Source organism: Episyrphus balteatus, chromosome 4, assembly GCF_945859705.1.
Source record: "Episyrphus balteatus chromosome 4, idEpiBalt1.1, whole genome shotgun sequence".
NCBI classification, from domain to species: domain Eukaryota; kingdom Metazoa; phylum Arthropoda; class Insecta; order Diptera; family Syrphidae; genus Episyrphus; species Episyrphus balteatus.
In genome coordinates this window covers 7,549,925-7,793,717 of record NC_079137.1, presented here as the reverse complement: position 1 = coordinate 7,793,717, position 243,793 = coordinate 7,549,925, and the positions used below count along the sequence as shown (strand labels likewise).

The following is a 243,793-nucleotide window of genomic DNA, read 5'->3' as shown; positions in this document are numbered from 1 at the left end:
GATGATTGCCCTACAACCAATTTTGGTTCTATAAAGCTTTACAGATGCAATTGCTGCTTCTGTAAAGCATTATAGAAGCAAAATTGTTAGTAGCCTAGTGTGGCCTTATTTTAAGGTAAATATGGTCCTTAAGCGAAATAAAAATACTCCAAAACTTGAACTCATTGGCCCCTAAGCCTGTAGTACTCTGCTGATGCGAAACGAAAAATTCTCAAGTCTCCAAAGTCGGCAACGAAAATGCTAACGAAAAAATACCATCGAGAATTCTGTCAAAGTCAAAATAAAAAAAAAAAAATTCAAAATTGATTCCTGAAAAATCAACAAAAATAATTTTTAAAGCAAGAAATAAATGAATTAAAAGTGAAAAACCGTCAACATTGCTCTTGGAGTCAAGAAAATTGCACAGGACAATAAAAAGTAAAGTAAGTGACAAATGAGTGAAAACTCTCCAATTTTTCGCTAGAGCTGAGTACTGAAAAACGAAAAGTAAAGGCTTGGCCACACCGGAGGGTATGCGGTATAGCGGTAACGATATTTGTACTAAAGGCCTGGCCACACTGGAGGGTATGCGGTAGCGGTACGGGTAGCGGTGAGGGTACTTGTATGAAAAAAATTCCAAACTGATGCATCAACGTTCAGGTGTGGAATTTTTTTAGTACAAATATCGTTTCCCTCTATACCGCATACCCTCCGGTGTGGCCAAGCCTTAAGGCCAAGGACATTTTAAGTCGAAAAACTTCAGAGGTAATTTTCTCGTTTTCGTCCCTTTTTCGAGTTACCACGGTTTTTAAGGTTTTTGTTCTTTTTTCCCTTATCTGGCTTTATCTTTGCCAAACTACGTTTGATTTGAAAGATTTTTTTTACAACCAATCAAGAACTTATTACAGTTTTAGTTTTCTCAAAACTTTTTTTCTGCGGACAACCGTTTTTCCACAATTTTCTTCGTTTTTAAGTTGTTTTTTACACTTTCATATCATTTAAGTAAAAAAAAACACGTTAATGAGTATTAATTTTTTGTGCTTTTTATTAAAGCCCAGTTTATTTTCATAAAAAAAAATAAGTTTTATTTCATAAAAAAGGCTACTGAAAGTAATTAAAAAAATAAACAAACTGAGTGAATTAAAAAAAAAAAATAATTTTTAAATAAATATTAATTTAAATGAACTAAAAACTTTTTCTGAGCTATTATGATTAAGAAAAGAACAAATAGATAAAGCTCAGAAAAATTTTTAATTCATTTAAATTAATTTTGTATTTAAAAATTATTTTTTTTTTAATTCACTCAGTTTGTTTATTTTTTTTAATTACTTTTAGTAGCCTTTTTTATGAAATAAAACTTATTTTTTTTTTATGAAAATAAACTGGGCTTTAATAAAAAGCACAAAAAATTAATACCCATTAACGTGTTTTTTTGACTTAAATGATATGAAAGTGTAAAAAACAACTTAAAAAACGAAGAAAATTGTGTTTGATGCAAAGTTGTGAAGAAACGGTTGTCCGCAGAAAAAAAAGTTTTGAGAAAACTAAAACAGTAATAAATTCTTGATTGGTTGTAAAAAAAATCTTTCAAATCAAACGTAGTTTGGCAAAGATAAGGCCAGTTAAAGGACAAGAGAACAAAAATCATAAAAACCGTGGTAACTCGAAAACGGGACGAAAACGAGAAAATTACCTCATAAGTTTTTCGACTTAAAATGACCTCAGGAATCCATGGTTTTCATTTAGGGTGGTGACTGTGGGACACCCTGTATAACATTCCATTAGTTTTTATTATATCTATTAATAATAATTTTAAAAGTATATAATTTTTTTACCACACCCAGGAATCGAACTTCGTATCTTCTTGGTCGTAGTCCACCACTCTCCTCACTCGGCCATCCTAGTATATTCATTAATGAAATCAAAAAACTTAATCACTTCAAATAACAAAAAAAATGTCCGAGCTAAATTATTCAATGACAAAACCAAAAAGTGTCCGAGCTAGATTATTTAATATCAAAACCAAAAATCAAATACAAAACTTGGTAATTTCTGTAAAGCTTCTATAAACTCATTAAAAAGGCTTATCCGAAAAACAAGCTTTCTTCGTTTTAGTTTCTTTAACAGTATTTAAACAACTTAGTAGAAGTTGTTAAACAAGTCCTAACTTCTATAAGCAGTTATTCTGAAGCAAGCTCAATACAAGCTGTATAAAAAGTAGAATCTGCGAGATTTCAATTTATAGAAGCTGTTGTGTTAGTTGGGTTGGACAGTTTTCATTCATTAGGTGTGTTTTTTATTACCACCGGGCTTAATTCGTAAAAAAAACGCCTCGGGGCCTATCGAGAAAAATTGGCAGCACTGCCAGCTGACACAAAAAAAAATATATAAAGTTGTCATAATTTTTCGCTTTTGGGTTTTCTTGTGTGTTTTTGAAAAAAAATGTTTAACTAACTATTAAATAAATATATTAAATAATAATTGTCATCCCAAACATCAGTTTTGATGTTTTTAAACGAATTCTAAACAATTTACGAACAAATTAATTTGGTAGCACAGATTTAAATCTGTTGAAAAAGTTAAGCCCAGAGAATTCTCCGGGCTAAACAACTAAGCCCAAATTGCTAAAGTGTTGTTGCATTTAACATGTAAATTGCTTAGCCCCGACTGCGTTTTTTTTTTGTCCAGTTAAGACCATTGAATAAGAAGTACAGGAAGGGGTGTATATCACACCTATAGAGTTGACGAGTGAAGCCACAAAAAAATTAAAAAAAAAAAAAAACAAATTTATATAAACTGTCAAAAATTTTATATAATCTGTCAAATTTCGAGCTCGTTTTCCAGCGACAAACTCACTCTTATTGGTCATGACAAGGCGATGCAATCATTGACCTCCAATGTTCCAGCTACTCTTGATGATTTTAAAACAATTTTCAGCCTGTTTTTAGTTTAGGAAAAAAAAAAAAACAGTTTAAAATTCGTATATAATTATGATGAAAAATAGCATTTATACGGAAATCTCTCACGAGACCAGTTACATTTCTGTTGGCGCCCCTTGAGTGAACAATATATCTGCACTTCGACCCTTTACCAATACATGTGCATCTGTACAACTCACACTAATAAAAAGCGGCTTCACTTATTTGGATAAACACCCCTTCCTGTACTTCTTATTCAATGGTTAAGACCGGTGGTAATAAAAAAACCACACCTATTGTCAGTTGTACTAGTTTTATTTCGAGAATGATGAATTTATTTAACAAAACATACAATTCTGCAGTGAACAATCTATTTATTCAAAATAATTTAATTTCAAATACAACAGAAAGTTTGTTTAACGAAACTTCCTCTGCCATCTCTCGGAAAAAACAACAATCCAAAAATACCATCTTCTCTGAACACATCCTTCACTCAACTTTTCGTCAAATCAAACACATGTTTCGTTCTGTCAAAAAAATATACAGCCATCCCTCACTCACACAAAACATTCACCTCTACATCTCTTTCACTCACCCCAAAAGTCATTTGAGATCTCATTTTGATTTTCTTTTTTCTTCTTGTTCTTTTTTTTGATTGTGTGAAGTTTCCTCGTGAAGGCGCAGAAAAAAAACCGCTGTTACAAATTTCCATTAAATTTCGTATTAATTTAATTAAATTTTATAAAAAAATCATAAAATATGGTAAGTATTTGTTAAAAATTATTAAATTTAATTGAAATTCATGTGAAAATTGAATAAATTCGAAGAAAGAAAAAAGAACATGTGAAGCATGAGTTTTGGAAGGAATAGTGAGTGAGTCAGTGTGTGATGGATTGTGGGTGGAGAATTGGTTTTTAGAAAGATTTTTTTCATTGAATTAAAGACATTTTTAAACAAATTGATGAAAAAACTGTGAAAAAGTTCCATAAAATTCATCCAAAAGTATGATGAGTAATTTTTTTCTTTTCAACAAAATTGTTTGTGAACCTAACCTCAAAATAGCTGCAACTGCGTGTGGAACCTTCTCGTCTGTTTGTCATCTGCTTTATTGTTGTCTCTCACAAGGAAAAGGCACATTTCATGTCGTCACTCCTTTTGGAGGACTGATTACTCATGCCGGCTACTTTGTTTCCATCAAAGTTCTTTGTTATTTATTCCAATTTGAATGGTTCCAAGTCTTCAGGGTGTCATCATTTGACCAGATGCTTAAAGTTTCATAAACATCTGCATTTTTCTTTGCCTGATTGCCCATTTGACAAAAAATTCTGTCTTTTTATGATACATTCTGAGCCATTTGTGGCCAAGTTCCTCCTCCCTCCGATGAGTGTGAGGCACATTGATACTTTCATAGCTTACCTACATGACCAAATGGAACCTCTATTTGATTGGTTTTATCCAACTTTTTCCAATTCGAAAATCATTTAAAAGTTATAAAAATGCACAATGGTTTATTACTGAACTTAAGAATTTGAAAATATAAAATCAATAAGCTTATGCAAAATATAGTGCATCCCGAACTTATGGTGATTTTATGGTGTATTCTAAACTGAAAACTATGTTTATAGATTATTCCAAGGAATTGTATAAAATTTAAAAGAGTTAAAACATGATCCTTACAACATTTGGTCTTTTGTCAGTAGTAAACGGAATGTTGACTAACTCAATGTGCTTGAATAAGAATTCAAGTCATGATTCGCATGATTTTTCAAATATGTTTGCTAATTTCATTATAATCTTTGAACAATTTCTAATTTCTTCAAAGAAGCCTTTTTTAACAGGTTCTCAAGAACCATCATTTTTATTTTCACTACTCAGTTCAATAAATTTTGGCATTCCAGAAATTTCAATAACTCATAAATTTTATGATCATGAGAACTGATTCAATCCGGGCCCTAATGGTGGTCTATCTTGTGTGAAGTGTGTGCCTGAATTATCCTATTCTCTTTGTGTTCTTTTCAATGTCTATTTAGTATAGTCAAATTAGATGGAAAAAGGGGTAAAATTCGGAATGAATGCTAATAGAATTTTGTTTTTACCAATATCTTTGTTTTATCATTCTATAACTTATCTCAAAAGGGTAGACAAATCTCAAGTCTCCGTAAGTCACGATTATCAAGGTCGAACCGAGAAATTTAGATTTTCGAAATAAGCAATATTAACCAATGGTATTATACACACATCTGATACATGACTTCAAGGTATTTTTAAATGCTGATTCCAAAAAATCTCAAATCAAGTCAATCTGATGTCTCTGAAAAAAAGTTATACCTGTTTTTCATCTGTCAACCTTACTACCGAAAAACCTTTAAAAGCTATGGTAGAGGAAGCAAATTTCGCATGAAGATTTTCCATTACCATTAACAATAAAACCCGTATAGTTCCTCAAACTTCCGCCAGCCGAATACCAAATATGGAATAAAATAGATTTAATTTGAGGTCCAGATGCAATTGTCATCGCACGTCAAAAGTCACGCAGGAGTAAGATAGTTGCACATCTTTGGCCAGCTATTCGGCCAAAAAAGTAAAGTTTCAATAATTGAAAAGGATAATTCAACAATAAAATTATAAATTGTAATGAAAAAAAAAAAATGAACAATTTCAATCTACGACTTATTCTTTTTATATAAAAAAAAATTTGGAAAATTTGACTGTTACACATTGTGGCTATGTTTTATTGGTAACTCAGTACTTAGCTCAGTTAAATTTAGCACGGGAATCAACAACAAATGATTTTTCTAAACTTGTACATTTGTGACCTTTTAACAATAAAGGATTGTTAATAATAAATTAAAGTAATCGTTTATTGTTGTTAAGAGCAGAAAATGTTTACTCAGTAAAATACTGAGTACCACCGAAACACGGTGTATTACAATTAGGGCTGCCAGATAAAAATTTATTAATGTCGGGACAACAGGTCTCAAATGTCGGGACAAATCGGGACAGAAAAAAAAAACATGAGATCGAAAATAAAAAAATAGTAAAATACAAACTTTTCCATGCATAGGACTTTTTCCTTAATTTGTGTGGACTTCTTGCACAATTGAGTTGGTTAAAACACCAGTTTTTGAAAATCATTGTTTGAAAAAAAAAATAAAGTCTTCATCCATAAAATAAAATCCCATTTATCGTAGAAAGGTATTAGGTACTCGCTTAGAAACTTGCTGTCTATTGATAGATCTTTTGGTAAATGTACTAAGCCCCAATTTATGTATGTTTTCAACAGTTTTCTTATTTTGGAGGATGAATGAATTCGACCTAAAAGTTTTTTTTCTTGTATAATTTGAGTGACTTTTCTTATATTTAAAACCATTTACTTTTAATGCAGACTTAAAGTCATTTTTATTTAATTTTTTTATTTTTTACTTTAAGCATGCATTAAAAGTGGTGAAATTTTAGAAAACCTTAGCTTTTGGTATTATTATGCATATTAATTTCAACACATAACAAAAATATCTTAAAACATGTTTTTTTTTTAATTGTCGGACGGTTCAAATTCCTTAAAAAAATGAAAAAAATGTAAGAATATATTTTAACTGTGAATGTTCCACATCTCACTTACATAAGTAACTATTAAATACTCTTATGTGAGTTTAAACAGAAAAAAAAATAGCCTGTTTTCACTACAGCCCAAATTTAATAGTTTCACAAATAAGATCAGTTCGAATTCCAAATTCTTAAAATTTCCCATACGATTTGAAATTCGAAATGATATAATTTGCTCATTTGAGCTCTAGTGAAAACGAGCTATACCTAAGGATAATTTCTTACATTGTTTACTTTACAAAATATCTTAATCCATTGGAATGGCGGAAATAAATTAAAACTGTTACCCACAATCATTTCTTTTCTCCCTAAAGTTTTCGAACGAAGACTGATTAAGAAACGGAATGTCGGGACAAAATCGGGACATTTTGTAAATCGGGACAGATATCGGGACAGGGTCTAAATGTCGGGACTGTCCCGGCAAAATCGGGACGTCTGGCAGCCCTAATTACAATTTAAAAATGAGAAGTAAAAATTTTGTAATTTAGTCCTACTGCTAAGCTTTCTGTCATCCCAAAAACTTTTGAGTCTTGTCTTTTAACTGTAACAATCACCACGAATTCATTCAAAATTTATTCCACTTCCACATTTTGCGTCGATGCCTTTGAGGAAGCAAAAAAAAAATTTAAGAAAATAACATCAACAAAAGACTTAAGAACTTCAAAGTGATCTGTATTCGTTCAGAGAATGATGTAATGAAAACAATCTTCTATTAAATTTAGACAAATGTATAAATGTGTTTTACATTTTACTTTAATGCTTATGATTATAATATAATATAATTATAATATGTTACATTCATCTCCCGTGTATTAATAATCCCTCTTTTCCGACCTCAGAATTATTCTTGACCAAAAACTGACTTTCATTGATCACTCTACAATTTTATTGTAAAAAAAGCAAATAGGATTTTGGGAATTATTAACGGATTGGCTCGTGAGTTCCTTACGTCCTAAAAATACTTTGTATCTTTTGTGAGATGGGTCGATAACATCGCTTTCAGCTCTGGGTTGTCTAGATTTCATTTATTTTCATGCCAATAAACGTAGATTAATTATTTTATGTCCAATATTTAGCAGAACAAATAATGGTTAAATCAACTGATCTCAGTCTTCAGCAGATACTATTTTATAATTTCTTAATTTAATGTTAAGTTTGAAAGTAAAAATTTAAAATTTTATTTAATGCTCAATTTTAATGAATGTAATTATTATTTTTAAGGTTTTTTAAGTATGTAAATTTATTGTTAAGATGTAACGTTATTCGCGACCTAAGAACAACAATGTTCTAACGGACAATTTTGAAAAAAAAAAAAAAAAATGAGTTATGTATCAAATCTATGTAAATTCGTGGTGCTCTTTCGATTTCCGCTATCTATTTTGCTCTATCTCCGTTTCGAAGATAACCTAGGTTACAGAGTTCTATATGCATATTTTTCATTTGAGATTTAAACAGTAAGGTTCTAACCTCCAATTAGAACTCTGTTTCACAAATTCTCCAGAAATACAGGGTTCCATTTTTTTCGATTTGAGATTTGAACAGTTTGCAGTTAGAACTTTGTTACATTTTTAGACGCAGCAACTGAATGCCGAGAAGTCAGACTTTGTTTATTATTTTGAAATAGAATTTATTATCAAAACAATAGTTGCTGTAATTCACCACTCTTAAACAAAAAGAAAAAAAACTTATTTAAGTCTTTTTATTTTAAGTTATATCAGTCCTTCAGTATCGAACAATTCAGGTCACACGAATATAAATTTGATTGTCTTATCGTTGAGCTACGATATCCGAATCATCGAATTACAAACAAAAAATTGAACACAGTGACCGAATAAAGGAGTTTCAATATTCAAAAGCGTTTTTCTCAAATCATAATATATATGTATATATATATATTTTACTAAAAAATCAATCTTTCTTTCTTTGAATCTTGCAGCAGCCACAAATCGTTGTATTGAAAGAAGGTACTGACACCTCTCAGGGCAAACCTCAATTGATTTCCAACATCAATGCCTGCCAATCGATTGTCGATGCCGTCCGCACCACACTCGGACCCCGTGGCATGGACAAACTCATTGTAAATGGTCAGGGCAAAGCTACAATTTCCAACGATGGAGCAACAATCATGAAATTATTGGACATTATCCATCCTGCAGCGAAAACTTTGGTTGACATTGCCAAGTCACAAGATGCTGAAGTAAGTTTCCTCCCAAAAAATCTTTGCCAACTTTCTTTCTAACTCGAACTTTCTTCTCCTTCTCCTAGGTTGGTGACGGCACCACAAGTGTTGTTTTACTCGCCGGCGAGTTTTTGAAACAAATCAAACCCTTTGTCGAAGAGGGCGTACATCCGCGTATCATCATCAAAGCCATGCGTAAAGCTTTGACTTTGTGCATTGAAAAGATCAACCAAATGGCTGTGCGCATCGAGAAACGATCAAAGGAAGAACAACGTGAGTTGTTGGAGAAATGCGCTGCAACTGCCATGAGCTCCAAGCTCATCCATCAACAGAAGGACTTCTTCTCGAAGATGGTCGTCGATGCTGTCCTCGCATTGGACGAAATGCTTCCACTCAACATGATTGGAATCAAGAAAGTCACAGGTGGATCATTAGAGGAGAGTCAAATCATCTCGGGTGTTGCCTTCAAGAAAACATTCTCCTACGCTGGTTTTGAAATGCAACCTAAATCCTACAAAAATTGTAAAATTGCTCTCCTAAATATCGAATTGGAATTGAAGGCCGAACGTGACAATGCTGAAGTTCGTGTTGACAATGTCAAGGAATACCAAAAAGTAGTCGATGCCGAATGGCAAATTTTGTATAATAAATTGCAAAAGATTGCCGATTCTGGAGCAAATGTGGTTTTGTCCAAATTGCCAATTGGTGATGTTGCTACTCAATGGTTTGCCGATCGTGATATGTTTTGTGCGGGTCGCGTTTCCGAAGAAGATCTCAAGCGTACGTTGAAGGCTTGTGGTGGTGCTGTTATGACCACAGCCAATGATATTGGTCCTAAGGTTTTGGGTCTTTGTGATACGTTCGAGGAGAAACAGATTGGAGGGGAGAGATTCAACATTTTTGAGGGTTTGTTTTTATTTTTTCTTTTGTTATTCAAACAGGAATTTTAATTAATTTTTAAATTTTTAGGATGCATCAACGCAAAAACATGCACTCTCATTTTGCGCGGTGGTTCAGAACAGTTCCTTGAGGAGACAGAACGTTCTCTTCATGATGCCATCATGATTGTTCGCAGGACAATTAAGAATGATTCTGTTGTTGCTGGTAAGTGTTTTTCTTTTTCTTTTTTTCAACTTTTTTGATATAAGAACTTGGTTTTGTGTTTTTCTCTCCAATAAAATTGATTCTTGGAGGAAAATTTTTTTACTTAGCTTTTTAGTTACTTCGTAGGTCAGGTTTATAATAGTTGGTGAAACATTCCTGATTGGATTCCGAATACAAGAATAAGACTGTTTAAGTTTTTGAGATTTTGAATAAGGGTTGGTGCCGATTTCCCCAAGACTTAATCCTCAAATTAAAATCCCCAAACTGAAATCTCCAGCAGCAAAATCTCCAAAGAGAGAATCCCCATAGCAAAAATCTCCAAGTCAAAATCACCAAAAAAAAAAAAATATGCGCTATTTAATCGCATGATTCACTACTTGAACATATTTGTTTTTGACATAATAATTTGCTTTTTTGCTTTTGAATGGAAATGATAGCCCTATCCATTTCTAATTACCTTTTTCCGTCTTTAATTTGATCTTGGTACAATAATCCCATTCATAGTAACTATTTTTATGAAAAACGAAAGACACTTGCGCTAGTTAATATTTTTGATAAACAATTTGGACAATTTGTTCTTAAAAAAAGCATAATCGTTATCATGCCATAACGGTAGAAGAATGACTTGTCGCAAGAGCAACGGTGTTAGTAGACGAAACTGGAGATTGGGGATGGATTTGAAGATTTCATGGAGATTTTGGCAAAAAAAAAAATTGTTTCTTTGGAGATTTTATCCATGGAGATCTTGAAATTTTGGCGTTATGCACTATTCACATAAGAACGACCAACGAAAGAACGAAATTTCGTTGATTTTGACAATTCTTTCACATGAGAGTTTTAATTCGTAGCTAATGAAGTTTGAATTTGACACCGTTCACCACCAAAACCAAAACAAACATGATTTTTGAGGTTAAGGACGCGCGAACATTTCGTTCGTTAGGAATATGGATTGTGTGGAACGTGAATTTAGTCTCACTGTTCGTACCAACTAGAATTCTTTTCGCTACGAATAAATTTGTTTTCTCAAATTTATTAACTTAAAGAGAGGAGTCTCACAAAGTGCTGACAAAAAATACAAAAAGAGTCCATAGCATCAGCGTTGAAGTTTCATACATCACAACAGATGAGCTTTTACTGTATTGTTGTAGAAGGACTTGAAGAAGAGAGATGGTTTACCAAACAAAACTTCTCAGTCGAATTCTAACGATATGCAAACCAACAAATCGCCTTCCTCTTCCCTTCTCTCAACTTTGTTGGTTTCTTCTCTTGCATTTCTTATAAGAAGAAATATTACTACACTATTCATTTTACATTTTATGAAATTGAAATTGATTTTGAAAATTAATCACACTTGTATTTAAAATTATATTGTCATGTATCATATTTTGTAGTAGAACTCAAGTTAATCGACAACGACTGGCGTTTAAGTATAATATAAAAATTCTCTTGATTGAAAACTTCTATCTTCTATGGCAAAACGTTGCTTCTGTTTGTTTTTGATGTTTTCATGTAAAATTTTTAATTTTTCGATTGTTCAAAAGCTTCTTATTTCAGACTTTCACGTAAATCGAATAGCAAATTATGGCTGAAAATGTAAGTAGACTCATCAGATTCTTGTTTTTAGTTTGAATTTTAATCTACTGAAACAGGAAAATCATTTAACCTGCTCTACTCTTTTGTAGATCTAGTGAATACAAAATTAAAAAGTCTCTCTCTATTCATAAGAAGCTCCGAATAGTTCGGCTAGTGGGTTTCTATCTAACTCGGTAGTTTTTTGTTTTATCACCCATGAGGACCATGAGTAAATGGGGTCTTCGCCCGACAGCCATTTTAAACTAAGTCACTTTCTATTGTTTTTTGCTCCCAAATACACGTGACCATAAAAAATAGAAAGGTTTTAAATGGCGATCTTAATAATTTTTTCAACAGATAGTTTTTTTCCAAATTTTTAAAGACAATCAAATATAAATCTATAAATCTTTGAAGGTATGCATATCTGCAAATAAAAAAGTGGAAAAAATTAATGAATGAAAAAAAAATTGTTTGAGGTTTTTACAAGTGACTTTCCCTAATGTTCGTACTGGAATTTTAAAAAGAAGATTTTAAACTTCCCCACATCCATTCATTGATTGATTTTAATTTTCAAAATTGCTCAAAAAAAATCGAACTTTAGTAACGACTGTAAGTGGTTAAAAGGAATACGACATAAGTGAAGGCTTTTTAATGAAACTAATTATTTTGCCATAAGGCATTTCAACACCCTTACGCTTTACTTTTGTTGTTAAATTAAAAAAAAAACACAATGAAGTTTTTTTCGTTGATGCAATATGATCCATTTGGTTGGAAATTTGAGTAGAAAAAAATAACCAAGTGCACGTTAGTGTAAAAAAAAATCTCTTGCAATTTCAAAATAAATTTCCCAAAAGTGTTAGAACATCAGTTTTGTCTAAGAACCTTTAATGAGTACTATATTTTAGTACATAAATGCGAATAAGACTTCAAAACCTCCAAGTTTAAGGACACAGATTAAATGTCAAGCTGTTATTTTGTTTGTCTTGATTTTGCTTTTTCATGTGTCTAGTTTTTAAATTGAATAATGTAAAAAAAAGCGTGCCCTACTTTTTTTTTGTGATACCTATCTCTTAGCTTATGTAAGTAGGTAAAAAAAACATATCATTGACAGTCGAACATTTAAACTTTTCATGTTAAGTATTAGACTGATTCAAAAAAAATTTTTTTTTCTTTTGTTCAAAGCATTGTTGAAAATATTGTTGGAAATGACGACAAAAAAATACTGTAAAAGTTTCAGCCCTTAATGTTAACATTTAGTACCGCCGCATCGCAATTTTCTATTTCCCATACGATTTGTATGGGAAAGATTGTGTATTTGTGTTTAGAATTTTGTATCTTTTTAATGGTTCATCAAAAAGGCTAGATTTAATCATTTTCTTGTATAAAATTGAACGCTCTACAAGATTGCATTTATGAAATTAAAAAAAAACGGACGCGAAAATTTAATTAAAATAATTTTTAGTTAAAAAAATGAATAATTCGAATTTATTGAAGAAATCTAATATGATAGTTTTAGGGGTTTGTGAGTTATATAAAAGGATCTGTGAAACCAAAACACAACATAGAATACAAATATTCGAAAATTTTGCCAAATTTTTTGAAAAACATAATAATTTCGTCAAAAAATCGGAAAAAAATGAGAAAAAAGTACTTTTTATATTTTAAAGTTGAATAACTTCGAAACGCGGGGGTAAATCAAAAAAATTAATAAGAGCTTTTTTGTAGAACAGACAATTTTATAAAAGAAAATGATTTTGTCAAGCCTTTTGGATGAACCATTAAAAAGATACAAAATTCTAAACACAAATACACAATCTTTCCCATACAAATCGTATGGGAAATAGAAAATTGCGATGCGGCGGTACTAAATGTTAACATTAAGGGCTGAAACTTTTACAGTATTTTTTTTTCAACAATGCTTTGAACAAAAAAAAAAAAAAATTTTTTTGAATCAGTCTATTAAGTATACATAGGTATCCTACTAAAATCATATTCGAAAGAAAAATATTCACTTGAAATCTAAAAATTATTGATTTGTTGTTTCTGGATTAATCCTTATAAACACTCTTGTTTTGTAGCTTTTGCAAAGTCGACCAAAAATTTCGTATCTACTGCAATTTGTATACAGATAACATCGAAAATCTTGTTTTCGTGTGTATTTATGACTCGTTGTCTTACTGCAATTAATTATGAGATTTAATTTGAATTCTCAAAATAACAAAAAAAAAAATGAAAAATTCTCAGCCAGTTTATCTTCTTCTAGTTAATTTTTTATTGAAACAAGTTTGATGAGAACAAATACAAAAAAAAAAACAAAACAAAAATATCATTGAATAAATTAACACACCAACCAACTTGAAAAAAGAAAACTTGAACAATTAATATTAATCACAATAATAAATTAAATTATCATGGCGACAAGAATATTAATTTTTTGTTTCTGTTGCTGTGATGGATTCAACTTGGGAAATAATGCAATCAATTATTGAAGAAAGTTGATATATATATTTATTTGTTTTTAAGTTTGAAAAATATTAAGTTGTCTTTCAGTAAATTTATTGCTATTATTAGTTCAATTAGTAGATTATTCAAAATTTATAATAAAATAACATTTTAATATTTATCATGACATTCAAAACATGAATTTATTGAAAGATTAACAAGGTAACAATACCTTGGGTTGTGTTAGAGTTGTAATGGCCTTAACATTGCGCTGAAGGAAATAATTCTTAACAAAGAAACAGAAGAAAATATATAATTAACGATGGAAGAACGATTGTATTCTGATCTAGAATAGTTCAATGCAATAAAAAGATTTTATTTGTATTTTTTCTGGTTTGAAAATCTGATCGTAAAAATTAAAAAAATACGACTTTCTTTCGACTTAAGAATAATTATTCTTAAATTATAATTAAAAATAGAACCTGAACCCCAATGATTCTTCTTGTTTTTTGTATTGCAATACGTTTTCAATGACAACACACTGCCTGCAAACTAACTTACTTAAAGTGCAGCTTTGAGGTTGAGGTCATTTTCCTCTTGTGCGTCCCACGTAAAATCAGCTCGTCTTCAGTCACGTTGTGTTAGGGTAAGGTTAACATCAAATCAACACTGTATATTCTGTATTTTGAATCCTAAAATACTAAGCAACGAAACGGTTAATAGATATATAATATCGGCAGAATTACTTTTCTGAAATAACTAAAATTAATGGTTGAGTCGATAGAGTCTTAAAAATTTATTTTTTGGTTTGCGATTTATATAAAAAAAAACTCTTTAAAATACTATCTAGAATTTGTTTTTGTTGCAGGTATTCTTTCAACTGTGCTAAAATTTTTATTTTTCAATTGTCTGAGATGCTTTGGAGCACAAGATGTTTCAAATTGGTCAGGAGTAGTGTGCTGTTTCCTGCAAAATGTACATTAATCAATTTTTTTTTTTGTCTTAAGAGGTAACCTATAAAAATGAGCGTTGGAATTTGAAATTTGTTAGGATTTTTAAAGTTTTTGTCAAAAAAACTAAAAACATGATTGTGAGAGTTAAAAAAAAATTACATCACTTTCAATCTACTTTTAAATCTTAGTTTTTTGCTTTCAAATATTTTCTTGCAAACAAAATCGAAAAATCATTTTAAAAGCAACAAGTTGTCTCCGAAAAAAAAAACAACAGAAAAACCCAGATTCCATAATCTGTATTAAATTCATTTCAAAAATGAACCAGTATCAATTCCCACAACTATCCAGTTTCAATAAAGTCAAGTGGAAAAAACAAACAAAATATGCAATTATATTACACTCCTTTAATTTCTAAAAAACATCAAATTCTATTACGTGGTTGGTCACACCCTTGAGAATGCCCCTGATCTTGATATGAAATAATTGAGTGTCATTTACACATTTAATATTGCATTACATTAATTATAAATTACAAGATAAACTTTTAAAAGGCTATAATTTTAATTTGCACTTAAAAAATAATGTGACACAGTACGAAAAAAATATAATAATTAACAAAGTAAGTCCATTGTCTGTTGTTCTTGTTAGGCAAACGACAACTAGCTAAGCTACATACCTACTAATGATGAGACAATTCTTTAGGTTTAAGTCTGTTTTCATTTAAACCTTGTGAGACTTGAATTCAACTTCTTGTTGACTGTTTGTTTTTTTGTTCTTTTCATTACAAAATTTGTATAATCTTACTTCTTCTTCCTTTTTTCTCGGCGCTGTTATGATCTCGATGTCGAGGGGATCATAACCTTCCCACGTTACTGCTTCACACTAGTGATCCGCCTGTGGGGTTCGCCGGGTTGACCTCAGAAATCGGCGGCAAGCCTCCCGGTTTTGTATTGTTCCGTTTCTGAGGCCAACTGAATGCTGGTGTTTTTGCATTTGCTTGTACCAGGAGTTTTTAGGCCTACCTTTCTTTTTATTTCGTGTTGGAACGTTATATGATATTGCTTTTTTGACGGGGTTCTCAGGATCTCTCCTTTGAACATGGCAATACCAACTGAGTCGGTCGTGTTCAATTTTTTGGGAGATGGTATTTTTAACATGAAGGCTTCCTCGGATCTTCGTACTTCTAATTCTATCAAGCTTTGTTACTCCTGCTGTCATGCGAAGCATCTTCATCTCAGCTGCCGTTAACTTACTCTCATACTTTTTGTACATTGTCCAACATTGTGAACCGTATGTGAGTGCTGGACGCACAACTGCGGTGTAGAGCCTTCCTTTCAGCTTAGGGGGCATTTTTCGATCACAGAAGATAGCAGAATTTTCCCGCCACTTCATCCACCCTACGCTTACGCGATGATTGATATCGTCATCACAAGTACCTTCGTTATTTATCATAGACCCCAGATATTTAAACTTTTCACACTTGGGAAGCACTACACCATTCAAATAAATGTCAGGAATAGGCCTGTGTGGATCAGAAAATGGGCAGCATAGGTATTCTGTCTTTTTCGCGCTTATGCGGTACCCACTACCTTCTAGAACATCCACCCATACATCAAGTGCTCGTTGCAGGGATATCGGGTCTTCACTTATGATGGCTCCATCGTCAGCAAAGAATAACTGATGCACTTTTGGGTCCGTCACTTTGCCTTGAAGCAGGTAATCAAGAACGGTAATAAAGAGCAGAGGACTCAAGACGCTTCCCTGGTGTACACCTACTGTGATTTCGAATTCTTCGGTGACTCCAGCTGCACATCTTACTTTAGTAACTGCTCCATCATACATGTCCATAATTATCCGCACATAGGTTTCCGGAACTCCTCGTTGTCTGAGGGCCACCCATATCAGATCTCGTGGTTGTCGATCGAATGCTTTTTCAAAATCAACCAATACCACATGCAAATCCTCCAAGGAATCTCGATGTTTTTCCATAATGATTCTGATACTCTGGATTGCATCTGTGGTTGATTTACCCGCAACAAACCCGCACTGGTCATCAGATAGCCTTATTATTTTTCGCAGTCGGCTACCCAAGACTCGCTCAACGATCTTCATGGTGTGTGACATCAGCTTAATCGAACGGTAATTATCACAGCTTCGAGTATCACCCTTCCCTTTGTATATTCTTACAAAAGCAATAAAAGAACCCACACCTCAAGTCCCAATTAAAAGTTCTTTGACCTTCCAAATTGTTGGCTTTAAAGACGTTAAATATGAAGAAATAAAAAAAAAGTAATATCAAACCAAATAAACAACTTAATCGTCATTGAGTAACGTATCATTTTCGTCTTATTCGCTGGAAAAGCATTGTTGCGTGCTACAAAAACAACAAAACGAAAAAAAAAAATCTCAACAACAAAAATCACTATTAATTGTGTGTGCTTAGTTAAGTTAGAAAACCTCAATTGCAAATCATATAGTATAATATAATGCCAAGTTTTTCATCATCACAAAGAACAACAAGCAACACAAAATACAAACTAACCATTGAGTTCATGGGACTCTGCGTTCATTAGCACGCATCACGTTCGCCGAAACATGGTTGTAGTTTCATTTTTTTGTATTTTTCTAATTTTTTCTTTAAACATTTTTCATAGTTAAATATCTAAGGCTTCTCGTATTGTATCTAAACTAACTCGAGGGAATAGTATAGACATCATAGATAGCTAAGCTATGAGATGAGTGTGGAATTAAGTTGCAGACCTTCAGAATAGATTTGCAAATCGCATTTCAGTCAGTCTACTCAGTATTAAAATTTATTTGAATAGATAGAAAAATAAAGATAAAACTACAACAATACATTCTCAGTTGAGTAGCAAAGCCGACGACCGACCAAAGTGAGAAGCCTTGGTATTTCCATTTGGCTGATCAAACGCTTGGAATTAGATCGCGTAAAGAAATATTTAATGACTCATCAACATTAGCAACATCAAACATCATCATTATCATGAGACCTCACTTTATATTATTAAGAGAGTAGAATACTAGAATACGGATACAAGATAGTCAAAGCGCACTTTTGTTTGATGAGTTTCCGCATCGTAAATCTGCGTCATTGATTTTCCAATGAGTTTTCATCAGCATTAATTTATTTTTTTTTGTTTTTTCTTCTAAATTGCAATTTTATTAAAAGCTTTTCTTTTGCAAAACCACCGCCGCCGCCAACGACTTACATTTTGTTGAATGTTCCAGACGAAAGAGTAATTATATCTCGCGTGTATAGAAAACATTTTTATTTGTTTAAGGTAAAGCTGACGCGTTGATGTAGTTGACTTGAAACGAGGTGACAAACGTTGTCATCGTGTCTTTGTTGCGGTCGTCATTTTTTTTTTTCCATATTACTCGCCATGATTGCCTTGACTTTGTACTGGAATTTAAATGTTTGTTTTTTTTTTTTATTTTTCATTCAAGAATTTTATATTGATTGCAAAGATTATAAACCTTCAGGCTTATTCTGATTCAATTTTATTATTTATTTTTTTGAGAAGGCACTTTTGGGTTTGCCTTTTTGAAGGAAGAAATTAAAATAATGTTTTTTTTCTTTCGGAAACTAATTAAGAGCGATAAAAATTTATAACCAAAATGGCATTAAAAACTGTTGAAATTGAAAAATTGAGTAATGAATTGTGGCAATGCAGTCCATTAGAATGATGAGCGAATTTGTTTTTTTCCTAATTTTTAGGTTTGTTGAAAATTCGAAATTCTATTTCGACCTTGAGTTGCAAATTTTTTTCTAAAAGAAGTTTTGAGTTAGTCTCTGACTACTTTTTCAAATACATACGTAGCTTTTGGGCTATTGCTTTAGAACTCAGTATCTTTCTTGTTTTTGTCATTTTTGGCAATATTAACTTAAATATGAACTTTTCATAAATAATTATGGCATTCAAAATCATACCAGTAGGAGGATTATAATCCTGGAATTACAAATTTTGATTACCATACAGGATTTAATATTAATTCTTTTGGAACCAGTTGCATTGTGGTTGTTGTAATTCATTCAAATTGCTTCCAAAAGCGGTCATATTAATCAACAGCCACATTTTATATTTTTCTTGGCTATGAAAGAAAAGAGTCATCTTGGTATTTATTCTAAATTGGGATATTTTATGCCACTTACAGCTTTATGACGCTTTATCTCAATTTTCCGTAAAACTTTAATATTTGTTTGTTTGATAGAAAAGAAATTGGGCAGGTTCAGAAACGTTAGGGACTAAACATTTAGGTAATTTCTCGGTCTCTGATTGGTCAGCTGTCAAAAAAAACCCTTCCAATTTAGGTAATTTTATTGGAAAGCTGACTGGAAAGTTAGGCAAGAAAATTTTCCCTAAAAATTTAGGAAAGTTTTTTTGACAGCAGATTGTTTTTAAATAAAGAATTAATTTAGCAAAATTAAATTTATTTGTGTGAAAAACAACTAAAAAGTGCATTATCGGTTATAATTAATTTTATTTATTCATTACAGTTAAGTGAAATTTGGTGTCTTACCCATGCGGCCGGTAAAATTCTTAAATAAATTTCGAAATTTGACAATAGCATCACATCCAAACTAATTTAGTCAATTTACTGAAATTTCTGTTCAGAAAATGACGTTGCCTAAATATCTAGTCCCTAATATTTCCTGAACGTGCCCATTCTGTAGTGAACTTTCAAATTATTTTGACAATTCAAATACAAGGCTATAATATTTCGTCGAATTAAAACCTACTTACTGCACCTTGCTAACTCCATTTAAAAATTATTTCAAACATTTTCAAATCTTATTAAATTCTTGCTCATTTCGTAGTATGGTATCTTAATGATAGCTTTATATTGTTTTGGATTTATTCAAACATTTAGAAATATTTTCTTTTTTAATATTTGTGTTAAATTGGAGTAAGCTGTTTTTCACTCTAAGCCTTTCCTTTCTTGTTGGTGTTTTTATAACATGCCTTTCTATTACATGTAAGCAAATAGATAATTAAAAAAATTACATTTCACAAATGGGAATACGTCTTGAATAAAATTCCATATGGAACTAATCCAATTATCATTACCGTGAGCACTCAAAATAGATGAAGAGATAGTTAAACAAAAAAAAAAAAATATATAAAACAATATGTACTTAAAGATACAAAAAAAAAAAAATGTAAACATGGCATTTAAATTGCAATACTAATATTTGTTCTTTTTTTTTCCATTAAAATTACCAGCCAGCAATATAATAGTGGGAGTACCAATAATAACTATAGTCTTATAGTCAAACAATACAAAACAAAACAAAAAATTCAAGTGCTATAGCCGCCTGCTATTAACGATTTCCAATTAATACTCTTTTTTTTATCATTATTTTTATTATTATTTGTATCTATTGTTTGCCCATAAAAGAAAGATACAAAATCCAAGGACCCCGATTATATTGTATGGTTTGTGTACTTGTACGATGGTGTATGCACCTCTGGCATGTTGATTGTTGTACAAGTGATTTTTTTTTTTTTTTTTGTATTTTCAATTCTTTCTATTTTCTTCGTATTTCACCTTAAGGGGCACTAGGGGGCATGCACCTTTCTACGCTTTCTGTTTAGGAGGGCATTCCATTTTGTGCCAATCTCTCAACAACCAACAAGCACTACTATGACTAGGTACTGTACCTTTACTCAACACAAAATTGCATTCAACTTATTTTTAGGGGAGAAGGGATTAAAGGTAGGTGGGTAGTTTCTTTACACATGTCAATGAAACTGTCTTTTAACTTTTCGATTAGTTAACAACTTTCAATTTGCTTCTTGTTGTTTTCTAACTCCTGTATCATATTCAAAAATATGTAGATGAATTGTTTTAAAACAAAAAAAAATTAAAAAAGAGAAATCTCCTGCCGAAACGAACCCTATTCTCCCCTAATTAAACACTCACATGATTGTATAAGGAGAACATTTATCTGCAACTACATAAAAATGTATCTTTCTATCTTCAATGTATATCTGCATAATTCTAAATGAAGTGCATTATTTATTTTTAAGCTCTTTTAACTTGTTTTTTTTTTCTGTATGTTGTTTTTATACACGACAACTACGACGATGTCGCCACAACTCACTCTTCTCTTCTCTCTGTTGCGATTTTTCTTACTTATTTTTATCTTGGAGGTTCTATATTATGTGTGTGGTGTGTAGTGTTTTGTGTCCCATCAGCCTTCATTGTTCGTCATTAGTTCAGTGCACTATGCTAACACTCTTTTATAAAAAAAAAAGATACAAAGATATAGGGACAACACATAAGATATTATTGCCGGATGCATAGTTCTAAAGAAAAAAAACAAAACAAAAAAGTTAAAAGAAAATAAGAACAAGAAGAAGAATGCACGTCGCAATGGTTGGTTAAGGTGAGGAGAGGAGATATGAAAGTAGAGAATGTTATTGTTTCCTAAAGAGGTAGTAAAAACAATAAAAAAAAAAATAAAATATATAAAACGTTTTTCTTTTTTTATATACATTTTTTTATGTCATCAAAAAAAAACGTTGATAGCCCAGTATAAAAATAAAAATATAAAAACAATCTAAAAGATAGTCACAAGCGTTAAGGGCTTTGAGATGGATAATGACATGGATACAAAGAAAAGATTTATTGGAGCAGAAGATTAAAGTAACTAAATATGCTGTAGTGGTTTCTCTGATGGGAAAAAATTGTTATTTAAAAATTTACTAACAATTATCTGTAATATCCTTTATCCGCAGTTTAAATTGAAATTTAAGTACTTTGTAATGAATATGAGTGAACATTTTATTTCCGATCGCAAATATGCTAAGCGAATAGGACTAAAACCACTTTTCCCGTACCACAGGTCCGGGGTCCTTTTGGTTTTTATTTTATTTTTTACTTCGAACGATTACGATTTTGTAATTTTTGCTTTGCGTTTTTTTTTTCAAGTCTAAAAGTTTCTATCAAGATTTTAAAATATAAACCACTTAACTCCAATAATTATGTTTATCCTCTAAGTGCAATTAAAAAATTTGCTTTCAATTAACTTCTTTTAAATCTTGTTTTGAATGCTTGCATTGAAAACCTTTAAAAAAAATGAAACTAGTTTCCATTCTCCTTCAGCGATGACTTCAATTTCAAAGTTGGTTTCCCTAAAATTTATTATTATCGCAATAAAATTGAACATGGCTTTTAAAAAGCAGCAAACACAAATACATTTTATTTTGTTGTGCTTGCTTGCTTACTGGCATATCTAAAATCTTTTGTGCATTGTCACACCTTCTCTAAGAAATATCACACACAATTAATAACCAACAAGTTTTTTTTTATATACATATATAAAAGCGAACTCGATCCCGCATTAATATCTTTCAACTCACCCACTCTTTTTTTGTATTTTTTTTTTTTTATTTTACAAGAAACATTTCCCAATTCCATTACAATGCTTTTCTAATCATAAATTAATTCAATTGCATTTGAAATCATGATTATTTATTTTTTTTTTTTTTTTTTCACTTTTTCTATATGAGCCCACAGGCAACAAGTAGTAAAAATCAACAACTCGTTTCATTTGAAACAAACTTCATAGCGCCGGAGCCGTTGCAACGCGACAACGTCGACATTCATTGGTTGGCGTTGGTTTGGATAAGCCGTCCAAAATAATTAATTGCGTGGGTTTTCTCGATTTGGTGTCCAAGTCGAATGAAACGATTGGAAAAGGCATTTAACGTACGATTTTGTACGTCAGCGCGACGACTTAAATGAGCACATAGTAAAAATTGTTCGAACTAAAAAAAATAAAAAAATAAATTAATTGAAAATGATTAAAGGGCACTACTAAGTCGCATGAAGTTGGGTCTCTTTTGACAGGAGACAAAGTTGCTGGTTGTTTTGGCGATTATGCGTTTTAGTCCTTTTTCTGAATTATATCCCTTCATTACTTCCAAATTCATCAACTTATGTTTTCGGTCCGAAAAGGAAAAAGACTGATATATTGTCAAATCTTTATCATAAGGCTCCTTAAAGGACATTTCCAACTTTTGTTTTCTGAAAATACATAAATGATTTTAATTATATTTTCAGTACAGTTAAAAATGCAACAATCAATCCTTCAAAAATCTTGGATTCTCCTGCTAAAACAGTTGAAAACAATTCAAGTTTTTTTTCTTTAATTTAATGAATCTACAACTAACCCTTATATAGTTGAGTAGGTAGGTACCTAACCTACATATCGCAATTATAAAATAAAACTTAAAAAAAAAATGAATCTCGTTCCAATGCACGCTACATGACTGCTTTTTTTCGCCATCTGGTAAAATGTAATTACAAGAAAATTCTTCTCCATCACACTGTTGTGTAGCAGTGCCGTGCGTCGTCCGTCGGTTGTTCCATATATATTTATGGTATTTTAAATTTTCACGATGGATTTTTGTTTTTGTTTTTATGGACAATACAAGTTTGTGAAACAAAAAATGTGAGATGCCATTTTAATTTCACGTGCTGACATGAGAATTGGTTAAATTTTTATAAAATTCATAAAAATTAATGAGAATTTTTTGAGAAAGCTGTCATTTTAGTTTAGTTTTCTTTCTTTTAGTGAAAGGTGAAGAAGAAAGCATCATATACAAAAACAAACAAAAAAAAGTTGTGGCCAGAGAATATACTCCTGTGGAATGCCACTTTTATAAAACTTGCTAAGCCTTATACATATGTATATTTAACGATACAATCTTCCCCAACTATCTGCTATTGGATGAAAAACATGAAGGCGTATTTTAAAAATTCACGAAATTATAAATAAATGAATTTAATTTAATAAAGATGGTAGTCGTACGCTAAAGCCTCCCTTATTTTGAACAAGGCTGAATTTTAAAATATATACGGGATCTAAATACATTAAAAAAAAAATATTCATAAAGTTTCAAATCTCTATCATTATATTAATTTTCAATGTTTCCATACAAAATTAGTTTTGAAAGGAAGACTTTAAAAGCAGCGAGATGCGCAAAATTCTGTTTTGTTTCATACAATTTCATTGGTTGCAAATTTTTTAAATCGTCAACAATGGCAGAGCTGTTGTATCGCAATATTGTGAATCAGGTAAAAATTACGAAAACAATAACGTCTCTGGAGCACAGACACGTAACTTTTTATGCAAGTTGTTCTATCGTTATTTTTATGAGCAATGCTCACATGAAATATTGCATTCCATCCCTCAAACAATTCAAACTTATTAATCGCGCTTCAAGGAATGCTCATTAGTTAACCCCCGAGTAATGAAAATCTTTTTTCAGCCGCACTTCACGAATGTGGAATGCGTTACCCGGCTCTGTTTTCTCTTTTCCTCTTCAAAAACTATGTTTGTCGATATCTCTTACCTATGTATTTTCCTGCACTGTATTCCTAAATTCTTTAAATTTTTGAGAAACCGTATTTGGGCACTTTAAAAATGATGATCCTGCTTTAAGAAATAGCAAAAAAGAAGATACGAGCTCAGAAATATTTTTGAACAACCTCTGTGACAATGATTTGGGAATTTCCGTTCAAAACTATTGATTTCTGTTCCAAGTGCATAATTAGTTAAACACAAGAGCTATTTGTTTTCTGTAGTTTTCTTAATTGAAAGGGACATTTTAGCAAATCATGAAAATGAACTTTTTTTGGCAGCCACATCGCAAAAAGAAAAAGAATAAAAACGTTACCAATGCCATTTTGTCATAGTATAGCAAGTCCAAAAAAAAAAAAAAAAACCAGTTGATTTTGGCAATAAGTTTTGGTTTCCAACTTAATTATTCCCGACGACCTTATTATATCTCTCTGAATCTGAATTAATATCAAAATGTCATGTTTACTTTTTCTTCTTTGTGTGTTTGCGCCCATCATCAGTAGAAAATCGATTCGTTTCTTTAATTATTCATTCTACTGCATTGACTGGTGTCAGTTTTTTTTTTTTTGTTCTTATTTTTGTTTTGATTCATATTCATGCCAATTTATATAAAATCTAGAACACAAACAATAATTTAATTAATTAGCTGCTCATAGTTTTTGTCTACCCTCTGGCCAACCCTACACAGATATTTTATTGTAAATATTACTCAACAAAAGAGTCAAAAAACTTCCAAATCCACAGGAAGAAGGAAGTTAATGTGCCAAAAAATTAATTGATTTGCGTGCGATTTGAATCTAAATATTATTTTTTTAATTAAATATTTTTTCGCGTATTTTTTTTTGTTTATTATACGCAAAATGTTGTTGACTTGTGTGATTGCGGAAACAAAATAGAGAAGCACAATCATAGCACTTAAATCAAGTAAGCTGCCTGCTATATCAACAACCAAACAGTGCCGAGCACAGCAGCAACACCACAACACAATGAATGTGGATTTATTTTATTATAATTTTTTTTTTTTCTTACATCTTCCGGTATTTTTTATTTTCTTTGTTTTTGTTGTTGAAAAAGTGCTTTCGTGATAGTTTCCTCATATGAGGGAAATTAAGGTGAATTTCACCATAAGGTGTTTGAAATTTTCATGTCGTAAGCTTAAACAATGTTTTAAATTTATTTCACAACTTCTTCAATCAATTCTTTGTGAATACCACGTGAATTAAATTTCACTGGACTCAAAATTATATTTCATTTTTCTCATATCGTGAATTGAAGGAAAAAAGTAATTCATTTTCTATAAATTCCCCATAAGCTTAGGTATCACTTTGAGGGGAAATAAAGTAATCATACAAAATCGTTAGCGTGAAAATTGTAACATTACGTCTCAAAACGTTTCCTTTTGGTTGGTAATGAAGGTCACACAAATTGGAAATGAAGTTTCACATTTTTTAGCGAAAAATGTTAATTTCATTCTATTGAAACTTGTAATAGCTTCTCAAAGTTCGGAGAAAAAAAAGTTTTCCACGAAAAACTCACAAACTAAGAAAAAAAGAAAGGACTTTTTTCAGAAAGTTGTAATATTACTTAAAATATTGTGGGATACTTTAATATTTCATTTCACGAGAGCTATAAAAGTACTATGTTTCACGTGGAAATAAGAACGGAACTTATTTTGTTTTTCAATGATTTTTTTGCTGCAATTCAAATCACATTTTATAAAGATTGTGAGTAGCTACTATTTTAATTTACTAGTTTTGAAATATGTATAGATCTAAAAATGTTTAAATTTTTTTCACGCTCATTTGATTTTTTCCTGGGAAATGAAAACTTCGCAAAACGTTGTGTTTTTTTTTACATTTTCCTAATTTGCACGTGAGTACGATTTTTTGTAAAGAAATTTTTTATAGTCAATTCCGGGTGACAATGAAAATTTAACGCTGTCGATTTTCTATACAAATTTCACTCCACTCAAACAAATTTCACGGTGTTACAAAAATGAGGTTTTAAAATATACGCGGGCGGAGACCTATCAGGTTTTGTAGAGCTAGTCGCACTGAATACGAAACGGTATTTAAAAATCCCCTAACACCCCCAAAATCTGGAGTTACGGGCAAAAAACGGTTTTTTGGACCTTCGCCCATTGAAAAAATTCTAGCTTCGACAATTTTTTACCCATTTTCGATTTTTTTACAGTTTCTGATAGAAGATAAATATACCTTTTTAACAATGTATAAAACATGTAACTCGGTTAAACCACTTAGAATTTATAAGATGTCAAAGTTCAAAAATTCAATTTTTTTTGTCATTTGCCCAACTTCGGCATCAATTTAAAGTATATGTTTTCAAAACAACATGCTATTTAAAAAATATATTCTAAAACTATATCTATTTCCCAATTGATCGAAGTATTTTTTATGAAAATCACTTCAATATTGGCTTAGAAAAAAAAAATTTTCGATTTCAACCCAGATACAGAAATTCGAACTTTTAGGTATAGAACAAAAATGTTGTTTCGGCACGTAGTAGGATAAGTTGGGCGCCAGGATTTGATGAAGGGTTTTTGTAGAGGAGCTGAATACAAACATTTTTTTTCTTTGGGAGGGGGGTCTATCTCCCCCCGTTTAGGTGGGAGGGGCATTTTTCTAAAAAAAATTATCAAAATAAAAAAAAATTATTAAAAAACAACGGCAACACTTACAGTAATAAATGATACCATTTCCAAAAGGCAAAATTGTGCATTTGATTCTAATTTTTAAATCAATATAATATTACCAATAGTTTTTGAAATAATCGATTTCAAAGTTAAAAATAGGGGAACAAATTTTTTTTAAAACTCATTTTATACTATTTTTGTCCAGACTGCGAATTTTAGTAAATAAATTACTTAGACAGAAAACTGCCTCAATTGATTCCTTATCGAACCGTGAAAACTATATGTTTCTATGTCTTCTAGTTTTTGGGAAAATTGAAAAATTATTTTATCAGATTTTTCTTTTTTCAAAATATTTTTTGTTTTTATTTTTTTTTATTTTTCAATTTTCTCAAAAACTAGAAGACATAGAAACATATAGTTTTCACTGTTCGATAAGGAATTAATTGAGGCAATTTTCTGTCTAAGTAACTTATTTACTAAAATTCACAGTCTGGACAAAAATAGTATAAAATGAGTTTTAAAAAAAATTTGTTCCCCTATTTTTAACTTTGAAATCGATTATTTCAAAAACTATTGGTAATATTATATTGATTTAAAAATTAGAATCAAATGCACAATTTTGCCTTTTGGAAATGGTATCATTTATTACTGTAAGTGTTGCCGTTGTTTTTTAATAATTTTTTTTTATTTTGATAATTTTTTTTAGAAAAATGCCCCTCCCACCTAAACGGGGGGAGATAGACCCCCCTCCCAAAGAAAAAAAATGTTTGTATTCAGCTCCTCTACAAAAACCCTTCATCAAATCCTGGCGCCCAACTTATCCTACTACGTGCCGAAACAACATTTTTGTTCTATACCTAAAAGTTCGAATTTCTGTATCTGGGTTGAAATCGAAAATTTTTTTTTTCTAAGCCAATATTGAAGTGATTTTCATAAAAAATACTTCGATCAATTGGAAAATAGATATAGTTTTAGAATATATTTTTTAAATAGCATGTTGTTTTGAAAACATATACTTTAAATTGATGCCGAAGTTGGGCAAATGACAAAAAAAATTGAATTTTTGAACTTTGACATCTTATAAATTCTAAGTGGTTTAACCGAGTTACATGTTTTATACATTGTTAAAAAGGTATATTTATCTTCTATCAGAAACTGTAAAAAAATCGAAAATGGGTAAAAAATTGTCGAAGCTAGAATTTTTTCAATGGGCGAAGGTCCAAAAAACCGTTTTTTGCCCGTAACTCCAGATTTTGGGGGTGTTAGGGGATTTTTAAATACCGTTTCGTATTCAGTGCGACTAGCTCTACAAAACCTGATAGGTCTCCGCCCGCGTATTTTTTGAGTGTTACACCGTGTTTTTAATCTTATCCGGTTATCTATAAATTTTCCTTTGTGGAATCTAGCCTTTGACTATGTGTCAAATATTATTCCACAATAATTTTAAGACCATAGCCTTCAAATTAGCTGTGGAATCTTAAGCCAGGTCCCCATTATTTTAGTCAACATACGTTCTAAATCCATATCCAATGCGAATTTCACAAATTAAAACTCCCCAGATTTTCATTCAGACTGAAAAAAAAAATGAAATCGTACTAACACTTTTCATTGAACAGCAATTTCAAAAGCAGTTACAGCCTAAATCTATTTTATGGACATGCAACTCGAATGAAAAACTTCTAAGGTTATAACTTGGTCTTGGAGACCAGCAACTGCGTATTTGAAAATAATTTTTAAAAAGCAAAATGAGAGCTAGAGAACATAGTTTTAATAATTTGACTTTTTTTTTTGCGGAATCAATAATTTTTTTTTGTGCAACAAAACCAGACAAGACAACATGAAAGCAGACAAACAGAAATGGGATTTTATTTTTGGGGTTAAATTCTAGCGAAATATTTGATTTGTTCGTAGCTTTGTGAAAAAGTTCAAAACTATTTTCTGACCACACAAACCAATAAAAAATGGTTTTGATAAAATAAAAAAAATAAGGCTTATAAATTAAGCAATTAACATTCGAAAGAAAACTATGGATCGATTTTTTTATACAATATTTCTTTTCCACACAAACTGAAAAAGCTTATAGCAAAACTTTACACTTGCCAATCAAATAAAATAAATTCAGAAAAGTGGCTTTGGAAACTAAATTTTCAGTATTACATTAAATAGCCCCATTTTTGGAAATTTGTCATTTTCAACACTCCTAGTTTTTTCCTCCCTTTCTTACATAGCCCGTAAAGTGTATTGGAACTTATTCATTGAAAAATACAAATCGAATTATACAAAAGCCTACAAAAACAATTATAGTGTGAAATCCCTCTAACATACATGTAATTCTCATGACATCAACACACAATTGAAATAATTTAACGCACTCTCTCTTTGCATCTCTATGGGTGGTTGAATTTCCTCGTAAAGTATTCATCTAACATCAATCTCAATAACGTTGTAACGGCAAAAACGCCAACGCAAAATTTCCATTTTATTTTTTTCGAAAAAAAAAAAATTGAAATTAATTTTTTTTTTTATCTTTTCGTTCGTCTTTCTACGTAAATGACATGAAAATGCAGTATGGCAATTTATTCCAATAACGACATCAATATTAAGCTTAAGACCTCAATAAGTTCCAGTTCGGTACTCACACAACTCTCTAACTCTCTATAGTTGGGCAATGGATACAAACCAGCTAGCTTAAGCTAGCAATATCAACTTTAGCGATATAACTATTGGCGACCAGACACGACAGACAAATGGACGGAAAACATACCAGTCAGCGTAGGTTGGTTGTTTGTTGCTGATTTTTGTTTTTTTTTTTTTCTGTTCAGAAGAAATTGGACAAAGAAGTAAATTGATGTGGAAAGGTGACTCCTCATTGCTGTTGCTGCTGATGGTGTGTAACCGGACGGTCCAGCAGAGTAGTTCAGCATTTAGGTTGATCTCTATCGTTGAAAATAATTCTTTTAATGATTTTTTTTGTATCTATAGATTTGACTGTGAAAAAGGGTGTTTCGTTGAGAGATAATAATAAAGTTATCGAAAGTTTTGAAGTTGTGGAACGTATTCATTTTCAGTTCAGGGAAACAACATTTATGAATACAAAATCTAGAACTTGTATCATGAAAAACGTCGCATTCTGGCGGTTTTTTAATCTCATTATGTGAACTAAAAACAGTTTTTTGACTTAAAAAAGAAACACCCTTTATAATATAAAAAAGATACTTTTTAAGGTGTAATTTTCTTAATTTCGTGGGTTCCATTTGATTTTAATAGTTTTTTTTTTTCAAGTTTCTAAGTGTCAGTAGTTAGCGCACAATGAAGAGTTTAATGAAGTGAATGGTACTGTGAAGCACGATTTAGATGTAATAATAAAAAAAAAAAGAAACGAAAATTGTACTTTGAAAAATATGCTTCATAGTTATTAGTATGTAAGTAGATTTTTAGAACAGATTTGTTGATGAACTTTTGTAACAAATTGCAGTTTTTTTTTTTTTTTTCTTTTTCTGTGTAATGGACTCAATTTTTGTATAGTTTCGAGATTAAAGTTAATTTAAGTCAATTATATTTCTGTACTGAGGTTATTTCCGTGATTTAGAGTTTACAATTGGAATTAATTGGATTCAATCTTGTGTAAATTTTTGATGGTTTTCAATTTTGTTGTATTTCGCTTGAAAAAGTCTCCATCTTCATCTTAGTTAAAAAAATTAAATTAGAATTTGAAAGCCATGAGCCTGATTTTTCCAATTATTGAAATACCAATGTTTCCGCCAATTCTTTGTTTACGAATGAAATCAAGTAAATGTTTATCAAAATGCGTTGTAATCTTTCAAAAGACATGTAAAATTCTCTTCTTAGTAAATTTATAATTAAAAAACGGATCGACGATCTTCATCGTTTACGATTCCAAGCGGAATCTTTTCTCGTTAGATAACAAATGCTCTGACATTCCGAAGTTTCCGTCTCCTTACTACCTCGAACCGGACTGCATCCGGATTTTCTTACAGCTTCTTGATCCATTACCTAAAGCCTCAGTCGTTCGGACTCGGTGGTAATTGTAGGCCCTCTCCATTCTTCCTGCTAATAACACGCAAGTTACAAGACCTCCGTTGACTGACCATAACCTTTGTCTTCCGACTTTATTTTTTTCGTACCGAAAATCCTACCTGAACTTCTTTATTAATTCAAATTCGTTTAGATAATGCCTTTAACTGCGATGGTTGAATATTGCTTGATATTATTTTAACATATTTTTTTTTTAAGAATCACAAAACAAGACATTTTTTTTTTTTTATTTTTTAGTTTTGTTTGTATTCAAGACTTCTAATTTATTTCCTTATTTTTCTTTGCAGGTAAGTCAAGATGAAATTAATTCTAAATAATAAACTTCCGATAAGTTTTATTGTAAGTATGTACCTACTTTGAGTTTTTGAGTTAAATTTGAATTTCTAAGGTACCTTCTACTAACGTTGTTATTTCATACATTTAAAAATCTATCTTTTATCTTGTATTTAGTTGATATAAAAAAATTATGACACATTTTTCTTAAAACACTCGTGATTTGTCCTTTTATATAATCCATGGTCGTGTTTAATTGTTGTTCTCTCAACACAAATTTTGTTCACTTTTTATGTTAATGGCATATAAGAGTTATGATGGAGCTTTCAATAAAATAATCTTCCTTCCAAGACCAACTACAACGATATACCTATAAATAAAAAAAAAGAAAAAAAAAACAAAAATAAATAAAAACACATAAATAAAACAACTAAAAGTAGTAAACCTTCATGCAACGACTTCAGTTCCATGACACTTAAAATTGTTTACATTTTCAACAAAACAGCAAACAATATAGAAAAAAAAATTAAAAGTAAATTCCAATTCCATGCTATAGCATGAAGGTGGTACACTGAAAAATAATTTTTTGTTTTCATTAGATCATATTTATTTGTCGCTTTTTTCAAGTTAAATAGGTTAATGGTTAATCATAAGTTCCATGGCCGTAATTTAAAGCCACAAACTCCCAAAAACTGTAATTCCAAAGAAATGCCCGAATCAATTCCGAAAGTAATTCTCTAGCGACAAATCAAATCTCGAAGAAAAATTAAAAATTGAGGTAAAGATGGAAAAAAAAGTATGAGAGGAAAAAAATAGGAAAGGAATAAAAGGACGAAAAGAAAAATTAGAAGAAGAAGAAGAAAAAGAGGATGAAGAAGAAAAAGATGAAGAATTAGAATAACAAGAAAATGAACCAATTCTAACAAAATCCCACATCAAAGGTTTTTTCTTAGTTTTTAAAACATTTTCGATTTCTAACATTATTCTTTTTTTCAGTGCATATTTACCATGAAAATCGTGTCATAGAAATATCGAATTTACAATCTTAGCAAAGCCTTCCCTTCTTCTTCGGCCCATTGGAGCGTAACCATATGAAGTACGAAAGTACAAAAAGTACCTTGAGAGTGTATAGAAATGCATATTGCATATATGTAAAACATTATTCTACACAATAATGTGAGGTAAAATGGGAAGCCAGAGGGGAGAAAACTAGAAGAACAATTATTGCATACAAAACCAATCTATCGATATATTGATTGTTATCGCTGCTTCTCTCAAACAAAACACAATGTGTTGACTAGAAGAGGTAGTTTATTGTTTGATGAAGCAATTCATCGTTTTTAAAAAAACAAAAGAGATATTCATCTCTTCTTTTACCACAAACGACACAAACTATAACAATGGGAAATATGTATGCATAAAAAAACAACTTCTTTTTTTGAATTGATTTAGGTTAAAGATACTTTTTTTTTTAACAAAAACAAAAGAAATAAGAGAAAATATCTTTTATCGTATTGACTTGACGCTTGGAAATGAGATTAAAAGTTCAAGACCTCTTTTTTAATGTTTGTTTTTTTTTTTTATGAAATGAAATTCTGAAGGTTTTTTTTTTATTCATTTTCATATCCTGACAGAATTAGACTGATAATTATGATGATAATGAAGAGGGTGTCCCCTCCTTTTATCTGTGTTTTAATACTTTATTGTATTGGTTTTATTGCGAAGGAAAATTGAAGATAATATTATTGTATTAAACTTTTTAAATTCAAATTCTTTAGGACCCTACATTAAATGCTCGCATGTAGAAACCAAGTGCTTTCTAAAAAATATTTCGCCCGTGCTTAGTCAGTCCAGCTTAAATAAATTATTTAAGGGTATGTGTCAGGGCCAAAAAATGATTAAGACTTTGCGCGAAGCTCTGTAGAATCCACATTTTTGAGAAGATTTTATTGAAATAAACGATTTTGGATTAAGAATATATTAGGTGACATATATTAGTGGCTTAAAAAAAAAAATAAAAATTTTGTAGTTGTCAAAATCAGTAAAAACTATGAAAAATCGTCAAATTTAGATGTGTGTTGTTAAGAACCGCTGGGAAATTCATCAAATGTTATTTTTTTATTTGTGAATATTTTTTTTTTACATAACAACAAATACCTCCAAGTCTCGACTGAATCGTTTTTTTGAAATTTGTTATAATTTGTCTGAAAAAAAATATTGCCAAACCCCGAAAAAAAGGGCAAATTTCCAAAAAACATCAATGCTAGATTTCGCATAACTTTTAAAGTTCAAAAGTTATAGAAACAAAATAAACTGTTTTTTAAAGCCTGAAAATTCATTAACATTACTGTATTTTTTTTTTTTTTTTTATAAAAAAAAAATGAGTTTTTGGAACAAAAAATCTGAAAAAATTATAGGTTTGGTGTCTTTTTTTTTGTTTTGATGGCGGGTAATCCATAAATAATTTTTTTTAAATTTTTTTATTATTTTAATATGATAAAATATATTTCAGAGCTGGGATCTGTTGATTGTTTTTTTTAATTTTTTGGATCTAACATACTTATAAACGCAGTTGAATATGTCAATATGTATAATGTCGTTGTGAAAGAAGGGAAACCTTGACAATATCAATTTATTTTTTTTATTTTTTTTTGTCATTTTGTCAATAAGTTCCAATAAAAAAAAATATTTTTTCATGCATGGTATATTTAATTTTAATTTTTGAAATTGTGTCTATTTTGCGTTTTTCACCTAAAAAAATTCTTCGATCACGCACACAAATAACTTTAGTTCAACAAAATTCCACTGCTAAATCAGCGCTAAAAAATTCTCTTTTCGCTGATTCTCTTTTTTTTAATAAATCCGCTCTCATTTTTTCTCACTTTTTTGTTTGACTCTCGTCTCGTCTGTTTTTTTTTTTGTCTTATTTTTTATTTGTCTCATTTTTTTTAAATGCTAGACTTTGTGGAAGGTCAGATTTTTTTTTGTTGCAAGATATTTGCTTGATTTTTGCTTGACAGTAATTGTATGTTTTTCGTTTTTGTTTTCAGAGACGTAAGTTAGGTATGTACTGTTTTTTTTTTTTTTTTGTGCATGGTCATGATTGCAATATTTTTTTTATCGTTGATGAACGAATATTACTTTTCGGTACATATATAGTGTATAGGAACATAGCTTGCATACATAGTAAAGTAGGTAGAATTAGTTTCGACATAATTTTTTTTTCTTTATTACTCTTACAACCTTACAACCCTTTCAAAAAAATTATTACTTTTAGTAGGTAGCCGTTGTAGTTATGTGGGTGCCCAGCGCCATGTTCCGCGAAATGACTGAGATGATAAATCTATTTTTCCATTGTTCATCATCACCTAAATGATCAAAAAACATTTATTACTTTGCCACCGCATGACGCAGCGCACTGATAGAAAGCACCAATAAATATTTTTCAATATGCCAGCCTACATATTACTTTGTAACACTACTGCGAAAAAAAGAATTAGCTAGGTACCTAAATTGAAAAAGTGAAAGGGTTGCGAATCCTGCATAGGTAGATATACCTACATAATTATGTACCTACATAGGTACTATAATATTTTTGAAATGTCTGATTTCGCCTGCCGTTTTTTTTATACATATATTTTTCTAAGAACCTATACAAATATCATTAGAAAACAAAAGATAATAAAACACATGACATAATTAGATCCAGCAAACAAAAAAAAAAGAACTTGTTATTCATGCGTAATACATATTATTTATGTTCATCAGTAAAGGATAATATAAAAAAAAATCACTGTTCTGCGTCTGCCTGCCTAGCATTTTTTTTCACACATCCCATGAATGAAACAACAAAAATGTATCTCCTTTGACGTCTGGTTTTTTGCGTCGTATTCTTGTGCATAGAGGTATTTCTTTTCTCTATCTTCTTGTGTGCCTTTTAATTTTGTTTTTGTTTTTTTTTTTTTTGCTTCACTTTGAGGGAAAAAAGAGTCGAAGAGCAAAAATGTTATTCAAAGCTGTGAAATCATGGCAAAGAGAAGTGCACTAATACATTCAAATTGATTTACATGAGATTTAAGTTGGCTGCTTGGGTAGACCTGCCCTTAAAGTAGATCAATATCTTCTGCTATATTAGCATTTTATTGGCGAATTCATGATTTTTTTTTGTAATTTGCGTAAACACATTTTTCATCAAAAAGTTCAATAAGTACCTACCTTTTTAATACTTAGTTACGTCCTTGAACTGGTGACCTTTCTAGGAGTTTAATAGGAAGCTTATCAAATTTGATGAACCTCGAATTGAAAAGCTGAAAAGTCTCAGCAACGTCAAATGAAATTGCACTTTAGCTATTTTTCTAGCAAAATTCATATAAACCCTCTAATCATCTCCATACAGACTTATCTACTTCATTAAAAAAAAAAAACACATTTCGCCAATCATTGACTTAAGTCACGTTAGTGGGCAAGTAAATACTCGCGGTTTGCTTTTATTTATTTTTTTTTTTCGATTTGATAAGAAATTGCCTACGACATGTTTACTTCTTTCCTTATCATCATCATTATATTGATGATAAGGAGTAGTAAGTAAGAATCTATTTTAAAGTTTAGCTTGATAACTTATTATCTGGTCCAGTTTTGGGTGGCAAAAAGTCTGCGGTAGAAAGAGTCTGAAAATGATAAGGAATTTTGCAAAGAAAAAAGAAAAAAAGTAACTATTTTGTTTATGCGTTCAATAATCTTTAAACTGTTTTTTTTTTATGCACTAATTGCAAAGGCATACCGATTTTAGTTTCTGGACAACGTATAATTTAATCATCAAGTCTGTCACGTTGTGTTGCAGCTCCAGATTCATAGAAGATCAATAAATTGGTTTACCAAGTTTTACGAGGATCTTTTACAATCTTTTGGTCAGAGGTTTGATTTTCGCTTCTTCGTGGCGTGAAATGTTTCTGCCGTTACAAGGATTTTCAGATTGCGGATGTTTCTACCACAGTTAGGTGATTGCTTTTGAGTCTTAAAGTGACGTCATAATGAAATATATTTGGCACACAATTAAGACCATCCTTTTAATTGATGGATTGCTATCATCAAAATGCATCCTTTTCAAAACAGTATATTCTCGAAATATTTGTTTGCTGAAAAGATGATAATGTTGTTCTTGACATAAATCTAGAGAGCATTTCGCTGTTAAGTTCTTCTAAAGTGATCTGGTGTTTTTTTTTTCAAGAAAGACTGGGTTGATAATGTGCTGAGCTACTTCGTCATATGATTCACTGAAAGCTATTGTTCCAAAACTCTGCAAGCATATAGATGAAAGTTTAGTATATTCATCCTAGAAATTAGTTAAAATACAACAAAATCCGCATTTTTCATACAAATTCGAGTAGTTGTTGTTTCTACATGGTTAAACTATCACCTTTCAGGAACCCACAGAGTAGGTAAAAAAAACAGGATCTACATAATAAATAACCACAGCAAAAGGTGTTATTTTTCACACAGCGCAGAGAGGACTACTTATCAATCAGCTAAATGAAAAGGAATTGCTGTTGAATTGAACAAACAACAAACTAAAATACCTTTCACCTTCCTTTCTCGATAAGATTTTGTCTTGTATACACGATATACACAAAATATACAAAAAAAAACAATCTCCTCAAGCAACAAATTGTACTTTGTAACGATTAAACAACAGCTGACTAGGATTTTCATTAAACTGCCCATAGATAAGGTTATCTAGGCGGCAGCGTAATAATAATAAATCTCTTGACACTATTTTTGTTTACTTCACAGCTTTAAATCAATAAAAATGAATGAAAAAAAAAAATAAACACACATAACCCCAACCCTCAAAGAGCTATATGTGGTTGGTCGATGGTGAATAGTGGCAGAATAGTTGGAAGGGGGGTTGCAAGTGCACTCTCAGAGTCACAGAGCCAGCGCCAACATTTTATTTATTTATTATTATTTTTTTTCTTTTTTACCTTGTACAATCGACTGACATCAGAGGCAGTGCATTGCACTTTGTCTATTTCAGATACTTATTCAGCATTAGATGCACGTTTGCCATTTTAAAGGAGGCGGCGGCACAGCAACGCGGCTGTATTGTATAAATGGTACACAGTGTTAGTACACCTATGTACCAATGTGAACTTATATATTATATAGAGAAGTTGAAATATGTTTTTAGTGAACGCTGATGGCTCTGTGCAAGTTGCAATCTCATTTTATGCACCTCGTTTCTGTCCTATCTAAACAGGGTAGGATTTTGAAACCATTAAAAGAGTTAGGGTACAAATATTTTAGGGTTTACAAAAAATCATTGGGATCTGAAGTCGAGTTTTTGTCCAGTGAGGCATGTGATAACGATTTGATGAGCTTGATGTTGGGAGATCATAGGATAATTCTGTATCAAACATCCTTGTTGTAGCCATCCAGGATTTTTATAGTACTAAGGTACCTTGGCTCAGGATTTCATTGCTGGGTTTCTCATTGAAATTCAAAGTTTATTTGGTTACGGGGTCTTCGACTATAGGGCAGGATGAATTTTTCGCTCTATTAGGGTGTCCTGAAGCAGACAAGATGGGATTTTGTGGTGGAAATTCGGCTTCACATTTCTAACAGAATTCAACGTGTCTAAGGAAGTAGGTCTCGACTTTGTTAGTTAAATTTTGGAGCAGCAAGCTCAAATTATTTTCCGAGTTGACTTTGGCAAGTCCTCGCAAGAGGCTGTATGTTTGAAAAACAAGCTAGCATAGGCTAGATTTGACCTCATATTTTTGCGTGGACCGTGGAAGGCCATCATATCTTACGGCTCAAGTTTCTGGATAACTGCTTTTAGTTTCCCCATTCAACTGAGAAATAGTTATCCCATAGATCTGTCGATTGTCGAATCCTTTCTAAAGATCGAGACCACATCCAAGGGTGGTATGATTGTTTTTTTTTTTTTTGTTGTCAGGTTTATGTCGTGCTCGAATTTGGTTGCAACGAAGCCACGTCAAATGTTTTTTTTTTTTTTTTTTACTAAACTCGGGTTGCATGTTCAATATGATGACCTCTTAACTTTATTGAGTATCGATTCTTCCAATAATGTGTTGATGTGGTTGATAGGTGTTATAGGCTCGTAGTTTCTCACATCTTCTTTGTAACTACTGCGAGCTTTTCTGTTTCCCAGTTCTGTGGAAAGAGACATTCATAAAGAAGTTGTTCAAAGAATCATCACTGCTTGTTGAACATTTTTTCAAAATGAAGTTAGAGATTCCCTTCGGACCAGGTGAAATTTTATTTGCTTGGAATTACCGATCATCCGTGACATCCCGACTTAGTTTGTCAGTCAGCCGTTTTTTTTTCAATTCTAAATAAAGAATTTTTGCTGATTAGAATAGTCCCTGGTTGTGAAAGCTTTTTCAGACTAAATTTGGTTATTATTGGCGTATATGTTATTGTCAATGGTCCCTGTTAATTTTATTGTTTTTATTTTTTTAATATCTAAGATTTTTGTCGCTTTTTTTTTATTTGTGGGGGAAGTAGGAATCGTTAAAACTCTTGAAAAAGATGGTTTTGTGGTTAGAAATAACATTGGCCTGAAATTGTGGATGATTTTATGATATATCCCAACTGAAAAATTGTTGGGAGTGACTTTTTTGTATTCTTCTTCGGAAATGTCACAGTCGTTGCGTTACTTGCTGGTTCGCTGGTATTGAAACTTTATTTTTCTTCGTTTGCTTCTTTCTGAAGGTGGTTTGGGTAATGAGATTTTTAGGGATTATCATCGTTGCTGCTTGTTATAGAAATTTTAAGATAGAAGTCGAAATTGTCTGCTTACTCTGAATTGCGGTGTTATAGCTGTCTATGGGATCACTTGTGGACTTTGTGTCATCGAATCTTACTTCTATGGTTGAATCAAGGATCTATTGAATAAATGCCTGTGCATTTTCAAATGTTTTTAAAAAATACTGCTTAAGTGTCTGTGAAATCTTTCTTAAAATTTTCAAAAAGCTTCTTCTCAACCTTAATTCTATTAATTTCAAGGCCCTATATTTTACAAGTCCGCTACTGGACGTAGATATATTTGTATATATAGAAAAACGCCACACTATCTATCTATCTGACTATCTGTGCTCTTAGCAACAAATATCAATCTTATTTGTTATTTATTCGTATTTTGTGTATAGTTTTATGCAATTTTCAAACGAATTTTGTGCGCTGCTGTGGAGCACACAGTTTCAAAGGAGGAGGAGGTATTGACTACCTACTACCTATTATTGCTGTTGCTTGTTGCGACCGACCAACACCTCCCCGCACCATCCGACCTAACGCCTCCATTGCGCGGCGGATAGTCATAGTCGGTGTTGTTGTTGTTGTTGGTCGTCATTAGAGTTGCATTTGGTTAAAGTATAGAAATGTGCAACAACATTTGTTTTCGTCGTATCGCTCTATGACAAGTTTATTGACCCAACAACTGCTTTAGCAAGTACTTACATATCTCTCTACTAAATAGTTGTAGTGGCAAAAAGCAACCAGTATCAACAGACCAATGTGGCCAATGGTCATGGAGTTTTTTTTATTTTTTTTAAAAGCCTGCCGGGATAAAAATAATCTAGTTTAATGAGACCACTGTTAAGCAGTTCGTTTCAGCTCAATCTCGAGTGTAATTCCTTCTTTAGAATTGAGCAGGGCTTTAAGACTTTTTAAATCGATATCTATTTTCAAGACAAACTACACTTGTAATAAACTGTGTAGATTAGATGAATGACTTTTGAAGGCCCAAGTGTTTTCAAATCCTTTATGGATTGATTCTCAGCTTTTGAATAAGGAAATATTTTACCAAGTACTCAAAACAAGTTGAGAGGAGGACCCCCGTAAAGGTAGATACTTTGAGATTCATAAATATGTTTGCCAGCCATAAAATGGTCAAGATTTCATCAAAATTGATTTTGTAGTTCTCGTATTTATAAAGCTTTTCAGCTTTTGTCAAGCAAAATTAAATTACAATGGCCACACTGCTTTTATATTGAGCCTAAACGTTTGCTCGCCTTGAGTTTTTTTTTTTTTATTTATTTTTTTTTTTCTTGAATTTATTTTTTTTTCTTCTTCTCATTTTTCAAAGGCTTTTTGAAGTATGCATTCTATATATAGGCAGAAAAATGCATTTTTATTTTGTTCGTCGTCTATGTCGTTATCGTCCGTCGTCGTTGGTTCGTTTGTTCACATTCAAAGGAACAACAAACATTTAGATGCAATAATTTTGCATAATTGCTCGGCGACTACGACAAATGTTTTTTTTATTTTGTTGTTGTTGTTATTGTTTAGAGTTGAATCGCCTTGTGAACGAACTTGTATACTATACTATAATACCTATAGAGTAGAGATTATTGTTAGTTGTGTATAGTTGGTGGTGGTGGTGTAGGAAAAGTGCAATGGCCAGAAATAATGCCAAGGGGCATTAGGCTGGGGGTTTTTTTTTACTTAAAAACAAAAAAACAATAAACAACAAAACGATAACAACACTTGTTAAATGGGTGTAGTTTTTTTTTTTTGTTAGTTGGGTTAGCTTTATCTGCCGGAAGGTTTAAGGCCCAGTTTGTAGTTAAGTTCACATTTAACCTTTTCAAATGGATTCTTTACACGAACTTTATTTATTTTTCATTTTACCTGCTACTTCTTGCTTTATAACAAAAGAAACACAGTCTTCCTTTGCATGAAAAGTAAATTTTAATTAAATTTTTTTTGACAAATAGAAGGAATAATTTTATAAGACTTGACGTCGTTTTCGTGGTTGGTTGTAGTTGTGGGGTAGGTAGAAGTTTCTGTGATAAGAAACTTTTGTTTTAGTTCGTTTCATGGTTTCATGCAAAGAAATTTTCATGTAAGTGAAATTTTAATTTATTAGTTTAATTTTATGAGAGAAAATGGTAAATTATTGTTGACAGGTGGAAAATGTTAAATGAATTTTGGGGCTATGAATTAAAAGGTGTTTAATAGGTTTAAGACTGATACTTTAATAACCAATGAAACAGGGACTATGATCTAGATCTGTTCAAAATAATAATAAAAGTTAGTTTTTTTTTTATCAAAAATAATTATTTATTGGAATTTTTACTCAATTGCAATAAAATTCGCAGACTATCTTGAATACTATTTCTTCTGTTTTAGACAACTGTTTTTGTAAACATTGGTTGATCTTCTGGTTGATTAGATGAGATACTTGCCAAGTTTCCTGGATATCATGTCGTAGTGCATGCTGTACAAATCCTTAAGATCTTCCTCTGGAAGATTGCTTACTTCTTGTTTAGGTGGGATTTTGCCACCTCGAAACAGGTAGGAAAATAGTTAGTTATGAAAGGCTTTTTCTAAGGGCTCAGTTTGCATAAGTGGATGAATGCGGTTGAATGCACAACTGGCTTTTTTTTAGGCAGCTGCTGATTTTGGGTTAAACCGGTACAACTCGCTGGATTGTATTGTCAGGTGTTTGACATTATTTTTGGCTGATATTTCTTATCTATCTGAGCATATTGTAGCATTTTCAGAGGCGGAGTTCTTATTTAGCCATGTTGATTTTGAAAACTTTGTGCTTATAAAGCTCGTAGAGTCGTCGTAATTGGACTTCATTATTATCTTTGAGTGTGTTACTTGCTAGATTCTAACCTTTTTTGTTTGTTTAAATAAATAAAATGAAGAGGATATTGAGAAGTGCAGATGGGACAAAATTCAATGTTTTTATATCGAACCATGCTCCATGAGAAAAAACAACCTGATTTTAAAAAATACCGCATAGTAACTTCTTCAAATATAAAATGTGTTGTATGCAAATTAGAGCTCATTATATTCTTTTGCATTCGAGGTTTTTCATGGAAAGATCGTAACCTATCGATATTTTTTAATCAAGTTCTTTGAAAGAGAGTATATAAGTTCATAAACAATTGACGAAAATTATTTAAAAACGATCTTCTAAGCTATAATGGAAAATTGTTTTTATGGGACCCAAATTAAAGCACGGAATTTTTTTCGGCAACAGTTTAAACAATTTTCGTTAAAAATGTTTGCTTTTATTAAAGAAGTCATGTCTTAAGCCTTAAGTGAAAATTTTTCAGTCTGATTTCTTGATGATTAACTGTAATACAAAACTTACAAAAATGAAAGCTTAAATTTTGGTTTGAAAAACAGTTTCTACTTTTTTTTAATCAAATGCACTAAGGGTATTAAATTGTGTTTTCTTTTTTTTTTTTGTAGTGCAGAAACTGATTAAAGTCTTTACATAGACAAATTAACAAATGATTTCCGATTTTATTAAAGTTCATACACGGTTGAACAAATCTTTTGTGTAACATTTAGAAGGTAGGCGTAAAGGTAGTTAGATTTTTTTCTCCAAAAAGACCTTTATAGACTTAGTCACACTTTAACGAAAAATCAATTTGGGATTGAAGCCCTTTTTTAAAAAATGTCGCTGCTGGAAATGAGGAAAACGGCCTTTTCGTTTTTTTGATTCTGTTCTATAACTTAATCCGACTTTAATGTCCCAAAAAATATATTGGTATCAATTGGGCAGGGAAAAATTTCTGTCAGCACTGTTATCTGCTGAAAACTGAGAATTTATTTAATTAGGTATAATCGAGAGTATACTCATAGGTATACTCAACTTTTTAAGTATTTCTGTATATTTGAATCATCAGCACCATTATTTTTTGTTTTTTTTTTGCCACGATTTCAAATACTTAAATGCTGACACTCTCTGCAAACGTCATTTATTTTTCTAATGCTTATCTATGTTTTTATTCTATTTGATTTTCTGTTCTATGTTGGTTGCTTGGGAGTAGAATTGGTCCACGTCTATTGAATTTATTTTTAGAACCACAAAATGAAAGATTTTTCATTCCATGACCTAAAATTTTCTTCTTTTTTTTCAAAGTGGTTGGGTTAGAAAAAAAAATTGAAAAAAAAACTCATGGCACGAAGATATAACACACAAGAGTCAACTAATTGAATTAAAAATAAAGTCCATTCACTCTCTTTGGCAAAAATATAAAATAAAAAAAAAAAAAAAAATAAACCAATAGAAAAAACTAAGAAAAAATTTATTTTATATTTCTATATAAAAATGTGTTTGAAAAATCTAACCTCCCAAAGAGCTAAGCTAATATTATACCACCCAGTTTATAGAAAAATATAAAAACACTGACAGAAGCATAAAAACCTCTTAGAGACCAAATACAACAAAAACAACAAAAAAATTGATAAAAACAGAGATTCTACTTCTTCTCCTGGGCTTTCCAGAAACACACAAGAAAAAAAAACAGCACTTTTCTTCCCACTTTCTCTCTGTAGGGATGCATATTTTCTTGACTTAATATTTTTATATCAAAATAATATTCAAACGTGACTCGAGTGTACTGCAACGTGCCACCACACGAGTTATTCTTCGACGTCGTCGTTGTCGTTGAGGAGCTCCCAATTCACAAACCAAAACCGACCTCCCAGCATCACAGCACCATCATCATCAGCATCTTCTCCTCCTCTATTCAGGATAATAAAATTGAAAATCTTAAGCAAAGGGAGCTGGAGCAGAACAACACCCATAAGAAACTAATTCGAAGACGACCAAGACGAAGACGACGAAAGAGGTAGAAAAGATGATGTATGCTTCACATAACTTGAGAATTAAAGCCGCGTGTGTCCCCGAGAGTTGAGTTGAGAGAAATGATGAATGTGTATGGAAAATATATTCCAAAGAAATTGCTACTTTTCCATCACCATCATCATCGTCATGCATGTGAGGAACTCGATCGGGCTTATTCGTTGGAAAAGAGATCTCAGTATGAGATGCAAATCTTGTGCTCCAGGAGATATGCCACATCTTAAGAACCATCTCAACCACCAACACCATGATACTATCAGAAGAAAGCTACTGCTTCTGCTTTTGAGTTCCATTATCATCACACCATCATCATCACCTTCTTCATCATTGAATCTCTCAAAAAAAAAACAAAAAATGAGGAAGTTTCTAAAGAAATTTACATTCACTTAGCCTCGTGAGCTCTGCCACTGGAAAACTGTTTTGGTTATACAACTTGAATGCAAAATTATATTAATTGCCCCAAAGAGGGTATACCCCCTCTACCCTAAAGGGGAGGCATTGCATTTGCACAAATTGAATAGAGTGTGAATTTAAGTGAATTGCTGAATGTTGTATGATGATGTAGCTTTTAAGGTATAAATGCGTGTTAATATATCTTCAGGGGCAAAGACAAACATTGCGTTCTTGAAAATGACAGTGCTAAAGGATTTCTTCAGAAGAAGAAGAATTTTGTACACAAACAGGTGAAAGGTTTCAAGAGTAGAACTTTGTTGCTACAACAAATTTGATCTTTATTGAGCCCGTCAGCTGAATTCTTTGATGATGGATTGTTTGCTTTCTTTTTCGAAGAAGAAAATAATTAAGATCGAAAACGTACAGCAACATTATTTGAAGTCTTAAGACTTTTTTTTTAAGAAAAAAAGACTTGAAGGATAGCATTATATGTAGATGCATTTTCATATGTTTCCTTAGAACTTTCTAAGTTAGGTATTGTATTTCTGGTGTTTTTTTTTTAAGAATATTTTTATATTGTCACAAATTAAGCTTTCCAAAAAGGTCCATTTAGTAGTCTAAAGTTTTCAAGTTAATTTTAGTGTGTATTTTGAGTTTTTGACCATAAGTTTTGTTTTTAAAGACAAATAAAAAAATATCTCCCCTAGATTTTAATGAAACAAAGCGATTGCCGTATGTTTTAGGAAAATCGGTCGAATATTACAGTGGTGACCAAATTTTAAAGTTTTTTAAGTTATTTTTTTTTTTAATGTATGAAGGTTTAGTCATAACTCCGAACTTTAAAATCTTACATAATACGATTTTGACAAAATCCTCAGATTTATAAAATCCAATATCTTATTAAAAAAAATTAACTTATGTTTTAGCTACACTGAAAAAAAAATATCATTTTTTTAAAATATCAAATTAAATATCTTATCAATTCAGCAAAAAAATCTGGAAAAATTTGTTTTATGATAATTTAAATATCAAAATAATATTTTTATTATAAGGAAGATATTTTAATTTTAATTTTTTTTAAATTAATAAAAAAGAAAAAGAAAGAAATATCATTCTTAAAAACTCAAACATAAAATTTAGTCAATATTGTTATTAAAATTGTCGAAGTGAAATTTTCATTTAAATATGATAATAATATCAAAATTGATATTTTAATTATTGGACGAGTTTTTCCATTGAAAAATGTCAATTTGATAGCTGTTATTATCAATTTTTTTTTCAGTGTATACGTCTAAAGGTTTTTGAAATTTAAACTTTCGAAATTATGGATATTGGATATTTTGGGTTTTTAGGACTTTGGGCTTTCTAACTACTTTTTTGATTTTGGAGAATTTTGTTAAGTTTTTTTTAGGACTTTGGGCTTTTTAACTACTTTTTTGATTTTGGAGAATTTTGTTAAGTCGATTTTTCCACTCAGACTCGAATTTCTTGTAAGTTTTCTAACGACTAAGAGAGGTTAAACTGTTAGTTTGATATTTTTTCTTTTTTGTTTTTATTTTTCTATCTTAAAAATAATCAAAGAAGGAAACTATGCCGAGCAATCAACAAACCACTTCAACTTTGGTTGTTGGTTATCTTATAAAGAAAGAAAAATACTAAAAACTAGAAAAACATGCTTCTAGGTAAACGCATCTATCACGTAAGTAGCTAGCTGCTGCCTCCAAGAGAGATGAGTTATCGAGATGCGTGATGCCTTGAAGATTAAGAGATACATATGTAAGTAAGTCGAATGGAATGGATGGATGGATGTTGATGGAAATTAATAGAGAAATGAGGCGAGAACAAGTAGAAGTAACTACAACAACAACATGAAAACCTTTTACTAAGTCAGGCTTCTTGCATTTTATGTGTAGTGTGTTGCTGTAGTGTCTCTTGAGAAGACGATGTCTTGAGAAAGATTTATCCATAAGACGATGAAATTAATTAACGACTCAATATATAAAAATGAAAGACGAGTTTACACGCAGAAAGATGTGTCTTTTTGATTTTTTTAGTTTCTTATGTGGCTTTTTTTTTCGAAAGTTGTTTCTTATTTAAGTTAAGCTTCTTATATGAGGTTTTTGTATCTGTATCTTTCTGGGTGGAGAATGAGTGGGAGCCACATTACTTATCATTATCATAGTTGCAGTATTTTATTTGAAACTGTCATTGAATGAAACAAACAAACCAACTTTGTTTAAGATACAAAAAAAAGTCAGTTTTGGTTGATAAATGAACTTTCCAATAAATTTTTAGCAAAAAAACTTGCAAATTCAAAAGTCACCCAAAACAACCAACCCACGAGACTTTGTATAAATTTTGGTTTTTGTTTTCCAAGTCAAATAATAGAAACTTTGCAAAACAATTGTCACCTCACATAAATTCTGGGACATGAACCTTCCCCAATTTTTTTGTGTTATCTCTTCAACACACGACCAAAACAACAATAAAGAAGAGCACCACACGCTTTTTTTTTGAAAAACTTTATTTTTTTCCCATCCAAAGTTATTCCTTTGAAGTTTTTGTAAACAATTTTATTTGTATCTCTTCTCTCTATGCAATGACAACAAATAAAAAAGATTTTTCGCAGATTTTTTTATTTTTTTTATGCAGAATATTTTGCATGTTTTGTGAAGTTTTGTTATTGTTAAAAGTTTTTTTTTTTTTTGGTTTTATTTTAATTTATTTAGTGAAAGCCTGGAGTATGTGTGTGTTGTATAAGCGGAGTAAAGCTTAAAATGCATATATTTTCAGTGCTGTTTTCTATTGACCCAAATTCAGTGAACCGATCCGATATCGCGCTAGTACAATGCAAAAAATAATGAAACAAAGACTTCACAACACTCTAACCTCTGAGTTTTTTTTTTTTTTAAATTATTTGGTTTTCTTGTATTTTTTTGAATTAAAATGTATCTAGGTACAATGTGTTGGCGTTATACATTTATATTGAATAGATGAATTTGATATGGAAACATAGTTTCTATGGGTTTTTTATTATACTTTTAAAGAAAAAATATAAAATAAATTGTATTCTTTTTCTTTTGCAATAATAAACACATTAAGGGTTAAGTAGATGGTTTGTTAGAAATCGAAATGGAAGGTTAATAATGCAACGGACTAATTAAGATATATTTTTTTCGAAATTACGTTTTCTGATCTTTTTTGAAGAGTGTATTGAATTCTTTTATAGTGGTGATTTTTTTAGAATTTGTATAACAAAAAATAGAAAAACAAAAAAATAAAAATAAATTAAAATAACACAATATAATATAAAATAAAATAAAATAAAATAAAATACAGTAAAGTAGAGTAAAATAAAATACAGTAAAGTAGAGTAAAATAAAGTAAAGTAAAGTAAAGTAAAGTAAAGTAAAGTAAAGTAAAGTAAAGTAAAGTAAAGTAAAGTAAAGTAAAGTAAAGTAAAGTAAAGTAAAGTAAAGTAAAGTAAAGTAAAGTAAAGTAAAGTAAAGTAAAGTAAAGTAAAGTAAAGTAAAGTAAAGTAAAGTAAAGTAAAGTAAAGTAAAGTAAAGTGAAATCAAATCAAATCAAAACAATTTAATTTAAATCAAGTAAAATAAAATAAGAATAATATTAAAAAGAAAAATTTTAAAAAGCAAAACTAAATTTTCAAATAAAAAAAACTATATATTTTTTTTAAATAAGAAACAGAATTTCTTTTTCGGTAATTAAAAAAGGCTATGAGAACTACAAAACGCATGCTACGATGACTGTGCTTAAGCCATCTGCTCTTTTCGATTGCAAATAGGTTGTATCTTATCTAACAATTTATCTTTCCGAAAGTTAGATTACATGTTGCAAATAAGAAACTTTCCAATAAAATTTCCTAATTTTTAAAAAAGTTAGTAAGCAAAGCACCAAGTGCACTAAATTTGTGCATGCACTTCCTCCTCATGAATTTCTAGTATTTTCTTTTAACCATTTTCCATGCTTTTCTGCAATTTTCTTTTATTTATTATTATTGAACCGTAGGTTTTCGAAAGTTAATGGAATAATATTAATTTAAAAAATACTTAAAACTAAATTAAAAAATTAAAATTAAATTAAAAAAAAATTAAAATATCTGAAAAATTTTGTATGGCACAAAAAATGATGCGTAACTTTTTAAGCAATCATTATCAAGTCTCAGAATTGAAGTTTTGAAAAAATTCACTATTCCATTGTCCAAAAATTGATTTAAAAAAAATATTGTCTTCCGTTTTTCGTAATTTTTTTTTTTTTTTTGAGAAAAACTAAAAATGCAGGTTTATTGAAACTATTTTGAAGATTACATTTGCAAAGTGAATTCAAAATCGTTATAGCAAGTGTTTTTCAAAAACTAGAAAACCAATTTTTAAAAATTGCTAATTCATTTTATTGAATTTGAAATTTTGTTCACTTAACCAGAAAATAACCAAAAGGATAGTTTTGAAGCTTTTGAGGGGATTAAACAAAACACTGTTACATATTCCAGCCAAAACATACGACCCAATCGTACACTTTAATACTAAAACGAATTTCTCCAATTTGCATTTCATAGAATTTGAAGTTCATTTTTTGTTTTCGTTTTGTTTCTATTTTGTATGAATTTACAAAAAAATATTTATTGTTTGTTCGTTTCGCAGAATTGAGAACATGGATTTGAATTGCAATATTTTTGTATTTTATTTTAAAACTGTTTTTGAGTTTTGTGGGGGTTGTCTTTGTCTTTTCTAAAAATAACAACAAATCCTATTTTAACATGGTAATAATAGTGGGCTAATCATGATTTATTCAGTAGAATCACAATTTCGAGTTGACAAAAATAATTTCAAAGCCCAAAGAAATGAAATTAAAATAAAAAAAAAACTCTTATGGTTACATTTAAGGCAACGTTAAATAACATATTACGACATTACAGTTTTTTTTTAATCAAAGTAATAACAATATCAAATGTTTAACAAAAGGTAAAATTCTAAAGAATGTAATTTTCTTATACATTCTTGTGTCATCATAAAAAGCTATTGTATTAAAAAAAAACTGAAAAAAATTCAAAGTGAAACCTTTTTTGAAAACTTTCTCACATTCAAGGAACCCAAAACCCACATCATATCCAAAGAGATCCAAAACATCAAGGAAACGAATACGTAAGAACTCTTTTAACGTTTTTTTATTTCATTCGTATGAATTTACAAATTGGATTGCGTGCTGTTCTCTTGGATACTGTATGGTTTTTTTTTTTCATCGTTCCTTGGTTAAAGATTCTTGGAATATAAATGGGTTTACGTACTCATGGTTATGGCAAAAAAAATTACAAAAAAAAAGAACTTTCCCATACGCAAATAGGAATTTCTTTATAAAAAAAGACGTCAGCTTACGTGTGACTTTGCCAAAGGACATTATTGTTGAAACGTTGAACAAAAGAAAACTGCTTATGAAAAAGGGAAAAAGGAAACTATTAGCTCGGAATGAGTGAACCCTTGAAGAAACAAAATATAAAAAAAAAACTGTAACTAGTTGTCGTTGAAGGGACACACAAGTTTTAATCAAAGGCGTTGTGTAACAAAAATTTATATGAGGGTCGAAAGAAAAGGTCATATAATGACAGTTAGTTTTTTTTTTTTTTTTTCTTTTTTGTTTTGTAACAAAAACTAATGTAGAACGTAATGAATGGCTGTTTCTAATGTGTGGCTGAGTTTTAAGGACTTGAGAGAAATTCCTTCATCATCAACATCATGCAAATGTATGAAATGAGTTTGTAATTAGAGAAGGGAAGTATAATTTATTTGATTCATTACAAGATTTATTGTTGTTCTGAATTATGGAATTGTGAATAGAGAGACTTCAAGATGTCTACCTACACTTCTTTCGTTGTTCTCAGTATGGCCTCTTTTATGTTTTATGATGTATAAAAAGAAACAAAAAGGGTTGAATAACAAATGATTTCTCTTTGACGACAAATAGGAATAATAATAGTTTTCAATGAAACTACCTATGACTCAAAAAATAAGGGTTATTAAATAAAATCTAAAAACTACATGTCTTTAAAGACCAATTCCCAACTTGAATGTCTAATGATAAAAGTTACAATGGTCAAAAATAGAAAATGAAATGTTTGATTTCTTGCCATGTCACAGTCAAAAATATATTGTTTGAATTTTTACTTGCGATATAGGTACTATATATCAAGTTATGCATTCGTACAAAAAAAAAGTTGATAACATTTTTCCATGACATTACGATGGTAGACAATGCCAAAAAAGTGGGTCCAGGAAGTCCGTCTGTCTGTCTGTCAGTCTTTCTTTCTGTCTGTCTGTATAACGAACTACAGCCCAAACGGATGGACCGATTAATGTCAAACTAGGTATGTAGCGTTATTTGGCGACTCTCCAGAGGGGTTTTTGGAATTAATTTTTTGGACCAAAAATAACGGTACTTGTCATATACCGATTTTAGAAAAATTGAAATATCTCAAAAACGGCTCTAACGATTTTGTTTAAAAAATTCAAATGTTAGTATTAAGCTAAGGTCTATCTTCCAATGAAAAATTTTTTTTTGAAAATCATTATTAACGGTACCTGCCATAGAACCGTTTTTTTTTTTAATCCGATTATCTCCGAAACTGCTTATTCGATTTCAACGAAACTTTTTGTGAAGAAGCATTTATATAATTTAAATATAAGCCAAAAATAAAATTTTGAAAAAAATAATTTTTGGATTTAAAAAAAAATTAAAAAATTTTTTTTTTGAAAAATCAAATTTTCGAAAACGGGATATTGAATTTTTTTGAAATTTTGTTTTTAGATGTTGATTAGTGATTTCTACAGAATGGCATACCAATTTTATTTTAAAACTTTTTTCCAAAAAATTATTTATAAAAAATTAGTTTTTTAAAAAATGGCGCTAACGATTTTGAAATTTTTTTTTCTAAAAATGCATCTGAATGCATCAATCAAAACTGCATACTTGTTGTGGAGGGCAATTTAATTTCAGATTTTATTTTATTTTTTTTTTAAACGAATTTTATTTTTTTTTTTCCAAATTTCTATATAAAGAGTCTTAAAAATTTAAGCAACTTTAACTCTAAGAGCAAGTTCGTGCGACCCAGTCGTGCATTTTATTTTTTTAAGAAACATACAAAAAAAACTTAAAAATTATAAGAAAATAATAATTATTTTTTTTTTTAATTTAATGCTTAATTTTTGAATAAGAGGTTTTTTATTAATATGTGTAATTTTCTTAAATTTGATCAAGCAAGAATCTTTATATAAAAAAGGTCTTTTTTTGCAGTCATATTCGAAAAGGACAGATAGTAGGTATTCTAACATTTTCTGTAAACAATCATGTCAATATATTTTATGCGTTTTTCGTGTATAAAAGATGGACTGAAGCATTTCTATGGAAAAAATACGGATCTAGCGATTTTGTTAAAAAAAAAACAAGTGATGTGGCAAATCAGGTCGTCCTTTTAAAATTAACAAAATTGGAATTTTTTAAGGGTACTTGAAAAAGAACCGTTTTTTAGGTGACAAATTTTCAAAAAAATCAGTTTTCGATTAAAAAAAAAACGTTAAATTTTTTTTGAAAAATTCTTTTTTTCTTAAAACGGATCATGAAATTTTATTTAGAATTTGTTTTTATATGTGGGTAACTATACATCCTTTTTAAGGGCAAGCTTTTTATGTTTAAAAATTTCTATTCTCTTTTTGAAAATTGTTACTAAATGTTACCAATCAACGAATGTGAATTGAACAAAAACTGAATTAAAGAAAACCATCTAAAAATCTACTTAAAAAAAAACTTCATTTTAATTTTTCAAATGACAAAAATATAAAAACAAATTGGTCGTTACGATAAAAAAAACCTACCTTTTTATTAAATTAAAGATTTTTTTATTTCACTAGCCCAAAACAAATTTTTCTAAGAACCCATTTTTAATGCAACTTTTTTTGGCACAAACACAGTTAGAAAACTTAAAACAGATAGTTTTTCGAGGTTAGCAATTTCAACTTGGAACTATCAGCATCTTAATCGTTATTTCTGAATTGATTTTATCAAAAGCAGAATTGGTCCTAGGACACTTTCTTGTGGCATACCATAAATTTTCGTGATTTCCCAATATTGCTGTTTAAGTTTATTATGGCAATAAAATATATGCCAAGGTACATCCGAATTATTCCTTTTGTATTCAAATTCATGAAAGGGGCTTCTTTAACAATTTTTTTATTTATTTATTTATTTAGCTACAAATTTACAAATTAATTAGCTTTGATGTCGTAAAATTCTATATAATTCCTGTTTTACACAATACTTTGATATATTAAAATCAATTACATTAAAATAATTATTAGAAGCTGTACACGCAGCAAACAAAGGTTCATGAATTCCATAATTCGTTCTGTTAAATCTTAAAATTAGGAAATCAATTGATCTTAATGATCTTGCAGCAATATTTATGTTGAGTTGTGACAACTATGTAACCAATTTTCAGATTGGTCGATTTTATTATTTTTTTTTTTATGGACAACTAAAAATGAAAACTGAAAAACATTCTCACTATCATTAATCGATATGTGTTTATTTTTTTTCTTTTCAGTCTTTCTCAAAGTCTAGTCTGAGAATAGTGCAAAGGATTTGATTTCTTAAAGCTATGACACTGCCTTTTGTCACTAGTTTTTTTAACCTAAAAAAAAAACGCCAATGTCTGCCCAAACAGCTTTTAATTTAAATTTTAACCCACAAATATAAATCTTAAGTAGCTAATGGTTCAGTTTAAGTTCCGGAAGCCTACTTTAATATAAAATGTTTCATTTTTGTTGTTAAAATAAAAAAGTTTTCTTTTCAAGAGGCCACCAGACAGCAACTGTTTTCTGATATGAAAACACACATTACAACCACTTGAGAAGGAATTTTTCTTCTTATTTTTTTTTTTTTTTTTTTTTTTCAAAATAAAAACCCAGTCAAGTGTCTTGTCAAAATAAATCATCTGTTGGCTCTTATCTTCGCCTTATTGATTTGAATGCATCACTTAGGTTTCAAATAAGTAGCGCACAGTTTTTAAAAACAATTTCTTTTGAACTCAATTCTGTTAACAACAAGACGATCGACTACGACGACTTCGATGATGCTGATGAGAAGACACATCACCATCTTTATATGAACGCATTATGCACAAGCAGATGAAGCAACCATATGTTGCTGAAAAGGCACATTATCTGTCTCGATTCGATACTTGAAGTGTATAACAAACCAACAACTGGTGTAGCCACATTGTTGGACATGCCAATCATGGAAACAGATAAAGTATCTTCTTGGTGTCTTGCTTGATTCATCGTCTTCTATATGCAGTTGGTTGCTTGCTGCTGTAACCTCAAAATATACTTCTACAAAATAATTTTCATTTTTCTCTCTCTCTCTCTGTTTTTACCCAGCTTCAATTTCACAGCACTGTCAGCGGTACGGTACTAAAGTATCTGAGTGCGTGTGTGGGTTTTTATTTTTTTTTTATTATTATGCCAAAGAAAGATGTTAATTTTAAGTAATTATAAGACGAGACAAGATACAAAAGAAAAAAAATAAGACCTCAACTGGGTAAAAGTATCTATGACTCGAATGCTTAGGCTCACGACAGAAACCCACATATAAGAGATGTGTAATTTAACCGCAGTAACAGCAGCAGCAGCAACAGCAGAAGCGTACTAATCGACACAGTCATTAACAAGATACTCTCTCCGACTTTGGTTACGGTGATACAAAGAGGGGATTTATAGAGGGAACTATAACTATACTCTATAACCCGTCAAGTAGGAGGTAAAGTTTTAATTTTTACGCACTATAAGACACAGTCGAAACTCTCTAAGGGGTATTTTCTTTACTGAATATCTAGTAACAAAAACAAAAAAAAAACAGTATCGGTCCTAGGGCACTTCCTTGTGGCATACCATAAATTTTCGTGATTTCACTATATTGCTGTTTAAATTTTTTTGGGAAGTGGGAATAAAATAAAAGACTTAAGTAAGACCTTCGAACTTGAAGACCGGAGATAAAAAGAGGGGAAAGATAGAGCGAACTACGCTATAACCCATCAAGTAGTTGGAACTCTCTATTAGGGGTCTTTTCGTTGTTATTTTGTTTCACTGTCTTCAGAAGAAACAAAAAAAAAACAGTATTGGTCCTAAGACACTTCCTTGTTGCATACCATACATTTTCGGTATTTTCCCATATTGCTGTTTTTTTTTTATTTGGGAAGTGGAAATAAAATAAAAGACTTAAGTAAGACCTTAAAACTTGAAGACCGCGTTATTGATTAGGTAGTAAAATTTTGAATATAGTTTTCTTCCCCCTTTTTTCACAATCTGCAACTGATTTCCATGTAAAATCTCCTGCTTTTTTCAGGCTCATAAACTCGCTTCTAATAAATCTTTATCTTGAATATGGTCGACTAAACACATCCCACAACCAGAAACAAGTGATAAAAATAATTTTCATTGCATAATTATACTTAAAGTATTTTTAAGATACAAAATCTACAAAAATGTATCTTTGTCTTGTAAGTAAAGAAAAATTTCCATTTCGTTTGCCCTAATCTTAATTACTTCATCTCTCATATGCTCGCTAGAGTAACTTGTAGTTATGCTTTTTATGACCGACAAGAATTAAACCTTCCATGAAAAAAATATTTTTTTTTTAAGATTCAATCAAAAAGATATAAAAAAAATGAAAAGAAAAAAAAATAAACAAAGAATTTCTCACATGAGGCTAAACCTTGACATATCCGAAAGAGTAAAAATTCTTGAATTTAATTCGTTTACGTAAATTGTGTGTCGAGAAGACGTTCTTTATGACCTTGTTTGTCGTCATATAGAATCCCCAATGCATTTTTTTTTTGTATTTAATATTTCAAAACTTTGGTGTCGAAAATGACGCAAGTGTTTTCGTCATATTTTTGGCTTGATTATTTAAAATCTTGACGTGATTTTTTTTTAAACGGAAACCCTTTAAAATATACAAAATTAAAAAAATGGAAAGTAGAAATTTTGAACTCGAAATTAAAAAAAGAGCAATTGAAAGTTAATTGATTTTTTGTTTTAATATTAACTTCTCTGAAGAAAAAAAAAACATAATTTCGTTTTTTTCCAACATCAATCCTTCTTTCTCAAGTAAAACATATTTTTTTTTAGACAGAACCTTTTAAAGTTTTGTTTTTTCTTTTTTATTTATTAAATTTCCATTAAGCCAACGATGCAAGTTTTTTTTCTTCCACTTTTTTTTTTCTTCTTATTCTTTGTCTAAAGTTTTGTGCCGCTGCAGTAGTAATATCGATCTAACTTTTCTATTTACTTTTTTTGGGGAAAGAATGAAAAGTTTCTTTCTTTTCTCCCAATCCCACACTATAGAAGATATTCTTTAACCCCGGAAATAAGATATTACTTCAACTGAAGGACAACAGCAACGGTGCCGGATTATTGAGAAAAGACAAAGTAGATTATGGTTTTCGGAAGTCCTTTTTGATTTGAAAAGTTTTTTTTTTGTTTTTGTGTTACTTTCTTTAGTTTAGTTTATATTATTTTGTGTCTTAACTTTTCTCTGTTCCTGATTTACGAACAAAAAAATCATACAATATATTTTTAATTCTAAAATCCAAAAATTTCAGATAAAAATTTTATTTGTTACTTGCTGAATGAATAGTCGTTATTTCGGAATCATAATTTAGATGGATAAAAAAAAGCCCCCAACGGAATCCGAAAAAAAATTGAATCTCAAAAACCAGAAATTCTAAAAAAATGAACAAGGTGACTAGTGAAATCGAACAAGACATTCGATTTTTTCTGCCCTGTTCGATTTCACTAGTCAAAAAGTTTTTTTTTATAGAAATCAAAGTATATTTTTCTAATGGTTTTTTGTGGGCTGAGCTCGAATCTGAAGTCAGAAAAATTCTATCACATCACGTTTTTGACATATTACCATGCCAAAAATAAAAAAAAATAGTATTTGCGACGTTCAATATCTCAAAAACTTTGCACGTAAGAGCTATTCTAGTGCTTGATTCGAATTAAAAATGTCAATGACCATTAGAAAAGAATAATTTGGTTTCTATGGAAAATTATTTCTCGCCAATATTACTGTCATTTACGGAAAAATCAATCTTAAAAATTGTTTTTTTGTTTTTTTTTTTTCAATTTTTCTCAATATTTTCTAAAACAAAAGTATAGTTTTTCCACACAATTTGGAAAAAACGTTTTTAAGCTAAATAATTGCATTCCAAACTTTTCAAAAATCAAAAATTTTTTCGGTAACTTTTTTGATTGAAAAATAGGCTATTTTTTCAAATTAAATTCGTCAAAAATCCAAAAATTTACTTTTTGCTCAAAAAACATTTTTAATAGATAGAAAACATAACAAAGTAATTTTTAACTATAAGTTTTGTTAAAATCCAACTATTTTTGTAAAAGATAAAAATAAAAAAATCGTATTTTTGCATTTTTTTCAATGTTTTTGAGGTTATAGAAAAAAATTGTTTGAGTAGAAGTTGTAGACATTTATACTACCTACAACTTTTGCATTTGACTTTGAAATCGTAAAAAACCATGATTTTTGACACACACCCCACTTTTTCGCCCACCCACCCCCTTTCCCCAAATTTTTTTGTGGGCAATTTATTTTTCCCATTTCATATACCATTTATCCTAAATTTTCCCACCACCCTTATGCTGCTAATTATTTGTTCAACTTTTGCCTTCTGAAAACCGGATTGGCACTGGTCTAACAGTCGTAAGTAAATCAAAAAAGTACAAAATACTTAAAGAAAAATTCTATAAAAAAAAACCAAAATTTACAGAAAAATTAAATTAAATCCAGGACCCAGAAAGATTCCAGAAAACCGAAATCTCAAAACATCCTTATTAATCGAATCCTAAAATTTTTAAAATCACAAGTTTTGAAAAACGAAAACCAAAATACATAAACAAGCGAAAAATCAAATTAAGCATCCATTTCAATAAACTTCAAAACAAAAAAAAAACCTTAAAAACTTTAATTTCTAAAAGAACTAAATCCATCAAATTAATAGCTGCGTTCCTTTGGAAATATTTATCTACTTTTTAGTACTTAAAACTACTTTGAACTACTTTGCTATACTGAAAAAGTAGTTCAAAGCAGCTTTAAGTACTAAAAAGTAGATAAATATTTCCAAAGGAACGCAGCTAATATATCAAAATATCTAAATAAAATAAATAAAAGTTTTACGAAAAAAAAATCAGAAATTTAGAATAACATTCAAGTTTAAAAGATTAATTGTGAAAAATCCAAATTTAATTCAATAAATTCCAAAACCCGAAATACCAAACTCAAAGTTCTTTGAGTACAAATTTTGCTTTTAACAAGTTAAAAAAAAAAGCTTTAATATAACAAAAATGGACAAAAGAAAATTAAAAGTCCGGAAAACCTTAAAACAAACCGAAATCCAAAAAATCTAAATAAAATCCGAAATCCATCAAAACCTTAAAAAACCCAAGTTCTCAAAAACAATAAAGTCAAAGCCAAAAAACAAATCGCAGAAAATTTGAATATACCTATTCCAAAACCAGAAAATTCGGTTTTACAAAAACACAAAATTTATGAACGAATAAAATCCCAAGCAATAAAAAATTAAATTAAAAATCTAAAACTCATAAACAAAAAGAAACTCTGAAATATTAAAATCCCAAGCAAACGCAGTCCAGTCCCGTCAAAACAAAGCATAGATATTAAAAACTTTTGAACCCTGGAAAATCTTAGATCTTTAAAAGTTAAATTTCTTTGTCAAGTTTAGGAGATATTTTTTTCAAAGTTGGTAGTTAACAGTTTTGGGTGATTCCCTAGAAAACAAATTGAAATTTTTTTTTTAGGACCAAAACCAACGGTACCTGTCATATAACGGAAATAGAAAAGTTAATTTTTTTCAAAAACGGCTCTAACTATTTTGATTAAAATTTTTGTGTGTAGTGAAACACATAAAAGCTTTCTTTTTAATTAAAAAAAAAATATTTTTTTTACCGTTATTAACGGTACGTGCCATAGAACGTTTTTTTGATTCAAGAATTTCTCGTAAACGGCAAAACATATTTCGACCAAAATTTTTATACGGAAACGTTTAAACAATATTTATTTAAAAAATCTAAAAATTAAAAAATATTTCAAATTTTTTTTTTTGAAAAATCAATTTTATGGAAACGGGTTAGTGAAAAATTTTGAAAATCCGTTTTTATGTGTAAACTAATTATTTGTTCAAAATGGCATACCAACTTTTTTTTGAAAAATGTTAGAAAATTTTTATATATGTATAAAAAATTATTTTTTTATAAAACGGCTCTAACGATTTTTGAAATTTTTTTTCTAGAAATTCCTTTTTATACAAGAAATAAAATGGCATACTTAGTTTTTTGTAAAAGATCATTTACAGCGTTGTTTAATTATTTATAAAAACAGATTTAATTTTTTTTCACCACTTATGAAATTCCGTGCAAATATCAAATTTTAAATTTTTTTTTCGCACCAAACCCTAACTTAAAAAATTGAATTTTGACATTTTGACAAATTATAGCATGATTTTTGTTAAATTATGATAAAGTCGTTTAAAGTTTTAAGATCTTCAGAGTAAAATGATTATTGGAAATTGTTTCGAAAGTTCGCTTTCAATACAAAATAATACCTTAATCCCTCCCTGACTTTCCTTGCAAAATTAAAAATAAAGCAAAAAAGACTTATTAATTTTCACTTAGCTCAGCGTTGTTGGTCGGCGAGAAGGAACTTTATTTTTTTTTTTTTTATTTATCTCCAAAAACTATTTGTGTGGAAAGATTCGTATATAGGAAAAGCCCTTAACTCATCGTTCTTCTTCTCATAATTTAAAACTCCGACTGTGTGTCTGTTGATTTTTTTGTGTTTTTACTTATTTCTGTCTTCAAATATATTTTTGTTCGAAAACAACTTTTGATTTATATGCCAAAAAATATCTAGGATATACAAAAAAAAAAAAAAATAATTTAAAAGTTTTCTCATTTTTCTTTTGTTTAAAAAAAAAAGATGAAATATAAAAATTAAAAAATTTGTTTTTATCTTCTTCTTTAAAGGTGGAGGCGCCATCGAAATGGAATTGTCAAAAATGTTGCGTGATTACTCGCGTACAATTGCTGGCAAAGAACAATTGCTAATTTCAGCAATTGCCAAAGCATTGGAAATTATTCCACGTCAATTGTGCGACAATGCTGGATTTGATGCAACAAATATTTTGAATAAATTGCGCCAAAAACATGCACAAGGTAAGTTTTTGTTTTTATTTCTTTTGTAGTAATCATATAAATAAATTTGAAAGCAATAGTTTTATAATAATAGAGACCAAAATTTTAAGATGAGAAAATTTATAAAAGGGAAAAAATAAGGTATAAATAAAACAAAAAAAAAAATACCTACAAAAAAGAAAAAGGAAATGAAATTACACTTAGGCACACAAAATTAATTTAGATAATAAATAAAACACTAAAAATCAAGTGTTTATTTTTTGTCACACCCGTAACGTAACAGATTAGTTAAATCATTTACATTTTCCATTAATTTTGTAAATTTTTCTCAAGAACATGGTCAGTTTTGTAGGTTCCTTTTTTTCAAAAATAAAATGTCACACCAAAAGTTTATTTGTCACACTTTAACCAGTTTTTAAGCATTTTGTGTCTAACTGACAAAGTGATTGTGAAGATCAACATTCATATGTACATTTGGAAAATCTTTTACAACGTTGCACAATAAAACATTTAGTTCTTTTTTTATCAAGTGTGTTTTTATGTCACGCCCGTAACGCAACATATTACGTATTTTTATATTATAAATTAATTTTGTATATTTTCCTGCAAAACACTTTTCCTCTTTGTAGGTTTTAAAATTGAATAGTCGATCAAATAAAATAAAATTATGACTCATAAGTGTCACACCCGTTACAATAAAAAAAAAATTAAAGATGGAATTTCCTCATAACTTCTAAACTACTTATCATAATTCGACAAATAAGGTATCGTCAGAATCGTATTGCTTTTTAAAGTTCACTACAAAGGCGCCATCTAGAAGTAAAATTTGGAAACAATTTCACCCAACAATTTTATTTAATGAAATACACAAACTTGTCAAATATTGATTAGTTACGGAAATCAAAAATGAATTTGATGAATAAGATTTTTCTTTGTAAAATAAACAAAAATAATTTATATTTTATCCAATTTTAAAAATGAGGTATTTTGGCACTTTTAAAAGCATATCTATTGTCCGACTATTTATTTTTCTTTTTCAATTAATTACAAAGTTCTTATTCGCCCAACACATAAGCTTTCATCGCTGAAAGAGATATCTATTATTAGAAAATTATATTTTTAAAATTTCTATTGCCAACTAAATGTTTAAATTTTTTTTTAAACAAACCAAAATGTAAATATTTGTCTAACTTATAAGTTCGACGAGGGTCGTCTATCTGTCTAGAGATTATTAAAATTGAAAAATTTAGCTTTTTCTAAATTGATTTTAAAATAGAAAAATAAAATAGTCACGTAGATAGAAAATTGTTTGGCTTGTATAGGAATTTAAATTGAAAGGGTTAAAAGGTCGAAAGGTTTAAAGGATGACAGAAGTTATTTCTTTTTAAAAATCTTTAAAAAGATTGTTAAAGTTTTTTAAATGAATGAATTAGTTGATACAAAATTTGTAATAAGTTTTGTTTTTTAGCTTTACAAAGTAAATTAAATTAACAAAAATTTACCTTAACTCTTTAGAAAACCCCTAAAAGCGGTTATTTCTTTCGCCTTCTGATTTTTGTTCAAACTATACAACTTTGTCTTAACCCTAGGTATTTTAATGGCAAAAGATCCATCACAAAATGGTTTAATGATATGCTCCAATGATTAGTAAAATTCATGTCTTTTCAAACAATAAAGGCTATATAATTTTATTTTAATAGAAAGTTCATTCAAGATAAGCTTTATAATTCTGTTTTCCCTCTATAAAAATAATTGAAAACAATAGCTTTTAACCTCAGTGTTTTCCATCAACTATATTATTATAGGTAATCCTCCTTCATCCTCTTTTATCATTGTTAAACTCTGCAGTAAAATAAATTATATAAAAAACGAAAAAAAAAACAAAAGACAAAAAAATATAATAAAATATAATTGGCTCTTAAGATAATCACAAAACCGTATAAAAATAAAACAATGGACTCTTGGAATCAAAACAATAAATTTGTAAACAGTATCATCCATTTCTGTTTTTTTTTTTGCTAGTTAGTTGCAGCTGCTTCTACAACTGCAGTCATATTAATGACAATATTATTATTTTTGTGTTATCACAATCAACAAAAACCTCGACTTGAATAATTTGCGACTTGGTCTTTTGTTGTATTTTTGGAAAAAGAAAATTATCCATTCAAGTAGAAAATTTTCTTCATTTTTATTCAAAAGAATAAAGAACTACCGCAGAGAGTAAATATGTAAATTTTTTTTCCATTAGAACCAAACTTTTATACCTCGCCATTAATCAATCGAAAGTGTTTAATCTCAAGATTTATTACACCAAAAAGCCTTGAATGTGCTTTGGTTGCGAGAGAGAAATAATAAAGTTAACCCTTAAAAAAAAAAGTATCTTCGTGGGAACTATTGGCAGGGAAGGTAATAAATTACCGATTTCCTTAATTTTCTAGACCAATTGTTGGATGGGTTTTGGGGATGATTTCTTGGTAATTGGTTGGGGAAATAATAATTTAGTTGGTCGGAGAAGTCGATTACCCATTCCAAAACTAATTAATGAGCGTTTTAGGAACTACAGTAAAGTACCAAATAAAAATGTTAAAATAATGATTTTTGCAATTTTAAGCAAATTTATTTTCTTGGACTAGAAGACCCGTCCTTGCTTTGTTCGCCTTCATTTTCTCTCTAAGAAAATGAAAAATATTCAAAGCTACCAAGGTTTCGGTTGCCAATCCATTACAAAATTTTAAATATTTCAGGTTTCCCCTTATAAAAACATCATTGTTTATAATTTTTTGAAGAACACGAACTCTAATTTTTGAAATCTAAATAGCTTATAACATTGCCATAGAAAACCTGAATTCGTAATAATTGACCTCATTAAAATTGGTTGAAAACTTTTTGAGATATCGACGAACAAAGTTACAAAAAAATTTTATATTTTTCATATAAAATACTAAAACACCCTTCCTTACGTTGCTTCACCTCATTTTCTTTAAATATAGTATTGAAACTTTAAGGATCTCGGTGACAAGACTCAACCTCAAATCTTAGATCTAAGAACTTTCCGGTTAAACATCAATTTTCGACCATTTGTCTGGAGAAACCAACTTTAATTTTTGAAATCTAAATAGCCTATAACATTGTCATTAAAAAACTGAATTATTCAAAATAAATTTCATCAAAATTGGTCATAAACTTTTCGAGATAACGAGAAACATACACAAAATTTTGCATTTTTACTTGCGATATAGGTACTATAGGGCAAGTTTAGGATTCGTAAAAAAAATCGAACTCAAGACAACAATTTTACATGACATTACGATGATGGAGAATGCCAAAAAAATGGGGCCGGCAATTCTGTCTGTCTGTCCGTCTGTCTGTCTGTCTGTCTGTCTGTCTGTGTTTACCTCGAGCTACCACCTAAACTAATGGAGCGATTTCCTTCAAACTTGGTAGTTAACAGTTTTGGGTGATTCCCTAGAGGACAAATTGAAACTTTTTTTTTTAGGACCAAAACTAACGGTACCTTTCATATAACGGAAATAGAAAAGTTAATTTTTACTTGCTCTATAGGGCAAGTATTGGTTTCGTGTAGAAAAAAAAAATCGAGATTTTAATCAAAACCAACATTACGATGATGGAGAAGATCAAAAAAGTGGTTTTCGTCATGCCGTCCGTCGGTCTGTGCGTCTGTGCGTGTGTGCGTCTGTGCGTCCATCTGTACATCGAGCTAGGGCCTAAACGGATGGATGGATTTGCTTGAAACTTGGTACAGATGATTTTTACGTAATTCCCTAGACCCGTTTTTTTTATTTTTTTAATATCTCCATTTTAACGCATACCTCCCATATAACGTTTTCGAGGTATTGCAAATTTCTCGAAAACGGCTCTAACGATTTCGATCAAATTTGGTGTGCGGAATACTTTTATTGATTCCAACATAACTGCGTTTTTAGTTTTTCTCAAAAAATGCGGAGAACGGAAATATGGCGTTGCCGTTTTTCAAAAATTGACATATTTTTTAAGTTCATATATTTCATCAAAGCATTAGTTATTTTATTTAAAATTTACAGAGATCATTAAGTATAAAATTCTAAAAAAAAATATTTTTAAAAACATTTTTGAAAAAAAAATTTAATATAATTTTTAAACTTTTGATTTTTTTTTTTCTACAAAATCTTAAATTTCCAATAGATATTTAAGATAAAGATACTGTGAACTACAAGAGCAAGTACGTGCGACCCAGTCGTGCACTTTATTTTCAAAAACAACTCTAACGATTTTGACTAAAATTTTTGTATGTAGTGTAACACATAAAAGCTTCCTTTGGAAATAATTATTTATTTATGAATTTCTCGTAAACGACAAAACATATTTCGACCAAAATAATTATTTAAAAAACTTTTAAATTTTTCAAAAAACACATTTTTGAATTTTTAAAAAATATTTCAAATTTTTTTTTGAAAAATCAATTTTTTGGAAACGGGTTGGTAAAAAATTTTGAAATTCCGTTTTTATGTGTAAATTATTTATTTCTTCAAAATGGCATACCAACTTTTTTTTTTGAAAAATGTTAGAAATTTTTTATATATAAAAAATTATTTTTTTAAAAAACGGCTCTAACGATTTTCCAAAAATTTTTTCTAAAAATTCCTTTTTATACAAGAAATAAAATGGCATACTTAGTTTTTTTTTGTAAAAGATCATTTAAAACGGTATTTAATTATTTATAAAAAAAGATTTTATTTTTTTTTTTCCACTTAATGAAATTCCGTGAAAATATCATATGCCTTATTTTGTTCAATGAAAAGCTTTAACATTAGAGTAACTTTTACCATAAGAGCAAGTACGTGCGACCCCAGTCGTGCAATTTATTTTTTTTGTTTGTTTGACTAGAAGACCCGACTTTAAGTTGCTTCCCTTGATTTTCTTTTAACACTGAAAGATATTATGGAAAATTGTCTAGATTTTGGTCCGAAACAGCTCAACTTTAAGTTCTTTTAAAGGATTTACCAAATATTAAGTCGGAATTTCTGTTAACATCTTTTTTGATGGAATCATTTTTAGCAAAAAAACAAAACCGACTTCCATTTATCAAAACTGGGTTTTATGGTTTTTAAAATGGTTCCTATGGCTAAAAGTGAACAAAATTAAAATGGGACCACACTGCAGCCACCAGCTTTCCAATACAAAAAGAATTATCAAAATTGGTTCACTCAGTCCAAAGTTATGCGGTAACAAACATAAAAAAAAAAAAAAAAAAAAAAAATACAGACGAATTGAATACCTCCTCCTTTTTGGAAGTCGGTAAAAATTGATTTCATCAAAATTGGTTGAAAATTTTGTGAAATAACTGCAAACAAACATACATAAAATTTAGCAATTTTCCTATTAAATTGAATTTAGACTGTTTTTAAGTCAGAAAGAATAAAATACTTCACGTACGACGCAATTCACTTAGTTTTTATATGCATCAAATGCAATTGCATGCATGATGCACATACATAGTTGGAATAATACATTTCTGGAATAAATTTCAAGACACTGTACCGCATCTTCCTGGTGGAATATAATAATCACCATCATCATCTACATCATCATAAATTCGATTCACGTTGCATTCGCAACTGCTGGCTGGCTGGTACTGGCAGAGAGGAAAAAGAACGTTGTTTTCTTCTTCTTCTTCATCGTGTCGTTTTGATGGCAATAAAATATTAAAAAAAAAAAAAAAAACGTGACAAACCAACCACCACTATCTACTTATCCTGGTGAGAGAGGGTAGCGATTATACTTTTGCTCCAGATGCAGTTAAATAAACTTTTTTGTTTCTTTTTGTTTTTATTAAAGCAAGATACGTGAATGACGAATTGAAAAATATAAACGTACAATTTCAATTTGAGTGTGTGTGTAGGGGTTTGAGATTAACTTTGACCCCCATAATCATTCAATTTGCTTGAAATTAGTTTCTATTTGAATTTCTCTGGATGAATCTAAAACAAACTAAGCGAAAAAAAATATACCTCATGATAGGGGTGATAAATAAATTTAAATCACAAAAAATGTTTGTTTGATTAGATAAATGTTGCAACGTTTTGATATGTCTTTGAATTGGTTTTTTTTTTGTTTTTAACTAAGGCAATTTGAGGTTATAAGATGATGGCATTTTTTTTTTTTGCAAGACACGTGAAAAGTAAGAAAACTTTATTACACTTTTACATGATTTTAAAGATAATGAATTAACTACTCATAAAAGGGTTACGTTAAAGGTTGACTTTTTTAATTGCAAAATTATATCCAATTTGTTTTTCAATAGTTACGGGTGTGACCTTTTACAAATATTTTTTAAAAAGATTTTCAACCCAACCCAACAAAGAAAATTATAACAAATATTCTTTCTAATAGTATTGCTGGAGTGACAAGAAAAAAATGTTTCAGGTGTGACAATATTTCGGATATATTGATGTATCTACAACGCGACATTAAACAATGAAAAACTATCAAAAATATTCTTTTTAATAATGTTACGGGTGTGACAAAGTTATTTTTTGGGTGTGACATTAACCTGTTTTGGGTGTGGTATTTCGCAGATAGTGATGTATCACTACAACACGATATACATACATATTGATAAACTATCAAAAATATTCTGTTTAATAATGTTACGGGTGTGACAAAGTTATTTTTTGGGTGTGACATTAACCTGTTTTGGGTGTGGTATTTCGAAGATAGTGATGTATCACTCTACAATTAGACACGATATACATATTGATTAACTATCAAAAATAATCTGTTTAATAATGTTACGGGTGTGACAAAGTTATTTTTTGGGTGTGACATTAACCCGTTTTGGATGTGGTATTTCACAGATAGTAATGTATCACTCTACAACTAGACACGATATACATATTGATTATCAAAAATAATCTGTTTAATAATGTTACGGGTGTGACAAAGTTATTTTTTGGGTGTGACATTAACCCGTTTTGGGTGTGGTATTTCACAGATAGTAAGGTATCACTCTACAACTAGACACGATATACATATTGATTAACTATCAAAAATAATCTGTTTAATAATATTACGAGTGTGACAAAGTTTTTTTTTTGGGTGTGACATTAATCCGTTTTGGGTGTGGTATTTCGCAGATGGTGATGTATCACTCTACAGCTAGACACGATATACATATTGATAAACTATCAAAAATATTCGGTTTAATAATGTTACGGGTGTGACAAGAACACCTTTCGTCTTGATCTTGTTTTAAGTGCCTTATTACTCTGTATTGAACTTTACTTATTGTATCGTGATGAAAGATCTATCTTGCGGTCCTACATTTTATTTGTTTTGGTTGGAGAAGAATCGCCTCATCAAGTTCCAACACAGTATATTTAATGTATTTGAGTATGAATAAGAGTCTGTTTCTTTCCTCATAGCTTCTTAACTATTTATCATAATTAAAAAAATTAAGTTTTGTTTTACTCCTGGCTATCCAAAATAGTCTAAACAAAAAAAAATAAATTCCAAAATTGAAAACATTTTTGCCTCTAGAAGTCTATAACCCGCAGACAAGCAAGATGCTTTTAACGAAACTTTAGTTTTCAACCTATGATTAGTTATTTTAAAGTTATGAAGGAACAAAGATGGTTAAACCACGTTTACAATATTTCAGAACTGAAAAAGTTATTTCTTTTATTTTGATTCAAATACATGACTTTCAGATCATTCCATTTCGACTTCAAAACCAATTCGATCATATAAAAATGCAAATTTAAAATTGCAAAATTTAAATTCACCTCCGTTTAACTTGAAAAAAATAATATATATAAATTCAGATACAATTTCATTTTATCATTTTATTTTTTTCTCCTCTTTTTCATTTTGCAACTTTGTATATAACTTTTGTCTCATAGCCTGAAGTTGACAAGCAACAAAAAGTGTATTACTTCCGGCTGCTGATCCCTCAACCTAAAAAAAAAAAAAATAAAAAAAAAGGTCACATGACCAAACTATATCTCCAGAGTTTTCTCCCGAAAACCAAAAAAAAAAAAAAAACAACTTTTTAGCCATTGAACCAGACTTCTACTATCCAACTAAAAACCACAGAGGAAAAAAAATGAACTTTTTTTTAGAGTCAGCCACGAAGTATCTTTCTTGTTTTTCAATTTTTTTTTTTATTTTTTTTTTTTGGTTTGTATTTCTCGAGATTGTTTTTAAGCTTTTTTCGTGGTGTGAATGACCGCAGCACCAAACCAACACCGACACCACCCAACTCAACCCATTCTCGATCGATATAGCCAGGCAAAGTTGCTGTTTGTTTTTGTATAGGAATCCGGTGCTGTTGGAAGGTATTATAGCGGAGGTATTTTTTTTTCATCTCGTTTAGATTGCGTGGAAGTTGGGTCTTTTACGCAATCACACCTCCACCAAAAAGCAAAATAATACAGCTTCCGATTCCCGTCATCATCAGGGAATAAATGTGTATCTATCCCGTGAGTACCTATACTTTAAGTTATTAGCTTGATAGGGACTAGGAAGCAGGAACACACAGAGATTTTTTAGCAGGGCAAGCAAAATAGTACGGATGGATGGAAGTAGTTCACTTCACTCTATACTCTTCTACTATACAACTTTCGAGTATACTTGGCATTTTATTTACTTTGTTGTCATTTTATGTAAGCGAGAGAGAGGAAGCTTGGAAAATGTTTCCTTTCCCTACTTCAAAAATTGAATCGACGACGATGAGGGTGAATGAGGGCGGTCTTATATAGAAGCACCAGTTTGCCAGACATTACATTTCCAGAGGAGCCAAGCCGTGCCGAGTTATGTATGTAATTTGTGTTCCCATAATGAGGGTTACTTTGCAGATGAGTTGCTTCTATGTTCGAGTTTGGTTCGGTTGGTTCTCCTGCGCTCTGTTGCTGCTATATTCCCAAAATGGAAATAATGCCAAAGGTATACAACAGAGAGATGACTATGCCAGAGCACCAAACAATAACAACAACAAAAACTATGATGATGACGACACGACAAGCAGACGTAACTGACCATGCATATTATCAGGGAGGTCGATATTTGTGTATACGAGAGCGAGGTATCTTCTATAAAGATGATTCCTCTCTCTCCTCGTTGATATATTCCCTTTTCCAATGTCCGTCCAGTGCTTAACTTGTTTTTGGGTTAAGTATAACAAAAAGTATACTCCGCTTAACCGCACTTCTCTGCTGCCCTCCTTCTCTAAATTCAAGTGGCTAGCGCTGACATCCAATGAATATTAATGTTATATTTTCCAACTCTACCATCGTATACAGTTGAATGGAGAAAATTGGCCGGAACGAAAAGAGGATGGTTGGTATTGGTTTTTGAACGAATTTTGGGTTCGATTATATATGGAATTCGGAAAATTTGGTTATTTTGGTGCGTTTATACCAATTCGGGCGTGGCTGGGAAATATGTTGTGCCGACAGCCCAACAAGCTTTAGCACATAGAGGTACCTAACTAGAATGCGTTCCCTGTATTGATATTTCCATATTAGCATGCAATTGGTTCTTCTATCTAAGTGTAATCACATAAAATCGCAAAATGGTAATGTTTCCCAAAAAAAAACCCTCCATCGAACTGTGATAGATTAGCGAGGATGTGTGTAGTGGAAATTTTGGCGGTGACCGAAAAAGGGCGTAGGTGAGGGTTTTTTTTTTCTAAAAAAAGAATTTTAAATTAGATTCAAGTGACATCTACTCTAAATGAGTTTCGTTAAACCAATTTGTATATGGATGTACTTCTAAAAAAGAATACTTTTCCACTGAGTCTATGAGATCCTTAATGGTCATTTGGTTCAATGCATTTGAAGAAGAAAATATTTTTAAAAGACGTAAATTCAATCAAACCTTCGTTAAATTTATGACCTCTAAGGAATTCATAAACTTCTGATCAAAATAACTAAATTTTATTCCTAGAATTTATACAGGCTATGTACAAAAATTTGTATATTTAGATACTGTTCAGTTTCGTTAAAAAAAAGAATGTTATATTATATCGATTTTAAAAGTTAAAGGCAGAAAAAACTTAACGAAACTATAACTTGCATTAGTTATAACTGAACAAAATTATTTTAAGAATTAAACTTTTCACTTTTATAAGTTTTGTATCTTTGAATCAATGAAAGAAAAATTACAAATTAGTGAAAAACTTAACGAAGAGAATAATATAAAATAATCATTTCATAAAATGGACTAAGTCGAATTAAGTATGTTTTTTATAGGTATACATTCGCCATGATTAGTTTTATGTTCGTAGGTTCGTTAAGTTTTGTAATTTTTTTTTAATGCCAAAGTCTGTTAAAATTAAAAAATGAAGTCAAGAAACGAAAAAAAAAAAACAAATGGGAAAAAACTTAACGAAACTACCTTTCAAAGCCTAAGTTATTTTAAGAATTAAAATTTTCACTTTTATAAAAGTTCGTCAAGTTTTGTATTTTCGATTACTAAATAAAAAAAGAATAACAAATAATTGAAAAATTTAACGAAACTGAATTATAAGAGAACAATATAATACACTAATTTTTCATTTTTTTTTTTCAGTGTTCAAAGTTTGTTAAAATTAAACTCTATTTCTTATTGGTAAAAAAATAGATACAAAGAACTGAAAACTTTCGTTAAGTTCATATTTTTCATATTAAAAATACTCTTATCAGCATGACAACATTTTTTTTTTGTCTTGTTTATACTTTATTTGAGAATCTGCAGTTTATTAAATCAGCAAACTTTTATACTTCGGAAATCCTCTCTGCCCTGTATTCCCCTAATTATTTTTCAGATCTTTTTTTTTAATTTGCAATAAATCTGTTGACAACCTTATGAAATATCTACTAAAATTAATTTCATTTGTTTCATTTCTAAATCAAAAATAGAACTGTCCGTCAAACAAATAGAATTTTTCATAAATCAATTATTTTAAATACGTAGTTATCTTTGCATTTAACCATGGACGAAAAAGAAACCACATCAAAGAAAAAAATATTTTGTCGCTATATTTGCTATTTATACAAAAATTCTAAATTGCTTTTTATTTTTAAACAAACAGAAAAAAAAATAGAGAGGCATAAATTTATAACCAAAACAAATTGACCTTTCGTCTTTTATAATGTATGTCAATATTCTTATCAAAAATAGAAAAAAAATTGTAATAAACAAAATTATCACAACAAAATTAAAATAAACTTAAAACAAGGCCACAACTTGTTTTTTTTTTTTATAAAAGATACGAGAAGTGGGCACGATTGTTGTGTGGTAGTTCTACACAATATTTCCAAGTGATAAGTTGATACTAATTAAAGCTTTTTGTTTAAGTCTCATTATCATTAAACATTAAAAAACAATAAAAACCATGTAGAACACAATTTGTTATTTTTTATTATATCTTGTGATTTTCCCTCTTCAGTCCAGATGGAAATAATTTTTTTTTTTATTTTTATCAAATAGCATTGCAATGTGCATGGAACTTAAAAAAAGCAAAAACAAAAAATATATCTTGAGATATTTATTTTTTTTTTTTTCATTCAACTTTAATACTCGTTTATATGAAATGCGAGAGTAGGTATATCACAACAAAAAGTCGATATAATTACACAATTAAAACAATATCATTTAAATAAATGTGTTTCTTTTCTTTTTTTTTATTTTTTTTTTTAATTTGATTAGTAAATAAATTAAATACTTTCTTGTTTTGGTTTAAAATTTTATTTCTCGACGATTCTTTTTATCTTTTTATTTTGTTTTTTCTTTGTTTTTTTTTTTTAATTATTTTTGTTTTATCAAAAATGATGACACCAAGTCAATGAAAGGCCTACGTGACTTTCAAGAGCACGAATTTATAAAAAAAAATAAACATTAATGAATATAAAAAAAAAACGTGTTGAAATAAAAGATTGTAAGACAAGGCGACGAATAATGTCATCAAATTTGGTAGTAATAAACATTTAATTCATTAATATTTTTGTCGGTTGTGGCATTTTTTTTTTATTATTTTAAAATGATATTTAAATATCTAATAGAATTCTTTACAGTTTATTGTATTGTATAAGATTTTTGGTATCATTAATGTGATTCAGGTAGAAGAAGTAGCATGGCAACAGTGACATTTTTTGACGTTTCAATCGATTTTCAAAATACCAATTTATTATTTTTCGTTTACTTTAAACAGTTAGTTTTTACTGATTGTCTTATGAAAATTCTGTAACAATTAGTGGCAAAAAAGTCCGATGACTCCTTCGTTTGGTTCATTTGTCCTATTGACATAGATATAGATTTCCACTTCTATCAATGAATTCAAAACTATCGTGACATCCAAATTTATTTCATATCTAAGAGATCAGCTAAGTTATGAAATAAGATATTGGGTATTTACAATTACCAAGATATCTTAAATCATTCGAAAAATTTAGAAGTAATTCGGATAACTGCATTATGCATTTATCCTATTAAACTACTAGTTAAATATTTGAAACTATTCAGCTATCCGAAACTATCCACATATTTGAAACTGCCAGAAACTAAAAATTATCAAAATATCCGATACTTTCAGAATATTCGACGAACTTTTTCCCTGATATCCGTAGTAGTTCTGATATTTAAAATTTATCCGGAATAATTTTACACTTGCAAAATTATGTTCATTATCCAAATATCCTAGTCTTTCTGCATTTGAAATTACCAAATTATCTAAAACTGTATGGAAAAAATGTATGTACAAGTAGGTACATAGATATATTTTTTACTTTCAGATTATAAAAAATTGTATGAATATCATTTTTAACTTATGCAATTATCCGGCACTATTCAAATATTCGAAACTATCACAAGGTTCGATTTGAAAATAAAAATTTGAACACCAACTTATTTGCGACTATCAGAAAATGAAAAATGTTCCCTGGTATCTGAATTTTGTTTCCATTTATCCGGAACCTTTTCTCATATCCGAAATTATCTGAAAGCACGAAACAATGTATTGAGGTACTTTTAACTATCACTATATCCGAAACTATCCAGTTTTGCACTATTTATTATGTATAAATGATCATCCGAATATTCAAACTGTCCAGTTATCCGATGTTATCCAAATGCTCGAAACTATCAGAATATTTTATTTGAAAGTTTCTTAAAAAAACTTTTACTACTTATAAGACATCCGAATTTTATCCTGATACTCAATATTTTAAATTATTAATTTATCCGAAACCATTTTCCATATCCGAAATGATTTTAAAATTAAAAATAATTCATCAAGATATTTGTAACTTTTATATATATCCGCAACTATCTATTATTTTAATGATTTACCAAACCAGTTATCCGACATTATCCAAATGCTCTATCAGAACAAAACTTTCGCTTTTTATACCTTGGGCACCCAGATTTTATCCTGATATCCGATTTTTCAAACTATTGACCAGTTGCCATTTCTGAAGTCTTCTTACAATTCTAAATAATGTGACAATCTATTTTGTAACTATTTGAATATTTAAATAATCCAGTTATCCGATACTATCCAACTGCTCAAAACTATCAGAATATACAATTCAACACTTTCCAAAAAACTTTCGATAGCTCTCGGGAAATACGAATTATATTCTGATTCGTTGCGCTATTTCAAACTAATCGGAAATATCGATTTATCCGAAGCCAACAAAATTTAAATCTACCTAGATAATCTTACTGTAGTTGTAGGCACATAATGCTCCAAGATATTTGTAACTATCAGTATAGCTGCAACTATCCTGATTCAAAGTATTTTTTGTACAATCGAAATTATTTCATTAAAAAATAGAAACAATTCAGTTATCCGAAATTATCCAAATACTTGAAACACATTATCCAAAACTTTCCAAAAAAACTTTCTATAACTCTCGAGACATCCGAATTTTATTCTGATATCTAAATTTGTTTCGGTATTCCAAACTAATCGGAATTATCGATTTATCCCAAGCCAATTTCCATATGCAACAATTATCCAAATACTTTGGGTTGGCGTTGAAGGCCTTCAATCTTCGAAATTCTTTTTCTGACTTCACAGAGACTCATGAGCCATAACTTTTATCTTCATCCTTGTTCTAACCGCAAACTAAGTAATAAATATAAAAAGGTAAAAAAGGTGATTAATTTCCTTTAACTTAATTACCTTAAACATGAAAAAAAATAAATATATTTTTCATTACCCAATTTACATCTCACTTGGTTCGCTTTCATTTAACTCAAAATTTTTACAACACTAATTGGCAATCATTTATATGGAAATACTCTTTATAAAGTACAACCCCTTTTTCATAGATTATAACCATGTTTAACAACAAAAAAAAACCCTCATTTCATTAATATAACAACCAATTCCATATATGTGCCCCCGAGTATGAAATTTTACAAAGTGCACCTTGGAGCGTTGAACCCTTTAAGCGCATTTACCAAAAAAGAAAAGCAAAAAAAAAATAAAATACTGAACTTTTATGCAACCAAGGTGATTTCCTCCTTCCCACACAGAGGCTTAATATTCCAACCCCTCTTCCTTCCGGATTTTTATTATAAATTTTGTCCGGTCCTCCATAAGCTTATCATCATCATCAGTTAAAAGCTTTTTTCCCTACTTGCACTATGAAAATCTCAAACTCTACGATGCAAGCCTTTATAAGGTACAAAACCAAGCCTACCTTAATACCTCTCTAACACTAAAAGGTAATGCAATTTTATAATTTTCGCCCTGGTAAAATTACAAAATTTCCACCGATGTTATGTAAAAAAGCCATTAGGTGGCGCAATGCACGCAATCCATAAAAGTGAGAGAGAGAGAGAGAGAGAGTAAAAAGCTTTTACCCACCCATAATCCTCATCGAACTTTGAATACCAGACACCGGAAAATCGATGAAGCTATTTTTCCCCCCAAAAAAAAACTCGTATTAAAGATATCCTTTTTTTAGGTTTTTGTGCCCCTTTAAGAATTCTCTCTAAAAAGCAACAGTTTTTTTTGTAAACACAGAGAGAAAAATCTAACCACTAGATGTCGCTATGGTTACTTGAAAAATAATCAAAAAAGAATTTATCAAGAACCCTGGGATTCTAGCTAGTTAGGGTTAGAAGGGTTTTTTTTTTCAACGAACCAAGTCTAAAACATGAAAAGGACGATATGAGTCCTCCAGGGCTTGGACACATATAAAGTGGAACTCACCACTAACTGCACGTATACCCGTATCTCGTATACCAATAAGACGCAATGAGAATATTTATGTGCGACGACGGGTTTGTGTGTACGTTTAGAACATTGACTACTGCAACAATCTCCTGTTTGGTTCAGTTCCTCCCGAGTCCCGATCCCGACCAACCGACCACTTGAACATGATGGTGGCATGGAATCTCGGATTTTTGCTATGCAGGTTTTTCTGTACCACACCGCATATGACCCCTCCCTCGTTTCCTAAGCTCTTATGATGATGGTTCGGGCCAGGTCCCCAGGAACATTGAACGAATGAACAAAATGTAGGTACACAATAATAGCCTTAGCCACCATCGCACGCAACGAAGAGAAAATTATTTTCCTGATGCGCAAAAACCGAACTCATACCAATATAAAATCTCAACTCATACAATCTCAGGATATTTTTGCTTGCTCGGGGGGGGGGTTTTTTTTTATAGAGAGATGAAACAAGAATATAGGGATATGGAATAAGGCTTTGCTTTGCTTTTGCCGGCTATATAGCATAGCTTGTGTTTTTGTTTATTAGTTAGTTCTAGATATGTCCGTCGATAAAACTGGCTCTGGCAACAAACGCGACACATATACAGATATTTATGGGCACCACTTTAGCATGACAAAAATGCTCCGAGAATGAAAGAGAGAAACAACATAACACAGAGTTTGCAAAAATATCTGCGAGTTAAGTTGAAAGATTTTGTATATATAGGAAGGTTTCTCCTTTAGGCTCCCCCCGCTCAAGTCTCTCTCTCTCTCGCCAGACCCTCAAGCCAAATGTATGTTTTTCGTTTGTTTTTAGTTTTCTTTCAGTTTTGTTATGGGAGTATTTTTATCTGAGAATTGAACAGAAAAAGATACAAATGTATAGAGAAATACAGACATGCAAGTGTTTTTATTATTTTTTTTGTTTGTTTGCAAACAAACAAGTCTTTGGCAGAACAAAAATGTTTTTGTAAAACGCAGTTTTTTTGTATAGATATGAAAATGTGTGGAACTTTGAGTCGGATTTGGGTGAAAATTGTCTGCTGCAAAATTACATTATCTTGGAATAGAATAGTGATTTTTAAAAATTCTCTCCTATTAAATCGTAACAAAAGTTGGACTTACTAGGCTACTCCAATTTAGGGCCTTTATTTACTAAAAAAAAGCAAGAAAAAGAATAGTAGAGGGTAATATGGACCACCTGTTTTGAGGAACAAAATTAACAAATATTGAGTGATTTTTTTTGCACGCCGAAAACAAAGTTCGTGGCTTTAAATGAGTTGGATTCATATTTTTCCAGACCGGTCATCCAAATACAAGGTGGAGCAGTTAAATCATTTATCAAAGTTGTAGTTTTCGACATTACAAAGTCTTTAAGGTTTTTAAATAGCCATACGATTCTGTCCTCACTATTTTTATAGCTTTTTGTATATTTTACTTCATCCATATAATGGTTTTAACAAAATTTGCATTGTCCATATTACCCAAAGTACGTGCTTTAAAATTAAAGCTAATTTGTAAGAAATAAAATATTTTTTTGGTTGGCAGTCTTGTTACTTAATAAAAGCTGGTGGCCCATATTAAACACTTGGTCCATATTAAGCACGTGGGCCATATTAGTCACGTAGTCTTGATTAACCATCGGGTCCATATTAGATACATGGTCAATATTAGCCTCGTGGTCCATCCATACAAACTGGTCTTTGTTATGTGGGTATTACAAACAGATCTTTTATTTAATCCAGCAGATCTGTGAGAGTCTTTTTCGCTGGGTGTTAACTTATTTTTATTACAATTTAAGTTTTTACAGCAAAAAACGTTGGCAAAAATCAAAAATTAATTTTTTTTTTGCAGTTCCTAAGATCTCTTCTCTTCTTTCTTTTATCTCTTTATCGGAAAAATCGAAGTCAAACGTATCTCTGATTAACATCAAATAGAACTAAATTTTCTTTACTCAGTTATTATGTGACACAAACCTTCCTCCAAGAATGCCTAAACTCACGTCCTCGAACTTTTCTCGCCTTTCAATGTGTTTTCTGTCTTCCAGAGATACTCACGGCTCTTAAAATTTTAAATAAACCCACGAAAACTCCGGTTTTCCGAAAATATTAGGAAAAAATGTCACACCCTTAACGTTTTCTTTTTCACAGCTATACCATTATTTTCGTTTGATTTTCGAAAATTTAAATATTTTGTTCTAGAAATTCAATAACCAATTCCAAAATATATGATTTTTAAGCGTCACGCCCGTAACCCAAATAAATTGGATATTGAATAAAAATTAAGTATAATTTTCAATTAAATACATGTTTTTGTTGTTATAAATAATATAAACTAACAAAATACGTTGATAGTCTTAGTTGAATTCTATAAGAAAACCCTGGACGAATAATTCATAATTTTGTGACTAGTTTTTAGTCAAAAGTTTTTGCTTTTAAGGCCTTCTTCTCTTTAATTTAAATGCATTTAAGACATATTAATTCAGGTTTTTAGACGAATAAAAAAATCACTTCAAATCTTAAAAGAACCAGTTTCATCCTTTTTCGCCTTTCATTTAAAAAACAAACTGAAGCTTAATAATAACTTTGCTATGAGTAATCAAAACAATTTAGCTATTAAATTGTAATAACCCCATCATTATATTAATTTTTTTTTTCTTTTATATCCAAGTCATAAGTGAAATGATTCACCTCATCATTTTGCTAAGAGGATTTAATCCATTTTTAACATGCGCAGTTTTTTTTTTTGTTAAAATCTGCAAAAAATAAAAGATGAAAAAATCAAAATACCCATTACATCCCACTAAAAAAAACTAAATCACCAAGCTTATTTGTTTTTATTATAATTTCGAGACTAAAAATCCAAATATAGACACACAACTTAACTTAATATTATTATTATTTTGAGACGGACCAAAATGGACAGACGGACATTATAATGACGAGAAGATACGATTCATATAAATGTATTTTTTACATATATTTTTATTATAAATGTATCTCTAGATACAAAATAAAAATCTTTTATAACCATCTTACGTTGTACAAAAAAAAAAACACATGACGATTTCTGGTTTCTGTTTATATCCACCATCACACCATACCACTCACAGAGAGATCCAGGAGAAAGAAGTAAAAAAAAAGACCAAAATAAAAACATTGCCCAACGCAACAGTCAATAAAAATAAAAAAAAATGTTTTTGTTTTTCTCATTTTTTTTTTTTGTATGGTTTTGCCTTTAGATACACAACAACCATCCATTTACCTCGGACTAAAAGTATATCTAAAGTCTGAGTATATGTAAACATACGAGTGTATATAGCTTATATCTACAAATGTTGTTTTTATTCAGGGCTGGATTAAGATTTTCAGTTGAAAGATTTTCATAATGATACAAAAAGAAAAAAAGTGAATAAAAGTGGTCCAATATGGTTTCCTTGAGGAACTCCATGTAATATCATTATTTGAAGGTTTTCAATGATGAATATAAGTGAAATTTATAAAATTAATAAATCTTGGCTAGAAAGAGAAAAGGAAGTACATATTCGAATTCATATAGTTTTCAAAAGTCTTGAAAATATCAAAGGAGTATAAAAAATTGTTAAAAACCAATTTGGAAGTTTTTTTTAAGAAATCACTAAAAATTTCTGATTTTTTTTTATAGCGCCCTTAATCAACTATGGATTATCCCTCAAAGCCAATACAGCCATGTTAAATATACATCCGTATCGCTACCATTCGCTTTTTATAGCCTGTTTTTGGCTTTGGCTTTTTGACGCTGTTTATATACTTTTTCGAATATTTTTTTTTGCCTAAATATCTTTTCATATACAAATTTTTTTTTTTATTTTTTTTTTGTGAGAAAAAAACTACAAAATATGAAAATAAAAAAAAATTGTAAACTTTCAAGCAGCTGTCGATGTATTCGGTTATCTGAAACACGGCGCAAAAAAAAAGTACTTTTCTTTTTTTTTGCTTTATTTTGGCAATATTTCATCGTGTCTTACGTAGTCATAGGTAAACATTTAAAAGAAATTAAAATTTACGACCGAAAAGAAAATAGAAGCAAAAAAAAAATACTAAATCGTATTTTAGTCGTAAAAATAAAATAAAAAAATGGATAAGAAAAGTAGGGGCAAAAATGACTTATGGATGACACCAAAATAAAGGAAGCCAACACCATGTTTGGCTTGGGGATAAGAGCAAGAAAAGAAAATTATTTGGCTGACTGCACCTAGTTAGACAATTTGGGGTTGTTTCCTAATCGGTTTTTTTTTTTTTTATAAATATTGTTGTTTGTCTATGTGGGTATTTCTTTGGAATATAGTCAAACTCATTTTTGTTTTCATAAAAATTGATTTTTCTAATATTATTGATTTTTTTCTTTGAAGGGTTAAAAGATCCATCATTTTGAGACTTATTAACCCATATTCTGCAGAACTTCGTCCAAAAAGAACATTTTATTGAAGAAATAAATTATAGAGACTTAAAAGGAAACTGTTTTGTATGTCCCTTGCTGGGGTTTAAACGGGTGCAACTGTATCCTTTATATTCCAAAGAAAATAGTATTTTTTTTACTTCGTCTTTAAAAAAAAAAAAAACGAAATAAGTAGATATTAGTCGCTAATGAGTTTGTTTTTATTTAACGATTTATTTTTGACAATATTTGGAAACATTTCAAAAAGTTTAATTGCGCAATTTTCATAAATAAATTACCTCATTTAGACATGAAAAGTCATCCAAAATTGGAATTAATTGAAATAGAATTATACCAAGGAATAAAAATATTATAATTTCGCCAAAGTCAAATGAATAAGAATTTTGTTACATTGTTTCTTTGAGTCATTACATTTGTATTTTCTATATTTATAAATAAAATATTTATTAGGTATTTGCAAAATCTAAAAATAAATCAAGATGAATATTTATTCCATTTATATTTGATAATTGTAAATTTTAAGCGATGCTGTTTAGAAATAGTTGGGGGCGCCTCCAACTGGGTGTGACATACAATAAATTTATATACATAGTTATGTTACTTAGTAAAGTAGATAAAAGTCATATTTTTGGCATATTTGTATGGCTGTTTCGTTGACAGAAAAGGATAACCAAATATAAGAAAATATATCAAATGCCATAATCATAACGTTTACTTGTCACACCCGTAACATTATTAAAATGATTATTTTGACAGATTTGCGTCTCATTGTAGCAGAGATACTGAAAATCAATATTCAAACTTTATATATGTACGAATAATAATTTTTAAATGTCACACCCGAAACAACTTAATTTGTGGAAAAAATTAAGAGATGCAGCAGGGTTAAAAAATAAATTAATATGAGAGTAAAAGAGATGAATATTCAAATCTTTATCCGTATTAATCAAGATCGTTTTATTTAGTAATCATGACCTATCTGGATCAAGTTTTTTTTTTAACTTGTATCACTTTTTCATTGTTCTATCCATCTTCTACAACTTCTATTATTCATTTATTAATGTTTTGTTTGCATCTTTTACACTTCTATCAGTTCCTTGTTCTTCAATTGAAATGATTTTTCTTCAAGTGATACCAATTTTCCATGAACTTCCTTCATTTCTTTTGCAATTTCCAACACATCTATTCTTCGATCTATACCATTTCTTCGTCACTTTGAGAGATGTTATCTCTCCTTCAGCTTACTTCTTTTTTTTTTTTTTTTTTAAAAGATCTGCAAGTTACTTCACTTCTCCAACTTCAATCTCCTCTATACATTTTTCTTCTCTTCTTTTTCTTCTATTTCCAATACTTTTCTTCCTTAACTTATTTCACTTCTTCATGAACATCTCCTTTTTTCTTCAACTTCTATCAATTTTCCTTTAAGTTTCCTTACTTTTATCACATTTCTTCAAGTGATTTCAGTTTTTCATAGACTTTTATTACTTCTTCATCAATTTGCCATTAATTCTTCCTTTCTATCATTTTTCATCTTTCAACTTTTTTTTTGACTTCTTGCTTGCGTTTCTATTAAAGTGTTCAAAACTTTCCCTCCCAAAAATTAAATGTGAAAAAAAAACACATCGATTTCGAGTATTTCAAAATTATCTACAAATATAATAATTGTGTATAATCAGATGAACTTAATTTCGTAATAAATATCGATTCTAATTTACTTTGGAAAAAGTCAACACGTGCCAATTCTTAGACTGCTGTATCTAGGCGCCATCGAGACACGCCTACATCATTTTTCCCTTACAATCAAAAGTGAACATTAATCACTTTTATTTCTCACAAAAAAAAAAGTAAAAAAAGAAGAACTCAAATAATTATGAGTGACTTGCTTTATTTTTTTGTACTGACAATTTCAATTATTTTGCGTCAAATTTTTTCCTCAACGCAGTCAATGATTTCCCCAAAAAAAAGTGTAATAAACTTATCGTTAGAGACACACAAAAAAACACCAACTAATGAATTTAATGTAATAGTCAAAGGCAAATTTGTAGTCAATTTGTTAACCAGAAAATATTATCAGGTCTTGCAATAAGATGTTTTTACTCTTCGAACTCCATACAATTGACTTGGTTGACTTAGCTTGTCTGTACTTGACATTTCTTTGTTTTTCTTTTAATCCCTTAATAAAGAAAGTTAGGCGCTCAATTTCGTGAAAGAGGAACAATATCCTCCACAAATTTAATCGTGAGGAGTTATTTCAAACCAGAAAATCTGAAAATTTGAATAAAATTGATGCAGATGTGTGTACGTGACGGTAAAAAGTGAAAACATTCTAACAAATGGGGTTGGGGTCAAAATTCTGCCGGGGTCAAAATTCTTTTGACAAAATTCTGCTTTCAAAATTCTGCTTAACAAAATTCTGCCTTCAAAATTCTGCTTTTCAAAATTCTGTTTTTCAAAATTCTGTTTTTCAAAATTCTGCTTTTCATAATTCTGCTTTTCAAAATTCTGCAAAAAATTAAAAAAGGGTTTGGAAAATGTTAAAAAGCGCGCGCTTTTAAACATTTTCCAAACCCTTTTTTAATTTTTTGCAGAATTCTGTAAAATCATCTTTTTGAAAAATTATCTGCTTATTTGATTACTTACACACATAATTTGTCATTTTTTAAATGCGAATTAATTTTTGTTTTATAAATGAATAAATTTGAAAATATTAAGAAAAGGTTTTTAATATTAAACATTTCCGAAAATAACTAAAAATTTATTAATTTATCAAATAAAGATGAATATTCAAAAATTTGAATAAGAAAAGGAATATACAACATCGGTTCCAATTAGTATACATATTTTATTTGAAAGAAAGTCAGTATATGCATTTCAAAAAATATTTACGACACTTAAATAAAAAAATTTAGGAAAGTACCAATGTTGAATTACATTGATGAGGTGTATTTTTCTTTAGCCAGCGCATATGCTATAAATAAAAAAAAAACAGAATTAGCAGAATTTTTTTTGTTCAAATATAATGCTGGCAGAATTTTGAAAAGCAGAATTTTAAAAAGCAGAATTTTGAAAAACAGAATAGAAAAAAAGCAGAATTTTGATAAACAGAATTTTCGCTGAAAAAGCAGAATTTTGAAAAGCAGAATTTTGAAGCCAGAATTTTGACCCGATCCCTAACAAATGTCTACGATAATCAAATACATACCAAAAAATTGAATAAAAATTACTAATTGATTTAGAAAAACTTCGGTTTCACTTATTGCCAACAAATCAACCTTTGAGTTTATGACATATGGCAATATATAATAAGTACCTACACAAAAAACAATTAAGTGAATTTGAGAGAAAAACAAATAATAAATTTAATAATAAGACAAACAAAGAAAGGCCAACACGTGTCGACAATCCTTCTCGAAAAGCTGAAGGATACAAATTAATAGAAAAACATTATTATCATAAAGAAGGATTAAGGGTGTTTGATTCAAGGTTGCATGCGAACATACTCTATTTGATTTATAAAATAAAAAAGGATTTATGCAGGTACTTGAATTTAAGAAAAAGTAAAAAAGTTGATTCTTATTTAGTTTAAAGACTTGGGTGGGGTCTAGGAGTTATTATTTTTTTTTAATAAAGCCCTAAATGGAAAGCAACAGCTTTTAATTTAAATAAAACAAACTTAATGACCACTATTATACCTTAACCATCATTACAAATTTTAGGCAATATCTACTTCAAAGCAAATTTGAATTGAGTTTTTTGAAAAAAAAAAAAAAAAACGTGTTAGAAACTTTAAGAGGATATTAAAGTCGAAGAAGTGAATTAAGTTGAAAGAAAAGTATAATGAGAAAAAGATGTGAGCTCTTGATAAAATGATAGTAGTTAATTTTTGTAGTTGTTAATGGAGTAGGTAAGAGAGAATAAAGAAAAAGTGATATTAGTTAAAGAAGATGCAATAGAAGCTGTGAAGAAGTTGTAGAACTTTTTGAAGAAGGAGTTGTTGAAAAGAAAAAAGATTGACCAATAAACCTTGAAACAGTTTTAGAAGTAGTATTAGAAATTTCAGAAGAAGTTACCGTAGAACCATTAGAAGACGTAGTTTAGTTACAATAAGTACTAGAATTAGTACCAAAACTGCAGCAGATTAAGTAGAAATTTTTTTTCTCTAAGTAGATTTCAAGGAAATAGTTGTTCAACAATAGGAAAAGTAGCAGTAGAAAAAACTGTAGCAATAGTTATTAAAATAGCAGTAAAAAGAAGCAATTTAAATCCCAAAACTAATAATATAACAACATACCAGGAGCATTTGAATAATATGTTGCCAATAAACTTGTATTAGAGAAACTATCAGAAATAATAGTTGATGTAGCAGAAGTCCTTCTAAAAGTAGAAACATTTTTGTTAGAAAATAAAAAATTGTTTAAGAAGTAGACTTGCAAGAATCAGTTTCACATCAGCAGAAATAGAAGCTGAAGTAACAACGGAAATAGTAAATGAACAAGCTCTATAGAAGTGTTTTAAGAAGCAGTAGAATTAGTTATTGCAGTAGATGTAGCAGAAGCAGTGGAAGCAGTAATACCAGTTGAAGAAGAAGTAACAATAGAACAAGTTGTAGAATAAGAAATATATAGCTGAAGTAGAACTAGTGAAAAGACTAGCACTGCCAGTATGAGTGCAAAAAACTGTTGAAAAAATGTAGCAATAAAACTAGCCTTAGAATTTGCAGTATCAGCAGTAAAAGTATCAGTGCAATCTTAGTAGATTAGAAGAAGCAGCGCTAGAAATAGCTGAATAAGCTGAGAAAGAAGCAGAAGTTAAACTATCTAACAAAAAGTAGTAGAAGTAGTTCAAAATGTAGATGATCCATTGAAGTGGAAGTAGCAATAAAAATAGAAGAATCAGTTCAAGTAATAGTGAAACAGAAGCAGTAAAAGTATATGAAGAAATGTTAAAGAAGTTGTTTGCAGTAATTTTAAGTGGAAGCAGTCGTTGAACATGAAGTATTAGAAATAGCAATGCAAGTAACAGTAAAAGTATCAATAAAATAGCAGTTTAAATAGTTAGTGCAGCAGAAATACTCAAATAAGTCTAAAATTTTTAAGCAGGCCCAAAAAGGGTTATTTCTAAAAATACTATCCACTCCAATCCACTTGATTTGATTTGTATCAAAGGACGCTAGAAATGTCCATTTTAATTAAAGTCCTCCTATATTGATTTGCGAAATGCGAAAAATCCTCGCTCGGTATAAATATAATCGGATGATGTTGTTTAAATAAAATTAAACGAACCATTGCATAGTAGTACTCTGACGGGGACTTAATTATAAACTTGACTACTACCTACCCTTGGTTGAAAAGTTCGCGTCGTCGTCGTTGTGTACCTCCTAAATATTACTTTCGACAAAAGGATGGGTGAATATCATCATCATCATCACCATCATTTTCCGTAATAAAATTCGTCTGCATTTTTGTTGTAAAAACCAAGCAAAACCAAAAAACCATCCAATTTTCGTCTGCTGCGCCATTCAAAAGGACGAACGGTCGGTCGGTCGATATCGCGGTCGTTCCGCCTAAAGTAGAAGAAGAGAATATATGAACAATTAAATTGGAAATCAGAATATTGCAGGCAAACACACACAAAAAACGAAAAAAATCTTATAGCGGTTGGTGAAAATTTGAGCCCCGGGAAATTCCCTTGTTCCACCCCAAATCCCATTTTGCCGGGCTTCAAAATGAAAAATCCATATAAACGCACTATACCAAAAGAAGGACATGGTACAGTACTACAGTTGTTTGGTGGTTTTTCAAAAGGATTTTAAACTGCGCATGATCCTTAAATATTCACATCCATATTAGGGTGGGTCAAAAAAATCGAAATTTTTTTTTTTGATTTGGTACTCCGAAAAATCGATTGCTAGACCCCTCTAGAATATACACACCAAATATGAGCTCTTTATATTAATGGGAAGGTCCTCCGCTTTGCAATTTTCCATTTTTACATCAAGCTTCTACTAAAAAAAAATAATTTTTTTATTAATTGACTTTTTAGCAAATTTCTTTTCATATTCTTGTAGGAAATTGAACGCTCTACAAAAAAGGCCTTATAAACTTTTTTCGTTTATCTAACCGTTGAATAGATATTTGAGGTCCAAAAATCGAGAAAATCTTTAGAAATTCGTTTTTTGTTCTTAATTTTGTAACAAATTGAAAAATTATAATGATCAAACGCGCAAGACATATTCTTGTTGGAAATTGATTGTTCCACAAAAAAGGTCTTAATAACTTTTTTCATTAATCTAACCATTCTAAAGATATTCGAGGTCAAAGTTAAAAAAAAATATAAAAACATTTTATATTTTTAAAAAATTTCTAATTCACTGAAACTTCATTATTTTCAAATTAGCAAGATATATTCTTGTAGGGGCTTAAACGTTCTACAAAAAATTCCTTGGAATGAAATTGATTGCTTTAACCGTTTAGAAGATATTCGTATCCAAATCGCAATGCATACGGGTCATAAGAAAACTATTGAAATCAGTGAGCATTGGTTTGGATACGAATATCTTCTAAACGGTTAAAGCAATCAATTTCATTCCAAGGAATTTTTTGTAGAACGTTTAAGCCCCTACAAGAATATATCTTGCTAATTTGAAAATAATGAAGTTTCAGTGAATTAGAAATTTTTTAAAAATATAAAATGTTTTTATATTTTTTTTTAACTTTGACCTCGAATATCTTTAGAATGGTTAGATTAATGAAAAAAGTTATTAAGACCTTTTTTGTGGAGCAATCAATTTCCAACAAGAATATGTCTTGCGCGTTTGATCATTATAATTTTTCAATTTGTTACAAAATTAAGAACAAAAAACGAATTTCTAAAGATTTTCTCGATTTTTGGACCTCAAATATCTATTCAACGGTTAGATAAACGAAAAAAGTTTATAAGGCCTTTTTTGTAGAGCGTTCAATTTCCTACAAGAATATGAAAAGAAATTTGCTAAAAAGTCAATTAATAAAAAAATTATTTTTTTTTAGTAGAAGCTTGATGTAAAAATGGAAAATTGCAAAGCGGAGGACCTTCCCATTAATATAAAGAGCTCATATTTGGTGTGTATATTCTAGAGGGGTCTAGCAATCGATTTTTCAGAGTACCAAATCAAAAAAAAAAATTTCGATTTTTTTGACCCACCCTAATCCATATCCTTACTCGTCCTTTTTATTTTCTTCTACATAAAATCCCTGCCCTGGTATATTCTCGATGTTCGTCCCTTTCCCATTCCTATTCTTTGATCCTTGTCGTGTCGGTTCAGTGTTGGGTTGTATTTTCCTCTTGTATACGCAGGATATTTACCCGAGCTATGTTTTCAATTCATGTTTCTATGTGCACAGGATGTGCGGTATGATGAATGAAAAAAAAAGAAAAAAAAAACGAAGGGTGCCTTTTGCCTCGTGTCGTCCTTCTGCCATCCGAATTTAGGAGGGTGGTGAGTCGTCTGTTGTTGTTGTTTATTTTTGTCAGAGCTATGTTAGGTTTGTGTCCAGGATCCGGGAGGGGTTGGCAAAGTGGGGTGGTGATGGAAAAAATGTTAAAATTGCTGATGTCGGGTTGTTTGAGGTGATTGTTTTGATGGTTGTGAGTGTGTGTGTTTTTTTGTGCTGTGTTGGAAAAATTAAACTCCTTCGGGGCTGAGGATATTGCGTTTCAAGTTTTATTTTTGTGTTGAAATACATTTTGCTTTTTTTTCAAGGGCATGACCTTGATCGTGTCGGTTTTATAAGCATTCACAGGCAAAAGCAAAGCACTAACACTATATTTTTTGCTTTTGTTTGGAATTTTTTTTGTTGCCTTTTTTTTTAGTATTTTTGAGAGGAGTCGTCCGTCGATAGAAGAGAATTGTATAAACTTTCATTTGATAAAAAAATGTTAGGTTCATTTGTAGTTGTGAGAGGATATAAAAATATATATATATTCCTACACATTGCGTAGACACATAAAAAATGTGTGTAAAGAGATAAAGTAGGTAGGTTAGATTTGATTTTTAATTGAATGTTTTTTCCAAAAAGAGGCAAACTGTTGTGCTGCTGTTTTTGTATTGTGTGTACATTTTTATGTACTACTTTTAGGAACCTACGCAGTATTTTGTGTCTGTTTTTTTTTTTTTTTATGAGAAGAGGAAAATTTTGTGTTTTTCAATGAAAAATAAATGGGCCGATATTTATGTGGAGTAGTAAAAGCTTTGTGTTTTTCTTATGGGAGGGACACACACACAAAAAATAGAGAACTTGGTCATTGGGAAAGTGCGTATTTTAATTTTTTTTTTTTTTTTGGAATTTAAGGAATTACTTAAATTTATTTTTGTCTGTAGGTTAGAGTTGAAGGCAAATGAGTATGAATATTTGGCGTTTTTAATGGGATTTTAAAGGTTTTAGTATTTTGAGTATTCAACTGTTGACTAAAGTAACATTTTTTTTATTTTAGTTTTTGTTCAAAACTGGTTTTTCAAAAAAGTTAACTCTTTAAAAGTTTGGTCTCCATACATTTTCCTTATATATAATTGTTATTTTCGACTTTAAGACATTTTTTAGTAATTTCTCCTTGTTTTTTTTTTTATTTTCAGGTGAGTTTAAAAAATTGATATTCTTTCATTAAGTTTCCGAGTAAGTAAGTTATAAAATTTGTAAACTGCGTCAACACATCATAAAACGAGCCTGGTATGAATATCATACATGGACATCACCGTAGTTCAATGGAAAAAGTAAACACTTAAAATTTCCATAAAATTTTACATTTCATTTTTTTACAGTTCACAGTGAGTTTTAGCAAAAAATTTTCATGGGTATGGGATTTCGTTGAGTTTTAGAAACAAGCTACAGAGGTAATAGATACCCGGAAAGAAAGCTACTCCATCGAGTTCTTCTTCTTCTTCAAAAAAAAAAATAAAAAAAAAATAGGGATACATAGATAAAAAGCATCACAAGACCTTAAAGTTTATTAAGAAGCCTAAAAAATAAATATTTTTTGACAACGGCCTTGTCTCTGATACATATATCATCGCCTCGGTTCCCGTCTTGAAGATATGCTACTGTAACTGATATCATTTACCAGCGCTGCCCGTTAGATTTAACTTCCGAATAGATAATATGCAAATATAAATATTAGACCAGTTTATACCAATCAAAAAATGCTGACGAAATTATCAATAGTAACCTCCTTTGGATAGAATTAAACCTCCTTGACGGCTGGCTTACTGAGACTAGACACGCATTTTCGTGAAAGTCGTTCGAATATTTGTTTAATCACAAAAAAAAACTTCAAAGTATTACCTTTAATCCAATAAGCAAAAAAAAAAATAAAAATCCATATCCATTTTTAAAGTTTTTCTTGTATACGCAAAAAAAATTTTTATACCAATCATTGCTCTAATTATTCCATTACACTTTATCGATTTTGCAGTAAAACAATGTATACCAATCAGTAGGAAATAACGTATGGTTGCATATATGTACGAAACTGTCACGTGTTTCCATTTAAATTTGCAATGAAATTGGTTTTTGACAACTGTAGGTCGGTTTTTCTATTATAAAAAATAAGTTTTTATACCATTCATTGTTCTAATCGCACTCCTTATTCTTTGTTGCTCATTTCATCCAAATGGCTTTATTTTTTCTTTAACGAATCCACTTATGAATATTAAGAATATATTTGTAATGTTTTTTTATACCATTCGGGTAGTGAAATTCTGAAATATTTTTTTTTTTACTTTTCCCTGACATCAAAGCTTTATGATTTAGTCTTGCATTTGATTTGAAAAAAAGTTTATACCATTCATTTAAAATTTTAATAGAAGTTTCTACATTTATACCAGTAATTTGTCTAACAAAATTCTAAAATTCTTTCTCGATCATGCGAAATAAACTTATCGCCTTTAGATTCAAGAGTAAGCTCATTTATACCAATCAGAAAATTTGTTTGAAATTTCGCTTGACATATCAAAATAATACCTATAATGCAACAAAAGTTTCTTCTGATATTTAAAGCTTCTTATTATTTTTTTTTTTTAATAAGTATTATAATACCAGTCAGATGGATTAGACCATCCCCATCAATTATTATGAATCACAGTTTTATATTAAAATTTTCTATTTTCTCCATAAATTGTTTAACATCACAAACAAAATTACAATGTCTGGTTAATCCCTACATAGCAAACATTAAATGCATATTGATCACTCAGTGCAACCAATCATATGAAAACGTATAATTTTCGTATCATTTTTTGTTTTGAAGCAATTTCCATACAATTTTCTACATCGAATCCAATTAGAAATGTGCATCTACTAAATCAACTGGTACAGTAGGTACCTCTCGTCGTAAAGTGGATATTGAGTATACGCCTCTAACTATCTGAGGGTATTTACTCGTACTTTGAACAATTTTAAAACATTTACCAACTCTACAAAGAAAAATAAAAAATAACAAACTTTTTCTTTAAAAAGTAGAAAATAGAGAAAAAAAAAGCAAAGATTGACTTTACGTTAGCAACTTCTAATTGCTTTTAATAACATACAACCTGGATTAGCATTACGATCTGATTAGATGCGTGCTTGTCACTCAATGTCAACGATTTGCTCTAAATAATTATACTACACGATATAATCGCGAAGATATACGTTGTATACTATTTTAGAAGTTGTAAGCAGAAAAACGCGAAAAACTAGTACAAATTATTTCGAAAATAGTATGGGAGGTTGTGTTTTGAAAAGATTTAAAATCTTTTGTATAGATTGATGCGATGGCTTGCATCTAGGATAAAAGGTGTTTGGATAGTTTCACAAAATTTTGCAAAAAAAAAACTAAAAATTGATGTTTTTTGTCATAAAAATCTAATTGGTATAAATTTGATTTCTTTACAAAATATGATCTTAAAGATGAAAACGACAAAAATAATGTCTATCACAGTTTCAAATGGAAAAATATTCGCATTTTAACTGATTGGTATAACCTGGTCTAACACAGAAAATCAATTAAATTCTCAAGAAAGTATTAATATGTGATACACGAAAGCGTTTAAAAGAAAGATTGATAAAATTAGCTTCCAAATATTACTGGTATAAACATAAAGAATGAGAATTTTAAAAAGGTTATGAAAAATAACTAAACACCTTAAAGAAGTTTAGTTCAAAAATAACCATAAATTAATGTTTTTTAATATAGATCTGACTGGTATAATTTTAAATACTCAAAAACATGATAGCAAAGATGAACACGCCGAAAGTTATGACTTTTTCAGTTTCCAAAAAGACAAATATTCACGTTTTAACTGATTGGTATAAAGAAAATCTATTAAACCGATAAGAAAATATTTATTTGCTACACAAGAAAGTGGTTAATAGACATATCGGCAAAATTTTCAAAGAAATGTGGTTGGTATAAACATCTGGTGTAAACCCTTTACTAAAAAAACACCTTTCCCTGTAAATTTTAGAAGGTTTTTAAAATATCTTATCACCTCGATGACGTTTTGTCAAACAAAAACTTGAAATTAATGGTTTTTGTCTTATATGTATGTATATATGATTGGTATAAAATTAATTTCTGTCGAAAAAATGATTTCAAGACATAATTGCAATGTCTGCGACGAAAGTTACGAATTCTTCACTTCCGAATGGAAAATTTTTCTCATTTTTACTGAATGGTATAAACTAGTCTAAAATAGAAAATCATGTAAATCCTACAGAAAATACGAGTCTGCTATGTATGAAAGCGTTTGACATAAAAATTGGTAACTAAGCATAACAAATTGTCAACTCTTCTACCTCAAACTATAAATTTCCATCATCTGCCTATCAGCGCTTGCATAGATGAAATTGTAGTGCATGTCTTGATTTGGATTTGCCTTTCACGGTGTTGCAAAGTAATTTTCTCAAACTAAAAAAAAAATTAAAGAAAATAGTTTGAAAGAAAAAAAAAACCAAAACAACAACAACATTGTGACAAAACATGTGTCGTCTCTTTAGGCTGCTTCTGTGCAATTATTGTTGAAAGAAATTGAAAGAAAGCTTTTTGTTTTGCCCGATTTATGGCAAAAGGTATTTTCCTGATGCAGCAAACACGGTTGCAACTGCAACGACGAATATGGGCCTGAGGTAATTGGTAACAAATTGAATGGAGAAAACTTTGGGAACAAAATTTACATACTCTCAGAAAATAATATATAATAAAATTAATGGGTATGGATTTTTTTTGTTTTTTGCACAAAGTTGTAAACAGGGAAAGCGTTAACGACTTTTTTGACCTGTAACTACTAATTATTTATAATTTTTTGCAATGCTAAGTAGTTGAATATTGAACGTTGTTGAAAAGAAAGAAATGAAATGGCCTTAAAATTGAACCCTGTGGTACACCAGTATGAGTTCCTATATACGCAAAATGTAAATATAGAAAATGTACATAGTCTTTACCTTCAATCATGCGTACCCCAACCTTATCAATAAAAAATCAATTACTTGTTTAATATTCCATTAAACACATCAAATGTATAAATTTAAATAAAAAAAATGTTTTCAATTCTTTTAATATCGATAAACAAGTCGGTATTATCAAAAACCCAAAAAAGCAATCTTCCAAAATTCATGAGTTTCTTTTGGTTTCGAAGCAACATCTCCAACAAACTGCTGTTGTTTCTGGTTGGTATGGATTGTTGTTAATAAATTTCAATGTGACTGACACGTTTTGCGTAGGCGGCGGCAGCAACAAGAGATGATGATAAGAATTTATGTCATGGCTCGTGTTTTTTTCCTTTTTTGTCGGGTATTTATTTGCTCAAGCCGAAAATTCTAATAAACAATTGTTTTTTCCGAGAAAATTTTATCAAAGAAAATATAAGAATACATATATTTTTTTTATATATATTTTGTCCCTTAATTTGATTCCTATTTGCGTCGTCGTTAGTCGTCGGTTGTCAGGGAAATACCCACATTTTTTTTTTATTTTCGTTATAAAAGCCTCACAGACAAGCAAGAGATTTTTGTTTTTCGACTTGTTTTTTTGAAAACACTGTTTTGTTGTCGCCTTCGTCGGTCGTCTTCTAGAAGACGGTTTGGTTTCCTTTGACATGAATTTTATACAAGTTTTTTAAAGAGACCAAAACTTAATTAAAAACTCATACCTTCTTCATACGTGGTTATTTTAAGTTTGTCTTTTTTGTCAGAAAAACAAATATAAACTTTAACCACACGACTCATCTACTTGTTAACAGGGTTGGTTGGTTGTTTTGCAAACCACAAGATTAAATCCTCCCAACGGGATTTTATATGGTTTTTCTTGTTTTGCTTTTAACCAGGTTTTTCTTCCCTTCTTATCGGTTGAGTGGATTTTATCAGAGAATTTTTGTGTCCAGACAGAATAGTATCGAATAATGTCGTCTCTGCCAAAAAAAAAAGAAGGAGACAAAAAGTTGACAAAAAAAAGTTTAAACTCAAAAAGGGTTCAATTACACTTGTTGTGATGTGTGTATGTGGTTTCCATTACAAAATTTAAAAAATCTTTCAAAGAACTTGTTCAACGAAAAAAAAAAACACCGAAAAATCCAACGAGGAATAATGCCTGAATGCACAGGAATACAAGAGCTCCGAACAAAAAAATGATAGTACACAGTGGACCAAAATAGGGTTTGAATTTGGAAAAATAGACAAATCTGATTGCGAGCTCTGCCATAAAAAAAATTTTTCTTACTTGAATGCATCTTTAAAAAAAACGAAGGTTATCCATTAAACCGCTTTTTATGTTCATAAGTTCCCTCATAACATTTGAATTACTTATCATAATTTGATAAGGAGGGTAACGTTAAAAGCGTCTTATATGTCCGCTGGTTATTAGCTATATAGCATTATCTAATATAAAGACCTCTAGAGGAAAAAATCATGAACTAAAAATTCCGTTTCTAATGTAAATTAAACAAAAAAAGAAGTTCCTAAACTAAAACCGGAATTGTTCAAAATTCATACCTCTTGAGGGCGTCATATCATACAACGTTACATCTTACATAGTCTATAACCAGCGGATAAATAAGATGCTTCTAACGATATGTCATTGATCAAATTCTGATAAATAGTATAAAAGTTGTGAGGGAACAGACATACTCACCTCTTTACTAACCAGTTAAAAAGAGAACATTGAAATACCTTTTTTTATGAGAGGTATAAAGTTGTCCACTGTATTATGACTGATACATTGTATGAAAATGCATCTTTTTTTTTTTTTTTTTTTTTCAATTACAAGAAAATACTTAATTTCACGTACTCCAACATTCAAATTATCAAACAATTATTAAGACTCCGCCGTCATCACTACAAATCCATCCATCCATCAACAATGTTGTCGGCTTCTACATTTGAGTATATCGTATTTGTCTGCTGATTCCATCATGCAACTAATTCAACAAAACGAAAGAACGCATAAATCCCTTTAGATTTTCATATTTATGCTGCGCAGTTTCTACTTCAAAGGATCCATTGTTGAGTTACATACATTTTTACGATTATGTACCCACTCAATACTTTGTATACGATTTTTTTATTTTACTTTTTGCATTACTGTTATGCTGGTTTGAGTACATTTACACTCAGAGTGGATTGATTATAAGATAGACTGGATTAAAAGTGTGCTATGTTTTTGACCCCTATGTATGAATATGTTCATATGTTCCATTATATTTCCTAAACTACTTATAGTTATTTAACAAATAACAAATCATTGAAAGTGTCTTGCTCGGCCGCTAGTTATAGGCTCGTCGCGACGCATGAAATCGATTAGAGCGCCCTTTAGAGGCAAAAGTCATAGAGTATTTTATTATGTCTTTTGCTTGCAGCGTTGAGCAAAGAATAATCTGTATCTAGGCAGTTTCGGCCCGCAAGAAAAATTATCTCTGGAAAACTTACCTGTAAAAGTTGCTCTTAGATGGAAAATAAGAAAAGTTTAAGCATTTTTTACATTTACCGTTTTTGGCTTGTAACTATGTTCTGTTAAAATAAAGAATTCCAATTAACACAAGAGATTTGTTAACAATACAAAAAAATATAATTAATACCTTCTATAAGGTCTCTATAAGCTTTCTATAAACTTTCTTCAAGCCAATTTTCTAATGGAATTCAGAACTGAGTCAAGAGTTTCTATTGAATAGTTTAAAGAAGTGTACTCAACTTTAGTAAGACTTCGTTATGTAAGTTTATAGAAGTTTAATAGAAGCTTGACTTGATTGATTTATTTAAAAAAAAAAAAATCTTGAAGCTTTTATAAAGAAATCTGGTAAAAGAGTTGAGGTCAGAATACCGAAAACACTAAATCCTGAAAATCCAAAATCTAGAATACTAAAATCAAAAATCCCGAAAAAACATAAACATTTTTTAGGAAGTTTCAGGAGTAGAGCTGAGACTGCTATTGCGATAGCTGCTTTCAATCACTCTGCTTTTCTACTGAGCATTGAACAATTGCGATTGAGTTTCAATATGCTATGTTCTTTTTTGTTTTCTTATACAATGATGAACATGAAACAAGCAAAAGAACAGAGGGAAAAGTAAAAATGGAGTATGTTCTTAAAGTTTGCATTGTTTTTATCAGCAAAACTGTTCCCTGTTTTTTGTAACTTTACTGCTCTTCTTCAGCAAATCTTATCGGCTCTTTAAAATTTTAATGCTTTTTGTGAGCACTCTGTTCTTCATATCTAATGTTTTGATAAAGAAAAATATAAAAAAGAAAAAAAGTTGAACATGATGATGACAAAACTGTGATTATTTAAAGAGTGCACAGTGGGTCCCGCCATAGGTCAAAAATAAAAAAAGTAAATGACAATTTTTTAAAATCCAATGATTAAACAACGTTCTACAATCTCCCATCGAACCAAAACCAAAAAAAAATTTGACGGTTACCCTTTTTTTCATTTCTTAATCGCCATTCAAGTTCGGTATATAAAAAAAGGTACAGTTTTTTAATCGCTGCAGTTATAAGGTGTGAACTTGCGATAGTGATAGCGGGTGTTAAAAATTGTGAACAGTATTAAATTGTTATGGATATTAAACGAGAAGGTTAATACTTTCTAAAAACATAAAAACATAAATAACATTAAGGCTAATTGTAATGGGGCTCGTTAGCGAAGCAATTTTAACCATTTTTATTTAGCTCAATTTTCATTAAATTAGAGATTTAGTTGGTTTGCCTTCGAGTGCCCTCTACAATTTAAGTTCTCAAATGAAGAATACCGTCCTACCTTTCGAAATAATATCGCCGTTTTTTCCCCTTTTTTCCCCTTTTCGAGTAATACGAGTTTAAATGACGATACACGGAAAAAAAAAAAATTACAACGTAAAACTAAAAAAATTCCTTTTTGGCACTATTATTTTTATAAAAGACTGAACTAGAGGGTAAGGGTAAAGTGCTCGACTGACAGGCAGGTCCATTTCCGGCATTAACCATTTTTTTTTTATATTTTCAAAAAAAAAAAATTGTTTACCTTTTTTTATTTTTCTTGAAAATAACCAAAATTTTAAAAAAACTGACTTGATGCATTTTTTTGCAAAAATAAATCATATAAAATGATAATACAGGTGTTTCATTAAAAAAAAAATGGTCATTATATTTTTGACCGCACTTTGTATGGGAGGTGACCCACTGTGGAGTGATTAAATAGCAGCTATTATTCACTGCTTTTTTTATGCTACTCACTGCTTTTTGAAAATCACTCTTTAGCACACCCCAATTCAGATGTAAATTTTTTTGCACATAACTAATATTTTATTAATTTATCAGTTATTTTAATTTTCCAAATATTGTGAACGTTTGCTCTAGCTTTCATTTGCTGTTAAGCTTCTGCCTCCATTATTCTGTTGAAAAACAAATTAAACACAGATAACGTGACCTTCATAGTTTCGCATTCCTTTGTAAAAAAAAAAAAATAAATGAATGTCAATGCCATGCTTATTACGATTTTTTCTATCATGTTAAACGAATTCTATTTAAAAAAAAAAGGTGAAAGTCCGTGTTACAACATTAAAAAAAAACAAAAACAAATTACTTAATGTGAATGAAGTAATTGGTGTTTGTAATATACATTTTATAATTGTGTAAAAGTGACAAAGGTGTAAATCAAATATTGCGATAGTTGTTATCAATCATACTCATTAAAACTGTTCAATTTTGTTTTTATAAAATACAAAAAATCATACAGAATATTTTTACAAATTCTCTTGTCAATGAAAAAGTAAGTAATCAAAATCTGCATTGAGTCACTTAACAAAAAATAATTTCTGAAGAAACAGTGATTAAGTCACTGCTATTTTGAACTGTTCTTAAATAGCTGCTATGTTCAATAGTTTTTAGAACTCCTTCGACAAACTTTCTCGTAAAAAGTATTGCAACACAAAAAAAAGGAAATTTCGACATCAATCCAGTGACACTGAATGTATACCACTTCTCTTCATACTTAGTATCTAAGTAATATTGATGATTGGCGGATGTTGTTTTGTTACTTTGAGAGCAAATCTACACACAAACACATATATCTTTTATGGCATTGCCCGCACATGACATATGGAATCGCCCTCATCTCTCCAACAGTGGAAATAATTGAAAATTTATAACAGGGGGTATATCACATGGTTCACAAAACTCACAGCTTGCTTGCTCGTGTGTTTATTACACACCAAAAAACTCAATACTCGTGTGTACCATCCTCTTCCAATATGAAGGATAATGTTGATCCTTTTACAAAGTTGCTCTCGCTCACATCAGCATCAGCGGCAAATATTTTATGTGTGTGTAGGCAACAGAAGAAGATTGAGTTTTGTGCTGTAAATGGAACCCATCAACTTCATACACAGCAGAGGCTATCTGATCCTTAATTGAGAATTTGTAGTTCGGAAGGATAAAACATAAATCCGATACCATCGCAGTACTTCACACACAATATTCAATACCCAATACCTGCTGTTCCAATCAGCGTGTCTGAATTTTTCTTTTTTGAGATTTACGATAAAATTTCATTTGTTTTCGTAACAATGGTTACTTTTTGGAGGCGGTATTGAGAGGTTCATGTAAAGAAGAAAAAAAATAATATCTTTCAGGTCTTGCAGTCTTCTTTTTTTGTTTTATTCGAAAATTATCAAAGAAAAGTGCGTCGATTTATGTTAGTTTGTAAGTAAGTGCAGGTCAAATTCATCAAATATTTCCTTCAATATATTGATTGGTTTCGCTTATTTTTACAAGAAGAACAGTTTTTTTTTCACATTCATTATGATCGACTGAGGTTCACCAGCTTCGGATGTTATTCACTTGTTACGGCTGAGATTTTTAATGATAATCGGTTGCGATTCACAACTAATTGGCAGCGATTCATTGCAAATAGACTGTGATTTGTTTGTAATCGGCTGCGATTCACCAGGTTCGCTTAAGATTAACCATATTCGCCAGAGCGTTTCCAGTTTCGAGTGTAATTCATTAGTAATCGGCTGCGACTCACAACTGATTGGCAGCGATTCACTACTTATCGTCTGCGATTTGCTACTAATCAGCTGCGATTCAATCATTTTTAACTGAGATTCCCCAGGTAAGCTTAAAAATTCCAGTTTTGGGTGCGATTCGGTAGTAATCGGCTGCGATTCAGTAGTATTTGTATGCTATTCACCAGTTTAAACTTGTTTTTTTTGCATTTTTTAACAGAGTTTTGTCCAGGTTCGCATGAAACCTACAATTTCGGCTACAATGCATTACTGACCGGCTGCTATTCACTATTGATCGGCTGCGAATCAACATTAATGGGTAGCGATTCAATAGTTTTAGCTGAGATTTGTCGAAAACTGCTTCTCAAATGTCAAGTACCATTCAAAACATCTTTATATTCATCCACATCTCAGTGTAGAAGAAATTTGAACAGAATTCATAGTTGCCAGCACTTTGCTTTATAATTGATAAATATGAAACCTTATGACTTTTTCCATCCAACACTCATGCAAATAGAAAAAAAATTCTTTTCACTATCTCACATTTCTTTTGACATGTTTTCTGCTACCATGTGGATTTGTCATTAAAGAAGAAAAAATAACAAACGTCGATTCAGGTGTTTTTTGTTCTTTCTTCATTCTTATAATTCACACTCACTTACTACAACAAATTGTTATGAGTACAGCAGAATGTACATATAACCTTTATCATGTTCATTTCATTCCCAACCCCCTTATTTCTATTCTAAATGATGTGTAAACCCTATGTTCAATAACTTTATGATATAGTTTGGTTATTTTTGGAATGGCTTCACAAAAGAGAATTAAATTTCCTCGGAGGCCAAATAAGAAGAAGTAATATGAAAGCAAAAAAGAAAGAAAGTTGGTAGTATCATTAGCAGGATTAACTGCTGTTCCCAGAAAATAAAAAAAAACAGGCTGAAAGTTGCAGTATTAAATTTAACATTTGCAGCGAAGGTTCGATGTGTGCGTGGAAGAAACCTGCAATTTAGCAAGCAACAGCTTATATGCCATCGGCAGTCAATGAAATCCCATCACCTATTTTAAAAAAGAGGAAAATGATTATTCACTTTTCAAAAAAAAAAAATATATTTCCTTTTATCATTGAATTAAAGTATAAACTAAAATGATTAATGATGCGGTGCTGCCAACTGACAAAAGGTACACCAGACAGCAGCAGAAAAGAATATATTAATTTGGCCTCCGAGGGTATTTAATTCTCTTTTCAGAAGCATATCAAAAAACGACTGTTGGTTTCAACGAAAACATCCTCTTTTACTTGTAAAGTTTCTGTGTAAAAGTAAGTGTGAATTATAAGGAAATAAATACAAAAATATTGAATGAAATGGTATCTTCATAAAAATTTGAAATTACTTATTTGTTTATTACTAGGAATTTACTCCTACGTTGGGTAATTATCTAACTTAGCAGTTTCAAAAACAAGTCACTAGTAATCGGCTGTGATTTACTAATAAACGGCTGCGATTTTCTACTCATTTCCAACGATTCACTAGTAATCAATTGCAATCAACCTCTTTCGGGTCAGATCTACCATTTCTGACTGATATTTTCCTGGTTCGCCAAAAACTTTCAAGTTTCGGTAGCAATTTACTAGTAATCGGCTGTCATTCGCTATAAATCGGCTGCGATTCAATATTTATCTACTACGATTCACTTTAAAATCAAATGCCATCAAGAAGTTTCGGCTTAGAGTTACCATTTTTTGTTTGGAATATTTTTGTTCGCTTAAAACGTGCCAGTTTTGAAAGCGATTCACTTAAAATCGGTTGCGATTCAGTAGTAATCGGTTACGATTCACTACTTATTGGCTGCCATTCGAGAGTAATCGTTACTGAACAAGAATTACCATTTACCACTTGAGGTTTATCAGTTTCAAAAAAAAAATTAATTAAAAAAAAAAACAATTTCAATAGAAACAAACTTTGGATAGAAATATTTCCTCAACTAAGCCTTGAAGAAGAATTTTGTTTTCAGTAAACGAAGCATCATGGTTAGACCTTTCAAACGAGATATTACACGATTACTCTTATTTTAGTAAAATCTCCTACAAAGTAATTGAAACTGAAACTAAACACATTTCGGCAATATCTAATTTTGTAATAAAAAAAAAAAAAAAAAAAAACGAATGTAAACCACCTCATCAAAGTTGTTTAAACCATAAAATGTAGTTAATTAACTCCAAAAATGACAAGTTGCTTGTGAAATAGGTTTGTGTATTTCTCTTACGAACGTCAAAGACGATGATTACGAAGTTCCAAATCATCTCAATTCAGAAAACTGTGTTGCCTTTCACGTTTCTATAAAAAAAAACAGACATTCGTGTTACATTCTTTTTTATTTTTTCTGTTTTAGTTGGTCTATCGTCATCTATGTATATCGAAGAGCCTCCAGTCTCTTTTAAAGGCGAAATAATTAAATTTATGGAAAATTCTACAAATGCTTGTTTTTTTTTTCTACAAAAAAGAAAAAAAAAAAAAACTTTGAAGACACGGTCACGATATTTTTGTTGTCTTGACGGGTAACACTATTTTTATTTGCTTCATCTTCGTTGTTGTCTTTGGTGTAGTACAACATAAAGCTCTAGATTTCATAAAGTAAAACACAAGACCTATCCATCTATGCATTTGTCCTATCCCATCTCGTCCCGTTCTGTCTTGTCTATTTGAGATGTCGGTCGTCTTGTCTCGTCTCGTCTCTTGTTGCAGTTAAATCATTTTTTCTGCGGATGTTTATTTGGAATTTTTTTTTCAATTTTTTTTTTATATATGAACATAAACTAAAAAGTCTATGTGATGTTGAACAACAACTTGGTGTTCAAAGCAACACCAACTCCAAAGAGTGTATAACAACAATAACCAAACCAATCGTTTGTGGAAAGATAGAATTGTGCAAAACTTGGTTACTCGAGTACAATGAACTTCTTTTTTTTTTTATAAAATAAGAAAAAAAATAATGCAATTCGAGCAAAATACTTTTACGTGTTAACCTACCCGTTTTTCCTCCCCCCGTTTGCTGCCATTACCTCTTCGTCGTCGCGCCGATACTTTACTACATATTGATGATTGCCATGGAAGAGAGCGGTTTTCTGGTAAACTGCTATCTTCTGGTGGGTATCTCTCTGGGTATCTTTTTCTGCTTTTGGTTCTGCTGCTGCTGATGTTGGTGCTGCTGCCATGGCAAAAACAAACCCAATACCACCGCCAACTGGGACACTGATGACAACGGTTGGCGTGGCGGCTGTTTTACAAGAGAAAAAAACAATAACGATTAGTGTGACCAAGATTGATTTACCGAACGGTCCCTTATCAAGCAATTCACTATTAATCGACTGCGATTCACTTTATCGGCCGCGACTCACTTGTAATCGATTGCAATTTATCAACTTTGGCTTGGATTAACCCTTCTTGCTAAAAATTTCCTGATTCGCCTAAAATTTGCTAGTTTCAGATACGATTCACTTATAATCGGCTACAATTCACCATAAATCGGTTGCGATTTCCTTGTTATCAGCTGCGATTCAATACTAATTGGCTACGATTTACCATTTCTTTCAGAAATTTTCCTAGTTCACTTAAAACTTGCCAGTTTTGAATACGATTCATTTATGATCGGCTACAATTCACCATAAATCGGTTGCGATTTATTTGTTATCAGTTGCGATATACTTCTTATTGGCTGCGATTTACAATTTCATACTGAGATTTTCCTAGTTCGCCTTAAATTTGACATTTTTGGATACGATTCACTTATAATCGGCAACGATTCACCATAAATCGGGTGCGATTTACTTGAAATCAGCTGCGATTCACTACTAATTGGCTGCGATTCACTTCTAATTTGCTCACAAAATATTATTATTTATGAATCATTAAACTTTGGCTAATTTTTTAATATTTTTTTATGAAAATGAAGGTACTTATGTTCCCCCATAACTTCTTAAACACTTATTATCGTTTAACAAATGAAGTATCGTTGGAAAGCTCTTGCTTGTCTGCTAATCATAGTTTATGTAACATTTTCTTATAAAATGTTCTCTAGAGGAAGAAGCATGAAATCACATCGTTTTATTTTTTTTACCTTACTTTTATTTAAATTATGTTGTGATTATAACATAAAGTATTTTCAAAGCCGCTGTAAATTAAAAATAAAAATATTTTTACAACATCTACAACATTACATTACATAGCCTATAACCAGTGGACAATCAAGACGATTCTAATAATACCTCATTTGTCAAATAATGATCAAAACTTTAGAAGTTTTGGTGGAACATATATAACAAAAAATACCTTTTTAAACCTTAAATCTCCTATTTTTTATGTATAATCAGTGAACAAAAAGCAAAATGTACTAAAAAAACAGCACTGGTCACCGTAAACGTTGAGTACACAAAAGAGGTAGAAATGAAAAGGAGGTGTTCGAAACAGAATTACAAACAAACAGCATCACAGAACCGTACCATAGTTGGATTATTCTGTTCAATAGTTTTTTTTTTTTTTTTTGTTCTCTCAAAGTTTCAAGCGTTTTTCTTTTTGTTTTTTTGTTTTCTTATCTGGGCCGAAGTAAATGTTGATCCCATACAACATACAATAACTAGAGGTAGAGAATTGTTGGCGATACTGGTTCAATTCTGTATGTTGTTCTGTGGGATACTCTTTTTTGTTTTAGTCGTTCATTTTGTCTGGCTGAATTCCAAATGAAGGGACACGACGACGAAGAAATTTATACATACAAAACCCACCGACGAATGAACGAGTTCAGGCGACAACGGCGCATTTGAATTAATTGAGGGAAAATGTTTACGGCAATTACTCCAGCTCTATAGAATCAGTTACGTGTATGTTGTTGTCTTTGTTTTATGTTATAGGTACCTCTACCTACCGTACCACACATAGCGGAGCATAGCGGATACCAAAATGATGGTATAACTCCCACATCGACTTTGGCAGACATTTTCCCTCTAATTGCAAACTTGCACAAAAAAAAACCTACACAATATAGTAGTTTGTGAAGCAGTAACAGAACCTACCTAATAGAGCAGTTTCGGCGGCGCTATATAGCAGACATTTCTCTCTCTGTGATATTTGACAAGGGAAGTTTCAAAAGAAGAACCAAATTAGGGAGAATCAATTAGTTCCGTTTCAATTAAGCCCTAACACAACCAACACAGAATAGTACACACACCAAAGAGTTGAGTGAAGTTTCTGTCTGAAGTTTTTGAATGCAATGAGAGTCGGAGTCTCCAAAGGGAATAATTACCCTCAAAGATGCTAATTGGCTAGATTTACATTTTCACAAAAACTTGAATTGTTTTTTTTTTACGTTTTATTTTCCATGGGACTTGAAGTGAGTGGTATAAAATTTTATTTTTTGTCAAATCATCCAAATATATTCATGTTTTGTTTTTTTTTTACTCATGAATATGAAGTACCATCAGAAATTGCCCATGTAACCTGTCAATTATAATATTTTTGACATATTCTATTTGACATCTGACACTTTTACTCTCTTTTTACTTGAAACAAAAAAATCTCTGCTCTGGCTAAGTGACAGCCAACACATACAAAATTACGAGCAAATTGTTGAGTGGATGAAGACGAAAAAACAAAAAAATTGTGAAGTAATTTTTTTGACAGTTGACAATTCTCATAGAAATGTCATATTTTCGATTCATCAAATAATTCGCATGCTTTCTTTTCATTTTTCTATTTTTTTTTTTTTTTTTTATCAAAATTTATTGTATGAAAGTTATTTTTGTCAAATAAAATTCGACAATAAAAAATAAAACAGAAGAGATATTTCTATTTAATTGTTTTTGAGGTAGGGAAAAATATGGTGATATAGCTTCGTTTCGATGACAGTAAAAAAAAAATTGTGTTGCGTGTTTATTGGCGTAGGTAAAAGGTGTGTTTAGGTGTCTTGAGAGAGAATTCTCACGAAAATGTATATATTTACGTCAAAATGACACGAAATCACGGAGTGGTGAGAAGAGGATTGGCAGTGTGCGAGAGATAAGTTTAACAGTAAAATAAGTGAAGGAAAAAATAAAATTATCTATTCATTGCACGTAAATGTCAAATGTGGTGATGTGAGCTTTTTTTTTTATTTTTAAAATTCACAGGATTTTTTTTTTTTTTATTAAATTTTTAACTGTACAACAAACGGCGAGACACAACACTCAAATGTGAATATTATGAATAATTTATTTTAAATGCTTTTTGAAGTACTTTAAAGTACTTAACTTGTGTTAAGGTTTTTATCGTTTGTGTGCAATTAAAAATAATGTGTGTGTGAAAAAAGAATGGGTTAAGTAATTTCGTCTTGAGGCAGTTTTTTTCTGCTTTTTGTTGCTGTTGGTTTGTTGTTTGGTTTTTTTTTTTTTTAAACGAAATTAATAACTGCTTTACGATGTCGATGGCAATATACGCTTGGGTCTGGAAGCTGGGTGTTTGTGGCTCTTGCGAGCAACTGACTAACCGGGGTTCGAATCCCACACAAGGTTTTGCTCTTTTATGAGGTTTCGTGGCACAATTGTATTTATCATTAATGAGGTGTGGAATACTCTTGGTGGGCGCTCAAACTCCAGAATGGATCTCGGCATCAACCAACAAGCCCCTTCAGCCAGATCAATCTCTACCTATCTGTCTACAGTTGGACACATCGATTTGATTGAGGTTGTTCTCACTTAACACGTGAGACATAACCTATAACCAGTAGATAGACAAGACTATTTCAATGATACTTTTATTTTTAAACTATGATAAGTAGTTTAAAAGTTATGAGGAAACATACACCATAATGGTGGAAAAACTACACAATTTTAAAACTTAAAACGTCTGTAACTAATTTAATTCTCATTGGATTAAAAAAAAAAAAAACAATTATGTCATTGGACAGAACTTCTTGACATCTTTCAAATCATCGAAGTATAATACTAGTTTAGTTTTAATGACACTAAAAAAAAAACCAGGAGACCGTTGAGGTTTTGGATCACAAATTTGATTGATTGAGTTATTGAATTATTTAGTTTGCTACTTTTTTGTCGATTTCTTTAAATAAAAAGGTTACTCATACGCCCGAGTGAATATTGGAAATTTAAACACACGTTCAAAGAACAAATATATTTATTTACCTACATTTTAGTCAAAAACGCCTTCAAAAAATGGGCGTGATCAAGTAATTGTGTTGAAGACTCATTAGAAAACATTTTTTGTAATTCTCCAAAGAAGATTTGTAGTAAAATTGGAAATTACAATGTAATTTAAAAAAATTGGCGTGAAATTGATCCAAAATAATCAATTTCAGACAAAAACGCCAAGCATGTATTTCAGATTTGTATCAAATTTGGAGATCATTTGAAATTTCTAAAAAAAAAAAGGTGTAACATCGTAATGAAGAACTATTAGAAACCCTATTTAATTTTTTAAACAAAAAAACGGCGTGAAATTTATCAAAAAAAAAAACATCTTTTTAGTCAAAAACGCCTTCTAAAAGTGGGCGTGATCGAGAAAACACGCTCTCAAATTGTGAACAAAAAAGATTTGTATTTTATAATTAGAGATAAATAATGTATAAAAATGGACCAAAAAGTATCATTTAAATAAAACGCCTCCCAAAAAGCTGACATACAATCTTTCAATTTTCTGACGAAGATTTTTATGAAAATTGAAGATTTTATGAATCTTCCAAACACAAAATTGGAGTTGTCATTGGTCGGAATTATCTAAGGCCCAGTGCACACATGCGTCTACATCATACACAAAGTTGCGTAAATTTGGCGCTAGTGCGGTGACGCTGCGTCAAAGAACCGTTTGTTCTCGCGTTTTTGTTCTGCAGCGTCACCGTAAGAGCAGTAAATTGACGCATCTACAGCGCACAAGCGGCGAATCGACGCATCTTTGTGTATAATTCTTAAGCTCGGTACACACATGCGTTTTTTTTTAAGCCATTTGCGGTGACTCTGCGTCAATTAACTGTTCTTGCGTTGACTTGGGAACTTGCTAGTTTTTTTTTCCCCGCAGCGTCACCGCACAGTAATGAAGAATCAATTGCTGCGACATTTGTGCGTCAAAAAACCGCATTTATGCGCTGGTTCTAAAAACTATACCACGAAATCGGATTCAATATGCAACTTAAATTACTAAAAGCAAGTTCTTGCGACACAGTGATGCGTCTTATTTCAATTTTTTTTTTTTTTTTTATGAAAAGAATCCACTTAAGTTGTTAGTTGGCGTCAAGAATTCTTAGAAATTTGTGTGTGATAAAACTGAATAATGTCTTTGGGTGGTGGAGGTCTTGCAAAGAGTGTATGCCCCCATGTACACATCTTTTGACTATACAAGAAGTACTTTTGGTATGAATTTATTTTTATATTTATACGAGTATATTGGCTCTAGACCAAATCTTTTGTAGTTTTTTTTTTTTTTTTTTTTTTTCTTGAAAAAATCAACCTAACCTTCAAGTTGTGTTCAAGTTGACATAAAGTTTAGTCATGCGAGCAATAACTCTTTTGTTTTCGAAAATTCTAAGTGACGCTAATAGTTTTGTGGTTTTCTACATCTTCTTTTCTTTCTTTTTTTTTATGATAAATTTGTTATTTCAATTGGCAAATAATTTTAACAAAAAAAAAAAAAAATAGAGAGGAAAAGATTTATTGCTTGTAAATAAATAATATTTCATATTTGTTCTCGCTGCAAGACTCTTTTTCATTTCGATGATTTATGAGTTTGAAAGTTTTGACATGTTGGGAGATTTTTTTTTCTTGACCAAATTTTTGTAATTTTGTTTTTAGATGATTTTTTTGATTTTTCTTTTATCAAATATTGAACTCAAATACCCCATACTAATTTTTTTTTATTTTTATATATTTCCAGGCAGTTGCTGGTATGGTGTGGACATTATGAAAGAACACATTGCTGATAATTTCGAGGCATGCGTCTGGGAGCCATCCATTATTAAAATTAACGCTCTAACTGCTGCCTGCGAAGCGGCCTGCATGATACTTTCCGTTGATGAAACAATCAAGAGCCCAAAGTCTGGAGATGGCAAACCGCCAGGCCGAGGAATGGGTAGACCCATGTAAAGAGAAAGATAGAACTCAACAAAAAAAAAATCGTCATCATTTTCTTTAATTTTCTTCTTCATTAAAAACTGCATTGTTTAAATGTTCCAACTTTTAATCGTCATTTGAAGTTTCAGCATTTGATGCTAAGACGAAAGTGCATTTGTTTTTTGGACATCATATAGCAATGCATCGTGTTAATTATTTTAAAATTGTATTAATTAATTAAACATTAATTTCTATCTTTTATAATTAACTTTTTTATTACATTAAAATCACACATATACCAACACACTATTACTTGCTTGCTGGCATTCAGCATTAATTAAACACAAAAAAATAAAAATAAAAAATCTTGAGGAATTACCATCATGGAGGGTTTTCAATGAGAGAAGTTTCTTCTGTAAACGCATTTCTGTATTATTTTTCACTTTTGTTTTTTTTTTTAGCTTTTGTAAAACTAGAACATTTCAAAGTGAAAATAAAAAACAACAACAACAACAAAAAATCATTCGAAAATATATTAATCATTCACAAACTATAAAAGTTCTTTGGTTTTTTTATTTTTTGTTTTTAATTTAAACAAAACTGGAGTAAATATGACAGTTTTGACAGTGGGACCAGTGAAATACACTGAAACAAAAGGTAAGTACGGTTTTGCTCTGACTACGGTCTCGGTGTAGCAAATGGGCACGTTCAAACAGTTAACATAAAGCTATCGGATAGCTTTTTGTTGTTGTGAACAGTGTTAAAAATTAGCAAAGAACCGAACCATTTTCTGTCAATAATCATTTTTAGCAAAAAAACAAAACCGACTTCCATGGATCAAAACTGGGTTTTATGGTTTTTAAAATAGTTCCTATGGCAAAAAATGGACGAAATTGAAATGGGACCACACTGCAGCCACCAGCTATCCAATACAAAAAGAATTATCAAAATTGGTTCACTCAGTGCAAAGTTATGCGGTAACAAACATAAAAAAAAAAAAAAAAAAAAAAAAAAAAAAAAAATACAGACGAATTGAATACCTCCTCCTTTTTGGAAGTCGGTAAAAAATAATCTGAAGGTATCCGAGAATTTTTGGTATACCTCAGGTATTCGAGTGATCAGCTGATAAATATTTGGCTATTTTTTATTTTGATTTCTATTCGCGCCATTATTCAGCTTGAAAATAAAATAAATTTGCAAGAATTAAAGTTAAATCGATTGTGTAAGTACTATGCAACAATAAAAAAACAGGAATTTGCTTAAAAGAAACATTTTCCTCTTTTCAATATTTTCATTTTTTTTATGCTGCTTTGGCAAGCTATCTGGATAGCTTTTCGTTCAAAGAGATATTCCAGATACGGGTATCCCAGATAGCCTATCCGATAGCTGTTTGAACGTGCCGAATAAAACCAATTTTACACGACGTGTCTAATACTCGTTTGAATTTGATAACAGAAACGAAAAAAAATTGAATCCGTACGGATTGAAAACGGTTGTTCTGATTTCCATTCGACTTTTTTGTTTGGAGAATTTTGTTTTCCGGCAGCAAATTGCTACCCGGATTGTAAACGGCAAAAATATATCTTATAACTTCTAAACTACACATTTTAATTTTCAGAAATAGGTATCGTTGGAAGAGTCTTGACTCTCCGTTGGTTATAGGATACATAGCTTTTTAATACCTACTATAATTGTAACTAACTTAACATCAAAAATGAGGAAATTTTCAGCTTTCGATTTATTAAATTTAATAAAATGACTAGTGTTTCAAACAGAACTGCCAGGTATTTATTCCTAATTAAGAAATAGAATGTTTCTAACATAACTAACCATTAAAACAGATTTGTCAAGTGCTTCCTTCCGCCTTAGAAAAACCACTTGATATTTTTTACATGCAATGTAGCCCGATCCGAAATTTTCATCTATTTATTTTTGACTTAAATTCAATGAAAAATTATTTTTAGTGCTTTTTTTTTGTCATAATCAGCCTTATTTTGAGACTCGAACGAATAGCTAATTCGATAGAATGGATCTATTCATTCGAATGAATTTTGTACATTTGGACATTCGAACGAATAATGTTCATTTTCGAATGATATCATAAAATGAGCTTGAATGAACCATAATGAATTTCATTTTCGAAATCAGCTGTTTTTGACATTTATATTTGGTTTAGTGTGGCAAAACTAATTTTTTCAAAGAATTTTATTTTTGTTAAAAAGTGGGTTGGAAAATAAATACTTTATAAGAAAAAAAAAATAATGAAATAAATAATATTGTGTTAAAGTGCTATTAAATTTAATTATTTGAAAACAAAAATAACTTAAATAACTTTAAAAAAATTAAATTTGGAAAGCGGATTGATAAGTTTATTGACATGAAAAAGTAACAAAATAAATTCGAAAGTTTTGAATAGTCAAGTACTAACTTTTATTTTGAAAATTCATGTCAATTTTAGTGTGTTTAAAATTGTTAAAAAAAAGAGAATGCAACTTCAAAGGTTTGATTTACCTACACACACCTGGTCACACTTCTCGGTTTTAAACAAAAAAAAATAATTATCAAAAATCTATTGCCGATATTTTTCTTCTGTTAGAATTTAAAGTTTTTAATTTTCAAAAAATGGCAATTGTTTTATTTATGGGAAGTGGAGAGAGCGGCGAAGAGCTGATATGTAGAAGAAGAATAATGGATGCATCAAATCCATTCGAGATTGAAAGTTCAAAGTAAGTAAAAGCAGATTCCTTCCAAGCACCTAAATCATATGTACATACATATATCTTTTTCTTTGAAGATTTATAAGAAATTTTCGGCTCAATAAAAGTGCCTTTAAGTACGTGTTGGACGAGCTAACCACCGAAGTTCAAAGACGCACATCTTTGTCTATTCCTCCCATCATAATGCTAGCGACAACTTTGCGGTTTGTTGCAGAAGGAGGGTATCAATTTGGGGTAGGCAAAGATCGCAGTATCAAACTATCCCAATCATCTGTTTCAAACTGCATACAAAAGGTGACATCTGCTTTGGAATCAAAACTTTGCCCCAAATGGATAAATTTTAAGGCCGATGAAAGAGAAAAGGAAGTAACAAGAGGACATTTTTACCGAAAGTATGGATTTCCTGGAGTGATCGGTTGCGTTGATGGTACGCACGTTGCTATCAAGCCTCCTCCACCAGAAATAAGGCATTTATTCTATAATAGAAAGGGGTTCTATAGCTTAAATGTTTTAATTGTAAGTTTTTAAACTATTAAACCTCATTGTGCATATGCATATTACTTTTGTTAACATTATATGATTTATTACAGATCTGTGACGAAAAAATGCAAATAAGGTATATAGATGCCTCTCACCCAGGTGCAACACATGACGCTTTAGCCTGGAAAGTATCTTCTGTGCGAAACTATCTTCTGCAACAGTATGCTGGAGGAGCACAAACAAATTCCTGGCTGCTAGGTAAGAAATATTGAATATTTTTGGAAACATAAAATCATATTTAAGTTATTCAGGTGACGCGGGATATCCCCAAGAACCGTGGCTTATGACACCATATCGCACACCAGAGAGCGGAACTTCTAAAAGCAGATACAACATTCAACATTCCAAGGCACGCAATATTAATGAGAGAACTATTGGTTTACTAAAGAATCGATTCAGATGCTGTCTTAAGGCTAGGCAGTTGCATTACTCAGCAGAAAAGGCTGCCCAAATAGTAAACGTTTGCGCAGCCTTGCACAACATCTGTATTCATTTCAAAGTTGCAGATAATGCTGAAAATTTGCATATGATTGAAGATGTCATAGAAAATGGGCTTAATGATGTGGATGTTGAAAATGATGGTATTTACATTCAAGAAGCTAGAAATGCTCGTGACAGAATCGCTGCATTATTTTAATTAAAATGTTAACACTTTATATATACATATTAAATATCACTGTATCAGTCTTATTTATTTCATTTCAGTAGGAACACAAATAAAAGAAAATTAATTAAAATTATACATAAAAAACAAATATTTCAATAGCATTCTTTAGCTTTAATGTTTGTGGAACGATTCAAAATCTTATGCAGCCTCTAGCCTTGCCATGACCTGGTCTAGTTGAACTTCCAAAACTTTTTTTTTCAGATCCAACTTCTGCTTCATTAAACTTTCGACGGCAAGATTATGGCGACGATTTTCTTCATATGATTTTTTTTGAATATCTTCGGTCTTCTGTAAACACCTAGTCATTCGGTGAAGTTCGTCTTTAATATGATCCAACTTGGAACACAATTGATCAAAAAAAACTTCCTGAACTTCATTCTGCTTTTGCAGAATTTGAACTGGAGTGTCTTTTTTTGGTCTATTGCGACAATTTTCAGATAAATTTTCTTGGCTTTCATTTACAGCGTCTGTTTCCAGATTTTCTTCTAAGCATGAATTCATAGATACGTCCTTAGAAGCTGTCGCCGTCTCTTCTACCGGATTTATCCCAAATACCCTGGCACTTATGCCATGAACGGACTGGATAAGGGAGGTAATCCTGACAATTGCTTCCTCGAATTCAGTAAGTGCTTGTAAATTATTGTCATTGAAGCCCGACTGCTTCCGCTTCACTTCATTATCTGCTAGTTTCTTTTTTGTTTTTGACTTGAAATCTGCCCAAACCTTGAACCCAAACGTTTAGTACATATATGAAATTTTCTTAAAAAATTTAAACACCTTTTTCCAGGTTGCGCCATCTTTAGCAGGAGGTCCAAAGCTGTTTAATTTCTCTGCTGCTTCCCTCCAAAAGCGGTCAGTATCCACCCGGTTTGTTGAAAATCCTTTAGCTATCTGGGGATTTTCTTCCATCAATTTAATGAATACTTCCTTCTGCTCTCTATTAGTCCAATTGGATTGTGACCTTTAATTAGTACGCCAAAAAATAAAAGTAAATTTATTTTCTTTATTTTCCAAAAAAAATATCTGAACTTACATGTTTTCTTTTCTTATTCGACACAAAAATGCTAACGTCAGATAAATGACATTTGATTCGAATGATTAGAAAGTCAAGGTTTGCTTGATTTTCAAAAAATAAATGAACTTTCGAATCGTTCGAAACTGAAAATTCGAATCTTTCGAAATCGAATAACTTTCGCATGAAAGCGAATGTCAAAATAAGGCTGAATATGAAAAACTTTCTTATCCAACAAAACAACAGAGCATATTTGTTCCTATAATTAGTGTTCACCGGGTCACCGACTAATATAAAATCTCCTTCACAACATACAGTTTTTAGCTCAATCTTTGAATAATTTTTTCTGTCGGTTTTAATGTAAATATTATTAAAATGAAATTTTAACTACAGCCGAAAATTACATTGGTTGGCAACTACGGCCCACCATCGAGAGAAAGAGAACAACAACGTATTTGTTGTGTTGCTCTTGATTTTCTCACTCACACCATGTATTTACCATAAACAAAAAATACCAAGACTGGAAAATTTCGTACGTCTTTCCCCCCGAAACCCTTTTGTGTACAGTGCTGTCTGTGAATATATGTGAAAGCCACCACGTTGGTAAATGACGTTAACACGCACACATTTATAGATTCACGACATTCACCACACATTTGACACGAACACAACGATAGGTTCACGACATTCACCACACCACGCAGCTTGTAGGCAAACGTCAGTTGACCGCCGAGTTTCCAGTCTTGGTATTTTTTGTTTATGGTATTTACAATCTCCAATATCTGTCTTGAGCTTTCTTCCACGCGGCAAGAGAAATTTGATGAGAGAAATTAAAATGACAGTAACAGTAGTTCTTGTTTTGCTGATAGTGTGGGTGAGCTTAACTGCAAGGAGTTGTATTCGAATTTCGAACATACGAATTTCAAACGAAAACAAAGAAAAATAAAAGACGATACCTACACTTCTAGATGCTCGCCTGGTGATTTTGTCATTTTTAAAATAATTTTTATTCAATTGATAAAAAGGCTGATAAAAAGGAATTGCGTTTTTCTTTGTTCATTCAAAGTAAACAAATAACAAAGAAAAGATATTCGAGAAGTGCGATACATAATGATTTCTCTTTCGCACTTATTGAATTTAAAAAACTATTGATGATCGGTCGAAAAAAAGGAAGATGTCAGACTTGGAAAAAACAAACAAAGAATACCTCTTCGGGCGCATGATCGCCTGGTGAAATTTTAGTTATTTGAAGGAAATTGTTATATTTTTTATTTTTTTTTTGTGATCATGTAAGAATAAAAGAACAGAATAGAATGAAATCCCACATGATTACTAAAAACAACGAATAATCGTCATAGGCAAAATAGCCGAATTAAAAAAAAACCAAACTAACCGACCAATATGCCTTTAGAAACTAAAATATCACCAGGCGAGCATGCACCAACAGTAGGTAGACTTTTTTTGTTTCCTTCAAGTTTTTCATTCGATCGTCAAAAATTTCAGTGCAAAAGAGAAGTCATATACTTAGTTGAATTTCGAATTTTTCTCTTCCTGCACTTTCCCCTTAAAAAAGAACTTGGTAAAAATTACTTTAAATACGGCAAAATCACCAGGCAATCATGTAAGAAAACAGGTATCGATCGACCTTTATTGTTTTTGTCATTCCTTTTGATTGTCTTACGTTCGAATTTCGAACTCATCTCATTTCAGTTAAGCTACACCCACACTATCAGCGAAAAAAAGTACCGCTGTCAATTTTATTTTACTCTTCCATTTTCTCCAACCAAACGTGTGAAAGAAAGGGATGGGTATTGGGCATGACAAATTGGACATTGTATGAGTGAGAAAATCGAGAACAACACTATGTTAACCCCGCCAAGAATTTAGAATCGCTGCGTTCCTTTCGACATTTTACAACAAAAAAATATCATTTTGTAGCATTTTGCTCAAAAATATTTTCTAAGTATTTTTTTTTAAATTTAAACAGGATTACCATCTGAGCTTATATTTTTATTTAACAATAAAATTCCTTATTCCGCCAAAATAAAACATTGGTAGGTAGTCAGGTTTCATTTAAATAGGGTATTGTCACCTATTGTCTAGTTCTAGTTAGGTACACAATTTTAACTTCTAAAGCTTTTAATAAAACAACTTATTCAAAAAAAAATAAACAATTTATTATAAAATCTGTTTATTTTACAACGAGATTACGAATAAAAAACGAAAGTAGGTTCACATGATAAATATAAAGGAATCGGGCAACTTCATATAGGTCTGTTTAATGAAGAAAAACTAAAACAGTGCAGATTAGAACAGCACAAATGCGTGAAAACTGTCAGAACAATAAAGATCAGAAAAGTACGGCTTCGTTTTTATTAGGGTTGACAGTTGACTATCAGTTTCGAAATTTAAAATTAAAAAAATTTTGTTTGTTATGATTTTTCATTCAAATAAATTATTATTTATTGGAATATTTGTTCACATTTTTAATTTTTCCTTCATATGTATTTAGAATATTCTAAGGAAATTTCCATTATTTTGGATTTATTTAATTTTATTTTTGTCAGAATAAAACAAATCAGCTGCAGATTGACACTTCTCACTCGTCTGCTCTACCTCAAAAGTAGGAGCAGAAAAACTTGAACTAAACTGTTCTGTACAACTTCATGAAACACAAAGTGACAGAATGAAGAACAGTTTGGGGCAAGGTTTTTCTTCATGGAACATATAAACATGTACTTTTCAGATCTTTTCTGTTCTTTTCTGTGCAGATCAGATTCATTAAACAGACCTATTTTTTGCCTGGTTCATTTTTAAAATTCAACCTTAATTTTATTGTTAGTTTTTCATACAACAACACTGCATACATTCTGCTTAGTCTGCATCTATAGTACTTACCTCAGCTGCTATACAGTCTTATATCTGCTGTCTGTTACAATATCCCCCAATATAGGGTGTTTTGGATACGATTAATCGATCGCATACATATTATACATGGGTGCCTATTGTTTAGCCTTTTTTACTTCGATTTCTGTTATTTCGTTTTTGACACAATTTTTTTTGATTAGTTCGCCATCCTTTATTTGGGTTTTCGTTTACTTCGTATTTCGATCACTTCGCCCAACTATAACTTCGCCTTGTGTCTTTTTGATTTTTATTTATTTCGCATTTTCATTACAAGTCCAATTAGTTGTTTCGTCAAGGTTCATTTCGCTTTTAGTTTATTTTGGCATCTGGTTATTCCGTCTTCAGTTTTGTGGATTGTTTTGGGCTTTGAAGACTTTTGGATTAAAGATAAGCAAATCCTTATACTATAAGAGATCTGTTACCTTAAATTGTAACGAATTCGTTGTTTTTTTCTTTTTTGAGCATTTTTAAAATTAAAAGGCACTCAAAATGACGCGAATTATTCGCCACCATTTGTTTCGCCATTTTTTTGTGGATGTTAAATGTTAATAACCTAAGGGCGTTAAAATTCGCGCGAATTTTAACGCCCTTAGGCTATTAACATCCACAAAAAAATGGGCGAAACAAATGGTGGCGAAATAATTAAAGTCCAAGTGAACTAAAGGCGACTTAATTCCAAAACGTAATAGTGAAAAAACGAAGTAATCAATAACAAAATAAACTAAAAACGAGGTCATAAGAAAACGGAGTATAAGTTTGTCGAAATAAGGAAAAACGAAGTAAATAAAAAACTAAACAACAAAAATACGAAACAATAAAATAGCGAATCGACTAAGACGAAACAACCAAAAACCGAAATAAGAAAAGCGAAACAAACCATACCCATTATACATATACATACTTACATGATATAGATATCAATGAAATAGAAAGAGTAATTTCAGGTTTTGATTTCAAATAAATTTATTTTTTATTTTATTTATTTATTTCAATATACGACATGAATCTTATATAAGGTTTTGCAAGCCTTTAAATTAATTTAGTAATGTATTTGAATTTTGAATTTGAAACACAGTTCAATGATTCGTTCTTTTCAATCGTCAATTTTTTCAATCATTTTGGTTTCTATTTTATTTTGGTTACAAATTCAATCGGGGAATATCATTACCTATATTCTATATACCTTAAGAAGAAATAAAAGAAAAACTGGACAAGGTATATATTTTCGTACAAAAATTAAAAAATTTCTGTTTTTTTAGACTTTTGCAAAAAGTTTAAGATTTCCTCCAAATATGTTCATCAAGTTAGGCATTAAAAGAAAGGTCTAAACTCTATTCATTGCTGAGAACCAAAAGTTCCTTCGAAAGCCGATATTTTCAAAGTCTTGAAACAAGTTTGGGTTTACAGATACGAGTTCACAATGAGCAGACTTATCTATTTATGTAAAAATATTATAAATTTATTTTTTTTTCCGATTTTCAATAAAAAATCAAATTTAAATTTAAAAAAAAATGCATTATCTCCAAATCCATCGAGTGAGACATCAAAAGAAAGGTCTCTTTAAGGTCTATTTAAAAGTGAAAACCAAAAGTTTCTGTGAGGTCTGATTGATGAGTTATTTGCAAACAAATATGTATTTTTCTTATTTTCAGAATTTTCAACAAAAAAAATGAATGACCTCTCAGAAACACCCTGTTGATTATTATTTATCTAACTTAATTCCTCGAACGTCGAACCCCTTAACTTAAATACATAAACGCACACAAACAACGAGAAAATAAAAGAAAAAAAAACTAATTGAGGGTGAGTTCCCATTTACAGGCAACTTAACTGTTCTGTCTGCCTGCCTGCATATTGCCCGATCATCAGTGTGTGCAGATCAGCAGATGGTCAAATTTCTTTGTTTGAATTTTCTGTATTCTTCCTTCCACAATATTCGTTCGCAGTCAACCAGACAGAATAATCAAAAAAGGCAAACTAAAAGAATTAACTGTCTGATCCTCTTTTCAAGGATTTTTTTCAGTATCATTTTATAAGGTTTCGGGAGAGGTTCGTTTTGTAAAATCAAAAATTCAAAAAACATGGACGTAACAGAAGAAATATTCAATGGAATGAAGAAAAAATTCAACGCCTCTATGGAGACGATATTGTGTCGTCGGAAAAAAGTCACCAACGTAATGATTACCAAAGAAGAATACTTTCAAATCATTGAAAGACTCAAATTACCTAAAGTTGATCGAAAATATCAAAACTATGACGTCATAAATCTTGATGATGGTAGTTTTCGACTTATTGTTAATAAAAATGACAAACCTAATGCACCCACAAAATATTACGTTCACATGGACGAAACGTTCCAAATCATTTACGAAACTCACATGAAAAATGGTCATTGTGGACGGAATCGAATGGAAAAAGAAATCAATACCGTTTACAGAAATATCACTCGAGAAATGATTAGGAACTTTTTGTTTCTCTGTTACATTTGTGAGCAGAAAAGACCTGCTCCTAAGATTGTCGAAAAAGAAAAACCCGAATCTAGAGGTTTTGAGACAAGATTCCCTAGATGTCAAGTCAATGTTATGGATATGGTGGATAAACATGATGGACCTTATAAGTATATCCTTGTTTATGAGGATTATCAGACGAAATTCGTTCAGTTGCGTCCATTGAAGACCTGTCGAATTGAAGAGATAGTTGGTATACTTTTGAAGATATTTACGACATTCGGAGCACCGGCAATTATTCATAGTGACAATGGTCGGGATTTTGCTAGTAAAATTATCCAAGAACTTGGCAATCAATGGAAAGATGTCAAAATGGTTCATGGACAACCGCAGTTTAGTTCGTTAAATCAAGATGTCCTGGAATTACTTGAAATGTGGATGGAAAAGAATACAATAGGCAAATGGTCGAAATGTCTTCGTTATGTTCAGTTGATGAAGAATAAATGTCATCACAAGGCGTTAAATTGTACTTCCTACGAAGCCATGTTTGGAGTAAAATGTATAATTGGACTAAATGATTGTAATTTGCCGAAGAGTAAACTGGATGAAATTAAGTCGGAAGAGGATTTACATGTTTTTCTAAAAGATGATGAGGTTTTGAGAGTTAAACAGGAAGTTAAAGATGACAATACTGAAGAAGAATCATTTGATTGCTTTGAAGACTATTTGAATTCGTTGAAACAGGAGGCAGAGAGCGAGGGAGATGACGAGAATAGTGTGGTTTTTGTACCGCCAGCGAAGATTATGAGACTTTCGTAGAATTTGTTCGTCTTTTTTGTAAATTCTGTCCAGTTAAATAGTTTTTTAAGTATTTAAGTAAGACTCATTTTTAATAAAGAAAGTATTTTATAATGCCAAATTGTCTTGAGTTTTTTATTTCTAAAGGATCAATTTTGTCAAGTTCCTTAAGGGTTTTATTTCAGGATCCAGGATTTGACTGTTGTTACCCATGAAGTCTTTAATCCGCTTTCAATATTGCAGACATTCGAGAATCCAAAAATGAGGCAAATTTATCATTCGGAATAATGGAATTATGCCCAACATTTTTGGGGACAAAAATCTCGGGAACCATGAGTTAAAAATGAAAAGACTTACAGAACGTAGGTACTTTAAGATTTTTGAAATTTCTTTTTTAATATACTCGTGTGATTTATTAAAGGAAATCTTTTCAGATTCTTTTAAATGGATGATGTTAAAATTTCTTAATTGCCTTATTTGGCGAATTTTTCATTTTAATCATTTTTAAAGATATCTTAAACTTCTTTTAGAAAAGATACTGTGGCGCTGTTATTAAAAAAAAAACCTTATATCTATAACCAGCAGACAGACAAGACTATTCCATTGATATGTTAATTTTTAAATTAGGATAAGTAGTTTAGAAGTTTTGAGGTAGCAAAGTATCAGAAAAAGTGGCAAAATACAATTTCTTATAACTTTGATCATCTGTAACTTATTTAATTTTTATCCGATTTAGATAAACAACATGTCTTCGGATAGAGCACACCAAAGCATACATTTTTTACTAAGATTTATGGCAGTATTAAAAAAACGGATTGTTTTTTTTTTATTTCAAGCCACTTTTGAGATTCAGCTATTAAAAAAAGAATATATTTTGTATTCCATCCTTGTCATCAAAGACTAAACAGCAAGATCTATTCTCCAAGTTGTGACTATTGCAAACAAGGTCCTACTTTTTTAATAAAAAAAAATGCTTTTTGAACCATTATTTACGGTAGGTCATAAAAACATTTTCTTGATTTCTTACTTTCTTCTAAATGTCTTAATCGGTTTCAATGAAAATTAATATATTTACATATATTAATAATATATGTTTTGAAAAATTTTCAAAAACACCATTTTTGGTTTTTTAAAAAATATTTAGTTTTGTTGTTTTTTTCAGAAAATTTTAAAATTTGTAATCAGAATTAAGTACTTTATATTAAATCTTTAACTGTTTTGAAAGAAATTTTGATAAAAATACAGCGGAATAAAAATGAAGTTTAATTTTGAATATTTTTGAATTTGACATTTTTGTTTGTGTTAATCTGTAGAATAGCTAACTGAGTGATCTTTCTTAATTGAAAAATTCAATGATTTTATCTGATCGTTTATGAGCCTAATATCTTTATTCGACAGACAGTTAACTGACTGTTTATTAGAAGATTGAAAAATCGGGTCTTAAGCGTACTTTGTATTGTAACAAAAAAAATTTTGTTGAAATTGATCTTTTTTTTGTACTTAAATCTTCAGTGAATGGTAGCGACCCCTAAATTTTAACATTTAAATCGGAAAAAAATACCATATACTATGCTTATATAGTAGAACATAATGCAGGGGTGTCCCATTAAAAATCGAAAAAAAGATTTTTTCGACCATATAAGAAGCACCCTAATGCAAAAAAACAAAACACTTTCTGCATTAACATTTTTTATATCTTTTTTTTTTTTTTCAAAATTATGACCATATATAAAAAAAAAATTTTTGTAAAAAAAAAAGAAAATAAAATGCACGACTGGGTCGCACGAACTTGCTCTTAGAGTTAAAGTTGCTTAAATTGTTAAGACTTTTTATATAGAAATTTGGAAAAAAAATAAAATTCGTTTTTTAAAAAAATTAAATAAAATCTGAAATCAAATTGCCCTCCAAAACAAGTATGCAGTTTTGATTGATATATTAACATGCATTTTTAGAAAAAAAAATTTCAAAATCGTTAGAGCCGTTTTTTAAAAAACTAATTTTTTATAAATAATTTTTTAGAAAAAAAGTTCTAAAATAAAATTGGTATGCCATTTTGTAGAAATCTTTAATCAACATCTAAAAACAAAATTTCAAAAAAATTCAATGTCCCGTTTTCGAAAATTTGATTTTTCAAAAAAAAATTTTCAAAATTTTTTTAAAAATCCAAAAATTATTTTTTTCAAAATTTTATTTTTGGCTTATATTTAAATTATATAAATGCTTTTTCACAAAAAGTTTCGTTGAAATCGAATAAGCGGTTTCGGAGATAATCCGATTTGAAAAAAACGGTTCTATGGCAGGTACCGTTAATAATGATTTTCCAAAAAAAAATTTTTCATTAAAAGGTAGACCTTAACTTAAAACTAACGTTTGAATTTTTTAAACAAAATCGTTGGAGCCGTTTTCGAGATATTTCAATTTTACTAAAATCGGTATATGACAAGTACCGTTAATTTTGGTCCAAAAAAATTAATTCCAAAAACCCCTCTGGAGAGTCGCCAAATAACGCTACATACCAAGTTTGACATTAATCGGTCCATCCGTTTAGGCTGTAGGTCCTTATACAGACAGACAGACAGACAGACAGACAGACAGACGGACTTCCGGGACCCACTTTTTTGGCATTCTCTAGCATCGTAATGTCATGGAAAAATGTTATCTCAACTTTTTTTTTTTGTACGAATGCATAACTTGATATATAGTACCTATATCGCAAGTAAAAAATGAATTTCAGTCCCTTTTTTGATAAACAAAATTAAAGGTATGATATTTGACTAACTTTTTGTAATAATCCAGTGACTAGGCATTATTATCTTTTAATTAAGCCATCAGAACCTAAAAAATTATTTAATGGAATATTTTTTACGAATTTTTAAGAATATGTTACATGAGAGTAACGCTGGGTCCGAAAGGGTTAAAGTTGGGTTTCTATGTTCGGATAATAGTTTCTTAACAAAGCAATCCCTATTTTTATTTTAAAAGATAATAATTTGTATTTAAAAAAAATGGTTAAAATAATTAAACAGTTAGACGAAGGAAACCTCTTGCCTTAAAAAAATTATTCAAACAAAAGTATTTTAGATATTTGATCCTACATTAGATTTAATGTATTCACGATTTCCTTATAAGTCGGATGAAATAAAACTAATTGCTTATTATTTTATACATTTTACCCGGGCTAAGTTAGATATTACAATGACCATAAATTCAGTTCATTAAAATATTCAAATAAGTATTTGAATTATTTTCAAAAAATATATGTATAAACATTTGTTTCCACATTTTTTTTCAATTTCAATTGTTTCAAAAACACGTGCTCAAAAAAAAAAAAATAAACGAAAACAAAAAATGTAAAACAATTATTATCTCATCAAATTAAATTATGTTTGTTTTCTTTTTTTATCCAATTTAATATTCTTTTTAAATGACATTGCAAAATGTTTGGTAAACAACCTAAAACACACAAAAAAAAAATATGAAAAAATAAATTTGAATTTACGTAAAGATAAAAATGATCTCGAAAATTCAATAAAGAATAAATTTTGTTATTTTTATCTTTTTTTTTTTCTTGTTTTGTTTCTTGTTTTGCCATTTTTTAATTGACGTGAATCATTTTTTAAATATTTGTGGTTTATTTTATTGCCAAAAATCGAGTAAAAAAAAATTCCATCAGCTTCTGGTTTTCCAGATTCCATATTTTTTTTTTTTTTCAAAAGTCTAATACCTATTCTCATGTTCTTACAAAGTAACCTGAACCAAAGCAGGATGTAAGGATAATAATTAAAAATCATAAAAACAAGAGTAAACTATACCTGTTGGCTATTATTCTGGTTCACAAAGTAAATCTATCATTTTTGAAAAGATCAAGTAAACAAAATTGAAGGTACGATATATGCTTGATTGTAAATTGTAGGTAAAGGTACTTTTAATCCTAAGAAAAAAAAAAAGAATATTTCAAAGAAAATAAAAAAAAGATACCTGCTAGGATCAATTGCCCAAATTGTGAAACTATCATATTTCATCACCAATACAATTTTTTTATTTATGAGTTAATTAGCCTGTTTATTTTGTATTATATTGAATTCTATCCAGGTGGTCTCTGGCATAGAAATTTATTTAAAAAATCTAGTTCAACGAAGATTTCACTGCTGCAGTATTCCGTCTTTAAATTTACTGACTCCAATTAGGTACCTATTTAATAGTTTTTAAGAGCTCGTTTTTACTTGAAATAAAAACAAAATTTTTACCCTCATGAAACTTTGGAAAAAGTTTGCTTTTGCGATAAAAACCAAGAATCATAAAAACATCTATAAAAAAAAATTGGGTGGAAGGGTGTTTTTTTCGCGGCGAATGTCAAAAATATAGTGAAAAAAATTTATTTTTGTGGAATCATATAATGATATGGCACATGTTTTAAAGGTATTTTTAGATGTTGAACCTAATGACATAAAAATAAAGTCAATACGATTGCTCTAGAAAAAGTTATTGCCAATTAAAAATTGTTTTTTACATGGGTTTCTAAATTTAAATGTTTTTTAAAAACATGATACACTGATAAAATTCAGGATGAAGGTTTAAAATAAAGCAGGGACAAAAGATTTATAAAGTTCTTAAAAATATTTTTGGTGAAAGGGTGTTGACATAAATTTTGTTAATTTTTTAAACTTGGTGAAAAAGTTTCGTTTTTTATAAGGAACTAATAACACTGGTCAACAAAATTAAACTTTTTTTTTGTTACAGAAACTAAGGTATACTTTTCTATGTAAACCGTTACAAATTTTGTTAAAACAAATAACCAAACACTAAGAAATAATCTCGAAAAATAGTAAAAAGCGGCATTTTCGATTTTCTAACGGGATTATCTCAAAAACGTGATGTAACAAAAACCTTGTGGGCTAGTGTAATCGAAGGAGTCTACAAAATTATCTTGAGGTAAAGGGTGTTTTTTTTTTTTAAGAAATGATGAAATTCGGAATTAGTACAACAAAAACTGGGACAAAAATTATATGGAAAAGTTGTCCCAAATGCCAAAAAATGGTTTATGGCACAAAACAATTCTAGGAAATGTTGGTTTTGAATTTTTGATGGATATCGAACAAAATCGGTGTTCGATATCTAGGGATTGGAAAGACATAGCGCAAAACTGATTAGATATTTAGAAAAAGCATACAAATTACCATAGAATGCATTCCTAACTCAAAAACGACAAAAGTGGCGTAAGAAACAAAACAATTCTGGGGCGACGAAATGTTGTCTTTTCCATGGGAAAAATAAGTCTATAATTTTTTATCATGTGAAAAAACTGAGTAATAATAGTGGTATCTTGAGATTCAGTGATTATGTTACTTTTGAGATTGGAAACAAGAATCTAAAGTGTCTATAAGAATATCATAGTTAAAAGGGTGTTTTTTTTTTGAGTGAAAACAAAATTGATAGACCATCCTAGTGAAATTTATTAAGAACGTTGCATTTGGGATAGAAAACAAAAAAAAATTATGTGGCCCCAAAAAGCCAATGATTCAGTTTATTTTTTGTTTCGCTGGCAAATTGAACGTTTATAACCAAGTTCTTAGACTTTATACACAGCCAACCTTGTTATAAGATAGAATTTTTTGAACCAATTGTGATACCTTAAATAAAATCAAAAGAACTTATCCGAGTTGCTCCTTTTGTAAGAACCTGGCCAGCAACAGCAAAGGTGATGTCATCATGATAGACACCATATTTATGTGGTTTACTCCAACTATTAGGTACGTGAATTCAATTAGACTTAATACCTCAAAGTGCAGCTTAAATATAAATGAGTTACATAAAAATCGAATGGACCAATTAAAAAGTATTAGTGACACAACTTAAAGTCAATAGTAGTCACTAGCATGGAAATATTGTACCCTCAATCTTCTATCATATTCATAGAAACAGTTGTAGTTAAACAGTAGTCAAGCACTTGATTCCTGCGATGAATCCTAATATCACCATTAAACTTATAATATTCCTAGCTGTTTTTTCTGCAGAAATATTGCTAACTAAAGCAGAATTTAATTCAAAGTTTTTGAGTTTTGTAAAAAATATCCACCAAGTCGAAAAATTTGACAGTGTTTTTCTACTCTTCAAAAATTTTGATAATGAATTCATACGAATCATTTCAACTTCACTCAAAATTCCAGTAATTCTGTCTAACAACAAAGTCACCACATCTTCATATTACTTAAAAGAAGAATTTAACGAAAATCTGCTAACCATTGTGCAATTCGATACAAGTGATTTGGATCTTCAAAAACAATTATTGAAATATCTTCAGCATCTTCGTTTTTGTAAAACTATTTTTATTCTCAAGAATTCTTCAAGAAATGACTTACAACTGAACAGTGTATTCAATTATTGTTGGAAGAATAGAATGATTAATGTTTTAGCGGTTTTTGAAGACAATTTCTTCAATAAATTTGCTTACTACAGCTACAGTAATTTCGGACATTTTACTATTGAAAAGATCTTCAGCAGAAAAAAGAAGAATTCAGTTATTTTTCCAAATCGAATACAAAATCTAAATGGTACAACATTATCAGTTATTTTAGGAGGACCAGTACCAGGAGTAATTTACAGAAAAAATGGCAAAATTGACGGTTATTTGGGACACATTTTCCGTTCTTTTGCTAGGAAACACAACGCCAGATTGAACATATCGAATATTAATACCTCGCTGTCATATTTAGAGTTACGTCAATTTGTAGTACATAATAAGGTTGAAATGTCAGGAGCTTTTCCATCAATTGTAATTGATCCGGCGAAATATGACGGTTATCCGATTATTTTGTACGATTGGTGTGTAATGTTGCCCGTTGAGAAACACATTCCAATTTATAAAGTCTTTGCCTTTGTATTCCATTGGGAAGCCTTTCTTCTATCGATTTTGATCTTTACAATGCTTTCGGTAGCACTTTCTGTAACAGCTAGACGACCTTTTTTCATTCGATATTGGTTGCAATGTATTCGTGGAATGCTTGGGCAGTCGTTTACCGAAGACCCCCAAGCCTCTGGTAGTACAAAAATCATTTATTCGTTGATCTTTTTGCTTGGAATTATTATGGTAACCTCATACGATGCATTTCTTCAATCCTTAATGACCAAACCTCCAAGACAAAATGAAATAAAATCGCTTGATGATCTTCAATCATCTGGCTTAAAAGTATATATAATTAAAGAGGACTACCTTATTTATATACCAACCAATATCAAACAAAACTATTCAAATATATTTGAAATCGAGTCGAATTTTGAAAATTTCCATAGAATGCGTGATACTTTAAATACAAACTATGCCTTCACAATTAACAGTCCCAAATGGGAAATATATAAAAATCAACAAGAATTCCTTGGTCAACATTTGTTTCATTGGTCTGAAGAATTGTGTTTGCTAAAAAATATACCATTTTCAATTTTTATAAATGAAAATTCAATTTACAAAAATATAATGAATTTTCATATTTTAGAAATTCAATCAGCTGGATTAATGGATTTTTGGATGAGAAGAGCATTTTATGAACTATTGGAAAATGGAAGAATTAATAAGACGAATTTGGAGTTTAAACCGAAATTAAGAATTGAACAATTGAAAGTTGATGATTTGAAATGGATTTGGATATTTTTGGGATTGGCGTATGCAGTCGGAAATGTTTGTTTTATTTGTGAACTTTGTGTTTTTAAGTTGAAACATCGACAAAATATTGTGGAAATCTTGTGAATTTAGTTTTGTTTTTTTTATTTATTTATGATAAATAAATACATTTTAATAGTATTTTATTGAAGATAAGTTTCGTGTACTTTAGTTGAAAAAAGCTGCCTTTGAAAAAGGTTATACTGATTTGGCACCTTGGTTGTTTAAAAAAAAATTTTAAAGTCACGCGCGTTATTTTCAAAGGTGACGCTGGTCATTTTCAAAAGTGACGCTCGTTATTTTCAAAAGTGATGCGCATTATTTCAAAGCGACTTGCGTTATTTTTGTGAATCGCGTCATTTTTAAAAGCAAAGCACGTCATTTTCAAAAGTGACGCTCGTTACTTTCAAAAGTGAATTGCACTATTTTTGTGATTTGCGACATTTACATTAAAAAAAAAACGCACGTCATTTTACAAGTGGCTTGCGTAATTTCTTCATTTCATTCGCTTCATTTGAAAAGTGATATAGTGATTGCATAAAAAGAACCTGAAGTTTTTTTTACCAACAGATACCGAAATATTTGGCAAGTACTAAAATCCAAGATGGCAGCTAAAGGGTGAATTTCGCAATTGCGAAAAGTTAGGATTCTGGTTTTCTAATAATTATTCTTTATCGCCTTGTAATGAAACATTACACACCCAGCGCCCTGCTCTCGCTATTTACATAATATAAACCCAAAATAACCCGAATAGTGATTAAAATATAATATTAACTACCGGCTATCAAATTTACCACTTCAACACAAGATGTTTGCATCTGAAACTTACCAGACTACCTAACAGCTTCGAGTGAATTTTAACAACTTCTCTTAAACTTAATAAGTTCGCAGACGATCAACCTGGTTCGCAAACCAATAGGCATAGGAATGATCAGGTTCGCAAACGGTTTTCAGGTTTTTTCATATTCGCATCGAACAAACCAAAGTTCGCATGTGATTTCGTAAGTAAATTTGCTATTAACCTACTAGCGCCTCATTAACATTCGACTGTGAATTCTTACAGAATCGAGTAGACTTGGATAAAGATCAATTTTTTTTTATTTGTTCTAACAGTTCACACTTGCTTAAACAGATTTTTAAAGTGGATAAAAAACATCAGAAAATAGCAATATTTTGCATCATATTTTGCTTATTGCTTTACTAAGCTCTTTTCAAGAGAATTAAATTTATTCGGAAGCCAAATCCAAAATAATAAAAACAAAAAAAAATATTTAACGTGCTGGTAATATTGTGTGGGTTCATAATTACTTTGACAAAATGATATTAATCTTCATTTTCTTGGCAAATTTGTATTATTTGATATTTTTGTTTATGTTCAATTCTAAGCAACAAAGACGGAAGTTCCGGACATGCAAGCACTAAGAGATGGAGAGAGGTATAAACTGCATTCCATTCAATAATTTCCGATCACTGATCTCCCATCCTGTACAAACAAAAAAAAAAAAAAAACACCTCAAGGCTTAGGCATTAGACAAGTTTCTTCTTATGAAAGGCACACTTTTTCCAACTCCTACCATCTTCCATCTACCTACACATAAAATTCAAATAATACCTACATACTAGTTTACTTAATTTGATCTTCCAACTACAAACAGGGATTATGTAGATAGGTAAACGAGTACCTACCGCCTCAAGTTAAAAACCAATCTCTTATAGATATTTCTTGTTTTTTGAAAGATTTTCTATTTCCGATAAAATATTTTTCAGAGCCTAACACCATCTTAAAGATAAAAATGAAGTTAGAGGAAAAGCAGAATATACCATCAACAACTCTCGAAAGCAACACTTTACTTTTTTTCAATAGTGAATGGCATCTTTATTCTTTGTAGTAAATTTCAATCGGTTACCTTGGTTTTTCAAGTATGTATCGACTTCCATTCTTTTCGAACGCAGCAGTTCATTTGAAAGCCAATAACAATCTAATACGATCTATACATCATTACGCTTCTTTAACTACAGTGGGCCAAATTCTTTAAGAAATTAAAAAAAAAATATGTAATTTTTGTACTGGCTTTTAGTTATAAAAAAAAAAAAGTATAAATTCTACGAGAGCATATTGTCAAAAATACCGCTGGAGTTTTCTATTTTGTCAACAAAATTACAATTTTTCTTAGCTTCAAAATCAATCTTTGATTATTATTTTTCGTTTGTATATCTATTTTGTTCTGCCAATGTTTTCAAACAAACAGAAATAATATTTTCAATTTTGTCTAATTTTCCATAGTATTCAATCCACTGTGTCATAAAAACAATTTTAACCCCCAAGGCCTAAACAAAAACCTTTTCACGATCAGCTGCTCTTCCATCTGTATCTCAACAAAAACTGGTTGTAAATCTAAAAGCAAAGAAATGAAAAAAAATAGTATTCCCCTATAGTGGATTATTTAAAAAGGGAAACCGATCGTTTTGAATGCGTCTCATGCAAGCGATACGGATACGATCCGATCCGATCACTACCTTATAAGCAGTGTGACCAGAGTAAAGGATATTGAATATATGTAACATGTAAAAAAGAAAAGAATTTTTTAAGACTGTTTTCTTACTTTTCTTAATTTCAAAAGCATACATTTTTTTAAACAAAGGAAACCTGTGCAGTCACCCTAATTCATATAGCTTTATAAATCAAAAAGCTATAGTCAAACAATATTAGAGATTTTGTGCTTCAATTTGTTTTTCGACAATTTTCACAATTTTTCAATGAATTAATTTGTACTTTCTCAGTTCGGAGAAAAGATTTCGAAAAATTAAACTTCAAAGAGCTTTTAAAATTAGTTTTTGAGACACTTTTCAGTTCGCGATGTTATTTTTAACATGATAACTTGTGTTAGAATTGAGATAATTGAAATAGATAAAAACTAAAAGTTTAAAACTTGTAAGGGTAAGTGCATATTTGAGTAATTTTTGATACATCCTAATTTTTCAGGTCTTAAGTGGCTTTGCACAAAATTTGGCGATTTTGAGCCAGAACATGTCTTCCTCTAGAATTGAAGACGTGAAAACGATTTTGTGTCATTTTGATAGGATCCCAAAACTTATCAAACGGTGTGACACTTTTACTCACAACTTTAGGAATTTCAACAACATTTTCCCTTTTGATTAAATAGAATTTCTTGGACCTCGGCATTATTCTTGCATAATTTCTTGCACGGAGAAAACTTGAGGTGGCAATTCTGAAGTGCTGCAGTCCCTTCATTTTACTCAAATACTTCTTTTTTTTTATGTTTGTTACCTCATAACTTTGGACTGAGTGAACCAATTTTGATAATTCTTTTTGTATTGGAAAGCTGCAATGTGGCCCCATTTCAATTTCGTTCAGTTATAGCCATAGTAACTATTAGAAAAACCATAAAACCCATTTTGATTGATGGAAGTCGGTTTTGTTTTTTGATAAAAAAGATTATTTTCCTTAAAGTAAAAAAAAAAGGATTTTAGGTTGTAGTGACATTTTTTGACACCATTTAGTAATTTTATCAGTGCTACAAAACTAAATACAAAACTAAACCAAAAAACTTTAGTATAAGTACACACACTTATCTTTATTTGAGTCTCTATTCTACCCAAAAATTGTCAGGTGCCGAGCAGGAGCAAGTACTCGGTAACTCTACTTAAATGCTAAAAGCATTTATTTTCAAGCCAAAATATATGATATATGATAGAGTTAAATGAAGTTGGGGAAAGAATCCTGAAAATCATCAAAAACACAACATTTTGAAAATCCAAAATCCCGAAAAATCAAAGTTCCGAAAACCTAAAATTCCGAAGTCAAATGTTAAAAAACACCAAAAAAAATATTTTTCGGATTGGGATTGGAATCCCGACAGTTAAAATCTCCGAAATCTAAAAACCCGAAAAATCAGAACCCCGTAAATCCAAAGTCACGAAAACCTGAAATTTCGAAAACCCAAAGTCCGGAAAACCCGAAATTCGAAAAAACCAATAAAACCCGAAAACCTAAAATCCCGAAAATCTGGAATTTCAAAATCCTAAAATCTCAAAAAAAAACCCAAATTTTATTTGTTCTTTTCTTTTCTAAGAAACGAAATATATTTTATTACATTTCAAAATTTCATTCAACTTGAACTCAAATTATTCTTTAATAAAAAAAAACAACAAAAGAAAGATTAAAAAAGGTTAGAAATAATTTTATTTTTTGCTGAAAATCCAGATTTATTAATTTCTGGTTACTTCATAAGAATTTTCTAAAAGTTAGATAATTTCATATTCATTCCGATTCTTTTTTAATACCAAAAATGGTCACACTATTAATAAATACAAAATAATACAATGTTGCATGTGCCGGTATACAAAAAAATACGTGCATACACAATCACTTCACTTGAAATCGAAACAGTGGAACGGATATGAGGACTTAAATAAATGTAATTTACTCTTTAATCCCTTATTTTACCTTCTATTTCACATAAGTAGATACCGATATTATTCGTATAACGTAGTTATTTATAGTGAATTGGTAAATTCATTGATGATTTCGGGGGTCGTAATTTTTTTTCTCAATCCTTTGACATTCAAAAAGAAATGACAACAACAAAAAAAAAAAACGGTTCCTATTGAATAAAAACCCTTTTTGCAAAAAATATGCAGGTCTTTCTTTGTCTTTTTTTTCTCCTTCTTTTTGAATATAAATGCTATTTGAGTGGCAAGCATCTGCTTTTCTGACTCTTTTATCTCCTGCCGAGATAAAATTATAAAAAAAAAAAAAAATAACAAAGAAAATTTTGCGCTCTCAAGGACTATAGTGGATTTTTATAAAGGTACCTGTGTTATTAAAAAGGTGATATCTGGGAAGGTACAATGGGAAGTTGTGAATTAATGAATAAAATTTTACTAAAAGTGGTACAATATACACCACATTTACAATACCTGCCAGGATTTTTTTTAAAACTTATGGGTTTTTGGCAAAGTTACTGAATCTTTATAAATAGTAGAAATATGAATAAATACCTGTGTAATAGTGGAGTAATAAAGGTGGTAAACTACTCGTGAGTAGAAATCTATTACAACAACTACACATTTCTATGAATTCGAGCAGAAGATCATGTGATGTTTGTAGTACTAGATCTACTAATTTACTACTCATTAGTAGTTTACAACCTTCAAAAGAACGCGGCTAATGTGACAAAATAACGAAAAGTACCTCACTTTCTTAAATGTCAAAAACTGACCGAAAGTGAACGAAAAGTAGCCAAATGTCAATTCTTCACGTATTCCCTTGATTTCTCACGTCGACATACACTCGTGTCTTGATATTGACCTTAACGATTTTGATAAAATTTATGAAAGTTCCATTCGATTGATTAAAACACAACTCCTGTCCTATGTATAAAACTTTCATTTCGAAAAAAAAGAACAAAATTCTACACAAAGACCAATTACTTCCGATTCCGTCGTAAAATAATAATAGTGCCTGCCTAGTCTTAAACTTTAATTTCCTATCAACTTCCCATAGGAGATCGATTTTCGATTGAAAAATAGAACACAAAAAAAAATGAAAATGTCATTTTGTCGATTTGCTTGGGAAAACAACGAAAATTCCAAAATGCTCTGTGTGTAGGGGATATTATAGAAATACGTTATAGGGGCTTTATAGGGGTGCCGTCTCTTTTGTTTGATTGATGCCAGAAAGCGTTTCAATTAATTGTTCAAGCGATAATAATAACGGTCTTATAGTTTTTACTTAAACTCAAATAGGGTATTTTTAGACTTGCAACGGAGTTTTGTAAAAAGTTGTTGTTGTAATAGGATATTTTGTCAACATATACGAAATGAGGGTTCATAAGGGTTTCTTTTATATGTGTCCCGTTTATAACAGTTTTATTGTGTCTATAGTATTTTTTTTACTATCAAAAATGAATGTGCGCATTTTGGTTTGACAGGACAGATAAGTGTGTTCAAATAGAAAAAGAGGGACAATTTTTGTTCGTTGTAATATTTTTGTAACGGAAATTAACGAACACATTTTGTGAGAAATATTATTCATGCATGTAACTTGCTGCCCTTTTACATACATATATGATAAAATCTACAAACGTAGTTAAGATATTTAATAAGCTCCTATTTGACAGAACGAGTTTTAGAAGTCAAAATGTCATATAGACAATCCGGTATTAATCAAAGACAAAAAAGTATATAGTGGCGTCTACATTATGTTAATTAAGTAGGTAGGTAGGTTAATTTATTTAGGCATGTGAATAAACCAGATTCGTAGGTCTACTCGCAGATGAAAAAAAAAAAACAACAAAAAACATCAATTTAAAATTTAACTGAACATCTAACTGAATAGCCGCGTTCCTTTAGAGATAGATGATTACTCATGGAGTATAAATCTAGTACAACAAAACATAAGCCTTACTAATAGAGGTGGCAAAGTAAAGTATTAATCTATTACAAAAAAAATATGACTTAATCTTAAGCGAAGTATATCTAGTATAAAGAAAATGAAAAAAAAAACTAGCAACAAAAACAATGAACCTTCAAAAGTCTGTCAAACTCTATTACAATTTATCGAGACATTTCTAATAATTTATTTAAAATTCCCTTTCAAATATTTCCCTTCACCCTGGGTTTCATAAAAAAACAACAACGGGAAACGTGCTTCTGCTTATTGTTAATACATAACAAATGTTTTGTCTGGCTGGAACAATAATTGTTACATCGTAAATAAAACAAAATCAAAACGTAACTAATCGTGCATTAGATATTAATTTTTTGCTAGAAAGATCTGTTTGACGTCGTTGTCACTTAATTAAAAATTCTGTAATAACTATAGATGGGAGATGTTTTGATCTCGATTCATCTTAATACAAAATATGTATCTTATAAAGATGACACAATCGGGACACATTCGGGACACTTTCGGAACACATTTCAGGACACGTTCGGGACACTTTCAGGACACATTCGGGACATGTTGAGGACACATTAGGGAAATATTCGGGATACCCCTTCAAGCAAACAAGTCCGACCTCGGTCCGAATCCGCTCCGCCGCAGGCGTAGCTGAGTCCGACTTCGGCTCAGAAGAAGGCGGCTCAAATTAGTATGGAAATTATAATCACCGCGGAACCGATTTTATATGTATTGGTTTTTTCACCACGATTTCTCCTTCGACTTTGTGTTCATACACAAAAAGTTGCAAGTGTGTGAGTGCAACCCCGTTTTTATCGGTCGGAGTGTCTTTTCTGAACTCCGTTTTCTTGCTTGAAGGGACGTTTGGCACACATTCTGAACACATTTGGGACATATTCGGGACACACTCGGGCAGCGTTGCCAACCCAATCAGTCAAAATAATGCCTCACTTGAAAAAAAATTATGACTTTTCCAAAAAATTATGCTTCCATTTAGATTTCTTAGTTTATGTTTGAAAAATTATAACATATAAAAAGTGCAAGTACACAAAACGAAATGTTTAATTAATTAATTTATATATTTAGGCTACTTATTTGTCACGAAACTGCAACTTATTTTCTTCAAAAGGAAGTTTTCAAGGGAAATAATACCTTGCTTTACACAATTGGAAGAAATTAGCGACCAGTTTTTTCCACCAATAAGAAATAATGGCATATTTGCAAGCGTTTTAGACCTTTTTATAGCGACAAAATCGCTTTTCGTATATTCTTTTCTTTTTCTTCGAAAAATACAACACTACCAAGAGTTAAATGGTAAAAACAAATTCTGTAAATAAAATTTCGAACAACTTTTATTTAAAAGATATGTAATATATTAGTTTTAAGTTAAAAAATCAAAAAAATTATAAGAAACTTTTAAAACATAAATCAAGAGTGGAATGAAAAAATTATGTCTTTTTGTCAAAAAATAAGCCTCAATGCCTTAGCTAATAAAATTATGCCTAGAAAGCATAATTATGCCTCAGTTGGCATCGCTGCACTCGGGACACGTTCGGGAAATTAAAAAAATATCATTTTCTGATTAATTGAAATCCTAATGAGATGATACCCCTTGCACTGTTATCATTTTTTCTTTCATCAGAAATTTAAATAAATTAATTTTTTCAATCAAAACTTCACAATTGCATATTTCATTAAATTATAGAAGAGATTGGTTTAGCCAAAGTTCAAATGACTAAGCATTTTATTTATTATTTTAATATTGTGATGAAATACAAAATACATATTAAAAAATATTCATGATTAGTCATCGTTTTCGGGTCACTAAGAGTCTCAACTTGAACATATTACCAATTTATTTCCACTTTATTATTAGTTAAACAACGTCACTGTCTACTTTCCATTCACAATAGCTGTTTCATTTACAGTCAATGTTAAATATACATAAATTCATATTTATCTTTATTTGTTGATTTTGTGATAAGGACGGTCTTGAACGGAAGTTAACTCTTTACATAAATTACCTGCTATAAAATGTTGATTGCATTATTTAAAGTACCATTTTTTTTCATCAGAAATGATAAGTTACATACTTTTAATTATACATTGGAGATAATATTAAATAAATAAAATAAAATAAATTTTATTATTGTGAATGACGAAATATTGATCCTGAATCATTCAAAGTACAGGGTGATTATTCAAAATCTCTTAAAGAACCTGCTTGATGTCACAAAAAAGCTTTAAATCAAAAGTGACACTGTACAGTGTACATTCAAGTTGTTCTTAAAATAACCGCCAATCGGCCGGCTTAGATATATTACAGGGTGACAAAATGTCCCTTTATTGAATATGCATGACAACATCAGAAAATACGCATTTCATTCTTTTCCTTCTTTTATTTTTCTGAAAAACCAACAACTTACATTACGTAGGCAGGTTGCTTGCAATGTGACTTAGCATGTTAAATGCACATTAAACTTAAAGCCCCCAACACCTTTAAATACGAATTAGAAAATAGTTTAGATTCGTGAGTTTGTATAAACCAAGGTCAGGTTTACACTCATAAATAATAAAAACATTGTGCTTAAGTATTTCCAATTAACTTAGCATATTTTAACATCTTACAGATTATGTCGTGTTCTATATACGATGTCTACTTAAATCGCAATTGCAAAAAGAATGCTATTAAAATGTTTTCAGATCTGTTGCTCTCTTGCTATCTGAAGTTCAAGCTAATAAATAATTAATAGAAATATATAAATCGTAGGTATCTATAAAACATAATTGTTGATTTATGACGCGTTTTATCTTCTAGAAAATCCGCTTAGTAATTTTTTGTTCCTGGAGATAATGTTATTTCCAATAAAAATTACAAGACCTAAAATGCATAATTAATACCATAGCATTTGTACATAAAATGGCGCCTTGGGATTAGAAACAGGAAAAACCTACAAGATACAAATAACTTCGAGTGTTTAAAAACAAATCTTATGGTCGATTTCATTAACACTTAACAGGCTTTTAAAATATTAAATGACGTTTTTTGTATGGAATAAATGTTTTTTAAGGATTTAAAAGCCTTATAGATATGTACTTAAAATAGCTTTATGAAATTTACTATATTGTCATAATGCCTATATTGTACATAATATGCGCGGTTCGTTCAACATTCGTTATAATATATGCCTCATGTCGAAATATGAGGAAGCAGTTCGTTCGATTTTGATGAAAGTGCATGCGAGCTTGTGCCTTAAGGCCCAGTACCTTTTGACAAAGAATGAAGATGTAGGCTGGATTTGAACGCGGAACCTCTGGTTTTTAACTTTCACCTGGAATATCTTTCAAAAGGTTAGATTAATGAAAAAAGTCAAAACTTTTTTTGTAGAGCAATCTGTTTCCCATTTTGTAAAGTAAAATTTTATTTTTTGGTAACAACCTGTTACCAAATTCTTAAAAATTGAACAATTCTTAAACAATTCTTAAAAGTTGACATTTTTAGATAAAAGGGCTCTAGCCAAATTGAATTGTTAAGGGTCTAAGACAATAAAAACATGTTTCAAAAGTTCACTCCGCCTTAAACCCGTAGGTGACAAAAGGCAGTGTTGATACAATTATAACACACAGCTAAAATTTTACAATACTCTAATAGAATTAATATTGATCAAATTGCATTCGTTAATTAGAAACTAGTGATCGTGATGTAGAATATTCATTTTGTCACTCAGACTTTATTTGTAAAATTAATTTAAATTGCGTGATCTCAAATAATAATAAATATCAAATTTGTTGCAATTTATCCAAGTTGAATAACATTTTTGTGTTAGAATATTCAATTCGTCTAGATAACTCATTAGACAATTAAAGATATTTAATAATGGAAACTGGTTTTACCAATTCAAAAGAAAAACAACTTAATCTTTTTATAAAACTCTTAAACTCCCGTCTCCATTTATTAGACCAGTGCCAATAATTTTTGAAAATAAAAAAATTATTAGCAGCATATGGGTGGTGGCAAAATTTAGGATAAATGGTATATGAAAGGGGAAAAATAAATTGCCCACAAAAAAATTGGGGGAAAGGGGGTGGGTGGGCGAAAAAGTGGGGTGGGTGTCAAAAATCATGGTTTTTTACGATTTCTGTCAAAACTAGACGTCTAATCGAAAAAAGTCAAATGCAAAAGTTGTAGGTAGTATAAATGTCTACAACTTTTACTCAAACAATTTTTTTCTATAACCTCCAAAATATTGGAAAAAATGCAAAAATACGATTTTTTGATTTTTTATTTTTATCTTTTACAAAAATGGTTGGATTTTAACAAAACTTGGTTAAAAACTACTTTGTTATGTTTTCTATCTATTAAAAATGTTTTTTGAGCAAAAAGTGAATTTTTGGATTTTTAACGAATTTAATTTGAAAAAATAGCCTTTTTTTCAATCAAAAAAGTTACCGAAAAAATTTTTGATTTTTGAAAAGTTTGAACTGAAATTATTTAGATTAAAACCTATTATTTAAGCTTGTGTGGAAAAACTATACTTTTGTTTTAGAAAATATTGAGAAAAATTGAAAAAAAAACAAAAAACGATTTTTAAGATCGATTTTTCCGTAAATGACAGTAATATTGGCGAGAAATTATTTTCCATAGAAACTAAATTATACTTTTCTAATGGCCTTTGACCTTCTTAATTTGAATCTAGCATTAGAATAGCTCTAACGTGAAAAGTTTTTGAGATATTGAATTTTGAACTTCCAAAACACTATTTTTGAAATGTTTTGCATGGTAATATCTCAAAAACGTGATGTGATAGAATTTTTCTGACTTCGGATTCGAGCTCAGCGCACAAAAAACCATTAGAAAAATATACTTTGATTTCTATAAAAAAAACTTTTTGACTAATGAATTCGAACAAGGCATTCGATTTTTTCTTCCCTGTTCGAATTCACTAGTCAAAAAGTTTTTTTTATAGAAATCAAAGTATATTTTTCTAATGGTTTTTTGTGCGCTGAGATCGAATCCGAAGTCAGAAAAATTCTATCACATCACGTTTTTGAGATATTACCATGCAAAACATTTCAAAAATAGTGTTTTGGACGTTCAAAATTCAATATCTCAAAAACTTTTCACGTTAAAGCTATTCTAATGCTAGATTCAAATTAAGAAGGTCAAAGGCCATTAGAAAAGTATAATTTAGTTTCTATGGAAAATTATTTCTCGCCAATATTACTGTCATTTACGAAAAAATCGATCTTAAAAATCGTTTTTTTGTTTTTTTCAATTTTTCTCAATATTTTCTAAAACAAAAGTATAGTTTTTCCACACAAGCTTAAATAATAGGTTTTAATCTAAATAATTTCAGTTCAAACTTTTCAAAAATCAAAAATTTTTTCGGTAACTTTTTTGATTGAAAAAAAGGCTATTTTTTCAAATTAAATTCGTTAAAAATCCAAAAATTCACTTTTTGCTCAAAAAACATTTTTAATAGATAGAAAACATAACAAAGTAGTTTTTAACCAAGTTTTGTTAAAATCCAACCATTTTTGTAAAAGATAAAAATAAAAAATCAAAAAATCGTATTTTTGCATTTTTTCCAATATTTTGGAGGTTATAGAAAAAAATTGTTTGAGTAAAAGTTGTAGACATTTATACTACCTACAACTTTTGCATTTGACTTTTTTCGATTAGACGTCTAGTTTTGACAGAAATCGTAAAAAACCATGATTTTTGACACCCACCCCACTTTTTCGCCCACCCACCCCCTTTCCCCCAATTTTTTGGTGGGCAATTTATTTTTCCCCTTTCATATACCATTTATCCTAAATTTTTCCACCACCCTAATGCTGCTAATAATTTGTTCAACTTTTGCCCTCTGAAAACCGGATTGGCACTGGTCTATATGGATATTAATATGAATAAATTTAATTATTTTTTTATTAAGTCAAATCAAAACCCACTCGATCTCTTTGTTTTGACTCAAAAGAAACTTCTACAAAAAAATCTGAGATGGCAAATTATGAGTTAAAAATAAAAGTTGCTGCGCTTTGGTCTAGAAATCCAATTCCATCATCATCGTCATATACGTGACGAAGCACAAATGAGAAGAAATATCTAGAAGTAACAAAAACAAGACTCTTTTATCAAAAGTTGTATCTATGAATTAAAAAAAAAAACCCAAACAAAGAAATTACCACACAGGCTGGGCAGCAACAACATCATAAGAAGACAGTCGCGTAGAACAAAAAACACAAAAAAAAAAAACAAAGACAAAATAAGATCTAGTAGGTACCAGTAATACCACTGAAAATCAACTCATCCGCATGATTCATTATATGAATTATGGAATCATGACACAAAGTTACAACTACACTGGAAGAAAATTTGGGTATGTTTGTTCCCTCATAACTTCTAAACTTCTTATCAGATTTAAACGATTAAGGTACTGTTTAAAGCGTCTTGCTTGTCAAATAATTATACGCTACATAAAAATTCTAATATTGCCTCCTCTACTAGCAAAATTAATCAAGTTAAAGAAAAATTTTAGTTTTGAACTAAAAAAATTCAGTTCATAAGTTTGGAATCGAGAGGGTTCACTGTTGGAAATCACTACATAGTTTATAGCTAGGAGACAAGCAAGACGCTTCCAACAAAACATCACTTGTGAATTTTTGATAAGTAGTTCAGAAGATATGAAGGAATATACATTCCGTTTTTTTACTACTCCTTAACCTGGGTCCTCTAGGTTTTAATATTTGATTGGAAGGTGCTAAAATTGATTCTTTTTCCCTTTTCAATACTTTTATTCTGAAACAGTATCTTCTTTTTCATCAAAATCGTTTCAATTGAAGATTTCTCTCAGTGTACTCTTTGTATCCAATAAACGTTTCAATTGTTTTTTTTTCTTCCAGCTGAGTACGACACAAAGCGATCTAGTCTAGAGAAAGACTCTTGGACCTCTAGGTGATATTCGAGATTTAATAACTTGGATATACCTAGGTGATGTTTGATCGTTGATCTTTGTCTTCTTTGATGACAGAAAATCCATAATGAATCTAGTTCAGGTTTCTATAAAGAAAACAATACGAACAAAAAATAGGCGGAGTAGTTGTTAAGGTTCCAAGTTCCAAGAACAGTAAAAATAATAAAGAGGCAATTTGAGAACATAAATGGTATCCTCCTATCTCCTCCAACGAACAAGGAATTAAAAAAAGGTCCTTAAAATGCGCCACCAACCATCATACCCACCATCATCAATTTGGGAAGGAAAACATATTTCAATGATTGATGGCCAAACATGGGTTTGAGTGTTTTTTTTTTAGAAAAAGAAAACAGCTGTTCAGACCTTTTTTTTGTTTTCTTGTTTTTTTTGGAAATTTCATATTGAAGGGCAAAAATAGTTGAAGAGCCATTATGGAGCGGAAATAAACAAGAAAACGGAAATGATCACAATCGGTATAGATGGAATTTATAAAAAGGTAACCAAATATTAAATTATAGTGTAAAAGGTTTTTTTTTGGGTTTTTTTTTTACGTTGCTTCTGTGTTAAAGTGTAGGGTTTCATTAGAGAGAAAGTTAATGGAGTGCGAAAGGGAAATTGAGTGACAAGAAAAGGTGTTTTTTTTTTTTTTTTTTTCTTTAAATTAACATAATAACTGATTTTAAGACTAGTTTTTAGAAGGTGTGTGATATCTAAACTACCAAGCCACTTGAAATATAAAACGTCACAAAAACAACTTTAGAAAAGACTTCAAAACAAAAACTTGTCCTTAGACCTAAGGGTTAATTTCATTGTTCCTAATTTATAATAAAGAAAGAATAGTAGATAGCAGTTATTTTATAACTCAGGCATACGTCGTTTTTAGAAAACATCTGCTGGTCCTGGTTTACTACGTTTTTAGTTTTTCATTGAGTTTCTATAGAAACATTTTTTTTTTATTGAATTTTCTTTCATAATGATACTACGCATGATTAACTGCGTTTGTATTGGAAAAGAAAAATTCCGCCAAACAAACGACGAATCCAATCCAATTCCAACATTTTAAGACCATAACAAAATAAGTTCCACCAACTAAACTTACCCTCAGATTAATGTACTAAATCGGAGTGACAAATACGATTTAGTACGTTTTACAATTGGAAATTCGATCCTAGGATCGCTATTGGCCCCTATAAGTCTTATTGCTTTGTGACCTCAAGTCATTGCTAGAGGTAACCAATTTATGAGAGATTGAACTTTGAATAATGTAATAGTTTTTTTTCTTCTTTAAGATCCCAAGACAAAAAACCGGAACGTCAACGTTCAGGTGTATTTTTTTTTTGTTCAAAATATAAGATCTGTCACTAAAATCTGTGATATTTCGGATTCAAGTCTGCGATTAAAACTTGATACTAATATCTGCAACGCAAATCTGCGAGTTAGATCTGCTACTCAAATCTGCGACTTAAAAGCCCCCGCACACTACAAACTTTTTATCGGCCGATAGTTTAGTCGGTCTCATAATCAGTGTGAAAATGTATGAAAGCGCGCAAACTACAACGATTGAGTATCGGCCGATCAAAAAGTTTGTTGGATCGACAAAAAAAAGTTTGTTTTGCTACACAATTGCCTTCAAACTAAAATATTTTATACCTAACCGACTGTTTAGTCGGCTATCTGTGCGCACGCTAGGAGTCCAAACCTACTAAACTATCGGCCGATAGAAAGTCTGTAGTGTGCGGGGGCTCCAAATCTGTAATTCAAACCTGAACAAAATTATTAGATCCGTTTGTGTACTCCATTTTTTTGCGCACAATCTGTCAAATTTTCATGAATGTAGATAAAAATCTGTCAGGCTTTGAATGTTGAACCATTATATCGAATAAGGGTCAGTTATGCATCAATATTTTTAAAATTTGTCAATTATTGTATCTTTAAACCTTGACGATAAGGCCCAGTTTTTTTTTGTTTTTCAGTTAAAGAAATGAAATGAACTCCTTACAAATTTTTAAGTTCATTTTTATCTTTAGCTTGTAAAAGCTGCGATTAAAATCTGGATCTAAAGTTGGTACTTGCTCGTCAATTAAAAAAAATTTTAAATAACAGATTCATTAGTCGTAAATAAGACTGGGGCATTTTTAAAATTAAACTCTACGACAGAATTCAGATAACTTATTGAATTCAAAAACGTCATAAGGACTTAAGTGTTGCTTTTATTACAATTTCTTCACTAATGAACAATAAAAGTTCACAATTCATAAAGTCAGAAAAGAAAACGAATAAATTTCTGAGTTCTGACATCTGACATTCCCCGGTGTGAACTCAGAACACGAAAATCGAACTGCTCTATTGTTAACAACTTGTCATCGGATCTTAAAAAATTGAAAGTTGGGCTACTTTTTTCGTCGCATCTGGGTCGGTTAAGGGTCGGTTCTCATAAGAACGTGTGTATTTTATCGGGCTGTCAGTTGAAAACTTCACACGTGACGGATTCTATAGGTTTGCACTTTAAATCAACTCCTCAAATGAAAAACTGCCTTGAAAATTCTTGCTCAAATAACCAACAATCAAAAAAATTTTCGTTGCCTTATATCTGTTTTATTCCCTATTTCAAAATTTCTATTTACACTTTACAAAGTATTTATTTTCATATAACTTTAATTATATCTTACAACTTTCGTCAAAGATTATAAGCTGTCAATTACTTGTCAAAAAAAAAAGGCAATAAAACAAAAAATAAATAAATACTCAAACATCAAAGCACATGTTTCACAACCCTATCCTAACTTTTTGTAAATTTTCTTTTTATTTTTGCTTCCAATTTTGTTACGAAATTGCGTTTCATTACCATAATTAGACACCAAATAGAAAAATAAAAATAAAATGCTGAAATTCCAATTCAAAAAAATATATACATAAATAAATAGGTACATATACGAAAAGCAGGCATATAATAGCGTATCTAATTTAAAAGTTAAACTTCTAACGTTCAAAACTCGTAAACAACTTTGAAAAGACATATAAAAGTTTAAAAGTAGATAAAGATAAATGTATACCTATCTAGACCTATCACAAATGTTGTAGATACTTTACTTTACTTACTAAAAACAACCTCCTCCCTTCTGTCCAGGTCGACCGAACCCGTCTCTCTTGTGTCTTAATATCAAAGTACATTTTTTTTTTTTTTTTGAAATTCGTATCTTTCTATCTATAGCAAAAAATTATATATATTTGTAGATACTTTATGTATGTAGGTTTGTATATATTTGTTTTGTTAGACATTTTAATGGTTTGCTTTTTTTTTATTGCTTGTTTTTTTTTTTTTGGTCGTACAATATACATATAGATTTATTTTTTTACTTTCGTTCATTCGTAAACAAACAGAAAATCTACGCAGTTAGAATATAGCCGGCATGGCGGCGTGGGTTTTTGACGTAATACGAAATTACTTCCAAATAAGGACCAGTGTATTGGGGTCGAGAAAATGTTGAAATTCATACAAATATGCATGCCTCTATAGTTGAGAAAGTCTAATCGTATAGGATTAATTAAATGTGCAATCAATGTATGCTATTGATAGTAGATAATATGTTTACATGGTAAAGTTACTCGGTTGTTACTTTACTAAAAGGTTTAATATTCATTTCATTTTTAAATCACAATTTTTTTCTAAAGAGAAAGCCAATCGGAACTACTTGGCGCCAATCTTCAAATTAACAAATTTACCAACATTTTTAAAGATACTTGACGGCTGCAAGTGTCAGAGTCCAATTGATTGTGGTCAAATTAAGGACTTCCTTATTTCGCTGCTAGGTTTATTTTTGGTGCACCTGAGTTCTAGTAAAGATAACCTCAGATTCCATCTTTTTAAAGTTGGTCAATGGTCAGATTGATGAAATGTCAAATAGCTGAACAAGCTTATTAGATCCGTTTGAGTACTTGATCGATTTTGTTGCACAATCTGTCAAATTTTCATGAATATAGACAAAAATCTGTCAAACATTGTTGTTTTTGAACCTTAGCATTGTACAAAATTTAACAGACATCACTTTATTGACGACATTTGTAGACTTTTATCCTGGCCAATTTAAGACATCACGGCAAATTTTTTTTATAGCATGATGAATAAGGCAATCTTTAAGCCAAAAAAAAAAAAAATAGCTTCTCCAAAGGTTGTCTTGGTTAGGCCCAATTTATTCACACTGCATTAAATTTAAAATTCATATGCAATTTGACAGATTTTCAATTTTTAATGGTCACTTTAAATATATGTAAAGGAGAGTCAATAAATTAGTTTTTAGTTTATGTTTTTTACTTTCCGCCATTTAAGTAAAGAGGTATTTTGTTTGTTAATAATATTTCTGGAACTACATAAATACTTCTAGTAATACAAATTCTTTTCACAATAAACAGAATTAAGTAAAAATAAATTCTGAAACTTTGACGTTTAAAGCAAAAAAGGTTTTTTTTTATTTAAAGCTTTAACGAAATTTTAACCAAACAGGACTGAATTATGTTCATTTACTTTGACATATAGCAGACTTGTTTGATTTTAAAAATTCAAGTAGGTATTAAAATTTATATTTCAATAGTATTTCTAAATTCTAGAATAAAATCTGAATCAAAATCAGAAAGAATTACTAAAATCGGACTTGTAGTTTACTTTTAAGAGCTTTGTAAAGGGACAAGTTGTTGAAAGTATAAAAAACGAAGTGAAAATACCCTCAAATTAAAGCTGTGTAATTTTTTTTAGCTTGAGCCGACTCATACACTTTTATTTTTCCGTAAAGAAGCCATCGTTTGTCTATTGTAAATCGAAGAAATTATTAATTTTAAAGATGTTAATTATTTTATATAATTATTTAAAGAAAAGAGAAAAAAATGGCTTGATTTTTTCATATTTTTGTATACATATATTATTTTAGCTACACTTGCCTACAGTTAGAGACTATTAAAAACTTTTTCCTTATGAAATTCCCTTTCGATTAAGGCCAAATTTGGGTGCCACCAGGTGCCACTGCGTTTTTTATTGGCAATTGAAAACTTCATTTGGTCGCAAAAATCATTTTCTTAAAAATTACTTAAAATAACAAAAAAAAATATTAAAAATCAATAAGTTATAAATGATACTTTTTTTAAAAGTCAAAATATTAGGCTTAATTTGAGCTTTTAAATTAAGATCTTTAAGTGAATAGTTTTTGAAATAACCGATTTCAAAGTCAAAATTTTGAAAAAAAAAAATAAAAAAAACATATCCAATACTATTTTTGACAAGGCTGGGGATTTGAATTCAATTTGAATGATAAAGAACACTGCCTTAATTAATTCCTTACCAAACACTGAAAACCATATGTTTCTATGCCTTCTAGTTTTCGAGAAAATTGAAAAGTAAAAAATCTCCTTTTTGTCAGATTTTTGTTTTTTTGGCTGCAAGCTTGAAATTCTTATCCGAAAGACAAAAAGACAAATAGCCCAGGGAAATTAGTAATTTAAATCGCATTTTTCGCGGGACAAAATTTTTTTCATGGAATGTGTTCGGGTGGTTGTCCTTATCATAAAAGTCAATTTGTTGGGATAATTGGAGGTTGGGAACAGCCGCCATCTTGGAAAAGAGATTGGTATCGTTTTTATTGAATAGCTCCATTGTTATTCATTTTAACAAAAACTGACAAAGGTAAGACTTATTAACAATAAAATTATCTAAAAAACCATATACAAAACAATTCCGTGAGTTGATTAAATAAAATTTTATAGTTGGTCAAAGTGCGTGTTTGTATCGCAAGGTTGGGGCAAAATGACATTTGTTCATATATCTGACGAACTTTTGATTTGTTTGGATAATTCTTCAAGAATGAATTGTAGTACTTATAATTACCTATAAAATGAGCCCACAATCGTTATTGTCACCATCGTATTGTAGAAGTAATCTAACTCCGAAACTCTCCATGTACTAGTCAAAAGTAAGAAAAAAGCTGTTTTTTTGCTAGTAGGCCGAGAAAATTTTGGGAGTAGAGGTATAACCAAAATATAAGTACGCAGTTTTGCAGCCATACGCGTGTTAATGTCGATTTCGAAGGTCTGACAACTCTAATTTTGTGCTTTATACGGTTTTTGGGGGGTTAAATAACGTAAGTTTTCCAGTTAATGTGAATGGGCTAAATTTATACTATTTGAAATTATAAATATACAAGCTGATGCTCTATTATTTTTCCTAAATCTGAACACCCCAATCTTGAGGATGTGACCAATAGAACTATATATAAGCCGTTTATACGATTATGTTTTAGAAGCTTTTTTGTTTAGATTTTTGTTTGTTTATTTGAATTGAAAAGCCTGATATGGTTAGTTAAAAAAGCTTATATCGTGAGTTCTATTAACCCCATAGCCGAGATTGAGGTGTCCAGATTTAGGAAAAATAATAGAGCATCAGCTTGTATATTTATAATTTCAAATAATATAAATTTAGCATATTCACATTAACTGGAAAACTTACGTTATTTAACCCCCCAAAAACCGTATAAAGCACAAAATTAGAGTTGTCAGACCTTCGAAATCGACATTAACACGCGTATGGCTGCAAAACTGCGTACTTATATTTTGGTTATACCTCTACTCCCAAAATTTTCTCGGCCTACTAGCAAAAAAACAGCTTTTTTCTTACTTTTGACTAGTACATGGAGAGTTTCGGAGTTAGATTACTTCTACAATACGATGGTGACAATAACGATTGTGGGCTCATTTTATAGGTAATTATAAGTACTACAATTCATTCTTGAAGAATTATCCAAACAAATCAAAAGTTCGTCAGATATATGAACAAATGTCATTTTGCCCCAACCTTGCGATACAAACACGCACTTTGACCAACTATAAAATTTTATTTAATCAACTCACGGAATTGTTTTGTATATGGTTTTTTAGATAATTTTATTGTTAATAAGTCTTACCTTTGTCAGTTTTTGTTAAAATGAATAACAATGGAGCTATTCAATAAAAACGATACCAATCTCTTTTCCAAGATGGCGGCTGTTCCCAACCTCCAATTATCCCAACAAATTGACTTTTATGATAAGGACAACCACCCGAACACATTCCATGAAAAAAATTTTGTCCCGCGAAAAATGCGATTTCATGCCCATATTTTGACTAATTTCCCTGAGCTAAAATAGAGAAAATAAAATTAATTCGTAACACATTTTTTTACAAATCTACTACAGTAAAATTACATTTGATTTTTTGAACTTGGCTCCGAAAAATTAATTTTCGTTATATGTAACTGAAATGTATGTACATAATATATTGAAAACTATTCAAATTAAAAACGAGTGAAAAGGGATTATGCGTCTTATTATTATACATTTTATTAATAATGGGAATTTTAAGCATTTCATGCGAAGATCTAAGCAGAAATTGAAATTATTATTGAAAAATACAGATCATCTGACCCCTTCCTTTATTAAGAAGAATCAGAGTCATTTAATTGAGGAAAAAATGGCTCTCTTAAAAGAATAAACTTTTGAAAAATTTGTATAAAAAATGAAAAAAGTGTTTTTTTTTTAAATAATTTTTAACTATAATTTGGGTTTTTAATTTTGCGTGGACGTGGACCTCGACAACAGTACCTACTATGAGTTATTCTTTTCCATTCAATGTATTTAAAATCGGTGAGGTGGTTCCAATACCTAATACAAAAAAATTTAAAAAAAAATGCTATAAGTACAAGTAAATTGAGAATCGGAATTCTTTATTACTCTCACAAATTTTTTTAAAAGGGCGTGGCAGTGGGCGGAAATGAATAATAATAATTTCTTACGACGAAAACTGTCATCCCTGAAAATTTCATCCACATTTATTCAGTGGTTCAGTTTTTATTTAATTTTTTCCGCACTCCCATACAAATTTCCCCAGTGTGTGGCGCCCCAAAAAGGTTAAAGTTTTTTCTCATTTGAAATAGGTATGTGTTGACTGATGAGACCATTTTTTAGATACAGACTTCAATCGAAATTTTTTGATGAGGTTCTTGTCTGCATTAAACAACTTTTTCAAAAAAGTATAAATCATTTTTCTAGTACCAGGGGTTTAGTCAGGGCATGCATGGTTTTTAGGTTTATTAAAGCAAGTATGTTTTATTAAAACAAGCATACCTATGAAACTGCATGAAATATAAAATACAACCCAAAAAGAACATGCATGTCCTGACTTAACCCCTGGTCCTCGAAAAATGTTTTATACCTTTTTGAAAACGTTGTTTAATGCAGAAAATCATCAAAAAATTTTGATTGAAGTCAATATTTATAAATATGGCCTTATACCTTACATACCTCTTTCAAATGAGAAAAAACTTAAACCCTCTAGTGTCAAAATAAAAATCTGAAAAAATTAAGGGTTTTTTTATTTATTATTTAGAAACAGTTTTCTACTTAGGAACTTGATTCAAAAATAACGAACGCCATAATGTTCATACGTTACATCTGTTTTATTTAGAACAGAAATCACAGGTGCAGACAGAATGGCAGACATAAAACCTACACACTATTTTGTGTGTATGACTCCTTATAATAAAGAAAAACCTAATTAACTTACTTTACATAATATAACAGACTTTTGTGGTCTTCTTTGAAAAAGGGCAAATAAAAATCAATCAATTGAAAGTAATCTTGTACCTGAGTCATTTTCTTTTTGCGGTACAATATTTTTTTTAGAAAAATGGTTTTGTTTTTAAGACATACCTGTTATAGTAAGTAGGCGTGTTTAATTATTATTATTATTGTTCACAATTGAATTGACAATAGAAAACCAAAACAATAACTTGGGAGGAAATTCAAGTTTCTTCGAATAAATTAAACAAAAGATTAACTGAATTGTTGAATCCAAAAAAAGGGCAACACGTGTTTGGATATTTAGTTAGGTATATATTTTCAGGTAGGTACCTACCTATCTGTTTCTTAACAAAAATTTTAATTCAGTTTTAAGTAGGGAAAACCAAATGAACACACATTTTAATCCTTAGGTTCATGGAAAATGTTTTACAATTCAATATGTATGTTAAGTATATTTATTTTTATGTTCGCTTTAATTTGATGAGTTCTAAGAATACAAACAGAGTCAAATTGTAGGTGTATTATTCTACAAAATATATTTGGAAATTGAGTGCTTACCAATTTACCATCCGGTTAAATACTTTTTTTTTATAAAAACAACAAAAATTCACAAATTAACATCGCGATATTTTCATCGCTTTTAATACATACCGATACCCGTACATTAAACGACAAAAGGGAAATAGTAAACGAACGGATCTATTGCCTTACTAGGCTATCTCTTTCTCAACATAAAGTACAAGTGAGAAAGCAACAGAGAAAAGTCAAAATGAGTAGGAGGCTAAGCCACTGAGCTCTCAATGAGAACCTCTTTAAAAAAAAATTCTAAATTAAAAGAAAAATCTTTTTCAACCGGCACCAACACGAAAAATCAACACATTTTGGCACGAAAAATCGATGCACCATAAAAGTCTATAGAAACTCACTGACGTTTGTAAGAATTTAGAACCGTTTGTTTACTTTTTTTCTTATATTGAAAGGCATTTGGTTTATTGTATGTGCGAAATTCTCAGAATGTAATAGCAGACTAATGGTCGTCATATTTCTCTCAATACTTTTCTAGGCTTAAAAATTTTTCTCAAAAAGCGCTCCAACTCATAACTGTCAGCATGTCGGCATGCTGTCAAATTTTCAATAGTTAATGTAACCTAAAGACAAAAATGTTTCCTAATTTTTTTTAACGTCGTCGCGTCGCCTATATTTACGGATTTTATTTTCAATGAACAGTACTCTAAGGGGCTTGCTAAGCGCTTCTTAAGATTTTAACCCTTCAGGAGTCAGTATGGGTCATTGTTCCCTGAAAAGGTTAATTTATAAAGCCATATAATTTTCAGGTAAAATCCTCCTTAGTACGTGTCAGCACTTCGCACTGGTACTTCATTAACACGAGTGACAATTTGACAGTATTAAGTCAGAATTTTGTTTTGTTCAGACAGCAAATGGCAAAACTACTTTTACGTTGTCACTCGTTTAAAAGTTGACATTAGGATTATTCATGAAACGGTGGTAAACCTGGTAAAGTGGTAAATGTGTCAAAATTGTATATGGGTTAGACCTGTTTGTTTACCGTATTTAACATTTTACTAAGTTTACCCAGAGTTTACACCGTTGCATGAATATCCCTATTATAGTTACTAAATAGGGATTATCTTTCGTTCAGTTATGTGAGCATATTTAAGCTTTTGTTCAATACAGTTTGGACTCTTTGATCTCTCTCCCAAAGTTAAGTTCGGTGCTCTAACTTTGTCAAACTTGATTTGACAGGTTAAATGATACGTTTTCGTTTCATAGAGATTTTTAAGTAAAACAATGTTAAAAGCCGCTCTCAATAGATTCACACTATTCGCGATATTATCACGTTGATGATAGGTATCTTTTTAACAGATTTAAATTTGCTGAAACTTGTTCGATTAAAACTTCCACCCTAAAGTTATTATAACTCATAATTATTGTCTTCAATAAATTTACTCAGAATTAATAAAGCTATAACTGCAAAAATCCCCACAGCAAATGGTTTGCTTCTTTCTTCTTCAATATAATTCAATACACGTGAGCCATTTTTAATAAAATTCATCGTCCCACGGCCACGTGATAGTAGATAGTGTACCCTATAATAATTCCTGCAATCGTTAACAAAAAAATATATTTATATAGGTAGAAAGAGGTAGATAGAGGTAACAAGAACAACCACCAAATCGTTGCTTTAACGTCAAACGTGACCCATGACGTGTAAACACGCATTCACAAGTACAACACACGCCTTCTCATAATATTCATCAGAGTTGTGTAGTCACCACTCTCACAGTGTACTTTGTGTATCATCAGCGTCAGTATAGTGGTTAATTTTGCCTCAACAACAGCAGGGGAATTATACTTTCTGTAAATTTTTTTATATCGTCAGTCGTGTGAAGCGTGTCCGTGTGAAATGAGTAGCATCGTTGAAGAAGAACTTATCGAACAAGTTCGAGCAAATCCGATTTTATATGATTTAAAAAACAAACAATACCGAAATCTTGTGTTGAGAAAAGAAACATGGGATAGTATTGGTGATAATTTGGGTAGTACTGGTGAGTTCCGAAAAGAGATTTTCTATAATTTGTTGTTGAGTAGACATTTTACTGAACAGATCTTTTTGCATGTTGTCTTGTCAGTGTTGACAGTTTAATGAATGCGTGTGTTTTTAGTGTGCTGGTGAATATGTACTGTGGTGAATTAATAGATTACCAGTGCTGTCGTTAGCAAAAGCACTTATTTAAGAAATTTTTTGAGATATATTAAATTGGGGGTACAAATGTGTTGTTTTAAATATTTTTTTAAGGAGTTAAGGAACTTTAAGGCATTTGCTGTATTTAGGTCCAATTTATTCACACTCCATTAAATTTAAAGTCACCGCCGTTTAAAATGGGAAATTTTAAAATTTGGACGTGATTTGGCAGAATTCTTATTTTTAATGGCGACTTTAAATATAATTTAGAGTGAATAAATTTTGCCTTAAAATCTTTAAAATGATAAAAGTTAAATTGACATTTGTTGGAATTTCGATTTTTTGTCAAATTAAGCGTAAAATTAGTGGTAAATAAGATTTAATTACCCAAGAAAACGGTATGCACTTAGGTGACTTTAACGTAGTAACAACTATAATGTTTAATACAAACATTTAAAACCTCTTTTAAAGAGCTTGACTGAAGTTTAACATGATTTTTTTTTTTTTACTTTCTTTAAAAGGGGATCATTGTAAGGAATCATGGAACAAACTCCGCAATGCCTATACAAATGCTTTAAATCGAAGAAAATCCAAGACCGGTCAAACTGTCAAAAAAATGCCAAAATGGGTATTTGAAGATCAAATGGCATTTTTACCCGTATCAATAGGACCTAGACAGTAAGTAGTTATAAAAAGAAACACTTTACCCATTAAAATCTAATCAGAATAATTAAAACAAAATATTTTTATACAAATGTTTGTCATATTAAATTTTTTGTTTAGTGGTCGAAGGAATTCCATTGAACTCGAACAAGATGAATCTCAAGAACATACATCTGACAATGATTTAGATGATGATGATGAAGATAATAACCATCATCATCACCGTCATCTTGAACAAAAACCTCTTGAAATAAATACAACTACAGATGAAACAACCCATCATCAACCTTCACCACCTCTTCTACGAACTGTCAACGAAGCTCTGTCAACTGATCATTCCGATATTGCTGCAACAAATTTTCATACTTATAACAACAATCAAGAACATTCAACTCCAAAGCGAGGTTCGAAGACATCAAATTCAATACTTGAAGGCACAATGAATGAATTGGTAACGGTAATGAAAAATAATACTCGATTAATTTCGAGACATTTTAAAAGTCAAAATCATCATCAACAATCTGTGGTATCACAAAATTGTTCACATGATGCAGATGAAATGTATTTTTTAAGTTTGGCAAGATTTGTGAAGAAATTGAATCCAGCAGAACGTATTAGAGTCAAGTCAGAGGTGTCGCAGACTATTTTTCAAGCTGAATTTCGTAATCTTAAAAATGATGGAAAACAATATCAACAAGCACAGGCACAGCTATTTCCGTCGTCGATATCACAAAATGTAACAACGGAGCAGTTCTTTTCAGAAACAACAATAACGAACCTTAAAACGGAGAAAGATTAAAATTTTTGTGTATTTTTGGACACTGTTCTTGCACAGACTCAAGTGTCATGCCTCTTTTTTTAAACAATGTCTTTTAACTACTTATAATTTATTTTCTAAAAGAGTCAAGACTTTTGAGTCATGTGTTAAAGCAGACTTCTATGTTTTTAAATTATCCTTAAAATTTAAATAAAAATAAATGTATGTAAGGTAGTAAATATTTTTTTAATTTCTGAGTTTTAAATATGGTTTTTTAAAGAGCACAAGTGATTTTTGTAATGGAGGGACATCGAGGTGGAGACTTTGAGTTCCAGGTATTTTGTTTCATTGTGCCATTATTAAATTTTTTCGGGAAAGCTTTTCCATAACTCCATAATGGAAATTTAAGTGAAAAAAATTAATTAAATTTGAGTGACTAACTGTATTTTGAACACAACCTAGTTATCTACGAACCAGTTTTTGTTTGTTTTTCCGGTGGACTCTTCAGTTGTTTATAAACATTTTTGTCACTTTGTGAACACAGCCCTAAAGTATCTATATTTTTTGTATTCAACGTGGAGATACGACTCTAAGCTGTTTTTTTTTTTTCTAGATATATGGAAATCCACCTATATAAGTTAATCGACATTCCGGGAACGCCTAAACTAAAATACATATTTTGTGTATAAGATTTGGATGTTACGAAAAACAATTGGGACCACTAAAACATTTGTCATTTTAAGGAGAGAAAGCCACTAATTACCAAAGCTATATCCTTCGAGAATGAAGAATTTAGTGTTTTTAGAAAAAAACGTTTCCGAAATTACTCTTCCGAAAAAATAAGGAATAGAAAGGTTACAAGTTTTTATTTAGTAATTTTTTAAATGGCCGTATCTTTGTTCTCAACATAATTTTGATTTGGTATTCCTATAGTAAGTATATATTCTATAAAAGGATTTTAATTGTGGTGAAATTTAAAAAAAAAACGTTCCCGAAATGCTTGCTATAGGTAAGATTTTGGAAAAAAATAATTCTTATGATCAAAATTAAGGGTGCTCTAGCAATAATAAAAAAAAAATTTTGAAACTAGGACCATTTTCAAAAATATAAACTTTGAATAAAAAAAAAATATACATATTTTTCGATAAAAAAAAATTAATTTGAAAAAGATGTTTTCGTAATTTTAAAACAAATTTGAACTTATTAAAAAATGGTAAAATAAAATTAAAATTATTCTATGAAAAGCAACTTTTTTTACAAAATTAAAAAAAATAACAACCTATATAACCTATGTATTTTAAGCCTATATTGTTTTTAAAAAACCTTGACCCATAACTTTTTTAATGATACAAAAAAAGGCTACAGCACATTGTAGTCACACTTTTAAAGAATACCCTGATTTTGTTTGTTCAGTGTTCAGATGTGGACATAAAGGAGTGCCAGGGGAATCAAGTCTTCGTGACAAGATCACGTGGCCAGACGCCTTTAACGTTCAATACGTTTTTAGGTATACAAAATATTAATTCAAAAAATGGCAACACCATATTTTCGTTAAAAAACGGTTGGTTATTAATGGGTCAAAAATATATTTCTAACACCTATTTTCACGATTTTTCAACAACCTGTCTGTCTTGCCCAGACTTCCCCTTATTGAAAAACTTAATTTTATTGCTTATCTTTAAGCAAAAAAAAAATTAATGCAAAATGATTCACGACTTTGTTTTTAGATATTTTAATGAGCTAGTGCTTATTTGAGTAATTTTGTGTGTGCGTTTTTTGTTATAGCTTTTAGAAAAACCGCTAATTTATTTTACCTTAAATAGACGTGTGAAGTGGAATTAACCACAAACAATAGATATACAACCAAACCAGTTGTTAATTTTATTTTATATGTAATTTTATTTTCTATCACCCTTAATTCAGATAAAAAAAAAAACTAAGGGATGGTACTTGGGATAATTTAAAATAGAAATAGGGTGAAAATAAAAATAAAATCAATAATTGAAAGTACTTGAATATTATATCTATATATCTATATTCTAGTTATGTGTGTAGTGTGTACTTTATTATACATATGTTTGGAAGTACGTACTTGCACAAAAATGTGTATCTCTCTCTAGTCTAACTAGGTATTCAATTTGTAATCGTCTTTACATAGTTGCACGTATGTATCAATAAGTTTGAATAGAAAAAAAAAAAAAATATTATAGATACAAATACGTGTTATCATTTACATTTTCAGTTTTTCCTTTCTTTTTTTTATAGAGCAAATATTGATTTCATTTAAACAATTTTTTTTTGTAAGTGTTTGTGGGCTGGTTAAAGCGGTTTGAGGGATGAATTAATTTTATAAATTTAAATTTATTTGATTATTGCTTGTTTTTTAAGTTTTTTCTTTTGCATTTTATGAAGCATTTTTACAAATTATGCAAGAAGACAGATTTGTAAACGTTTTTTGTTCAATATTTTGACATACAATTAAAAACATACATACTTAATTTAACAATTATTTTATATCAGATTTTGAAGCCGGAATTCATAGAGGTTACTCAAGTTAAGATTTTTACTTTACCAACTTCTTGTAACGCGAAGAAAACGAAAGCATTTACTTCAATTTAATACCAACTGAGGAAATTCTGAAGTAAATGCTTGAACATTTCCTCATAAAATTCCCTTCAGACGTGTGTATTTGAGGAAAATTTTGAATTTGAGTGACGTCTTTGAATTCCAATCTGAGTGATTTTTTTTGTTTTATAAGTTCAAAGTTCAATCTTTAAAAAAGATAAGAGGCAAAGATTTTGCAAATTTGATAGTAAAAAAACCTAAATCTTAAATCAGAGACGGTTCTGTTAAAGATCCTTTTGGCTGCTAGGTTCTCAAGGGATAAGAGAGAGAACAGCGTAAGCTGGAGGATGTCAACCATTATGGAAAGGGAAAAGCCAGAAAACCAGTTTTATTGGTTAAGGTTAAATTCCATAATTTTAGGTGTTTAAGACCCGTTTGCTGAATCGAAACTTAAGCATTTAAGTTCCTTATGTGACAGTTTACGCAGAGGAAAAAGTAGGGAATATGATTTTATGTTCAACATAAATTATTTAGGTTACGATTCAGCAAATGGCCCTTAATTAATGTGCAACAGTGAAAATAATTTTTGAAAACAAAAAATATAAGCAGAAAATGAGTAAAGAGGAGTTGAAAAATTGATAAATTGTTGATAAATTAAAAGATCTACAAAAATTATAAATTTTTACTTGCGATATATAATAGGTACTACAGGGCATGTTTAGGATTCGTAAAAAAAATCGAACTCGAGATAACAATTTTACATGACATTACGATGATGGAGAATGCCAAAAAAGTGGGTCCGGCAATTCTGTCTGTCTGTCAGTCTGTCTGTAAGAACCTCGAGCTACAGCCTAAACTACTGAAGCGATTTTCTTCAAACTTGGTAGTTAACAATTTTGGATGATTCCCTAGAGGAGAAATTGAATTTTTATTTTAGGACCGAAACTAACGGTACCTTACCTGTCATATAACGGAAACAGAAAAGTTGATTTATTTCAAAAACGGCTCTAACGATTTTCATTAAAATTTTTCTGCTTACTGTTACAGATAAAAGCCACCTTTGATAATACAAAAAATATTTTTTGTACCGTTATTAACGGTACCTGCCATAGAACGGTTTTTTGGATTTATGAATTTCTCAAAAACGACAAAACAGATTTCGACCAAATTTTTAATACAGAAACGTTTAAACAATCATTATTTAAAATTTTTTTTAATTTTTCAAAAAACACATTTTTGGATTTTTAAAAAAATATTTCAAAATTTTTTTTTGAAAAATTAATTTTTTGGAAACGAGTTGGTGAAAAATTTTGAAATTTTGTTTTTATGTGTAAATTAATTATTTATTCAAAATTCCATATCAACTTTTTTTTTGAAAAATGTTAGAAAATTTTTATATATAAAAAATTATTTCTTTAAAAAACGGATCTAACGATTTTCGAAAATTTTTTTCTAAAAATTCCTTTTTATACTAGAAATAAACAAACTTTAACATTAGAGTAACTTTTACCATAAGAGCAAGTACGTGCGACCCCAGTCGTGCAATTTATTTTTTTTACAAAACCTCAAAAATAATGAGAAAAATGCAAAAAAATCAATGTTTTTGAGTTTTTGATTTTTTTTTTTGTCAAAAAAGTTCGATTTTAATGTTTCAAATATAATTTAATTTTTTTTTAAACAAAATGGGTATTTCCATTGTAACACACCCAGCTAACAATTCTATTTCTATAAAGTTTCACAGAAGTTTCAGTAGCAGCTGTAAAGCTTTATAAAAGCGGAACTGTTAGTTGGGCAGTTACTTCATTTTTTGTTGCTGACTTGGGTACTAATTACTTAATAAAGTATTTAATAGCTTCACCACCTAATGTGTTTTAGTTGTTGATATAATGTAACAACGTAACAAATTTTTAAGATTAGGGGTGACGTTAGAAAATCTATTCAGTGCGCTCGTTGACTTTTAGACGCTGCATTGTAGATTTTTGAATGAAAATTGGTCGATTTCGTATTCAATACGAAAGGAAGCGTTTCCATAAGCATATTTTTGAAGAAAATTTATAAAAAAAAAAACTATGTTTTTGTAACAACTTTAATGTGTAACGGATGTGACATATTTTTGTAACGGGTGTGACATTGTATGAAAAAAACCTATTTTTACAATATACATATGAACATTAAAGAAATAAAAAACAAAAACAATAACTTCAAATTACAAACATTTATTTAATATTTACACAATGAATTGTTTATAGAATCTTTGTAAGATTTTTTGTATTCAGCTTATTATTTAAATTTTGGATACAAAATGCAAGTTCACCGACAGTACCTACAGTTTAGTGTAGGTTTTTCAAAATAATACTTGCTTTGAAAACTTTTAGAGTGTTAATTTTTCCCATCTTTTACTCAAAAACTCATAATTTTTGAAATTTTTAGATTGAGGTACATATGTATATAAAAAAAAATTAAATTAATATTATGTTATTCTAATTTACTTTCATTTTTCTTCTATTAGTAGTCAACTTGCGGAGAATTCCTTTCATATGATCTTGGTTTTCAAAAATTTTAAAATAAAAATCAAAAACTATTTCAAGAAAAATTAATTTTGCCCCCATTTAAATGTATCCACCACATTCCCCTAATATAACTTATATCTATGTTGCTATTGTACCTACGCAATTTCGACAAAATAAAAAAAAAACAAGAAAAAAAATATTTAATTAATCTGTCTATCTGTTTCTGTTTTAGTAGATTTTGGTAAACTTGACTTCTAAGCGAGGTCAGATTAGAAAAAAAATAATAATGAAAAAAAAAAATATTTATGAGAAAAAACAAAATAGCTTTTAAAATTAAAATAATAAACAACTTAATAAATATTTAGGTTAGGTAAAGAACAGTAGAATTAGTCTAACACGTGTCTAGTAAAATAAAAAAATTTCTCATAATTTTATTTTTTTTTTATCATCTACCTACTAAATGAAAGATATTAAAGTTAAATAAACGCACTTTATGATTTTTTTGATAACATCGAGTAAAGTTTTATGTTTTTTTTTTCAATTGAAATGAATAAACTGAATGAAGTGTTTTCTTGCAAAAAAAAAAAAGAGGAAAGAATTACACATAATCATTTAACAAAAAAAATAACAACCACGTGGGAAAGATTGCTCATTTCAAAGCACGTTTTCTACTTTTTGCTTTGTTCAATATAAAATAATTTCAAAATAGTTCGAAAGCCTTTATGTCTTTTATGTGTGTTGATTTTTTTTTGTGTCTATGTCTCATTTTGTTGCTATGCGGTGATCGTAGCTCTAGAGGTCAATCGAATTTTAAATTATGGAAGAAGAATATTTACACACTACGAATATTTAGGTAGGTAGTTTTTTTTTTAAACTCGTAGCAAATACCTTCGAATTTTGTTTAAACTTTAGCAAGTGACTGTGCAAAGATAAATTTGGGTTTCTTTCTTGGTGTTTTTTTTTTTTTTTTGTCTTGTTGGAAATTTTTACTATCTATAAAGATGACGACATTGTTCAACCTTAGATACTTAATTAATTTGATTGCTGAATCAACAAAAACACAAATTGATAGAGAGTGTCTACACACGAGTGGCAATGGAGGATCACCTATGACGTAGGTAGCTATGGGCAGGTTTTTTTTACCTTCTTTTCATAAAATGTTGATAACTTATTATCACCAAATTGCGAAAAAAAATAATGATTAAACGAGGGGATTTTGTGTTGGTTTAATATTTGAACAAAGGAATTTATTTGCTATTCAAGTGATTGGGTGTTGGCAATTGCCAACTTGTCTCGTTGCCTATGGTGAATTAAACATAAAATAATTAGAAACTTGATTTGAAAAAAAAAAAAAATTATAAGACAACATAATAATTCTTCGAATTCGTCACTAGTTCACTTTAGAAATATATTGATATTTTAAGTTTTTTTTTTGTGATATGAGTTACACACCACTTTCACTAGAATTGCTTTAAAAGAGTTATGAAGCATATTTTAAAACGCACAGTTTAAGAAAATAAGATCTTCTCATTGTATTTTATTTCTCATTTTTATTTAAAAAAAAAATGACTATTTCTTAGAGAAAAAATTATAAGACTAAGAATAAAAGACTGGATTTAAACTGTCCATTGTGATAACACTGGTCGGCAACGGATATAGAGCAAGAACCAAACCCTACTTTTCGAGAGGAATTTTGTGTGCTGAGTCCGAATCTGAAGTCAAAATTTCACTGGCACGTCACGTTTTTGAAATAATTAAATATTAATAGGTCAAAAACGCGTTTTTTGGGTACATTTGACATCGAATTACATCACCGTTAATTTTTTTTTTTTTTGTAAAACTTTTTTTGTAAAACTTTTTTTGTAAAACTACTTATGCAATCTCAAAACGCCATATTAACACGTCCTAAAGGTATTTACATTTTTTCAAAATTATTTTTTTCTCAAAGATATTGAAAAAAGAAATTTATGATAGATATCTCAAAATCTTGATTATTTTTTTCAAAATAATGAATGGTTTTTTGAATCAAATTCCATATTGCGTCTTTTGATTTGGACTTATAAAGAGCAACATATTACGGAAAATATATATTTTTGACTAAACATAAAAAAAAACTCAAAACTAAAAATTAGTTTTTGAAGCCCTATATAGAAAATAGTGATGATTATAGCTCAAAAACTAGACGTGATAGAAAAAATCTGTAAACAAAATCACCTTATAAAAATCTTGCTCCCGACTTTGTTTAGTTTTTTGCCGACCAGTGTAATCTATTACATTAATCTTTACGCTTCGGTTATCCGGATGATAACAATGATAAAGTGATAAAATTTGTTTGAACTTATTAATAAATTATTTTTTATTTAATTGAAAATATAACAATTACTAAACAGTCTCGAGCTAGTCTTACTGCCTTTACTGTGCAAAAATTTTACACAAAAATAAGTTTTTTACCTACTTAAATCCAATTTCTCTCTCTAAGAAAACAAAAATGGCCTATAATTGTTGTATAACCACGAGTTTTCATTTGAATTCAACACAAAATTCACAAATCAAAAATAACAAAAATGTTTTCTAAAAAAATATTCCACATACGCCACAGTCACCGTTTAATAGTTAAAACTTTAAAATGAAGTGTTGAACTAATAAATTATTAGAAAAAAAAAACATTGTTAATAGTCTCGCTGAAATTTGAAAGTCAAAATAACAACTAAGCACATTGCTTGATTCAAACAAGTGGTGCCTTTTCTTTTTTTGTAATATTTAAAAAAAACCACCTTTGAAGTGTTTAGAAAGAAAAAAATGTCAAATAACACAGCCACACAAAAAAAAAATAAAAGTTCTGACCTGGGGTTGCGACTAGGTTTTTCATATAGTTTTTGGGTCGCTTAAACCGAATCCGAAGTCCGTTTTGCCCCATCACGTCAGGTTTTGAAGATAACCTCAAAAAATGTCACGCCAGGTTTTAGAGATATCCCCAAAAAATGTCAGATAGGAACTTTTTTTTTAGTTTTGACTTTTTTGAGGATATTTCAAAAACCTGACGTGATACGGCAAAATAAACTTCGGATTGGGTTTCAGCGACCCAAAAACTAAAAAGCCTAGTCGCAACACCAGATAAGAACTTTTGTTTTTTTGGTTTTGACATTTTTTTGAGGATATCTCAGAAACCTGACGTGATAAGGCGAAATTGACTTTGAATCTAGAGTCAGCAATCCAAAAACTATATGATTAACATATTCGCACATCCTGATCAAAGAAAAAAAAATTTTTTTTCGTGACATTTTTTGAGGTTGTCTCGAAAACCTGACGTGATGGGGCAAAACGGACTTCGGATTCGGTTTGAGCGACCAGAAACTATATGAAAAACCTAGTCCCAACACCCAACTTCAGGTCAGAACTTTTATTTTTTTTTGTGTGGCTGTGTAATGGATACAAATTAAGACCATTCTCAATAATTTTTGAAAATGAAAAATAAAATTAATAGCAGTAGGTAAAGAAATTAAGGATAGATGGCATATGAAAGAGGAAAATAAATTGCCCAAAAACAAATTTGTGGAAAGGAGTGGGTGGGTGAAAAAGTGGGGTGGTTTTCGAAAATCGTAGATTTTAAAGATTTCTATGAAAAGTAGACCTCCTATCGAAAAACATGGGATCGGGTCAAAATTCTGGCTTCAAAATTCTGCTTTTTTAACGAAAATTCTGTTTTTCAAAATTCTGCTATCATTATACTTGAACAAAAAAATTCTGCCAATTTTGTTTTTTTTTTTATAGCATATGCGCTGATTAAAGAAAAATACAACTCATTAATGTAATTCAACATCCCTACAAACAATTTTGCTTCTATGAAGCTTTACACAAGCAACTATAACACCTGTAAAGCTTTATAGAAGCAAAATTGTTAGTGGGGATTGGTACTTTCCTAAATTTGTTTGTTTAAATGTAATATTTTTTAAAATGCATAGACTGACTTTCTTTCAAATAAAATCTATAACTTATTGAAACCGATGTTACAAAATATTCCTTTTCTTATTCAAATTTTTGAATATTCATCTTTATTTGATAAATTAAAAAATTTTGAATTATTTTCGGAAATGTTTAGTATTAAACCTATTAAAAACCTTTTCTTAATATTTTCAAATTTATTCATTTATAAAACAAAAATTAATATGCATTCAAAGAATGACAAATTATGTAGGTAATTTTAGATAGATAATTTTTCAAGAAGATGATTTTACAGAATTTTGCAAAAAATTAAAAAAGGGTTTGGAAAATGTTAACATTTTCCAAACTTTTTTTTAATTTTTTGCAGAATTTTGAAAAACAGGATTATGAAAAGCAGGATTTTGAAAAACAGAATTTTGAAAGCAGAATTTTGTAAAGCAGAATTTTGAAAGCAGAATTTTGACAAAAAAATTTTGACCCCGGCAGAATTTTGACCCCAACCCGAAAAAAAGTTATATATAAAGTTTTAAATAAAAAAAGATCTACAATTCCTAATCAAATCCATGTAGTGAAAAAATGCAAAAATACGTTTTTGCCTATTTTTCAATCACAAAAGTTGCCAAGAATATTTTTGTTTTTTTGAAAAATTTTGGATGCCCTGTTTCTAGATTTAAACCTTTTATTTAAGACTTTGTAGAAAAACTGCACCTTTTTTCAGAAAATATAAGGGAAAATTGAAAAAAAAAGGATTTTCCGTAACTGACAGTAATTTCGCCAGCTAGATTTTTCAAAAGAAACTCAATTATACTTTTCTAGTTTCAAAATTGCTGTAGGGATTGAAATGTATGAGATATTTTGAACTTTTAAAAACACAATTTTTGTGATGTTTTGTGTAACGAAAGATATCTATGTCTGAAATTTTGTTCGAAAAAACTTTGATGATTTATCAACACTACGTAACAACGTAACTTTTAAGGTATTTTAATTTTTTTAAAGCTTTTTTAAAACTATACAACAAAAACCTACATTTTCCTCTCTAGCTATCTTGAATCTTCTTTGGTAACCCTTATCAATTCATATATAATTTATACATACTTATTTTCATCATAAAAATTTATCAGGCGCTATCAGAAAAAAATATTAAAATAATAAACTAAAACGCTTATCACAATCGCAATTTAAAATACATTTTCTGTTTACAAAATTCTCGAAAAAAAAGAGAGAAAAACACAATAAACAAAAACGCAAAATTACTTATAAATCAATGTGTGTCATCCGATAACCGTGACCTTAATACTTACAAACCTTATATCTGCCACGCAACGTAGTACTACCAAATTACAAATGCGTACCGAATCAAATGGAAATTGTGTGTATTTTTGTGTTTTACATCTTTTACATTTTTACATCTTGAGTAACCGAACATATCGCTCTGAATGGAAAATTTCCAAAAAACGCACATTTTTCTTCTATTTCTTCTTTTTTTTCAATGAAAGAGCAAGGAGATGCTCGTAAAATTGTATTTGTTTTGGTTTAGAGAGGCGCCTTTTCAGTTTTTTTTTTTTTTGTTTTTGTTCAGGGTGGTACACTAAATGGGGTGGAGAGTTGAGTAGTATCTTAAATCAAAAATTTCATGAAAATATTTTTTGAAAAATATTCTAAAGTGATTCTAATTCTTGTAGGTTTACTTTTGTACAAAATCGGTCTGAAAAATCTATAACTCTTTTAACAATTATGCCAATTATTGAAATCTTTCAATCTTCACAGCCCCATGGGCATATTTTTTTTGAGTACGGCCTTGAGATTGCCTTTTCTGGTCTACGTGACGAAAACAATGTCAGTCAGTCAACGTCTTGTGTATTTAAATGCACACAAACCCAACAAAACTTCTCACCTTTGGATCATTGAAACTTTTGAACTTATTGCTGCCGAGAAAATATAATTGATTGAGTCTTTAAATAGCTTTTAAATGATTTTGATTGTTGTTGTAATTCGCCACATCATAGGCTTTAATTTGATAAAAAGAATTCTGAAACCCAAATAAATTCAAACTAATTTTAGTCTAAAAAAAAAAATGTTAATGGTTAACCTTTGATGTCTTTTTAAACATTTTTTTTAGGGCTGTGGCAGTTGACCTTCTGTCCTAAAACATTTTCAAATTTAAGCTCTTAGGTGAGAGAAAAAAGGTATTAAGAAAACAAAATTTGGAACAGCTAAACAATTACATATATGGTAGGCTTGTATGCAAGGCAAGGTGTTTACCTACTTGTTATCCATAAGTACTAAAACCAATTAAGGTTGGAAGGTATACAAGTTTGAAAGGTTTGGCTTTTGTTTTTTTTTTTTGTTTCTCGTCAGACAGGTGGTAAGAAGGTGAATGGCAGTAGCCTTACAAAAGTTAAAAATAATACAAAAAAAATAAAACGTTTACACCCAGAAACCAGACTTCACAATTACCCGTGTAATGAGATTAAATAAGCTTTCAACGCATGCAAGCAAAGTATTGTTGTTTTTTTTTTTTTTTTATTTAAATTAAATTTTCGGTTTTCTTATTTTTTGGGAGTTAATTGGGTTTTATGAATTTCCATAAACACTGCGGGTCTTATCAATTGATTGCTAAATTGCGATTACGTTTTTTTTTTATTGTATTTTTGTTTAAATTTATTGAATGAGTATGAAATTTGGAAAAATTGTATTCAGAAACATTACCTGAAAACAATAAAACGAATTTATACCATATCAGATATCACCTTGAATAAGAGCCATTTAAATTTTATTAACAAAAGTATAAAAGATGTTGAAAGATTGATCGATAAACTATATTGTGGTCATGTACTTTAAACTATAATTCAGTTCAATTATTTTTGTAACAATAAGTGACAATCTATTTTTGTATGAAGCGCAATGAAAATGGAAGAAATCGAGACCGTTTTGTCATTTCGAAAAAAAAACAAGTTAAAATCTGTTACTGATTTTAATGTTCACAATTTCTTATAAAGTTGAAACTTTCTAAATTCTAAGCCAAAGTGAACTAGAGCTTAGACAATTTTAATCCCATTTAAAAAAATAATTTCTTGAAAAGGTGCTCTGGCTCACCTGTTCGATAACTTAGTATTCGGTTTGGACTATTGTCGTTTTTTTAACCGTGTAAAATTTTACCTTAGTAGGTACATAATTCCCAACAAAACAGGCTAATATTAAAGTTTTTTAATGAGACTAAAAGGAATAAAGATAATTACCAAACATATGTCCAAATGGTTTTAAAAACGAAGAATGACACTTGATTTCTTGTATAACAAAGAGTTTTTAGAAAAAAAAAAAAAAAATTAAAAGAGCCTTTTAACAAAAAAAAATGTTTTATATGAAAAAATTTTTAAACATTTTGCAATAAAAAAATTAGTATGTAATTTTTGAAAAATGTTTATCTTCATCTCAAACCAAAAAAAAAATAAAATAATTTTTTAAATAAAAAAATTATTTTTTTTAACATAAAAAACGTGTTTTTTGTAAATTTTGTAAGGTTTTAAATTTAATATAACGGTTGTTTAAAAGCTTCAATATAAGAATATTCGTTGAAATGTACTTAGTCGCTCAAATACAAATACAAAAAAAAAACAGATACCGTTAAGAACGGTTCAATGTTTTTTTTTTCATTTTAGAAAAGTTTAATTTTTTATTTTTATTTACTTTTGATGAAAACTTCATATAGATTTTTTTCTAGAAGGAGTAGCTTTTGATGAATAAAGCTATGTTTAGAAAATCATTTTTAATGGAATCGTTTTTTTTTTATTTTGTTCCTTTTTTTTGAAAAATTAATTTTTTGAAAAGAGGACGACATTGAATTTCGGTTTTTGGAATCAATTTTTTTGGACCAAAAATAATGGTAGTCATATTCCAATTTCATGTCATTGAGCTCTTGAAGCTCTTGAAGAAAAGAAAATTTGTTCAGCGGTCTTTTTAGATGTGTCTCAAGCTTTTGATAAAGTATGGCACGAGGGTCTCAAATTTAAATTAAGACAAGTCCTACCTGAAGGACTCTTTACCATTCTTAGAGAATATCTAGAGAACAGAATTTTCCGACTTTAGGGAAATAGTGGCTGGGGTACCACAAGGTAGTGTTTTAGGTCCCATTCTATACCTTCTATTCACACACGATATATCTCAAACTGAAAACACAATTGTAGCAAATTTTTCTGACTATACCGCAATACTTGCAGTAGGCAAAACAATTAACAAATCGACAAGTAAATTGCAAAATGCTCTTAAGAATGTCAATGAATGGACACAAACATGGCGAATAGCGCTTAACGAATTTAAGTCAGTCCACGTGCACTTTACGTATAAGAAAATAAACAGACTACCTGTTTTTTTTAATACTACTCAAAATATCTCGGGATGACTCTCGACGCGAAATTAAAATGGAAACCGCATGTTAAAATAAATGTGATCAGTTAAATATGAAATTAAGAGAAATGTACTAGTTGCTCGGACAACATTCTAGACTTAGTATTGAAAACAAATTATTAGTTTACAAGCAAGTACTTAAGCCTGTCTGGACATATGGTATTCAACTCATAGATTACAAACTTTTGAAAATAAATTATTAAGATCATTTGTAAATGCGCCGTGGTATATAAGAGACGAAGATCTTCACAGGGATCTTGGAATCCCCACGGTTCGCGAAGAAATAAAAACTTTTGCCCGAAAGCAGAGAAAACGGTTAGTCGAACATACTAATAGAACAATACTAGAAATTCTCGACGAGACAAACTTAGTACGACGTTTGCGAAGGACTAAACCTTCCGATTTGGTACAGTGAAATTTTTCAATTTAATTCCTTTATTTTAAAATATCGGCATTGATATAAATTTAAATGTTTTAGAGATTTATTTGTTTAACTTCCTTTAAAATATTTTTTTTTTTGATAACAAAATTTAAACCATTATTTAAATGATTTAATTTAAAACAAATTTTATTTATTTATTTTTAAATATTATATATGTACATTATATTAAAAAATATATATATTAATATAAAAAATGCAAGTATTAGTTCTTAGATGAACAACTTGAAAAAAGTGTTTTTTTTTTTTTAAATCGTTAGGTATAACCGTTTTTAAAATTTCTGACTATCTGCCAAATGACTTGTTCAAATTAAACTATTTTTTTATGCGCAAACATTTGTATTCGCTGAATATAAATTAATCAAAGTCAACATTTTGGAAAATGAAATTTTTTATATAGGCTATTGATTATGTCATTTAGAAAGGAACTAAGACGTTCACGGGTTTTTATTGCAGGAATTTTTCAATGGGTTATAAAAAAACATAAAACCGCGGAGTGCTATTAAATGAGAGGGTGGAAACTGAAGATAGGGGTGTAAAAGCCCCCTTTTTGGTTTTTTCAATATATCTCGTAAGCCGAGCAAAATTTTAGTATATTGCTCTCAAAACTTTTTGTAGAGAATTGAATTTCCTATTAGAATAATGTTTTTTTAAAAATTAAAAAAAAAATTTCCATACAAAAATAGTCGAAACAATCATAAAAAAAATATCAAAAAAATCGATTTTTTGAGTTTTTTTGCTTTTTTAGTTGTACATTTTTTTTGGGTTGAGATAGACATAAACATTACTCCAAAGAAAAAAAGGAGATTAAATTTCCTTCAAAACCCTGTACTCACTAAATTTTTTCATTGAAAATTAACCGAAGTATGGCCATTTTAATCTATCTTTTTTTCGCATTTTTAGTTTTACTCAAGTAAAACAGAGACATTTGAGGGGAAAGTACGATAACTTAAGCACCAAGAACTGATAATGAGATTTTGTAGAGGGGTTAAATACAATCATTGTTTACTATGGGAGGGGGGGTCTATGTCCCCCCGTTTTGGCGGGAGGGGCAATTTTCTAAAAAAAATACTTAAAATAAAAAAAAATTATTAAAAAACAACGGCAACACTCACAGTTTTGATTGATACTTTTTTCAAAAGCTAGAATTATAAACTTAATATTAATTTTAAAATGAAGTTATTTTAGTCAATTGTTTTTGAAATACCCGATTTCAAAGTCAAAACTTGTGAAAAAAAAGTTTAAAAAGCACATTGAGTACAATTTTCACAAAGACTGTGGACTTCAATACGAAATTGATCGACAAAGTAAACTGCCTTAATTGATTTCTTATCAAATCATGAAAATCATAATGTTCCTATGCCTTCTACTTTTTGAGAAAATTGAAAAATAGACAAAATACTTTCATTATTGGAATCACTCCTTTATTTCAAAAACAATTGATTAAAATAACTTCATTTTGAAATTAATATTAAGTTTATAATTCTAGCTTTTGAAAAAAAGTATCAATTAAAACTGTGAGTGTTGCCGTTGTTTTTTAATAATTTTTTTTTATGTTAAGTATTTTTTTTAGAAAATTGCCCCTCCCGCCAAAACGGGGGGACATAGACCCCCCCTCCCATAGTAAACAATGATTGTATTTAACCCCTCTCAAAATCTCATTATCAGTTCTTGGTGCTTAAGTTATCGTACTTTCCCCTCAAATGATTCTGTTTTACTTGAGTAAAACTAGAAATGCGAAAAAAAAGATAGAATAAAATGGCCATACTTCGGTTAATTTTCAATGAAAAAATTTATTGAGTACAGGGTTTTGAAGGAAATTTAATCTCCTTTTTTTCTTTGGAGTAATGTTTATGTCTATCTCAACCCAAAAAAAATGTACAACTTAAAAAGCAAAAAAACTCAAAAAATCGATTTTTTTGATATTTTTTTTATGATTGTTTCGACTATTTTTGTATGGAAATTTTTTTTTTTAATTTTTAAAAAAACATTATTCTAATAGGAAATTCAATTCTCTACAAAAAGTTTTGAGAGCAATATACTAAAATTTTGCTCGGCTTACGAGATATATTGAAAAAACCAAAAAGGGGGCTTTTACACCCCTATCTTCAGTTTCCACCCTCTCATTTAATAGCACTCCGCGGTTTTATGTTTTTTTATAACCCATTGAATGATTCCTGCAATAAAAACCCGTGAACGTCTTAGTTCCTTATTGCCCTGTTTTTTTCGACATAATCAATAGCCTAATAGTTTATTAAAAATTACAACGACATGGCATTCAAACTTTTTGTTTTTGTTTTATTTTTTAATGATTTATATTTTTTTTTTTAAATCGGATCTAATAATTTTGAATTTTTTGTAAAAATATTAATACAAAAATGAAATTGGATTCTTTTTATAGAAGCACAATTTCATTTAAGACGTATTCTATTCTTTTATTTTAGTTTGCATATATCAAATTTTTATATAAAAAGCATAAAAACAAAAACAATTCAAGCTCCAAGACTAAGTTCGCGCAACCCAGCGTCTTTATAGGAAGATTCCAATCTTGTAAACTACGGTTTTCTGCCAGTCTTTATTTATTTCTTTTTTTTTTAAGTGAAAACATCTTCAGTATCGTAGTGATTTGAAACAAGATGAAACGAAAAAGCAACACGATAATTCAATTGATTGTAACTTTTTTGTTTTAATAGATAGATGAATGAAATTTATACTGTAGATAGGTAATTAAATAAACTCTAATTGCTCAAAATTTCAATTAATTTAATATTCAATATCCTGAGATAACGGTTTTTCTAAACACGTTATATCTTTTGATCTAGGGCACATGAAAAAATTAAGTTTAATACGCATGCTGATAATATTAACTTTCATTTGATATATAACACATAACGGTACGTGCTCTACAAGTTACACAATCTTAAATTTAAAAACGTGAAAATACCTCATAACACGTGTGGAGATCTGTTGCCGATGACCAGCCACCAGTGTAGGAAGTACCTACCGTAATTTCAGTTTGAAATTTCGAAATGGTTGGCTTTAGAAAATTCTTACTTTTTTTGTAGGCATGGTAGAAACATGATTGAAAAGCCATATAAAAGGTGAAATAATAAGCTTTCAGATGATATAAAATTTATTACAGGTTGTCATATAAAAAAATATCGATTTAAAGGTGATGGAATAAAAACAAGGTACATTTTTTCGATTTTTATTTTTTGCAAGAAAAATAATTTTTAAGGTTTCACTTCTACCACATGTGAATTGCACACATGATTTTTTTTGTTGTTATTATGTACCTACGCATAAATTTGATGAGACGTAAGGTAGAACTCTTGTCAAAAATATCCAGTTTATCTATTTTTATTGTTGGTTACACTACAAAAAAACAAAACCAATTTACCTAATCTAAAATTTAAATTATATTTCTTTTGGTAACGTCAACGTATCGGTTGACCGATAGCCATTTTTGATTGCTATTGGTATATTTTATTCCATGAAAAACCACAAACCATCCATCCATCTATATATTTATCTATTCAACCATGACAAAAACAAAAAAAGCACAAAATTGCTTTACCAAAAACGTAACGTAGGCCAGAGGAGACAATTTGTCATTTTTGAATAGTACTATAGTTCTGTTTGTATACTCGTTTTATAACATTAAACCGCGCTCTATTGCTAACAGTGGTCAGTCAATATTATTTGTTTGGATACCTATATTTTTTGGAGTCAAAGGTAAAAAATTTCGTGCGAATTCAGAAATTTTATGTGTCTGTGTTTGGTTAATATAGTGTGCGGTGATGGTTTCTGATGTCCAAAACCTAACCATGCATACATTATTTGCAAAAAAAAACCTCTAGCTTCAGCAAAAACGTGCGTGCCCCTCGTTCATTTTGAATTGTCAGCCCTGCCATCATCACATCCAGCGACCATAATCATAATAAATTGATGAAATAATGTTATGTTTTATTTTAGGTTTTCCATAGCTTAAATGTTTTTTTTTTCTCTTTTTATTGCTTTTATTTTACTTTTATACACCAAAGTCACATAATGTCATATAACAATAAATAAAAAATTTTGTATTATATTTCGTGCAGAATCTACATTAATAATAACAATGAAGAAACAGTGATGGATACAAAATGTAAAGGGTGTTTTTTTTACTGAGATCGATTTTTGTCGAAACTTTTTTTTTTTCTTCTTTATAAATTGACGAATGGGCCTCGAGTTTGAAAGGAATTAAACTTGAAATGGTAAAAAATATCCATGTTATAAACTGGAGCAGAGGAAAAATTGACAGCTGTCAAAAACAGACTACCGACTGTCAAATGGAAGGGAGTTTCTTTGAATAATCTAGTAATACTGAGTTACCTAAACTGGTTTTGACAATTCTAATTATAAAATATTACATCTGTCAATTTAGAAAAAAAAAAACAGAAATGTCAACTTATTTCATTTCTACCGAAGGAGGTTGTACCTACTGAAACACCCTTTATTGTCATATCATACCAACTGTCCATTGTTGGACGAATTTGAATTTTGATCCGGCTTCGTAAAGTGAGGGTTTGACACAGCAAAAAAAACAAAATGATAATCTTTCATTGTTATATACATCTACTGACTCTTCATCTTCTCCATGCTGTATTGTATTACCTTTTTGTGCTATTGTCAAATTGTATAAATAAATATGAATTTTTTTTTTTTCACTTCTTATAATTTTAAATGCCTACATATACACACAACTTGTGCGATATTTATGCAAAAAAAAAAAAAAAAGAACAAAAGAAATAATAATTTGTGTTATGAACGAGATACAACAAAAAAAAAAGTTATATCTGCGATGAACTCAATGGTAATGGGAGTAAGTATAGTTGATACTGGTGCTGTGACTTGTGAGTGTGACTGAAATCACAAATGCAAAAGAAATTTGCATATTTTGTTTATTACTTTTATTTTAAATGGGTTATTTGAATATTTTTTGTTTTCTTTATGAAAGAGGCTTAAACAAAAATGTTTGATAGAGAAATTAAAGCTATACATTTACTTAGACTCGAAGTCGAAAGATTTTTGGTGGTAGCTATTGGAAAATGTACTAAAATGTATTAACGCTTTTGCGGAATGAAAAACAGAGCTTAGAACGGTTTTACGAAGGAGATTATAATTTTTGTAAATACAAATTAAAATACTTTGTTCGTGCACTCCTTCTAGTGTTTAAAACATTTGGGTGTGACCATAAAAAACATCAGATTTTGATATAGGAAATCAAATTTCTATTAATGTTATTGTTAATGCTAATTCTTTTTCAAATGTATCAATTCGAAAATGAGACACAAAGCGATGAAAAACTATGAACTATAATCGTTTTTAACAGTGTTTCGGGTGTGACATTTGTTGTTTTAGTTTGTTTTCTTAGCGCTGTACTATGAATGCTGCAATTTATATTTTATCTTGATTTTTCGTACAGTTACTGGCGTGGTAAATAAACATTGCGGGTGTGACATTTAATATTTTATCTTGATATTTTTGTAGTACATATTTTGAATGGGCATTTTTTTTAACATGATTTTTTCGTAGGGTTACGGGAGTGTAAAATAAACGTTTTGGGTGCGATATTTAATATTAATATTTTTGTACAGTGTGACAATTGATTTTTTATCTTAATTTGTTTTGTAGTGTTGTGAGTGTGATAATTAAACATTAAGGGTGTGACATTTGATATTTTATCTAGATTTTTAGTGCAGTGTTATAAGTAGACAATTAAAATTTTATCTTGATTTTTGTTCGAGTTACGGGCGTGACAAATAAACGGTAAGGGTGAAACATTTAATATTTTGTTCTGATATTTTTTTAAAGTGCTACGGGTGCGATAGTTGATATTTTATCTTGATTTTTTTCGAGTATTAGGGATGTGATAATTAAATGTTACGGGTGTTACATTTGATATTTTATCTAGATTTTTAGTGCATTGTTATAAGTAGACAATTTAAATTTTATCTTGATTTTTGTTCGAGTTACGGGCGTGACAAATAAACGGTAAGGGTGAAAGATTTAATATTTTGTTCTGATATTTTTTTAAAGTGCTACGATTCGATAGTTGATATTTTGTCTTGAGTTTTTTTCGTAGTGTTATTGATGTGATTAATTAAACGTTATGGGTGTGACATTTGATATTTGGTCTTGACATTTTTGAATAGTGATATCGGTTCGACAACTGATATTATATTTTGATTTTTGTGTAGTGTTATGGGTGTGATAATTAAATGTTACGGGTGTGACATTTGATATTTTTTCTTGATTTTTCCTTATGAGTTTATACTTAACTGATTAATGCATCATAACTATCATGTTGATTAAATTAATTAAGACTTTTTTCTTACCAGTACTATTCAGTATCGGTCCAGTATCAAGTTCATCCTTCATGGTATAGGTTCTTCAACATCAGTGAAGACATTTTCCAGCAAGCCAACGCATCAGTTCACTCTGGGTTTTCATCGTTTGCGCTTAAAAGCACAGTTTTCATTGTTGATGCGCTTAAAAGCACAATTTTTGTATCTCTTTCTCTTTTGTTTAGTGAAATAAAGTTTTTATACCCCTTAGATATACATATTTAGGGAATGTGGGAATTGAGACAGAGGATTTATTTTTTTTTTTGGGAATGGGAAAAGGATATTTCTAGGATTATTATAATAATAAGGTTTCTTTTGTCACAAAATAAATATCAACTATTATTTTCTATCTCTCTCTACAATCTCTTACAATAAAGTAAGAGAAAAAACAAGAATAAGAAGAGAACAATTGACATTGAGTAATAATGGGAGAAGGAGGTTGGTTTTGGTTGGATATGTGTGGGATATAGGAGGATAGGAAAGGTAGGAAATTGGCATACTCAAAGCTCATATTGGAACTTGAGATTTTTTTAAAACTTTTTATTTGCTTTTTTTTTTGTTTGTTTCATTTTTTTTTTGCTAAAAATTGTATGTGTATTTCTTTTTTTTTTCTATTTTTTTTTTTTCATCATTTACTATATAAATGTAAATACAATACTTTTTTCGTGTTTTTTTTTTGTTTAGTTTATTCATTAAATTTATATTTAAATCACAATAAATTGTTTGTTGTTTGATGTTTTTTTTTTATTAATTATTAATATTTTTTCACAAATAGCATATTTGAGACGAAAAGAAAAGAAAAAAAAATGGTAATTGATGGTTTTTTTGTTTTATTCCAAAAATTTTCATAATGCACAATAAAAATATTTATTTTTTTTTTTAAATAACAAAACAAATGTATGATTTTTTTTTTTCTTTGATTTAAAAAAATTAAATAAAATTTAACATTCGATAATTTTGTTCCTTTAAATTCATTGTTTTCGGTTTTTTGGTATTTTTTTTTTATTTTTTTGTTAAATATTTTTTTTTTTATTTTTAAATTTAAACTTTAAATTTTCTAATGAGAAACATTGACATTGATAAAAGATTCTTTGTATTCCAAATTTTTATTTTTTATTTTGTTTTCATCTTTGAAATATCCAACTGAATATGTATTAGTTTTAGAATTTTAAATTTTCCGGAAGTATTTTTTTTTGTTACTTAATTTTTTTTGTTAAACCTACGACAATTAATAATTAATTTGTACAATCAAGTATAAACTTAATGCTTGCCCTTGTGTAATGTATGTTTGTTTGTATGTGTGTGTGTTTTCGGTATGAATGTATGTTTAAATTTTATTCCAAAAAATGAGAATTAATCCGTTGGATGTTTTTTGTTGATAATTTTTTTTTTTAATTTAAATTTAATTTCAAATAATTTTTAAACATATAATAGGTACATACTTTTTACAATTATTTATTTGTTTTTTTTTTTTTTATTTTTAACTTCTTTTACACATAATTTTTTTCTTTTCTTTTTCGCTTTTTTATTAATTTATTCTTTTGTAGTTTGTTTTTTTAATACAAAAATCACAGAGAATATATAATATATATTTTTTATTTTTTTAATTTATTTATTCATTAATTTAATATTTAATTATAATCTTTTTTTTATTTAATTTAATTATTGTTAATGATTATTTTTTTCCATTAATTTAAAATTAGAAAAAAAGGAAGAAAAATAAATTGCATCAATAATAATTAATAATAAAATTTAATTAAGTTGTGTTTTGTATTTTTTGTTTTTGTTGTTGTTTAAAACCATTCACATATATTTTTGTTTTTAAATAAAATTATTAATTTCGTTTGGTTTTATTTTCTTGTTGTTTTTTTTTTTATTATTATTATTATTTTGATAGATTTTGCTTATTCTTATATAGAAAAATGCATTCCACATCCAATGTGTGTTGTTTTTTTGTTTGTTTGTTTATATTTATTTATTTATTTTCTGTCATAATTTTATTTATGTATTTTTTGTTTTGTTATTATTTTTATAAGTTGGTGTATTTTGTTGTTGTTTCCCTAAAAATTGCTTCTTTAAAATCTATTTTTTTTTTTTATAATTTTAATATTTTATATTTTTTATTAAATATAAATTTAAAAATTAACAATAACCATTTTGTTTTCTGACATCCCTGAATTTTTATATTTCTCTTTTCTTTTTGTTTGTTAATTTCTTTCAATTAACACATTTCTTTCTATTAAAGCAAATTTATTATTATTTATTTATTAATTTTACTTTTTTTATTATTTTTATTTAAAATTAAGAAAATGACATTTTTTTAAATAAATTTCTGTCATTTTCTTAAATATAATTTTATTAAAATTTGAAAAAAAAATGCAATGGAAATTAAAATTCAAGGATGTTTTGTTTATTTGTTAATTTTAACAGAAAAACAAAAAGACACTAAAGAAGCTTCAAAAAAATAGATTTTATAATATTTTTTTTGTTTATAGCGATTTGTTTTTTTTTTTTTTTTTAAGAAAGAAAATTGTTTATTTATTTTTTTTATTTAAGTGAACTGCTACTACGATTATTCTATGACAGGAAATTATTGTGTGTGAAGAGAAAATTATCTAGAAATTGTTGAAGTAAAAAGGATATGTTTTTTTTTTTTTTGATAAATGGAGAGTTAAAATTTAAAATTACAGTTAAATTATAAAAATTATTTTTTTTTTAAATAAAACAAAAAATAAAACCGAAAAAAATTTAAAAACAATTAAATGGCATTCAGATAATTGTTAAACACTCTCATCATTTCACAAATCTCAAATTTTACCAAGCTGAAATTTTTTGCAATAGTGGGAAATTAATTTTTAAAATAAAATTTTCCTTTTCTCGAAAAATGAAGATTTCCTTTTGAATGCCCTTAATTCATTTATTTTTAGTGAGGATCAAGGGAATTTTTTTTTTTCAAAGTTGAAATTCCCCAGAGAATAATATTTTCTTTCTTCGAATATTTCCTTTTTTCATAAATTTATTTCGAAATTAAAATTTCCATTCAATTTCAATCAAAAATTTATCTCGAAATTAATTTTTCTTGTAAATTTCATTCACTTCAGTAAATTTTTGGTTCATGGGAAATTTAATTCGAATATTTCCTTTCTTAGAAAATTGGAGTGACACTCGAAAAATTCCCTGAAAATCACCTCATTAATTTCGGTAAAATTTATTTCGAAATTAAAATTTCCCTGGGCATATTTCCTTTCTTCGAAAAATGGAGTGATGGTCCAAATTTTCCTTTGTAATTAATTTTTCTTGATAATCACTTTATTCAATTTTTTTGTGAGGGAAATTTATTTCGAAATTAAAATTTCCCTCACAAAATAATCAGCTTTGTAAGATGCCGTTGACAAAGATTTATGTCCGCAATTTTTTGCACAATTCCAATCGTGATTTCGAACGAACACAGAAATGGAAACAAAAATATAAAAATTGTACTCACTTTTGGTTAAACCTCAAGGATTTGAAAAAAAAATTGACAGCTGAATTCGAATTTTCCTTTCGGTATATGAAGGCTCATGCAGATGAGTTGAAATCTGAACGCCTCTATTTGAAGTATAAAAAATAAATAAAATTAAAATTAATCTACTAAAACCCCATCTCCATTTACTAATTTTTTATTTTTTTTATTTTTTGTTTAACAATCTCAATACCTTCAACATTTCCTAAATAATTTTTTTTTTTTTATTTTGGTTTTTGCAAAATTGTTGTTGAATAACTATTTCTTATTTATTTTTTTCAAAATTTCATATCACAAACAATATACAAAGATTTTCTTTCAAAAAAAAAATATGATGATAAATTTTTTTTCAGAATTTCTGTTTTTATCCTTAATTATAATTTTGTTTTTTGTTTATATAGATTTTTAAGGTTTTATTATTTTGGTAATTTTTTGTTTAGATTTTTATTTTTTTAAAAAGAGTACTTCTACTGGTTTTATTTTTTACTTAATTTTCTGTTTGATATATCTTATAAGTATAAACTTTCGTTAATTTTTTTGTTTTGTTTTTTGTTAAAATGTTCTTAAATTTTTGTTTTTTTTTCATTAAATTTTGTTTTTTCTTGTTTTTCTTAACAAAAAACTACAATGGATGGTGGAAATTTCACAGTTAAAATAGTTTTGTTTTGGTTGTTCTTCTTCATTTTTTTTTTCAATTTAATTTTTTTATAATTCTGAGTATGTTTATTTCTGCTGATGTTGTTTTATATTTAACTTTCTTTAAAGTTTTTTTTTGTTCTAAATAGTTTTTTCATTATAAAAATGAGATCACATTCAAGTACTAGTTTTTTTTTTGTTTTAATAAATTTTTTAATTTTTAATTTATTTTTAAATATAGCAAATTGATTTTTATGGTTTTATTTTTTTTTTTAGAATTAATTTTTGTTTTTGCTTTTATAATTCTTTCCATGAATGACGTTATACTTGTGTTTTTTGCATTGACAGAAAATTAAAATAAAAAAAAAATTGTGTGTGTGGAGAGATATAATAGGCAAAGGAATTTTTGTTATTAATTTTAATTAAAAATAAACAATAAAAGCAATTCGTTTCGTTTTTCGAAAGAGCATTTTTTTAGTTTCTGATTTTGTTAGATATTTTTGTTTTTCTTATTTAATGTATGGTTGAGAATCAGTTTTTTATTTTTTGTTGTAGCTTCTTTTTGTTTTGGTAAGTCTTTGTTTGTTTTTTTTTTTTTTAATTATTAATTTTAACCTTGTGGCTTCTTAAATATTAATTTTTATCAATTTTTTGTGTTTATTTTGCTTAATTATTTGTTTTTATTATTTTTAAATCGTGATTTTTTTTTGTTGTTGTTGTTGTCTTCTTTCTTTTATTGTATTCTTCTTAATTTTTCTTCTTATATTATTTTTTCTTTTTTTTTTTAATGTTGTGAAAATTGAGTTTTGAAGAGAGAATTATTTTCTTTGGGATTTTTGTTTTAGTTTTATTTCTTTGGAAAATTTGCAATTTTTTTTTTATTTTTGAAAAATGCAAATTTCTCAGAGAAATAATTTTATTAAATTGGGTAAAGGTTTAAAAAAAAACTTAATTTAAATTAAAAAAAAATTAAATAATGCTCAAGAAAACTAGGTAATACAATTTTTAAGTTAAACGGTAAAAAATCCTGTTGGCATTTTATTACTTTTTTTTTTTTGGAATATTGTGGAAAAGAATGTACAATGCTTTAAAAATTGTATTTTTCTTCTAAAGAAAAATAAACCTGGCAACTCTAGATGACATCCTCATTTGATATGAGTTATTCCGAGTATAAATGAGTTACTTCCGTTGTAATGAAATGTCCCGAGATAAGATGACTTATCCCGAGTTGATGAGATAAGTTACCCTGAGTTAAATCTCAAATCGAGATGAGTTGTCACGAGCTGAGATGAGTTATCCCGGGTAGGAATGAGTTACATCGGTTGGAATGAATTATCCCAAATCGAGATAAGTTATCCCGAGGTTCGATAGCTCAACTAACAATTTTGCTTCAATATTGTTTTATAGCAGCTTAAGCTTCTAAAACTTAAGCTATTCCAGACAGAGATTAATAATCCTGGTTGGATTAAATAATATATCCCGAGTTCAGATGACTTACTTCAGTTAAGTTGCACCATACAAAGGACAGTTACTATCCAGAATTGCTAACAGCTTAATAGTTTTTTTTTTTAATGACGAGTGATGTTTCAAGGAGCTTGTTCCATCAATTGTCCTTTTTAAATGATTCTCAGGAATAATTTTATTAATTTCAGAACCTTAAGAGGCTAGGAAGAGGATTGGTCCATTTCAAAGCTTTAAAACACCTTATTCAAGATTAATGTACATTGCACAACTCTGAGTAAGACATCTTGGGAAAATCTTTTGAGGAGAAAGCCTCCAAATCCGTAGAATATTGTTCCCTTTCAAACGAAAAGGTACGAACTTTCCTAAATCATATAACCGCAAGTTTTTTTTTTTCCCGCAAAACATTTTCCTTAGAATTTTCATTCAGAATCAGAACATCAAAAATTATTGCGGCACATCCGATATATGGTGTACAAGATAAGGTACAAGCTGCACACAATTGTACTATGTACCTTAAATGGTACGTTTCTTGGAAGACCCCAAGACTCGTTCACCATTTTTAAATCTGAACATTCATTGTCAAATAAAGCCCCTGTAGATTTTTTTTTACAATTTAAGACACAAGGAGAAAAAAAAAATCCCCAAAGAAAGAAGGAAGAAGATTAAATAATTCTCTTCATCTTAATCCGAGTGACCTTTGATCCCTTTTGACCGTTCTTCCTACCTAACTGTCAATGTGAATCCTTAAATCCTAAAGGAAAAAAAAATGTATTACGAATCCCATTGTCAATGGAATTTTGTTATGAATTCCAAAAACACCACCAAATTTACTCAAAAATTTTCTGCAGATTAGGGATAAGTAAAAAAAAAATCCTTTTCCGATAAGATTCATGGCAATTTAAAATTGTTTTTGAAAGAGTTCTCTGAAGATTCACGTTTCTTTCTAAGAAGACTTGGTATACTATCATTATTCTAAATAATTTCCTAATAAATTAATCTATTGATCATTTAAATACTTCGATCGATAGCTTGATTGATAAATTGAAACCTTTGATTTGTATTTTAATATTAATTGGCCCTCGACATAAACTTTAACATTAACATGCAAAACCAAAAAAACAACCTGAATTATTATATCACGCGTTCCTGCTTAATAATGACAAAGAAATTTTGGGCAAAAAATCAACAAATATTTATAAGAATATTCCATTCCTAAATTGTATTGCAATGACATCCTTTAGTTTGAAAAGGGTTCGAAACAATTTTTTAACCTCCTTGAAAAATATATATAATCTAATCACATTTATTTATAAGCTCCTCTATAAATATGAATCACTAAAACGTGATTCAAAAGAGTATTTTATTTTTTATTAATTTCCCTTTTGCGCACTTAATTAATAAATTATTATTATATAACAAAATTTAAAAAAAAAAGCCTTGAGGAAAAATATAATTCAGGCTTTTATGCAATTTATATAATAAAAAAAAAATATATAACTGATTAAATGGAATAAATAATTTAAATAATTTCTTTGTTTAGAGGGAAATAAGTTTGAATAATATAATAATAATAATTACAAAAATATCTACACTACTTGTACAAAAAAATGCCTATTTCAAGAGGTTCCTGTATTTTTTTGTTATTATTTCCTTACAAACTTTTACAATAAAATTATGCCCCAAGTATGAAATTTTCAGTTCAAACGGCCATAATTAAAATTCTAAACCTTAACGAAATCTAACAAAAAAAAAATAACTCTTCAAACCAAAAGAGGTCAAGACAAAAAAATCTTGGAAATTAAGGAAATGAGCTTGAAAACTGTATGACGGTAATTTGACCAAAGGCTCTTTATTGAAACTCCTGAGATCGATCGTACTTTTTTCTCATTATCAGAAGTTTTGTTTGGCGTTTTCAAGCGTATTATTCAGAATAAGTTTCGGTTTTTGAACAAGGGGCTATTTCTGAAAAATCGGAAAATTTTCCGATTTCATGGGAATCGAAAAATTTTGCTTACTCAAAGATTACATCGAATAAAATCTGATAATTCTCAACAACGACGAATTCTCCTTGCCTTAAGAACAAACTTATAGCCTTTTATCATTACAGTCCAATTGAGATGATTTTGCTAATTTTCTCATTTCGAATGCCAAATGATATATTTTTTGCACACGATTTGAAAATTTAAATAATTTGCGAAATGATCTCATTTCGGCTGCAGTGAAAACGGCTATTTAGCTGAAAAAAACATGAATTTTCTTATAAAATCTTATATGCTGAAGCAGTGCTCAGAGCTATTCTAGCAGCTCCAGTATATTTCCACTTAAACTCTTCTTGATGTAGTTGGTAATTTTTGATGAGATATAGACCCAACAACAGTATTGATTTCGTGTCTTCATGACAAGTTTTGAAGATTGAACTAGGAACTATTACTTTAGTTTGTAAGTCGACTTAAAAGCCTAAGACCACTTGTTTTCTGTGACGACGTATATTTAAAAAAAAATTTTTCGTACTAGAGACATGGTCGATGTCATTTATCATTGTAGGCTCATTAATTATGACATGATTGACCCATTATGGGATTCAACTTCATTTCGACTTTAGTGTGCTCTTCATCCAAATGTACAAGTATTTTTATGATCCGATACAACCAGTCCAAGTAAAATTCCAAAATGTATGTTTGCAATAGTTCTATAGACCAGTTCCATCGAATCGTAAATATTCTAACGCCCAATTCTTTATAACCAAAATATTAAACCATTTGGAATGCAAATAGAATTATCTACATTTCAAATTTAATTCTAGTCTGACAAAACCAGTTTGTGTATCTATGGAAGATTTCACACAACTAGATTTGAGTTAGAGAAAATACTACGTCACATTTCCATAAAAATATTCCAAGTTAAAAATAAAATGCCAAGGGGATTTATAAATTTTAAAAACAAAATAAAATAATCTTTTGTGACCTGTTTTTGTTTTTTTTTTATAATATCGTCACATGATTGCAAGAACTAGTTAATTTGTTTTTGTTTGCATTCTTGTATTCAAAAATATGGGACCAAATGTCAGGGGTGTTCAGCAGGTAAATTAATACAATCGATCAATGGCAGTACCTAATTTGGTTTAATCGAGCGTTCTTCATTGAAAACATGGATTGAAACAAATAAAATACTGCCAAAATTATACCAAGTAACGTGTTGGTACACCGGAATATTTTAATAAGATCGATCTCAAGAATCTAAAAAGTGCGAAAAGATATTGAACGCTTACAAACATTGCAAGTTCTTGCATTCAGGTGACAATATGAATGTGATTTTTTGTTAATTCTAACATAGGACTATTTGTACTTACAAGACTTATTATCAAATACAAGAGTAGTTATCATTCCACCCAGAAAACTTGAAAATATAAAAAAAAAAACACCAACATTTCAGAGAAGACAGCAAGACTAGACTAGAAAAAAAAGTAATAAGAGAAAAACCCAATTATATTGGTTTCCTCTCTCTCTGTTATGTTCCATGTTGTGCATCTACTCTGTTCCTCATCTCAATGTACAATCCAAACCAACAATGTGGGTTTTCATTTTTTTTTTTCAAAATATTCTTTAAAAAAATGTCGACGACGAATAAGTAAAATATAAATCCGAGAAGAAAAAAATAAAAACACTTGATTTAAAAAATTTTGTAAAATAAGAAAATAAATATTTATATTTTGTCTCTTTTTATGTTTTTTGTTTGTTTCTTGATTTTGCTTTTTTTTGTTTTTTGGATTTTGGTTTCAATTTTTGTTTTTTTTTTACAAAATAAAAAATAATAAAATAAAAAAAAAAAAAATAATAATAATACAATTTTTTCGTAATTTTCGTTTTTCTTTGAGTAACACAAAATTTCTTTTCTTTCTTTTTTTTTTTCTCTCAGTAAATAATAATAATTGAAAAAAAAAAATCATAATAAAATAAAAAAAAAAAAATAATAATAAAAATATAAAATATAATTAATAAGGAATCCTTAATAAAATTCGATTATCACACAACATTGCAAGAATTAAAGTTAAATAGCTATTTTTTGTTTTTAATTAATTAATTTTTTTTGTAATAAGTTTATTTTGTATTTAAAAACTAATTTGTTGGTTTTTTAAAACTTGTTTTTTTTTTCTTAATATCATTTAAAAATTAATTATTATTTAAAAATGCTTTTTCTTGTTTGTTTTTATATCGTTTAAGTTTTTTAAGTTTTAAGTTTTAAGTTTTGCTGTTGTTGTTCTTTTCTTTCATTTCAATTTCTTTTTTTTTATTAATTTTTAATGGTTTTTTTGTTTATGTATTTTTTATACTTGAATAAAAACTATTTTTTGTATATAATACATAAATAATTTCTTTTTTTCATTTTATTTACTTGTTTTATCAATTATTTTTTTATATAAAGGTATATAAGTCTTCTTTAAAGCTTTGTTTTTTTTTTCAATTTTATTTTTTTATTATTTATCAAATTTTCGATATTCACAAATTTTTTTTAATTAAAAATAAAAATATAATAAAAAATAAAAAAAATTATACATTGTACAAGCATACATAGAATTGTTGTTCTTTTTTAAATAAAATTTAAACACAAAACTATTATACTGAATAAAAATTTTCAATTAAATTAAAAAAAAAATTAATAATTAAGAAGAAAAATTAAGAAAAATACAATTATTTTTTAATTTTTTTTGTTTTGTTTAAGTGATGAGAAGTTTTTTGTTTTTAAACTTTTAAAAGCGCTGCTTTTATAATTTTATTTTATTTTGTTATTTTTTTTTTTTTAAAGAAAATGTTATTAATGTGGGGATGTTTTTAATTTTTAAAACAACAAAAATATATGTATATATATTTCAATATAAATAAATAATAAACATTGAAGTGCATAATTATTATTGTAGTGTAATTAATAGAGCTTGACTTGGATGATGGATATAAACAAAAATAAATAACTTAACAATTTATAAGCTCAAGGTAATAATTTTTGTGTCTTTGTTTTTAAAAGGTAACAGGCAAGTTTCAACAAAATATATAAATTTTATACAAAAAAAAAAACAGTTTTTTTTCTTCTGTAGTGGTTGTTGTTGTAGTAGTAGTGTCAGAGAGGGGTTATTTGTTGTATTTTTGGGAGAGCATTATGATTTTTTTCCCAACATGCTGATTTATGATTGCTTCTTTATTAATAAAACTCTCTCTCTCACTCTCTCCAAATTTTGTTCTTGTTGTTTAACAAAAGAAATTGAGAAAAAAAAATATAAAATATACAATTGTTGTTGTTGTTGAGGTGAGTTGAGTTGAGATATTGGGAGAAGTTGTTGTTGTTATTAAGAATGTGTTGTTGTTGTTCTTGATGTTTCAAAAGGCATATTTGTGGTTGTTGTTGATTGTTTTTTTAAACAAATTAAGTTTTTTTTAAGTTACTAACATTTAATAGTTTAAAAAAAAAATAAAGTTATCACCTCGGTGTGAAGGAACATATTGATATATATTTGGATCACATTGTTGTTGTTGTTGTTCAATCAGCATGTTGTTGTTGTTGTTGTTGTTGTATAATTCACCTCCATCCTTGATTTTCTCATTTGTGGATTGTGTGTGGATTCCATTTTCGGTTGTGGAGGATATGATAATAGTGCATCATCTCAAATGTTGATATCTGTGGTGGATTGATGTTCTTCCATTTTGTTGTTGATGTTTGACAGATGGGTTTGTTTGATTTAAATTTTTTTTGAGGTATATTTATTTTGTTTGTTTGATTACTTTTTTTGTTTTTATTAAATTACCATTAATTTATGTATTTTGGCAGTTGTTGCATATTTTTAATTTTTGTTAAAAATAAGCCAAAGTTTGTTTTTTTTTTTTGTTTATGTCCCGTATTTTTTTGTTTTTTACACACATTCTATGTTTATATAGTTTCATTTTGTTGTTGTTGTATTTTTTTTTTTCATGTTTAAAATCACATTTTCTGTTGTTATTGCATTTTAAGTTTAATTAATTTTTAAACTTGCTTTTGTTGTTGTTTTTTTTTTTTATTTATTTATATTTTTATCACACTTCATTTCGTTATACACAAATTTTTCTTTTAATTCTTTTATTTTTTTTTATTAAACTTAAATTTAAATTTTTTTTTAAGTTTTGGTTGGTGGGTGGATATACAAAAAATTTAGTTCAATTTTTGTTTTTTTTTTATTTAAACAAATAAAAGAATTGAAATAATTATATTAAAAAAAAAAACAATTAAGGAGAAAATAGAGAAGTCGAAGAAGAGAAAACAATTGTAACGAAGAATAACGAAGAAGAGAATTTTGTGTTTTTTTTTCTTTTTTTGTTATATAAAAATCTTCTTCTTAAATAACAATAAAATTAATTATTTTGTTTTATCATTAAGAGTTTTTTTGTTTTTTTAATTTAAGGTACTACAAATTTATTTTATACAATTAATTTTTTGTTTGTAATTTTTTTTTTCTCAATTATTTATGTATTTTTTTTCAAAGTCTATTTATATATCACGATTCAATTTGTTTGTTTTTTTAAATTTAATATTAAATCACTAAAAATTTTTGTTTTTTTTTTTTTAATTTTTTGTTTGTATTTAAAAAAAAAACCACAAGTTGTTGTCGCTGTTTTTGTTGTTGTTGTTGTTTTTGCATTTTTTTTTTTTTATTTAGTTTCTGTCTATTTTATTATATTTTTTAGAAAAAAATGTGCTGCATTGTTTTTAAATTTGTCTGGAGAAAAAAGGGGGGATGGCGTGGTGTTTGGTTTGGGTGGGCGGTAGTAGTAGTAGTTGTTGTTGTAATTTTAATTGTTTATTTTTAAGGGGAATATAGGAGAAGTTTTGTTTTGTTTTTGTTAATTTTAATTGGAGATCCATTTTAAAGCGAAAAAACTATTTTGTTTGCATTATTTTTTTTTTTCTTTCATGATTTTTGATGTTGTTTTTTCAAATCGTATTGTTGTTGTTATTTTTCTTATTTTTTTTGAAAATTTGAAAAAAAAAAAATAAACTAAAAAAAAAATTATTCCTTGTTTTTTTTTTTTTTTTGTTGAACTTAAGTGTTTTTTTTTTTTTTGACATTTTTTTTTTGTTTGCATCTTTAATTTTAATTATTTTTAATTTAAAATAAAAAATGGCGGTTACGATTGCACATTGAGCAACAATTTCAAATTGTGCGTATCAAAGTCATCGAGGAGATTGCGTTTCGATGACTTGACAACAACTCCGGTTGGAACTGCAGCCAGCATTGCCGATGGCGACGTATTAAACGTTACCATCTTGGGATCAGTAATGATCGAGTTTGTACTTAGCATAACATCCTTGCCGCCCATTGTCCAGTGTTGCGGTGGCTTTGGTAAAGCTGTTGGTGCTGGTGCATCGAAGCACTTACTACCAGCATAGTGGGTTAAATTCGTTGGTATAAGGGTTGTCGGGGAGACACCGCCTCCACCGCCATTGCGGATAGTCGTTGACGCCGACGACAAAAGGATATGAATACCGTTGTTGTTGTTATTATTATGGCCACTCGAATTTCTATGATGATTGCGATTGGATTTGCGGCCGCTGCCGCCCCCACCGCCACCTCCAACAACGCCAACACCACCACCGCCAATGATTGTGGCCGGTGAGTTGTGGCGCGAATTGACTGAGCCGTGGTGATGGCCGCCGGGACCACCGCCGCCACTGCTGCCTCCATGCTTCTGGTGCGAATGATGATGATGATGATGATGATGGTTATTCTGGCGAAGATTTGGATTGTTAAAGAAGGAATCATTGCCACCGGGGGATGTTAGCAAGTTATTGGCGCCGGTGCGACTTGAGGTCGAATTGCCACCGGGTGAATGGCGTTGCCAACCACCATGAGTTCGGGGCGAATGATTGTTTTTGCGAGCGGAGAAGAATCCACCGCCGCCGCCGTTGTTATTGCTGCCAGAACCCATGCCGCAGCTGCCGAGACTGCTGCTGGATGAGTTACCACCTAATGACGATGATAGACTGCTGGACGATGAGCCGGACGACATTGAACCGGGTGAGGTGCTTAAATTTGTACTGCTGGCAATACTGTTGGAATGATTTGTTGTTGTTGATGATGAAGAAGATGATGATGTTGTACTGCTGCTACTGCTACTTCCGCCATATCTTATCGACATTTTATTACTGCTACTATTATTGTGCGAGTATGTCATCTTGTCAGCTTTTTTTTTTGTTTATTAAATTTTATATTAAATTGAGTTGAATTATTTTTTGTATTATTATTTTTCAAATTGAATTGTTATTATTTTATATAGTTCTTTTGTTTTTAAAATTACTTAACTTTATATATCACACACAAGTAATTAAAATCAACGAAAAAATACTAAATTCCATTAAGAGTTTTTTGTTTGTTTTCTGTTTTCTGTTTTTTTTTTTTTTTCTTTTTATTATTTCTCTGGGTTTTGCTCTTTTTTTTGTTTTTTGTTTTTTTCTTAATGTTTTTTGTTTGTTTGTTCACAACTGCCTCTATATATATAGATATATATAAATATTTATATTTTTATATATATTTATAATTTTTGTTTATGTATATATGGTAATCAGTCTGTCGATTTGTTTTTTTCTTTTATAATTATTTTTATTATTATTATTTATTATATTTTGGTTAACAATTTTTTTCTGCATCGATGGTCCTTTTGGTGGGTAGGAAGAAATAAAAAAAAAGAAAAAAATGCATATTGTAAAATTGTGTTTTTTTTAGGAAGGTTTATAGAGTATTTTTTGTTTTATCTGGATACAAAAAAAATGATGTCGTTTTGTAATAAGCAGCGAGTCAATTTTTGGTTGGAGTTTTCAGATAGTATTTATGCAACGCATTTAAATTCATTGGTATTGATTAATTTAAGATTGATTTATTTTGGTTATTATTTTCTTAATAAGGTTATATCAAAAACACTATTCTTTTACTTTCAACTTAAAGGTGTCAGAAAAAATATATAATATATAATTCACACTGTTCTCTATTCTTTGCAATCCTAAAAGTTTTTCCTTATAAATAGTAGCAAGTTAAATTAAAAGATCTCTTGATCTAACAGGCATGTTGAAAATCCATGAAGTTCAATGACCAGATAATGGTTTTCAAAGAGAAAATTTGCACGTTGAAAAGTTCTTGCAGTAGCACGAATTTTTTCGTTCTTCTAATAGGAAGGTAATAAAAAACGATTAGTCTTACGCAAAACTTATAAATTAGCCTTAAAATATTCTGAAAAAATCAAGTTTTGTTCATAAATGATGCTTAATTTTGGTCTAATAAGAGGGATTATAAATTCTGTTTTGTATTTTTCCAAATCCCATTTTCAATTCAAAGAACCCTCTTTCATTAATTTAAACGGATAAGCAGCAAAGTGAAAAGGATATCGATATAACTTTTTAGCAAAGGTTCATTATTCCTAAGAATTTCTTGCGAAAAAGCAGACATTTGATTCGATCCGACTCAACTTTCTCCGATGAATAAAGTTCAGAATTATGCTTGTGTATTTTAATTATAGAATCGTTTCGATGTTATTTTTAAATCTAATGCTAATAAAAAAATATTTCAGAATTCATACAAAAATCGGAAACAGGGACCTTATGGATAGGTACTCTCAAAAATTGAAGTAAGAAAGGCTTCGAGAATCTAGGAATTTCACTGATTGTTGAGTTGAACCTTATTTTCACTTTAGAGCAGGTAGGTGTACATAATATTGGTTGTAAGAGTCTTATCTATTTTTGTTTACTGCAAAAGTTTCATTAAAAAAATACAATTGGAGGCTAATATCTTATGCATAGTAATATAGGATGGAAAACAAAAATTTTTGAGAAACAGGAGGACGAAACAGTAGGGCTGACTCTGATCACTAAATCGACTGATTTATTGAACACACTTTTATTAATAAAAAAAAAAAACAAAATTTCTGACTAACTATAAAAGTCTGAGATTTATTTTCAAAACAATAAAATCGTTGAATCGATTTATTTATCAGGCTTTACGCAATTAAGGTAAATTATAGTAATTTTGTGTCTACATAAAATTCGAACAAAATTTGAAATAATTTATCTATTTACCAGTTACAGTTAGTTAATGAGAAATAAAGTTTTCTTTTAAAATATTGGGATAGTTCCATGAAAAAGTGGACACTAAATTGTCAATGCAAGTTGTAAGAAAATGTTCTTTTTTATAAACCCTTATGGCTAAAAATTTAATTCATGGAGCATAAGCTTGGCAACTAGAAGAAGAATTCCACATGAACTTGATGGAAAAACAAGCCAATAGAAAAAAATGAATCTAATAGTGACGATTACAATATCCCCTCGTGATTGTGAAAATAAATTAAAATGAAAGCAAGCTTCGTCACACAATATTCAATTTAAAAATTGCTTTACTGAAAATGCAACTATTCTTAACAACCATAAGTCGAAGGTAACATGAGTTATTAAATTAAAGTAACGTGAATTACCTAAATATTTTCAAATTTTTCATCGAAATATTGAAATGTTTGGTTTTGTCACTAATTTTAAAAGCTTGTAATTTTTCATGTATAAATTCTTCATTTAAGACAAATTAAGATTCTTCATTTCAAAGAAAAACTTCATACCTACCTACTGTCTGACTCTTAAAATTCTTGTTCGATTTTTGTAACTTGTGTTATCAACAGACTTTTTTTTTAGTAAACGGTTTAAATAAAAAAAAATTTTATTATAAAAATCATAGGAATGCTACATTCATGGGCAGTATTTTCGTATCAATTTATATTAAAATTGCCAAAAAAAAATGTTCTTAACGTAAGTTACCATGGAATTACCCATTGCTTAAAACCAGATTTGCGTAAAAAGCAGAAAATCCATTTTTTGGAGTCCTAAATAAGAAGTTAAACTTTTTTTTTTTTGTAATATAGCCAGCTTAGGTTTATGAGGATGCAAGAACTAATTTTCAGCAAAAATCTTATAGGTAGGTAGGTAGACTTATCTCTGATTTATAGAAGGTAATACCTACATAATTATATTTTTCATAAGAACCGCCCTTTAAATTAGGTACCTAACTGAAATTGTAAATTTTTCCAAATAAAAGGACGAAATGTGCAAAAGGAAACCTAGATCCCTGTTCTGTAACTTTATCACCGGATTGGCGATAAACATGTTTGAATGACTATATCCCTCTTATTCCATAATCATGTTTTCTTAAATTCTGAATTTTAACTAAATTTTGTTTGATTTAGGAATAAAATTGATTTTATAAAAATTCATAAATATTTATTACCAGTGATTAAGTTACAGAACAGGAATGTCTACTTATACTAGATAGGTATTCAATACAGTTTTCAACTTAATTTCAACGCACAAAACCCTTGAACTAAAATCTACAAATTTAATTTTTTGCGACGGAAATAAACACTTGAGCAAAAAAAAAAAACATTTCTTAGATTCTTGATGGTAAAAATGTGATATCGTTGATAAGTAGGTATGTACTTATACATACAATTACCACTTTAGATTCCAGTCTAAGATTACACTTTTTTCTTGGCAAATGGAACACGGTATACCTATGTTTTAAATATCCACATGGCTACATACATAGGTACATTATGTGCCTATAATTTACGTGAATGTGCGTAGTTTTTAAATAAAAATAAAACAGTTTATTATAGAAATTAACTGCTACAATATTTATTTTAAACTGTGTTATAACAGTTATTACAGATTGTGTACCTATAGACTTTTGATATTCAATCATTAACCAAAAAAGTGAAATTAAATTAAATTTAATATAAACTACCTATAGAATTTTTATAATTTTTATTTAAAAAAAACACAAAAATCAAAAAAAGACTATAAAACTACGAAAAAAAAACTAGGTAGATACCGAGGTATTCTATTTTTTCAGTTTTTAAGCAAAATTTCGTGTTTTCAATTTTTTCATAATTCGTTTGGAAAAAAATGAAAATTAGAAAATTTGTCAAACTTTTTTTACAAATAAAAAAAAATGTCCAAAATCCTACGAAAATTAATCAAAATAGGCTTCAAACCTGAGACAATTTGTTGCATTTTACGAGCACATGTGTGCCTCATTTAGTTGATGTTCAATCACGGATGGTTTTGAGAATTTCCTAATCAAAGGTAGATTTTTTTTTGTTAATTCAATAAACTTCTTTCACAACAAAAAAATGGTATTTTTCTCAATAATTTTGATATTTTTTATTTCATTTAAAAAAATTAAAGAAAATCAAAAAAGATGTCACAACCAATTTTCACTTCAACCAAATAAAATAATCAACACCCTGTTTTTGCACATTCTCAAAATATTAAAGAGCAAAAAAAAAAATAACTCAAAAATTCACTCACTGCTTCAAAAAGGGATATTTTCAAATGAAATTGCTAGGAGCAAAAAAAATATACAACTCGAAAGCAAAACAAGGGAAATATAATTTTATGCAAATATAAATGAAGAAAAAATTAAAACTTCCAGCAATTTCTCGATTAAACTTTTGCTTGCTTACTCAACAAAACGAAAATCATTGGAATTGAATCATAAATCAAAACCAAGGAAAAAAGAGACAACTTCCTTGTTTTTTTTGCTTCGTTTCAATAAATAAAAAAATAAATAAAAAATGTATACACAACAACACACACCTTTTAAGTAGAAAATTATTTTTTTGAAAAATAATTTCGTTCTCGTTTCTTTTGTTTTGATAATTTCAAAACTTTTTTTTTTATAATTAGTTTAGGAAAGAAAGACACTCCGTCACTTTTTTTTGTATTTTACAAAAAAAAAAACGCTTTTAATTATTCTCTCTTAACTCAATAATTATGTATGTATTTTACAAAATGGATGTTTTTCAAACATGTGTTATATTTTTTTCTTCTTTGGGAAAAAAATCCAACAATATTTTTATTTTTTTGTATTTTTAATTTCTATTTTATAATTCGAGAACCGTTATTTAAAAACTACTACACATCGATCAGCAATTAAAGCACGTCTTCACACTGCGAACGCTGCGAACCAAGTGATTGAACGAGTGAATTTTCAAAATCGAGCTAAAGTCAAAATATATTATAATTTTAATGGTGGTGTGGTGAATTTGTGTGGCGAAGGGGAAATACGAGTGTTTTTTTTTTTTTACATTTTTTTCTATAGCTATCTCTTTTGTTCGTTTGCTTTACGCATTGAGTGGAGTTTTTTTCGTTTTTCATAAATTTTGTATGTATTGGTTTTGTGTGTGGTGAATAGATTGTTTGTGTATGTACGTGCGTAAATATTTACTCAGAGAAAGAGTTGAATTTGAGTGGTTTTTTTTTCTGTACTTTTATACAACAACACGACAAAACAACTAAAATTTTTATTCAAAATGGCTGGCGTTGATTGCTTTTATGACGTTTTATTTTTTTTTTTTTTAATATCTATATATGTACATATGTATGTATTTTAATACACGTCGTAAACGTAATAATTATGAATCTTTGATTAAAGTAGTAAGAAAAGAAAAATAAATAAATAATACCCCTTCTTATTCTTATAAAAAAGTTGGCAAGTATGGTTTCCTGGATTTGAGTTTAATTAAAATAAAATGTGGTGAGAAAATAACATATGGTCAAAAAAATAACATGTGGATTGGAATCGATATCAAATAGGAAAGATATCTATACTTAAAAGTTCTTAAAGAGTTGTTGGTTGTTGAAGTTCTGTTTTTAGGTAGGTCGTAGGTACCTACCTAACCAACTTACCTATGCAGCCATTGTGGTATGGCTAAGTTGTATTTTTTAGGTAGAGATAGAGACCTTAAATCTTAATAGGTATACCTATATGCACAAATACATACCAACTTTATTTTGAATTCTTTTTAAATTTTGCAAATTGGCTGAGAAATCGTTTAACATTTTTAAGAATACGGAATCCCTTGAAATTGTAATAGGTACCTACTTTTAACTGAAAAACTATGTCGAGAGTTGGGTAGGCCTTTAGAAAGGTTCACATTTTAGTCCGGTCAAAATAGACATTCAAACCAGAAATAATTCGAATAGAGCTGAAAATTGATACAGGAGCATTTTAATGTCGATTAAAGTAAAATGTCAAAAGTCCCATGTGTGCATAAAAAGATATTCAAGTTTTAATGTCGAAAATTTAGGTTTTTTCATAAATAACTTTGAAACTAGAGATGCTATAAAAAAAAGTATATGAATTGTAGGTTTTGTAATAGGTATCCTAAAAAAAAATGTGATGACACTATTTAGAGATGCCGCGAACATTGATTTGGCCGAATACCGAATATTCGGCCACATTCCTCGGCCGAATACCGAATATTCGGCCACATTCCTCGGCCGAATACCGAATATTCGGCCACATTCTTAGGCCGCCGAATATTCGGCCAAGGACACTCAGAAAAAACGTTGGTAATTTAAAAAAAATTATACTTTGTCTCAAGAATAGATGAGGCTTAAAAATTCCCAACAACATCGTATTGTAACGATGAATAACTGAACTACTTTTAAATTAAATGTCTGAATACACTACCTACTACTGTAAAGGTAGACATCTAAAATCGAATTATATATGAGGACTGTTAGCCAAGATCGAACGGCGGACCCATACAAGTGGTGGTCAACACATACTACAAAATTACATATTTTGAAAACATTTGCAAAAGTCTACCTTTCTTCTCCTGGGACAAGTGTTTACAGCGAAAGACTATTTTTCGAAGCAGGAATAGTCTACGAAGATAAACGTAATCGTTTACTACCAACATATGCGGAACCAATAGTTTTCATTCACCACTACTTGCCTTTAGTAGATTATGGGATATTTTTTTCATTATTACTCAACTTTGAGAAAAATCTGAAGTTGGCAAGCTTGAGAGTTTGCCAACTCGAGATTTTAATCAAAAGCTGAAAATTTGTTTTATTCATTAATTTTTTCTTAGCTCCCTTGTTCCAAACTCAAAGTTGCCCAACTTGTTGTTTTACTAATATCCCTAGGTTATTTGTGACAGTCAATTTCACAAACTGTCAATTTCGAATGATGTGTCGTTTAAATTGAAGTTTCATAGGTTTTTTTTAATTAATGGTTTCATATGTTTATTGATTTATTCAAACCAATAAGATTTCGAAGGAAACGCACCCAATTTACAATGAAAAAGTAGATTTTCCAAGATTACAAAAGGAAACTCCTAAACAAAAATGTTTTTTTTGCAGAGAAAAAAAATCAAACAAATAAAATCAATTTTTACTACACAAATCACTTTTGCATTTATTTTAAATTAAAATATATAAACTAAATATATGCACAAATATGCGATTGATTTCACTATTACAAAAAGTAGATGCATGGCTAATTTTCCAAAATACACCAGTTATTATTTTTCAATAAAAAGTTTTTTCTCTATGACATTTAAACAATCTTTTGAAACAGAAATAATAATAAATAACGACATTTTTAAAGTAAAAACTCAAGTTTGCTCGAAAACTTCTGATAATTCCTGAAGTTGAAAAAATTAAAGTTGAGAAACTTTAGATTTGAAAATTGAAAGTTAAAAACGTCAACTTTCAGTGAATGAAAACAATTTTTCAAGTTGAGAATAAAAATCCTCGAGTTGTGTTCAACTTCGAGTGAATAAAATCGCCCTATATGTACTAAAATTAAATTTTTTTAATAAAACACACATTTTGGTATAATAATTTGTCTTTTTTCTTCTCCATTTGGTATTCGGCCGAATAGTTAAACTATTCGGCCGAATACCGAATACCTGAAAAATAGGCCGAATACCAAATAGTGGCCGAATGTTCGCGGCATCTCTAACACTATTTTTCTACGAGATATCGTTTAGAAGATATCGTGGTTTTAAAATGTGTCAAATGTGGAACATAAAGGTTTTTTGCCTATTACTCTTAAACGACGAATTCTATCGAAAAGTTGTCTTGTAAAAGCTAGTAGATAATGTACTCTTCTATATAACTATATTTTTTGTTTTTTTTGGTAAAGTAGTCGTTCAAAAAGAAAAACTAATTTTAGATTTTGTCAAAGTTCAAAAATTGCGAACTTTTGTTCCTAGCTGAGTTTTTTGACATATATTTTTAACTCATATCATAGACTATTACGTTTTCCACAAAATACCATAAGATATGCTTTAGTAACACTTATTGTTTTAATGGTGCGCTTAAATGAGAGGTATACATATATAGAAAATATCGTTTTTTTTTTTGTCTATTTTCGTCAAATGGATTGTGTTATCCAAACAAATTTTCATATCATGTATTAATAATGTGTTTTTTTTTTACATAATTCAGTTTTTATTTCTCAGAGCTGTAATTAAAAACAAAAACTTTTTAATTTGGAAAAAAAAAAATCAAAAATAACAGTTTTTTATACTTAACTCTTCTAAAATGCAGTTTTTAAATATGTTTTAAATTGATTTTATAGCGAATGATGTTTTCCATAAAAAAGATTAGGATGTGCTTTTTCGTAGCTGCAATCGTTTTAAAGATATAAAATTTCAGAAAAAGTACTATATGAAAAAATCGTATTTTTTTTTTTTTATTTTCGAGATTTAACCTTGAATAACTTTTTATGCACACATGAGATTTTTAGTGACATTTGATATTTTACTTTTATTGATGTTTCAATGTACCAATTTTCAGCTCTATGCCAATTATTTCTGGGTTTGTCTTTTTTTATGTCTATTTTGTCTGGACTATTTTGTAAGGAAGCCTTATTTTATTACTTAATAAAACTATAAATAACTTCGTGTCCAAAAAATCAAATTTAAAGAACATGGATATTTGCATTGCAAAATAATAGCAAAGTGGGTACTTGCTTACTCTTACTTTTTATTTATAAATTGTGGTTACCTTAACTATTCAGAGATTTAAACTGTTTCTAATTAAAGTTCTTTAGTTATGTTTAAAATACTTAAGTTACCTACATATGATTTTAACATTGTTAACATCTTTTGATTTCTGCAAAATAGTGGGAAAAATACCAACATTAATAATATTGTTTCATAAATTTTAGACTGAAAAAGATTTTTAAGTTCCGTAGCTTTGGATTGAAAAATCGCATTATAAAAAGTCTACTTTTTTTATTACCAAAACCACATGTTTCAGACATGTTAAAAAGAGTAGAAAACAAAAATTAAGAGTTGGTAAAAGTTGACGAAGCAGGAAATTTTGCCAAAAAAGTTGTATGCCTTAGATCCAGATTTGAATGTACCTTTTTTAGTCAGTGTGGTAAGCCATACAAAACGTGATAGGTCTTAAACCGAGTATTTTTTTTAATGTTACAAAGCGTAACCAAACGATCTGTCATATTTCGTGTCTTTGGTCTGACTAGGTAAAGTGCCTCAAAGCATCAACATTTTTTAAGTTTTCAAGCACGTTTGGAAACAATTTTAAGAAGAAAGAGCAATGTAGGAAAGAATGTTTGTTTATAAAAGTGTAGGTTTTATTCCATAACTTCTCATAGGTAGCGCACGATAGGAGAATATTGTTTTTAGAATGTCTTAAGCGGTCTTTAACCGAAGTTTGTTTAAAGAATATAAGAAATTTATTAATCAATCGTTTAGCAACTTAAAAATAAATAAAATTGAAATGAAATCAACTATTGGATTAGGTTAGTTTTAGTTTGCATTTAAAAACGACAGGTATTCTTAGAAAATTTATAATTTTCAACCATGAATAAAAAAAAAAAAACTAAATTTAATGGAAGTTTTTTTGAGTTTGTTTTTTTCTTTTTTAAATTCTTTGAAATTAAGGGTTGGTATTTGTGAAACCAAGCTCATCAGCTTTCTTTTTTGTTTGTGCTCCTTTATTTCAATTTGAAAAACATCTGCATAACTATTATAATGGAAGAGGAAACCCTTGCAACAAAAATTTACCTGCCACATCTATTTCGTTATATTTAATGGCTTTATTGAATTTTCCAAAAATTCAGGTACCTTTGTACGTAGGTAGTCATAAATTACCTTTAGAAAAAAGATCGTAATAAAATTTGATACAATTTTGCTTAATATTACTCGTTCAACATGTCACTGGTGTAGGTACCTATTATTTTACATTACTGGAAAAAACGTGACAATCTGCAAATTACTACTAAAAATGACTCACAATATCAACTTAAGAGATTTTTTAAACAATGTAAACTTAAAACTATTCTTGGATTAAAAGTCAAATAGAAAAGGTTGAGTGACCTAAACTGCCTGTAACTAGCTATTTACTGGTTACTATCGTACCTAATTCCTCATTAATGTTCCCAAAAATTTAGATTTCTAGACGAAAATAAAATACCTTTAGCAAATTGTAAAAGAAATATTTTGAAAGAACTTACAAAAACTTGAAAAAATTTTCTATAAGAAAAAAAAAAATAGAACACACACGTAATACATTCATCTTGTTTACGAAAAAGCAAAAACAATCTAAAAATAAAACTTGTTTTTGAATTTTTCTTTTTTTTTTTGTTGTGTTATTTCTGGTTTTTTTTTTTGGAAAGAAAAATGTAATATTTTGTAACACAAGTTTTTTTTTTTTTTTTTGAAAAAAAAAATACTAATGGAACAAAATATTTCACAGATTATTTTTTAAAATAGAACAAACAACAAGAAACGAAAAGTATTTTGTTTTCTTCAAACCCCCAAATAAAATACTGAAAAAGCAAAGAAGATTCCAATTTTTGTCAGATAGATGCTGTTTTGAATGCGTCAGAGAAATACCATTATTATAAATGAAATGACAAGATTGTACCGTAATTGGCAGATTCTTAACGCATGAGTCTATGTCTTTATTTTAAGATTTTATTTTTGCACTTATTTTTGGAGATATTCCAATATGACGTCAATATTGACTCTACGTCACTTGAATAATATTGAATTTTTTTATGTTTAAAAATGCCAATGGCTATATCATTTTCATCAAAATCGATTTCAATGAAATGGGGAAAGTTTTTGCACTAATATCTCTTATACAAATGGTGATTGCAACCAAACCAAGTTAGCAAAATTTTTAAACGTTCGCTACATATTATTCATAGTAAATATAAGCAAATTTGTTGTAGAAATACAGTGCAAGAGGCGTTACATTCCTTATTTGTTCTTATCAAGTAAATCAAAGGATTTTTTTTTTTTAAGATTAAAGGCTCTGAGATCTCATTAACGTGAACATGTTTAATTGATAAAAATGACGTTATGAGACAAAAAATCAAATAAAACGGCTTGTTTGCTTACTATTTGTTAAGGTTACATGTGTTCAAATTGTTTTTGTTAGAAGTTAGAAGATTTTATAGATTGGTTTTTGTTTCATTTTGATAACTTTTTGTTATTTTGAATGATTCAGACAATTTTGCTGGGGATATTAGGACTGTTTGGTTTCATTTTTACCGCTGCCCAAAATAGACAATGTAAATTATGTTCAGCAAAAAGTCTATCTGACGCAAGCATTAAAAGTGTAGTTTTTAATTAAAAAAAAAGGCAAATAAACATATTCTTTCTAAAAAAAAAACAGCCAAGAGAATTTCTAGGCTATTATCAGAAATCATTCCACTCATGTTTTTTTCCTTTCTTTTTTTATTTGAAGAAAATAAGCAAGTTAACAAAAAATAGTTATAAATAAAGACGAAAAACTTGAATAAACGTAAGGTTCGTATTTTCAAACTTGACAGTATGTGCCATCAAATTTTGAAAGTAACCAAACAGATCTTAGCAAAGTTCTGTTCATGCAGTTGTTCATAAAGGAGGCGTTCAGAATAATTAATAGGTCAAGTTCATTTGTGCATTAAACTGAACTTCGAAAAGATCTTTCTAAGGAACTAAAGGAACTTTTCAAATAAATTTTTCACAGATCAAAAGCTCTTCAGAATTTTTTTCTTTTATTCTATTCAAGATAAAACGAAATCCCTAATTTTTAACCAATGCAGAAGTGGACTAGACCCATTATTATTCTGAACGCCTCAAATATTGAAAACAGTTAGTAGGTAAATCAAAACTTTTTCCTCTTAAATGAGTTCAATAGTTAAGAATAATTTTTTTCTATTTGCTTTTGAGCCAAAAAGATTAAACAGATTCTAGCATGGTATAAAAAGAGAAGGTATGATCATTAGAAAAAAATCAGTATCGAGAACTGTCAAAACTTATGGCTACTTAAGGTTTTGACAGCCCAGCCCATTGAAATTGTTGTTGTAAACAAATTTGTCTTGGAAGTTGTTGTTGCTTTTGACTTTGCCAAATGCCAAACGTCAAAAAATTATCACCCCATTTTGTAAGATGGCGGCTCTAATGATCATACCTTGTCTTTTTATACCATGAGATTCTAGAGTACTGTCAAATGAGTTTGTTTAACGGATTTGAATATACTTTGAAGATTCATACGCTAATTGAATAAAATAACTACTGTTATTAAATATGCAACTTTATTGCAGTTATATGAAAATTTACTTTTTGAAATGAAATGTCAAAGGGATTAACAAGTAGCACCACCTAGTGCTCATAATTGTAAAACAGTTTCATTATAATAGCTGTGTTTTATTTTCGCAAATAAATTAATGATCTGATCCGGATCATGAGGAAAATAAAACACAGCTAATATATGAACCTGCTAAGTGTCAGTGAGAAGTATAACTTTAATCGCGTTTACATGTGTACAGACACTCTTTTTTTTATTCTTTCAATTTTACTTTGTCACTTTTGACTCTGATAAATTTGAACAGATCTTACATTTTGGGTTGTTCGGTTACTGAAATTTTGCAAAAACAAAAAAAAAATGCTTTTATGGACGGAAAAAAGACTGAAGTCCACTTTTTATCAAAATTAATGCAATGGTATGGTTTCTAAGTAGGGGAAAGTGGTCACCCTTCGTACAGTTTTTACTTATTTTTTTTTAGTTATTTATTTACTCAATCCAGCTTCGAGAAAATGGACTTTATTTGTAATATGTATATTATTACATTTTACAAAAAAATTTGACACTTTTAAGTCAAAGGCTTAAATAGTTATAGCCATTTTACTGGGATTAGATTTTTGTACGAATCCTCCCCACCCGTGGGGTACCTTCGTACAGCACATGGGGTACATTCGTACAGGATATTTAAAACGTTAATTTGACTAACTTTTGATTTGTCAAATGCCAAATTTGAGTTTTAAAACATTTAATTACTTATTAATTTATTAATTAATTGAACTTGACTCAGAAAAAAACAAAAACAAATAAAAAACTTAATTTTTCGCGATTCGACGATTCTGAAACAAATTATTATTTACATATATAAAAATACCAACCTTAATTTACTATAGAATGCGAAAAACTTATTATAGAGGTTTAAATTTCATTTCAATAAAACTGTAACTCCGTGTTTTGATTGTTATCTGCTCAAGAAAATTTACTGGCGGGCATACGTATGCGTACGAATGTGCCCCATGTTTGACTGTACGAATGCTCCCCAAGCTGTACATAATGCAGAAAAATTGATTTTTGAAAAAATGTACTGAGATTTTGCAATATTTATAATTAAAACACAAATTTAACACTTTAATCAACAATTCTTCATTACTGTTTAGCCAAAAACATACTTAACTTAAACACAACATGACATCAAATGTACATAAAAAAATTACTCAGAGCACTAAAAAACACTAAAAGTCTTGTGGCGACCGAATTCGTTGCACTTAGGATTCAAAATTTATCTAGCAGCTCGGCGCCTACTATGTCTATGCACACTAGTAAGCACGTGTTTGAATACCGTTTAGTTTTTGTTTTAAGCTCACTGTACGAAGGGTGACCGTGTACGAAGGGTGACCACTTCCCCCTACATATCAACTTTTTGATGAAATTTCTACTTTTTGAAAATTATTTTTATACTTTCAAAAATGTAATAATTGTTGTAAAATAACCATTTGTTACTAAGTTATATTTCTGAAACCCAAGCAATTTGTTCAAACAACAAATTTCGCAAACAGAACTTATTTAACTAGTCTTTAAAATCAGTTTGACTGACAGACAGTTCAATAGATAGGAGCCTATCTTCCTTTTATTGGACACGAGTCCCGCTTTTAAAGTTTATTAACCTATCTAGTAGTAAGGTATATTTATGTACACATACATATTTCTCTCATTTATTCATAAATTGATAAGAAATGACTATACTGAAAAGAAATTTACTCCTTATCAATTTATCAATAATTTTGGCACCTAGTTAATTTCGTTTAAATTACTTTAAAATGCATGTGAATTGTGTTTGCAACGTAAAAACAAACTTTTTCTATAAATGTAGGTATTATTATCAAGATTTAAATCAAAATTAAGATAAATACATTCAATTTATTTACCATACCACAAGAAATTTGACAACATGGCATTTTTTTTTCTAACAGCTGTGAACTGTGATTGAGTTGTGTTGAAAATCTTGCAATTTCAGAAAAAAAATAACTCAAAGTAACCCCAGGTGGAGAAATTGAGTGAAGGCTTTGAGTGAAGATGAGAGAAATAAAAACAAAAGCGACGTTGCCACTTTTAGTAAATAAATAAATTAATTTACGTCACGTAGGCATTTTTATTGAGGCCGTTTGATGAATTTTAATTATAAAACCAATTTCGTTATAAACTAAAAAAACCCCAAACATAAATTGATATTGAACAACGATAAAATATGAAATAAAACTACTCCCTATTGAAATAATTAAACAATTTAAGTTTTTTCACGTACCTAAAAAATAAATCCAATTGCAAAAGGTGTGTAAAACAAATTACACACAATATTATGTATATATGTATAAATCAGTACACATTTCAATTTTTCCCCTTAAAAACCAATTGAGTTTTCTTATCTTGGAAAACTGGGGATTGAGTGACTTAAATGCTCGATATGACTCGTCATCGAGGTGAATTTCTCATTTTTTACACCTCATTTCCTTATCCTTGAGTTAAACTTGGAGTTTAATGGCTGCTTTTACCCCCAAGGCTTCCCCTCAATATACTTTCACCTTTGTATGAAAATTTATATACAAAGCTTTCACAATTTAATTGCATTGCAAATATAAATTTAAAAAAAAAAAACACTCATTGCAATAAAATTTACTCAGAAAAAGCTCTCTTAAAGCTAAACACAAAAATAATGTATGTATTATGGGAAATATTGAAAATAATGTGCAACTTACTTTATGCTTTTGAAAAAACCCCGTCGTCTTGAAGAATAAAAATTGCAGATGAAACTGGAATAAGAATCCGTTGTTTTGCACTGCACAAGCACAAATACACACAAAAAGAAATCACTTTTTTTTCTCAGGGAATTTTTTATTTTGTTAGCTTTTTTTAATTCCTTGTTTTGCTTGATTCTCTATCTCTATCGCACTTGTATGATTTGTGTGAGGAAAAAAGCTTTTCCTCTCTCGTTTTATTTTATTTTTTTATGTAATAAATATAAAATTTATTTTTACAACAGAGAAAGTAGTAGTTTTTTTGTTTGTTTTGTATTTATAGATTTTTCTACAAACAAAAAAAAAATTTGCAATTAATTAATTTCACTCAATTGAAACAGAAAAGAATTTCTTAAAAAAAAATTGATTTTTTTTCTTCAACTTTTTTTTTTCGTTTGCTTGTGTTTAGCTAGCTGTAACTCATACATATATATGTATATATAATAGCTTTTTGCTCTTTAACATTTATAGATTTTCTTTTCCTTTCACACACTTAATTCATATTTTATCACATATATAAATGTATTCACATTGATATATATGTATTTTTCATTTATTTATTAAATAATTTAATAAATGTTGTTGGGAATCACTTAATTTTTTTTTTAATAAATAATTTACAAATATATATAATAGATTAATTTGTAGGGTCGCTCGAGATGAAAGAACATTCACAATGAAAAATCGCTCTTTTCACGAACAAACAAAAACTTATAATAAATTACGGATTTATTTTTTTTTTTTTTTACACTCTTTCGAGAAAACTTAAAATCGAAATGAGATTTGGTGCGGTCGTGTTGAGTGGTTTTATTCAAGAAAAGATGAACAACAGTTTTTTTTTTTCGTTGAGTTGAAGTTTTTTTTTGTGTGAGTGAAGTGAGGGGAAACATCTTGATTGGAATATTTAGGTGGAGAATGTGGAAGTAAACAAAAAAATCATATTGAAAAATAACGAAAGAAAACGGGACAGAAAAAAAATGAACGAAAAAAATGGTCGAGTACAGTAAGGGTTGAAAGTAGTAGTTTCTAGGTTGACAGTAATGTTAGAAATTTTGCGACAAAAATATTATTTTAAATAATACCTATTCATATAAAATGATCAAAAATTTCTAACGAGTCGACTACACCCAACTAACATTTCAGCTTCATTAAAGGTATTACAAAAGCTAAATTTCAGCTCTTTTCAACTTTAGTATGGTTATTGAGAATGAAAAATGAATGTAATATAAGGTCTATAAGAAGCTTAAACGAAGCTTTACCGAAGCTCTACAGAAGCTTTAAGATTTGACAGATAGCTTCGGAAGAGCTTGCATAGCTTTTTAACACATGTTCTTTTTCAACTTGGCTTGATTTGATTTTAAATCATAAATTTTATCTTTTAATCTGAAATTATATAAAACATTCCATTAGTTTTTAGTATATCTATTAATAAAAATTTTAAAAGTATATAATTTTTTTACCACACCCAGGAATCGAACTTCGTATCTGCTTGGTGGTAGTCCACCACTCTACCCACTCGACTAGTATATTTATTAATTAAACCAAAAACTTAATCAGTTCAAATAACCAAAAAGTGTCCGAGTTAGATTATTTTATATCAAAACCAAAAATCAAATACAAATTTTAGTAATTTCTGTAAAGCTTCTATAAATTCATTAAACAGGCTTATCCGAAAAACAAGTTTTCTTCGTTTAAGTTTCTTTAACAGTATTTAAACTACTTATTTGAAGTTGTTAAACAAGTTCGAACTTCTATAAGCAATTAAATTCTAAAGCAAGCTCAATACAAGCTGTATAAAAAGTAGAACCTGCGAGATTTCAATTTAAAGAAGCTGTTGTGCTAGTTGGGATATGCGCATCCCGTCTAAAATTCTTGAACAAATTTTAGCTCATGTCGAATTCCTTTCAAATTTTAGAATCGCCTCAAAAATCGAATTTTTGGAACATGAAAACAGACCGAATTCTTTTTGCGATTGTGTGTGTGTGTCATTTGACAACAATTTTTACACGAACGTTAAGCTGAAATCAAATCAGTTTCGGCAAAATAAAACCAGAGATTCCTTTGATCAATAATTTTGTTTATTTTCTTCTGTAATATAAATTTAATTAAATCAAAATCAATAGGAAATTCCAGATATGTATTATTCAGATCTGAGTGAAGATGAAGTAGAAGGTTAATTATTTTGGCGGTATGCTGTGGTTTTACAGAGAAAAAAAAATTTCTGAAGACAATATCACGGGAAGAAAAGTCACAGTAATTTCGTCGCCTCAATAAAATAATGTCGTATGTTACATTCGGCTACTTTTGGGAAAACGCAATTAAAGTTCAGATTTTTTTTCTCGAAAACTGTACGGTGAATTTTTTTAAAAATATCATGACATATACAGAAAATATTTGTCTATTGAATTATGGTAGAATTATTTCAATATTCCAATCCTGAAACAAATAATAGTCTATTTTCTACAATATGCCGATGTCGTATGTTACGTTTTCACAGAAACTATTTGTTAGCCAAACACATACGACAAATTGATGACACATACGACAAAAATAAGCAAAGTTTTATTCGAAACTTGTTTACGACATACGACAAATAGATGTCAAATTCAATGCGAAAAAACAAATAACTAACGTTAATTTGAAAACTTTTTAAAATTACATTGGCTCTTGGTAATAACCCGAGTTTAGCAAAACTCGATTTTAACAAAAACATCAATGGTAAAATAACATACCTACATCTAACTTCTAAACAATTGGTTAAGATAGAAGCAGTTCACCTATAAAATGATAGAACTTTTTTAATTTGGAAGTGAGATGTATGTTTTATTTTTTGTTAAAATCGAGGTTTCGCTTAATTCGGGTAGGTATATTACTATGGGTTATTGACTTCACAACAAAATTCTTTCCTAAAGATAAAATCACATAAATAGAAAAAAAATAATAGGTACATTATTTTTAAAGCAATTTTAGAATTAATGAGATCACAGTTTACTAAAATTAAGTTATGGGGACTTTTCACGAGTCGATTTTTGCTGTGCGGCTAAGCTTTACGACCCGTGTGAACGTAAGTCTTAGGCGACTAAAGTGACAATCCCCATAGAAAAATCCTAGTCTACCGACATATCGTGCGGCCAAAATCGACTCGTGAAAAGTGGGCATTACTATTCAAGGTGAATTAAAATTATTAAGGTTTTAAGATAGCACGATAAAAGCTTCATACAAATTTCGTAGGGCCAAGTTTTCATTGTCACTGGATTCGAAACATTGGGGGAACCTAAAGGATTGGCATCAAAGAATTCATCTTCCAATATTTCGTTACGTATGCTAAATTTATAAAATCATAAAACCACTATTTTATGCATTTTGTATGCATAAAATAGAGCATAAAGCTCCTCGGATAAACTTGGAGCAGGTTGACTCGTCCGACCTGCTCGACATCTTGATTGCAACTGAAATTACACTCGTCAGTGTATTTCCTTATGGGACAAACGACAAACGTTTACTGAAACTCCAGTAAAATATTGTTGTATGTGTTGCAAAAACAGCACATACGACAATTATTAACCGAACGAAGAAAAACACAGATTTGTATGAAAAAATTGTAGTATGTGATAATTTTTGTCGTATGTGCACGTTTTCTGTGCACTTACGACAAAAAGCTACTGAAAATGTTTGTAAACCTACACATACGACAAAATGCATAGCGATTATCTCGGAAACAAATACAGATATCGAAAAACGGATTACACAGAATGAAAGAGAAAAAATCAATTAGCAAAACTGCATTCAAATCTCAAAACTTCAATTTTGCACATACGACAATATTTTATTGAGGCGACGATTTGACTTTTTCACAAGAACTACGTCAGGAAAAAAATACATTTTGATCGCACATTGTTTTTTTTTTTATTTATTTCATATTTTTCCGCAATAAAATACGATATTCTAGCTGTGTTTTTTTTGTTTATCTATATAGATTTTGTGCAAAAAAACGACATCGAGATTTTTGAAATCCATGCAAACATTTGGCACCACTGTACATATACTTTGGCAGCTGTCTGTCAAAAATGTTGCTTTTGTTTTTTTTTTAATTTTAACTCCGAAGTGGGAAGGCCATTACATCCATGTTGGATGCAAACAAAAATTTTCATATGGCCATCATTGTATATATATTTCTATAGTACTATCATGAAGTCGAATTTAGTATTAGTTGATGTCGCCACTTTTTTGAGGTGGCGCTCAGTGTGTTTTTTTCATACAAATTCTGCTTTTTCAAGTCACCACTAGAGTTCCTAAGATCGTTTTACTTCATGATAGTACTATGGAAATATATATACAATGATGGCCATGGCATCCATGTTGGATTCAAAAAAAATTTTTTTTTCACAAAAAACCAAAAATGATCTGTATATTCTTAGCTACATTTTAAGACCATGACCATTAACATTAGTTGCGTCGTTCTTGTGTTATAAGCGTTTGAAGGTAGCCATATTGAATTTTTTTTCGATTTTCTTAAAATCAAATGTGAAAACTTTTTTATTTTTATTTCTAATTTTTCGAAAAAACTTTGGTAATTTTATATACATATCTGTTCAACAATCTTCTCAGGATCCATTTAAGACTTTTATCTGAAAAGTGCATTGCGTATATCTCGAGATATTAACATTTCAATGCAACCATGTCAAACAAATTTTTGATTATTTTTTTCTATGAGAGTTTTTTTCAAACCTCGTTTTCTCCGCTTTTTTTTTTTTGTTAATATTTTCAGATATTTCTATATGAACACAACAATTAAACTACCTTGGCACTACTGTTTTTATCGAGAGAAAGTAAAATCTGGATAATTAGGTGTGTTTTTTTGTTTATCTATATAGATTTTGTGCAAAAAAACGACATCGGGATTTTTGAAATCCATGCAAACATTTGGCACCACTGTACATATACTTTGGCAGCTGTCTGTCAAAAATGTTGCTTTTGTTTTTTTTTTTATTTTAACTCCGAAGTGGGAAGGCCATTACATCCATGTTAGATGCAAACAAAAATTTTCATATGGCCATGGCATCCATGTTGGATTCAAAAAAATTGTTTTTTCACAAAAAAACAAAAATTATCTGTATATTCTTAGCTACATTTTAAGACCATGACCATTAACATTATTTGCGTCGTTCTTGTGTTATAAGCGTTTGAAGGTAGCCATATTGAATTTTTTTTCGATTTTTTAAAAATCAAATGTGAAAACTTTTTTATTTTTATTTCTAATTTTTCGAAAAAACTTTGGTAATTTTATCTACATATCTGTTCAACAATCTTATCAGGATCCATTTAAGACTTTTATCTGAAAAGTGCATTGCGTATATCTCGAGATATTAACATTTCAATGTAACCATGTCAAACAAATTTTTGATTATTTTTTTCTATGAGAGTTTTTTTCAAACCTCGTTTTCTCCGCTTTTTTTTTTTTGTTAATATTTTCAGATATTTTTGTATGAACACAACAAATAAAGTACCTTGGCACTACTGTTTTTATCGAGAGAAAGTAAAATCTGGATAATTATCTGGATTTTTCAAAAATCTATACAGATAAAGTTTTTGTTGTATTTAACACGTAAATTGTTTTGATTTCAAAAATCTCGATGTCGTTTTTTTCCACAAAATCTATATAGATAAACAAAAAAACACACCTTCTATAAATAAGTACTTAGATTTTAGTAAAATCTGCTTTGAACTACTTTTGCTATATTGAAAAAGTAGTTCAAAGCAGCTTTAAGTACTTTAGCAGTAGATAAATGTTCCCAAAGGAACGCAGCTATTTTGGCGATTGGAGCATAATATACTAGTGCCGTAGTTTCAACAACTTGGAACTTATTTAACAGGACGGATGTTTACATTTTGTATATCTAAAAATGACGTCCGTATCAAAAGTCTTAACCAAAATAAAAAGTAAAATGTCGGATGCTAGCTTCTTCCGTCCTGTTAAATTAGTTTTTGTAGTGCATTTCAACTTTACCAATCGCCAATAATTTTGAAGTTGGTGTTCTCAAATAAACAAATAACACGAAGAAATGTCAAATTAATGTTTCAAGTATGTGTGCCAATCCGTGTATATCTTTCAAAAAAGAGGGATTCAAAATAAATCGAATTCTGCTTCGTTTGAAGCGAATTTTTTCCCATGGAACATGTAACATGAAAAAACTCGCTTCTAGATCGATTTTTTCATTGAAAGGAATTTGACATCAGTAAATTAAGAATTTTCGATTTCAGCTCCCATACAAAATTCTCTGAAAAATTTAGCCGAATTAAAAGTAGTTTAAGAATTTCAACCCAGTTGTGCGCAGCTGAGATTAAGGGGCAATTGTACAAATGTGGTACAATAAATGAATTAATAGTTTAATTTTAACCTTTATTTTACCAAAAACATTTTCCCTGATATGAACAAAATTTCTTTCACATAATCTACATAGTGTGTTCTCAGCCTTAATATTTTTTCTAGTTTCAATTTTCAACTCGCCATTTTTGTATTAAAATTTTGGCGCTGACATCGATAAGAATTTGTTTTTTTTTTGTCACCTGTCACCTGCAATTTTTCTCATTTTTTTTTCAAAACGTCAAAAGCTGCATCGCCGTCAAGAAGTAAACTCCTTCCTGCTGCAGAAATTTCGGCAAAAATACAAAAAAAATTTGTTCTCACCCCAAAATTTGCAACGTTGACCTCATAAAACAAGAGAAAAAAAAATCAATATTTTCGTTTTCATCATTCACAATCATAGGTACGACAAAACAATCTAAAAAGAAGTCCTTTTGCTGTGAATTCTTGTAAAAAAGTTAAATGAATCTTTGTACAAAATCGAAGAATCCATTGTAAAAGTAACTTCGTGTATTTATCCTTTCTTGCAACAACCATCAAAGAGACTAGATTAAAATTTATTAAAAATTGTCATCATCATCCAGCAGAAACAGCGACTTGAGAGAAAATTATTAATTTTTTTTTTCTTTTAATTTTTTTCGGTAAGAATTTGAGGGAATTTAATAGATTTTTTGTAAGATTAAAAATTATATTTTATTAAACAAAAATTAAAAACCAAAAAAGAAAGATAGTTTTTAAGAAGAAGAAAAAAACAAAAAAAAAAAATGTGGTGTTGGGTTTTCTGAAATAACCAATGTGACCATCCAATTTTGAAAAGAAAACAAAAGTTGGATTCAATCAGTATTGGATATTTTTTAGAAGAACCTACAAACAACCTGCCAATATTTTTCACTTTTCAATATTTTAGAAAATTATAATTTTAGTTTTCCATATAAGCAAAAAAAAAAAGTTACAGAAACAAAAACAATTTCTTAAACAAAAAAGACAAAACAAAAAAATAAGTTAAAACGAAAAAAAAAAAACAATGAATGAAGACCAACAAAATGACCACCAGCAACCATGCAAGAAGCCACGAATGGAGGAAGCTATTTCGGAACATGCCACTGCAATGAAAGTGGCTGGCTTTTCATTGAGTGCTATTGAAGAGATGAAAAATCATGTTGATAGTAACAAGAATGAAAATTCTCTTGGTCAGCAATTGAGAGAGTTCCAAGTGCTTGACGAAGTTGGATCTGGAACTGAAGAATCTGGTAATTTTTTTCAGTTTTTTTATCATTTTTATTTTTCTTACGATTTCAGCATTTTTTTGTGGTTATTTGATCTTGGAATATTGTTTGAGTTTCCCTCGTTTGAATTAGATTTTATTTGCTTGAGAATAGGTTCAGGTTCCAATCCAATTTTGCTTTTGAATAAAACTAATTCAGGTTCCTTTCATTTGTTTTTATCAGAAATTTGAGTACAATTTTATTCTATGGGAAACCCTAGCTTTTTTAGGAGAAGAAAACTAAAACTGATTGTTTTTTGTATTCTTTCCTTAAAACACAAACAGTGAGAAATCAAATAGAGCTTGTGGAATTCAATGCATCTAACGGCCGATTTCTTCACAGAGTCCTAACGCTAATACCGGTCCTAGTCCTAAAGTTAGTACTCAAATCAGTACCAACTCATTTCTTCACCCAAGTACTAGGTCCTAAAACTGTCAATTTAGGACCGAGTACTAGTTAGGACCTGGTCCTAGCTAGCTCCTCAAAATCAACTAGTACCGGGTTATTATACCAATCGTTAGTACTCAGATCGGTACCAAGTGATTTCTTCAAAAGTCCTAAGCCTTAGTACTGTCAAATTGGTACCGAGTATTAGTTAGGACTCGGTATTTATTAGGACCTAAAAATCGGTAGTCTAGCGGTTAGTACTTCAATCAAAGCAATGGATTTAGGGCGATTTTGTTCACTATTGCTCAATTTGAAGCAAACTCTCAAGTTAACAAACTTGAGAGTTGACTCAAACTCGAGAGTTAAAACAAAAGTTGAGAATCTATTTTGTTCACTATTTTTTTCTTAACTCTTGAGTTTAAAAAAACAAAAGTTGGCTAACTTTTAGTTTTTAAAATATCCCTGGGATATTTGTGACAACAAACAAAAATATTGACAGTTAGTCCGGTCAAATTAGACTAAAATAAGGGGGTGAGGTTACATAAATTCCCAGCAAGCTGAAAATTGGTAGGATTGTTGGAAATACCATCATAAATAAAATTTAAAAAGTCCTCATCGATCCGAGTTGTGAAAAAAAATTTACGGGGGGTCAAAGGTCAAAAAAATGGGTTTTTCACGATTTTTAGCAAAACGAAAAGTCTTATCAAAAAATTTTCAATACGAAAATTGTAGACCAGCTTATTATCTATAAAAAGTGTCATGACACTTTTTTTCCTCAGACCCACCGTTTTTGAGATATAACGATTCAAAAAGTTGAAGTTGAGTTGTAATCGTCATAATTATGCACACGTTTCCACGCCACCTTTGAGGTAGAGTACCTAGCGCGTTTTTTTTAATGTGGTTTCCCCGGTAGGCTTATTCCATGGATTTATTGGGGTTCATACAAAAAAAAAAATAGGTAGATTTATCCATCTGTGTCATAGTTCTCTTCCTCTTCAACTTCTTCTTGTTCTTGGTCCTGGATGCAAGTTAATAATGACACATCGCTTGTCTCCTAGTTGGTGTCAAATGAATCCTCAATTGTTGGTGATTCAACATTGGAGCACGACCGGTCTTGACAATTTGTGCATGCTACAGAACAAAACAGTCCAACTTTTTTGCAACCACATTTAGCACTACATCCCTTTTTACAGTTGCAAAAAATTGTGTTCAGCAGTTTTTCCGGTGCAGGTGGGAATAATGTTGGAACAGGTTCTAGTGCATTGTTGACCAACTTCCAACCCCAGTCTTTTGGGTCTAGCTGATAACCAAGCCACACCTGAACTTGGTAATATACCCGAAAAAGATGTTGTTTTTGGAGGAAAGTTCGTAAAAACTAAATCGCGTATAAGCCTAATCGCGAATTAGCCTAATCGCGAATAAGCCTAATCGCGTATGAGTCTAATCGCGTATGTGGGGTCTTAGTGTATTTTTACTTGTCTTACATCTTCAGTGGTGTAAAACAGTGATGCACTTATACATTTCTATTCTAAACAAAAATTCCCGGGGAAATAGTTTCGGAAGAAGGGCTCCCAATCTTAACCATGAGGGAACAAAATTCAAGCTTAAAGAGACTGAGATCTCGGAAAGTTTTCAGTTGGGATCCCTTCTCCAGAAAACATATCCCCCGGATTCTTGTTTAGAATAGACCTGATTATGACGATTACAACTCAAAATTTTTGAATCGTTATATTTCAAAAACGGTGGGTCTGAGCAAAAAAAGTGTCATGACACTTTTTATAGATAATAAGCTGGTCTACAATTTTCGCATTGAAAATTTTTTGATAATACTTACCGTTTTGGTGAAAATCGAGAAAAAATCGTTTTTTTGACCTTTGACCCCGAGTAATTTTTTTTCCAGGTCTCGGATCGATGAGGACTTTTTAGGTTTTATTTATGATGGTGTTTCTAACAATCCTATCAAATTTCAGCTTGCTGGGAATTTTTGTAACCTCACCCCTTTTTTTGAGTCTTATTTGACCAGACTCATGGTACCGATAACTTCTTTATAACTCTAGGTATGACAAACCTTTTACCATTTTGAAATTCCTCTTAGTTGAGAGTATTTTTAAAAAAGGCTGCCACCTAGGTTCCTTTGATTTATTTTGTACCACAGTAGTTTAAAATTTTTCATAAAATACTTTTTTTTCATTTTGCTCGAAAAACAGATTTCAAATTTTTTTTAAGAAAAATGTGCAATAGCTATGAAGTTTTTAAACTTAATATGTACTCAGCCAATTATTGTAAAAAATTATAAAAAAAAGAAATAAATAAAATTCATTCATTTGTGGTTGTAGTGAACGAAAACACAAGATGATAAAATTTAAAATACACTGAACGAAAAAAAGTCAATATTTTATGAACTGGTTGCGATAGCACTTTTTTATATCTGTTTTTGGAACAGTCATAAGTGTAGCTATCAGCCATTTTAGGGTTGTCCATTCCCTATCGGACACCCTGTTTATATTCAGACCTATTCTAAAGAAAAATTCCCAGAGAAATTGTTTCGGGAGAATGGCTCCCAATCGGAAAAATGGAGAAAATTTCCTTTTTTTTTTGCTTTCTCCATATTCTTAACCATTGAAGAACGAAATTCAAGCTAAAAGATAGTAAAATTTCAGGAACTTTTCTGTTGGGAGTTTTTTTTCAAAATATGCCTGATTATGACGATTACAACGCAACTTCAACTTTTTGAATCGTTATATCTCAAAAACGGTGGGTCTGAGGAAAAAAAGTGTCATGACACTTTTCATAGATAATAAGCTGGTCTTCAATTTTCACATTGAAAATTTTTTGATAAGACTTTTCGTTTTGCTAAAAATCGTGAAAAACCCATTTTTTTGACCTTTGACCCCCCGTAAATTTTTTTCCACAACTCGGATCGATGAGGACTTTTTAAATTTTATTTATGATGGTATATCCAACAATCCTACCAATTTTCAGCTTGCTGGGAATTTATGTAACCTCAAATGTCTAATTTGACCGGACTAAGTTTATAATCATATTTTGAATGTTTTACGTAATCGGTTAGAATTTTATTAAAGTTTGTGTATTATTTTGCATTGCTAGTGTTCAAAATGACGAATTTTTCAAAAGTCTAAAATCCAAATCAAATTAATTTCAGCATTCGAATTCATGGTTAATTTAAAAAAAAATATATAAAATGCGTAATAACTGAACTGAAGTAAATGTAATTGGATGGAAGTGAAAACATTTTAGCGTCCGCCTCGTCCACAGTAATCTTAAACAGAAATTTTTATCAAAAAATCATTAAAGAAAACCTGAAAAATTCCTTATTGCATCGATCGATACCACCAGAAAATATTGTATATTTGTATATTTTCGTGAATAGAATGTTTTTATTTAAAGTTTTTTTTTTATTGAAATACATAAGAAAATATATAATGCAATTCTCTCAATTTTTTAAAAATTGTTTTGGTTTTTGTTTTGTTTAAAAAAGAATGTTTATGAATTTGCTCTTAAAATTAGCGGCGCAACATTTGTATCGATTTCTCTTAAAAGAATAGGCCTATTTTTCGAAACTTCGTTACTTTGGAACATTAATTTTGCTTTCACAATAACAGCAAAATTAAATTTTGACAGGAAAATTAAAAAAAAAAAAAATAATTTTGAAGCAAAATCTCAAGTTTGGTTGGCAAACTTCTACTTTTTCCGGAAGTTGAGAAAACCGAAAGTTTATCAACTCTCGAGTTTGAAATCGAAAGTTAAAAACGTCAAGTTAACAAACTTGAGAGTTGACTCAAACTCGAGAGTTAAAACAAAAGTTGAGAATCTATTTTGTTCACTATTTTTTTCTTAACTCTTGAGTTTAAAAAACAAAAGTTGGCTAACTTTTAGTTTTTAAAATATACCTGGGATATTTGTGACAACAAACAAAAATATTGACAGTTTATAATCATATTTTGAATGTTTTACGTCATCGGTTAGAATTTTATTAAAGTTTGTGTATTATTTTGCATTGCTAGTGTTCAAAATGACGAATTTTTCAAAAGTCTAAAATCCAAATCAAATTAATTTCAGCATTCGAATTCATGGTTAATTTAAAAAAAAAAATATAAAATGCGTAATAACTGAACTGAAGTAAATGTTATTGGATGGAAGTGAAAACATTTTAGCGTCCGCCTCGTCGACAGTAATCTTAAACAGAAATTTTTATCTAAAAATCATTAAAGAAAACCTGAAAAATTCCTTATTGCATCGATCGATACCACCAGAAAATATTGTATATTTGTATATTTTCGTGAATAGAATGTTTTTATTTAAAGTTTTTTTTATTGAAATACATAAGAAAATATATAATGCAATTCTCTCAATTTTTTAAAAATTGTTTTGGTTTTTGTTTTGTTTAAAAAAGAATGTTTATGAATTTGCTCTTAAAATTAGCGGCGCAACATTTGTATCGATTTCTCTTAAAAGAATAGGCCTATTTTTCGAAACTTTGTTACTTTGGAATATTAACTTTGCTTTCACAATAACAGCAGAATTAAATTTTGACAGGAAAATTAAAAAAAAAAAATAATTTTGAAGCAAAATCTCAAGTTTGGTTGGCAAACTTCTACTTTTTCCGGAAGTTGAGAAAACCGAAAGTTTATCAACTCTCGAGTTTGAAATCAAAAGTTAAAAACGTCAACTTTGCGTGAACAAAACAAAATTCAGAAGTTGAAGATAAAAATCCCCAAGTTATGTTCAACTTCTAGTGAACAAAATCACCCTTAATTATTTTTAAGAGATATCTGGCAGATTTCTTAATTTCTTGGGTGTTGTTGCACTTGACAAGTGCGTTTCTATTGATTTTAATAATTTGGATGTTTTTGTTTTTATTTACCAAAAACATAATAGCCGATTTTTTGCATTAGATATAATTCATGAATAATAACGACAAATACGTTCATCTGCCGTGAAAAATTGCAATAGCAAAGCAATTTTTGAATAAATAATTATGAAAAAAAAAATCGTTGGCACTGCATTTCTGATAGGAAAACCATGGTTAAGTATAAATATAAATAAAGCTGCAGTTTTTCAAAAACGTTATTTTTATTTTGATATGAATATAAATTATGAGCAAACATCCGCATAGTAAACGTCTTTTTTATTACAGTGGACTCTCGGTAACTTGAACATACGATAACTTGAACAATCCAATAACTTGAACATGCTATTTTCTTGAACTTTTGTATTGCTGATTCTAAAGGTTGAACAATTAAAATATTTGAACCTCTATAACTTCAACAAATAAGTTGTTTTCCAACAAAAATTTTAACTTCCTCAATGTAGTTACTACTTTTGTAATTGTGTTTTGCGTCATTTACATAAATTTATAATAACAAATTGAATTCATGCAAAAACGAAACGACCGATTTATATGTTCCAGTAACTTGAACAATCCAATAACTTGAACAAGCCTGGTTTCGTATGTGTTCAAGTTAGCGAGATTCCACCTTATTTTAAAATTATTTTTTTTGCGGTCGGCGACTTTCCCAGGCAATAGCCAACCTATATTCGTTGGTGAACTAGTTACCAGTCTTGCCGACACTATTGTATACGATCCAGACATTATCTGCATTCTTGATTGTGACAGTTCTTAATAGAATTTATCTTAGTTTCTTCTCAATCTTCACAATATTTTTTAAAAATTATTTTAATGATAATTTCATTAATTTACTGTTTTTTGTATATTTTTCATTTGGTTTAATCTGCTGAAATATCAAAATAAAATATTTCAAACATCAAAATATTGTCAGAATGACAGTTAGACCAGTTTTATACGTATTAATTTTTAGGACTGCGTTGTGAATTTAGATCAGGTCGTATATTTGTGAAGAAATGCTCGGGTCCTAACTTTTCCTTAGGACCGAGTACTAGTGCTAGTACCTGGTCTAGCTAGACCGGGTACTAAGCTGACTTAGGACTTATGTGAAGAAATTGGCCGTAAGGGTCATTTGCTATAACAAAACTTATTATTACACTGGTTAACAAAATTAAACTTTTATTTTGTTGCCGGAACAAAAAAATACGTTTCTGAAGGTTTTCGGTGTGCTGAACTCGAATCCGTAGTCAGAAAAAATTACTCAGCTCCTGTTTTTGAAATATTACCCTTAGAAAATGCAATAGTTCGGGCTTTATTCTTTTATATAAGGTAAATTGGTTGAGCATATTTAGTAACGGTTTTTATAATAACTATTTTCCACCTTTTTAAATCTGTTTAAATCTTTCCGATATCTTTTTTACTTCTCGAGATATCCTTAGTTGTTTGCATATTTCATAAATTTTATAACTTCATTATCACCTTTATGATATATGAAGCCAAAGCCACTTACTTCATTTTAAGATATCTCGGGCAATAACAAAGATATCGGAAAGATTTGAAAAATTCTTGAAAGACGGAAAATAGTTTTTATAGAAACCGTTACTGAATATCTTCTAACAATTTTCCTTATATTAAAGAATAAGGTCCGAAGTAGTCAAAAAAAACGTTTTTTTACATTTTCTAACGGTAATATTTCAAAAACGGGAGCTGATCAATTTTTTCTGACTTTGGATTCGAATTCAGCACACAGAAAATTATATTTTTGTTTTGGCAACAGAACCCTTGTTAACCAGTGTTATTATTATTATTTATTAGTAAGTAATTAAAATTACATATAATATTGTTTTAAAAAGAGCCAAGCTGCTGGGACTATTAGCTCTAAAAAAAAAATAAATTATATCGCTATCTTAGCTTCTATTACAAAATTAGATATATCTTCTATATTTTGAATACTAGGATGTTTTAAAACGAAACTTAAATAATTTATGTTGAACATAAAGTCTTATTCTTTACTTTTTCTTTTGCCTAAACTGTCAAATAAGGATTCATGTTGAACTTAAATGCTAAAGTTTTGATTCAGCAATTGGCTCTAAGACCTAAAGCTGTCTGCTGTCGTTCAAGAGAAATATTCCTTCTCTACCAATATCTTTGAATTGTACATCAATCGAAGAAACTCAAAAACTTTCGATTCTTAGTATGACGATAACTAACCACCTCGTGTGGAACGACCACTTATTAGATACCGCTAAAAATGCAGCGGAATGTTTGCGTTTCCTCAGGAGATGTAAAAAATTCTTTTCCCCATCTGACCTGGCTACAATTTATAAGGCGTATATACGTTCGAAGCTAGAGTACAACTCTAATATCTGGTCTGGAGATAGGGTCCAGAAAAGAGCATTAAACAGATGGGTGATAGGCCAATCTCGGAGACGTTTGTTTCCTTACAAAATCGTAGAAATGTCTCTTGCCTTTCATTGTTTCACCTTTTTTTTGGGCTGTGCTCTAGTCAAATAACGCAATGCAAGCCTCCCCTTAAACAATTTTCCCGTAATACCCGCACGCTAATTATGCCCATTCGGACGTACCGTGAAGTATAGGGATTCTTTTTTTAAGTCGAACTAACACGAATTTTGAATTCCTTACCCAACTCTATTTTTCCTTCCCATTTCAATATCCAAACATTTAAGACAAATGTACATCGTTATCTCCTACTTAATCCTATTTGTGTTTCCTAAATGCTCGCACTGTGTTTAAAACTAAACATATAAAGGGTAGTCATAACGCCTTGAGTGCGCGTAAATTATAAAAAAAAGCAGTTTTTACATACTTATGTGACTGCTTGATCAGTAGGACTATTGAACACTTAGAGCGGAATTCACAGTCGTTGCTCAAGTTGAGATTTTTCTCAACTTAAGCATTCCCTCAAGTAATGTCATTAGCTATGTTTTATTTTCCTCGTGATTCAGATCAGATTATTGTTTTTATTAGCTTTACAACAAAAGTAGGATTTTGTTTTTTTATTGTTTCGCAAATAAATTCATGATCTGATCTGGATCACGAGGAAAATAAAACACAGCTATTATTCGCAGCAAGAATAGGGCTATCCACTTGAGTAAAGTAAAATCTCGACTTGAGGAAAAAATCTTCTTAATCCAGCTGTCATCAGAAAATATTTTAAATTCTTCATCGATTTGAATTTTTTTTTTGTTGCGATAGGCGATATTTAACATTAAAAAAAAAAATAAACGAATAGGGAATTATTGAGAAATGTATATTTTTAGATGATAGTTTCCTCAAATCAGTCAAATTTCATTGTAAGTTTGATAAAAAAAAAATATTTTGTCAAGTCAAGATTTTACTCTACTCAAGTGAATGCTTAAGTTGAGAAAAATCTTAACTTGAGTAACGACTATGAATTTCGCCCTTATTCCACTTTCGGTACTCAGCCCTTTCACAACTTTGTTAACCAAATTTGTTCGTGAAAGAAAATGCAAAACAAATTACACTTACGAAAGCCTTCCATAATACCTATTCGTCCTGAAATTTCTACGAAAAAAAGCAACAACGAATTATGAAGGGGTCATTCCGTTATTTTTAAAATGATAATCAAAAAAACTATAATCGTTTCACAGTTTGAGAATCTGTAAAGCTATTTGAAATCATGCCTGATTCAATATTTCCTCAACAGTTTATATAAATAAAAGTTTTCATATTCTTAGAAGTCGTGTTACTTAGTAGTTGCCTCTTACTCGGGTGGCCGAAGTTCGCCTATCAAAACAGAATTTTTTTTTGTAAGTCAATAATCGTCAGTAAATAAACTATAGCGAAATAGGTCTTGTTCTTGGAGAATTTAATCCAATTTAGGGAGACGAGCCCCGGCCTCCCAAGTAAGAGGCAACTAATAATTCACCTAGACCAACACGATTTCAAAGGATATGAAAACTTTTATTTATACAGGATGTCCCAAAAGTAATGGATCAAACGAAATATGCTGATAGGCCATCTTAAGAGCTCTCAGAATTTGATAACTTGTTCATCCCAAATCCTTACGGTTTGGACAAAAAACATGGTTTTTTAGCGTAAGAAAAAAAAACAAACAAAAATAAACACATTTTCTTAAACTGTTGTGTGTTTATTTCTCTTTGAACAAAAGCTTCTATTTTTGTTTGTTTTTTTTTTTACTTTAAAAACCCCTGTTTTGTTGAGTTCAAATTTTAATATTTTTCGATCTAACTTTAACTTTGGAAAGTTTTGTACTTTTTTTTAAAACTGCAGTACCCGGACAAGTTTTTAAAATAATAAACCAGTTTCATACTATAAACATTTTTTTTTTGTGGTGTGTTGCTATGAAATAAGAGTAAGAAATTGGGTTGTTATAAACTTGGAACTGTTAATTAATTTGCAACAAAATGGCGTATAAGTTCGTCTGCGCCTTAATTATCTGGATTTCCCGTGTGTCCAGAGAGCTTCGATCTTATTATGGCAGAGATGGTTTAAATTACGGCTTGGCTATAAAAAAAGATGATTTCAGCTTGTAATATTCTCATCATTTTACAAATATATTTAGAAAATTAAGATCAGAAATTGCTGCCATACCCGCTATCGGGATGGTTCTTATTGTCCCTGTTATGCATACAATTTTCTCGCCACTAGCAAGGTTAGATCATCCGCCTACGCAACATCTCTGACTCCACCACATTTCAAGCTATAAAACCAAATTTTTCCCACTGAACTAACTTTTTCCATTGATCTGATTGTGATATTCCGATATCAGTCTTCTTTTCAATTGGAATTTACTACACTTTTTACTCGTATTTGTGGTAATGTTTTCGCCAACTATGAAGAACTTCGTTATTTTTCACAAACTGAAGCTAAAAGTACTTTTCGACTCAAAGAACTGGGCTCTTGGAAGCACAGTACCTATGGTCATGGACTTGAGGTGGCCGACTAAATACCACTTAAAAAAGATTCAATAAACAAAGGCATGGATGGGAACCTAACTCGCTATATAACTGAAAAAGGTTTTGGCCACTACACCGATGGTCAAAAATAGATACATAAAAGAACGGGAACTGGGATGTTCTGTGTAGGTCCTAGATGAGTGTAGTGTCTTCAAAGCTGGTATTTACGCTATCTTTCCGATTGGCGTATTTAAAAGGAGAATAGACCTAACCACGAAAGAGCAAATCCATAACTCCTGGATGACAAGGAACGACAGTGTTATCTTTAATGGCTGATACAAATGTGCAGAATGTCTGCACACATCGCTGTATACAACGCTGCACCCACAAACACATATGTATACCTTCTGCCATTTATAATGATAATAATTATATATAGTTCTGTCAAAACGAAAATGACATCGAGTTATCTTTATTTATGGACGGTGTTCATATTTTCATCACTTCGTCAACTCATTTTGACATCTATGTATGTGAGTCCAAAGTTTAAAATTTTCTGTCAAGTAAGCTATGTACATGACGGTGTTCACATTGGCGACTTATTTTAACATTTCTGTGTTTCTTTCTCAATTGCACTTCATGATGAGAAGAACTATTAAATTTGGACTTACAGAAATGTCGAAATGAGTCGGCGGAGAGTAACATTTAGTTGTGGAGAGAATTCTTCCCATTGTTTGGCACACAAAAAAATGTTTTTGTACAACGAGCTTGTCTTTTGGTACAAAAATTTATTTTGTATCACAAATTAAATTAGTTTTTCCATCAAAATTACTTACTTACTTAGGGTGAGCAGCGCTGCAATCCATTGTGGATTCGGGACTCAACCAAAAAGCTTATCCAGTGGCGCACGCAAGTGGAAGGGGACCTCAATCAACTTGGCATACGAAACTGGAAGCAGCTAGCTGGAAGTGTTGCCACTTCCAAACAAAATTTGCGCAGTAGATCCATACAAAAAATGCAGTAGATTAAAAAAATTCGCAGTAGACTTTATTTAACAATCAAAATACCCGTATGTTGAATTAAGAGTCAGAATACTTTTCTTATTACAACCAAACTCATGTACAGAATTTAAATTAACATTTGTACTTCCTTTTAGATTTTTTATCTTATTATTTTTTATTTTATTATTTTAATCCAGGCTCTATCTGTTGGGCCAAAAACACTTTAAACAGTGTTAATGTTGGTGCTTTGCAGCTTTTTAGAGCTGGTTTTGAGTTAAGAGCAGATTTTGTAGATTTCAATACTACATATTAGAAAGGAATTGGTTAATTATGTTATTTAAACGCTTGGAATTCGATTTGAAGAAGTGCAGTAGATTTGATTAAGTGGCAGTAGATTTATTTTTTGTAAGAAATGCAGTAGATCTACTGCAATTGCAGCAAAGTGGCAACGCTAGCTGCTTCCAGTTTCGTATGCCAAGTTGATTGAGGTCCCCTTCCACTTGCGTGCGCCACCTTTGACGAAGTCTATGCAAGCATAGAATGTGGACGAATTTTTGAAAGATGGTGACTCTGTTTCGTTTTTTTTCTCGATAGGTTGGCCGGTACTGCCAAATAACATTTATTTGGGATTTTGTTATTTCGGTTGTGGCTGCAATGATTCTGTGCAGCCAATTTAGAAATAGATACATCATACAGTATGTCTGCACACAACCTAATAACAACCTGTGTTATTAGATTTCGCTGTATGAAAACTACTGCACATCTGTTGCTATTTCTGTAAGAGCTGTAGGAGCGGCTGCTCCTTTTTGATGTGGCTCTCCTTAATTCTCTTTTATGATTGTGGGTATTCAATTTCGTCAACCTGTAGCATTCACTTACCATTGATAAGTTTTTTTTTATTTCAAATTGTGTGGGTCCTGAAACTTTAAGTTGATTCTTTTTTACTAGCTGAAATAAACTTTTAGAGATGCAGTCAGGCTATTTTCTTTGTCTGCATTGAATATTATTGAATACCTATTGTTTTTTTGTTCTTCTCTCAATTCCCACCACACCATTTTCTCCTAATTGAAAAATTGACTAAATTTTTTAAGATGGCAGTGATCAGGATGGTGATTCATCTGACTTGGACTTTGACGATGATGAACTTGATACTTTGTTGGATGAAGGTTTGCCAGAAGACTTGAAAGGTCGTCAAAAACCAAAATATGAGGAACGATATAAAACTGTATTAGAAGGTATATAAACAATTTAAAAAAAGATCCATTATCAAGTTGATTTCTAAAAAAATTCCATCTTAACAGAAAAAGGTCATAATCATTTCGAAGTTCTGCCCGAAGGATGGCTTCAAGTAACCCACAACAGTGGAATGCCTTTATTCTTGCATAAACAATCCCGAGTTTGTTGTGTAGCAAAACCTTATTTCCTGGGTCCTGGTAGTGTAAGGGTTAGTATGAATGCTTTTTTATTATTAAAACTCTACTTTAATAATTGTGTTTTGTGTTATAGAAACATGAGATTCCTCTAAATGCAGTTCCATGTTTGGGCTATCGCAAGGCTCTTCAAGAAGAAGAAGAGGAAGAACAACGTCAAGCTAAAGCTGCAGCTGCAGCTGAGTCGAATTCCAATAAATGTCCATTTGCTGCTGGTGCTATTAACAGTCAATCGAATAACAGCGATGATGCACCACAAGTAAACGGTGGAGACACTATTGTCAGTAGTAGTACGAACTCTACAAACAACAAAACAATGTCCCATCTTGCAGCTGTGCCAGCTGCTAAAATTGTAACTGTCAAAGAGAACACCAAAGCACAGTCGATCACAGCCCAAGAACTCAACGACTACTGCAAGAAGTTATTCAAATTTAAAAACATCAAAGTTCTGAGATTTGAGTCATGGAATGAACGTCGACGATTCACCAAGAATCGAAAGCAAATCAAGAATCTCCAACGTCCCACACTGCCCGATGGCACAAAATTGATAAAATTCCCAATTCTTGTACCCAAAGGCGAGGCAGCAAAAAATCCACGTGCTCGCAAAGAATGGATCATGAATCCGAATGGCAAGAGTTATATTTGTATTTTGCATGAATACGTTCAACATGCTTTGAAGAAACAACCAACTTATGAGTTTATCGAATTGGAGAATGCGGCAACGCCATATGCAGCAACTGTTTCGATAAATGATTTAAAATATGGAACTGGCTATGGAACGAGTAAGAAACAAGCAAAATCCGATGCGGCGAGAGAAACTTTGGAAATTTTAATTCCCGAAATGAAGGACAAGATTACAGGCATCAAGACCGATAAAGTTGCAACGAAACCAAATTACAAGGATCTTTCTGTAGGAACTTAATCTTTTTTTGTTATATTTGGAATTTTTAAATATTTTTTTGCAATTTTTGTTTTGTATTTGTATTCTTTTCTACATCATTTTAAGGTATTTGATGATATAAAAATTGAAGATCCTCGGGTGGAGGAATTTTGTAATAAGACAACTGAACCACCACCACATGCTATATTGTTGACGTGTTTGCAGAGAAATTTCGGTCTCGGTGATGTTCAGATTAATTACAAAATCAATCGAAGGAAAAATAAGAAAAATGAATTTACTATGACTGTGGGCAAGCATGAGGCTAAGGTGATCTGTAAAAATAAGAAGGAAGGAAAGCAGTTAGCTTCGCAAGCTATTTTACAGGTAATTGAATGATATTCTAATTGACTTAACATACACATGAATTGAGACTCTTGCCTAGGATAGATTTGAACATGCTTCCAAACCAAATAATCTGTGAAAATTTTTAATTCCTCCACTTATTTGTTTTCACAATTTCTCATTAAGATTATCAACAATCAAAATTTGTCTGTCATAGAGGACGATGAATATAAAGAAACCCTTTTACTTATCAAAACTTCAATTGATTGAAAAGGTTTACAACCTTCCGCATTTCAGTACATACATTGTGCTATTTTACGTAATCTATTTTGTAAATATACTACCCTATTTTAGGTCTTAGAATTTCGGGTGAGATGAAATTAGTTCTTATGTATTAAAAAAGACCATTTCAAGTAAAAAATTAATTTTATTTAAACTTGGCACTGCAAGCATAATATTGGACAAAATTGTAAAAGAAATAAAAAATAGAGAAATCGAAAAAAATGACTGCAAACTAATATATTAACAGTACCTGTTAGACAACGAATATGGAAATGCTTATTTTTGCTTAAAAAAGAGCTGGGGCTCTATTACGTAATACGAAACGAGCGGCAAGTCAACTATAGTGAAGTAAACGATAGTCACGATAAAGAGCGATCATGTAAAACGAGAAAGTCGTTTGGCCAAACTAAACCGAAAAAATATTTTTTTTAGGCTCACATGAATTCAACCAGCAAAAGCAATAATATTATGACAGATAAACGAAAACGAAAGTTAAACGATAGGTAAATGGCAGTCGTAAAGATTAACGAGTATCGTTGAAGTAAACGAGTAGATCGTTTTTCTTGAAATTTGGTACAGATGATTTTTTCGTAATTTCCAAGGTTGTTTTTTTTTTTTAGTATCACACTTACAAATTTTTAAGTTATACCTATTTTTTCGAAACCTAAGCTTTTTAATCAAATTGCGTTTTTAGTTTTTTCTCAAAAATTTCGCATAGTGGAAAATAATACGTTGCCATTTTTGCGAAAACTGACATTTTGGTATTTTACGCTTATCTCCTTAAAGGATGGACCGATTTCATTCAAACCATACACACAGATATTTCATATCACTTTAAAGGATTGTATTATTAAAATAAAATGTATTCAGTTAAAATTCCATTTGCAAGCTAATATTCATGTACTTTTTATTATAAGAGCAAGTACGTGCGACCCAGTCGGGAATTTTATTTTTTTGCCTCAACCAGCGATTTTATTAATACATTTTCATCCTTTACAGATTTTTAAATCTCGAAAAGTTATATTCGAATAAAAGTAAGATCAATTTTAGAAGACACTCGTTAATAGGCTACTTTTGATACCTCTTTCGATAAAATATGACCCAAAAGCAAAAATAATCATAAAATGCGGGACACTCTATTGTACATCCTTGCAGTGGCGTAACTAGCATGGGTGGCACCCGGGCGGCAATTAGGTATTTGATGATTTGATATTCATTTTTCTTGGAATCCGATCATTAGATGAAATGATGAAGCCCTTTAAATTCTTTTTTTTGGACAGACTAGTTAGGGTCTTCCTATGCTTTGGGTTTCTGTAATTTGTCTCTTAACTTATGGTTCCTTAACCATGTCTTATTTCAAAAATGTTTGTCACTTCTTTTAATTAAAAAACAATATATCATTTTTATCCTTTTTTTTTAAATAAGAAACTGACTTTATTTTAAATTTCAGATTCTTCATCCGCACATCAAAACTTGGGGTTCCTTATTACGACTCTATGGCAATAATTCCATTAAAACATTCAAAGAGAAAAAACTCGAAGAACAAGAAATCACTGTATTGCAAAGCAAAGCCGCCATTAATCAACCAAATTATGCAATTTTAGATAAACTCAAAGTTGAAATGCAAAAATTATCGGAAAAAAATAAATCCGTACAATCGATAGGTACATTCATTCCACCAAATGATGTTGATTTACCAACATCATCTGGATCTAATTTAACAAATGTAGAACTCTAGCAAAGAACAATTATTGCTAAAATTAAGACTGCAAAAGACCCATTTTAATTTTAAATTAATTTAAACAAAAGAAAAACATAATGGATTTTTAGAAGTTTAAAAAAAAAAATAATATTTTGTAAGAAATTAAACAAAAAAAAAGTATCGAAAGCACGAATTGTGATGTGTCCAAGCAACTATGTATGTAATTTTATTAATTTTTAATAATATTATTTTTCCTCTCATTTTTTAATTATAATATACTCTCTCATATAAACAAAAAAAAATAACAACAACTCATAGGTTTCTAATGCTTTATAATAACACTAACTATAATGTAAGCACAATCAATTGTTTCGCTGTTGTTCTATTTAAGTGCCCAATTTAAGAGTTTTGTGCCTCTCATCCTAAAAATAAAGGCCAAATCAATATGGTTTATAGAAATAAAAAAGAAAAAAAAAAGTAAAAATTTAGTCAATAAAAAAATTATCTGAATACTCTTTCGCCGTTACAAATAATGTGTTCAATGAGGTTTTAAACGTAGTAAAAGAATTTTTTCTAAATAATTTAATTCTGCAAAAATAAGAAAATAAATGTTGTATCCTTGATTGAAGTATAATATTATTTGAAATTCTAAACCCCTACACCTACATAAATAACTTACTTCCTATAGTTATGGATACCAGCAAATGACACTAACGGAGAATGCTGTAGATTTTGGTGACCGCGGTCAGGTGACATGAGGTTGCTGCTTCGAAAAATATAAGCAGCAAAGAAAGAGTATCCAGAAAACGGCGTGCGCAGTCCCACCCAACTTAAGAAGATTAAAAAGTCCCGATCTAAAAAAAACTCAAAAGCTCTTCAAAATATCGAAGGTAAACCAGTTAAAAAATAAAAAAATCTACATCTTAAAAACTACATCTACATCATTTAGCAGAGATGTATTTTTCATGACAATGGTAATCTTTAAAGCTTTGTCAATTTATTGCAGAAGGCAGTACCCTTTAAAATTTTTTTTAAATCTTTCGACGTATGTTGATAAAGTCTTAAAATAAAAAACTAGCCTATTACATTGACTTGTCACATCGAGAGCGAATGAATAAAATCAAGCTACAAACAAAAAGGCTTAACAAATACTAAATCTAATCTTTTCAATACCGTACGAGGTAAAATACTTGGAACTATGGAAATTCCAAACCGATATTTTATAAGGAAGTGTCGTAAGACCTTTTCTGTTCCTCCTATATACATAAATCGCTATCATGATATTGAATTTTATGGAACAAGAACACTTTTAGGACAGCTTCAGTTAGACCTGCCGTGCAATTTTCTGGGATCTATGTTATACTGAGCATCAAGAAACAATTAATTCAAATTATGGAAATAAGCAGCAAAAGTGTAGTGATTATACTTTTACAATGAAGATGATGCAAAAAAAAATGAAAAAAAAACTGAATATCTTAAAATTTTAAATGGTCTATACTTTGAAACGCCTAACTATTAAAATGTACCAGTAAATGAACATAAAAATAACAAACACAAAATTCGGATTCAGATATTGGAGCTAGCTCTGACGCTTCTTTCTTCCTTCTGTTGAGAGTTTTTATTTTTATCTCAGTGAGTCTCTTGGCATATACTTTGACGCAGGGAAATTATCGTTTTTAGAGAAAAATTGTTCGGACGATTTTTGTGCCCACTGCATTGATGGTGGTCAGAGAAGAAGATACATCAACGAACTGTACGGATTGTGCAAGCACACCCAAACGAGTCAATATGCAATGAATCAAATGGCTTGGTAATGTGAACATCAATTATCCGACCTGGATAATTTTGGGCTGTAAATGAAGACCGCGTCTTAAATGGCGCCACTCAAGTTAAAGGAAACCTCACCCAACTTATCGTGCAAAACGAGAGATTACGCAGGCTTAAAGAGCAAATCCACTATGATTGTAAGGCAGTCTTAAGGGGCTGTTAGAACGATTTCTAAAGTTTTCTTAAATCTGATTGCTGTCGTGTTTATAAACAAATATTGGCCAAATTCCACTCAGAGTATGAACAAATTTAAATTAAATGAAAGAAAAAAAAAAAAAAAACCCAGGCATTACAATCGAAAGGTGTGGTATTTGAATTAAAGCAATGAAAAATTTGTAAAAAGTACTTAATCATTTTATATTTATAGAAATATCGATGAACAATCGAAGATAAGTCAAAATAAATATCCTGAAAATTTAAAAAGGAACCAATTTAAAGAAGAAACTAGCAATTTTTCTCCGAATAACAAGAAACAACAAGCTAAAGTCTCACATTTAATAATGAGTTATTTTGAATTGGGTTCCAATAGCTTTTGGAATTGACCAAGTAGGCAAGAAAACTTTGTGTTAAGACTCATATCATGAGTAGTTAAATCACCAGTTTGTATAAAAAAGACAAAAGCATCGTAAAAAAAAAAGGTTCTGATCGGATGACAAATTTTGTATAATTTGTATAATTATTCCAGTTGCTGTGTTTAATTTACCTCACAAAAAATCCAATATGCAAGTAAGTGTTTAATTATTTTATTTATTGTTTTGAACTTTATTCTGAAACAGTTTGTTTTGATTTTCCTAAAAGAAAACAAAAATACAACATACATTTATATTTACAAAATTTTAATGAGCATAAAGAATACAAATGCAGTTTTTAATTAACATTTCTAACAAAAAATTAACAACAATAAAAAAAAAATTATTTAAATATTCACAGTGCGGTGGATGGGTTAACATCTACATGGTAGGTGGTATTCACTAGTGCCTTTTGGTTTGTTCCTTTATTCCAATCTTCCATTCCTTCATTTTTATTTATTTTGTTTATGAATTAAATAATTAAATATTTATTAAGAATTGCCCCAAAGGACAATACAAAAACAACAACATCAACAATAAATTCCATTCTGTCTCGATAATATTCGAAAACTGATTGAAAATACGACCTAACCGCCATATTGTGTGTGGTCTTCTATTAGGTAGGTATATTAAATTGATATGCAAGTCTGAAAATTCTATATACTAGAATGTAGAACTACATTATCAGCTGAATTTGGGTGCGTGGCAATTCCATCACAACACCTTTTTGTTTTCATTTATTGTTTGTTACTTTATTTGTGTTGATTGAAAATTAGCAATTCATATCAATTAAATTGAAAAATACCCTACCAGGTATGGTAAAAATTTTTTTTCTGATTTTATTTTATTTTTACAATTTTATTTACAATTACATAGGAATGGTATAAAATTAAAAAAAAAAAAAGTTTTTATTTAATTTTTTCAATAAGATGAATATAAAATGCTGGATGTTTAATAACATTTAAATCTTTAAAATCACCATAAATTTTATGATCAGCTTTGTCGTTAAATACTTCCTTCAACATATTAGTGAATGTTTTTAACTCGTGCGGATAATATGATAGACGAAATTCACTGGTTTCATTATTGGCCTCAATTTGATAGTCCATTGCTACCAAAGCTGGTTTGCCACAATAAAATAGAACGGATGTCTTGATATCAGCAGTATGAGAGGTCTAAAAATTTAGAAATTAATTTTTAAATACATTTTTTTTTTTTTTATAAAATTGCTGGGTAAACGGTTTTATTTATAATGTTAGTGTTTTAAGGTATGCGGTACCACTACGGATAATTGCATGAAGAAAAATTTCAAATCCGAAAGTCAGGCATTCAGATGTGGAACTTTTTTCATACAATTACCGGTGTGGTCATTCCTTTAATCTTAAGTAGGTTCCAACGTTAGTATCAAAACAATTAGCAGGTCAATCGATTCGTATAAATCATGAAAATTTATCTTTGATAGTTTTCAAATTGTTGTTCTAATTCGTTATGAATATGTCAGGTAAAGAGTTTCTAAAGACCATCCGAAAAGTTTTTTTTTTTAACCCCTCCAAAATGCACTATAAGTTTCAAAAAAATATTTTCTTAAATTGGGGACTACGGTTGTGACAGCTATTTTTTTCCACATTTGTTTTTTTTTTTTTTGTAACTTCTCGATAACAAGTTTGGATCCGATCTAGATAAAGTCGATTTCACTTGAGTTATAAGTTCTTAAGAGCAGGTTTAAGATTCGTAAAAAAGTTGAAAGTGGATCTTCTGATTCTTTATTTCTGTCTATATCTCACTTCAGCTACAGTGGGCAAGTTCAGAAAAGTTTGGGAGTAAATATTTAGTCGATTTCGCGTCTCTGATTGGTTAGCTGTAAAAAAAATCCTTCCAATTTAGGCAATTTTATTGGAAACTTGGCTCGAAAGTTAGCCAAGAAAACTCTCCCTAACTCGATTTAGGGCCATTCCACACGACACGCCAAAAACTGGGTTAACGGGCCGTTTAGCCGTTTGCTAGGTACACGTTCTTATGGAAATTGAAATGGCCCTTACTAGCCTACCGAAAAATCCGATAAAAAAATGATATTAAAGACATATTTAGTCGCTAATGTTTCCTGTTTTCCTGGTTTTCGTCAAACTTGGTAGCTTATGAGTTTTTGGTTGATTGCCTAGAGGCGAATTGAAATTATATTTTTAGGACCAAAATAAACGGTACATATAACCAAAATGGAAAAGGTAATTTGACTCAAAAGCTTCTCAACGGTTTTGATTAAAAAAAATTAGGTCATATTCATAGTCGTTTTTAGACCCCAATTAATATTAGACTGGGGTTTATACAATGTTATTTGAATAGGATAAACTCTAGTCTTTCTTAGTAGCAACTTAGACAGAGTCTATGAATATGGCCCATTGTATATTGATGAGGTCTAAATGTTGAAATAAAAAAAAGTATTTTTCGAGCCGTTTTCAACGATGGTCAAAAGTTGATAAAGTTTTTAGCAAAAAATGAGTGATGAGGAAATTTAGAATTAATGATATGTATGTAGACATAGGAAAAATCGATTCGATCACAACAAATGACATTTTCCGTTAAGCTAATTTTTTTTTTTTTTTCAAAAAATTTAAGTGAGAAAAAAAGGTGTCGATTCACTTGCATATTATGTACATGGGAAAAAGTTTGGAGTTTTCTCGAACGTTAACAACTTTTCGCCCACAATAAGAGCAAAGTAAAATTCAATTTTTCCTGATGTAATTTTATTGTGAATAACTTTTAATTGATAACGTTTCGTTTCTGAAAGGTGGAAATTTGAGTAGGTAGGTAATGAATGACACATTTTGCTTTAGGAACATTTTTCTTGACTAAGTTTTCAGCAAAATAGTCAAAATATTTAAGGTCTTATAAAATATGAACTAAGTTCACTTTAAACTTTGTTGACGTCAATCCTTAGTGTTTGGTATTATTGCTTTTACCAGCAAAGTTTCAACAACAAAATGCTTGTCATTTCGTCGTGTGTCACTTTTCTGACCCTAAACACCTTTTAATTGATTAGGCATAATCATTTTAAACTGATAATTCTAAAAAAAATATATATTTTTTGTTATTTGCCAAAATAACAATATTTCATGAGGTAATAATATTATGCACAACTTGATAAGGATTCAAAATAAATTTTCTTGTTTCTAACTCAATTTTTAAATAAACAAAAAAAAAAAAAAAACAATTTACTCACATTATAATACAAGCTTTTCGCTGGTGTTGCTCCAGTTTGTAAAATATTATCATAATTCCTATGATCAATTAAAAGTATTCCACCGGGTTTGAGGCATTTTCGGAAATTATTTACAGCTTGTTTTTGTTCACGTTGATCACCAAACGAATCCATCATGTGAGCAAATGAATTACCCAAGCAAATGACAGCATCGAAACCTTCTTTGACTTCGTGTTGGATGTCATCATACAATGTTAACCAATTGGCTTCTTCAATAACTAAAATAAAATTTAAAAAAAAGGTCGATTTAACAACAAATATTTTTTAAAATAAAGAAAGAGAAGTTTCAAATTCAAGAACTAAGTTAAGGGACGATAAAGAAGTTCTTATATTTATATTGCGGTTAAATTGGCCCATGGGCCTTAATTGACCATCTGTCAAAAATGGTCTTAATTGATTGGAAAAAATTGACAATTAACGAAACTAAATACATAAACACAATATTTTTGTCAGAAACGGAAACATAACTGAGTACTTACTCCATTTGTCAAAAGCTGGTTCCTTACGACGACTCCAACGCTCCTTTAAGGCATATTTCAACATCTTATCGGATGCATCTACAGATACAACTTCAAAACCCTCTTCCAATAACATAATTGAGTCAACTCTGAAATTGACACCAAATTTTAGAAAATTCCTTCAAAACTGTTTTTTTTAAACATTTTTGCCATTATTTACCCCGTTCCACAAGCAACATCCAATAACCGTTTGCATCCTTTCGATCTTAACAAATCAATTAGAAAATGCTTGTAATTATCGGTACGAGAACGTTTATCACCAATAAAGATTTCCCAGACTTTAGCTGCCTTACCATCAGCATACTGATCACGTATACCTTCAGCAGAAATACCCTGAGAACGGGCTACAAATACACTATCGGCTGTTGCTGACATCCTTTCAGTTTGACTAATTTCAATTGACTAAATTAAGATGATTTAGCAAATGAGCAATCATTGAATTCGAGCCCTCTGGAATTTTTAGTATAGGTCTTATCTAAATTATTATTTAGATGCTAATAGAACCTATATAGATTTTTTAACCTTTAGATGTTAGATTTTTTTTTTTGTATAAAATTCTGACGAAATTTTACATCTGATTAAAGAAGAAAGCTTTTTTCTTATTTTGTACAGAAAAGAGTAAACATCTTTAACTGAAATTGAAAGCTCTGTGCGATCAGCTCATTCATTATTTTGTTATTTTTATTTTTAAAGATTGATGTTTTGCGATGATTTTCAAGTTTAATGACAAACTTATCATGATTGTGTTTATGACGACATATTTAGCATGAGAATGACTAGGGATTTTTTTAAAGTGCAAAACATTCAACAAAATCATGATAAGGTTTTATTTATTTTTAGGCATTTTTCAAATTATAACAGTTTTATAATAGTTTAGTGTAATTAGGGTTACCAGCGTCTGTTATACACTCACAGTTATATTTTTATAATCATGATAAGGTTTGATTTGTTTTTAGACATTTTTTAAATTATAACAGTTTTAAACACAGTTTAGTGCAATTAGGGTTACCAGCGTCTGTTATACACTCACTGTTATATTTATAATCATGATAAGGTTTGATTTATTTTTAGACATTTTTTCAAATTATAACAGTTTTATAACAGTTTATTGTAATTAAGATTCCCAGAGCGTCTGTTATACACTCACTGTTATATTTATAATCATGATAAGGTTTTATTTATTTTTAGATATTTTTTCAAATTATAACATTTTTATAATAGTTTAGTGTAATTAGGGTTACCAGCGTCTGTTATACACTCACAGTTATATTTTTATAATCATGATAAGGTTTGATTTATTTTTAGACATTTTTCAAATTATAACAGTTTTATAACAGTTTAGTGTAATTAGGGTTACCAGCGTCTGTTATACACTCACTGTTATATTTATAATCATGATAAGGTTTGATTTGTTTTTAGACATTTTTCAAATTATAACAGTTTATTGTAATTAAAGTTCCCAGAGCGTCTGTTATACACTCACTGTTATAATTTGTTAAGTGCTTGAATTGACAGCCAAAAAGTAAATCAAGGACATATTTTGGACTGCTTTTGGGAATTGAACGAAATACTTATGGCGCGAGGTTTATCTTTTATATATATATATTTTTTTCAAACCATTACACCGGCACACAAAAAAAAAAAAGTGTCATGTACCAGAAACCAGACCTATCTTTTTATATGTTTTTGGACACGCTGAACCCGAATCTCAAGTCCGTTTGGCCCGGTCACCCTCCAGTTTTGAGCTGTGACTGCATTTCGTTTGAATTTGTATGACTTTTATGGAGTTTTTTGCATTTTTCTCAAAACTGAAGGGTGTTCGGGCAAAACGGACTTGAAATTCGAATTCAGCGGGTCCAAAAACATATAGAAAGATAGGTCTGGTTCCTGGTACATGAAACTTTTTTTTTTGTGTGCCGGGGATGAAAACATGTCGCGAAAGTGCCAGCACACGAAAAAAAAAGTTGTATGTACCAGGAACCAGACCTATCTTTCTATATGTTTTTGGACCCGCTGAATCCGAATTTCAAGTCCGTTTTGCCCGGTCACCCTTCAGTTTTGAGAAAAATGTAAAAAATACCCCAAAAAAGACAAAAAACTTCCTTTTTTTAGTTTTTTGCATTTTACTCAAAACTGGAGGGTGACAGGGCCAAACGGACTTGAAATTCGGATTCAGCGTGCCCAAAAACATATAGAAAGATAGGTCTGATTTCTGGTACATGACACTTTTTTTATTTTGTGTGCCGGTGTTATTAACCCTCTGTAGGCATACCTCTTTTTTGTGACGTGGATAGGCACACCACGGGTGCGAATTTGGTTTATACTTTTTCATGTCGCTAGAACTTTTTTCGTTCACTATATTTTATATAGAATCAAGTATGAAATTGATGTAGAATATTCCGAGGAATTCGAATATTGTATTCACAATTCGGAAAAAAAATATTTTCAACCTTATAAAGAGACTTTTTTGTGACCACTTTTTTGAAAAATCGTATTTTTTTTTTATTTTTGTCCTGTCTAAATTTCTGTAAAAAAAAGTCTTAAAATTTTTAGCAACTTGAACTCTAAGTGGTATTAGCCATAACATGGCCTGTAAAAAAGATGGTTTAAGCAATAATAACACGTTTTTTTTTACCAATTATGGATTTTTTATTATATGTAATGTTTTATGGTATGGGTTTTCCTAGAAGATCCTGTGATTTAATTGGATCGTATCCATCTCCCTCAAGAGTCCTCTTAAAAAAGCTTGGAATTGGTTCTCCTAAAAGATCCTGCGATTTAATTGGATCATAGCCATCTCCTTCAACAGTCCTCTTAAAAAAGCTTGGAATTGGTTTTCCTAAAAGATCCTGTGATTTAATTGGATCGTAACCATCTCCTTCAATGGACCTCTTAGCAAAAAACGGAATTGGTTTTCCTAAAAGATCCTGTGATTTAACTGGATCATAATCAGGCTCTTCTATACTTCGCTTCAATAAATTACGACAATCAGAAAGTCCAATAACAGCTAGAATAATAGCAGAAACCACGAACAACTTAAATGACATTTTAGTTAAAACTTTTGCAAAATAATAAGTGATTTCTTATTTTAGGAATTTCTTTTATAAGAACTATCAAGGAGATCTTTACTTCATTTTTGTTTTTAATCGATCTAAAGTGGAATTTGTTGTTCTAAACAGTTCTACTAGAAGTTTAAAGAAATTGAATTTTCTTGTTTAACAAATTCAATTACCTCAGCTTGTTAGTGTGAAATTATCTTATCAAGCTGTTGATGGCGCTTTGCAAAATGTAAATGCAATAGATAACACTCTGGGCAACAAGGGTTTTGTTTTATTAAGTTTGATGAATTTTTCCGAAGGTTTTTTTTTTTTGGTACAGATCGCGTTTTCGAAATATGTATTCCCGTTTTAAAATCTCAATAATCGAATTTTTGCTACTTTTAAGGAATTTTCCTACCGTATACAGTGGTTTTATCTTAGGAACAAAACAATACTTTTCTAAAATTTCAGTTTGTTGAACTCGAATACGAAATCAGAAATATTCTACCAGCTCGCGTTTTCGAGATATATATTCCCTTTACAAAATCTCAATAACCTATTTTTTGCTTTTTCAGCATTTCTCTAGCTTACAGTGGTTTTGTTTCAAGAACAAAATACAAAAAATACTTTTTTAAATATTTTGGATTTTCTTAACTCGAATCCAAAATCAGAATTTTTCAATCAGCCCGATTTTTTGAGATATTCTCTTTATAAAATCTCAATAATCGATTTTTTTTTCTTGTACTTTTAAGCACTCTTCCCTAGCTAACAGTGGTTTTGTTCCGAAAAAAAAACAATATTTTTCTAAGTGTTTTGGGTGTGTTGAACTCGAACTTGAAATCAGAATTTTTTTATCAGCTCGCGTTTTCGAGATATTCTCGTTATAAAATCTCAATAATCGATTTTTTGCTGTGTACCTATATGTACTATGTATTTAAAAATTCCCCTAGCTGTTTCAAGAACAAAACAATACTATTTCTAAATGCTTTAAGTGTGCTGAACTCAAATCCAAAATTAAAATTTTTCCATCAGCTCGGTTTTTCGAGATATTCCCGTTATACAATTTTAATAATCAATTTTTTTTTGCTACATTTTGAGGATTTGAGGAAAATTTTTTTCTTCAGATTTGTTGACTGAACTACAAATTAATATATATTGAACGCGGAAATCAAACAAACTTGTTCCCAGTAAATCAATAAAATATTTATTTTGTAGGTATGCGTTAAAGCAATATCATTTTAGCAACAGCAAGATGTTGTAAAAATGCAAGGTGTCTGACATGGAGTAATACATGTTGTTACACAATTGCTACCGTAGCAATTGTTTCCATATACGTATGACCCACCGCCATATCCACTGTATAATCCGCTGTATAATCCACTGTATAATCCACTGTATAATCCACTGTATAATCCACTGTATAATCCACCATATCCACCGTAACCGTATCCTCCATAGTATCCCGGCCAACAACTATATCCTGGCCAGACACTGCATGTAGAAATCTAAAGACAAAGACAAAAAGAAATTATTATTTTTGTGTGCGCCAACGCGCCGCCAGCATCCACTTTGAAGAGAATCGAATATTCGTTAAAATTCGAGTTGGTAAATGAACGAATATTCGTTACTCTATTGAATTTTAACAAATTATGGTTTTGGTTAAAAATTTCTGTCGACATGCAAGAATTTCGAATTTCAATAAAAAAAAAAAAAAACAAAAATACAATATATAAGACATAATCAATAATAACGAATCGAATTTTAAAGCGAATTCGATAGTTTCAAAAAAACATAAAAACTTACAACAGCACAAGTTCCAAAATCAAAACAACCAACAACAAGAAGTATTATAAAGAAATATGAAAATAAAGATTTGCTAAACATATTTAAACTTTGAATGATGTATTTATTGTATCAAGGACTGTTAAATGCAAACTGCAATCAATAGGAACGTTCATTGCAATTTAAATATAAAATCTGATTTAAAACAAAGAAAACATTTTTTATGGGGGTACTGATAAATTGTTAGGTACACCTCGTTTATTTAGTTATGTGACTTCAGACTATACTTAATCAAGGTTAACATACAGGTCAGTAATCGGCTCATTTATTATGTATGTAATATTTGTTTTATTTTGAAACTGTTGATTTAAGTAGGTGAAATAATGGGTCGTATATGCAACAAAAATGAGCTTAAGCTCTTATCTCATTTTTCAGTACATTTTCTTGAGATCTATCTGATTTTCTTGTGATACATCTCTAGAAAATGTACTGAAAAGTGAGATAGAGCTTAAGCTCATTCTTTTTGCATATGAGCCAAGGAAGAAATTGCATTATTATTGATAGAAAATTTTAGACATAAACTGATTCAAAATGAATCTCATTTAAGACGAAAACAAATGTCAAAATCATCTAATATAATAACGAATTGCAATATTATGAGAGCAACGAATACTCGTTAATTTTACAACTCGAAATCTAACGATTCCTTCTCATAGTCTAAGAACTTACGGCGAATATCTAACAATAAAAGCATTATTTGTTTATTTGAAAACAATAATCAAGTAGTAGGTAAAAGCGTAGGTGATTGCAAAAAGGGTTGCCAGAAGTCAAAACAAAAATTCAAGAAAAAAAAAAAAAAGAAATAGGTATTCGTATAAAAAAAGTTTATAAGAGAAAACGCTGAATTTGTGAACACCAATTACCCTATTTAACAAATTGAAGTCCACAAATTACCAGAAGCGTCGCCGCCGTAGGTAAATCCATACGTTTTCCTTAGTTGTTATAAAACTTAAAAAAAAAATACCAATTTTTATTCAGTTTCCCCTGTTCTGTTCTGTAAATTTTTTCGCTGGCTATAAATTTTTTTGAATTACTATAAAATCCATTTTATCCCATTAAAATAAAATCATAGGTATTTTCTTAATTAATAATTTTGGAACTTGAAAGTATTTTTACTTTATTTATGGAAGAAAATGAAATTTATAGACATAAAAATGTTTATCACAAGTGATAAAAATTGTAGAACAGGTATTCAGGTGGTAACAAAAATGGAAATAACTTACTTTTCTTTTTTTTTTTGAACAGCTTAAAACTAGTCAACCGATTTAAAGGAATATTTTTAGGTATACAAAAACAGGTACAATTTTCGAATTAAATTTAAAAGAATTTATCTAAGTTTTTTTTTTTTTGAAAGTACCTACCCATTTTTACTTGCGATATAGGTACTTATCAAGTTATGCATTCGTACAAAAAAAAAGTTGAGATAACATTTTTCCATGACATTACGATGGTAGACAATGCCAAAAAAGTGGGTCCCGGAAGTCCGTATGTCTGTCTGTCAGTCTGTCTGTCTGTCTGTATAAGGAGCTACAGCCTAAACGGATGGACCGATTGACTTCAAACTTGGTATGTAACATTTTTTTTAGACTCTCCAGAGGGGTTTTTGGAATTAATTTTTTTGGACCAAAAATAACGGTACTTGTCATGTACCGATTTAAGTAAAGTTGAAATTGCTCAAAAACGGCTCCACCGATTTTGTTTAAAAAATTCAAATGTTAATTTTAAGACAAGGTCTATCTTCAAATTAAATTTTTTTTGAAAATCATTATTAACGGTACCTGTTATAGAACCGTTTTTTTTTTTTTTCAAATCCGATTATCTCTGAAACTGCTTATTCGATTTCAACGAAGCATTTATATAATTTAAATATAAGCCAAAAATAAAATTTCGAAAAAAATAATTTTTTTTTTGAAAATTTTCGAAAACGGTACATTGAATTTTTTTTGAAATTTTGGTTTAAGATGTTGATTAGTGTTTTCTACAAAATGGCAATCCAATTTTATTTTAAAACTTTTTTTCCAAAAAATTATTTTTAAAAAATTAGTTTTTTAAAAAACGGCTCTAACGATTTTGAAATTTTTTTTCTAAAAATGCTTCTTAATATATCAATCAAAACTGCATACTTGTTTTGGAGGGCCATTTGATTTCAGATTTTATTTTATTTTTTTTTTAAAACGAATTTTAATTTTTTATTATTTTTTTTTTTTTACATTTTCAAAATTTCTATATAAAAAGTCTTAAAAATTTAAGCAACTTTAACTCTAAAATCAAGTTCGTGCGACCCAGTCGTGCATTTTATTTTTTTGAAATTTGGTTTTTTTTATTTTCTTAAGAATATTTTTTTGACATTTATTGAAAATTTTCATATAGTACAGGAAAGATAGACTTTTTCCACAAAATGCTTGTTTTTTTTACTAACTTTCCTGCACTTAGATTATAGTTTTCAGATCAATAACTTTCGACTTATACATAGGGTTGCCAGATATATTTAGACGGAACTAGTAATCGAGATTCAAAATCCCGGACTTTCCCGGACAAATAAGGAAAAAAAAAAGTACAAAACTAGGACAAAAAAATGCATAATTTTATAAAAAAAAAAATAACCGAACAATCCTTTTAACTAAAAATCACATTTTTAACCCTTGTTCCCGTAGCATTTTTGTCTTATTTTTTTACAAAAAAAAAAAAAAATAAATAGCTCCTTTGGAAATATTTATCTACTTTTTAGTACTTAAAACTACTTTGAACTACTTTTGCTATACTGAAAAAGTAGTTCAAAGCAGCTTTAAGTACTAAAAAGTAGATAAATATTTCCAAAGGAACGCAGCTAATAAAAAACTCTGAGACAAAGTTTGGCCTTCTCGGTATAGTATTATAATAAACATTTGAGCTATAATACTACAAAAGTTGCAATGCAATTCCAGTTAAAAAATTTTTAAAATTCCATTGAAAACCAATTGCGCAAAATTTAAAACGATTTAGTTAAATGCAAATAAAATTTTTAGTAAGTTACTAAGTAAAGAAATGGTCTTTTTGACTTAGCAACTTACTTAAGTGGCTTTGGATTTTCCTTAATCGTTTAAAATTTTGCCATATTCTATATTTTTGAGTTTTGATTATATTGGAACAGAATACAAAACAGAATTGAGCAGATAATAAACCAAAACAAAAACGCCTCGCTCGTTTTTTGAATAATAAGGGCCAATTTTTCAATAGTCAGATAAACCTCAGAGCTTATTCCTAGGAATAAAAGTTTTTTTTTATATTGACATTTATTCTTATAATAGTCTAACTGACGATTGAAAAATTAGGGCTAAATAAATTAAGAGTAGCATACAAGTAGTGAGATACTTAAAGGCTGAAAAGAGTACAATCCCGGACAATTGATAGAAACTATCCCGGACGTCCCCCACACAGCCAAAAAAGAGTAAATGTCCGGGAAAACCCGGACGCCTGGCAACCCTACTTATACATCGCATGACTTTCAAAAATATACCAAATTATTAGAAATTTGATGGTATATAACTTTTACTGTTTAAAAAACTATGTAACTGATTCCGGGAATGATAAAATCTTTAAAAAACCGAAAAAAAATAAATTAAAACAACATAACCTCAAAACTATTGCCCGCTCAGAAAAATAATGTACTACAAAGAAAAAGATAATTAAATTTCCAATAACTTTGGTCTGATAACCATTTGTATAGGACCCATAGTTTTGGAGATATAGAGCGATTCGCGTTTTCCAAAATGGCGGATTTCGCCAGGGGGGTGGCGTCCCGAAAACCAGGACTTAAGCTTTTCTAATACCCCTCTTTCAGATTTAAAAAATTCAGCCGTCCTGTATTTCGTTCCACAAAATGCCTGTTTTTTTACTAACTTTCCTGTACTAATAGCTAAATATCTACTTTGTACATACATAAATGTACCTATAACCCATGTATAGATATAAAAATTATTTTTTTTTAACGACTAACAAAATTTTCTTTGTTATACAAGAAGCCAAATAGCATAGGGAAGGCCAGTGTTGCCAAAGCCAGCTATTTATCGCCAAACAGGCTCCTTGAACATTTCACTCGCTCCATAAAATTTTGATTTCCGATTCATCGTAATTTGGCTCTTTTAATTTTCAACTTGGCGATTTAAGTTTCCTTTAAAATTAAACCATTTTACAACAAAAATCCATCAGAGGTGTGAATTTGCATACATTTTTCATTATTAATGAGCATAAAAACCAAAATATATCAACAAAATGAAAAAAGAAAAATTGTAGGTATACATAGGTACTTGAAGTTTGATATATCGCACATGTAGTACAAAAGTGTCACAACTCAAAAATCTTCATTTTTCAATAGAGGCGATAAACCAATTTACCGAGAATATAATGAGTTTATTTATTAATTAGTTAATTTTTAGAAGAGGAAATACACTTTTAACCAAATTCAGACAACCAGCATCATTTAAATTATCTTAAACCTTCGAAATTCACGTTTTTAGAGTTGTGACAATTTTGGTGATCTTTGTACACAAAAAATAACACGGTGTAACACTCAAAATATACGCGGGCGGAGACCTATCAGGTTTTGTAGAGCTAGTCGCACTGAATACGAAACTGTATTTGAAAATCCCCTAACACCCCCAAAATCTGGAGTTACGGGCAAAAAACGTTTTTTTGGACCTTCACCCATTGAAAAAATTCTAGCTTCGACAATTTTTTACCCATTTTCGATTTTTTTACAGTTTCTGATAGAAGATAAATATACCTTTTTAACAATGTATAAAACATGTAACTCGGTTAAACCACTTAGAATTTATAAGATGTCAAAGTTCAAAAATTCAATTTTTTTTGTCATTTGCCCATTTTCGGCATCAATTTAAAGTATATGTTTTCAAAACAACATGCTATTTAAAAAATATATTCTAAAACTATATCTATTTCCCAATTGATCGAGGTATTTTTTATGAAAATCACTTCAAAATTGGCTTAGAAAAAAAAATTTTTCGTTTTCAACCCAGATACAGAAATTCGAACTTTTAGATATAGAACAAAAATGTTGTTTCGGCACGTAGTAGGATAAGTTGGGCGCCAGGATTTGATGAAGAGTTTTTGTAGAGGAGCTCAATACAAACATTTTTTTTCTTTAGGAGGGGGGTCTATCTCCCCCCGTTTAGGTGGGAGGGGCATTTTTCTAAAAAAAATTATCAAAATAAAAAAAAATTATTAAAAAACAACGGCAACACTTACAGTAATAAATGATACCATTTCCAAAAGGCAAAATTGTGCATTTGATTCTAATTTTTAAATCAATATAATATTACCAATAGTTTTTGAAATAATCGATTTCAAAGTTAAAAATAGGGAAAAAAAAAATTTTGAAAACTCATTTTATACTATTTTTGTCCAGACTGTGAATTTTAGTAAATAAATTACTTAGACAGAAAACTGCCTCAATTAATTCCTTATCGAACAGTGAAAACTATATGTTTCTATGTCTTCTAGTTTTTGAGAAAATTTAAAAATAAAAACAAATAAAAACAAAAAATATTTTGAAAAAAGAAAAATCTGATAAAATAATTTTTCAATTTTCCCAAAAACTAGAAAACATAGAAACATATAGTTTTCACGGTTCGATAAGGAATCAATTGAGGCAGTTTTCTTTGTGAGTAATTTTTTTTACTAAAATTCGCAGTCTGGACAAAAATAGTATAAAATGAGTTTAAAATTACTTTGGCATTATTTCCGCAGATAGGTACCTATTCGAAAAGAAAAAAAAAAAAAATCATGTGTGCAATTCACACGTGGTAGAAGTGAAACCTTAAAAAATCATTTTTCTTGGAAAAAAAAATATAAAAAAAATCTACCTATTTTTATTCTATCACCTTCAAATCCATGTTTTTTATATGACAACCTAGATAAATTTTATATCATCTGAAAGCTTATTGTCTTAGCTCAAAATATATATATCAATCAAGTCTATGAGACATCTACAAAAAGAGCTCAAATTTTTTGAACTCGATCAATTTCCATCAAAAAAAGCGATAAAACACGTATTTTTATCTTCTCACACTATTAAATCCATTTTTTTCCCTAACAACCTATACAAATTTTTACACCATCTGAAAGCTTATTATCTTAGCTCAAAATATATATACCGATCAGGTGTATGAGACACCTACAAAAAGAGCTAGAATTTTTTAAACTCGATGAAATTTCATCCAAAAAGCAAAAAAAAACATTTATTTTTATGTTTTCATGCTATTAAATCAATTTTTTTGTTTGACGACCTATACAAAATTTTATACCATGTGAAAGTTTATTGTTTCACCTTGTATAATAATGTATAAATCTTATTTCAAAGATGTCTACAAGAGAAGTTAGAATTTTTTAAAGTCAACCATGTCGAATTTCCAGACTGAGATTACGGTACTTCCTACACTGGTAGCTGGTCATCGCCAACAGATCTCCCACAGGTGTTTTGAGGTATTTTTAAATTTTTTTCAATTTAAGATTGTGTAACTTGTAGAGCACGTAACGTTATGTGTGATATGTCAAATAAAGGGTTATGTTATCAGCATGCGTATTAAAGTTAAACCAAATTTTATTGTGCACTAGATCAAAAGATATAACGTGTGTTGAAAAAGAACATCTTTTTACCGTTATCTAAGAATTTTGAATATGAAATTAATTGAAATTTTGTACAATTATAACTTATTTAATTACCTATCTACAGTACAAATTTCATTCATCTATCTATTAAAATAAAAAAGTTATAACAAGTTGAAGTCGTGTCGCGTTTTCGTTTCATCTTGTTTCAAATCACTACGATACTAAAGAAGTTTTCACTTCAAAAATTTTTTTCCCCTATTTTTAACTTTGAAATCGATTATTTCAAAAACTATTAGTAATATTATATTGCTTTAAAAATTAGAATCAAATGCACAATTTTGCCTTTTGGAAATGGTATCATTTATTACTGTAAGTGTTGCCGTTGTTTTTTAATAATTTTTTTTTATTTTGATAATTTTTTTTAGAAAAATGCCCCTCCCACCTAAACGGGAGGAGATAGACCCCCTCCTAAAGGAAAAAAATGTTTGTATTGAGCTCCTCTACAAAAACTCTTCATCAAATCCTGGCGCCCAACTTATCCTACTACGTGCCGAAACAACATTTTTGTTCTATATCTAAAAGTTCGAATTTCTGTATCTGGGTTGAAATCGAAAAATTTTTTTTTCTAAGCCAATTTTGAAGTGATTTTCATAAAAAATACCTCGATCAATTGGGAAATAGATATAGTTTTAGAATATATTTTTTAAATAGCATGTTGTTTTGAAAACATATACTTTAAATTGATGCCGAAGTTGGGCAAATGACAAAAAAAATTGAATTTTTGAACTTTGACATCTTATAAATTCTAAGTGGTTTAACCGAGTTACATGTTTTATACATTGTTAAAAAGGTATATTTATCTTCTATCAGAAACTGTAAAAAAATCGAAAATGGGTAAAAAATTGTCGAAGCTAGAATTTTTTCAATGGGTGAAGGTCCAAAAAAACGTTTTTTGCCCGTAACTCCAGATTTTGGGGGTGTTAGGGGATTTTCAAATACAGTTTCGTATTCAGTGCGACTAGCTCTACAAAACCTGATAGGTCTCCGCCCGCGTATATTTTAAAACCTCATTTTTGTAACACCGTGTAATGTATTATTTTGAGTTCAGCCACTTTAGACAAATTTTTTTTTGAGCTGTAACGGTTATGATGTACTTGATTCTTAATAATTAAATCAAGTTTTTTCACCGCTTTCATATTTTGTTAAGAATAAATTATTGAATATTATTTCAATACAATGTCGTTTATTCATCACACCTCTTTTGGAGCCTTTCCTTTTCTTAAACTGAAAACTTTAACTTTATTTGGAATATGAAATTATTCAGAAATTTTCTTTGGTAGCACCGTTTATCTTGAGGTACTCATGGATCTCATTATAAACACCGTCGTAAAAAAAAACATAGGTTTAATAAAACTATAAGACCGAAGCACAAAATCACATTGTATAAGAGATTTCGGTGAGATGAATCACAACAGGGATTTGGGATACTCACGTTAGGAAACTACAAACATTTTTTTTGAGACCAGCTTAATAACCTATAAGCCGTTGAAATATTTTATTCACTAACTCATTGCAAAATATTGTTTAGAACACAACGAACGAAATAATTTAATTTTGGATTTTTAGGCGAAGTGCTAAAAAATGTCAGACTTATTTGAAGTGAGCATGTTTTTTGTAGCTAGAAGTTTATTCGTTTAAAGTGTCATAACTCGAAAAACATCAAAAAATTTATGAAAATAGGATTTGTTTTGAGTTGAAATGTTTGTAAAATATCTGCCCTAGCTAGCTTAAGGTTTGATACAAAATTGGAAGCATTTTTGATTTAATTGAGCTTTAAAAAGCAATATTTTTAAATAAACAACAAAACTGTATTAACTCTAAATTAAAACTTTTCATTTATCTAAAGTGTTGTAACTTAAAATAATTCAAAGGGGATACGGTAACCTCAATCAACTAAATGTCACAATTAAAAATGAAACAAATGCTTTTTTCCAGAAAATTCAGCAAAAGTGTTTCAATTCAAAATGCAACACTCGATTTTCTTGAAAATGGTACAACTAAAATGACACAATTCAAATTAAGACACTTTTAATACCTACTTATGAAACAACTTTTTCCAACAAGAATCGCGTCATCATGTCATTTTTGTCAAAGGACTTTTTA

At 29.7% G+C, this 243,793-nt stretch overlaps 10 protein-coding genes and 3 long non-coding RNA genes across 15 annotated transcripts; 8 read left to right on the top strand and 5 right to left on the bottom strand.

Annotated features, from left to right (window-relative positions):
* The first annotated feature begins 3,523 nt into the window (after positions 1 to 3,523).
* On the top strand, positions 3,524 to 107,045 carry LOC129920211 (T-complex protein 1 subunit eta). The gene is made up of 6 exons (XM_056001460.1): positions 3,524 to 3,659; positions 8,437 to 8,697; positions 8,766 to 9,585; positions 9,649 to 9,783; positions 59,276 to 59,464; positions 106,486 to 107,045. The coding sequence occupies exons 1-6, from the start codon at positions 3,657 to 3,659 to the stop codon at positions 106,692 to 106,694; spliced, it is 1,617 nt and encodes a 538-aa protein (XP_055857435.1). The 5' UTR covers positions 3,524 to 3,656; the 3' UTR covers positions 106,695 to 107,045.
* Positions 30,772 to 36,720, bottom strand: LOC129920213 (uncharacterized). The gene is made up of 2 exons (XR_008773210.1): positions 36,543 to 36,720; positions 30,772 to 31,496 (listed from the first exon to the last, which is right to left on the bottom strand). It is a non-coding gene; the product is annotated as an uncharacterized LOC129920213 (long non-coding RNA).
* On the top strand, positions 31,492 to 32,597 carry LOC129920212 (uncharacterized). Its single transcript, XR_008773209.1, has 2 exons — positions 31,492 to 32,067; positions 32,123 to 32,597. It is a non-coding gene; the product is annotated as an uncharacterized LOC129920212 (long non-coding RNA).
* A 2,122-nt stretch (positions 107,046 to 109,167) lies between the features above and the next one.
* On the top strand, positions 109,168 to 110,555 carry LOC129919874 (putative nuclease HARBI1). The gene is made up of 4 exons (XM_056000971.1): positions 109,168 to 109,387; positions 109,456 to 109,894; positions 109,969 to 110,116; positions 110,170 to 110,555. The coding sequence occupies exons 1-4, from the start codon at positions 109,284 to 109,286 to the stop codon at positions 110,553 to 110,555; spliced, it is 1,077 nt and encodes a 358-aa protein (XP_055856946.1). The 5' UTR covers positions 109,168 to 109,283.
* A 23-nt stretch (positions 110,556 to 110,578) lies between these two features.
* On the bottom strand, positions 110,579 to 111,808 carry LOC129919875 (uncharacterized). The gene is made up of 3 exons (XM_056000972.1): positions 111,619 to 111,808; positions 111,363 to 111,546; positions 110,579 to 111,308 (listed from the first exon to the last, which is right to left on the bottom strand). Coding segments are annotated over exons 1-3 (771 nt in total). The 5' UTR covers positions 111,621 to 111,808; the 3' UTR covers positions 110,579 to 110,723.
* Positions 111,809 to 116,585: 4,777 nt separating this feature from the next.
* Positions 116,586 to 117,770, top strand: LOC129918057 (KRAB-A domain-containing protein 2-like). The gene has a single exon (XM_055998386.1). The coding sequence runs from the start codon at positions 116,586 to 116,588 to the stop codon at positions 117,768 to 117,770; it is 1,185 nt and encodes a 394-aa protein (XP_055854361.1).
* A 5,882-nt stretch (positions 117,771 to 123,652) lies between these two features.
* On the top strand, positions 123,653 to 125,514 carry LOC129920057 (uncharacterized). Its single transcript, XM_056001216.1, has 2 exons — positions 123,653 to 125,144; positions 125,240 to 125,514. Coding segments are annotated over exons 1-2 (1,437 nt in total). The 5' UTR covers positions 123,653 to 123,708; the 3' UTR covers positions 125,241 to 125,514.
* Positions 125,515 to 127,521: 2,007 nt separating this feature from the next.
* On the top strand, positions 127,522 to 127,743 carry LOC129917851 (uncharacterized). Its single transcript, XR_008772888.1, has 2 exons — positions 127,522 to 127,608; positions 127,688 to 127,743. It is a non-coding gene; the product is annotated as an uncharacterized LOC129917851 (long non-coding RNA).
* A 22,031-nt stretch (positions 127,744 to 149,774) lies between these two features.
* LOC129919829 (transcription factor Adf-1-like) lies at positions 149,775 to 151,755 on the top strand. The gene is made up of 3 exons (XM_056000901.1): positions 149,775 to 149,965; positions 150,624 to 150,780; positions 150,886 to 151,755. Exons 1-3 carry the CDS (start codon positions 149,824 to 149,826, stop codon positions 151,562 to 151,564), a joined length of 978 nt encoding a protein of 325 aa, XP_055856876.1. The 5' UTR covers positions 149,775 to 149,823; the 3' UTR covers positions 151,565 to 151,755.
* Positions 151,756 to 184,030: 32,275 nt separating this feature from the next.
* LOC129917727 (uncharacterized transmembrane protein DDB_G0289901) lies at positions 184,031 to 201,303 on the bottom strand. Of its 2 annotated transcripts, none has more exons than XM_055997807.1 (2): positions 200,515 to 201,303; positions 184,031 to 186,045 (listed from the first exon to the last, which is right to left on the bottom strand). In XM_055997807.1, the coding sequence occupies exon 2, from the start codon at positions 185,563 to 185,565 to the stop codon at positions 184,519 to 184,521; it is 1,047 nt and encodes a 348-aa protein (XP_055853782.1). In that variant the 5' UTR covers positions 185,566 to 186,045; positions 200,515 to 201,303; the 3' UTR covers positions 184,031 to 184,518. The 2 variants fall into 2 exon arrangements, with proteins under 2 accessions (XP_055853782.1, XP_055853783.1); XM_055997808.1 differs by lacking the exon at positions 200,515 to 201,303 and adding an exon at positions 190,019 to 190,587.
* Positions 201,304 to 207,902: 6,599 nt separating this feature from the next.
* LOC129917726 (microprocessor complex subunit DGCR8) lies at positions 207,903 to 225,002 on the top strand. Of its 2 annotated transcripts, XR_008772847.1 has the most exons (7): positions 207,903 to 208,167; positions 220,430 to 220,573; positions 220,640 to 220,782; positions 220,845 to 221,678; positions 221,775 to 222,032; positions 223,723 to 224,864; positions 224,927 to 225,002. XR_008772847.1 is itself a non-coding variant. In XM_055997806.1 (6 exons), exons 1-6 carry the CDS (start codon positions 207,942 to 207,944, stop codon positions 224,008 to 224,010), a joined length of 1,893 nt encoding a protein of 630 aa, XP_055853781.1. In that variant the 5' UTR covers positions 207,903 to 207,941; the 3' UTR covers positions 224,011 to 224,987. The 2 variants fall into 2 exon arrangements, 1 of the variants encoding a protein (XP_055853781.1); XM_055997806.1 differs by having other exon boundaries at positions 223,723 to 224,987.
* Positions 225,003 to 226,620: 1,618 nt separating this feature from the next.
* LOC129919077 (glycine N-methyltransferase) lies at positions 226,621 to 230,565 on the bottom strand. The gene is made up of 4 exons (XM_055999908.1): positions 230,305 to 230,565; positions 230,106 to 230,233; positions 229,588 to 229,844; positions 226,621 to 227,545 (listed from the first exon to the last, which is right to left on the bottom strand). The coding sequence occupies exons 1-4, from the start codon at positions 230,517 to 230,519 to the stop codon at positions 227,279 to 227,281; spliced, it is 867 nt and encodes a 288-aa protein (XP_055855883.1). The 5' UTR covers positions 230,520 to 230,565; the 3' UTR covers positions 226,621 to 227,278.
* A 3,782-nt stretch (positions 230,566 to 234,347) lies between these two features.
* Positions 234,348 to 235,145, bottom strand: LOC129918619 (neuropeptide-like protein 28). The gene is made up of 2 exons (XM_055999240.1): positions 234,986 to 235,145; positions 234,348 to 234,687 (listed from the first exon to the last, which is right to left on the bottom strand). The coding sequence occupies exons 1-2, from the start codon at positions 235,064 to 235,066 to the stop codon at positions 234,421 to 234,423; spliced, it is 348 nt and encodes a 115-aa protein (XP_055855215.1). The 5' UTR covers positions 235,067 to 235,145; the 3' UTR covers positions 234,348 to 234,420.
* Positions 235,146 to 243,793: the final 8,648 nt, after the last annotated feature.

What these genes read in the sequence shown, in the direction of transcription:
- LOC129920211 (XM_056001460.1), top strand. An exon ending in GAATGATTCTGTTGTTGCTG is followed by an intron (nt 9,784 to 59,275) that starts GTAAGTGTTTTT and finishes TCTTCTTTAAAG; the next exon opens with GTGGAGGCGCCATCGAAATG. An exon ending in GCGCCAAAAACATGCACAAG is followed by an intron (nt 59,465 to 106,485) that starts GTAAGTTTTTGT and finishes ATATATTTCCAG; the next exon opens with GCAGTTGCTGGTATGGTGTG.
- LOC129919874 (XM_056000971.1), top strand. Translation starts at nt 109,284, where the DNA reads ATGGCAATTGTTTTATTTATGGGAAGTGGAGAGAGCGGCGAAGAGCTG. An exon ending in TTCGAGATTGAAAGTTCAAA is followed by an intron (nt 109,388 to 109,455) that starts GTAAGTAAAAGC and finishes TTTTCTTTGAAG; the next exon opens with ATTTATAAGAAATTTTCGGC. An exon ending in AACAAATTCCTGGCTGCTAG is followed by an intron (nt 110,117 to 110,169) that starts GTAAGAAATATT and finishes TAAGTTATTCAG; the next exon opens with GTGACGCGGGATATCCCCAA.
- LOC129919875 (XM_056000972.1), bottom strand. An exon ending in ATGGCGCAACCTGGAAAAAG is followed by an intron (nt 111,309 to 111,362) that starts GTGTTTAAATTT and finishes TTTGGGTTCAAG; the next exon opens with GTTTGGGCAGATTTCAAGTC.
- LOC129918057 (XM_055998386.1), top strand. Translation starts at nt 116,586, where the DNA reads ATGGACGTAACAGAAGAAATATTCAATGGAATGAAGAAAAAATTCAAC.
- LOC129920057 (XM_056001216.1), top strand. Translation starts at nt 123,709, where the DNA reads ATGAATCCTAATATCACCATTAAACTTATAATATTCCTAGCTGTTTTT.
- LOC129919829 (XM_056000901.1), top strand. Translation starts at nt 149,824, where the DNA reads ATGAGTAGCATCGTTGAAGAAGAACTTATCGAACAAGTTCGAGCAAAT. An exon ending in TGATAATTTGGGTAGTACTG is followed by an intron (nt 149,966 to 150,623) that starts GTGAGTTCCGAA and finishes TTTCTTTAAAAG; the next exon opens with GGGATCATTGTAAGGAATCA. An exon ending in GTATCAATAGGACCTAGACA is followed by an intron (nt 150,781 to 150,885) that starts GTAAGTAGTTAT and finishes TTTTTTGTTTAG; the next exon opens with TGGTCGAAGGAATTCCATTG.
- LOC129917727 (XM_055997807.1), bottom strand. Translation starts at nt 185,565, where the DNA reads ATGACATACTCGCACAATAATAGTAGCAGTAATAAAATGTCGATAAGA.
- LOC129917726 (XM_055997806.1), top strand. Translation starts at nt 207,942, where the DNA reads ATGAATGAAGACCAACAAAATGACCACCAGCAACCATGCAAGAAGCCA. An exon ending in CAAATTACAAGGATCTTTCT is followed by an intron (nt 221,679 to 221,774) that starts GTAGGAACTTAA and finishes CATCATTTTAAG; the next exon opens with GTATTTGATGATATAAAAAT. An exon ending in CTTCGCAAGCTATTTTACAG is followed by an intron (nt 222,033 to 223,722) that starts GTAATTGAATGA and finishes TTTAAATTTCAG; the next exon opens with ATTCTTCATCCGCACATCAA.
- LOC129919077 (XM_055999908.1), bottom strand. Translation starts at nt 230,519, where the DNA reads ATGTCAGCAACAGCCGATAGTGTATTTGTAGCCCGTTCTCAGGGTATT. An exon ending in GATGTTGCTTGTGGAACGGG is followed by an intron (nt 230,234 to 230,304) that starts GTAAATAATGGC and finishes TGTCAATTTCAG; the next exon opens with AGTTGACTCAATTATGTTAT. An exon ending in CGAAAAGCTTGTATTATAAT is followed by an intron (nt 227,546 to 229,587) that starts GTGAGTAAATTG and finishes CTAAATTTTTAG; the next exon opens with ACCTCTCATACTGCTGATAT.
- LOC129918619 (XM_055999240.1), bottom strand. Translation starts at nt 235,066, where the DNA reads ATGTTTAGCAAATCTTTATTTTCATATTTCTTTATAATACTTCTTGTT. An exon ending in ATTTTGGAACTTGTGCTGTT is followed by an intron (nt 234,688 to 234,985) that starts GTAAGTTTTTAT and finishes CTTTGTCTTTAG; the next exon opens with ATTTCTACATGCAGTGTCTG.